Source organism: Pelmatolapia mariae, linkage group LG16_19, assembly GCF_036321145.2.
Source record: "Pelmatolapia mariae isolate MD_Pm_ZW linkage group LG16_19, Pm_UMD_F_2, whole genome shotgun sequence".
Classification (NCBI taxonomy): Eukaryota; Metazoa; Chordata; class Actinopteri; order Cichliformes; family Cichlidae; genus Pelmatolapia; species Pelmatolapia mariae.
Genome location: NC_086241.1, coordinates 5491250 through 5779607, shown reverse-complemented (window position 1 = coordinate 5779607; position 288358 = coordinate 5491250). Strand labels below are relative to the sequence as shown.

The 288358-nt window shown below is 39.1% G+C and overlaps 3 protein-coding genes across 10 annotated transcripts; 1 reads left to right on the top strand and 2 right to left on the bottom strand.

Annotated features, from left to right (window-relative positions):
* Positions 1–9961: 9961 nt before the first annotated feature.
* Positions 9962–79257, bottom strand: slc4a3 (solute carrier family 4 member 3). Of its 4 annotated transcripts, none has more exons than XM_063497801.1 (23): positions 79162–79257; positions 68687–69091; positions 57297–57471; positions 53810–54060; positions 53435–53625; positions 48832–49058; positions 37889–38034; positions 35969–36149; positions 35613–35748; positions 30007–30190; positions 29128–29230; positions 28769–28953; positions 28351–28570; positions 27294–27509; positions 27054–27202; positions 26760–26954; positions 26493–26675; positions 24785–24874; positions 24509–24675; positions 24140–24393; positions 21728–21897; positions 19797–19970; positions 9962–16887 (listed from the first exon to the last, which is right to left on the bottom strand). In XM_063497801.1, exons 2-23 carry the CDS (start codon positions 68738–68740, stop codon positions 16810–16812), a joined length of 3729 nt encoding a protein of 1242 aa, XP_063353871.1. In that variant the 5' UTR covers positions 68741–69091; positions 79162–79257; the 3' UTR covers positions 9962–16809. The 4 variants fall into 4 exon arrangements, with proteins under 4 accessions (XP_063353871.1, XP_063353872.1, XP_063353873.1 ...); XM_063497802.1 differs by having other exon boundaries at positions 68687–69088; positions 79162–79253; XM_063497803.1 differs by lacking the exons at positions 57297–57471; positions 68687–69091; positions 79162–79257 and having other exon boundaries at positions 9963–16887; positions 53435–53620; positions 53810–53982.
* A 28410-nt stretch (positions 79258–107667) lies between these two features.
* col5a2a (collagen, type V, alpha 2a) lies at positions 107668–150527 on the top strand. Its single transcript, XM_063497374.1, has 54 exons — positions 107668–107905; positions 129226–129447; positions 129994–130013; positions 130114–130146; positions 130243–130275; positions 130548–130601; positions 131476–131568; positions 131661–131732; positions 134539–134583; positions 134674–134727; positions 134882–134935; positions 135411–135464; positions 135546–135599; positions 135797–135850; positions 135944–135988; positions 136278–136331; positions 136445–136489; positions 136837–136890; positions 136994–137092; positions 137185–137229; positions 137315–137413; positions 137541–137594; positions 137693–137800; positions 138006–138059; positions 138195–138293; positions 138399–138452; positions 138556–138654; positions 138751–138804; positions 139197–139250; positions 139346–139399; positions 139518–139571; positions 139708–139752; positions 139834–139932; positions 140022–140129; positions 140259–140312; positions 140545–140598; positions 140773–140826; positions 140936–140989; positions 141094–141201; positions 141442–141495; positions 141593–141646; positions 143109–143270; positions 143437–143544; positions 143664–143771; positions 143868–143921; positions 144635–144742; positions 144953–145006; positions 145180–145287; positions 146220–146273; positions 146382–146489; positions 146684–146990; positions 148104–148285; positions 148382–148624; positions 148969–150527. Exons 1-54 carry the CDS (start codon positions 107821–107823, stop codon positions 149113–149115), a joined length of 4479 nt encoding a protein of 1492 aa, XP_063353444.1. The 5' UTR covers positions 107668–107820; the 3' UTR covers positions 149116–150527.
* A 2064-nt stretch (positions 150528–152591) lies between these two features.
* gulp1a (GULP PTB domain containing engulfment adaptor 1a) lies at positions 152592–239118 on the bottom strand. Of its 5 annotated transcripts, XM_063499751.1 has the most exons (13): positions 238944–239054; positions 203693–203778; positions 183562–183642; positions 167931–167992; positions 163606–163677; positions 158167–158265; positions 157910–158047; positions 157600–157716; positions 156794–156880; positions 155757–155987; positions 155402–155540; positions 155210–155304; positions 152592–153361 (listed from the first exon to the last, which is right to left on the bottom strand). In XM_063499751.1, exons 3-13 carry the CDS (start codon positions 183587–183589, stop codon positions 153290–153292), a joined length of 1140 nt encoding a protein of 379 aa, XP_063355821.1. In that variant the 5' UTR covers positions 183590–183642; positions 203693–203778; positions 238944–239054; the 3' UTR covers positions 152592–153289. The 5 variants fall into 5 exon arrangements, with proteins under 5 accessions (XP_063355821.1, XP_063355819.1, XP_063355822.1 ...); XM_063499749.1 differs by lacking the exon at positions 203693–203778 and having other exon boundaries at positions 238944–239118; XM_063499752.1 differs by lacking the exons at positions 203693–203778; positions 238944–239054 and adding an exon at positions 188310–188411.
* Between the last annotated feature and the right edge of the window lie 49240 nt (positions 239119–288358).

Genomic DNA, 288358 nt, shown 5'->3' with positions numbered 1-288358 from the left:
TGATCTGCTGGTAATTTCAAACACAACCATATTTAACATTTTCAGAGAGTGCTCTGAAAAAGAGAAAATACCAGTGAGAGGTCTTTCTCTGGGTGAAATGACTTGTTGATGCCTGAAAAGTAATTTCACCCAGAAATCAAAAGAGATAGGAAGGCAGCTGCATGAGACCACACCGGGCGGCACTTTGGTCAGCTAAGAACAGGAAACTGAGGTTACAATTCACACTGCCCAACTAAAATTGGACATCAGGAGATTGGAAAAAATGTTGCCTGGTCTGAGTAGTCTCAGTTTCTTCTGCAACATTTAGATGGCAGGGCAGAATTCATGTAAACAAGATAAAAACATGGATCGACTTTGCCTTTTATCAAGAGTTCAGAGTGATGTGTAATGAAGTGGAGGATATCTTCTCTTAGTACCAGCATCAGCTAAGTACCAGCATCAGTTAAATCCCAGACACTACCATCTTCTGATGGCTGCTTCCAGGATAATGCACCAAAGCTCAAACTGGTTGCTTGAACATCACAATGAGTTCACTGAACTCAAGTCATCTTCACTGTAACGAGTCCAACACAGAAACTTTGGGATGTCGTGGAACCTGTAGATTCACATCATGGATGTGCAGCTCTAAGATATTTGCTCAGATGTGCTTTAAAATGAATTAGAAAATATCAGTACTAAAATGTACTTGGACAGAGTGGCTGGCAATTTCAAACAAAGAATATTTGATATACCAGCTGTTTAGTGAAACCTAGTACTTTTGCCACCATGCAGCATGCACCATGGTTGAGAAGGAAATCGCAAGACCCTTGTAATGCAAGCGGGGTGTGGTTGTCCCTCTTCATATTGTAATTCAGGCCATAAAATTGGAAATGTTCTCATCAGGGTTTCAGAGTAATTCCCTGCATTGTTTGCCATGAAGGTTCTGTTACATTACCTCAGAGGGGCTTCAAAGTCAACGCTATTCCACACTTTGTGGCTTTAATCAAAAGCCAAACTATTTTATTACCAATCTTAGTATTAATATGAAGCTCAAATGTGTTTTACATACAAGCCGGTGATGACGTAGTGACATTAGACTTTCTGTAACCTAGACACCAAAAAATTTCAGTTTGATATTTCATATCTTATCTCTCGACTTACATGATCTATTTGACAGGCCAGTAGCATTTCTTTCAACCACTGGTCCGACAGTGAATGCTTTGTTCCAGGATAGATGGCCCTGACAGACATTACTTCATACACCCAGACCAGCTAAGTTGAAGCATGTTACACAAGGAGCGACACTGACGTCACGCTGGAGCTGCACTGCAGGCCTGGAAGCCCTAACTAGCATCCTTGGGTCAATCAAAGAAGAGGAAATATCTTTCTCATGTCATAGGCGAGAAATTTCCCGTACCCTGTCTCCAAGAGGTGCAACACACGCTGCACACATGACAGTGTGTTAAGCCACCATTACATCATGTGTGACTGCGTAATAGGCATTCATACACTTTTGCTCCAGTACTGACAATGAAATCCTACAATCCTCCTTTTTCAATTATTCTAGCAAAGTTAAACATGTTAACATCACTTTTAATTATCTTTTTATGTGCTGCAAATTTTCATCAGCTATAACATTAAAACCCTAATGTGTCGGGCCTTTTTGTGCTGCCAAAACATCTCTGAGTTCTTCAGGTCATGGACAGGACCCAAGATCTCTGGGGGTGTCGCATGGTGTCGAGCACTGGGATGCTGGCAGTTGATCCTTTGGATTTAGTGGACTCTGTTTCGGGGCATTGTTACATTCCCCAGGCAGTCCTGGGAGAAGAAGAGAGAGACTGGGGTAAGTTGCTCCATGGGGCAAGATTAGCCATGCCTGCTAGCGGCCTCCTTCCGAGAGAAAGATGGTCACTGGCGCCACCTATGCCTTACCCTTGATCAGATTTAGAGGATTCTCTCATGAGCAACCAGAGCAGAATTGCAAAAATCATCCTCCAGGAGCAGGTAAAGGATTTGCCATACAGCTGAATTCTCCATAGCATCTAGTAGCCTGATAACAACAGTCTACTCAGATAGTATCTACATCAATTCTGCCAAAAATTAGGTCAAATTATTCTCATTATTGACACAATATTTATATTTCACTTTAAATATGATTGTTATATATGCAATGAAATTTTCTGTTTAACTTTTGTACCACATTTATTGAATCCCACTAATCATGCATTGAACAATTTTTTGATTTATGGGGGTTTCTAGAGTCTAGAGCACCACGCAGTACAGAAGACAGTTCTGAGTGCAAAAGCAGCACAAAATTAGCTGCCACTGTCATTTTGATATTGTCGGTTATACGATACAATCAATATCTTTGCAAGCGGACTATAAAGCATTTTTCACCATTACTAGGCACTCAAAGCCCAAAGCAAGGTACTTCATGCTGTTAATACCGTTTTTATTGATCGCTCGCTAATGGAAGCAGTGAATGCATATTGAATTTCACAATCTTACTCAATTAACTTTTATTTGTATACAAACAACCAAAACGACAGTAGCCTCAAGACCCTTTGACACGCAGGCTGGAGGATCCAGGGATCAAAGCTAACAGCCATCCTTGTATTTGGGAGAAAAGTAGCTACGTTTAAGACAGTCTAAGGAGCTTGGAAAGAAAAGCGTCTGGACTTCTTTAAGTTGCTTGAAGATGTTTCACCTCTCATCCAAGAAGCTTCTTCAGTTCTAGGGTCAAATGGTGGAGAGTCCCAGATTTGATTTTAAGACAGACTCCAGTAAATGCTCTATATAAGGGAAGCCAAATTTTTGGTTGCAACTGTGAAGATGTATGTCTTGCCAGTACAGGGTTCTCATACTTCTTTTCCATTTAATCATCACGTGGTGTGCAGCCAGTTCTGTCTTGCTGCCTTTTGAGAACCAGCTTATATTTCGACAGGTTTGAGCGCTGAACACGTTACGTAGCATTATGCTGGAAAAGTTGGGGTAATTTTATGGGAAGAAAAAAAAAACAGAGACAGTGCAGGAATTAACTTCACCTGCTTCCAAGATGCCAAGGAGAGGAAAGTCTGAAGAGTTTAGAACACTTAGTGGTATATAAAGCAGCGTTACTGTTTTACTGAAGCGTTTAGCATCGTGGCCTTCATCAGGGTCTTCATAAAAACATAATGTAGGCAGCATTTTGAAATAGCAGAGGTAAACTATAAGTTTGGCTGGAGACGGCTTTAGATTGGGGATCTAAAGGCAGCTCTAACAGCTTCAACAGTGTGTGAATGTGTGTGTGAATGGGTGAATGACTGGATATGTAAAGCGCTTTGGGGTCCTTAGGTACTAGAAAAGCGCTATATAAATACAGGCCATTTACCATTTAAGCAGAGTTAAAACTAACAGATCCCAAGCATAAAGCTTGGGGTGTGTTGGAGTTGGAAATAACAAATTTCCTCTGATTGTGAGTCTCTTTCAGTTTGTGTGTGCTGACTTTGCACTGTAGCCCACCCCTTAATTCCCACCCCACCCCATCTTCCACTGCTGTGAAGCTGGATAAGAATATGATTTAACACAAAGCATAAACATTTACATTAAATATGTGTCTGTGGTGCCTGTGCGCTGGCTTCTTGACTCTTAGAGTTTTGCTAAAGTCTCTCTAGGGGGGCTCTGACTGGAACACGCCTTTGGGTAGCATGGGAACAGGCAGGCTTGGTCTGGGAACGGGAGCAGGCTGTTCATTTCTGTTGCACAATCCAATTAGCTCCGAGTTCCACCGATAAGAAACAGCACCAGATCACTACAGAAGCTTTGTGTGAGAAGTCTGGCTGGTAAACAATCAGCAGCATCTTCAACAGGTTCCGCTTTCACCAGGGATCTACGACAGCTGGATAACAACAGAGGTACGTGACTGTAGAACTTTTTATCTTTATAGGTTTTGGGTTTCGTAAAATGATTTACAAGTGTTGGCTGGATGGATCGCCGCATAGGTTGTAAAACCAACTACAATATAACAATCTGTGAATTTACATCACTGACAGTATATGTGGTTTTATAGAGGGACAAACATCACATGTGCACATAAGAGAGGAAAATACAAAGAGAAGAAAATGCTTTTCAACATTCCATGGCAACATCTGTTTTCACTTTTTCCTCCCACGAGATAAATTCATTAGTTTGTGGGAATGTCCAGGAAGCAGATGGACATCATGTCTTCATACACATCCTTTTTCTTTCCCTTTCTTTCAAAGCGTATGCTTGTGATTGAAGTGAAAGTTGAAACCTTAAATGTTAAATGTATGTCTACCTTTTAAATGCAGACTGACAAAATAGGAAAGGGTCTCTTTTCTTTCTCTTTATTATTGTGCATCATAACTAGAAAATAAAAGAAATGTCAAATGTGGAAACCATTATGTGCATTTCAAGGAATTAACACTCCAGTGAGGGGAGGAAGCAGAGAAAACAAAACTGAATATTCAGCTGGAGAAAGTGTCATTTCGTAAAGCTCAACAAGACAAATTAACAGAATAAAAACAGAATGGAGAATTTAGGTTTGTAGGGAGCTGAGGAGTAATCTGACTATCCATACTAGCAAAAACACACATGCACAGTAGGCACATTGTTACAAAATCCCCATTTGAAAACCATCTTGCATTATTAATGCAATATAGGGCTGCATGAAAAGTTACTTTAGCTTATCACTACTTTGTCAGCAGTCATTTCAAATGCATGAAGCAAATTGGTCCTAAAAAATAATCTTGTAAAAAACTTTGAAAAGGAAAACCCAGTCTGTTTGCACAGTTGCTGAACGGTGGGATTTATGGGACCGTGACCCCAAGGCCCTGACAGACAGAGGGGAGGAAAACAAAATGTGGGAGAGAGGAAATGGATCACTTATCAGAAGCAAACCACAACTAACAAGTGTAGATGACCCACCACCTAAAAAATGTCAAAACCACTGCAGTGTCAGGAACACTACCTGTCTTATGACTGCTGTCAACAGCCCTTAAGCCACTGTGTGATTTTCAGAAGTTGCAAGTGAGCTACAGAGGAACCGTGTAACCAAATACCCCTTCTGAGGACAACTTGGACTTCCTCAGGGGGCTCGATATGAGCCAGAGACAGCAAAACTGTTTGTTGGTCTGTGTAAAGGTGCCTGATAACGTGAAGGAGCCAAGGTGTAGTGGTCGGAGACTTTGCTGCAAAAAAAGTGAGAGGTGTCACGCTGGTGCAGATGGCTCTGTCAAGAAAGTTTGAAAACACCTGCACTCTGTGTATGCTGAGGATGTAAACCAGTGGTTGTTCGGTGTATTAATCATAACAATCTTTTAATAGATAATGCTGACTGCTTACCTGCTGGCAATCTTCAACATCTGCGCAGGTAAGTGTAGTCAATCACACAATCATTGCAGACCAAAAATGAGAACTTAAAAGGTATTTTTGGGTTAGAGGAATCTTTTTTTTTTAAGTTTTTATAGCTAAATGTATCAAGACAGACAAAACAGCAGTTATTCACAACAGGAAGATGGGAGCGTTTCCAGGGTTTTGTAAATGGGCCGGCAAAGGAGAACCTTGGGTGGCAGAGGGGGGCTGGGTTGGGGGTGGAGATGTCTCACAGGGACAAATAAAATCATCTGAGACAAATAAAAGCATCAATGAGTTATAATAATGTTAATACGCTCCACAAACATGCATTAGATGTAGCTGCTTGTAGCAATGTTGGAGTCACACTGAAGGGCAAAGGGAGCTAATGGAGCTAGTAATAGATTTCAGTTTTACTGCATGGTCTATCAACACATATTTGGCTACAGTTTGCAAAGTGAAGGAGTAAAGGGGGCACAATTAAATCAGCAGCTTTCACTGCATGCAATATTATTTATCATTATATTGCTATGGCAGTTGTACCTTTCGTTTTGTGTGATTTTCAACAAATTACACAACATATCAGAAAGGATTTTCAGCTTGAATATTTCATTCATTTCATCTGTATGCATATATTTGCATGATTCAGTGAAGACAGAATTATTTGTCATATAAAAAAGGGGTGTAAATGAAGTTTCCTTTATGGACACCACATGAACTATAAATATAATTTAAATAAATAAATATAAATATAGAGACCCTGAAAAGCTGAAGATGGAAGATTTTTACGTTTATGTTTTCAAATTGGGGAATTACAAGATATATCCAGGCCTGATACATCTTCTAATTCACAAGAAGCCTTCATTACATTTAACTGAAAGCCAATATGAATCCAATTTATTACAAAAAAAAAATGAACAGGCAAACAATGGTGTTTCTAGCATTAATATGCGCTATCCTGAATTGAGTCAGCAGTGCTGACTCTCGCCTATGCTGTGCAATGTCATTTTCTTCAGGAATCACTGCAGAAGCTGTCCTTCCACCATGCAACGAGGACCTGTTTGACATCAATGTTGACAACTGTCTGTCGGATTTCAACAAAAGCATGGAGACAAGTGACTATCAGAACATGTGCCCGTGGCCTATGGTTCAAAGGTAAATGTTAGGCTCTTCTTTTCTTCTTCTTTTGTTTATTTTTTAAATTTAGCTAATATAAAGTTGTTTTTTCTGTGTGTTTATATAAGAGAGACAAATGAGTTTTATTTCACTGGACAAGAGGTTCCCATGAGTTTCCAAGACTTGAATGAGTGGTGTGTGATTAACCAAACGTTAATGTATGAGTCTGTGCTGAGCTCAACATGAGTGAAAACACAGGAAGGCTGGATAAAGATCCAGCCTTCCTGTGTTTTCACTCATTGAACTCTACAATGAAATACAGACACTTCTTTTTACTGCCTTTTCAGTAAAGACGTATAATAACCTTTAGTCATGGGAAAATCAGATGCTTTCCCGTCTCCTCATTACATTTGATGCCGGTCGAAGTTTTAATTACTCATATTCTAATGAAAACATGTGAGACCATTGCTCTTGGGCTCATATTTCCAGACAGCAGTTGTTTCTGGAGACTTCAGTCTTTGCCGTGCTACCTGGAGTGGATGGCAGTGGACTTTAATTATGACTGTAATAATCCATATTTTACTGTCAGCATAATTTGGGAGATGAGGTACCGTAGAGTTTAAATGGTGTGTAAGGGTGGAGTGTCCATCGTCACAAGGAGCCTTGCTTGTTGATCAGGCTTCTGGCTGTCAGGTTCAATTGAGCCTCAGTGGATTTTTTCCACACTAAAATTTTGCAGCGACATCTGGTTGCGAGATTTATGTTTGTTTAGAGAGGCTACGGTTGCCACTCTGCCCCGAGGACGTGACAAATTAATACTTAAACTTGTAATGTAAGCTGCTGCCTAAACATCAGCGGGTGATTTCTCCATTTATAAAAATCTTGAAGACACTCAAGCTGTTGATGTTTTTGGCTTTGTGCGCCTATAAACAAGGCACCTATAAGTGCAATGCAACTGTGTGACATGGATCTATGATCATGCCAGGTGAACTGAGGCAAAAAGCATGGCTTCTATTCATCTGCTGTTTTTTGTTCATGCTACATCCTACTCAGCACAGTCATATGTTCCCATTTTTGAACCAGTGCACCTGTACATTTCACTGGCATCAGGATATTTTAATAGTGCATTTGCAAGAAATAAACAATGTTTATATTATTTGGTATATTATGGCTGATTTTTCCCCTAATGATAAATGAAAATGTGATGATGACCCATTTAAAATGCATTAAGGGTGGGTGCTGAAAGAGGGTTGGTCTGTCCAAACACCTCATGATGCCAAATAAATAATTCATGCTTACTTGATCTTTTAATTTATTAATAAGTCTTTACTTAGTTATCCCACGAAATGAAGGTCTGTTTGCAGACAGTTGGTTGTGTTGTGGTCAGTAGAACACACATAACAGCTCTGTTGCCTGGCAATACTGTTAGCTAAAGGGGAAACAGGAAGTTGAGATGTTAAGGCCTCGGTCACCCAGGTGGAGAAACTGATCGGTGACCCTCTGACAACCACAATGTGTATTCCTCTGCCAGTCGCTAGGTGAAAATGGTTGCAAAAATGCTACTGCACCAAAAACTTCCATGTGATTACTTTGGTCACTAGCAGATTGTTGCCATTGCCTGCAACTACATACTTACCAACTACTGAGCAGCAGTGAACCTTTTTATGAAAAGGTGGTGTGTTTTATGAAAGCTACAGGCGACTGCAGCAATCTGCAATTGTGGAAAATAACTTTTTCCCTAGTGACTTGTGGTTTCCAAGGATTCACCGAGCAGTCTTTGGGGCTGTGGGACTAAGGCCCAACTCTTAAAGCTACATGTATGAATAATGCCAAATGTGCTGACGTGGAATCTGATTCTCAGCCTACAGATTCATGCTGTACATATTTCACACACCCTAAAAATGTTACAAGTGAAATTCTTGACTGCCTGAGTAATTTTGAGTCACCTTGACTTTAGTCTCACTCTCTTTCTCTGCAGCAACTACAACAAATTGATGACATGTGTGGAAGACTGGGCTAAGAAAACTTGGTGTAGGGGTTATGGATTTTTGGTAGATGAGATTTACTTGGAGGTCCACCAGACGTACTTTTCGCTATGTGGATACGTTCGTGACCCCCCACTCTTCACTCTCATCATGTTAATAGCACCGTGTATTATTGTCACACTTTTTCTGCCTCTTCTGTGTGTTCACATCGCCCCCAGGGACACATAAATACCCAGCGAAGGAAAATTGGAATATTTTTCAGCCAGTGTTCTGACAGTGCTAACTGTGCTTGCTACCTCTGATGCAGAGATTCAGGAAATTCATCCTGGAAGAAGACACTTCAAGCTAATAAACAATCATTTTACATAAATCAGAAAATACATTTTCTATTCAATGAAGTAGTGAAAACGCCTGACTACTTAAGTTTGGTTGGATAAGTATCTTGGGCTGTTCACAAACTCTCAGTTGGACAACTGTGCAACTGAGAGTCTTTTGGACCTAAATATATTTATCTAAGTAGACAAATTGCAGGGGAGCTTATAAACGGGTGTCGTACATTGAGCAACAATGACTGCAAATCCCCCAAAGGTCACGTTTGGTGGAACAAAGCAAAAATCTCACCTCTGCACCAATTCCAGCGCTCCGGCTATTTTCCGATCTCTCTCTCTCTGGAACTCCTCCTCTGATCACTTGTATGTCCTCCCTTTTGTCAAAACAACAACACTTCCAGCCTTAAATTTAATATTTCGAGAAGAATGTCATAGAGAACAACATCTAGTGACTAGTGACTGACCTTATCTCCAGTCACCATCATAGTGTTGGTATGTGGCTTTCATAGTGTCAGCACACAAAGCACCCACTACAGGTTGGGTCCTTTTTGACAAATGCTCTCATGAGACACCTCAGATTTTTACAAAAGACACTCTTGACCTTATGTGCTGCCTCTGCACTTGGACAGTTTTTATTTTTTTCATTAAAAATTGTATTTCTAAAATGTTTTATCGTTTTATAAATCATCATTATGACCTGTATAGAGTGGGCCAGACTAATCACAAGTGCTGGAAGCCGTCCCGAGGTACACACACAGGCAGTCTTGAGGGGGACATTGGCTAAATCTACAAAGCTATGTTTTTTTATGTTTGAGTTCCAAAACCATAATGCACAGAAAACAACAACATTTTACAGGATTTTGTCATCCAACTGTCAAATTATAGGAGATATTTTACTATTTAAAAAATAACATTGTTTTAAACATTACCCTCCATAAACAAATATGAACACAACTGGCTGAAATCTATGAAAATGTAACCTTTTTATTGTTGTAGTGATTTTTCTCTTCAAAGGTCAAACACTGTATTTCTCTGTGACTCGTTTGGTAAATATACAGTATATATTTATCACATTATACAGTCTGTAAAATGAAAATACACTGAGCACTTACCTAATGAATGTCCTTCACTTCTATTATTCTGTCTTATGTGTGGTGGAAGTAATCTGGTTTATACTGTAATCGTTTTTATGTTGACAGAAATAAGAACAATTCCATTTGTATTTGAAACACATAATAAATATTTATTTCAGACAAAAAAATAATGCTTTACAGTTTTTTGAAAACCTCTTTATAGCCATAGCAAGACAGACCTGCTATTAAAGTATTCACATGACCTAAGTGTCAGTCTACAAATGCAAACATACTGCATTTAATTATTTTTTCATCCAAATACTACTTAAAAGCACTGTTGTGCAGAGCTCATGCAGAAAACTGTGTCAGTAAAACAATGTAAAGATCCATTAGGTGTTTTGGGGGATTTCAATACTTGAATAATTTTATGGTTCCTTGTAATCTGCAAAGGATGCTAGCGTTCTTAATCTGACTGAGGATCAGTTGCCCAGCAAAAAAACAGAAAGCAAGAGTTGAATGTTTTAAGCCAAAGGGGACTTTTCTCAAGAATCGGTGGGTAAACTAGAGACTGTTCAGATCCAGGAGTGCCAATTGGTGATATTATGTCTAATAAGACTCTAGCATCATTTATTCACAAGGTGTTTTTTGGTATTTGTTACCTGAGGCACCCGGTTAATTAAATAAGTGCCACTTCAAACTCCTTGTTCCTCAACATGCAGGTAAAGTTAACCAAGTAGCACCTAACCCTAATAAGCAAATCTAAGCGAAAGAGTGGAAAACAAATATGATTTGCTACTTGGCTGAGTTTTTAATTTCATGATTGAAAAAGAACATTAGCATCATATCTTTCAGTGCTCTCTCTCTCCAATTTGCTAATGCGGGTCTCTAAAACGGGACCATTAATTGTCAGCAGGTAATCTTGCCACCAAAAACACACCTTGTGCATAACAGGGAGTCCCAATTAACTGCTGAACCGCTGATCATGAGACACGGACTCGCTAGCTGTTGTGTGTTGTAGAGTTCTTTGGTCTGGATCTTATTAAAACCTTGCTTAATGCAGCTTACACCATGCTGGGAGAAACGTATAGTCGTTTTATCTTTCGTGGATCAGTCACACTAGAGTAAAAACAGTCCTTAAGATTAAAAAAAAAACTGGTGGTTGCACAGTGATTTCATGGAATTTTGTTGCTGTCAAAGACCAAGTGCAACTACTTGTGTCGACCAGCTGGTCACCCAGAGGTTGAGTGGGCGACGCCCTCAACCTCTGGGCAACCACTTTCAACTGGAAGGCAACTGCACAGATTGCCAAGTGGAGGCAACTTATTCATGGTGGGAATGGGACTCACTGTGATCGCTCTCAGACTGGGAAAGGTTTTCAAATAATCATTGTGTATTTTGTAGGCACAGAAAGAGTCGGTCTGTGCAGATGAGTGCAACTCGACTGCGACAACTCCTTGCAGTACGGGACTCGACTCAAGTGGTTGCCGGCTGCTTGTATCCTGATTATATTCCTCTATTAAAAACAAGGTTGCAGAGTGCTTGCGTCATTTTGCACAGGTAAAACCACGTCCTACTGACTCTTAGTGCTCTTTTATCACCGTGTGGACTCAGTAAATTTGCTTTGAAGAGTACAACTGACTGTGAGTGGTTGCAGACCTGCAACACACGGTCACAATAGTTTTGTTCATTTTGTTTTCCCTAGTGTGACTTCAGCATAAAGAAATGGCATAGTCTTAAAAATCATAGGTGTTTCTCACTGAACTGAACTCGTATGTTCTATGAATAATAAATACTATCCACAAAAAAGATCATTAAAAAAAGAAAATGCTGGAGATAGTATTTAATTTACAGCAGGAGATGAGGAAAATCTGATACCAAAGACAGAAAAAAAAATAATGGTATTCCTTCAGCATCCACCATATTTGTGTTGCTCTTAAGAAAATATCAGTACTACTGCATTCCTTGTAGTAGTTAATCTTGTTTCACATGTATCTGATTTATAGTTATATATGGTCAAACCGAGTACACTATTCCATATGCTAAAAACCCAAGCTTGTCAGACGTCTTTACTCAAGCTGATGACAGTGGATTAGCCTTGGTTCAAAAATAACAGAGCCAAGTCTTAGAATTGGGTGGGTGGCCTGGCCTGCTACCATTGAGGCATAAGGCGACAAAATGAGGTGACGTGAGAACGTTGACATGACAGAATTTTTTTTAAGGGTCAGAAAGACCAGAACGACTTTTCTTTACATCTCGTGTGTTCTGACATCCAACACCAGACAGGACCAAGAGGCAGCGCCACACCTTTTCTTATCTTAATAATACCCACAATTCCACTTTTTCTCTTGTGTAAATACTGAATGGATGTTTTGGTAAGAGTGTTTGCTGGTTCTTTTTAGGCTGTGGCCTCCACAGACACAGCAGCTCGTGTCACACACACTTGTATCGGGCATACACCTCAGGGCCTCTTTCAGCATCACAGGTCGAATCAGCACAGCATTGTTGACAGACAACAACTTTGGCTAAAAAATGAACTATCAAAGCTTTCACTGCATATTTAGTTATTAATGGCACCAACAAGGCATTTTACTTTAAAAAATAAAATCTTTACCCCCCTTTTGATTCTCATGTTCTCAGCCACTCATAGCTGGCTGTACAGCATCTACTCTTAGTCTCTCATAGTATTGCACTTAGTGCTCTGTGTACAACTAACATAGGTGTGCGCTTTTTAGGTATGGAAGTTAAATCTTGACAAAACTATTAGACATAGAACAAATGTAAGCTTTCAACAAACTATTAAACAATGTTAGTCTGCCTAAACAGATTTATAAATGCTTTTCATTTTCATTTTTTAAATAAAACTATACACTTACTGGTCACTTCATTAGGTACACCTTGCTATTAACAGGTTGGACCCAATTTTGCCTTCAGAGCTGGCCTAATCCTTCATTGCACAGATTCAATAAGGTGATGGAAACATTCCTCTGAGATTTTGGTTCAGACTGACATGATAGCATAGCTTTGCACAGTTACTGCAGATTTGTTGGCTGCACATCTACCATCTCCCATTGCATTGCATCCCAAAGATGCTCAATTGGAGTGATAGCTGAACTCTAGTTTAAGATCACTTGAGCTTTGTGACATGGTGTGTTAGCCTGCTGGAAGAAGCCAGCGGAAGATTGGAACATTGGGGTCATAAAGAAATGGATATAGGAAGCAACAATTCTTTGGTTGGCCGTGGTGTTTAAAAATGGTCATTACACATTGTTTTTGCCACAATACCATCCACATGCTGCTTGCTAAATGTCTTTTGGACTCACAGACTACAACTAGCAAGTACAGCTTTCAGGGTGACAACTACAGTGGAAAGTAGTCCAGGTTATTTCAAATGAACTGTCGTCCTTGTAAATGAGATGAATACAAACTGAAAAAATTGTCTGTAAGGCAGAAAATATGAGGGATGCTTGCTTACTCAGGGCAATCTAGAGTTTATCTTACATTTTATAAATAAATCTAGGTTACAAAAAATACATAAATGTCACAAAAAATGAAGAGTTAAAAAAAACCCAAAACATCAACAACAAAAATAGTTTTTTCTTTTTTTTTGCAAAATTATTTGGCAGTGCGCTTTCTAACATGGTGACCACTCATAGTTGTGTCATTAGTGAACTTCCATAAATCAAGTTCCTGCCCCTAAAAACACACTCAGTCAGAGGCAAACATTCAATAATGTCACGAATACGGATAGGGGTGCGTATAATGAAGAAAATACCTCACTGTCTCTGCCCTCAGTTTGCCATTCCAGTCTCTGTAAACTCCTGAAACATAAACACATGGTTGAAAAGGTCCATTAATAACGCAGCCCATTTTAAATGAAACTGCTACAGAGTGCTAATTCAAAGCACATTGTGTTACTCATTAACTCAGGGAACTGCAGAATTAAATACAGACTGCAGCAGGTGTACGCTTCACATCAAAGTGGAGCTTCAAGTGCAGGCCTACAGAGAACAATCTAGGGGGGAAAGAGGGATTAATTTACCGTTAAACTTCTATGTCACTTCACTGGAGTAAACACATAATTCTATGCACTTGACCTCTTTTTCCTACATTGTACAACATAAAAGCCGGGACTGTAAGCCATAGATTTTTACATAGCAAGCGCCGGATTGCCTTGACCGCTTTATTTACACAAAGTAACAAACTAAAGGCTGGGGAGCAATATTTACAGATCAAAGGTCAGTTTCCCCTGAGACTGAATCCTTGCATGGCTCATAATGTAGGGCATGGTTATGTGAAATAAGATATACATTTTTCTTCATGTGCATGAATAACAGTACATTGCTGACCATTTAAAGTATGTTTATAGTGGGGTTTTGGCCTTGTTTGCCAGCAATTTATAGAAACCTCTTCAGCTGCCAAGCAGTCCCTCTCTCTCCTAACTTACTATGCACTGTTTTCTTTTAAATGGTTCATAGACTAAATGTTAGCAGTACATACTTTTTGGTAGTAACAGTGCAAAGAAACAGACTTTCATGTTGAATTAACTTTTTTGCCAAGTATCCCCCAGAGTGAGGAATTTGGGTTTGGGTTCAATCATCTCTGCTGTTCTTTTCCACTTTCATTGAATGTGATCAAAGAGTGTGCCATCAAGATATTGTAAGAAAAAACAGCAGACAATTGGGTTTGTGTGACTTTCTGCAGATATCCACCCAGTTAGAATCCCCAGGACTCAGCTGACGCTTCCCGAGTGTGTCAGTGATAAAAGCAAGGGAACCACCGAATGCAAACATGGAAAAAGACCAGAACCCAATGTGCTCACTTTTTTTTGTTGCATTCAACAACTCCTGTCTGTTTTAAATCAATACAAATAAACTTTATAATCCTAATGTTTGGTGAACCAGACAGTGAATATCCTCAAAACATCTAAATGTGAAGCTTCTTCTTTCAATTCCTAAGCTTTTAATTGCTGACCATAAATGGACCATTGATCCAAATATAGTAAAATCACACCAATTTCTAACACTAATTAATAAATTAGTTTTAGCTTTTTTGTTGTTTTATGTACAGCAGCTGTTATGTGTTTCTGTGTGGCAGAAATAAGTAAGGCTTCTGAAAATGTGCATGTGTCAAAAACTACACTTCATTAGGTACACCTTAGGTAGTACCAGGTTGGACCCCCTTTGAGATCTGGTGGAGGGCATTTGAGGTTTTTGACCTGGCATGCATCCTGCAGGAAAGAGCCATCAAAAATGATGTACAGTGTGGTCTTCTGCTGTTGTAGCTCATCCGATTCAAGGTTCAATATGTTGTTCATTCAAAGATGTTCTTCTGCATACCTTGGCTGCAATGAGCAGTTAATTTAGCTACTGCTGCCTTCCTATCAGCTCAAAGCAGAATCTCCTCTGACCTCTGGCATCAACTATGCATTTTCACCCAGAAAGAGAACTGAATGGTCTTTTTCAGACCATTCTGTATAAACCCTCGAGATGGTTTTGTGGGAAAATCCTAGCAAATCAACAGTTTCTGAAATACTCGGACCAGACTGCCTATCACCGACTACCATGTCACATTTAAAGTCACTTAAAAACACCTTTCTTCCCAAATCTGATGCTTGGCCAAATTTCAAGAAGTCATCTTGACTATGTCTATATGCATACATACATTGCTGCAGTTGCTGCAGTACGACTGACTGATTAGATTTGCGATAACAAAGAGATGAACAGGTGTACCTAATGAAGCAGCAGGTGTTAGCTGCAATATAGGATAACTCCAAAAATAGATGGTAAATTACAATCCCAAGCTCACAGTCTTTCTGTGCAATGCAACCTTCATGCATCCTGCAAATGTTTAAATGCTCTCCAACATTTTCAGTACTATCGTGTCTGTGTTAGCCAAGTGCGTTATTCATGACATCTCTTAAAAAATATACCAAATTTAGCAAAAAACTGACAGATACTTTAAATAAAGAACGTGTCACTCTACACAATGTTCTTTACATTTTACCCTAACTCTAAGAGTAGCTTAAGCTATCTGAAATCTAAATACCACTAAGAACATGGTATAGCATTAAGTCCAAAAGGTCACAAAATAAATAGATACAACAAAGTAGAAAAATAGGTTTAGACCATGTTAGCTATTTACTTATACATCCAAGGTCATAATAATGGGATCAGTGGAGGGCATTAATCACCTTAAAAAAGTACAGAGGCAGCCCATGAAGAGGCACAGTCTCTAGGGGATTTTGGCTTCATGGGAGACTACATTTAGAGATGAGGACTTGTGCCAGGGAGCTGGGTTGGCAGAGAGAAACATGACCTTTTTTCCTACAAGTCTGTACAGAAAGGAAAAGGACTGACTTAACTCCTTGTTTGCACACCATTGCAACCTATAGACAAAGGCAGTAATACAAAGGAAAAAGGCAGTTTAACAACAGAGGCAGTAAAACCCATTGAAGGCTTTACATTTAGAGAAAGTTCATCTGAAAAAATTATTAAGTTTGATTGAAATCCTCTCCTCATTAAAGAAAATTTTTCCTTTCTCACAGATCAGTGCCAAAATAAGCCTGAATTAATCAAGCCTGCTGCAGTCCTAAAGGTCCCCATTATCATTGCACTTATGCCCAGAACCTGCATACTAATTAAAGGGAGACATCAGGTCAAAAGAGTTCATGTTAGTTACGTATGTTGCTAGATTTGTATAGTCCACTTCAGGTATGCATTCAGAGCTATTTCTGTCAGGGTTAAGACATCGACACCACCACAAAGATCTAACATTAGATGTGCTTTAAAAAAAGAAAAACTGGATTAAATAAAGGTAAAAAGTGCTTATCCAGCTATAGATTCTGTATATTTTACAAACACCATTGCAGAAGCTCCTCTTGCTATCCAGAGACAATGAGGTTTCCAAGATTTGCTTCCTCCGATTAGTCAGACCTGCAGGGTGTAGGTGATCCTTTTAGCTGGTTCCAGCTTAAATTTATACAAGCATGTGGATCTCATTGTACTCATCTCGTCCGTCTTCATCAAAGTTGGGCGAATCTTCATCACAATCCAGCTGCAAAGGGTTGAAATACCTTATTATTTTTATTTAATGTTCATTCTGGACAAATTAAGAATAGTTTAGCGCTGCCAATTAAAACAATGCTGTGGAATAAACTAGCACACTGACATCATCATTGTTAATTCATAATTTAAATACAGCAATGCATGCATTTTGACTGAGCAGTACTCTGTTAATTATACACACCAATTAGTGCCTCTAAGATCAACGCCTGAAAAAAACATAGGTTGCTTTTCGCCAGCTAAGGCTTTAGCACAGAGCCCAAAAGACCAGCCGGCAACCATCTGCCAGTCGTGTTTTCCCTGACCACTTGGCGAGTGGTTGCTGAAGTTTGATGGCATTTGCTGCCGCTAGGTACTCTGCTAGCAATGGTGAAATTAGGAAAAGCGTGACACAAACTGTTTTCTGGAAACAGAAAAAATTAACCTTTAAAATAAAAGCTGCATCTTTTGATAATTGCTGGCTGCGGTGGCGAGGCACAACTTTTAATCTGAAGGTTTCTGGTTTGCGTATAACTTTTTCAAGGTTTACCACTGCTCAGCTATTATTGACTTTTTAGCGAGTTCAAATAGCAACTGGCAGAAACTTAACCTAACTTAAACATAAAGACAGAAACAGATGGAAAAAGCTAGCCTGACTGTTTAAAAGTCACCAAATCTTGAACAAGCAGACTACAGTGATGTCATCTAATTTTCTGTGTTAATCTGCATTAGCCAATTCAGCATCACAGGTTCAGGCTTTCAAATTATGTTTAACATATAGACAAAAGTAAGAAACTTCTTAAAACGTCTGCTTTAAAAAAAAAAAATTAAATTCTTTCTCTTTATATACAGTTTAGAACTGAGTTATAGCTCGTTATTGGAAAATGTGGTAACAAGAAGAACATTCGTGAAACAATTACAATCCCCAGTTCAAAAAAAAAATATTGCAATGCTGTAATTTTAACTACATAGAGAATGCAATGATTTGCAAATCTCATAAACCCATATTTTGTGAACTGTAGAACACAGAAAAAATACAAATGTTTAAATTGAGACAATGTACCATTTTCAAGGTCATACGGTCATTTTGAGTTTGATGGCAACAACATATCTTGAGAAAGTTGGGACAGGTACATGTTTACCACTTTGTAGCGTCTCATCTTCTTTTTACATCAGTCTGTAAATGAACTCAGGAGAGCAGATGCTGGACTTTTGGGAAAGGAATGTTGTCTCATTCTTGTCTGATAGAGGATTCTAGCTGCTTAACAGTCCTGGGCCTGCTTTGTTGTATTTTTCACCATGTCCCAAATGTTTCAGCAAGGTCTTGTAAAGGTATGAAGTATGCACTTTAGCATTGTCTTGCTGAAATATGCAAGGCCTTCTCAAAAAGACATTGTCTGGATGGGAGTGTAGTTGCTCTAAAAGTTGTATATACAATATGGTGACTTTCCAGATGTGCAAACTAAGGCACTCATACATCCCCCTAGAATCGGAAATGCAGGCTTTTGAACCGATAACAAGCCAGAGGTTCCCTCTCTACTTTAGTTCAGAGGATGCAGCGTCTATGTTGTCCAAAAAGAATTTCAAATCTTGATTTGTCTGACCACAGAACAGTTTCCCACTTTGCCTCAGTCCATTTTAAATGAGCCTTGGCCCAGAGAAGCGTGTTTCTGGATCATGTTTGCTTATGGCTTCACAATTTTACACTGAGGAATATTATTCTGAGAGTGTTCCACAATTCCCTTTTATCCAGTCATGTAACCGACCAGTTGCCAGTTAACCTAATTACTTGCAAAATGTTCCTCCAGCTGTTTCTTTTTAGTGCCACTTACTTTCCCAGTCTTTTGTTGCCTTTGTCCCAGCGTTTTTGAGATGTGTCAGATTCAAACTGAGCTAGTATTTTTCTTGAAGCAAGAAAATGTAGCGATACAGGAAATGTATGACATGTAAACCTTTGATATGTTTTTTATATTCCCATGTGAAGAAAATATGGATTTATTTATGAGATCTGCAGATCACTGCATTCTGTTTTTATTTACATTTTACAAACTGTTCCCACTTTTTTGGGATTTAGGTTATATTTTATGGAATTATTGTAGAAAATCATTGATGGTGTGTGTCAATCTTGACTAGCAAAGGTCCAAATCATGTACTTAGTAGGTTTTTTTTCCTTTCTTTTTTTTTTAAATTTGCATTTCCCATACATGGATCATTAGAAGTTATCCAGGAATGACTTTCCCACAGGTTCACATTATTTCATCCACTAATGTGAACATGAGACAAACCAGAGCTACAAGGCCATTTTTCCCCTTTGACTTTCTTTGGTTTACCAATTGTCTATAGTGCAGAAAAGCAAAGCAAAGAATGTGAAACAGGAACATTTATTATGGAGTTCATACAAGGGTGAAGGTTCGAGGGAGTGGAGGATTTGACGTCAAGGAGGTTCAGCTTTGGCAATTTTCAACTTTTGCCAGTCCTTTAGGTGGTTTGGGGCAATTCTGCAGCGCAGAGGGTTCATGAGAACACATCACAAACGGTGGTCATGTTAAAAATAAGCTTATTTTCTTGCTCTTAAAAAGTTGACATTTAGGAAATGGAAGGTTTTAATTTGACAGTGATGACATGTATGGGTTTAGGTGGATCTGTCCAAGAAAACATGAAACCCAAAAGCAAAAAGCAATATCTGCGTATGTCTTGAAATTATTTGGATGAGAAAGCTGTCCATGATCACAGGGGCAAAAATAATCATCAGAACTGTCAGGGGTCAAGTTTGTTTCAAGCCCTGACACGTCAGTATTAGACCGATATAAAGACATGCCAACGTCCGCTGAATTTTAAATTTGCCGTATACAGTAAGTATCTCGAGGCTATGTGGGATCGGATGATTGTGGCAAACATTCTCGGAAAGCTACCTAAACCTACCGCCTGGAGCTCACGCTCCTCGAAGATCCTAGAGAGGATGAGGCGTCGCAGCGGCACCGTCATGATGAGGACGAAGGGGAACGCCAGGGAGGCCGAAGTAGACTTCACTACCCACAGAGCCACGATGCATGCCAGCTGGGTGATGGTAAACATGTTCATGCGCCATGTCTTCACCTGAAGAAACACACCGGTATTGGTCAGAGGGTTAGAAACCAGGAAATTACAGCACAGACAGATATATATCCAGAGATGCACAAATCACATTTTTGGCTCCATCTAGTGGAAAATTCTGCATCTAATCTTATGATTTAAACATGCATGAGGGTTAGATTTTCTGTCTCTCTTATTTTAAGAAATTCACTCGGGAAAATTTTAAATTACAAAGCCATTAAGACTGGATTTTAAAACATGGGAATGGTTGTAATTTATTTACAGTCTCATAGGCTTTATTGCAAGTTATCACGATAAGCAGCTGCAAAGTTGCTCTGGCTGTGAATGGGAGACCTGTTAGCAGGGAGTGTTCCCTACATAACAAGATCTAAGTTTTTCTATGTGAGCAATTAGGTTGGAAATCGTGCTGTTAAAAAAAGAGGGAGAGAGAGAGAGAGAGAGCAAGCATCTGTACACTTGAGGACGTGCTGTTTAAGTTTATGAAATACAATCCTACTATGTAGTCCCATGGAGAGTGTGTGTTTTCACGCACTGCTGCTGTGTGTACATAAAGATCACACTACGTCCCAGTTATAACTGTTTTTTTAACATCTAGGTAATCTGCTGCACATGTAAACACAGCAACTTTAGAAAAAGAGGTTAAGTTTTTGAGTTGAAGGTGTTAAGTTGGTTTGGAGTGACGAGGATGGAAAAGATTAGCTGACCTGACAATATTGGAGCTTCGCTCCATGTAATTTTCCAGATATATCACATGTTGATGTACGAGTTATTTTTTATTACACAAACCTCTAAATGTATTCTGTGACCATGGCAGAGAGATAACCCGTCTCTATAAAGATGCAGGTTACTGTCACATTGCCTGTGCTGTTTGACCGCTTAACAAAGGTAATGAAACTCATAAAGACAGCCTGGCTGTGTGAGCCTTAATTTATTTCAGATTTCAGCAAAAATATATTGGGCAAAGGATGTTGAAGACAGAGCTTCATCCAGAGGTTCATGGATGTAGTGAAGGAGGACATGCAGAGGGTTGGTGTGAGAGAGGATGATGTGTCTTCTTATAGAAGACTCTCTCGAATATTGCAGGATCTTTACCTTTTAATATAAAGCATTTTGAGGCAATGCTATAGTCAGCTGATGCAATATAAATACTGAATGATTTACAGGAGGCAAAATTTACAAGGTTTTAGAATACAGCGCAACACGACATGAAGTAACGCTAAAGACTAAAATTAAGACATTTTTCTAGAGTCTAGTTTTTATTTTTATCTTTTCTGATTTTTTTTTTTGCTTTAATATTTTAATTAGATGTTTTAAATTACAGATGTAAATGGTTTGACACCAGTAATACAAAGAGTAGATAAAACTATGCTATAGTCTGACAGCTGCAGGTGAAATAAGAGGAATGGATGAATTAGTAACCAGATGGCCAGAAAATGAACTGTGCTTTTCCCTCAGCTGTTGAGGTTACTCTCAGATTGGGGTCCAAACTCCAGGAAAAAACCTCTTTCAAAACCAGGACTTTAAACCAGAAATCTGGTGTGCATGGTTTTCATTGGGATTTGTCATTATCCACTGTGACGTTGTATTATGTCTCTGACTCTCAGCATCTAAGCCTCTCTGTTTTTCTTTTGATTTAACTCAAACGCTGAGGACGGACGTCACTTTGGTCCCGCAGTTGCTGCTCTGCTGGCTTTGGTTTCTCAATGTTACCACTCATAACAGAGCAGAGGGCATGTAAACATTGCTATTGCGTGTGCTACCTTGGTGACGTAGATGTGGTCCGGGTGGTGCTTGGCAGGCGTGACCATAAGCGTTATGCGTTCGTACAGCTGGATGCCCGTCAGAGAGGTGACCCCCATGTACAGGAAGATCCCGAAGAGCACAGCCAGAGGGATGAGGCGGAGAATATCTGTCATCACTATGGACATACCTGATGGGCAAACAGGGATTTAAAGGGGGACTTTTAACATGATTTTACTGCATGCGTGCACAATAACTGGCAACTGTGGAGAAAATTATTCATTCAACAAGGGAACGGGAACGGCCCTTAAAAACAAACACGCTGTCGTGCCTTTTATTAGAAACACACTCCCTCTTCAGATGCCTTGGTTAAGATACTCTCAGGGCTAATCCAAACAGTCTTCTTCCTAATCCAAACAGCATTTCACTCAAACAAAAGCTCAACAATCATGATGACTCACCACGCCTGCATACCCAAACTGGATCAAACTAGACTTAAGATTGCTTCGGGAACCCTACCTTAATTGAAAAAAGACTTTCAGTCGGCAAAACGCAATGAGTCAGTGGATAAAAAACAATTCTGCAATGTCGGGCAGTGCATTTTCACTTTCACAAAATTTTCTTCTTGTTGAACGACTGTCTCGGCTCATTTTGAAGACAAACAGAATGAAAAATCATTTTAAGCTGTTGTTGGGCTGAGTCATCCTTCATGAATGTCTAGACATGCAGGAGCTACAGAGCTGCCACTCTTCCAGCTCATGTTTATTTACCTAGAAATAGCCACTGGTTCAGATTCTTGTTTTATTCCATCTTGAATATTGATCTGATGTAAATTCTGATCCTTACACTTTCCTTACATAGAATGATAAGAAGTATAATTCTGCCAGCCGATTACATTGTCTCCCCTTTTTAATTAATTTTAACTAGATTAAATATGTTAATTTCACGTTAATGTTGGCAAACTCTTAAAAAACAACAGGCTTTATATTTTTTTCTGTAATTGGACAAAATAATTGCGTTTATTTTGACTTTGGAATTAATTTTGCTATACTTACTATGGCAGCAGCCACACAGTGTATATACAATCATGTGAAAATGGACATTTTCACAGACTCTGTGCAAACCCCTGAAAGACCAAGTGCACCCCATTCAGTATCTTGTAGAGCCATCTTAACATTAAGTAACTTGAAGTAATCTTTTTCTGTCTGATTTTAGAAGACCTTTAGGGTTGATGTAGCTCATTAGGTATAGCAGGTCAACTATTTGAGGATTAATTTATGCACAGTTCTCCTTCCTTAATCTTTTCCTTTTCCTTTTGTTGATTTACTGCTATAATTTGGATCATTGTTCTGTTGCAAGACCCAATTTCAGCCAGCCTTTAGTTTCACTTTTGCCACATGTGGCACTGTGCATTATTACCAAACATTATGACTCCACTTTAGTCTCATATGTCCAAAGGACATTGTTCCAGAAGTCCTGTGGTTTGTTCAGATGCAAACTTTGCAAAGCTAAGCACACTATGTTCTTTCTTTTTACAGAGAAGAGGCTTTCTCCTAGCAACCCTTTCCAAACAAGCCATACTTGTGACTTCTGATTGTGTTGTCATGCACTTTAATATTTATCATGCTAATTGAGACCTGTAGAGTCTGAGCTTTTGGGTTTTCTAACAGTGTCTCTGTGCACTGAAAAATCTGAGATCTGACTGAATATGCTGGTCCGTCCACTCCTGGGGAAAATGTGGCATTGTAGTAACACATCCGAATGCTCCAGACCAGAAAACTGACGGACTACTGCTTTTATAGAAGTGTCCAAACTTGCTAAAGATCAGTTAGTCAAGTGCATTTGATTAGCAGCATCTGGCTACTACTTATCCTCTTAACTCCTCCGAAAGAAGTACTGGTTTAATTCGTTTTTCACAGGACTGCACAGATTCCTTAAAAAACGTTCTTTTCATTTGACTCGGCCACTGGCTTCACTTTCAGACGTTGAGGCTCCATTCTTGTGTTAAAGCACCTTAAAACTGCATTCCTTTTAATGGCCTGCAGTGGGGAGAAAATACCCCAACTCCTCAGCAATTCGGACCTTTTCCTAAGGAGTTTAATTCGTAATTGATTATTTGAAATCTTACATAACAGAGCATGATACACATTTTTTAAAAAAAGAGAAATCGCAGTCAAAGTGCTGTAGACGTTCTAAACAACCATCTGTTTAGAAAATCTGCAAATTGCAGTTTTTTTTAAAAAATACAAAGCAAAGAAATACAAATTTTAATAGATTTCTTAGAAATGTATTCTTTAAAAATATATACAATGCATGCATATCTAAAACAACAGGCTTGATGTCAGGCCTGGCTAACTACAGTTGCTAAGCTATGATCCAAAAAGGAAGGGGGTCATTTGGTACTCCACTCCCATCCTTGCCTCTCCTCTTACCAACAAGCACAGCCACAAGAAGTCCGGTGAGCCTCTGCTCTTTCACCTCCTGGATCATGGGCTTTTCTCCAGGAGCTGTGGCCTTGCTCATCACTGTGAGCGCGTTAACATGAGTGACAGAGCGCACAGTGGCTGCCGTGAGCCATGGCAAGCCAAAAAGGGGGCAGAGGGCACCCAGGATGACAATGAGCAGGAGATCCAGATGGAAGCCGGAGCCTTTAACCAGCCGACGCTCCTTCTTACTGACTATCAACCTAAGATGTTGGGGGAACAAGACGAAAACAATAAAATGTTTATTTTAGTAAACACATTTCATGCACATGTACAGAATTCTTTGCAACTGTATATAATCATGGCGTGCGAACGTACGAAGTAATTTGAGTTTCCATAAAAATAAGAATGAACACAAGCAGGGCAGGAACAACAGACGCTCCCATCATCCAAGTGGGGAAGGGCTTCTTGTCACCAAAGGGGCTGATAAACCAACCTCTCTTATCAGGAGACGTGACAGAAAAACCTGATGGCACATTGAGTTTCTAAAAGAGAGAAAAAAATCTGTTTTGAATACTGAAAAAAAATGTTTAAGAGCTTTTGAAAATGTCTGCACTTGCTGTGCAGGATTTCTGTGATTAGCAGTGACGCTACCTGTGTGTAAGTGTCAGTAATGGCGTAATCCACCAGTACTGAAACTAAGATTGAGATCGGGATGCCAAAGTCACCGATAATCCTTCTGGCCTGGGGATATCAAGAAACCAAACATTAAATTAAAAGTGAAAATACATCCCAGATCTCATAAAGAGAAACATCACTTGAGCGTAAGTCAAAGATTATGAAGAAAGAAGTCACGTAGAAGGGAACAACTTACTGTTGAGTGGAAAAATGCTGATTTGAATTGCTTTTCATATGAATGAGTATAAATTATATGACTGATCTGCTCTTTTTTCATCAAAACAAACCACTTTAGCTATCAAGACTAGCCAGCAGTAGTTTGTCTGTAAAACAGAAGCTTAAAAACGTATTTGCATCACTGAATAATTGCACATAACCGTGTCAGTGCAGAGACAAAGATATTTACGATCTGAAATCACACAGCTGAATAAAAATCCACAGCCTAGCCACCCCATCTCATCTTAAGCTACAGTTTACCTTCAAATATAAACTGTGAAGAGTTGATACATGCTCTGTCATCCAGGTACGGAAATGCCAAAAAGTTGATTGTGTTCATCTGGAACAAGTGAGTTATTCAGTCTTAGCTCACTGCAGGTTTTCCCAAAGTTATAAATGGTACAGTTGCATAACAGTCATTATGCATTCAACTGCGAATGAAGATTACATTTGTATGAGTGACAAAACATTTCTGTCCAGATGGACAGAATCAACCTTCTGACATAAACGCTGAACTTTTCCACCACTAGGAGTGCTAAAGAGCAATGTTTCATATATGGGCCTTGTTCTTTCACAGCATGTCACACATCCCAGCTGAGGTTTGGACACCTTTCCACAATATTTAGTGGTAACAGCATGCAGAAAAGCCACAGAGGATGAAGTTTAAACAATACCGTTTTTAACATATACAGTAAAATATGTATTTATTTAGAAAGTAAATGAAATTTAAATTTCAAGAAGATGTTTCACCTCTCATTCAAGAGGTGTCTTCACTTCTAAAACCAAATGGAAGAGAGTTCCAGAGAGGTATTTAAACCTTAGTGAGGCTTGCTGACCTCACCTGAGTCAAGGTGTGAAAAAAGGTGTGGGTCCTTACCATCACCAGAGGTTTCGGCTGAAACCATTGTGACACCTTCCCTCACCCTATCATGAGCATTGTACTTTAGACCCAGCTGCAGCTTCAGACAAATACTGGTTTAACTCAAGGACAAAAGCTCCCAAACACAAGATAACAACACAGTGCATGCTGTGCAGAGCAGCATTGTACTGTACACCCTCACCTAAAGGGTAAAGGTCACTCTTTCGACAATGTCAATGTTCATTTTGGACCGAGAAGAAAGTGGGCTTGACAGAAGAGTAAAAGAAGCCATCTATGTGCCCTGTGTACAACCGTAATTAAACAGATGCGGTGGGTTATGACACCAACTGTCAGCCACCTACAATGCAGTCTTGAGATCTCTTCCCAAGCGCCTCAACCCCCACTCACAACCCGTGTCAGCTGACCTTAATAAATCATATGATAGGGTGAGGGCAAGGTATCGCAGTGGTTTCACCCCTGTCTCCATGAAACATAAAGAAGTCCATTCACTTTAGACTAGATGTAATAAAAATGCCCAATAGAGTTCATTTATATTCTTATGAGAAGTATGATATGATTTGTTTGAAAGGGTTGAAGGAAGTTTATTACCTTGCCACCTAAAAACCGGCTGTTTCGAAACTTCCTGAGAAAGAATGCAACAAAGAAAGTACCCATCATGAGCACCAGAGATAGAAGAGCAGTGTTAGGCTGGTTGAATATGGGACCATCCAAATTTTGAGACCCACTGGCGTCAGTGGGATACACTGCCATCAGTGGATGTTCCTTAAAAACCTGGAAGAAAAAAAAAGAGTAAATCTATACAGTGTGACTGATTCTATTAGCGTTTGCAGGACTGATTACTGTTTAAATTCTTACCTTGATGAGCTTAGAGAAAGTTTCATAGATGAAGATGAGGGAGATGAGGAAAGCAAAAATCTCCTGTGTAAAAGGTGAGATGTAGCGGACAAGGAAGCTACCCTCTGCTGCCACAATCACCAGGACGATGAAGATGAGCCAGAAGCCGATCCACACTCGACCAGTCAGGTACTCAAAGTTGTAGACCTGACAAAACTGAGTGAGAGGACAGATTAATCACCTGACAAGAGAAAATGTACATGGGATGATATGAAGAGGGAGGCTTTGTGTTGTCATTGTCTTGTTAAAAGTCACCTTATAGAAGGCCTCTTCAAACACCAGTAAGGGTCCAGAGAAGCCAGTGATGAGAAGGGGTTGTCCAGCAAGCAGTGAGAATATAACTCCGATAGTTGCAGTGGAAACAATGAGTTCAGTCACTCCCATCATGCCCTCTGTTTTCTCTCCTGTATGCAGAAGTAGCCACACAGAGATAGACAAATTAGATGCAGTACATCAAAGAATATGGACTATATCTTTTAAGTAAGTTTTGATTACCCAGGAGGCCTCCAAAGGTAATAGTGGGTGACAGTGCGGCAAAATAGATGAAGATGACAGCAGCAATGCACTGCATGTCCAGGGCGTCTTTTAAGTCGCTCACATATTGCGGGTAACGTCTGCGGATGTCGTGGATCAAACCTCCAAACGGCATTCCTGAGCGCTTTAATGGATCCACTTCCTGTTCTCCCTCCTCCTCCTCCTCAGGACTCACCTCTGTGGGCATTCATACAGGCATCACAGCATGAACAAACTAATATCCACGGACCATCCATGAGTAAAAACAATAAACCACTGCAGTTCTTCAACTGGCCACTTGATGTTACCTCCAAAAGGGAGCCATTTCTTTTTGACCCTCATTTTAAAATGTCCAACTTTATAGTAGGAAGAAACGTCTCCTTTATAACAGCTGTACAGGGGGTAAATTATGTGCTTTATCTTCCATGCTTAAATTTTATTGCTGCTTTTTTTTTTTTTTTTTGCAAATATTAGTGCATTACTGCTGTGACTGACCAGTGGGTGCTAAAATACGTAGCGATTGATGCTAGCTGTTTATGAGGCGTCACCTCTGCTAGTTACTGATGTGGACCTTTTGACCATATTTATGCTGCCGGTTGCTTTTGGAGAAGGCCATCCAAGAAGTCTAGCTTTTGTAAGCAAAATTCTAGTATTTTATCTGGTTGTTAATTAGCTTGTATTGGTTTCTGTCTATATAGTCTATGCACATTCCTTGCTAACAAAGCTTTTTAGCATTTAGCTGATAACTTAACGATTCATTTGCTCTTCCATATCTAATAATTTCTTCCTCCAAAAAGCAAGGTAGTGAATGAATTTTATATTTTTTTCTATTTACAATAGATTCTATGAAAACACCAGAACTTACAGAAGAGAACAGACATGAGAATAGCTTAGACACATTTCTTCTGTTGATAGCCTTTGTTGATTTGAGCCCTAATACACAAGTCTCAAGTGTCCAGGTGTCTAGTTGTTCACTGAAGTTTCCCAGCCTTTTCTGAACCAGTGCTGACTGGAACAATTCAAGTACATTATTTTTTACCTTTGATTTCTGACTCTACTCCAATTAAGGAGCTGTGCTTCTTTAGCTCTCTTTCCTTTCTCTTCCGCAGCATCTGTTTCTGGAAGTCAGCCACTGTCTTCAGGAGGTCTTTTCCCTCCACGTCTGACGGTGGAATCACGATGCTGTAGTCCAGGAATTCATTGATGCCATTCAGGAGGTCTTGTCTGTCATCAGCAAAGTAGGCAACCTCATGGAAGTTCTAATCCAGAACAGAAGTGGATGGCCGCGACAGAATAAGCAAGACAATTAGAAATCTGTGTGACTTGTCCAATTTTAACCCCCACTTTCTATCACTGGAAAGATATTATAGGATTCAAAACTATTTTGGTTTAGCAGATTATCATTATTAGTAAAAAATGACACACCTTAGAGCCTTAGAATGAGATTTGGAGGCTACCTTGTCTGACATGAGAGTGGAGAAAGAACGTCCAATTTCATGATAGTCCATGTTGGACTGACTGGGACCGAGAAGGACAAAAATAAATCGAACAGGGACGGGAACCTCAAGCACCGACTCCAGAAGGGCTGCCTCGCTCAGCCTGACAAAGGCCATAGCCGGCTGCTCCAGAAATTCAACACAACCTTACAGAAAAGGACAAAATAAAGAAATAAAAAACCTGCTTACTGATTTGATGTACATCACAAGAAAAATATTGAGAGTGGCAGTTTGTGAGGCACAGCTGAATCAAGAAATTAACATTATTCTCCCAGTGGTTTATAAAAACAGAGAAGAAAAACTCTGTCCCCAAAGCTTACCAACTAAAACAATGACCGCCTCAGCGTCTTTGGGAATCTTGGCGAGAAGTTTCATAGATCTGGCTGTGGCTGGATGAGTCTCCGGCAGAGGGTGGAGAGATTTCTTGGAGGAAGAACAGTACAAAGATTACCCACATTACTGGCTAGCCAGGGTGATGTGATATAACAAAGAACTGCGCTAATAATGTGACATTATTCTTACATTTGTGGGAATGCAGGTATCAACAGTCACATCTCATTTCAAACCATTTTTTATGCCTGAAAAACATTTTTTAATAGGCTGGTTTAAATTTGCCAACATTTTAAGCTAAGGGGGAACAAGTTTTCACAGCTAATATTTCAAGATGCTTTAACCAGAAGCACTTGAACGCTGACTAAGAACTTAACTCAACACATGTGGCGCAGGGAGGCCTGCGTTCTCTGACTTCAAGAACTACCTACATGACCTCTGACCTTGTTAAGAAGCGTCTCAAAGGCCAAAGTGAGAGCCACGGGCCTCACATCAGGAATTTTGTGTAACCACGTTCAAAATCTGTGCTCACTGTGTGCTTCTTAGAACTTAATGCAAACCATAAACTAAAACAAGACAGCTCAGCGTCCCTTTAATCTCCGTCCACTTAGATAGCTGAGTCCAATTACCCTGGTGGGATCTTGTCAGAGCTACTTAATCACTCACTTTGGCTTTGGTAGAGCCAATTTAACGCGCTGTCTGCCTGCACTGTTTCAACGACGTCACATTGTTTCATCGCCGAGACCCCATATTTCTCAGATCTCTGTCAGGAGCCTCTTAAAAATCAAATGAGCTGTGTAAATGACGTTAACTGCAGAGTCACTGACAAACGTGTAACACATTAAAAAGAGAGAGAAGAGAAAACTTACAAACAGGCTAACAAAAACGTCTTGTTTGGGATCATACACGGGTCCTTTGTGTTCGTGGTGCTCATCGTGCTCTTCGGACACCAATGGCTGGTTGGTGTCGTGGACGTGGTTGTGGTTGAAGCTGCCATGAAGACTGCCGGATGAGTGGTGGCGATGAAAACGATTTTTGTGATCGCTTAGATGGCTGCAAAAAAGAAATATATATATACAAAGTATAAAAAGTGAATTTCCAGCTATGCCTGCAATATGAGTGCAGTGACACTTTCACTAAACTGCAAAAAATGTTAATGTGATTAAAGTTAACATCACAATATTAAACAGCAATGAGCATCTTAACATGGAGGCTTTTGCAAATTAGCAGAATGCACGAAAGCACAGCCAAGGCTGTGAAGGAGATTAGGGTCACATCAAGAGAGCAGATTCTAATGATGATATAAGCAACCAACACCTGTCCACTCATTTCATTTTAATCCCAAAAGTCAATCTCATGTGAGAGCCAAAAAAGGGCTAAGAGATCATCAAAGTTATCAAATTGTTATATACATTCTCATTTCGAAATGCTAGTTGCAGTTGTTATCTCATCCATAGATATGGCCAGCAACTGCCATCCTATACTGTCTGCAAGGAAAGGTCTGCACAGTGATAGAAAACTGGAGGCTGGACATTGAGATGGGGATTTCAGGTCCTATCTCCAACACTTGAACCCATGCAGACTCATACTTGTGGTGGTACAAAATAGACTACCGGTGTAACATTTCAATGCCTAAATCTAACCAGACAGTGAATGAAAACAAAAGTCAGCGAGTAAAAGTGAAAGGCCAAGAAAGTTACCTTCAAAAGGAGGTGGTCGAACTCGAGATGAAGGTTATGGGATTATGCTACCAACAACTCCCCCAACTGTGCTTACTTTTGTTGCTGCTTTAGAACGGAAACACGTTTCTGTCAACAAGGCGGCACCTCCAAAATTAAATGAAGTGTTAACTGTCTCCAGCTACGAGCCTGCTCGTAGCTGGAGACAGCCAAGAACTTGTGATACCAAATGATAAGGGTCATTCAGGGGAATAAGAACAACGGAAATAGTCTGAACCAAATTTGGTGCAAGTGAGGTCTTGTAAATGTCAACATTTTTCACCGGCTGAAGTCCATGACATTAATAAATACCTACGTGAACTTTCACAAGACCTGAAATTCCAGCGGGTGCTTCTGCAAGCACTTTTTCAAAGGTAAGAATCAGAAATATAATCTTAACTCAAAGCCTCCAGAAGGTGCAGCTGCTTTTACTATTATTTAATAACTACTGTTTTCCAGGCCAAAAATATCCATGCTCAATTGCCTAATGCTAAGGACAGCTTAATCATTTTTAAGTGGGCTGCAGAATTACCTGGATTTTAGAAATGCTCAAAACAGCTGTGCTTCTTATTCACCTAATCCATCTTTTGTTCATTTAATGTGTTGACCATCTTTACCTCATGCGGCTGCAGTGGAGCTCATAAATTTTAGAAAAGTCATCAGCAAAATCCTTCCAAATTTAAACCGCTTTGCAGGTCGAGCTAATCAGAAAGCGGTTTCAGGAAAATTTGAGTTGACACATTAACGTGATATTTGCATTACGGTATCAATAAAAGAGCCAGAGACTGACCTTTGTAGCCCTCATTTTCTCTGCTTTCTTTGCTTGTGATGTTAAGCACATTTCACCCCACTTAAAGACGAGTTTTTAAGCATGCCAAACTGGCCAAGTTTCATTACATCACTGTTCAGTCCACTGGTGACATCACCTCACTCATTAGGTCCACATGGTCCAATAAGACTGCGCTCAAATTGGAAGAGACAGTGCCCCAAGACAAAAGAACGAAGTGTGACACTGAAGTCAATTGCACACAAAACGTTTCCAAAGGATCCTTAAAGTGGTCTGAGTAAGCGATGAGCTAAATCCTAGCAGCACCTCAGTGTGATTTTATTCCACGTCATAAATCTGATCTTTTAGCCTAGCGATGACTCTAATGACGGAGTGTTCTTTTCCCTGTGGAACCAGCCAGTGACATGCTGGGAATTTATGTGAAAAGGCAGTGAAATATGGAATGAACGCATGAAGGCCCGCTGCTAAGAACATCCACTGGCCTGCTTCTTCTGAGTGCATCTGCTGTGGCACTTTGTGAGCATGTGTGCAAAATATGTAAAAAAAAAAAAACCCAAAAAAACTGTAAATGTTGCCACGGTTAAATTTATGATATTTTATTTTTCGCTATAATCCATGGGTCTAACTAAGGTCACCACACCATTATCCAGGAGAGATTCTTCTTCTTCAAATCCAGGCTGTACCATTCTGCCTTAAAAAAAAAAAGGGGGGGAACCGGCAGGACTGAGGTTCTATGCAGTCAGGAGAAAAAAGGGACATTCTGAGCTCCTTGTAAAGTATAACAATAACAGGCGTGAGGGAAAATTCAACACCAGTTGACAAAACTGTCTCACTCCAAGTTCAAAAGTTGTTCTGGAACGAGGCAGTGCTTGTCTTCCTTATCTTATTTTCTATACTACTTCCACCTAAGTACAAAAGCATCATTTTAGGAAAGCAAAAGTCACAGGAGCTCTTGAGTTAAATGTCATAAGCTGCAGAACAGTATTTAGATTTGTTTCTATTAATATTAATTGGAGGCTTTGTGAGTAAGATGGCAACATTGTATGTACTTCTGACAGGCAGGGCTCGTCTTTCCTCTGGTAATGTAGCCAACATTTACTCGACTTGTTTCCAGTCTCTAGTTATTAGGGGTGCAACGATACTCGTATCGATATTGAACCGTTCGATACAGTGCTTTCGGTTCGGTACGCATGTGTATCGAACAATACAAAATTTTTAATTTATTTTATCAACTTTTCTTCTGACGATGCTGTCTGTGTTGAGAGCTCAGTGGATCTGCGTTCGACTACTCCGCCTAGGCTGCACTGTTGAGCGCAGATCCACTGAGCGCAGCGCAAGCTAGCAAGACAGAAGCTTAGCTCGTTGCAACATGGCAAATTGAACCTCCCCCACCCTCATTCAGATCTGGCCTTTGGAACTGTTTTGGTCTTCATGTGAAGTATGACCCTGAAGGTAAGCGCATCATGGACAAAAGTAAAACAGTATGTCGGATGTGCCACGCAATGCTCAATTACATGGGTAGGAACTAGTGCTTAGCGCAATTTGCTCGTTAACGTGTTGACGCTGTCCAGCCCCACGCACGGGGCGATCCGCGGTAGCTCGTTAACGGAGATTTGCCGTGTTGTGGCATTAATGTCATTTCAGATTAACGCTGACAGCACTAGTGGGAACACAACGAATATGACTGCATACTCCGACATCATCCTAGTGCGAAGACAAGTGGAAGCAGACAAAAACAACAAGCACGCATGCTACAGACTTTACCCGTGTCATTTAGACAGCCGTTAGCACATTATTCTCCTTATGGGGACCTGATATGTTTAATATGCTGCTGAGAATATACCCCAGAAGAAGCGTATAGTATAGCTTTTACTTTGGAAAGAGCCATTTCTCTGTAATAAACTCTCTTTTCCAAAGATGAGGGATTTCTCCATGAGATATTTATGTTTTTATTACTTTGTCGTTTCAGCAACATTAAATTTAAAAACTGTACTTTTGAGTTAAAATATATATTTATAATTTTAATAAATGACAAATTAAAAAAGCATGAACATTATATTGTATCGAAAAAATATCGAACCGTGACACCAAAGTATCGAACCGAACCGAACCGTGAATTTTGTGTATCGTTGCACCCCTACTAGTTATGTAACTGTAAAATGTAATTCGCTGTGTTATAGAGCACTATTCGATAGGCCACATGTATCATCTCAGTTTAGCTGTCGTGTCAATGCCAGGGCAAATCAATGAGTGGCAATATCAGGGAGCATTGGAGTCACAGTTACATCCTTTTATTTGTTTGACTTGGGTACAGGATGTAAGTAACTATATCCTCACGTGTTTTGTGAATAGCTAGTTAAATATTACTTTTTGGAATTCGGATTATGACAACTAAAAGCACGTTCTAGTGTCCTATGATTACCACCATCTTCCCATATCTACTCATATACACTTCCGCTGGTTTAACAGCATCACACCCAATAATTTCCAACAACACCATCGATCCAGCAGTGGCTGGCTTAGACTTACTAATGCAGAAAAAAACAAAGCGCTGAAAACTCCTCGGCTCAAATAACAGCTGAGCCAGCTAGAAAGAAACAGGAAACATTTAAAATGAAAACACATAGTTTTTTAGGAAAAAAAGTAAGCCTGGATTTATAAAGTGAATTTTGGGGACACATACATTTTACACTCTCCTTTTCACTCTCAGTGCGTAGGAATCAGCAACAGTCTTAAACAAAGGCAAAGATCAAACATCCAGGAAGGACCACACAATGAAGACTCAAACGCTAAGTCTAACAGCACAGGCTTTAACACTCAGTACAGATACAGCCCAGTCTTGACATTTGCAGTTCAGTCAACCCGGGGGAAGTACAGCAGTTGATGAGCCAAGTCTTGTTAAATGTCACTTTTTGGAAATTCCCAGCTCAGTTCCCCTGAGTTGATTTTTTTTCTCTCCTCTGTGGGATAATGATTAATGAGCAGGAAGGCTTGGATCTAATTCTTCATACGACCAAACCTACAATCCAGGGTCAGAATGTAAACAAAGCTGCATCCACAGTACCCTAAATTGACAGGTTGGTTAATACATGGGTAAAGAACCAACTAAATCTCACTGATTTTAGGGCATATCTCATGAAACAGGAGTCAAGGGATAAACAGGAAGCTTTTTTTCTCAAAGATCCAAAGATAAACATGTTAAGGAAGCACATTCTCATTAAGCTACTGTAAATCCAAACGCATAAAGAACACTTAAACAACCTTTTCTTAACATAAGTGTGTTACATGTTAATATGATCTTTACTCAGGGTCAGGCACAAAGTCAAAAAGAGCTTTAACCAGACTCCTTTCGAATATCTCAAGAAAGCTAAATGGTTTGTTCAGAACTTTCTTCTTTTTTGTTTCTGTGTCCCCTGACACAATGAGAACTTTTGGAAAAACTTACACACCAAGTCACATCTTTTTTTCTGCTCTCTATCTGTGCACACACTGGCACACACGCCTACAAACATAAAGCAGCAGCAGCGCACAGGATGACACCCTGTGTTACAAAAATCGAAGGTGGTGTTAGCATTTTAATTAGTCTTTATAATTAAACTGCTGCAAACCAATCGGGGAAAACAATAACTTTTATTTCTCTCATTCACTGCTCTGCTTCCACCGCTGCCGCTCCCTCCCTCACTTCATTCACTTTCTAGCTCGCTTCGCTGCCACTGCTCACTTTCTCTGTCTCTCTTCATGCTCTCTGTATCTCTGATGGACAGTGTCTCAGGATTTCATCAGTGGCAAAGAAAAAAAGCATCGCAGATGAATTTCTGCCTTTTATTTTTCATCTCTTTTCCATGAACTTGAAACATCTTCTCCTTGAACTGTGGTTCTTCAATGTTTACCACCGCAGGAAACAATGTTATGAAATGGTGATGCATTCAATCAGGCACAGCCTAATGCTAGTGTCGGCCTGGTTACTGACCTGTGTTTGAGAAGCAGGGCCCGAAGAACGTTGGGCCTATCCTCGGCTCTGATCTGATCGGAAATGATCATCGTCTCCACGACCAGGTGGGCGATGCCGGGCAGAGAGGTCTGTTCGAGGTCCAATAGGATGGCACCTAGAGAAGAAAGGCCAACCCAAACAAGTTGCTGCTGCAACTTTATTCAGTCTTAAGAAGAAAAAACAGTTTTAAGCAACTAGCTTGAAACAAAGCAGAAAACAATTTGCGGTTTTCTGCATATCACAGTTATGTTTGTGAATTTCATTTCAGCTGCACATACGATAAACCGCATGACTGATAACCTGATGCTTGCTGGACACACGCAGGAGCTTTTTACCATGTGTGATGGTGCGGCGAAGCTCCAGCAAGCTGCGGAAGGACAGTGAGGCCACATGAGGTTTTCCCCAGCGGTCCGTCTCATCGTCCACATCCTCCTCGAACTTGATCCAGCGAGCACGCTCCTTCCATCGCATTTCATGGTCCTTCTCCACAATCAGCTCATTCAGCTCCACAAACAACTGGAGATAAAACAGGGCAGAAACATAAGCGCTAAAGCACACGCTTGACCCGTTACACGTACCTGTCTAAGATTACTTTTGGAATATGTTTGACAACTGTGTTATGAGGGTGTAACTCAGTGGGGAAAAACATGTCTATCACGTTGTTTATAATCCATGATCAAGTTCCTTGGAACGCATTTAAAGCTGTGAAAATCCCCCCAACTTCTTTTCCAAGTTCCTATCTTCAATACAGTTTGTTTACCAAAACATACACGGAGAAAGAATAAAATAATGATTGAAGACAGACAGTGCACACAGCACACTCAACCAGCTAAGAGAAAGGCTGTGTGCATCATGTACTCGCTGTCTTTGGACAGAACTAAGAAGAATAAAGTGGTCTGGAGGGACAATCTGTTACATTTTTTAAAAGAATGACTTTTTTCCTCAGAGCAACAGAATTTTTGTTTTTGACTGTCAAACTCAGAAGAAACAAATATGCACTTTGTGCTTAAGCTACAGTAAGACTACACTTGGGACCTGTAATTAAAGCTCTACTGCTCAATACTTATACTAATACTAACTAGGATTGTGTGTGAGAAAGGGGAAAAGCATACACAAAATTATCCCCCAACTCTGCAATTCCCCTGAGCATTGCTGATCTATTTTCGCCTTTTCAAGCTTTTAGTTTTGGTTTGTCTGCCTACAGCTTATATCTGCATGTTGGTTATTTCTCAATCCCCTCATCAACCTTTTTTCAAACACAGACTGTAAATGGATAAAGCCATCGTGACACAACTTATTGCTTAGCAAAGGTCATTCTAGAAGCACCAGCTTTTTCAAAAAGGAGCCAGTCTGACCGAGAAACTGAAACACAAGAGACATTTAAATGATAGCAACTTGTTAACTGAATATACCTGGATTTAATTTCTTTTTTGACTGTAATGAAGACCATTATTCACAAAAAGCACATCATGTTATAATCAGCAAGACTTGAAACCATGAACTCGTGAGAAAGGTGTTTACTTAGGTCACAGGTCACGAGATGAGGGCTGTTCTCCCATAGACTTCTATGGAAATTAGTTTCACTATGTAGCTAGAGGAGATGCCCCCTGCTGGCCATTAAAAACAATGCGGGTTAAAGGCACTTCCATATTAAATGATCATTTCAGCCACAGAAGCTACATCCATCACTTTTGGAGAGCAGCAGGGAGATGTTAGTGGCAAAAAAGGTAAAGCCATTGTACAGTGTCTCCTTTTGTAACTTGCTAGCAGCCTTTGGATCACTTATTAGTTAAGGGACAAGACATTTCCTTAAGGACATGTATTCCCTGCAGCACCTTTATTACACAGTAAAAACGTCAGTAACAATCTCAGTTGTTGGCACTGTTTATCTCTGCCACTGTGCCAACACAAAATTATTTAACACTGTTTTAAAGGGTAGAATTCGTAACAAAGCAAGCTATTCAAAGAAAGCTCACTCATGAAACAAAGAAGTTTCTTTATGATGCTATTATAATAAAATCAAAGACTCACAGTCATAGAAACAACTATCACGAGGCTGTGAGCCCCAGCACATGTGCAAAAGTACTCACATCTGACTGTGTCACTGCAACAGTATATGTCTCCAGGACCACATTTTGTCATGCTGACGCACAAAAAACAAAAACTATAACACGGTGAAAAGAACACCAGCTATGCTACTGCATGTGATTAAAAAAATAAGCAAAACAAAACATGGCTGTCACCGCGCTGCAAACCTCGTGAGTTTTCTTTTCCGCAGCCCTCTTCTTCTTCTTCAGGCTGGACAGCGGCGTAGAACTGTTGCTGGTTCGGCTCATGTGACATCGGGACGACTTCTTCACCAGGTGCCGACGCACCCCGGGGTTATCCTCAAATCTGTGACCTGGTGTTGTCGAATCAGAATGTAAGAGGTCAGAATTGCTAAGTCATGATGTCTGGATTATTAGTAAACAACCCGAATATGTACATTTAGTAAGAGGTAGGCTGAAATGCTTTTTTTTAAAGACTGTTAACACATCAAGTGTCCTTTTATTAAAAAATGTGCTCCATACTGGAACGTCCAATAACATAAGGCACAGACTACACAGTATTGTGTGGAACAGGAAATTGTTACAGAAGAGGAGGTTTTACGCACAAACATTTGTCAGTTCATAAAAACTATATTCAAATTCAATTTCCTCAACCTGCCAATCACATGTTATTGAATTTTGGATAATGAGGCAGCCTTGGCAACGACTCTCCATTCAACAGAGGGGGAAGATTGGGTGGTCCCTAAATTTGAATAAAGGGAATGGAAATCTAAAGCTAACATAGCTTTCCCACATATGTGGAAATATGTTTAGAGAGAAATGATTTCAAGTTCTGATTATCATAATGTATTTACAATTCATTACAAAACTAAAGAAACACGGGTTGGTGGATCGGGTTTGTGTATGCCACAGTAATGGTGGACTGTACTGCTGCCGATCAGCCAGAGCGGCCAGTGCATGAAAATAATTTCTTCCTGAGTAAACACTGTCTTTTTTAATTTTTCTCCCTGAGCAGCTGGAGGCCGAGTGTTTGTGTGTGCACAAACTGCTGTTAGTGTTCCATCCTGCTGCGTCATGCCTTCCTTGGGGAAACAGAGAGAATGGAAATGAAAATGAAGTTAAGCTATATTTTATTTTGTAAAGTCTTCCAGGCGAAAACCTCTGAAGGTTGGCCTTGTTTGAACTGCCTCAGCTGATCTGGATGAGCTGTTTTTTTTTTTCTCACCACAGGGCAGGGCAAAGAAAGGGCATTCCAGTGTAGGTGAAAAGGACATTCTATCCATCTTCTTGAACTTGTTGAACCCATGTCAGACTTTCTCCTTCAAACTCGCAGAGAAACCGTGACTCAGATGCCCAATGATACCTGAACCATAGTAGGTTATCCATAGTGGCTTGAGACCCACCTTAATCCTTAACCCTTCCTTAATCTGCTAAATAAAAAATACCATTACATATCAATTCAAGAAACCAGTTTGAAATGATTTAACCTTTGTGACATGAGACTTTATCCTTCAGGAAGCGGCCACCTATAGTTGTGTACACTGTGGTCATAAAGGGATGGTGTCTAAATGTTGATCAGTTGGTCCCAGGGAGTCTAAAGTGTGCCAAGAAAATATATCCTACACCACACCATTATTTACAACAAATTCTGACCGTACCATCTGAATGTCACAGTTGAAATCAGGGCTCATCAGACCAGACAATGCTTTCCAATCTTCCTTGGTCCACTATTGGTGTGCACATGTGAATTGTAGCCTCAGTATCCTGTTCTTAGATGCCATGAGTGGTACCTGGTAAGGTCTTCTGCTTCTTTAGCCCTTCTGCCTCAAGGTTTGAACTATTGTGTTCAAAGATGCTCTTCTGCACTGGTTGTAAAGAGTGGTTATATTTAGTTTCTGAGTCTAACCTTTCTCCTCTGACTCATCTGACATCAACAAGGCATTTTTATCCATAGAACTGCTGTTCATTGGATTCTGTGTCAACCCTACATCTAGATTTATGGAAAATTTTTCAGTAATCAGCAGTTTCTGAAATACTCAAACCACTGCCTGGCACTTGCAACTAAGCCTCATTCGGTACTTCACGCATCAACAGCAGTTGCCTCAAGGAGCTTTATATTGTAAGGTAAAGACCCTACAATAATAAAGAGAAAACAGAGAAAACCCCCCAAATCAGAGGACCCTCTATGAGCAAGCGACATAGAGGGTCGCTTGCTCATTTCTTCCCTTTAACAGGAAGAAACCTCCTTTTGACCTCCTGGGGAGGCTAAAAAAAAAAAAAAGGTGAGTAAGAAGAAACACTAATCATGGGAAGCCCCCAGCAGCCTAGACTTATTACTGCATGACTAAAGGGGACTCAGGGTCACGTGTCACAGCTCTAACTACATCACTTTCCTTTAAATGAAAATTTAAAGTCTAATCTTAAAAGCAGTCTTTCTCTGAAATGTCAAAAGTCGTTAACAGACGTTTGTGGTTTTGATTTGACGTATGCATGTATTGTATCTGTTTAACGCATGAAGGGGCGTTGTATAACCCTGATGATATAAAACAATCGCTTGTGTATTGTTCGGAGAGATCTACCGCTGATGTTTTGCAGTGGCTCACAACCAGACTGAGGCCACTGTCATATGTGTAACAATCTAACTAAAACTGTGTTTTGAGAAACCAAACTAGAAGCTTGTACAACAGAAAACGGGCCTGAAATCTGAAGGTTCTGGCTCCCACTCTAGTTTTAAATACCCCAGAAACCACAAGTGAACCAGCAGTCTGAGAGCAAAGTGCTCTAATGGGGTGGTATGAAGTCTTTAAGATAAAAGGGGGAATGATTATTTTACAAGTTTAAATTCAATTCTAGATTGAACAGGGAGCCAATGAAGAGAAGCCAGGATAAACAAAACATATTTTGTCTTTCTTGGTCCCGTTCAGCAGTCTTCCTGCAGAATTTTGGATCAAATGAAGGCTTTTCAGGGAGTTTTTAGGACATTCTGATAATAGTGAAAAACAGTAGTCCAGCCTACAATTAATGAATGCACGTACTAGTTTTTTCAGCATCACTCTGGGAAAGGATGTTTCTAATTTTAGAGATATTCCACAAATGGAAGAAAGCAGTCCTACATACTTATTTGATATACGCCCTGAAGGACATATCCTGGTCAAAAATGACTCCAAGATTCCTCACAGGCCAAGGTAATGCCATCCAGAGTATGCATCAAGTTAGACACTGTATCTCTAAGATTTTAAGGGCCAAGTACAATAACCTCAGTTTTATTTGAATTTAGAAGCAGGAAATTAGAGGTCATCTAGGTTTTTATGCCTTTATGAATAGATAAAAGTGGGTATCATATGCATAATCAGTGAAAATGTGTGCTATGCCTTCTAATGATACTAACTTCTAATGACACGTTCTAAAACACATTCATTCTTTAAAGAGAAGCAGAAAGAATTTTTTTTAAATAAAATGCCAACATGCAACATTTCAAATTACATATTTTAAATTTGGCTTCATGTCAATCCAGCCTATAGTGGCACCACTCCAGTTATACAAACCCACAGGCAGTAGTTAAGAAGATGTTGTGAAATACGGTCTTTAACACCATGAATTTGTGTATAAAATAATACAAATAAATAACATAAATAAAACTATTGTACGCTAGCCGTTCAACAATGAAGCAACAATGTACTGAGTTGCAGTGCTCAAAATGCTAAGACTCATGGTAGCAGCGCTAAAACACCAATCCACTGATTTAACCTGTTATACAACACACAGGGTCATGGGGGGGCTGAAGTCTATCCCAGGTAACATAAGGCAAAAGGCCTGAAGCTAACAGCTGAGAGTGATGTAAATGACAGTCATTCAGGAATTGGTTTGGGATGAGGAATGAATTCCATTTTATGGGGGTAAGGAATTAGTCTGAAAAAGTGAGACATCATCAGCCCATTGAACAGCTATTTTCAGTTGTAATCACAAACAGGTAATGGCAACAGGTGTCTTAATTTACCTACTAGCAGTCTAGAAGATTCATTATCATCCCCTATAAAAAGCAGAGGGCTACGCAGATTATGTGAACGGAAGAAAGTAAAAATCAAAAGAAACCAGCCACTTAAGATAAAGTTAATCTAAAAGACAGCTCGTGAACTCCACCCTCATGTGTGAAAGGAATCCTGATATCTATACGAGTGATATCAAAAAATAACTGCCATTTAGTGAGCCAGTACAAGAAGTTACATGAAGTTACTTGTCATTTTCAAAGTCCAAGGATAAAAAGTTTCTATCTATTATGACACCAACACTGCTTTGTCTCACTGTTTACTTTTCGCTTTCTCTCACTGTACATTTTCATTGTCACTTAATGTCACATAAAAATACTGGCCTTGGGTTAAAAAAAACATCATGGTTTGTGTTGAAATACACCTTATTGCCGTCAACATGTTTAAAGGTAAAGGAATCACTTTGGTTGGAATCATAATTTGACACATCTGCTAAAACAGGTAATAAAGAACTAAATGTATTTTTAAACCCCAAAAATAAACCCCAGTGCTTTCATCTGCCTCGGGAAAGGTAAAAAGAAGTCCACAAATGCACATTATAACCTAATTAAGGTTTTAACTTTAACTTATATCCTATACTCAGGCTCATCCCAAAATTTCTCATCCATGTGGTGGAGCATCATGACAGCACTAATACGCCATGTTTCAAAGCCAACAGAGGGATTAAAAAAGCATAACCACTCATGGTTTGTCAATGAAATGTCTTTCCGCTCTAGCTGTGGATGAGCCCAAAGCCAAATAGGAGCCACTGGATCAATAGAAAAGTAGGAAACAGCAGTAGTCGAGCACTGTGTCAATTCGGTCAATACCATGGACAACACTGTTCAGTGTGTGGCCATGAATGAGCCTCTACTGCCAATAATGAAGCTAGCAGCAGGCTAAACGATCAATGGAAACAAGTGAGCTCCCTTCCATTGATTAATCATGTAAAAATAGAATAAAATGCTTGCCCATGTGAATTCCCCGATGTGTTTACATCAGAGTTTCGGAAGCATGACGTAACTGTCAGTGCTGTCAAATATCAATCATGTAAACAGATGAAATCCTACTCAGGAGTGGTGAACCTCCACAGAAAATACACCCAACTTACGGATAGGCTCGAGGGGTGACCCCAGCTGGCTGTGGATTGACTCAAGCAAGTCATAATCATCAAAATCCAAAACAAACTCTTCAAAATCCTCAAATCCATCCACGATTGAAAATGAGCTGCGGTGTTCAAATTGGTGTTGCTTTGGGGTTCCAAAGCCTTTCTGGGTGCTGCAACGTCGTTCTGGTCCATGGTGCTTCTTGGTTCCTTGGTTCTCCTGTCCCTCAATGTCTGTCATCTCCACGGTCGGTACCTCCTCCTATCCACCTCTCTCCAAGGGGACACGCTGCTCATCCAACTCTTGAATGCCGTTGCTCTCCCTGGTCTACTGACCTGAAGAGTCTGGATGTAACTGCCTCTTTGTGTTGGTTGTGCAATAGCACCCAAGTCCAAGCTAACCGACTCTTGAGCGAAAAAAAACAGTTGGTGGTCACAGTAGGAACTTTTGAAAAATAAGTTGCGTGCATCAAAGTGGAACAAAAAAAGAATCTGTGTGATTGTCAATCAAAATATTCAATATTCCTTTCACTCCAAAAATATAAGTTAGTCACATGTGCAGATCCTCAGTGTCACAAAAATACACTTTTTTGCCTTAAGTCCAAATGCAAAGCTGGAGCAGCACCCTTCGGCAGTAACCTTCTGCTAGATCCACCATCAGAGAGCTAAATAAAAGATTTTGACATCCACTTTAGCTGCAAATCCAAACTCACTTATTGATAAGGGATGGTCTACTTTAACAGACCATCAGCTGTCAGCTGAATGGAGGCACCACCCTTTTCTAACAATGTCCACACGCTATTGATCATTGGGGTTGCTGGCAAAGCATGAAAGAGCGGATCAGAGATCGAGATTGATGCCTTTTGTTTCCATAGCACCGCAATCACTTTCAGACCACGTGATGTGTAGAAGGGCCAAAGGTCTCCACCTAAACTGAATTAAACTGAAAAAGCACACATACACAGCACAAAGAGAGATGCAGAAATACATACTGAGAAACAAACAATACACCAGCTGAAATTAAACCTATCTGATGAGAAGAACAGAATACCCACTTCTGCACTCCGCATTGAGGATATACTGTTTAACGGCGTTAATTGTTAGAGGAAGCTGCACCTTTCCTGTCCCTGCATCTCTATGGAAACCAATGCATCCCCCCGAGATGCCCTGGTCTCATTGGCCAAACCAGGTGCACCAATGTGAGCTGAACAGGACATTCACCATGCTTGAACATTGGGTTTGTGACTCACTCTGCATTTGTACAAATGCCTGCATGAGTGTGTTGTGTGTATGCACGGGTTTTTTGCTAGATTGGATCTGTCTGATCAAAACTGCGAATTCTCTTTAACAACAAACGATGCTTTGCACAATAATCTGAGTCTAGTGGGTGAACTTCGCACTGTAAGATTTCCATCATGCATACCTTATTTTTCCATTAGAGAATCTCATAAATTGTTCCATTTTTTTGCTGTCTCACAAGACCGACAGCAGCACTTCGAGCTTTGTATGATGTGCTGCTGCAAAAAACACTGATCTGACGAATGCCAGCAACCACAGGCTTGTCATTTGCAATGCAGCTCCACCAAAAATATTTGCAAAAATTATACTCTTCCTCTCATCTTGGAGTTTAAGTCCCAGCATTATTTAATTAATCACCATATTTAACAGTCAGCCCATAAACGTCCCAACCTGAATATTAACATCAAAGAGTGTCACATTGCTTTTAAACATCTGAAGCACAGATTCTGATATTTTAAGCTTTAAATAATGATATTTAAACAGGCAGACTAACATTACTGAGGTCATATTCCCATTCCGGTTAAGAAGTGTCTTTTTGAATCCTGTTGAATATGCTGTTGAAAAACTATCAAGAATACCTCAAGTTGATTTTATTACCTTACAGCTGTCAACACAACTAGTGTTTGGCCAGATTTTCTGTTGGTCTATGCTAACACAAAACTTTTGTACTATTAAATTAATAAATTAATTAGTTATTAAATTAATCACAGGTACTAAGAATTACAGTATGCATCTTACTGCTGTTAGTCCACCATTTAACACCAAAAAACAACAAAAAAAAACCCTCCAACTCTAAGCTCTAACTCCACTGAGCCTAGAATGCTGGTGATAGCTGCTGCTAGGAGTGTTAATTTATTTGGAATGCCAGGGGGGAGTTGTTAGCAGAATGAGCGTGTAATTGGTGTGGGTGGCTCGCTCAAAGCTGTGAGCATGGTGCCAAAGCTCTGGCTCTCTCGTAGCTCTTCACCGAGTCCTCACCCTGAATTTTAAGAGTGAAGCCCCTCATAATTTTGGCCCTTAATACTTTTATTTTCAAGTAACACTACATCTGCCATCAGTGTAACAATCAGCACAGTAGTCTAATATAGGCCATATGGTCTATTTGCAGAGTTTGGTCCATAATACAAAGAGAAAAAACCTCGGTGTGCCTTTACTTACCAATCTGCACACACACAGCTCAGCAACATCAAACATTAACTTTTGTGTATTTTGTGTATCTGTTAAGTGACATATTGAAATGTCAAAATACAACTGAAACATGATAGAATAATTGTTGTTCCTCACAGGTTCCTGTGAGTCTGATTCTTTCCTTTGACTTTAATAAATACCTGCAATTTCTCACAGCATGCAGGGAAAAATGAAAGCCATGCCCTCATTAATGCATGTGGCACATCAGCATTAACTTAGTTATTAGGATGTTAGTATGCAATTTGATCTGACAGTAAATAATGTTTTGTGTTCTTCTTCTTCTATATATCCCTACATCTGTTAACCAGATTTCAGGGTTATAAAGGCAGACTTGTTTATAATAAAACAATTCTTCTCTTCATAAATCCCACACTCTACTTGAGCTATCAGATTTTCCTGTCAAAACCTCCAGGAAACCGCATGGTCCTTTTTTTCAGTCCTTTTTTTATATTAGATTACATACTCTTATCAGAGTACCTGTTTATTTGTGCTGCTCATGTCATTGTTGAAATAAACCGACTGTGTCTGTATTCAAAAAACTGTGTTTTATGAATGACCTGCTGAGGTCAAAGGAGTTTGCAAGGAAAGCGTCTGGACTTCTTTAAGTTGCTTGAAGACGTTTCACCTCTCATCCGAGAAGCTTCTTCAGTTCTAAGGTCAAATGGCCGAGAGTCCCAGATTTAAACCAAGTGGGAGTATCCCCCCAAAGAGGGACAAAGGACCCCCTGGTGATCCTCTAATCACATGAGCCAAGGTGTGAAAGTGGGTGTGGGACCTAATCAGCCAGGGTTTCGGGTGTGCTCATTGTGCTGAGGTGTTCACTCTCATCTACACGTGGTTTTATAAGTGTGACTTCTTGCAAACTTGTCCCACTTGATAAAAATCATATCACGGATTAAGACCTGTCAGTGTACTTGAAGGGCAAATTACCAAAGCGTAACGGGGAGCACACACTAATGATATACATGGCCATTCCATGTTCTAAGCATCACTCACTACAAATCCAATGCCCTGTTTTTCTGTTTCTAGATGGGCCCTAAGCAGTCAATGATTGCTCTGCTCTGGGAAAGCAGGAAAAGCCAGGGGCAGGGTCGGCGTTGAAGGGGAATCGACTGCAGGCTTCTGTTAATTAAAGCCCCCTGATGCTCGGAGAGAGAGTATTTCTGTGGCCATACAAGCTTTTGCTTCAAAAAAAATCCTCTTTTAGCATTTATTTTTTTTATTATCACTTACAATTTCTTTCTGTTAATTCTGAGCATTTAAGTATGGACCTTCCCTTCCTAAAGTGATGCTTTGTGCAACATGTGGTAAAAAAAAAGTCTCCCACAATTAAGACTAATCGTAACAAAATGAAGTATGGAGTGCAAAAATAAGTGTAGCTCATGTCTACTTCCATAACTGTGCTACAAATTACAATATGAAGCCAACTGCTGTTAAGGATGCAATATATGTAAAGCATGGTGACATATAACTGAATAAAAACAAAGACTTTATTACAGGAACAGCCTACATGTGCAAAAATTATGAGTCGATAATGTAATTCCTCCTTCCTCCATCCTTTGTTTTGGAAGGCTTATTTTTAACAGTGCATACGTGGGGCTGTGTGGGCTGGTTTCATGAGACAGGATGTGTGGGATGTTCATGATGGAGCCAAAACAGCAAAACCTGTCAATGTTGGGCCTCAGTGAAGAAATGGAGTCAATAAATATTGCAGGCTATCTAGGTTAAAAGAAGCACTGCTGAAACAAAATACACTTTTTAGTAGACTTTTTCCTATTTTTTTTTTTGCATCAAAAGCATTAGTTAGAGCCAATTATACTACAAATCTGGAACTAAAGTATTTTAAATCTGTGCAATGCTATGCTTTTAAATGTAAGAATTTGAAATTTAAAGATATTTAAATAAAAGGAACTGTTGAATGTGATTTTAATACATTAATATTCTTGTTATTTCGATCAATATTCAAATATTCAAAATTCAATTATTTAAAATATATATATATATATATATATATATATATATATATATATATATATATATGTAAGCATAGTGGACAGCTGTGCTGAAGTACTTTTCAGAGCCAGCAGAGGGCAGCAAACCCAAAACACACATTATTATTATTATGTCATCAAAAATGTCCTGTTATTTCTGGATATATTTAGTCACTTAATGAGAAGGAAACAGGGTTCTATTCAATCATTTAATCTGTAGTCAAAGCAGCAGGCTTTATTATGTCTTCAACAACACTCAAGATAACATCGAGGGAAACGTATCCAGCTCTCTGTTAGGATTAATACATACTGACATTGACTTTCCTTTACTGTGAGGTGCACACAGCCAAGAGTCTGAAGTCATATCCACGTACGATCAGATCAGAGCACTGATGCGAGTAAAGATCTTCATTTTTAACTCACTGCATTTACATCAATAATACACTAACACACATAGTCCCTGGCTGATATATAACAATACAGGCAGCTCACAAAGACTCCCCTCCCTCCTCCACCACCACACACATCACTGTTGTGGCGTGGGTGATAAGAAAAAATGAGTCATCTCAGAAGGTGCTTTCAGAGATGGAGACAACGATCTACCGTTGTCCTGCTCCAAAGCTTTTCCTCAACACCAGTGAGGAATTCAAAAGGCTATTTTTTTGTATTGTCCCCAATAATCACATAAAAACCCCTATTTGACTTGCATTTAATAATAAAAACAATACCATAGCTACCTGAAAACAGACAGTTATTCCAGCATTTCAAACACACACAGGTTTCAACAGGTCTTTGCATCAATTTGCTCTAAATCTCCTCTTACCTCCTCACTCGTTTTCTCATTGCTATGGCCATTGCCAACCCCGCCCTCCTGCTCCTGCTCCAGCAGCCTGCAGGCTGACTTACCTCAGCCAGCAGCACTCTTCCCTTACCCCTCTACGCTGTTACCAATTTCCTCTCCACCGGGTTTTATCTTCCTGCCCTAAGCCTCCCTCCAGTCCTTCTCTCTATTACTGCATTGTATGTCTCCACTCTATTAAAAGGAGTTTCTACACCTTCGTCAACATGATGTGGGAGAAATGGTAATAAAATAGAGTGACACAGAGCATCGCCGTCTGTGATGCTGTCCAGTGAAAAGTACTAAACACACCAATCGATTTATTCACAGCATTATTAGATCAAGTTGAATTCTATATTTTTTTCTAAATATGTACATGTAAATGTGTGAGTAATGGCTGTTTAAACGCTTCCCCGCGGTTATAAATCAAGCACTTTGAGGCAACTGTTGCTGTGATTTGGCTCTATATAAATAAAACTGAATTGAATTGAATTATTTTCATGTTGCTTTCAATAAAATATCTCCCTCTGCTGGTATTGCATCTCACTGCATCTTACTGCAACTTCTGCATTCATGTGCTTTTCACACTTTGGAGAGGCAAAGCATGAAATGGACACAGTGGAACACGTGTCTATTACATGTTTTTCTGTGATACTGGGTTGAACAAAAACTGCCTTAAAAATGCAGTGTAGTATTTTTCTTACTTTTCATGTCATCCAGATCAGCGCTGACCAACATTTGGGCTTCAGCCTCATCAGTGGGCACCTGCTGATAGACGGCAGTCTCCAGGGCAGTCATGCTGCCGATGCAGATCCGCTCCCGCAGGTCGTAGTTGCTTCGCTGGGTGCCCGGCAGACGGTGGTGGACAGGCTTCTTGCGGAACCAGCCATGAGGTGTGATTGAACTTGAGGGATCTGATCCTGAGGGAACACTGACAAAGAGCACAATAAGTTAGGCTCATGAAATTTTTATTTTATAATTAATTCTTTGACATTATGAAAGAGCTTTATTTTATTGTTTTCAAAACCAAAATATGAACCACAATGTAGTCCACAAATCAACCATAAAGAATCACATTATAGTATAACATAATGTGTATAGTTTAACATAAAGTATTAACATACTTTATGTTAAAATCATTTGATAAATACTCTCTTGGCTCATGCACTGTGGTTACTTTACCAACAGAGGGCTTCACAACACAACAACAGGCCTGGATCTCCTCTCCAAGCCTCTGAGTCATCCTCAGCTGAGCTCACTCAAACACAGCAATGAAACGTTGCATGGCTCAGGCATGATGCTTGTTTCTGTGCTTTTATCCAGCGAGCCATTAGCAGAGACAAGGACTTGAATCGCCATGGCGCCCCTGACCTCCCAACAGCAAACTCCATGCATAATTCAAAGCATCACCAAATAATTCATATTCTGATGGTTATATTGTATGTGTTAGCAAGCCAGATATGAATGATTCAGCTGGAACCATTAATGGATCATAACTGCCCTAAGAACTGCACGTATGGGTTATAAATGTTATTGGCTTCCAATGACAAGTATCACATATCTAAAAATACAGCTTACTTAGCCTATGCTCTCATATGCACGAGCCTGTTTTATATGTTTTGCTGCACGAAAAAGTATTCACACAGTTAAAGGTTTCAAATTCAGAAAACAACAGAAAGCACTGAATATAAACCAAAATGTATTTAATAAATTTGAACCTGATAAAATGCTAAATTATGACTGTTGTTAGGAAAATGTAACCAGCAACATGCTCCTGTGATAGGCTTTATCACTGCCAAATTCTGCCTTGTGAAACAGACAGCAGTCAGGGATAAACTGATAACAAAAGGCGGTTAAAGCTGCATAATTAAGTGGATGAAAGCTTAACAAAAGACTTGGTGTAGTGTGAAAGAATTTGCTCACAATGATAATCCTACAGCTAATCTCATCCCTGTATTTCCCCACAGTGTTTTAGCATCTTTTAGCACTGTATTTCAGTTTTATGGCCCACAGCTTTAATAGCCTCCCACTGCTTTAATCAGCTGTGTTTTCGGCTTCAGTGGGCAGCTGTTTCCAGCAATATAATCTTTAATGAACACACTGTTACCTGTCCAACATATCAACCACACACAGACAACTTTAGCAGCTAGCTTAACTTTAGCAGCTAGCTGCTAATGGTCAGATACCTGAAAAAAGACACATTCATGGGTTGGTGGAGACCAAAATAGAGATGCACAGCTAAAGGTAGAGCAGTTTATGAGGTGATTGTAACTGTTTGTGTATAAAAGTATGCCTGTCCTCCTTTCAATGCATCCATGAACCTCCTCTGAGGTCTCCCACTTTTCTCCTCCCTGGCAGCTCCACATTCAACATCCTTTGTCCAGCACATATCCACTACTCCTCCTCTGCATATGTCTAAACCACCTCAGCCTCTCCTCTCAGCTTTACTTTACAAAGCTCAACCTCTCTCTGATGTACTCATTTCAAATCCTGTATATTCTGGCCTCTCCCAAAATCTTTGCATTTTTAGTTTTGCTTCGACTGACTTTCATTCCTCTTCTTTCCACGGCATACCAAAACACCTCTACGCTCCTTTCCACCTGCTGTCTACTCTCACAAAAATGTCATCTGCAAACATCATAGTCCACGGACACTCCTGTTTGACCTCATCTGTCAACTTGTCCATCACCACTGTAAACAAGAAGACGATCAGAGCAGATACTTGATGTAATCCCACGGCCAGTGTTGGTCAAGTTACTTGAAAAAGTAATCAGTAACTAATTACTGATTACTTCCTGAAAAAAGTAATCCCGTTATTTTACTGATTACTTATTTTCAAAAGTAAGTAGTTACTTAGTTACTTAGTTACTTTTTAAAACATGATTTATCCCGTAAATAGGTAATAAAGCAATAGATCTTTAAGCCCAATTCTACTTTTTCTGCATAATCCATCATATAAAATGTAATCAAATGAAAAAGTCTCTTTTTAAAATTTGTTTTATTAGTTTTAATCTTTTAACTTTATGCATCAAGCAAACATTAAATTATATGCAACATTCTCTGACTGGAAGAAATTTGTTTAACATTTAAGCCTATTTTCTGCATATTCCAGCATATAAAATAAAATTGTTTTTTGTGTTTACACTCACTCTTTCAAATAGATGCACGTAAAACACAGCAGAAAATAAATAAAATCAAAGACTAGCAGTCCTGTTGCTCTATTTTCACCTGTATAACAGGAGTGGGGCAGGCGGAGGTTTGCCCTGGTGCAGGTGTGCCGCAGTGGTCAGTGGAAGGATACGGCAGTTTCTCTATGAATTTCACATTCCAGCGGCAGCGTATTTGGTGCTTGCTCGGACGTTTAGGGGGTTTTTCGCTGTAAAAAGAAGTTTTCTTCCCACGCAGTGAGCAGCGGATGCTAATGTTTTTGTCACTTTTTACAGAATCAAGCTCAAAGTAAGGTCAGTACTTCCACGCTTTAAACGCTGCACGGTCATACTCTCTCCCGCACTTGTTATATTATCCATTTTTGATCTGCACACAGCTGTTGCCACGAACATCGCACTTGCTTACGTCATTGTCATGAGACACTCTCGCAAAAAAAAAAATCACAGTTTTAGTAACGCAGTAACGCAGCATGCTTACGGGAAAGCAACAGTAATCTAATTACCTTTTTTGCAATAGTAATCCCTTACTTTACTCGTTACTCGAACAAGTAATCGGATTACAGTAACGCGTTACTTACTTGTAACGCGTTACTGCCCATCTCTGCCCACGGCCACCTTGAACCCATCTGTCCCTCCAACTGAACACCTCTCCACTGTTCTCATACATCTCCTGCATTAGCCTCACATACTTCTCCACTACTCCTGACTTTCTCATGTAGTAACAAAGATCCTCTCTTTGTACAATGATATGCATTACAACCACTTTAGTGTCAAGCAGGGCTAATGTGGGGAACATAATTATTAGCTCTGATCCTATGCATGCCGGTCAGAGCTCATCGCGGTGAGGGACGACACGAACAGTGGAAACTTTAAGGGCTGACTGATAACAAAAATCAGTAGTACTGGGTGTGTGTTACTCCATATTTGTTCTTCAGCACAATTAACCTCAGTTAGCATTCTGCTAGCAGTTTACCTATGCTGCATTTCTGATACAGCTAAATTCTCAGTAAATCTGTTGTCAAGTAATATTGTTCTGTTCCTGCTGTGAGACAATAGAACACCCATGAAACACTTAAATATGTGCACTGTATTAACCACAGCGGAGCTTAATTAAGCTGTTCTGCACCTCTAAAATCCAGATTTTTGTAATTGTGATGCTGTCTGACAAACTCTGCATTCACAAATGTTAAAAACAACAGCTGTGCCAAGAACTCGGCTATATTTACTGGGGCGATTGTGGCTCAAGAGTTGGCAGTTCGTCTTGTAATCGGAAGGTTGCCGGTTCGAGCCCCAGCTCTGACAGTCTCGGTCGTTGTTTCCTTGGGCAAGACACTTCACCCGTTGCCTACTGGTGGTGGTCAGAGGGCCCGGTGGTGTCAGTGTCCGGCAGCCTCGCCTCTGTTCGTGCGCCCCAGGGCAGCTGTGGCTACAATGTAGCTTGCCATCACCAGTGTGTGAATGGGTGGATGACTGAATGTAGTGTAAAGCGGTCCATAGGGACTAAGTAAAGCGCTATACAAATACAGGCCATTTACCATTTACAAGCCAAACTATCATTCGGAGAGAAAGTCAGAAGCCACTGAGTGACTTATTCAGGTCTGCATTGGCAGACAGTATACTGAAACACATGTGCTGCTCTTACTGGCTGCTTCTCTCTATCACTCATAGACTTCTTCCTCAAAGGGGCAGGTGCAGCAGCCATACTAGTTTGATTTAAAGTTACCAACACTGAAACTGATTATCAAACAGTCAGAGTGCAAGTGTGCAGCATTTACGACTGGAATTTAAAATACACATTCTGGATGTAATATGAATACACTTATTACTATTACGTCTACCACTTTAAGACGTAATATTAATATGTGTATTAAAGTGGTAGAATATGGGACCTAGAAAAGGTTTAAATTTGAGCTAATTTAGCTAAAAGACTGACAAGAGGTCAGTACTGGTCAGTGAGTAGGCTGTAGCATATCGGCTTTTTTCACAATGTCCTGTAGCAACAGACACGCTAATTATGCGAAACTTATGAAACAAATTATATGAATATTTGTCATCTTTGTGTTGGGCAGTGTTGCAGATTTTTTACATTTTACAAATGTTTACTAGGACATTGGAGAGGACTCAGGTTGTGAAACCACACCTGTTGCATGCTGCTTCTCCTCCATCCATGTCATCGTTCTGTCCAGTAACAGTTATTCCCCCATTATGAGCCGCCCCCTTTGTCAGAGTCAGCGCGGTTGTTTTCCTCGACAAAGGTTGTTCTTCGTTTTCCGTGTGGACGATAGTGTGGTGAAGGGGTTCCCCCAAGTCCTCTTGGCTCCCCAAACTAAACTGAGAGAAAGAGGAGGATCAGTGAGGGGGAGGCATATATAAATCTGGCTATACGTAGTAAAACCATAATCAAAACCACAGATAATTCTCTTTTGTTTAAGTATTAATGTCACAATCATCTTATCAGCAGCTCAGGTACATGAGTGGATTTTGCAAAAGTTACACTGTATAAGTCACATTTTACCTGTGGCTGGACCTCAGGGAGCTCTGTGGGAGTGACAGCCACCCCTTGCCCTTCGGTCTCCGACTCTGCCTCTTCCTCATCTACCTCGTGTATGGTAGGCGTAACGTCAGAAGGCGGCAGTGAGGTCTTTTTTTTCCTGCGCTTCTTTTTGCGCCTCTTCTCCATGCTGTGTACCCTCTTCCGTAAACGCTGGGGCACAGGCAGGTGAGTGGACAAGGGGTGGTGCATATGGTGAAATGTGTGTCTGTGATCTGTGTCAAAAAGAGGCCATGATATCAGATGGTTTATTCACATCAGCTGGCTGAGCAGCTCATTCCATATCACGTGAAATGCTTTTTCTTTGGTGATGTATACAGACTTCCCAGCTGCACATCCATGACATCAATCGCTCACTCCAACAGCTCAAAGGGGCTTTATTGGATTGCAGTCCGATGAATGTGGAGGCCATTTGGGTACAGCGAACTCACCGTCATGATCAAGAAACCAGACAGAAATAATCTGAGCTTTGTGATACATTATTTTTCACAAAGCAGCCATCAGAAGATGGGTACACTGTGGTCATAACTGGATGGGAATAATCAACAACAATAGTCTGGAAGGTTGTGGTGTTCAAACAATTGCCAGTTGATAATAAGGTTTTCAAGGTATTCCTAGAGAACATCCCCCACAGCATTACACCACCACAAGCAGCCTGAACTTCTAGGATGGATCCATGATCAAATTCACTCACACTACAATCCAAGTGTTGTAGCAGGAATCAAGATTCATCAGGCAACATTTTTTCCAGTCATCTGTTGCCCAGTTTTAGCAAACCAATGTGAATCGCAGCCTCAGTTTCCTTTTCTTGGCCAACAGGAGCGGCACCCAGTGCGGTCTTCTGCTGCTTTAGCCCATCTTCTACAAGGTGCAATATGTTGTGCATTTACAGATGACATTCTGCATACTGTGGTTATCTGAGTTAATTTTGCCTTCCTATAAGCAGCAGTCTGACCATTCTCCTCTGACAATTTCCAGTGTAAATTAATTCTGCACAGGTTAAAGTCATGGGTACTCCACAGAATGACAGCGGTACCATGAGGGGATGTTTTTATTCTTAGCTACCTCACACATTTCAGCCTGTCTGAAAAACTCCTATACTTATTATCGACTTCTCCCCAAACAATTTCTAACTGGGATTCAGCTCAGCAGAATGCACAACAGTTTAAAGAGTATTGGGATGGGACTTCTTATAGTTTGTATTTGGCTAAAAGGGTATATACATTATATGAATATTTTTTACCTTTTCTAGCCATTTACAGTGATAGATATCACAGAAAGTCATAAAAATAAAATGCAGACGTTATTCTTTTTCTGAAAAACTATCGTCGCCAAACGTGTTGAAAAACTTTCACTAAAATCACTAATTAGCATTATATTTGCATTTTTCCTCGTTTCGTTGTTTCTCTCCTACTCTCTGTGCCCACACAGGCTGCAGCCTATATTGTCATACCACCAACAGACATATTGTTCTGTTTCTTTTCAGGCAATGAAAAGTTGCAGACTGAAACTGCACTTTTAATCAACAATTGCTTCCAAGTAATTTCCAAGCGGCAGCAGTGTGCTAATGTGAGCTGTGAGCTTCTGTTGTTGGAAACTTTAAGGAGAACCTCAGAACGAGCTGGGTGAGGGTTGCACACAGTTAAAGAGGGAGAGTGATGACAGAGTTCTGTGGCCAGTCTTAGAGAAGAGATGGAAACGCTGGCAAGCTATAAGGAATAATGGGTTATGTAAAGCTTTGAAAATATATGGATGTACTTAAAAAAGCTGATATACCAGCCAGCCTTAGGACTACTTATTGTTTGCTTGGGCCAAGACTTTGAATTCCTTTGAATATCAAACATGCAGTGTAAAAACAGTGCAACTTTCAGTTCAGAAACTCTTCCTTTAATTCCTAAGACACTAGAAAGACATAACTAAAACACTCTTTAACAAACACCAAAGGAAAGCAGCTCCATCTTTACCAATATTATCTCCTGTCAGGTGGTAGCCGTCAGCTAATCTCTTGAAAGCTAATCCAGCCTTTAACTCAACATACCCAATATATGGTGCCCTGCTTTGATCTAATCTCTTACCACAACGGACAGGGTCAGGATCAGCTGGGATACATGTGTATTTACAGTACAGGATATTTCAGCACTGATGATTGTTATGATGCCAATGCTGCCCAGCTAGCAACAGTAAAAGATTTTTTTTAAAGCACTGTAGAAAAATCGACATTATGTGCATTGTCACATAATGTGGCATTGTCTTATTTCTTGCATAGTTGTATATATGTATATTTTTTCATTTTTATTTCTATTGTTTGCACCTTTGATCCAGGAGGATGATATTTCATCCCACTGTATACTTGAGTGCACATTGTAGGGTTGACGATAAACATCGACTTGTCTTGACATTGTTTCATTTCAGTGTATCTTAAATTGTAGTCTTCAGTGTACAGAGTGTATAGGTACCAGCAGCAATGGCTGCAGTGACTCCAGCCATGCTCCCAAAAGTATAGGACAAATGTGTCTATCATATAGACACATGCTGTACGTCCAGAGGGGGACACATTAAATAGGCACTTTTAAATTTTATTTGTAAAATTTCATATTCAGTCATGTATTTTAAGATTTACAATAAGCTTCTATGTCCATTACTTTAAAAAATACAGCCTTTTGAAATTCTTACGGATACATCCTGTAATTTGTTTGGACAGAGTTGCAACTTTTCCTCTGTAAAACATTTTGTGATTGTTTCCTTGTCTTGAAAAGCTCTATATAAATACTTTGTTCACAAAATCTAGTAAATAGTTCAAATAAGTGCGCAGTGCTCAATTCTAAGATAACTGTACATGGTAGAAATTCATACACAGTGTACAGAGTGCACTGCAGATAAAGCTGATGGATACCACATGACAGGAGTACTGCAACATGGCTGCTGGTGCCAGACGGTCTAGTCTCAGTATTTCAGTAACTGCTGATCTGCTGGGATTTTCCCACACAACCATCTCTGGGGTTTACAGCATCAGCTCTCTGGGTGAAAGGGCCTTGTTGATTCTTGCTGATAGGAAGACAACAGTAACTCAACAAAAACCACTTGTCATAACCAAAGGATGCAGAAGAGCATCTCTGAATGAACAACACATTGCAGATGGGCTACAGCAGCAGTAGACAACACCAGGTGTCAGTCCTGTGAGCTGAGAACAGTGAACTGAAGCTACAATTTGCAAAGGTCACCGAAAATGAACAACAGAAGATTTAAAAAATGTGGCCTGATGAGTAGCCCTAAACCAAAATAAAATAAATATAGAAATGCTAATGAAAATGAGTTTTGGCCAGTAATATAAAAACAAATCCAAAATATCAAATTCGACATTTGACTGCATTCTTGTCCCAGTGGCTTCTTTTGTTTGTGCAAGTGAAGCTATACTATCATGTGTACACGTGTGCACGGCAGCTTTGCTTACACTCAAAGTCTTTCTCAGTGTAGTGTCGCCCCATCCTGTCTCCACTGGTAGAAGCAGAGTCACTGATGATGTCTGCAAAGCGCTCCACGGACAGAGCTTTCTCCCAGTTCTCTTCCTCCTCTTCTTCCTCCTGGTCCTCCACGCTTCCATCCTCATCTTCCTCTTCCACCCTTACCTGGACAAGAGTACAAATACTTTCAGTAAAGACAAAAAAGGATGATTGACTGCATGGCAATAACCGTAACTCATATATCCAAAGGCCACTCTTGCCCCCTGACATTGAACCTCGGCTTTAACAAGAAGTTTTTCCAGTTTGTTATAAAATCTATAGGTGATACATGAAATGTGTTACCCTGATTACTATATTGTATATGCTAGCAAAGTGGGAAATCTAACTGGACAGTTCTTTAGCACGACACACTCATCAGAAACAGCAGCCACATCAGGGGAACATTCATGCTAAATGAAAGTGTAATGCTAATCTGGGATGAATGCAAAACAAATAATTATTTTTGCTACTATTTTATATGGAAAGTAGCTCTGCTGTTTCTATTTCCAGACATGATTTGCACTCAAGCCAAAGATTTCTTTTTGCTGTTAAAAAACAAAACAAAACAAAACAAAACAAAACATGTGATTGTATTTTAAAATAATTCTACATCATCAGAATAGGAACACAGCGACTTTATATTCACTGTTACATGCACAGAGGACATCAAATCAATACAACAAAGTGCTAAGCAGCAAAGAACTAATGCACTAGAGAGCCCCTGGAGACAGTGAAGACTGATGGGAGTGTCCTGCCTCAGCTATTTGGTGCTTGTGATAGGTCAGAATCACTGGCACATGCTGCTTCCTCTGCCTCAGATTGGTGCTGGCACAGTGCGTACTTTGGCTACCGTTCAGTGGTCTCAGATTGCTCTGTGCCAGGGCTCCATTACTTCCTAATTACCAGCAGGATGAAGGGACAGGATGCATTTAATGATCCAAGCTACCTATCTACACAAGGCTGAGGCAGATGTAGCTAGGCAGAATAAAAGAAAGGGTTGTTTTTTTTTTAAAGTGAGTGAGCAGTGAATGCCTTGTTTTTACTGCATGTCCAGCTCAATTTTGTTCATGGTTTAATGTGCTCTGTGTTCCAATGAGTCAATTTCCCCATTCACTTCCTCATTTCCTTCACCTGCTCTGGTGAGGGCTATTCGTCAGAGTAAGACCCTGAATTTAATAGTCCCGACATATTGCAACAGGGAACAATATTCTAGGGAGAGTTTACTACAGACAAGAGGCCTAACTCTTTCATGTTAGCTTTGAAGTCAGATGAGGTGGAAGGACACAGGAGGTGGGCCACCCCAGCCCAGGTGGTGACGGTGTGATACGTACAGGAATAGAATCACACACAATGGCGTACAGTGATTTGAAATATTGTATACTTTAAGTACTTTATGCCCAAATGGAAATCAGATCTATTACACTAAAAAATGAAAAAATCAGGAATGTATATTCGCCCTGTTTGCTAAAGGGTGCCATCACTGTGGGTTACAATCTACTGTCTGTAGATGTAATATTTCATGAAAATTCAAAATCTCTGTGGCTGGTTTGGCCACTTTGAACCAATTAAAATGTAAAGAAGCTTAAATTAAAAAAGTCCAATCAACACAGCTGAGATCCTCTCTAACCTTTACTTTATAAACCGCCCGACATCTACTACAATATTAATATTTCATAATTTGTGGTATGGTGAGCCAGAGATGCATTTAAATATTTATCAGCGGCTGACTACTGTTCAGGAGGGCGTATGTGGGGCTGTGTTTGCTTTGTGTGAGAGGATTAAGTGTACTCATGTTAGTGAAAGCCATTGGGGTTCTGTACGCGCATTTCAGTTATGAAGTTACAAGGTGAATCAGGATTACTGTGAGGTCAGTTATAAATGATAAACTACTGTAAAGCAATTTGGATTATGTTACATGTGTCTGTGAAGGTTCTCAGTCATCCAGGTCATCGTAGTCTAAGGAGCTTCGAAAGAAAAGCGTCTGGACTTCTTTAAGTTGCTTGAAGACGTTTCACCTCTCATCTTCAGTTCTATGAGCAATTAGTGGAGAGTCCCAGATTTTAAGCCCTTTGGGAGTGTCCCCAAGAGGGTCGTGGACCCCCTATTGATCCTCTGCCTAATCACACGAGCCAAGGTGTAAAAACAGGTGTGGGCCACAATCAGCCAAGGTTTCGGGTGAACCCATTGTGAAGCCTAGCTCCAATGAGGTCATATGGCCCAGGATGTGAGTGGGTATTAAGGTGTCTGCGAAGGGATCTCAAAACCGGATTATAGATGGCACACAGTTGGTGTCGTAAGCCACCGCCTCTGTTCAAAGATGGTCGCTCACAGTGGACATAGAAGCTTCTTTCACTCCTCTAAAGGACAAAGGTCACTCTTTCCAGGATGCCAATGTTCACATTTTGGACAGAGAAGACAGATGGTTTGAAAGAGGAGTGAAGGAAGCTATCTTAAAGATCTTAAAAGAAAAATATCACATCTCATCCATCCATCCATCCATAATGGACATGCTTAAAGCAGCACGCCTATTAGATGTCCAGTAGAAACCTGATCTGATGCCAGAACTATCTTAACTGTCCACTTTTAACAGCTGTACTCAGAGCCCTTGTTGAATGACCAAACTCTTCACCCGAAGTACACAAGTACTTCTATCTTTGAGGTAATATACTGCAATAGTTCATTCAAGTAAATTATTTAAGTTTTTAAATGCAAACAGAGATCGCAGCATGCACTGTTTGACTGTCACAACTATACAAGGAAAAACAGCATGCATGATGGGAACTTTCTGTCTTTAATGCACGTTAAATTAGATCTTCCTTGTTTCTTCTCACAGTAATGAAAACTAAGTTAACCACGATGAAGCTTCATATTAAATTAGCGTCCTACCATTGTACATGTATTATCTAATGAAGTCATAGAGAGCAGCAGGTTCACAGGTTGTATTTGTAAAAAATTTTTTAAAATAAAATAAAAAAGGATGTCACATTAGTTGTATCAAAATATGTGTTTACGTGAAAGAAAATAAAGCGGAGTTGAATAAATTAGCAAATGTGAGATGAATGAGTACACATCAGCTACCGAAGCAACCATCAAAGAAACAAAGACTTTGAATAAACTTTGGTTTTGGCTTATAAAAGTTGTAGCCAGGCCTTGCTTATACAACATTTAGGATATTGGAAAACACCATTGGACACTAAATTTAAAATATAAAATGAACCTTTTACTAATTAAAACACAGGCGGATAAAAATATTTAGCTCTTTAAAATTCTTCTCTTTGTGTTTCCTCGCAGAGTGCTCCTCTTTCTGTTGCTTCCTCCTTTTATTTGGCGTGCCGTGTTTAAAGCGGTTTCCCTCTCGCTTAAAGCCGGGCCTCTTTGATTTAAGGAGCTGGCACGCTTCCCAGGAAAACAAATCACAACTAACATAAATATCAGCATCAGTGTTTTGCTTTTCTTTTCACTGCACAGCTGATGTTTATGAGCAATTATTTCAAACTGAACAGTTTGCATAAATATGATGTTTTGAAATAAAATGAGGGATGGTGAGCTCTACTCAAATATGGTTCAATTATTGCATGCACCCATAAGCCTTATGAGCCTAATTACTTCTGTTAACTTCTATAGAGTCCCTGTAGAAAACAGCAGCCCATTTAGTCCATTTATAACTGCAACATGCTATCAAATAGAAATATTCAACATATGTTGCGTTATCTTATACATATGCCCACGTTGTAGTATAGAATTGAAATTTTTGAACAATACGATGCCACACAGTATCAGTTTCAGGTTGAAGGTGTACTTGGAACCCTTTTGGTGAAACCTTCAATTAAAGTTTACTACAGAGAGGACAAACTGACAGCACTGCAACCAAGCCAGTGATCCTTTTACATAGTAAGCACTTAAAATAAGAACTTCAAATAACTGAAGACCAAGCTAATAAAGAGATACCACTGATTTGTCAATTTAACATTTAAATGCAACGCAACTGATTACCAAAGCTGGACACTTGTTTTCCTGGGGCTGTCAAAGAGTACAATGTAAATCTAAGGACAAAAAGAAAATGTCTGCAACAAGTCATCATGGTTTGGTTTTTTTATGTAGAAGTTTCAAAAATGTGGCAAATAAAAATGATAGAATTTAACCAGTGTTAGGTAAGTCACTTTAAAAAAGTAATTAATTACTAATTACTAATTACTTAGTCAATATTGTATTTAAAATACTTATCTAATTACTGTGTCAGAAAAGTAACTTAATTACAAAATAAGGAATTAAACTAAATACTTCTTAAAATCCCTATAAATCTTGAGTGGACAAACAATAGAAATTAAACTCTTTAAATAATAAATAATTTTTTTTTAAAGACGGAGACTCTACAGCAGCGGTCCCCAACCTTTTTTGCACCACGGACCGGTTTGTGCCCGACAATATTTTCACGGACCGGCCTTTAAGGTGTCGCGGATAAATACAACAAAATAAAACTAGTACCGGTACAGAAAAAAAGAAGATTTATTCATAACACACGTGAAAAGACCCAGGAAAACCGAGTTAACGAAAAAAACGATAACAAAATAACGCTAAAAACCGATCAAAACCCTGAAAACCATACATTTCACAGCCGAGTCTCAACTCTCACCGCCCGGTACCAAATGTATGGGCTCAAAATGTGGTCATAAATATTTTGTACTTGTAAATCAGTTTTGTACTTGTAAAAAGAATTTGTGTGTGTGTAAAAAAGATTTGTGTGTGTGTAAAAAAGATTTGTATGTGTGTAAAAAAGATTTGTATGTGTAAAAAAGATTTGTATGTGTAAAAAGGATTTGTGTGTGCGTAAAAAAAGATTTGTGTGTGCGTAAAAAAAGATTTGTGTGTGGACTTAGCCAAAAAAAAACCTGCAAGTTACAAGTACGAATTTTGACCCTATTTTTCTTCCTTTCATCTGATTGGTCAATGTCATGTCAATCACAAATGTAACAATCCAATGAGAGAACAGATGGACTGCAGGTCCTTGAAGGGAATAAATGCCCTTTAACATTCCAAACCAGTGTTTTCCTTCATCACCACGAAGGAAAACAGTCTGTGGTCGTCCGAGTTTGGTGATTTTTGTGTCACAGGTCTACGTGCTTAATACAGGGACTTCCACAGCCTTTTCAACAGCGCTGCGGACCGCGGGGACGGGCAGTGTTTTGGAAATGACAGTCTTCATTACAAAGCTTTCTTCGTTATGAATTAGCATACATGTGTTTATTGAACATTTGAAGAACTAGCAAAAAAACAGAAACTCTTGTAGAGGACATAAAGTCAGAGATAGAAACGACAAGGAGCAGGTGCATCTAGTACAGGTAGAGCTGCTGCAAAAACCCACAGAGCCCAGCAGCCAGCGCAACAAATTCTGGATCCTTTGCTTTTAGTTAGCAGTTAGCATTAGCAGCACATCCTGTGTCCGATGTGAAAGGACTTTTATGCTGCGCACTGTGACTCACAGCAATGGTCCCGGGTCAGCCCTGACTTTGTGTTAAACTAATCCTAAAGTAATAATGGTATTTCTAACCACTGACATACCACAATTTATCCTTTCAACAGCTGCTGAAAGTTAGGGGACCTAGCTGCTATCGGATATTTATATAGAGATCCTCCAGCTTCAAACTGTATTACCCTTCAAGGACCTGCAGTTCAAAAAAGTGCCCCTCCGACAGCCAAACCCATCTGTTCTCTCATTGGATTGTTACATTTGTGATTGACATGACATTGACCAATCAGATGAAAGGAAGAAAAATAGGGTCAAAATTCGTACTTGTAACTTGCAGGGTTTTTTTTGGCTAAGTCCACACACAAATCTTTTTTACGCACACACAAATTCTTTTTACACGTACAAATCTTTTTTACACACACAAACAAATCTTTTTTACACATACAAATCTTTTTTACACACACACACACAAATTCTTTTTACACATACAAATCTTTTTTACACACACACAAATCTTTTTTACACATACAAATCTTTTTTACACACACACACACAAATTCTTTTTACACATACAAATCCTGATTTACAAGTACAAAACTGATTTACAAGTACAAAATATTTATGACCACATTTTGAGCCCATACAAATTACTCACGGGTTGGGGACCGCTGCTCTACAGTACGCAGCGGTAGCATCTCTTCCACAATATAGCCTGCAATCATTTTTTAAGCTCACCTTCAGACGCTTTCTGTGCTGCTGAAGTAAAATCAAGTTTTGCCTGCTTAGCAGGAGTTGCCGCGGTGTTATCCATGGATGATGAACAAGGATCACTCAGAAGTGTTCGTCTATGCTCTGGTGTCAGGCGCTTCAGTAGATTACTCGTGCTATTAACAGCAGCCGATAGTTTTTTCTCCCCAGGACATAGCTTACATATTACTGTAATATTCTTGTCTGCTTGTTTCAGAAAAGTGAAGAGACGGGAATATGTCCATTTCATAAAAAAACAACAAGCTTCAGCCGAGTCCGACATCTTCCGCTATGCAGCAAACTGGCGCGAAATGACGTGCAGCTGCACTACAGCGATGTTAAAGCGGCAGAGTTTACTTCTACGTTTAGAAGATAAATTATTGAAATTAAATAATGATATTCAGCAAATTTAATTATTTTACAATGTAACGCAAGTACATTGTAAGTAACTGTAATTAAAATACCTAAAAATGAACAGTAATTAGTTACTCTACTTTTTCAGTGGAAAAGTAATTTAATTACAGTAACGCGTTACTTAGTTACACGTTACTTAGTAACGCGTTACACCCAACACTGAATTTAACTAGGTTTTTCCATGCTGCACCACATATGAAACATCACTGTTAGCGTTGAGAAAAAAACTTAGATACATAAGCAAAAGGTGCAATGTAAATATAAGAAATACAATAAATTACAGGAGTGCAGCATCCCACATTACCACCATATGATGATCAATGCTGTTAGCAGCAATGTGCATTGCCCCATCAACATGCACTCCAGAGGTGATCGGGTCTTTGCAACCGTAGCACCTAGACTCTGGAATAACCTCCCTGCTCATATTCGTTGGCCATTATCTGGCATGTTGTGTTGTCACCTTTATTGTTTCTTGCCCTGTTCCTTCTTAACTGTTTTGTTCTCATTGTCTCATGCTCTGTCTGACTGTGAAGCACTTTGGTCAACTCAGTTGTTATTAATATGTGCTATAGAAATACATTTTGATTGATTTGATTGATGTGCCTTAAATTGCAAGAAACAAAAATGCCTGACTACTAGTAGTTGTGGTCCACTGACAACCACTTTACTTTATAAACCAGGACCTATGCTGTGTTGTTTCAGCCAGTTCACACCTCCAGTGAACATGTCAAAGTGTCCCCCAGTAACCCTAAACCACACCTGCCTCCATTAGAGAGTGAATGTGTATGTGGTGGTTAGAAGTGTTTAAAGGTATAGAATAAAATACTGTATACATGTATGTGTAAATGGGTGAATGTGGCTTACAGTAAAAAGCGCCTTGAGTGCTCACTAAGCATAGAAAAGCTTGGTATAAATAACAGTCCATTTACCATTCACGTTAGAGAGCAACACCAGTGGTCTCTGTGGCAACGGAGACCATTGGGCTTTGCTTTCATATGATTCATACACACATGCCCTCACACTAAACCACAAAAACAAAGTCTCGACTAGCAGAATCAATCAGACTATAGGAGACTAAAACCTGTGCAGAGAAGCCGCTCCGTCTCACTGCAGAGGCTCCGTCTGTGTATTTGAACACAGAGCTGACAAGTGATTGAAGGTAGAAAAGAGTCTACTCTTTGCAGCCAATCGTTTAGCCTGTTATTTCCATCAAACTACAATATGTTACATGCACTTTGGAGGACACAGTTCCCGCTGTGCATAATGACACATCACCTACTTAGATGATAGAACTGTTTTTCCCTGACAACACCGGCTCTTCTGTTTCGCTTGAAGCAAAGCTACAAAGCATTGTGCAAAGCAGGACATGGAGCATTTTCCACAGACCCGAGGGTGACTCATCACTGCTTGGAGAAATTGGAAGTAACAATTTAGTCTTCAAGCCATTTCAGTGCTCTTTTCACTCCAGATAATCATCTTGCTATTGTGTAAGGAAATGCTATCGCTCAAAATATGAGCAAGGATGTACATCGAGCCACACCAGAGTCTAAACAGCAGGATTTTATGACAAAAGTCAACTCATTAATTGAATCTCTGCAATTTGCTCAACTTCAATGAACTCTGATATGCAAATATGGTCTGCTCATTATCCATTTATGACCTTGGATTGAACAGTTTTAAGAATTTAAACAGAGAAGGCAACTGAGCTTATTATCAGTTTTGCATAATCCAACTAATTTCCTCTGTCAAACTATAAACTGCTCCACCAAAAGTAATTGTAGACCACTATAAGAGCAGATGGTGCAAATATGTCTCCTGAGTACAATGGGTCTTGTGCTGGCATGTTTCTGGCTGGCTAGTACGAACAATAGCAGTTAGTTTATCAATGGACTGTCAGCTAGTCCTGTAACATTGGTGCATGCGGCCGAGCTTATGTTAATTTAAAATGTTATTGTTTGTTGCCATATGGCGAAAATATAAACAATGCCTTTGGAAATATTGGAAACAAGCCCTTTGTTTTCGGTACACATGGTGCTTCAAAGGGCAGCGTTAGCCTGAGGATGACAGAACAGTAACGTCCAAATGCTTCCGACTGAATTAACAGATCCAAGTAGAAAATATTCAAAACAACAACAAATATTATGTTTTATTGCCTACTGTACACCATTATGGATATGGAAATATCTGCAGGCATTGCTCTCTGGTCAAAACAAGTGTTCTGGCAGCTAACTGGTGTGAAAGTGTGAACTGGAGATGTTGCAGCTAAGAACTGACTTAACACCAACTCAAACAAATAATTTCATGGCTATCTGTCAAACAATCATGTGAAGGCTTGTTTTCTCACTTAGCTTTCTGATCTCAAGCCGCACTCGCTAACAACACTGAAGTTTCTGGAGACCTCCTCCTGTAGCTTTAAAGGAACACGACTCCATTGTACAAGCTGCTATAATAACGTCTGCTACACAACACTTTTCTTATTCTGCATGTCAAACTCTATTTCATTTAGACCAGTTTGCTTCACTGGAATGTACTTCCTTTATTCTCCAATGTAAACTAACATTCCAGGTTTAAAACAGCAAATTATACCAATCAGGCATCACATTATGACCATTGATATCTGAAGTGAATGACACTGATTATCTCTGCATCATGGCAGCTGTTACTGGGTTGGACATTTTAGGCCAAGGTAATGCCATCCAGAGTAATAGAGTAAGTAGCTGGTTAGACACCATGTTTCTTTAAGGATTGACCTCAATTCTATCTGAATTTAGAAGCCGAAAATTAGAGATCACGCAGGCCTTTATGTATTTAAGACATTCATGTGGATAGATGAAGCTGGTTATCAGATGCATTGCAATGAAAATGTACAATGTGTCTCGTAATTAGAGCAGGGCGATATGACCAGAAATATTTATCATGATATACATTTGAAAATTTGCAATAATGATATAACTGATGATATAATTGACACTAGACAAAATACTTCACAACTCCACAACTTTATTAGTGCAAAAAAAAAACCATCAATGTATTTTCACTTAAACAAGCAGCTGTTTTTTATCTGCATTAAAGTTATACAAAAAATTAACAGTGCAAATGCAAATTCCTTGCTGACAGTTTAACCAAAAGGCATTTCCAGTGGAAATTGGCCGACATATCCTCAGCATAACCATGTATAATATCCACAAAACTTAAAATGAGGTTATACACACAATACGGTAATATTATGTTGAAGCACAGTACGTATTACTCCGCGAGGCTCCTGCCTACGATAGCCGTAATGCTCCCACAATCCATCAAGCAGTGCCGGTACAATGTTTGGCAACGATAAGAAAATGAAATATCGCGATAGAATATGGGTAAAACGCGCATGCACAGTGCCTTTGTTTTCATACGCACATGGCGGAAAAAGCATGGCGGCAACGGAGAATGAGAAGGGCGAAAGCGGATCGTTGAATGAAACGGATGAACCAGAATTGGTTTGTAAAAATGCTGCAACTTCAGTGGTGTGGAACTGGTTTAGCCTTCGTCCGTCAGATACACAACAAAGCACATTTTTGGTAGAGCATGCTAGCGGGCCGTCGTTATTACCGTGTTTTTTGGAAAATACGGCACACTTAAAATCAATCCTTTGAGTTTTCTGAAAATCGACAGTGCCCCTTATAATCCCGTGTGCCTTATGTATGAATTCTGGTTGTGTTTACTGACCCCGAAACGATTTTATGTGCTACACGGTGCTTGAGAATCTGTCAAATGTTTTAGTACGACTTTGCTAAGCTACAAACCCGCACAGCTTGATGGATTGTCGGAGCATTACGGCTATTGTAGTCAGGAGCCTCGCGGAGTAATACGTACTGTGCTTCAACATAATATTACCGTATTGTGTGTGTATAACCTCATTTTAAGTTTTGTGGATATTATACATGGTTATGCTGAGGATATGTCGGCCAATTTCCACTGGAAATGCCTTTTGGTTAAACTGCCAGCAAGGAATTTGCATTTGCACTGTTAATTTTTTGTATAACTTTAATGCAGATAAAAAACAGCTGCTTGTTTAAGTGAAAATACATTGATGGTTTTTTTTTTTTTTTTGCACTAATAAAGTTGTGGAGTTGTAAAGTATTTTGTCTAGTGTCAATTATATCGTCAGTTATATCGTTATCGCAAATTTTCAAATGTATATCGTGATAAATATTTCTGGTGATATCGCCCTGCTCTACGTCAGAATATGAATGTTAGATAGAAAGCACTAAAGCGTATGAATGGGTTAATGCGGTTGTATAAAGTGCTTCGGAGCTCCAGGACAATAGAAAAGTGCTATATAGGAATCAGTCCATTTAATAGACACATTGATGGTTTGTAGAATGTATGTATTGAAGTTAACACCAAAACTCAAGCACTTCTGATTTAAGGCTTTCTTTTTCAGTGGAGCCAAAGTATCCAAGGTCATACACAGTGAGGATGTAAGACTGTTAACAAGATAACCGACCTCTGTGGGAGTAGAGTTCAGGTACCTGCTCTGCACTGTGTTGGCACATGGCATTGAAAAAGATCAAAGTAAATGAACTGCATCCTTGAAGTTTCAGAAAGACATCTACTGTAATGACATTCATTAACCCCTCCTGTGCAATCCATTATTATATTATTATGCTAACTATCGGTATGTTTATTTTTATAAGAACAGGTTCAGTTTAAGAAAACAATAATTCTTACCTGCTGTAGGTTTATTAACACATCTATGTCAGGGGCATGACCTCCTGTAGCCATGGGGCCCGGCAAGCAGCCAGAGGGTAGAGCAGACCTCTAAAACGTGCAGGGTCCCGCACGGAAGTGGACTAGTGTGGCTGGAATGAGGGGAGACTGGCTATGGAATTGCTGTGAGGAAGATGATGCGGTGGACGTGACTGGACCAACAAGAGTGGTCCAAGAAGTGGGTGACAAAGGTCAAAGTGTTTAGGTGTTGGGGTCAGGTAGGGTTTATATCTTTGGGAGAGGGGAATAAGCAGGAGAGAGAAAGAGGGAAAGAAGGGCTGCACGGCAGGAACCTGGAGGAGGACGGGATCAGCCCTTCTCTTTCACTGCTGGGGATCCAGGAAGCCTTTGGGGTGGCATAACCTGCTGGAGAATGAACAGGGTAGGAGGTTAGCAGTCAGATATGATGGATAGTTTCTCCAGTGACCAAGCACATGTAAGGTTATGCAAATATAATACATAATCACCATATGCTGATGGATAGACACCCAAAGAAACACAGTTATATATAACCACAAAACGTGAATCAGAGAATCTAATTTTAATTTTTTTCCTTTTTTAAAAATTTTGAGGGTTTTTTTCCGCTAGGTAGCTTAGCATAATTACAGGAAGTGGTCCAAATTAAACAATGTTCTGTAAAAAAAAATAACAAAATCCACCTGTAAGCAAGTCTAAAGTTTGCTATTACTGATTATAAAGTGCTTTGAGTGCTCAGAGTAGAAAAGCTTTATATAAGAATGAGTACCACAAAAAGATGTTGGAGGTGTTTGCTTATAGATTGTACTACCTTGTACAAAGACAGGGTAGCTGCTTTGACCTTTTACTGAGCTGGTTGACTTGTACATTATTATTTATGTAAAAGTATATTCAGGTGGTAGCAATGTAATTGACATTATAAAACATGGACGTAGTTTTTGCTCTAGAAAAATGAAGCTACATGAATTTTACTTGAATGTCACTAGATGGCGATAGCTGTGGTTAGAAAAAATACTTAAGGCTATGCTGTTCTGGTGAGTTTATGAGCTCACTAAATTATTTTGGATCGTATTGAATAACAAAAACTCTTTTTTTTGTAAATCATGATCACTAGCCAATGAGCAAGCGGTTATGAGACAAAAAATTGTTAAACTGAAAAAAAGTCTGAAGGTTTGGTCACTGACTCCTTGGCTTTTTATGTCATAATTGAAAATGTGGCCAATAAAAGTATATATCTGAGTGACGGTAATAACATTTAATACGTAAAATGGCATTACGGTAGAATTATTTGTCTTTGGTGTAGTGTGACCTAGATAAGTTAGTACAGCTATTTATTACAGTAAGTCAGGTAAAGTAATTATATATTTGAAACAGCTATTTCAGCTTCTCACCTAGCTGACATTGGCAGGGAAACAGGGAAATCTAGAGCCCTGTACCAGAAAATACCAGACTGATGGAAAAACCAGCTCACTGTGAGTCTCAGTGGGACTGTTACCATTATGTTAAAATTAAATTTCCAGATAGAAATTAGCATCTTACCAGCTAAGTGACTGTTAAGATATATTCACAGGTCATTACTGCTGGTGCTCCATGAATTAAATGATTACTAGTCTTTAGATCAGTTTCATAATTTGAAAACCCCAGTAGCACACATACACAAAGAGCAGACAGCTGAATCATCCTGAAAATGTCAAAAATAAATGCTAGTGATTGAACTGGTCTTAACATGATGGAAAACAGGTGCTTCTCTTCCATGTAAACATGCCGGTTGTTGGTCTGTAATTATATTATTCTGGGCAGTGCAGGAGGGGACGGGGCAGCAGAATGAGCTGCCATTTAAAATCCACCAACTCCTCCAAAGACTGAGTCTGTGCTGTCTATAATTTTGGTGTGCCTACATTGCTTTGCCAGGCCAGACAGAGAAGGAAATACCAGAATACGCTAATCCGAAAATCCTTCTGTCATGCGCAGGCTTTGCTTTGATTAACTCATATTTTTGAATTATTGAGCTAATAATATCCCTTGGTTTTTATAAGGCTTAGCTGCAGTATAAACAAGAAGGACGCAAAAAAGAAAACATTAGACTAAATTAAGCAAATAATAAGTGAGAATGTACTGCCAACATAAAATAGTCATGGGAATTAATGAAACCCAGTTAAATCAACCCCGAGTGACCAGTTGTGTTTGGTGTTGCCGTTTTCCCACGGTCACAATATGAGGCTCCACATCTGTCTCAGTTTTATTCAGCTGACTCACTTGCTCCCTTTGAGACATTTACATTTGACTCACAGCTCACATTATACACAAGGCACTGCACAAATAGAAGTACTGTAGGCTGCTGAGATCTAGAGCAGTATGAGGTTATATCTTTAACAGTGAGGTACTATGCACATGCACTCCATAGTACTGCGTTAACAGTTCAGTACACAGCAGATGCATATACCTCCCCTGCATAACCACAGACTAATCCATTGTGAGTAACTCTCAGTGTTTTAAAGCACAGCTTTATGGATATGCAATGAAAATATACATCAAGCAACGTGAATATGGAGTGGTAACGGGGTGCACATGGAGTAGGTAGTCACACCACAAAGCTGACCCATATCTTGCCCTGCCTACCACCACCCAGACCAGTGCCCAGTGATATCAAATGTCTCACCCCCTTGACACAACCATGTAATCAGAGAGCTCTGAATGGTTCTGCCTTTGAATGTGTGAAAGGATTGATATATTAGTCATTGTGTTACAGACACTGGCGGCAGAAGCAGCTGAGGAACGCCAACATTAAAAAAAAAGGAAAACAAAAGGCCTGGTAAACATCCAGTCTGCAATACAAAGAATCAGGGTGACTGGTCAGGGTGTGATCCTACAGAGAAAAGTAAGATGAGATGACGGTAAAATATACTGATGGATTTCTGTTAAACACCAGCAACTGAGCAAGAAAGAAAAAACATATTTATATGACGATGCAATGATTGCATAACGAATGTGAGAAAGAAATCCTTGTCATATCACAAGTACATGGCAGGTTGGTAGATATGCCAAAAAATGTGTTTACAGACAGGCATTTCATTTGCTCAGATTACTATGTAAAGTGGATGCTTAACCTTGCAATTGACTTTATAAATACCGTCATTCTGGGCTCCCGTTGCTTGACAGCCACCTTGTTTAAACTGTTACCTGTTTCAAGAGATCAGCATAAAATATCAACTGCCAAAAGTAATTCAATCACAAGGTCTAGACGTTAGAAACAAGCTGTAAAAAAGTACCAGAAGAATTCTCTAGACTAGGAGTTTTAAGGATTAGTCATGGAGTTAATGGAATTAAATAACCATACCAATTCTGAATGTACACTAATACTGATGTCAATAGTTGGTCCTATTGGTGGTTAATACTATACATTGCAATACATATACTATTGTATTTTACAAGACATCTGATGACGTTATCAGAAGTTCTGAGTAAACATGGTATCTACTAACATTTGATAGACCAATTAAAACATGATTTATTAATAAAGAAATGTAATAACATATTAAATAATAAAGATAATAACTGCAACCCCACTTAATTTAAATTTGCCTGTATTTTTTTATTACCTCTATATAGTAGAAAGTCAAGCCCAGCCCTACTCTCATATGATGCATAGTATTTAAGCTGTTTTCCAATTTACAGTCCCTGCACCTGCGCAAGCTGCTTTACAACCCAGCTCCATTACATCTCCTTCTGCCCATGCTGTTTCTGTTTGTCTTTTTTAATTGATGCCTGCTCTGTACTGAATGTGGAATCTCACCACTTCTCTCCCCACCTTCAGCTTTCCGTGCATCCATCAAAGTGCTGGGATGTCCCCAAAAACAACTAAATTAATGCTCTGATTTATTTCCTTTTAGGTTGTGATTTTGACATTAGTATTTCTTTAAGCAAAAATAAATGAATTAAATTAAATAAGTAATAAATATGTAAAACTTTTTTTTATAAAGAGAAAGCTAAACAGTGTATGTTGACTCACTCCCTGGATTAAATTGTATGTTGTTGAATTTATGACTTTTAGTCAGCGTTAAAAAATAGTCCAAAAATAAAATAAAAGTTGTGAGCAGCCAAAATGAGTTTGGCTTTTTAAATGAGTTTAAAAGGCCAAACTCACTCATATTTCAGCCTTCGATATATGAGTGAGGAGCATGGACATCTGGAAGCATCTTGGTTTAGAACTGCTGCTCGACCATGTTGAAAGAAGCCAGCTGAGGTAGTTCTGGCATCTGGTCACGATACCTCCTGAGCACCTCCCTTTGGAGGGTTTCCCGGCACGCTCAACAGGAGGAGATCCCAGGGTATTCCCAGAACCCACTGGAGAGAATGTTTATTTCTTCTAGCCTGAAAATGCCCCATGATCCCCCAAGAGGAACTGGATGTATCGCCCTGCTCAGGGCATCTGGGACACTTTACTTAGCCTGCTGCCACTGTGACCTAGCTTGTGATATAATGGTTGGATGTCAGAAACTTAAGGTCACCCACAGCTCTATGTACTTGTTGAACGTTATCTGATCATACTTGTTTTAGAAAAACTTTGTGTTCAAAAACTGGTTTCAGTTATTTTTTTTCCCCTATTAGAACAAAAGGACATTTTAAAAAATCTTATGCCGACACATAAATAGCATAAAAGTGATGTTTGTAATTTAAAAGAAAAATCACAGGCTCCAGGAGTACTAGCCTATGTGCAAGAAGTGGCTGTTACGCAGCCATCTGTTCATAACCATTTCATAAACACATTAGTCGTTGTATTAAACGGCAAATACATATATTTAATTTATTGACTGCATTAATGTGATTAATAATTCTTGCCTTGTGAGCATCTGCGGTGCACTTTTGACCAAGGAGGGTTAGGGTCACTCTTTCTACCATGTTTGCTGGGTATAACCGCATTTTGAGAATTTAAAGTAATATACCACTAGTTCCAAACTTTGCAAAGAAAAACCACCGTATATGTCTCAGTTAACCCAAGTGATAGAGTATTTTCAGGGGAATTCAGTTTGATTTATATAAGAAGAAGAGGCTAATTTGTTTTTGTGTCTGACTGCAAACTTTTTGTTTATCATGCATAAATTAGCAGAGTGTAATGTGCACAGAGGCAGAAAGCCACAGATGCTTGTAGAGTTACTGTTCAACAGCTTGGTGTTTGTGACACATCATTTAATCAAGGTAATCGCAGCGGATCAATACATCTAATGGAGCTATCTTTTGGTGCAGCCATTTGGAAATTAGGTGCTGTAGCCCCCAGATGGCTGCAGGGACTCAACTAACAGCACTTTAAAAAGACTTTTAATCTAATGTGGCATAACAGCACCACATGGCACATATTCAAGTTAAATAACGTTGAACAAAAATAGAGGTATTTAGTATTTTAAATACTCTTAAAACCGATACTGATATTTGATGATTTAAAAAAATCTGATATTCCAGTATATCGGCCAATATATTTTTTTGTTTCCGACACATATAGCATCAACAGATTTTCTTAATATTTTTTAAGCTATTTATTTACTCATTTACACTTTGCCCAACTCATCTTGGATCAGCCTGTTGTTGTATTTCTGTGTTGTCAACAGGGAAGTTGAAAAATGCCCTCTGGTGGCCAAACTATGTAACACCAACACTCACAACATGGCCTAAGGGTGTTTCTGCCGTGTCCTCTTTACTTTTTCATACGTTCATTTATCAAACATTATAAGTGCCAATACTTGTAGATACGCAAATAGCTTTATTGTATTACTTGCTTTTGCCTTGTAGCCTTTTATGTAATATGGTATGTGAGACAGTATATTTTAGAGCCTTAACCACAGAGAAAAACACAACAATTTCAGAAGTATTAATTTAGTCAGTTAATTGTGGTGTGACATTGTTAAACTGGTAAGCATCGCCCACGTTAGTGTTCTGTACTGGCAGCTACTGCAGCTCTTTATAGGATGTCAAGAAACTGTCATTAAAAACTGAATTTTTCTATGTAAGAGACAAGATTCAAGACTTGTTAGAAGCTTGTATAACTAAATTGTAGATGAAGTCATTTTATGCTACTCAGAAAAGATGCTAATGACATAAGTAAAAAAGGGTGAAATAAATAACAGAAAAGTCCATTTAGTTTCTAAATCAAGTTTAGTAACCATGAAGCCCATGACTGTATGCAGGACAGATTCACCCAAAAGGTGCCATGGGAAAATTTAATTTAAGGTAAACCTTGATATGTTTACCTGGTGTCCCTGAGATTTTGCTGCTCCATCATACTAAGCAATTGTAATAAAAGACAAAGAAACCAAAGAAAGAGAGTGGTCGAGTTTGACAAAGAATTCGTCTTGGCATCAGTGTAGAGACATCTTGCAGACTTTCACAGTGCACACTGACAAACATGGACAGGACCTCACATACAGTGCAGAGGGAGAGTGTAAGATCGTGACTTGCTGTTAACCACATTTAACCTGTTAAATCACATGTATCAGCCTGAATACTGCTAAAAACTTCATGTAAATATAATCTGTGCAGGCCACTGCTGCACACAAACTCATCTACTAGTCTCAAAGACTGCAGTAACAACCACTTCTCCAACTCCAGGCCAGATCGGGGCACTTCAGACACAGCAGTGAGCTATTTCTTCATGTATAGATCTAAATTTAGAGATAAGTGGGCAGCAAACTCAGAGACATGATGGCTCATAATTCTACAAAGCCTCAAACTTGAACACAATGATGCTACAGACTTAGAGTGCAATATTTTAAGCTTGACGACCAAAAAGTATAAACCTCTTTTCATAACGATAGTCATCAGTTTTGTGCATTCATATTGTGAGACTGGAACAACAATGATAAATTATTTATTCAATCTGATTTAATTCAGACACTGAATTTATCATTAATCCATTTCTAATTTCTATCTCAGACGCCATAAACAATTTATATCACAAAATCAATGTTAATAAAACCAAATGGAGAAAAGATTAATGTGTTTATGTAAAGCTCTTTTTTTGAATTCAAACAACTGAGAATAAATTAAATTTCATTGGTGCTGTTAACAGCAGTTATACAAAACATTTTAAATAATTCAACAACAGAAACAAGGTCACAGTGACTCTATCTACAAAGTTTTTATTGCAACCATAAGTAGGCAAAATGAAAAGAGCTACTAGGTTATTCTGTCAACCTAAAACTAGGTTTGATAAATCATTTTCATTTTCATCTGAAGAAATGACCTGAAATCACTTTGTGAACTAAAATGACTGAATACACAGAGAAAGTGTATTTAGTTTTATTCTTTGTCAGTACAATTGGACAACACAAATCTTTTGAGATGTCTAAATTACTCAGAATAAGGGGTATTAAAAATATTTTGTCTTTGTACTATAACAACATTGTTGATTTTCCTAAAACTAGTCTCGGACAAACACCATCCATATTATAGTCATTTTAAAAAATAAAACTACCACTGACTTTTTTCAGGGGAAAAAACTAAAATAAGATAAAAATAAAGTTTCAAAACAATATAAAAATGAAGGAGTAATTCGTAAATACAAAATTATAATAACTGAAGCAGATTTCTGTCCCGTCTTCACCCTCACCCCCAACCAGTCACCAGATAGACACCTGAGCCTGGTTTTCCTGGAGGTTTCTTCCTGTTGAAAGAGAGTTTTTCCTTCTCACTGTCGCCAAAGCACTTGGTCATAGGGGGTCATATGTTGAGGTTTCCTTTGTTTTCCTTGTATTATTCTTTTGTATACAATATAAAGCACTGTGAGGCAACTGTTGTTGTGATTTTGTGATACATAAATAAAACTGAATTGAATTGAAAAGATTTGGCACAGTAATGGTGATCTTCTTTTCAAGAAGATCGACACCTACTGTTCAACTTTTAGCAATAATATAAGTATGATGGGCGAGTCAACCATTTTCAACCAGAGTGAAGTGTCTCAACAAACTACTCAAAGAATTCTTACAGTAAAGACTTCTGATTGTCAGTACTGTGAATCTAAATATCCACCTGTTGCTATCATCAGATCAAAATGACTTTGGTTTACTACCAAGCTAGTTGCCTATTTGATGCTTGTTTCTACTTAGCTCTTGTTATAATAACTTGTTTTGGCAGTGACACCTGGTAAGTTGTTCCAGTAATACAAGTACTTTTCACAGTAATATATTATGTAAGGTATTACAAGTCAGATTTTCAGTTTTTCCAATTAAGTCCATAATATTTTTGCATGTTTTTCACTTAATTTTACTGACGTACCTGTTTATCAATTACTAATCAAACTACACCAGCTTTAACCAAACCAAACCAACAAACTAGCTCATTAGTGCGAACAGTCTAATAAAATTTCTTCCTCACCAACACAGAGGAACAAACTTCTTGACAGGTCAGTTTCTGGACTGGTCAGTTTCAGTTTTCTCAAATATTTCTTTTTCAATCCTTAACATTAGCAGTTTGACTGCTACAACATTTGGCTTTTAGCCCCAAACGTGACCATATTGGGAAGAGAGGATAAGGGTTAAGTCAACAGCTATGGCTACAAGCTGAAAGCGTCCACTGAATGAGTGCAAAACACAGATACATAAACCAGCTAATTAGTATAAAGTAACAGACTAATGAAATACTGTGCTAAATATGTGCTATACCACACAGCAGCCCATATTACATGTCAGATAATGTCATTAACTTCTCCAACAGCACAAACATAGTCAAGAGGTCCAATTCAGTGACTTGAATTAGTCAATGTGTGGCTTACCAGACACCAGCTAGCTACAGCTACTAATACTGGCATACCTGCCAGTTAAAGCAGTCGTAACCTTAACTTAAAGCCTCGAACAAATCCAAACTGGTGCACTTTACTGTGCTGCTCATTTCAGCTGAACTGTCACAAGGGAACTGACCGACCTTTACATCAATTGTTCAAAAGACCAAATAAGCCGACCTCAAGTGGTCACTAGAGGAATTTTACGGCACTTTTTCAATGGCTTCACATTTCAGCCCTGGAGGTTGCAGCTTGACCTTGCCATCAGCTGTTAACTGCCCCATACTGACCTCTGAAGTATTGTCACATCTGGTTCAAATGACAGAGATGACCAAAACTATAGTCTGCAAACCAGTAGGTAAAGAAATGGTAGCTATGTTCGTTTTTATATAACCTACCAGAGGTGTCAAACTCAATGTCACTACCGGTTACACTGCCAATATTTTCAGGCATATAAAGAATCAGGCATGCATTAATAAATTCCAAATTTGTCTTTTCAATAATTTTTTCAATATTCAATATTTTTTTCACAAATTCCTTTCCGAGATTTCAATAAAACTGAAAAATAACACCAAAGTAACTGCAGTTTTCCGCATCTTAAAATGTTTGGCAAACAGGAATAAATATTTGCAAAGTGCCTGATGTGGTGCACGAGCATATTAACAATACTAATACTATCAAAATCACTGCCTTGCACTTGGATGGAGGCAGAAATAAGAGCAAGATAACTTAAACACGAGGCAGTTCTTCACTCTACTACAGGCAGAGAGGAAATGATTCTCACAGGGTAACCTGAGCCTCTACACATTATGGCAAATCGTTCATGCTTTATTATAAAATGTGAGTGTTTATGTAATGTAAACTGAATTATGCTGTCATAAAATGCAAACAGGGAGTGAGATGAAACCTCCGAAAGGCTCCTTGTTTATTTATGATAGCTGAACAGCCCTTCTGGAGGACATATTGTCAGCTGAAATCCCACTCAGCTCCTTGTGGCTCAGACATAAGTGGCTCGATGATCAATACTCGCACTCAATTCTGAAATTCCTTATTTATAAAAACAGAAGCACAAAGGTGCCAGGTTACCTCCACTCCGCTGGTTTCCACGGGAACAAATAGGCAGCTTCTTTAAACCTTCTGTTCCTGGAAATCCTCCAAAAGCAGCCCGAGTTTACTCTCCTCAGCAGACGACGGTTGCTGAGTCATTACTATGTGACCTTACCGCCACCTCCAGCTACTGTTTGAACTTGAACGTCGGACTATTTCACACAATCCAGAGCCACCGATCTTCTGCGAGCGACAACTAGAGCTACTTTCTGCGATAAAACAACAATATCGACTATTAGCGTACTACAATGAGCACAACGCCACCGCCTCCGACTCGGAGGAGCGCTGCTCCACCTGCACAATGAGTAATGAAGACGTGTCTGCCTCTCCAGCAGCCCCTGCACCCACAGACAGCGCTGCACCTGCGGGGGCTCACTCTGCAGCCTTCCTTTGCAAGCTGGCATGTCTCAGTTCGAGCAAAAGCATTAAATCCGCAGCATTAAGCAGCCATTTACTCTGCCAAAGCACATGCATGTCTTTGTTGCACGGCAAGTATCCACGCAGCATCACGCTGATGCCACTGTGCGTAGTTGCCCACTCAAAACTCAACGCTGTAACGCTTGCATGGATCATTTCGCGGACTTACCTGCGTTTTCACAGAGCAGTCTGCACAGAGGAGAAGGAGCTAGAAGCGGGAGATGAGGCGACTATAGAACGCAGCAGCGGGGCTGGTTCACTCTGTAACCTTTACTGGAGACACGCGAGGCAGCCTGCTGGATCTGCCAAAGGATGCTCAGGCTGACCACGTGACTGGGGAGGACAACCTGCTTATCTCAAGTTACCGATGGACACAAAATTTAGAGCTTAATCTCAGAAGAGTCAGAGCAGCAGACAAAAGCAACAAAAAAACACACAAAAAACGTCTTCAGTAAACAATTCTTACAAGACAGATGACCAGCTGTTTAACATATATAAGTGGAAGTACGTGTGGATTAATCATGCTGGCATAACTACACCAGGAATAGCATTATCAGAAAAACTGGAGGAGTAGTTCATAGTTTTACACTATGCCAAGTCACCCCCGAACCTTATGTGTGGCACCCGTGACCTGAACAGTTTGTGTTTTTCAGGTCTGTACTCATGAACTGCCGGTTTTGCATCATCATCATCATCATCATCATCATCATCATCATTATTATTATTATTATTATTATTATTATTATTATTATTGTTGTTGTTGTTGTTGTTGTTGTTATTTCCAAAAATAAAAATAAAATCAATACAGAAAAGAAGGAAAAAAAGCAAAAGAATCACAACTTATGAAACCAAACCATATCAAGAAAAATAAGTGGGAATTTCAGATAGACTGGACACTGTATATATATTTATATATTATGTATAATTCAGTTTCTCTATGCATGTATAAACATAACACGTGTGTCATCCTTTTACATTTATAAAACTAGAATTTTTTTCAAGTGATTTTACTAAGGTGTTTATAATTTCACGCACATCCTTCATCATCATCGTTTTGTGCATCAGTTTTTTACAAATTGTACTTGTGGGTTTTTTCTAATTATTTTTCTAATGAAATTGTTTTTTTTTTTCTTCTTTTTCTTTCTTTTTCTTCTTTTTTTCTTTTTTTTTGTTATTTTTCATTATGGTGTTATTTACAAAAAAAATCCTGATCTTGACTCTACTCTGCAGGGCTTAACTGTGGTCTTAAGAATTCCAAAAAGTTGATTCTGTTCATCTGGATGTAACGTTTTCAGTTCAACGTTTCGTCACTCATCCAAGTGACTTCTTCAGTCTCAGCTGACTGCAGGTTTCCCCAACCTTATAAACAGTACATTTGCACAGTAACTGAAACCAGCCCACCAGATGAACAATGGGCTGTGAGGTCAGTTCCTTGATCATTAATATACAAATTGTCAAGACCATTGATCAAAGGCCATGAGTACCATTCACAGAGAGTTGGGGAACGATTGCAATCACAGCATTGTGAGATGTGGTCTTAAGAACTTCTAGTCTTGATTGTGGACTCTGGATCTGCTAGCACTAAACTAAAACCACCATTAATGCCTCTACAAGTATGGCATGGCCTACTTAATGAACATAACCTTAAATTCTGTAGCTGCTTTTACATATAACCTTAGACATAAGAATAGCCAAGTACATACACACCTAACAGAAAAAGTCCCAGCCTTTTGATCTATGACAGATGATTTGTGTTAAATTATTAACAATGACTAATGTAGAATATGAGATATTAACAGAACAAAATAGAAATAGTAGAATAAAAGACCACAGTCAGATTAAGTGTCAAAGAGCACATCACTTCATCATTAACAAGATTACAGCTTTGTCGCTAAGTATTGAATTGACTGAAGTCCACTTACTGTAATAAGTGCTAGGACCCCCATAGGCCCCAAGAGTCTGTGCTACTTCCAATAAGCATTATTGTTGCTACATACTGCCCTCTGGCTTGTTTAGGGACCCAGGTTTTTAAAGTCTGCTGCTGAGACTCGGCATATTGGTATGGTATGAGCTCTTTCTAATCTGCAATGGCTGGTAATACCCCACATTTATGTGCACGCCACAGACATAAACAAAACAAAATCCTAATGCTTTCATACTAATGCTCAGTTTCTTCTAATTTTGGACAACTTGACAAAGAAGTAAATAATTAAAGGTTCTTTGGCTGCTTGGATTCCACCATTTAAGCCATTATCCAAGTCATTATTATAGCTCAGAATCTCTCTCTGTGCTGCTTGTGTTTCCAACGTGTATGGTTTGGTGCATGATTGTATTGAATATTTCTCTTATTTTAAATCATACCAATATATTTTAACAGCTATTTCTAGGTTTAAAAACTCTGAATCTATAGCAGAATATGTTCATTCCAAAGACCAAAACCTGTTCTTGAATCTGCCTCATACACTTGTTCAAAAGTCAGATTTTCTGCAAGCTATGCACCAAATGGGTTCTGCCAGTTATGACAGTCCACACTGCCAATGCTCACAAGCTCTGAGCTCTGTCCAGTGTAGGATAAATCCAGTAATAAAAATGTTTGCTATAGTGTGTGGTCTACATTAGAGTACTTTGAATTTTCTTCTTCACTGTGCTTCTAGTTTTATTTTTTCAATATTTTCAGAGAAACACACATGCATGCTGTTTTATTAGAACCTTTATCTTCTTTCATATTTTCTTTCATCAAATATATTAACTGTCACAATAATGGATGCTCATAACAACAAAATTTCAAATAATGAGTGTATGCACAAGTAACCCCAGTGAACCAAAAGCTCAGGCTTCAGTGCTCGTAAAAAGAGAGCAGCTAAAACTATTTATTTTTATTACACCAAAGTTCAGTACAAGATTAAAAATAAAGATTATTTTGAACTGTGAGTCCAACGACAAAAAATGGATCTGGAAATTAACATAAAAAGCCCCTTTAAAAATATTTGCTATAAATTCTGTGAATATTAACAGCATATGTTTCCCTCTACTGGTCTACAGGGTGCATAGCACTTATGATGACCTGACCTAAAAAAAAAATGCCCAAACACACATTCAAAAATATAAAATAAATAAATAGATAAATCAAAGTGTATCTATAAGGACTTATAAGGCAAAAAGGTATATTTTACTCCAGTCTAGAAATGAATAGCAACAAAAACTGACACAGAAACACAGCTAACATTATACCTGTAACATCACGTTTTAGAGTAATCAGTCTAAGATGGTATACTGTATATATTTTTGCATGCTTGTGTGATTTGTTAGATATGAAAAAATAGCAGCTGGCTAGAAAAGCTGCGTATAGTCAGTTGTCCACATGTCGAAATGCATGGATCAGCAGCTGGTATAAACACAGATGCAGTCTGACTGAAGGAGAGAGGAAGCAGTGTTTATAGCAAGGCCTCATCGTCTCTAGATGGCATCCACTACTTGTCAGTTGCAGTTATACAGTGAAGCAATAAAACAGCTGGAGACTTAAATTCAACAGTACAGCTACATGAAAGCATTTTATGTGTAATGTGCAGTGGTGCAGTTCAGCATGAGGACACTGGAGTATCTCTAGTAGCAATCAAGATTTTCTCAGTTGCAGTAAAATAAAAGCTGAAGATGCTTTTTCAGCTTCTTGGGTGGAAGAACAAAAGTAATGACACATTACAGTGACAACGAGTGTCATACAAAATAATCACTACAGGTAAAATAAAAAAAAAAAAAAAATGAACGCGTGAGCTTTGTGAGGCTGCTATATGGGATCAGTCCACTAGAGGGTGGCCTAACTTTAATTATACAAACAGTTGAGCTTGTGCATGATGTGCTTTAACCCCAATGCAGTTACTAAAAGTTGCTTAAAGCTTATGAGCAATAAAAATAAAAATAAATAAAGAAGGAAACAATTATTGTTAACATGAATTTGTGGCAATTGGTTATCAAGGTACTGGTTACCCTGTCGAGATGGGAAGTTGGATTATATGAAAGGCTCTTTTATGAGTGGCAGGACACTCTGGTAATGTTTGAAGTTCAAAGATGTTTAAGTCTGTAAGACAGACGCTTCACAGCTGCCGACTCATCGAGTGGAACCGTTTCCACTGTTTGTTAAACGGAGAAGGAAAAAGAAGAAAAAAAAAGTGTCTTTTTCCATTGCAACATGGATGTGCCGGGCTTCCCGCTGTGAGTTCCTTTAGTTTGATGAGGAAAATGATTTTACACATTAAGAAAAGAGAACATCTAAGAATTGTTAGATGTTATACATTAAAGCAGAGTTAAAAGTTCAGATTATCTCCTGCTTCTGGATCAGTAGAGACAGATCCTTCACGCAGCACATGTGGTGACCGTACAGGGGATGTAATCACTCTTTTTGAGGCCATTTTCCTAATGGTACCTCAAACTGACTTTCTCAGGCGCTCTTGAAGGATGTTTCATTGGCTCGTCAGTAACCGAGGCTTGGATCTCTTGGCTGTTTGTCAAGTGATTGCAAGCCTTCCAAAGGGAAATGACACTTTAAGGTCACCAGTCATTTATCTGACTCTGTTCAAATACCGTCCTTTTTTTGACGCACAGTAACAGCTCGTGCTGTACCCCACCACTGCAAACCAAAGCCTGCTCTGCCTTATCTGTTCCCCCTCTATTTATTTAAAGCTACCTTCATTTCATTTAATGTTAACTGAGCATCAAATGTGTATGTTAATGCTAACTACCTCTATGGCAACAAACAACACTAATTCAACAACGAGCTGGTGTAACACAGTTGTTGCTACCCAGATATTTACCTCAGGGACTGGTGGAAGCCTTAACAGGGCTGAAATATGTTGGACACATTTGTCAAGTGGCCAGCAACATGACTCTAAATCAGGGGAGGGCAATTGAATAGCTAGAAAGAGAGAGCATATTTCTCCAATATTGGCTTCTCTTCATTGGCTCCCTCCCCTTTGAATTCAAATCCAGAATTGAATTCAAAATCCTGCTACTCACATACAAGGTCTTGAATAATCAGTGCCCATCTTATCTATAAGAAATATGTTTACATTTTGGTGTGAGTATGCTAATTGTTGGATAAAATTAAGCTAATGTTTTCTTGTGCATTCTTAAGCTTAAGTAACTAGTAACACTCTCTCTTCTAATGTAATGAAGCATGAATGTCCTCATGTGTGCTGAAGTGTCCACAATCTCTTAAAAAGTCACTTTGTTACTGACTCTCATGCTTCCCTGCTTTATTTGGAGTTTAATGGAGGCTATTAATCCCATTTGCATACAGATTTCCTGCCTGATAACCAAGTCACAGCTCGCTTCTCTGCTTTTCTCAGAGCCAGCTGCCAAATTGCATCTTTATACTCTACGCAGCTAACCTGTCAGAAAAGCCAAAGGCTGAAATGTTTGAGCTTTAGGGACACCATGCTTCACTCTACCTTAGCTCCCTCACTCTAGAGATTCAGGGTCACCTCATGTAATTGTCCTGCATATGCATCAGATATTCATGAGACACGCTGAATGTTCCCTTAAAGAGCAAAGCATTCTCCAATTTACATAAGCTGTAAATTATCGTTAGTGAAGTCAGGACATGTCTATGCTGTAAGTGACATCCAGGAAAGCCAAAGCAGACATTTTGAAAGGAAGCTGGCAGGACTGGAAGTACAAATATGATAAAAAGCATGGCCCTCGGGAGCCTGGTTCACCAGAGATGAACTTCTTAAAGGAACAGCCCAACATTACAGATGAATTGCGATATATGCGAGTCAAAATTATTATTTATATACCATGGGTTATACAATGATCTTAAGTTGGAAAAAAAAAAATCATTAAATCATACCAGCCCACTTGAAAAACTAATGTAAGCAAAGTGGAAACTCTGTAACACATCCCACAACAGACAGAGGACGACCCCCCTTGAGATTTAAGAGAATGCTGTGGTGATTCACACGGTGCAGGGAGTAGAACAGCAGAAGAGCTTTAATAGAACTTACCACTAGGCAAACAACATCTGTGGTGTTTCTCTCCCACAAAGACACCAACACCAACAACAAAACAACTGACTGGTCTGTTAAATTATCTTCCTTCATTAGTGAAGCCAGTCTAAGGACTTATGTAACTCCCACATTTCCAAGAAACCACAAAACAATATCAAAATCAGATTTTACACCATATTAGAATTTATGAGTAACTTGAACTTGTCCAACAACCAGTGTAAGGTTTACGCCACACCTATATTATTAAAATAACTCAGTATGTTTCTGTAATGGTTGATCTACCAGTATGCACAATCTCTTTATTCAAAATATTTTTCATGCTGAAATATTGAAACACAGTCCCGATCAAAAGTTTAAGACCACTTGAAAAATGGCAAAAAATCACATTTTGCATGGTTGGATCTTAACAAGGTTCCAAGCAGAGCTTCAACATGCAACAAGAAGAAGTGAGAATGAAATAAAAAAAAAATTGAGCATGAAATTTATTGAAAACAACACTTAAACTGAAACAGGCTGATCAAAAGTTTAGGACCACACCTCCAAAAAAACCCCATAAACCACCCCAAAACAGAAATCAAAGTTCCACACATGAACTAAGTAATGAGTAGCTCCACTGTTATTGTTGATCACTTCAAAAATTCGTTGTGGCATGCTTGACGCAAGCGTTTCCATGAGGTGAGTGGGAACATTTCTCCAAGTGGTGAAGATGGCCGCATGAAGGACATCTACTGTCTGGAACTGTTCTCCATTTTTGTAAACTTCCCTTGCCATCCATCCCCAAAATACGATTTTTTGCCATTTTTCAAGTGGTCTTAAACTTTTCATTGGGACTGTATTGTTGTTGTCCATGGATTTTTTTTGTTTTTTATTTATTTTATTTTATTTTATTACAAAAAAAGCATAAAAAATGAAAAGCACATGATCATTTTTTGATTCTAACCAAAGCTAACATTCAGCAGATCCCATCGGATTGGAGCTGCCTTTTCTCAGCTTTGGAGCTGTGACAAACTGGAATACACCCCAAATTTATATGCTCTTTTAAATTGCACATTGTATTGTTAAAATATCTAGTAAGGCCAGTCTAGGCTTAAGATGTATCCTGTTTTGACCTCAGTGTATTTTATAAGTGAAGCAAAATTATATGGAGGGACTGATGTTAAATGCCGAACTTGAACTTTTTCCCTTTATGTGAGCCATAGATCAGAAGTGTCAGCTGGATTTTTACATGTTTTATTGGATTCTCAGCATAAAGGACCAGCTCCTGTATAAACACAAACTCACACGTCTATGTAGATGAAAGCACAGCCTGCTGTCTCAGAGGAACTGCACAAACATTGTCAAACTACTGCCCAAATAATGCTGAGCATAGTGTGGCACAGTCTTATCTTCTCAGGCTAAACAAGGTGTTGAATTTGTCTGTGAAGGTTCTCAGTCATCCAGGTCATCGTAGTCTAAGGAGCTTGGAAAGAAAAGCGTCTGGACTTCTTTAAGTTGCTTGAAGACGTTTCACCTCTCATCCGAGAAGCTTTTTCAGTTGTAGGGTCAAATGGTGGGTCCCAGAATCTGGGACTCTGTTGTTGAATTACTTTCTGACTGGCAGCTTCAAAACTATGGAAAGTGTAAAGTCTCAGAGGAATCATAAGAAAGTGCTAGTGGTGTCCTTAACACGTGCAGCACATGCTGTAGAAGTACCCAGGTTTTAAAATCACCTATGGAGGGCAATGTGACTCAGCAGTTCATCTCCGCTTTATGGGGGGCAAAGTGATTCAGCCTTCACCAGATGGGGAAAGTTCCAGGAAACAAGGGCGATTGGCTGAGCCTTCCCAGTCTAATGTGGCAAACAGAGATGAGCACTGAGGTTACTGTTCAGTGTTCTTCTTGAAATTATCACTTCCTTCAACTTCTTGTGGAAACTCAAATTACCTTCCTTGCAAAATTGACAGCTTCACTGCCTTCACTGAACTTAGAGACTCTAAAGAACCCAGTTTGAAGGTGTACAGCCATTACAGCCATTTGTAAGGTTAAAAGTGGACTCACTGAGTTACACTGTTTTACATATTTCCTTTTTTTCCCTAATCCTGCTCTGCTAAAAGTTGTTTAGAAAATTCAAAGTCACTTGGAAAAGTTACCAGAGACCAAAGTGGGAACCATATCAAGTGATTGTGCTGTGAGTGTACTCCCATTGGCTGCTCTGTGCTGTAACTCACAGAGCTTCTTGAATGGGGCATGGGCAGCACCAAAGGCACGTAAATGATCTGTGTGGTCTGTTGAGGTGAAATTTAAAACACACAGCCTTACATAAATAATGAGGGACCTTTCAGTCTTATCTGCAGTCACACTTTGTAGGCACAACAACAGAAAGACTCCTGAGGGCATTTTTAAACAGTAGCAGCACCATCATGTATACATGTTATATGCTAAAAAGCTTTCTGAGTACACAGATTAAACCGATATGGTGCCAAGCGTGGCGAGTAACAAGTGCGTGAAAACACAAACAAAATAAAATACACCGCATCAACTTAGGGTTAAATTTCTGTTTTTGCTGGCAGACTATGTGTAGACTGTAGTATAACACAGCCCAGCTCCTGTTTTGAAAGGAGAAACCACAGAAAAAACACATGTTTAGGTGTTTGAAGATGGAAGTCTTGTTCACTCTGACTCTGAAAGAATAAAATGAAACACGGAAATGGGACACATCACGGGAAAACAATCCCAGCATACCCAAAAAAGGCAGATGCTCTCATATTACTGTCTAATTGGATTAAGAGAGGAGTGGACACGTGAAAGGGAAGCTTTAAGATATGATGAAATGCTCATATTGAACTCTGAAGAGGCAAATAAAGATTTTTCCAGTGTAAGAGCCAGCAGTAAACCACTAACAATCTGTTAATTCCTGAGTTGTGATTTTAATATGTATGCTACATCATGTGAGACACAGTGACCCAATCTCGGTATTTACTATTATATCAGCTACAAAACAGAGAGTATTTGACTTTACTTTATTTATCCAGCTTATCCAAATTTGAAAGTTATAGACTGTAATTTTTTTATTTTGAGAGGTTTTGTGGGGAGTTTCTGTATAAATTGACTGTAAGGATCTATGTGAATATATTTTCCACTATGTAAATATAGTGGAAAAATGTGGAAAATGACATACAGACTGTATATGCATATGCATACGCATATTTTCCCAAATTTCAGCTTGGAAACTTTGGGGAATAATAAAGTTCTGTGGGTCTGAACAATTGCTGGCTGCACATGACTTGCTTGCTCCCAGCACAGTGTGGATTAAACAGGACGGGGCAAATTTACATTTTTACATGTATTTTGAGTTTTAGTGAATAGCTTGTACCACATGTATGTGGTATAAATGTATATGTAAATCTGCAGATAGACTTGAGTGTGGACCTGAGGAGATACTGTAAGCTCTTTTATTTATTCTAAGTTATTTGATTATTATTATTATCAATATTTAATGGTTAACAGGACCTTTCAGAGTGATCATGGTTGTTAGATGAATGAGTGATTTATGGAGTTATATAGTGAGTTAATTAATAATAAATAATCATAATAAACTTTATTTATGTAGCACCTTTAAAACACATGTTACAAAGTACTCCCCAAGACAAGACGGGAAACAAACAGCAAAACATTTAAGAATAGACAAAAGTGAAACGACATTAAGTGAGGGAACACAGAAAACACAAAGAGATTAAAAATAATGAATAAGGAAAATAAAAGATGGGAACAAGGTCATTTAAAAGCAAATGGAAAATAATTAAAAAAATGATTATTAGTGAAAGATGATAAAACAAGACAACATAGAAGTCACATAAAAATAACTGTGGAGGCACAGAAAATTTCCACTTCCCACTTTAAGAGGGAATTAAATGATGATAGTCAATCTGATCTCCTCAGGGAGATTGTTCCAAGGAATCGGAGCCCTGACATAAAAGGCTCGATCACGCTTGGTTCTCGGCCAGCAAAGCCTTGGCTGAGGATCTTGGATTACGACCAGGCAATTACAGTGTCAGAAAATCTGAGCTATATTTTGGTGTGATTTCAGAGTGGGCTTTAAAAGTCAACAATGAAATCATAAAGTCAATTCTAAAGTTAATAGGTAACCAATGGGATGAAGCTAAAATAAGAGTGACATGTTCTCTATTTTGGACCAGCTGTAGCTTTTGCAACCTTTGTTGGTTGAACCAAATGCATAATGAGTTGAAATAATCTAACTTGGAGGAGATTAAAAAAAATCATGACTATTTTTAGATTAACTTAGAAACACTGTAGAACAAGATTGGACAACTGGAGTCACATGCACGTTCAGGTTAGATTGTCAAAAATGATGCTGAGGTTCTTACAGCTCTGGCGAAACTTTACAAACACTGAGCTCAGGTGTGTTGTGTTACATGCATCAAGGCCATTCTATCTTATCCATATTTAGCTGCAGGAAGTTCTGTGCTAAATAGCAAAACAGTCATTCACTGCATTTAATTTAGAATTAGTGGTGTTGAAAGAGATGAATAAAGAAAACTGGGGAGGTCCAGGGACAGACCTTTGAGGTACCCCACAGTGACTTGCCAATGACAACACTGAAAAAGCTCCTATAAGTAAGAATAACACATCTTAAAACATGAACCAGAGATGCCAAGCAAGTGTTGGAAACAGTTCAAGAAAATACAGTGATCCATGGTATCAAATGCAGCGCTCATGTCTAATAAAACTAAAACAGAGGATTTAGCACCAGAGGCTCATTCATCACTCTGAGGAGTGCTGTCTTTGTGCTATGATTTGCTCTAAGGCCCGGCTGGAATGTTTCAAAGAGTTCATTTCTGTTCAAGAAAGCAATCAATTGTTCAGTGACAATCTTTTCTAAAATCTTGGCGAGAAAGAGAAGTTTGGAAATATGTTTAAACTTATTCAGGAAATTAGGTTCCACAGGGAAAGAATCAGTGAAAACTGAAGAATTAATTATAGATCAAATATGAAAGATTCGGAAACTTCCCTTAGGAATCTGACAGCAGGATATCTGGGATGCATGACGACAGTTTAATTTTATTAATTACCTCAGTCTCTATAGAAAGGACTCAAAGTGAATAGAGGTTCTGGGAGATTCTATTGTAGCATGTGAAAAAATGGATATTAGACTATGTTAGTTTAAGTGTGTTGATTTACTGGATATTTTGTTAAACAGAACCATCTGGCAAGTCATGTTTGAAAAGTATGGAAAGGGCAAACACCTAAAAAGTATGTGTTACCACAAGTAATGTTCACTCACACCAGAGTAAAAATGTCCTTGCAAATAGGAAAAGTTGGTGGATTCCAGGTGATTGACTGATTTTTTTTATGTCACTAACTGCAAGCAGTTGTAGTGACTAACAGGTTACTCAGAGGTTGAGCATGCAACACCATCAGTTTGTAGGTGACCACTTTCCATCACCAGGTGACTGCAACCATTCTCCTAACATAGTCTGTCTGGGGCTGATTGGCAAAGGGTTGCAAATAACTGCCATCTAACAAAAAGAGCATGTTAATATTTTTTAATCTGTCTGACTTAAATGTCCAACATGTGCAACTTGTCTGCAATGCATCTCTTAGCAGTAGGGAACAACTGAACTGGTTGCCAACTGTTTGTACTCTGGTTAAAATCTCTATATTAAAGCAAGATTGTTAAATGAATTCCTGTATAGACAGCAACAGTTTTCAATTTTCACCTATTTGTCATAGTTAATCTCTATATTGTCTCAAACAGACTGCATTTAATTGTCTGCTTGACCCCATTCAATCATAAACGGATAGACTGATTCCACTCTGTTGCTGTTTTAGTTACTCGCAGTCAGTGGTCGCAGACCTGTTCTCCATCATTTAAGGTGACGAGAACGCAAGTTCATTGCACACAGCTGCAAGAATTTTGATCATGCAACCAGTGTTTCTCTAGTATGATGTTGCATAACCAATCAACAGGGCAGAGCCATTTGGTAAATCAGTCAATTCTGGAAGCAGTAGGAAGACAAGCAAAAACATCTTTTCCATTGTGGCCATGCGTGCATAGACTTAAGCCTGGCAAGATGGACTCTTCTATGATACGCATGTACCATGAGAATCCAGCTAGCTAACAAATCAGATTACCACATACTGCACGATGTGTTACATTCAAGTTAATGTTACGCAACTATCTGTAAATCTATTCTTGCAAAATTAAAAGGGGATTTGCAGGCATGGTGGCGAAATCTCAGCAATCAGAAGAACATGCTTCGCTTCAGTTCATTCAAGGAGAACTTTCAAATGCGATCATTCTTATGCTCAATACAAAATGACACTGAAAGTGTTTTTTGTAAAAAAGATTCATGCATTCAAACGTTTCTCAGTAACGTAATATAAATACATTTAATCTTCTAAAGCTCACTAATCGGCATATGAAATAAAACAAACCAGGCTTCTCTCCCTCTCTCTTTAGACGTTTCACAAGTCAGTACAAGATGAGGAAGCTGTACTCCATGAATTATTGGCAAGAAAACTAACACATCACCAGTGCCTTGCAGTTAAAAAAGAAGAAAAGATGACAACAGCAGTGTGAAACACTCCCTACGAACTGCAGTCTGACATGGCTGAATAAATACGTTTTTTTGAAGAGCTGTCATTACTCACCTATCAGCTATTTGTAACATTACCTGCCTCAGGTAAGGTTTCCTTCACTTAGCTCTGCAGAGGAGGCAATTCATTCTGCTCTGAGGCTTCTGTATACATTATTGGGAGTCTGCACAGGCATGCAGCAGGCGTGTTGCAAAGAATACTTGTAGGCAAACAGATACTGTTGTCACTGGAGTCAAGGGAGGTTGAGGTGATAACCTCTGTGCTATCTTTTATAGCTTTTATAGCTTATAGCTTTTATAGCTATCTCTGTTTTGCATCCATGGTTTACTAGCAGAGCATACCTTGGAAGTAGGTTCAAGTCTCTGTTTTACTTGCTACTGTTCACAGTGCTGTTTCTGTGCTGCTGGAAATTTCTGTTGCACAAAAGTAGTGTTGTAACTTCTGATTTCACATAGACTTCCTAAAGCATGGGCTCCTTTTTTTCTGAGGGTATTATACATCTTTTTCCTCTTGACTCATGGATCTCAGAGTGATAAATTGCTCTGGTACATTCCAGTTTGGGCTGGAGGAGACCCCCACTCACCAGACACACAAGGGTGGTTTACCCATCTGTGGAAGCAACTGGAATATGAGGGCCATGATTTTTTCCCTCCCCCTCGGCTGTGGAAAGAAAAGGCTCACATCCTAATAAAAGTGTGACATCACCACAGGCATTCATTTGCTTTATACCCAGTGATTATCTCTCTGGTGTGGACTGTGATTTTCATGTAAGAAAATAGATCGTTTGTTTCCTTTGACTGCAGCTTGGAATATTACCATCACATAGGCTAATAGACTGTATGTCAAAACCTAACAATACATTTTCAAAGAAACTCCCATATTCATATTCCCAGGGATTATGGAGTTCATTTGACCTCATCACTGGTGCATGGTAAGGGGAGATGGCTTTATTACTCGAGCTCCACGAGGCCTGGACATTTTCTGCCTCTGTATGCAGAATCATTCCCCAGCCTGTGGTCACATTGGTTTGGATGAATTCTACTTTTGCTATTATACCAAATACTCCTAATTGGCCCAGTGTTCTCTACATAGTATGGTTTAAAAAAGAAGTTTCAGATTGAAGAACAAATGAAGATTCAGACAGCTAAGAGTAAATTAAATGTTTGATTATGTACAGCCAATCGTCTTTGTTTAACGTCATAGTTTAATGACTTAAACTCAATGATCCTACAGTGAGCAGTGAACTGTAGGAGGCACATTTTTCTATAGCTTGCCTGCTAGAGCTTACAGTTATGCATTACTAATTGTGTGGCCTCTTTGAGTGAAAGGTAGGTGCTGTTTAGTCCTGTTTAGCATTTGGTTGAACTAAAAGACATTCCAAGGATTTGTTTCCTCAGTAAATACATTTAGTGTTTAGCCAACATATACCTTGTAATATTATCTGATATATTACTATGATTTGAGATAGAGAGGCTGCACCTTTCTGTCCAAACAGTCTAGATAGATTATATGATCATTCCCCATCTCTAATTTTTCCATATCTGTCCAATTTCAAAAATACGAAAAGCCAAAACACGAAACACAAAACTTTAAAAAATGATTTCATTTAATGGTCTACGTATTCTGAGTAATGATTTATGTGTGTTGAAGATGAAGATTTCTATCCATCCGTCCATCCATCCACTGATCTATCAGTATATCAGCACCTTTTTCCAGTTATTTCTGGGGATCCCGAGACATTTCTGTCCACATATCCACATTAATTATGTAGTCTGTCTGGTGAGCTCCGGATCTAACCAAGGTATTCTTTAGAGTTGGGCAAGCCAAGGAGGCATGCAAAGTAAAAAACAATTAAAATCCTATCTCAGATTGTTCCTCACCCCTTTTCTAAGGTTGAGACCAGCCATATTTTGGAGAAAATTCATGCATTAAGTTACTCAATGACGAGAGGCAATATGCTGCTATAACTTGTAAATATGAGTGCAACAAACAGACCAGAGATTTCTGACAAAACTTCCCCATTTTTAAGGTGCACGGAGAAGAGAATAATGTTGGAAGACGTTAAAGCTCCAGCAACACCTAATTCCTTGACCGACACATTTTGGCTCATGGGCTTCATCAGAGTCTCTGAAAAGTAACGGGGTTCTGCCACAGCTATGTAGAGATGAGGTAAGCAATGTAACCAGAGGTGAGCATAATACATCAATAGTCATGTAAGGCGTGTGTTGGAGTCACTCTGGATTTAAAAGGTGACCTACAACATACTGAACTTTCTAACACGAGAACACATTAAAAACCTTAATGAGCAGATATCTGCCTTGTGTGATTCTACAAATGCCTCTTAAATTGAGAATGGGGATATGAAGAAGTTCTTTGTTGCAAAGTGAAGTCACAGACTTTCCCTGATGGACTTGCATGTTCACATGTTGTTGTTCAAACTGGCTAATCCCCCCATGCCTCTGGGATATAATGTCGGATTAGGCTGAAAAAGTATGAAATCAAGTATTTTTTCATCTTTTCAAGTCAAGTCTGGACCCCCATCTAACATCACAAGATTCAAACAGTCTGCCAGTTTCTAAATAGACTGACATCCATGCTGCAAATCCTGAGGCCATGCAAAGTGCTTCAAGCCTGCATAGCACTCCATAACACTCACAAACATACACGTCCAGTCCTGTTCCCCAAGAAAGACTTTTATTTAAGAAAAGGTAATGATTTTCTTCTGATTTAATTTTTCTTTTTCTTAGATGGATTTGAAATATTTAGAATGTGAATATGAGCATGATGCCATAAAACATAATAATTAACTCGGAATCACAATTGTCCATTTCAAATTTCATGAAAAAACGGACAGTAGTTCAAAGATAACTTGTCATGGTAGAGAGGCTAAAGGTTCTTCCAAAGCCATGAGCTTTGTTATGAATAATTAATGATGATCAAGTGGTTTATGCCCGGAGCAAGTGCTGGACCGGCTAATTAAAGGTTATGTGTCATCCATCACAGTGATGTGTGTTTGATTACTTTTAGTTAGTGTGCAACCTTATTATTGCACAGTCACCTAGAGATCAGAGTCTTGCTAGAGGCTTTGTAGAGAACTGCTTTCAGCTAGATGTGGATATTAACAAGCTAAAATACTTAGAGTGACAATATTAATGCAGCTATCTAATAGCCTTATATTTTAAATTTTCACAGGTTAGTATGGTAGTTTGGGAACATGTTCTATTAACAAGTAAATATAACATATATCTAAGACTGATAGAAGTGGTATTAATTATAAATGTATTTGGTGATACACCAAAACATAACAAAATATTTTGCTCTGTTACGACTTCTGTCGTAATGTGTGTCCTATGCAAATCTAAGTGTGCAGGTGCCCTTCTGTCATTGGTGGATCCAGGGGATGGTTGATGGATGTGGATTGGCTAACAACCCGGAGACGATGTAAATGATGATACCGCCATGGACACCCAGGGGATTCATCCTTGGCTCGTCTCGTCCAGCAGACTTCATGTTGCCTGCCCAGTGCTGTTTGCTTTACACAGGAGCATGTACTGGACTGCCTTTTTGTTCTCATGTTTATGTTAGGGAGGCAAGTTGTTGTTATTTGGTTTAATTCTTTTTGTAGGCAAGTTTGGCACATCCTTGAGATAGGCTCCTTTTGTTTGTTGTTTTGGAGTTAGGTCCACCCACAGTTATAGTACTGCTCCTTTCTTTTGTGTCAAATCACCATAGGAATCCACCCATTGTAAATAAATCACCTTCAAACTTTACTAGCTGTGTGATGTGCTGCTTGGGATCAGACGAGGATGGATCACCCTGATGATATCGTCTGGCCACCCCTAGACGGACCATAACAGCTCTAATTATGGCACCATATGTGAGTAATGTTATTAGAATATCTGAATCATCCAAAGTGTCAAGTGGCAGAGTAACTTAATTAGACATTTAATGCAAACATTATAGATATACATAGAATTTAAAAGTCTTAAATACATCAAACATGGGTTAAATTTGTCATCGGGTGTACTTTTATGCAAACCAAAATTCTTCCTCAGCCCAGACTGTTAAGCAAACCTCATGTGAAAAAGAAATATAGAAAATGAAAACATACTAATTAAAGTACAAACACAATGCACTCTCCTGTTAAAGAGGCTCTAGATTTACTTCACAACAATCTCAACACCCCTTCTTCTCATTTAATGTATCTCAGACAAAAAGGTTTAAACTGAAGTAGCAATATCACTGTGAAGGAGAACAGAACTGTTTAATCAAGTATCTACACCATAGTAACAGGACAGGAGCACAAAGTTAGTTTAATTATGCTGTCAGAGTCGGTGCAAAGAGGTTGAGGTGGATGCATGGGTAAACATAACATCACAGAAACATCTTTTTCATTTCTTATTTCAAACAAACATAAGGTCAAAGTCAAACAGCGCACTGTTTCCAGCAGTCTGTACACAGTTACAAATTCTGTTGTTAAAAGGAAGTCATTCCTGGGCTCAGCCAAGATAGTGGCAACATGACATGATGTCTTTCCAACTCATTAAAATTAACACAAATAAACAGGTGGAATAATTATTATGACTAAGGCCTCAGTCAAGCAGGTCTAGATACTGGTTGGTAAACACCCAGCAACCACAGGAAAACAGGAAAACTGTGTAATCCCCAATTGGTTGATGAGTGGTTGCTGACAAGTGCTAGGTGACATTTTTTGTAAAAAGAGTGCTGAGCTCCTTGTAATCAATTTGATTGCTATCAGATTGCCACAGTTGCCCATAGTTTGCAAACACTTGCTAACTAGATCCTGAGCGGTAGTGAAACTTGAAAAATTGTGACACAAACCATAAACTGAGAATGTTTGAAGTAAAATGTATGCCATACTATGGCAACCAACATATTTACTTCAAAGGCCAATGGTCTCTGTTTCCATTTTGCACTGTACTTTTCACAATTTTGCTGATACTTGGCAAGTAGTTGTTGAGTCTTAGCAGACAAGTCGGTGTCTTCTATGCAAACAACAGTTGACCATGGTAATTGCAAGGTTTTTCAATGGAGCATCCCCTTTGAAACTAATTATACTTAGCAATTGCAGCAACTATTTGCCAATGGGCTAGGGAATACACATTTTTCTCTAGTGCCTGCCAGAAGGTCCTAAACTGGTCTCTAGACCCATATGACTGAGATTTAATGACTGACAATGCACGTTCAGTATTTGGTCAAATGCTAGGTCATTGCAGAGTTCTCCAGAGTATGACAAAAAAGGGAGAGAAGAAAGAGATTCTTAGCAAACCTGTCTTGACGAACGTTTTTTCACATATTAATAAAGTAATTCTGATTATGATCAGTGTTTTTTTAAGCATTTATTGAACTTCCTTAATTTTCCCATTTCTTCAGAGTCTCTGTAGAATTTTTGATGACTCAGGTTTGAATCACCTAGAGTTATTTTTGAAGCTGTGCCCCATGCAAACATGGATAACCTTTAGTCAATGTGACCAATTCAGTCAGTCAGCTTACAGCAGCCCTCAAAGTCCTCTCTAAAGCAGTCATAATTTCCCAGTCTCTAGGAAGATTGCCTGACTAATCGTGATGTGTTTTTGTTTGGGCTGTGTTTGCTCATAAAGTCAAAGAATAAGGACTTTTGAGCTGTTCTAAATAATACTTTTGAGAAATAAATGTTAACTATGGCAGGTTTAAGTTATATTATCTATCTGCATTGAACTTTTTGCTTCTGTGTTTTAAGTTATGCTTCTTCCCACCATCTTCCCCTTCGTGTGCCTCTCAACTCCTCTGTCTGAAAAGTAAACAAAAGTCTGAGTCCGGCACTCAAAGGCAGGACTTCCATCCCCCTCAAAGATAGCTGGCCAATGACTCATGCTCAGTGGCCTCAGTCCTCCTCACATTTTCCACAAGGTGCAAATCATTTCTCCACAACCATGTAAAACCAAATGTACATGTGGTCAGGCATTAGGCCACACTGAAAAGCTTCATACCATTTATTGATCTGGTTGTTCCAGTTCTCTGGAATAAGAGCTGAAGCTGCTAACCACTAGTGCAAACTTCCTTAACATTTGAAACTACAGCTTCAGTAAAAAAGAAAAGTATTTCAGCCCAATCACATACACAGAAAGGCAGTTTTACTTTTTATTTCTCACTGTAGCCTCATAAATATGTGGTAATATACAGCCAGATGCTGAAACACACTTGGGATTGGGATTTCTTTTTACATAATGCTCTTCAATGAAGTAAATTTAGTTTTTTCTATAAATTAGATGTTCTGCTTACACTCTCCATTATAGTCCTCCCACATTACTGAGGAAATCCCTTCCCCAGATTGCCTGTCGTCTGCCAGAAGGAGCTCATCTCTCACAGATGACTCTTGTGTTATGGCTTTGTTTCATCATTTGTAACCTGACATTCCCATTGGTTGTTTCATTTGAGAGGTATGTTCAGACTTGTCCTGTTAGCTGTTCTGACATCTATCATCATTACTATCACTACTATTGTCAGGAAAAATGAGAAAGAGGCAGTGAAAATGCTGATTAATTTAACAATTGGCTTATTTGATCACTGAGAAAGGGAGCAGTTGCCTAAAAATACATTTGTGACTTGTCTGTCAACTGAGAATGAGCTATTGTTTTGGCTTCTTTTAGTAGCCAAATGTAAAAATGTAAAAATTGTGCTTCTGTTCTGTGTCCTGTTCTGTTTGTATATGTGTGTTTTTGCTGCTGATACAACCAAATTTCCCCTTGTGGGACAATTAAAGGATTATTCTATTCTATTCTATTCTATTCTATTCTATTCTAGTAGCTATAGAAAATAAATTGGGTTCCACTTAAGTTGTGTTGCGCACGTTCCTGCATGCACATTGATCTCACAACCACAAATGCTTGACCTGAGAAAAAATACTGCAGAAACTTTGGGGGAAAAAGATTAAAAGTTGAGCTTGGATCACTTTGACTAATGCAACACAAAAAGTACAGTTAGTTACAAAGAAACACCAATGAAAATCTTTTTGCACAGTATAAAACAATATTGTCTTTTGACTTTGGTTTAGTGTTGATTTTCTGGTCAATCTCCTACAGTCACCTGTATTCATGAACTCTGGCTAGTAAGTGGTGGAAATAAAGCTTAGAGCTTGGTTATTTTTGAGGGACTGAGAGTAGAGATGTTATTCCTCCACATTAAAAAGAGACTGAAGTGATTGACACTTCAGGAGTGGGATGCCTCCTGGATGCCTTATAGATGAGGTGTTCAGGGAATGTCCTACCAGATGGAGGTCCCAGGAGAGACCCAGGACATGCTGGAGAGATTGCATCCTTCAGCTGGCTTGGGAATACCTTGTTGTTGATGTTTCCTTAAGTTACACTGTGAACTTAAGATAAGTGATGACTTTATGTAGAGCAATGACATAAACATAACATCTTTATAACTCTTTATGGAGCCTACATAAAAGTTAAGTAACTGCATCATAATAGTGCAGAGAAACTATGATGATAATTTCACTGCTCACTAGGCTAAAAGTTTCACGTATAGAATCACCAGTTAATCCAAGAGATACTTGAGCGGCATATCTCTATATGCCGCTCAAGTAAAAAATGCTGAACTAAAATCTTTGGAAGAATTATTCAACAACAAAAAAATACAAAAGTTGAACTTCCATCAGAAAAATTGCATACTGGGTAAACTTCTTGATCTTTTGGATTAACTGGTGATTCTATACGTGAAACTTTTAGCCTAGTGAGCAGTGAAATTATAGTGAATTTAGATAATGCTTCAAATTACCTACCCACGTAAGGCAAATTAGGTGAGAGGACAACTGAAAATGGACAATAAATGCCAGGAATAATTAATGGAAATAGTTTTAGCCTGATTTTGCTGCTCAGCATTACAAAAAAATTACCAATTTGCAGACAAACACATGGCTACAGTTCCACCAGGAAGGATTTAATGTTGTGAATGTTTGTGTAGATCATTTTGTACCTTGAGCATGTATTTCTTCTGTTAAGGAAATCAAATTTGCTTGTTTCAGGTTCTTGCTTGTTATTGTCTCTGTTTTACTGGCCTCCAATGTCTTCTCCATTTGGTAGGAGGACTTGAGATGAGATGACTTTAGCAGATGAGCCAAAACCATGAAAACTGCACGTTAGGAAATGGGGGAAATTCATCACAGCCTTGGCAGTCAGAGTGTGGAGGGAGGATTGCTGGGGAACAAGAAAGAGATAGCACAGGGGGGGATTTTTCCGCTGTAGGAAGTCAGCTCACAGCTTACATCGCCTGGGAGAATTCTGTCAAAACTTTCTGCCTGTAGGATCACTTTCATTTTCAGTACTACTTGTTTCAGATTTTGTGCAAAACTCGCACCAACTAGCTCAAATTTGACAATATAAAGTGTATATATATGTATGTATGTATATATGTATATATGTATGGCCACAGTGAAATACAGCTTTCAAAAAGATAATTCATGCTTTTGCGTCATCCTCTCTAAACTACCCAAGCTCTGTTTACACTGGCATCAGATGCAAATCACCCCAGTTTACAAATGGCCTCAAAAAACAGCATCTAGGCTCTTTTCCATTTACAACAGTTTCCATTTGAATTAAGAAGTGATTTCAAACGATTTAACTAATCACGTACAATATGTTGTTGGTATTGGCTCAGTTTCAAGTTACACTTGAAACTGAACTCCTCATCCTCATTCTCAGGAATGAACCCTTTGGTCTGCCAAAAATGTTCTCCTTGAACTTTCCAAATATTTAAAGACTAATTATGCATTTGTGGCCAGAGCTACCAAACTTTTTTACAGTCTGCATGAACACTCAGTTTCACCAGGGATGACATGGAACAGTTTCACAACTCGATGCAAGCTTGAGTCTGACTGTAGGACTGTTGCTCAATAAAACCAGTGATTTAAAGTTTTGAGGACCTTTTCAACTATACATTCACACTGGTGCCTTCAGTGAGTCAAGTGAAAAGAGACATGTAAAGAACAGGAACAAATGCTGATGATTCAGTATCTTGCAGAATCACCTTAATCAATAACTGGAAATAATTGTAACTGTATAATTTTATCACCATCTCACATCATTGTGGAGGAACTTGGGCCCAGTTTTCTTTACAACATAGCTTCTCTTCACCATAACATTCATTTATTCACCACTCTCTTAAGATCTCACCAGCGTTTTAATCAGGTTGAGGTCTGGACTTTGACTGGTCCATTGTTTGATTCATTTGCTGTTCTGTTTTGGATTATTGTCCTGTTGTATTATCTGATTGGACAGAGGGCCCCACATTTAACCCTAGAATACTTTGGTAAATGGAAGAGTTCATGGTCAAGTTGGTGTCTTCAAGGTGCCCAGGTCCATGGCCGCAAAACAAGCCCAAATCACCACGTCTCCACCACTGTGTTTAACAGTTGGTATGAGGTGTTTGTTTTTCACTAAACATGGTGCTGTGCATTACTGCCAAACATCTCCACTCTGGTCTTGTCTGTCTAAAGAGCATTGTTCCAGAAAAAGTTCAGATGAAGTTTGATTCTGCAAACCTAAGCAATGCTGCCATGATCTCTTTAGGGAGAAACGAATTTCGATGTTAACCCTGTTTTTCTAATAGTACTGTTATGAATTTTAAAACATAGCATGCTACCTGAGGCCTATAGAACATGACACGTAGCTTTTAGTTTGTTTGGGATTTTTTAGTTTCTCTGATCATTACACAGTCTTACCTTGAGATGAATTTACTTGGATGTCCACACCTGGGCATGTTGTGGTACTGCGGCCATATAAAAACAGAGGTGTAACGTTTTTTTTTATTTTAAAAAAATGGAATGCAAACTCCAGCACATTAAATACATAGCAGAGTTGAGCTGTCTAAAACTTGCCCGTTCTGGAAGCTGCATTTCCACCACATGACCTCTCTCCATAGTCCAGGACTATGGGGACCAGGCCTGCAATAAATTAATCTGTTGATTGGAGCCACTGAAAAACTTTTCAGCTGTCAGGTCTAATACTGTATTTATTGATTCTTGTCAATGTACACAGAATAAATGCTTTCTTCTTCTTTGATTCAGTTTTTTCAAGATGGACTCTGAAGAAAAAAAAACTAATATATCAATAAACAAGTGTTACATAAGTGTGGGTCACCTGAAGGTTTCTTTTTATCTCAGTGAGCTCCTTTGACAACATCATATACATCATTGAGGTCTGCATCTTACAGTGGGCTCCATGTGCTTTCCATATGCTCCAAAATGCTTCCTGTTCTCCAATAAATGAGTCGACATCAGAACTAAATCTTTTCATTTCTGATGTCTGAGGACAGAATTCTTATTCTGTGCTGTGGTTTAAAATGTAATGTTTGCAATGCAGTGCAGAAACAATTCTAGTTCATGGTTATGGATGGCTGCTTCTCCTGAGGAATGGTGAGCTTGCTGATGGTGTGTGAGCTCTGGCTGCATAGTCTGTTTATTGCAATATTTTGGCAGTCGTAGCCTTGGAGACTTAGACACTGCTAATTATTTCCATTCTCCGGTTCAGTCCAGAGCTAAGCTATCAAAGAAGCCCCCCTACCACAAAGTCTGTCAGTGCCATCAGATGTCTTAAAAAGGAGCACAGAATGTACAGATGTTTTATAGTTTGTCTTCCTTCAGAAAAAAATAAAAGTTGAAAATAGCTTTTTGCTTAAATGCTCAAAACGAACATTTCAAACACACCTTCAGAAGTGCTAGGCATGCTGTTTCAGAGCCAGGCCTCATTCTGCTTCAACTTTTAAAAGTGTTTTTAGGTAATGCAAGTGGCAAAGTGCCTGTATTCCAAATCACTGTAGCAGGCACTTTGAGTAACTGCTGCAGTCATCAACTTTAGCCAGAGACACTGAAACATCATAGAGGATGAGAATGTGTGAACTGCTGTGACGCAGTTTAGGCAAAGTTATAGGAGAAAAGTTTTGGGTTTGGCAGTCATCTGATACCATTTCACTCTGGACACAGGCTTCATTGCTTTAAAAAGAAGCCGGAAAGGAGGAGTTTAGTATTGTGGGTGGAGATGGAGGAGTAAATAGATGGATGATGCCAGATGTATCAGATCAGAGATTTTCATAACTACTTCCCGATACAGCAGACTTGCAAATGTCAAGTCAGTGATCTATATATAATTTTTTTCCTGGGCCATTAAATGCATAGCAGAGTTGATCTGTCTAAAACCTGCCCATTCTGCAAGCTGCATTTCCACCACAGGACCTCTATCCATAGTCCAGGAACCTTTAGAAGAACTCCAGGGACCGGGCCTGCAATAAATTAAGAGCAGTACAGTGCAGTGCAGTCTCACAGCAGTTTGTGAAATAGTCATAAAAAGCAATCTAGTTTTCTTCCTAAGTACTTGAGTTTGTGTGCATGCATGCAGATTAGAATATATGGAAGTGGGAAGATGAAATATTTGGTTTAGGAATACAAAATATGCAGGGAATCTAGTGTTGAGGAATAAATGGAAGTTCGTGTCCAGCAACATTAATAGATTAAAGATTGTGAGTATTTCAAAAAATGCTGTGAGACCGGGTTGACCAGAGATATCATTTTATTTCAAGTCAAACAGAATTTTCAGTAAAGTCTGAAAATTCAGGAACTTTGGGGATGAGGCTTGCAGTACAGAATTTTTTTCAGAGGTCAAGAACTCTATTCTTGTTTGCGCTTTGCCACCAACCCCAGCTTGAATCATGCACCAGGAGCATGCTTGAATATCTTCCAAGCTTGGGCTCCAGTCACAGGGGCCTTAGAGACTGGTCAGATACCAACTGGCAATCACCATCGTGAGACTGTGAAAAGTGTGATGCAATTGGAAAACGAAGACCATTCACCTTCTTTAAAATCAATACGTGTTTATTAAGAAAAAATACAAGCAAAATGCTGTACGCATGGACTATCCCACCTTATTGTTTAGAAATAAAGCCGTTAATCGGTTGTGATAACACGGGGCTAATTTACATGTTGTGAGTAAATTGTGAGTCTTTCAGTGTATGATGATGATGTAAATACATTATGAACATTTGTTTTGGTAAAATAAGTATTGCAGTCTTGCTTAATTCATTAATAACAGAGTAAGTGCAGCCACAGTCTAATGTGTTCACTTCCATTGAGTTTGGACAAAGTCCAAAGAGTTTTCAGTTACAGTGCAGTGAAGACAGGTCACATATATTTATGATGTTTCTTTTTTTTTTTTTTAGACAGGAAGCAGAGTTGGATAATCATCTTTCAAACCCCTGAAATTTGAAAATATAATCCCTTCCCCCTTTAATGTATGCTTAGTGATGACAGCGTAATTTTAGCAAATGATATTTGTTCATGACTCTGTGCCTTTTATGTAAAAAGAAACCAAGAGCTGCAGATTGATCTGCTGACTGCAAAATAGATTAGGAAATCACCCAAGATGCAGCAGACATTGTGCATGCAAAACCATGTTATGAAAGGGGACCTATGCTGCTTTCCCCTGTTTTCTGTCTTATATATAATTGGTGGCTATTTAGTTTAAACATGGGTAAAGTTTTAGATAATGAGGATGAGGTCAGCAAACGTACAAAAGGTCACGGTTAAAACTGATTTAGGGGCTAGATTCTCACACTTTCATTGTACTTTTGGCTTTCAATAAAAGCACATATCCCTGTCGTAATGAGGGGCGGGCAATCAGAACAGTTAGCTTCAATGGAGTGGGAGGAATGCTACAACAGCTTGTTTCAGATGCTGGTTGAACTGAAGGGTTGCACCGACGCCTGTAAAATCGAAAAATATAAATAAATAAAAAAACAATAAATAAATATTATTTTGAACAAGCTTCTCTTGAGGAGTCCAAGAATAAAAGAATGGGTTGAAAATTAGCTTAATTATCCCCCCTTTATCATCTTTATCATCTTTTTTCCATCTTTTTTAAGACTGACGCAGGATTTATTACTTGAGAGCACTTTTACCCTCTGCTATTTGTAGCTATAGATGTATATTATTGAATTTTGAAGACATTTTTTGTTGTTGGTTGTTTTAAAGATGACATACGCTGGCCTGGTGTGGCTTAATGTCTTGAAATGAAATCTGAAATCTTCCTGGAAGCAACTTTGCAATCAAATAATTAGATTACTTCATGTTAATACATGAAGAAAGCCTTGCCATTAAGTTGTCTAGTTTCAGATCGTTTCACAGATTATCCAGCGATTGTTGATTTTAGCTCTTTTTAAAATCTCATTTACATTTTTATGGTTAATATGATGCTTTAAATTTCCTTATTGGAATCCACTGCATTTAATATTTACATTGCAATAGTCTTGATAGCCACTTGGGGTTGGCTAGCTAGCTAGCTTTATTCATAAATGGCCTGTCTTACAGCACATAAACGTGAGTCTGTTACCAAAAAAATATACATCTTTTCTCTCTAGCTAATTTCCCCCATTTAAACAGATGAGGAGGCCATTTTATTGCTCAAACATTCCAATTGTTTTGAAGCTTATAGTTTACTTACAAGGGACGTGACTGCTTTGTTGGACAGGTAGGTGTCGGTACACGTGTCTGAAGCAGGCGGCTCAGCTTGCTGAGATCCCTGAGGTAGACATCTTCACCTTTTTTGTGGTTTTTGTGCCCTTTGGGGCATTTTTAATTAAATATCTAACACCCAATAAAGCCTGCTGTGCAATTATTTGTACTTGCAGGCTGCTAGCTGGTTAACTAATAACCGCTAACACGCCACCATCTTTTCTGTTCCCAAAAATCATCCCACAAGATAGTGATGGCTAAAATGCCAAACCTGAGGCTTTAAAACTGTAACCCATGTTTAATCCAGAAACAAATGGGGGACAGTAACTTTAGCTTCATATATTGTTCTACAACGAATGATTTAGTCTCTTTAAAAACAAACAAACAAACAAACAAACAAAATCCCCACATGAACCTTGTTCATTTACTAATTATAACAACAGCAAATCATTTAATTTAAATAAATGTGAAGCTTGCCTTAAATAAAGGCAGTCCAATCAGCACATGCAAGCAGGGAGGCAGTTCTTCTGCATGCAGATTAATACTGTTTGCTTTCTAACCAGTCAGTTGCCAAGCTAGCCTGTATACAAACCAGGATTCACACTAATTGATTCCCAGATCACTTGCTCTCCCTTTGGCAACATTCTTTGCGATGACAAAGTCTTTGGAAACAGGCAGCAACTTGCAGTGTTTGCAGTCAGTGTTCTAGTGTTTCCTTTATCCTTCAGTTTACAGAGAAAATATGGCTGATGCTTCTTGTGAGTCTTGTTGCTCTGTGGGACTCTGGGGGAATTGGCAGACATGGTTTCTGGGCAGGGCCAACAAGAAAACAGCTGTCTTTCTCATTACCTCTACTCCAGTGTCACGAACCCCCGCTCTCTCTATATATACACACATGGAATTACCTGGCACTTCTAGCACCTGGTGAACATGGCACACAGCTGTTTCCTGCCACATTGTTGAGGTTTAGATGTCTGTGTGTCAAAACTGGGCTTAGAAAACGATCTTAGATACTATAGGTTTACATTCAGTCATGTATGAGATAATCTACAATTAAGAGCAAAAAAATAAGGTGGGAACTACAGCTCTATCACATTAGCTTTCCTGTTGCTATTTAGTGTTGTCATTCATGATGTTATTCATTACACTGATATACAGATCATATTTGAAAGTGAAAATCATTCTGTTGGAAACCCTCTGTTATTCCTTTGTCTCGCTTCCATGTGGATGAATTATTGGCTCATTTAAAGCCTATTTCACTGATTTATGGCAAATGTGAGCAAATAGCAACTCCCAGGGCTGTAAAGTGAAGCCAGTAACAAATGTCAAAAACTGCATTTCCTCAAATGGCCACTTGGGGCTGTCTCAGAAGTCGAGTCAATCCTGATAGACTCCCATTAAAATTCCAAAGTTTTACAGCACACATAAACAGGTTTAAGACTGGGGGAAAAAGCTATAACTAGCACAAGTAACTGTAAAACTATTCTAAAATCAGTATCCAATTACAGCCACATCTTGCTAATCAAGCTAGATAACCAGAGTTAGCATTAGCTAGTAACAGCCCTAATCGAGCTTTTTGTTTGAATATGGTCCCATGTGGTTTAAAAATTCAAATGACAAAAAACAAGATGGTGACAGTTAAAATCTCAGAGCTGAGGCTCATAAATGCTATGAGGATATGATTGTGGCTATGTCCATCTTTCTAATACAGTCTATTAAATAGATTAGTAGATTATTAGAAGCATATTGATGTTGTTTCTGTGGCAAGAAAATTATTAGATTGTATTAAAATTCGGAATTTTGCTAAGGTGCTGCAGAATAGAGTGAAAAAATAAGGCATTTAAAAGAAATGTTGCATTTTTTTGGTTTAAAATATTGCTCTCTAATCAGATGTCAAGCTGTTGTTTGCATAGGCGATTTCCAAGTTCCTATCGTAAGTCAAGAGGTGTCGACTCCAGATTTCTCTCTAAAATTACACTCCAGATTCCCAGCGATGACCACCTACAGTCATGACCACCCACAGCAGCTATTTCACTTTGGTTTTTATCTTTCTTTGTGTGCTTGTTGCTCAGTATAATTAAAGATGTCAGTAATTGCCTAAGAAATCCATCTAATGTAGTCTTCAAATAAAGTTTCTTGACTTCAGTTTCCCTTTTGAAAAACAATTGTAATAAACTCTATTCTTACTTTTAATTGCCCAGTAAAAAGTGTCCTGTTTGGTGCCCCAGAGACAGCAATAAAAAGGCGCTTTTATGGTCTTTCTTAGTGACCAGTTCTGAAGAAAAGTAGGAGAGAAAAGAAACAAAAAAATCACCTTCAAACAAGCAAAGTCATTTTTCTTATCTCCTCCTTGGCATCTTTTTCTATGAGTCAGAGTAAAGACAGCTCATTTTTTAAGACAGATAGAAAGAAACACTGGAAACTATGAGAGCTTGTGAACATGGGTGTAGTTCTCTCACAGCCACAAAGCCTGTGAGAGGATGGTTATGGGAGAGGGCTGACAAAAGGGGGAGGAAAATTAGGCTCGCCAGCATTCTTCTCATTTAAAGCTGTAACTACACAAAAAAAAGCACTCTCGCAGTCAGGGTTGGGTCTGCTGCTTACAAGGAGAGGTACTCTTGTATTCATGGTGGTGCAGTGATAACCTGAGCAATTTTTTTTTCTTTTTCTCATCCCTTTTCCCCTCGCTTTGCACACAAGGACAGCTCATGTCTTTCTTATAGACATGGAGAGCTTTGTGCATTTAAGGATTTTCCTTTTTCTGTTGGTCTCCGTTGCTCAGGTTTTGATTGTTTCATCTCAGACCAGCGGTAAGTGACCCACATCAGCTGCTTATGTTAACACCTATTGTTGTTGGTGATAATGTGTGAAGGTACTGGCTTCAGATACTGGCTTGGACTTTTTGTGCAGGCATGAAAAAACTTTGAAGTACAAGTTAGGCTTGGTTGTATAGACTTATGTTGATTATTATTAATATTGCAGAAATGTAATTAAGTGGCATTTTGATTTAGGAGAAGCTATTTTAGATAGACGGGGGTTTTGCTGGATTGTTGAATATTCCTTGCACATGACAACTTAATTTGCCCCACTGACTTGTTCTGGTGTGGATGAGAAATGTTTCCAGCCCACTGAAGAGTCTGTTTCAGGCTTAAAGATGATTAATACGAAAAGAGAATCTTGTGGATTATTTGCTAAAGGCAAAAAAAGAAGCTCTGCATGTCAGAAAACAGTCCAGTGGAAATCTGTCAGTGATTGCGAGTGATGTCACCCTGAGGCAGTGAAAATGTGCAGAGCAGGGAAATGAGGACCTTTGTGGTATTACATTACTCCTGCACGACTCTACCACTTTGGAAGATTCATTAAGCGTCACCACAACCCCCACCCCTGCCCCCTTACATTGTACATCTGTGAAAAGAATTTCAGCTCGCGCCTTTGAGGGAACACATGCTACATGTTAATTCAGGGCAGATGTGAGGAGCAGAGATGCTGCTGGAGTCACTGAGACTGTGGGGCTGCTGATGTCTCCAGCTGGCAAAGCTGCGACCTGGAACACCTGAGAGTTCTTGTTTTACTTGAACCGCGCTTCCAGCCATTTTTTTTCCTCACTGGAGTGTTTGATGTCTTGTGTCGTCACAGGGACTGATTTATTCTCCTTGTGATGTCATGGGGCACACTGAGCACTGGACTGCTGTTAGAGTGTGTAATTAAAAAGAAAAGCTATTTTTCCTTTATATAATTAACCAAAATGAGTTGTTTTTTCTCTTTGGGTTCAGTTTCATGTAAAGCTGTGGTGTGATAGTTGGACACTGGATAGAGTGCCACCCTGTGGTGAAAGCAGCATGTGTATACTTCATCTGCACCAAAGAAATTTAACACAAACTCTAATGCTGACATTTGATGATCAGTGCATTTAAACTGAATTAAATATACAAAGAGATCCAGCTGTGCACAGCTGCACGTTTATGCCGTTTGTTCTCTATACCTCCTAGAAGCTATGTTTAAGCATCTCACTACCCTAGCTGGTTAAATCTCACTTTCCATATTTGTTCATATTCAGCATTACTCGATCTTGCATGCTTTTTTTTTTCCATGGAACATAGGTGGGGGGAGATGGTTGCATTTCAACCAAATAAAAACTTTGGAAAGTCCATGGTTTTTGTTGACTAAGGGAAAATGTGGTTCAAGGCCCTGTGGAACAATATACTTGTGTCTTAATGAGGGGGGCTTTAAAGAGACAGTGACCAACTCTGCTTGTATGGGTTTTGCATGAGAGTCATTACATTTCATGTTTTTAACAACTGTCTGCAGCAAGACCTAAAACTATTTCAGTTTGCCTCTACTGTCTGGAATGACTCATGTAAGAACTCCTGAAGAACATGAGATTTTTAGCGTTGCAGTAAGATCACTCATTGGGCTAAAATATATCCTTGTGCCAGATTAAATGCATGATTAAAAGGTCAGTCTTTAATTAGGTGTTTTTTTTCCACCAACTGACTGTATATAAAATTTTAATGTAGCCACTGTGAACCCATTGGTTCTTGTCTTGAAGTGTTGAGCTGAGCAATTTGGCCATCGCCATCTTGGGGTTTTGAAACCGGATGTAGCAAATGAGCATTGGGAACTAAGAAACACTTATACAGTAGCAGCTTGGAAAACAAATGGTCAGCCGTAAAGCATTTACATTTGCTAAATCATTAGCTTTATTGTCATTTTGAGCCCAAATAAGAAAGCAATTTAGTAAATAAACAGCATGTTGTATTCAAAGAAACTTGGAACTAACAACAGAGACTGTAAACTCATTAGGAAAGTGGTTACTGAGGTCATAAATCAGGGGAATTTGCCTGTAGATTTCTTCATAATCTGACATTTTGCAATCAGAGGAGCCCCCTGCCGGCCATTAGAAAGAATTCTAAAGAATCTTCAAAAAGCAAATCATCCAATCCAAAAGTTTACAAAGTCAAATTAGAATATTTCCATACTCAATTTAGTTACAGGGAACTACTTTTACAGGGAAACTGCAACTTAAAAAAGTAGCTTGGCAGATGGTCGATGAAACTGTTGTCATACTCTCAGAAACCTTTTGTTAGCCAACATTTTGATTTTTTTGAGAATTAAAAAAAAGATAGGACACTGAGGTTACTGAAAATCAAACACAATGCTTTGAAGACAAAAAAACATGTTCAAAGCAAATGTTGAACGTTTTAGTTGATACAGCTCTAGATTAGAGACATGTGCCTGCACATGTGTGGAAAGTTTTCTGCATAAGAACATGGTTTGGAAAATGAGATCAAGGAGCAGACTTTTAGCTCACACTTGGAAATGGTGACGCCAGCACAGATCACCAGGATAAAAGAAAATATATAGTGCAGGCCTCAAAGAAAAACTACAACCTGTGCTGGAAGAAACAGACGTGTTCAGTAATATTTGGAGGAAAGTTTAAGGATGTGAACATGGAAAAAAATAGCAATAAAATACTGATTCCAATAACAAGAAACAGCAGTCTGTGCCCAGAGTTTTAGCCAAGGACAGAAATCATGCATTTGTCTGTGTGTGTCTGTGTTCATGTGTGTGTGAGACCACTCCTTCCAGACACTGACAGAGCTGTAAAACGTCTTCAAAGATGGCACTTTGCACCTTACATCAAAGAAACTGAACACCCAGTCCTCATGACACCGCTGGCTTACTTTGAGTGTATTCGCAGTTACATTTGTCTCATCATCACCAGCTTTTTCATTTCCATCACAGCCAAAATCTTAAAGCGTCTCCAAGCATATTTTTTCCTCTGTTTGAGAGAAACCATTAGCACAAAGCAAAAATCTGGTACTCCAGATCAGCAGACCAGCATGAGGTCACCCTGCCTCCTAAATTGGTTCCAGTTGTTGTTGCCACATCAGTGACATCGCAACAAATGGGCTGTTTTCTACTAAAGCTGAAACGTCCAAACATGTGAATTCAACCAGGTCCACAGACGGCTTTGATTAGAAACACATGCTGCATTTTTGAGCTATGACTTGATTACACGCCTTCTTCTACCAGAGTTAAAGGCAAGACAAGGGGAGGGGGGGGTCAGCCTTACCAGGTTGTACATTGTCTTATATTGTTTCAGTTACACGTTTGAGGAGGTGTTATGTCGACTGATGTGAAATGTCAGACTGTAAACCCGGGATGTGTTGGTGGTAGAGACAGTGGAGCTGATTAGGAGTTTTCATGCAGGGATGCACCATGGGAACTACTTATAAACCAGAGTATTGCAGTCAGAAAATGGAGGATTGGGGAAAGGATGACTTCCAGATGTTAAAAAAGTCTCTTTGGCACTACTTGGAATATATAAAAAAGTCTTATTTGGAAGGGAAGGAAGTTAAACGGCCAATATAAAACAGTGTGTCAGTGTGGCTTTAGGTAAACTGTGAGCCACTAAGTTTTACATCTGTCAACGCTAAAGACACCCTAAACAGTCTGAGGGGGACAGCCCATCTCCCCTGTCTTTACAGGTTCAAGTTAAAGTAGCTATTTGTTCCAAGGCCGTGCAATTATGGCTCCTCCTAACAGGTTTCCTGCCGCTTGATTGTCACTTGCACGCCCATCTGTCCTGTGATCCTCTCAGTTTGTCTATGTAGGAGGAGGATGAGAGGACAGACGGTAAACACAGAACAGGCTCGTTTCCCCAAATGCTACAATTGTCCTAATTTAATTATAATTGACACTGAGCCCTACGGTAGTCACAGAGGAAGAGCTTGGCCACTAATTCACAAGTTGTGTGTCACAGTTGAATAAATAAAGCTAATTTTAATTCATGTTTATACTGTGTTAAATATAGTTGCAAAGCACTACAAAGTGTAAAGCTTTAAAATTAAAGGTGCACTGTGACTTTATCAATGTTAGGATTGCGTATATAGAGCATGAAAATCCAAGCACATTTCATGTGATCCACTATCTACTCCTTTTCATTACTTTCTGTTATATACACTTACATAGCCTGAGTTTCAAATAATGAGGTCAGCATTATTTACAAGTTTGATCCAAAAGCCCAAGCTCTTGGATGCTTTAACATCAGCAGTTATTTCTACTGTCTGAATGTTGTCATACATAGTCCTGTTTGAGCCTTCTGACTGGAAGGGTCAGCTAGTCAGAAGAGCTGGGTCATTGAGAGGGTGACCTTATAGAGACAGGAGTTTAAATGGCTGCTTTCATGAGGTGGCTGAACTGAGTTGGTTCCAAATGATTGAGCTGAGTGTTATTTTAAACTATGAATCATGCTAAGTTACTTTTGTGAAGTCAAAGAATAAAAATATGGAGCTGGAAGTATAATAAGTTCACCTTTTTCATTATAATTATTTTATTTGTTAGGTGGCACACAAAGATGTTAGATTTATAGTGTGCACATAGTATGTGATCATTTATAATACACATAAAATGCTAAATAATTTTCATTCAACTGGTCTACTTATCCTGAGTAATGTTTGTTTGTGGTAAACATGAACCATCCATCCAATTTCTTGCTGCTTATCTGGGTTTGAGGGCAGCAGTCTATGCAGAGAGGCCTACAACTCCCTCTCACTGATGTGTTCCCAAGCTAGCCAAGAGATGTGATCTCTCCAGCATGTATTGGGTCTGCCCCAGGGCCTCCTCTTGGTAGGACATGCTAGAAATACCTGTCCTAGGAGTCATCTGAGAGACATCCTAGTCCAGGGGTGTCCAACTCCAGGCCTCAAGGGCCGGTGTCCTGCAGGTTTTAAACACACCTGAATCAAATGATTAGTTCATTACCAGGCCTCTGGAGAACTTCAAGACATGTTGAGGAGGTAATTTAGCCATTTAAATCAGCTGTGTTGGATTAAGGACACATCTAAAACCTGCAGGACACCGGCCCTTGAGGTCTTGAGTTGGACACCCTGTCCTAATCAGACACCCAAGCCACCTCGCTTGGCTCCTTTTGATCTTAAAGAGAGCAGCTCTTTCTTGCTGCTTGTACCTGTGATCTCATTCTTCCGGACACTATCCAAATCTCATAACTACAGGTGATGTTAAGAGATCGACCGGTAAATGCAGAGCTTTGCTTTCACACTCAGCTCTCTCTTCACTGCAGCAGATTGGCGCAGCATCATAAGGAAACGGAAACTTTTCAATTTTAGATTTCTATTTTAACAATTTTTAAAAAAAAAAAAAACTAAAAAAAAAAAACCCAAGAAGTTTCTTTTACAAATCTGGAGATGTGAAGTTTGTAAGAACACATGATAATAGTAGTCTAAAGATTGATTTTCATTTGGAAAATGGAAAATCGAGGCTCCATCCTTTCAGTATGTGTCAAAAAATGTTTCATGTTGTGTCCAATCATTCTCAGTCTCTCTGTCTCGTGAGTTCCCCGGCTCCACGTCACTTCAGTACTAAACTGCAGGAGCAGGCCTTTTAATTGGTCATGAAAGTAAAGATTATAAGCTTTCAGGCAAACATTATCTTTCTCGACAATTAAAAAGTAATATAGTCCATCACAAAATGCCAGGAAAACAAACATGGCCTTCATGATAATGCTTTTGAGCAGTCAGCCATTGCTGGTGCGTAGCCTGTTCAGCGAGTGTTGATACAGCTGGTTGTAGTTTTTCCTGCAGATCAGGGGGACTTTTACCCTCTGGAGCTTATCCTCTGCAGGTTGGCAGGGCTCAGTGTAATGTAGCACTCCCTCTGTACATGTTCTCTGTCTCTCCTCTGGTGACTGTTTAAAAGCTGCTGTAGTAGCTTTCAGGAGATGTTACATCCCATCTGGAAACCTTTCTTTGTCTGTGGTGAAGTGCTCCGGTCCAGGTAATGATTCTGTAAAATCACACCACAGTTGCCGTGGAGGGAATCAGTTGATTGTCATAACGGGAAATGCAAAAAGATCTTAACACATGCAATTTCAACTTCTCCTACAGTTTTAAATGAAACATTTTAAAGTCAAAATTACCTTAAGCCTTAAAATGTGATTTTAAGGCTGACGGAAAGCTTTTAGAACTGAAGAAGCTGTTTGGATGAGAGCTGAAGTGACTTCAAGGACTTACAAAAGACATCTGGTTGCAGTAAACTCAACCACTTAAGTCTACCATGACCTGGATGACTATGAACTTACAGAAACAAATTCTAAAGTCCTACCATGACTTGTTTGAATGCCACAAAATGGTGACAGTCGGCCATAATTGCAGGTTTGCGGCCCGACCCAAATTCTAAGCTGAGGCCTGACTGTGTATATATTACGACTGAAGAGGGTGACTGAATGGTGCTACATGGGTTACAGGGGTTAGCAGTGTGGCCTAAGACATGCTGTTAACAACTTGTTGGACAGCTGACTTCACAGTGAAATGCCTTATATATGAGCAGTGCTTTGAGGTACTTTTCCGTCCAGGTGGTCATAAAACTGCAGCAGCTGCAAATACTGAAGATTACTGCGTTTCACTGAAAACAATCATATTAAATTGTACGTTACACAAATAATTAAAAAAAAATTGTTATGGAAGCTTTTTTTCTGAATGCCTTGATTCAGTTTGATCACATAATTTGGAGTTAGTTTTATGGCAAATAAATGAAATTGCAAATTCAGAATTGATTTCAGCAGTTGCAGTAGAGAACGAAGCCATAAACCTATCAGAAAAGGTACCAAGGTCATTAGGATCATTTTCTCATTGGCAGCTAATCTCACTTCTTTTTGCAGCCAGAGGAGCTGACCTCCTGTTGGCCATTAGAAAAAATGCAGGCATTTCCACACTGGATTCACTTTTTCAGATCTGGCAGTCATGTGACATGTGACAAAAGGTTTTCACACGTTGCACTAGCCAAGTAAAATTCTGATACACAGAAAACAATTTCTTCAAATTACTGCTGCTCATGGTGGTCCTACAAGCTGCTGAATCATTGGGTACACTTAATTTTCCACAGGATTGCAGGGACTCCTGTGGAAAACTTCTTTTTCACATATTTTTGTACACAACATTTGTACTTAAGTTAGTTTCAAAGACAAAAGTACTGCTATAAGAACTCGTCAGCAGTATCATATTATTAAGTTTTCTTGGGGTTGACCAGCAAGAGTGCTAATAAGCATGTAAGGATTTGAGAATTAGACTGTTAGCAGCTGGAAAATTTCCACCGTCTCAGACTTTTGCGAATCGATTACAATCTTTCTGGTGTTTTGTCCGGCCGAGTGGATTTTAACTCTTTAATGTGAGGGCCAAACTGAGCTCCTCTTCTATTGGATTTTGATGTGAATGTTAAGAAGAGTTCCAGCACACAAAGGGTTTGTATTTTCTAATCATCCCATCAGAGGGTATGGTTTTTATTGAAGTGTCGTCTATGATTAAAGTCATAGTTTGTTCAGCAGATGCATGAATTATCTGGGAGCAGCAACAGAAACGAAGAAGACTTGCTAAGTGTTGACTGCAGAAAAAAGTAAGACTGACTGGACTAATAAAATTCTGCCTATTTAAGACTTTCTTTGTTTCGCGACATTTCTTCTTTAGGCTATTATGTGAAGAGCTCACAGCAGGTCCAGTGGGGTAGTGAGTTTTTTGGTAAAAAAGAAGGGAGCATTCTTTTAACACAATGTGAAGTCTGTGCCGTCCACTGGCCATAATGCCCAGCCAGTGTTCCCAAACAGACACGTCTCACATCGAGCCAGACCAGTGAGATGTGGAAATGTCTGCTTGTTGTTGGTGACTCATCGCCACCATTTAACCTCAATGGTTTTAGCAAATGGGTGAAATGCTTTTGCAGAGAAGTTGCCAAAAGAGACAAAGTTAATGAGAATGAATTAAAGTGGTGAAGCCAATGTTAAATATTGGAAAAAAAAATCTTTGCTGTATTCTTAGTGTCAGCCAGGAGCCTTTACGCATCAACCGTCTTTACTGCTTCACCATTCAGCTGTTTACAGCACACTGAGGAAAGTTAGTATATTTCACCCAGAAGAACAACAAACTCACATGCTGGCGTGGTAATTTACTCTGTGCTAGCTTTGAAATTATATCCATATGAATAACATTAAAACTGCCATTTTGCATTTTTGTAACGCTTCAAATTAAAAAGAAAAGCAACGCAAACACAAAGGCTGGTGTGGGATAACCGGGTAATTCACGTGTTAGATATTTTCCACTCAGGTTTCACTTGATCAGCCATATGAGATTCAAACAAATAAAGGTTTACACAGCTTGAAGTCTGCTGTGCATCATGCCACTCTCTATTTACTTAGGCTACATAAGAGCACTAAGTGGAGGATTTGAGCCTTTTTTTGAGTTTTATTCAGTTGCATGCTCTTTCTTGTTTCTAAGCTTTTTTCCTGGTGTGGCACAGTGTTTAAAGAGAAGGGAGGGGTAAGCTTTAAATACAGAATCTTTTCATCGTAATTTTATATCTACAGTATTAGGAGAGGGGCATTGAGGGGGGAAGAAAAGTCCTGGCACAGCTGCGGATCAGAGAGGAAGGAACAGAGAGTAGAGGAGGAGGAAGAGGCAGGGACAGGGGATAAGAAAGGGAGTCTGAAAAGAGAGGGAGAGAAAAGAAAGAGAGGTGAGAATGTGAAAGGCAGAAGAAGTGAGAATGAGGGGAACCCCGGAGGATTGTTTGGGACATGTGATCAACAGCAGATACCTCCATGTGTATGTTGCAACAGACTCCAGTTTAAGAGTTAGGATAAATGAATTTCCTCTAGAAAAGTGGTTGTTGTTGTTAATTGTGATTAACGATCTGAAGACAAGACAGACCTGAGATTACTGCAAATATGTTCTTTTTCATAATGGAACTGAAAAATTGGTCAGCTGGTGATTTGTTCCACATCTGTAAAGCAAAACACTTCATTGTAATTTTATCTGGTGGGAGACCGCCTTCGAGATTTCTGCGACTCACAGCTGTCTATGACATATTGGATAAAGTATGCATCTGTTACTGATAGAGGGGAGGGCTTTAAGCAAACAAACTGCAGCAGAACTGCCAAGAAGTGATTCGCTGCTAGTGAAAAACGTTTTTCATTGGTTGATGCAGTTTTTGGTGTTTTGCCATAATGTCACAAGGACCTGGGTGGGAATATTCCCTTCATACTTCTCTCATTAGAGAAAATGGGTCACTGTGAAGTGTATCTCAGAGCATTTGCTTCCGAGTAGATTGAACAATAATCTTTTTGTCAGTCAAGATCTTCAAAAACAGGAGAACATTATTTCATGTGCTTCGTCCTTTAAAAATTAGTAGAGTAATGCTGCTCATATACAGTTTTTCTTATCTAAGCCTCTTTTGGCAAGACACGTGTATGCCAGAACTGAACCCAAGGCCGTATTAGCATGTATTAGAGGTTCTGATTGGTTGAGAGCTTTGGATTCACTCTTAGTAACTGCACAGTTTAATATACAGGGTGGGCCATTTATATGGATACACCGTAATAACATGGGAATGGTTGGTGATATTAAAGTCCTGTTTGTGGCACATTAGTATATGTGAGGGGGCAAACTCCTCAAGATGGGTGGTGACCATGGTGGCCATTTAGAAGTCGGCCATCTTGGATACAACTTTTGTTTTTTCAATAGGAAGAGGGCCATGTGACACATCGAACTTATTGGTAATGTCACAAGAAAAACAATGGTGTGCTAGGTTTCAACGTAACTTTATTCTTTCATGAGTTTTATCTTTGGGGTCATCTGAAGGCAATTGTCTATGGTGTGAAGATACGAGATGTGCAGCACCTGAAACTACGGATACTGATTGCCTGTGCTGGCATTTCTCCTGCGGTGTTGCTATCAGTGTGTGAAGAGTGGGAGAAGAGGGTTGCATTGACAATCCAACACAATGGACAGCACATTGAACACATTTTATAAGTGGTCAGAAACTTGTAAATAACTCATGAAAGAATAAAGTTACGTTGAAACCAAGCACACCATTGTTTTTCTTGTGACATTACCAATAAGTTTGATGTGTCACATGGCCCTCTTCCTATTGAAAAAACAAAAGTTGTATCCAAGATGGCCGACTTCTAAATGGCCACCACCCATCTTGAGGAGTTTGCCCCCTCACATATACTAATGTGCCACAAACAGGACTTTAATATCACCAACCATTCCCATGTTATTACGGTGTATCCATATAAATGGCCCACCCTGTAGTTTAATCAAACATGTTTTATATGTATGTAAAATCAGCTTTACCTTGGGTTACTTGTTTAACCTTCAACTACAAAACTATACCCTCTTCATTGAGCAGATTTGATAATGCAAATTATGCATTGTGCAACTATGCACATTTAATTCAGTCAAAAAGCAAATAATAAAAATGGGCCTTGAACGAGACTTTAACATTAGCCACAGTTAAACTGGTGTTTTGTACCCATGGGATGGCCGCTGGGCAAAAGGAGCCAGCACCACAATGTGACCAAAACATCACAGAAAATGAACAGATGTGGCAAAATCACAAGTAAAGGTGAATGAGTACAAAAAAGGAGCATGTGCATATTACAGAAATATATATCTGCAGCAGAGACACTTTCAGGGATGCCACAAGGGTCAAGCTCAGCCACAGTCCTGCCTCTTTAACTGATCTCAGTGATAGCTGATGGATAAACAGATTTACGGACATTCAACATGTTAAAAATATGAAAGAAAACCAAAATGTGTTTTCCAGACCAGTATTAAAATAATAAGTAGAATAAAACAGAATAACACTTAATAATAACTTAAAAATCATATAGTAACAAAAACACATACATGAACTGATAAAGTGCAGATGAAAACTCATGGCACTGAGTTCACTCAGCCTTGTTGTATGGGCGTTGAGGCTACGCAGGCTTCTGCCTGAGGGAGAGAGGGTAAACAGTTCATGGTCTGGGTGGAAGGGGCCTCTCATGATGTCCAGTAGCCTGATTATGTATCTGTCAATATAAATGCCCTCTGAAGATTTTCACCATTCTTTACAGCACCTTCTTGTCAGCTTCAGAGACAACCCATGTTGTCAAGAAGCTCTGCAGATTTTCATGCTGTGTTGGTCTTAGTATCATGTCTGTTGTCACAGATTTCTGCTCAGATCTGTCTATAGTTTCTCTTTTCCAAAACTGAAAGTTGCCAGGGCTGTGAAAGCGTTAATGCCTTGCACACCAATTGCTGTCTAGCTAGAAGGTTCACATGAATGGAGAAGACAGAACTTCGGACATTCAAAAACATATTTTAAGATGTTTAAAGGGAAAAAATAAGATCAGTCAATATACAGAAATGAATGGCTCTATTTAAAAGGGAACTTCTGCCATCAAAGTGTATAAAAGGCTTCATAGAAATTCAGTGCGGATTTCAGTTATCCTTCTAAGAATGCTTTGATTTACCTGTTGTTGAATAATTATAGTTATTCATTTATTTGCATAACCAAACCCAGACAGTCTGGCTCCAGCAATTTCATAGATACAACCTTCTGGAGAGAGAACCATGTGGCCAGTCCTGCCTTGACCTTATCACCCCTTTTTGTCTGTGCCTCCAAAAATGCAAACTGCAGTAACTTCAAGGGCTTCATTTGGCAATAAAGAGAAAGTGATAAATTCTGTGTGTCGCCCCTGGGCTTTTAACCTGAGTGATGTCACCACATGAAGGGGGCCTTGTGTTGACCCCCGTCTCCCTGTGCTCGCTTATCTGTCCGATCCTAACAGCAGTCCAGAAAATTACAGTTTCTCTCTCCAGCAACGAATGTGGTTTGTACCTGCAAGGAGCCGATCACTGGAAGCTACCCAAGCTGCCATGCCTCTGTGATTTCAATAACAGATGACTCGAGGAAGTACTTGGAGTACAGCTGAAATAGTTCACATGAATGAAGTCATGGTTTCCATTTCGGAGATAATGCTGAAATAATGTTGGATCAATTTTATCTCAAAATGTTTTGGGGAGGTTTTTGGCCTAAATGTGGGCTCAGACAGTGTTTTCCTTACAGATGCAGATACAGATCTCTGCTTCCAAAAAAACCCCACAAAAACATCTTCCATAACAATGACTGTGTGTCTGATTCTTAGGGCTGGAAACCATTAGTGGAAGTGCATTTCTGTTAATACAATAACGTCACATTACTTTAAAACAAGGTTCCTCCAGCAATGTTTTGAATAGATGATGACTGCACTGAAAGCCTTTACAAAATGCTGCAGCTTTTAAATTTGCTAACATAATAGCTTCCATGTATTTATCTAAAAGTCCTCAAACTTTCATTTTAAAGTGAAAAGGGATTGTCAGGAAAGTCACTAAATGGCCTGGAATTTGTGTTGAAAATAAAACTAAACAGGACAAAAAAACAGGAGCGTGGCAGAAAGTTCATAAAAATACTGTGTCCTTTGATAGGGATGAGGGTAAAGAAAGGGAGATTGGAGAGCTTGAGGGGGGATATGAGAAAACACAGGCTAATGCGAAGGGAAAAGTGGGATTTAAAATGGAGCCTCCGGCAGCTGCGGGGTTTGAGGAGAGGATGCAGCGTCCTTAAACTGCTGTAGCGCAGAGGTCAAACAAAATGTGGACGCAATAAATCTCTCTTGCCTTCGGGCTTGCTGCTTCTCACAAATGCAGAATCCCTTGTAAAAAGAGAGAGGAAAAAAAGAAAAGCCTCAAAGCTCTTCCCCACCTGAAGAATGATAGTGGCTGAACATGTGCATTCCATCTTTTAGCATTTACAAGTCAACATGTGAATTATTGGAAGTGTTTCAAGATGAGATGCCCTTGAAATGTTGCACATATACCAGCAGCTTTGTGTACACTAGATGCAACTTTGTGCAAAACACTGTTGCTGTTTTCTGACTTTTATGCATGTGACCAGCTTAACTATGTGCTGCCCACATTTATCCGTGTTCTTGCATTTTGAAAACGATGCAAAGACGAGGGAGAGAGAGGAGACAGGCATGTTATGCGAGCACCGCAGTCTGCACATGAAAATGCAAACAGATGGGTGAAAATGATGTGAGCTGAGGACAGCGTATTTAAAATTTCACAGCGCGGATTTAAAAATGAACTGTTGTTTAACCCCTACAGTGTTGTCTAACCATGCAGGTCATTCTAGATGAAGTTTTTTATTGGTATCATCTTAATAACAGAGAAATAAACATCAAGAAATCTATAAAAAAGTCAACAGCATCATGTTTTTCTCTGGACTTCTTACCTCTATAATAGACTGTAGGTAAAAGATGGTGACATCAGACCAGGTCACATGGTTTGTGACCTACTGCTTTAAAGCAGTTTTGGTTGTGGTTGTTTTTTGTGTTGTTTTTTTTTGTGTTTGTTTTTTTTCTCGGGGGGTTAGAGGTGTCAGCTAATTTTACTCAATTTACTTAGCAAGGTGCATCGGCAGACTGGGTAGGTGTATAAACACAGACGTCCTAATTAGTGCTAACAAATAATTAAAAAACAAAAACATTCAGACAGACTTCTCGGATGGTCATATTATCCATAGTATTTATGGCTAATATGACAGCATAAACATGAATGAGAGTCTTGAACAAGCCGAGGTGATGCAGGTCAGACAGTGACTGTGTCTGCATACACCTCTCAATCAAAGCAGCCACACATTTTATCATGCAAAATTTTAAGCCTTAATATGATTTACATGAGGTAATTAAAGTTAATTTCTTCTTTAAAGTTGTACATTTAAAGAAGAGAGTCTGCATATCAACTCATTTTTGGAGCCAGCCTGGAGTGGTCATTTTGGGAACAGCAGCAGAGGCTGCCATTTGGAGTCACTCTGGATGTCTGAAGTTCAAGTTGTTGACACTAGCCCATTTCAAATGCAGCAGTAGTTGAATATTTGACCATGAAAACTGATCTTCACAATGTGTCATGCAAGAAAAGATAGAGTTTCCTCTTTGCCCTACACAGACCTGCTGGTTTCATCTGGCAGTACTTTTGGTCTATTTAGTAGATGACAATATCACAAAATCAAAACCTCAGTAATTCTCACAGATAACAGATGGCTAAGTGACTCTAGCAGAAATCAGACCGTAATGGTTAAACAGTCCAGTCATTTGCTTTTCAGTTAAATGTATATAGAAAGAAAAGTGCCTCTATTACAGTCATAATATAATCCACATTGAAAGAGCACTGGGGTATGCTACCAATTTATCAGTGTTGGCAAGTACAGCATTCATCCATCAAGGAGGAGGACGAGGCTAAATCATCCAGAAAAAGGCTCACCCTGCACTCTCTGCTTCATTAAATCCTTTTAATCAGAGGTTTATTAGACAAGTTGCTTGTAAATAAATTTCTCTGGCAGCTGAACCAAACCTTGTAGTGGAACTAAACAAAGAATGGAAGAAGAGCATTAAGAAAACAAGCCAGATACAAATGCTGCACCATTTCATTTGAGTTACATCTACAGTATCTTATAGTTGTCCAAATTCCAGAGTGCACTTTGCTAACATTTGGTTTGCACAAACACAAAGGCCTCAAACACTAGCTTTCTTTGTATTCATGTGTTTTAATCAGACATTGTGAACAAACTCTGCTGGAAAGAAATTTCCTCTCAGTCCTTTTGAGTATACAATCCAGAGTTTATTCCAGCACATCTGGCTGTATGTTCAGTTGATGTAAAACACCAGGGTGCTCTGACCCCTTGTATAAGTTAACTGCCTGCTCTGGTAAACTGGAATGTTTGACATCATCCTTTTTCTTTTGCAGCATACCTGCTCTTATGAGGACAAACCACAACTATTTATTTATATTAACACATTTGAAAAATCTGGTGAAAAAACAACTGTGTTTGTGGCAGTCAGATAATAGTTCCATATACCCTTGATTGTAATTTCGGTGAGGACCACTTTAGTCAAAAGTCGATTCTTATTCCATATGACAATGTGTGCTTTGGGCTTCTGCATATGCTGGAAGCCTAAGGCATACATTCCTGACTTCCATGTACAAACATGGAGCAACAGTAAGACTCGCCAGGACAGAAAAGGAAAAAAAAACTATCACTGACAAAGAAAAGGGTTACCATGCAGTCCTGTGAAGTACTTGCACTTAAATGATCGTGATCAGCGACGATGAGTGTGAGCACCTCTATAAAAGCAGAAGTTTTGGCATTTTGCTGATCTGGAGGATTCGCGCGTGTGTTAATAGAATTCCACAATCTGCCCAAGGATGAAAAGGAGTAGCTGGGATAGTGGTGGGTTGCAAAATGGCTTGCAGAGGCAACTGCAACAGAGGGCAGACTAAAGCAACTTAAATGCTGGGTCCTATGTGAAATTTGAGAAATGAGTTTTATCATCTAAGACATCAGTTCATGTGGGCGGCAGTGTGATCAGCTTTTAACAGCTAATGTACCATGGCAGACCTAAACTAACATTAGGTACAGTTCGTTTTTATGCAGTGTATTATAATTAGCATCAAGAATAAATGCCTCAATGTTTTATATATTTGATCATAAGTCCATTATTGTCCATAATAACTATTCTGTAATATTTTAAGTACATCCGCAGGTGTTTGTGTATTTTCTTTAGCTTGATCAGTGTGCAGCTGGAAGCATCCCGAGAGGACATGAAAACCACACGTTTGACAGGGTGCAAGGATTAAGTGGAAGATTTGATTTAAATCAAACAGCTACACCTGGCAAGGTCAAGAGTCACTTCAAGACTTTGTTGTGCATTTTCACATCCTAATAGCAAGAACGGCCTGTCGGAATGCATCCAGTAAATCTGTCCCCATTCTTATTTTTTGCTTTATCTTTAAATTATAGTCGTTATTTCACAGCAGAAGTCAATGCAGGCAGTTTCAGAGTCATCAGTCAGTGAGATTTAAGACTTGGAACATTAAGAATGATCACACTGTTTGATGGATTAAACATTGATGCTTGTCTTCCTGAGTGTGTTAGAATAAATTTGTCTAAATGATAGGTTATGTACTGCACAATGTTGCCATTTGCAATCAGACATCTGCAACATATTTTGATGCAGAAAAGCTAAAATAAACAAAAGAACCTATGTGGTCACAGCGTAAACTGAACATAATCATACTTAAAGCCACAGTATAAAACAAAGACAGACCAGAACACTAATGCTCATGAAGAAATGTAATCTGTTTGGAGTCAGTGTGAGGACACTGCATTGCACTGTTTTTCAAAAGAAGTTAAGAATTCTTCTGATACTGAGCCAGAAAAAAATTGCCCTTCAATTGACCTTTGACACTGACCTCAGCAAGAGCCTCAGACTGTGCTGCTGAATCCAAGTCTAAAAACCTCACTGTTTAGCAACTTTCATTTTATCATTCTCAACAACTTGAAGTCCTGTAATTATAAAGAATTCTCACTCTTGAGCACGATTTCTGTTGTACAGCATAATTATCTCATTATGATAATGTGCCACAAAGACACAAAGGCACACAACCAGTTTGATAGAAGCGACCCCTGCAGCAAGCTTAAACTGACAAAATGCCACAATGTAAACTCAGTAAATTGCAGATTCAAATTTCCAGCTCTGCCATGGATATGTAACATAAGATGGAGATGAATCCAGTCCAAGGCAACAGAAGCACAAGAGATGAAGACAAGGAGGGGGTGATGTGTACTTCAGCAGGACCACAATCGTCCACTGACTGAACACAGGAAGGGAACAGCTCATAGCTGCGGTTGCCTCTTTAAAAGGAAGAGCCAGTGGAGACGGGGGCCTGTTGATGGAAAAGCCTAGACATGCAATCATTTTAACTTTCCTGGCCCGAGCTTCCTACCCCTCCCTCGAGATTCAGAGCTTTGTTTGTGAAAGCCGAGGTGAAGAGCATGTTCAAACTAGAGTGTTTCTTCAGCTTTCAAGCCCTGTCAGCATCATACGGTAAATCGTGCACACTGCTGAATATTAAACAGACAGGATGCCTTTTTCTGATGTGTTAAAATGCTAGAGGAAATAAAAGGAGGTAGATTGAGGTATAATCACAGGGTGTCGAATCACGTTGCAGCAAAGCACTGTTGACACGAGAGCCAAAACAGTGGGTGTCCTTGTTTTTTTTGTTTTTTTTTTACCTATTATGACTCCATCTCTGGGCTGGGATGGCAAATACCTCAGTCAGTGTTTGTGGAACAGCAACTTTAATGGACAACTTTATCAGTGGACAAGTCGCAGGTTGAGTTAAAGGCCATATACAGCGGGAAGATTTATGTTTGGCTTCGACACTCTGGGTTTTTAGAGCAAGAAAGCACAGTTGCAGCAGAGCCATCCCTCAGCAGCTGTAACTCATCTGCATCTGGATGAGAAATCACAGTTACAGTCCTCATGGTATAAACCATGTCAGCTGCGGCAAGTTACTCTGACTGAAAAGAAGGGCTTGTTCAGAACAAAATGTATGATTTTATAAACTTAACATCAACTGGAAACTATCTTTTAGAAATTAGATGATGCTGTGACTGTCAGTTTAGGCCCTGTACTCATCTTTGTTTTTCTAAAAGAGATCAAGGATCCACTTTTAAATGACTCATCATTTCCATAAGTTCATTTTCTAACCCCTCCATTTCTGGCTGCCATAGCTTCTCCCCAAACGCAGTGTGTTATGAGTACTTCCATATTAGCCAAGGAAAATCCATAAACTATCCCCTTTTTTTCATTCCTCACATCTGCCAAGTACATCACAAAGTAGCTTTCCCAGGTTTTCTCCTGGTGGTTGGTGCGCGTCATGACTTATGAGAAAGGATGTCGGGTTATCTGGCCGATGTCTGGTGAATGATACTAAATGATAGCAGCAGTAGACACGTGAGTCATGTTGAAAAGATCCAGACTCCATGTTTTAAACCAGGAGAGGAAACCGTCTGCCCTGTTAGCTGACTAGTGGAAAGTACAGATCTAGAAGTAGAAAGGGAGCATGCCTTTTCACCGATGTCACAATCAAACCGTGGCGTCTGTGGAAAAGTGCAGAACCTGCAACGAATTAGCTGAAAGGAGGGGAAAAAGTGACCCCCCCCCCCTCCCCCTCCCCCCAACTTCCCCCCTCTTCCTCGGGGCTTGCGGTGGGGTAGTAAAGACCACTCTAAAAACCACACTTCTCTTCCAGTAAATTTCAAATTCTCCCAACACGCAGTGTTTGAAAACTCTCAAACCTCCGCAGGAAAAATTGCTCCCCAGCTCTGTGGCCAACAGCTCTGCCAGACATCCCTGGTTTTATGTCTCTGTATTGAAATGCACTGAAGGTACACACAAATTACCTCCAATACCTTTCAGATAACATTTACCTGAATGGAAATTCAACAGAAGCTTGTTTGAGACTTCAAGTCAAACTGAGTCAGTTAGAAAGAGTTTCTAGTTTGATCTTGTGAAACTGAATACAAGAATATTTTATTTGAAAAACAAACATAAAGTTTTAATTCCAGATATTGAGATCCATTGTTCAAATAATTCCAAGCAGATGAAGAAAAATGTTCCATGTGAAGTATTGCTTCTCATTTTGGAAGACCACCACCACAGTGTGGGATATAACTGGCTGTTGAGAGGCAGGAAATTTCATTTCTGCACTATGTGTGTTGTTAGTGTCGTCAAATACTTTGTGGTCGATTGAACAGCGACATCTGAGAAAACATACCTTCAGGGTGTGTTTGCTAGTTGGAGTGTTGATCCCCTGTGTGCACAGTTGGTTAGGAGAAACAATCTATGGGTGATGGCTGTTGTACCTCGAGGTCATTTGTACTAGCCTATCATGTCTGGCTGAGTGTGCCACTTTTTTTAAATGTAACTGATGTAACTATGGAAAAAATACCAGATTAAGTTCAAAGTGCCCGAATTATGTTTTGGGTTTTTTTGCCATCTTTAAAGTGTTATATAGTTTTTAGTGCAAGGGAGACTGCAAACTACTGAGCTGCCAGAAAAATGTTGTTTCCACACAGCATTCAAAGCCTTTCTTCCATTACTAAATCTGGGATTTAAATAATCCCGGGATAGTGAAACAATGAATGTGTAGATGCCATTTTTCTTTTGCTAATGCTTTAAAAATATCTCAGTCATCAGCAAAGCAAACCAACTGTTAGCACATTACTTGGCTAATGTTGCTAACATTACCATTAGATTTTATTGTGTGGCCACGGGGGAGGTTTTTGTAATAATCAGAATTGTGGAAAATTGAAGGCTGATTTGAAAACAAAGTAATTTAATAATTCTCTAAAGGATACAGATGAAAGTAGATTACAGTGCTACTAATTTTAGAAACAGTAGCACCACTCACTGATTATATTGTACACTGTGTAATTTAATAATTTTTTAAGAAGTCTTTGATGCTAGTTGAAACATGCATGGTTAAACTGCAGTTTTGTCATAGCCCTAACTATGCCCATAAACTCAAAGACTAGAGTTACGATACATAACCAGTGTTGCCTTGACAGAGACAAGGAGAGGATTACATTATACCAAAATACAGGATCAGTAAAGTAAAGTAAGGATGCTATTGCAAAAAACCCCTGGCATTTATTTATATTTTTATTTTTTAAAATTCTGTTCTTTTGAACCACAAGAACACATAACATAGATCTGCACCTGCTTTCATATTGTATATTTGTAGTTCCAGCAGTCATTTGTGATAAAATATATAACTAAAGTAATATCAGCTGGTAGGAAAGAAAACAGCAGCAGTAGTACAGTATAAAGGGGGTCATTCCGCACCATTGTCTGAGATATTACCCAAATCACTGCTTCCCATCCTTGTGAGATTAGATGTAATGAGCTTAAGAGTGTCTGATTACACGGTGCATTTGTACAGAATCCAAGTCCAGTTTCAAAGGTCTCAATGTTGATGGTGGATTGTTGAAGAGTTAAGCAATACTCATATTCTCAAGCTATCATTAACTTGCGTTGATCTTGTAAACCTTCATTTTGTCACAGAAGGTTAGGCTGCTGGACTGCACTGATAGCCATGACTGATCTATTATTAATGGAATTCCCGAAAATATGTTTTTGTTATTAATTACTTGATTTGTCATTTTATTGAATTCTTTGACCATTTTTTATTAACCAAGTTGAAAATCTATAGTGATTTTTTACTGCCTTCAGATATTCATCTCTAGCTGACTTCTGAAAAGTGTTACTTCACATTGAATCAAATGTTGGTATATATGGAACAATCTTTTTGTATTTGATCCTCAAATGTCATCATAGGTGTCAAATTTTCATACTGATCTGACTATAACAAATATAGAGATCATAAAACTGTTTCATGTCAATACCATGAGATGTTCATTAAAGAGCATCTCAATGTGTACTTCACATAATAAGCCAAGTTTTACTTTTGTTTATTGGCATATTTAAGTCTCCCTGTACATCTGTCCTGACAAATACATGTGTGCAAAGTATATTGAGAACTACAGAAAAGCTGAAAGAATGCGTGAAGTGCAACTGATTTGCATTTGGGTCACCTCTTTGCAACTTCCTGCATCCTGCAGCTGGGTAACCTGACTTACCTGCTGTCTAAAGCTCAGAGCTGCCACCTGCTGTTTATATCAGGAACAGGTAAAGGTTTCAGAGTGTCTGCAGACCTGAAAGACTTGGGCTCATGTTTACAGAACATGCCAGATGTCTGTTGACGCCAGACAAACCACATCTGCATTTCTTTCTCTCTTTTCTGACTAGAACTCTTTTTTTATACTATTTATTAATATTTGGGGGGATTTTTAAGAATAACAGTTTGTATTTAGCTGGCAGCATGCTGCATTATTAACGAATAAACAGCTGTTTGTTAACTCATAACGCAAACTCTGAACTAAATTGAATAATTAGCTTTATGGGAGAAACTCATAGGCGGCTGCAGGTTTTTCTCTTTTGAACAAGAGTCAAGTTTCTGAGACGCTGCTTCTGGAGGAAATGATCTCATGTCTAACTGCTGGAGACTTTACCCCGACAGCAAATCACGTTTTCCAGACCCTTTTTTCCCTCTCACAGTGTGTGCAGAATATGGTGGAAACCTTGTTTGCACATTTAGAAGTACTTTGTGTACACACTGAGCCATCCTGACCTTATGAGCAATGAATACCGGGATAGGCCACAGCGTACGGTTAGGTGTTTCAAAACCAAGATTTTTTTCCCACTGCAATCTTCATTATTAAAATGCTTGGTTAAAAAAAAGATATCTTCAATTCAGGAATTTCTCTACAACGTCCTATTATAAAACAAGAGCTGTTCTTCAGTGGTTTTGCTTTGTATTCAACTGACACAAATTCCACCTTCCAGGAGATGACATGGAGTGCACGGCAGACGGCCAGGTGTACACAAACAGGGACATCTGGAAGCCAGAGCCATGCCGGATCTGTGTTTGTGACAACGGGCAGGTCCTGTGCGATGAAATCCAGTGTGACGATCTGAGTAACTGTGAGAAGATGTACATCCCAGATGGCGAGTGCTGCCCCGTGTGTCGGACTGACTCATCAAGCAGCGGTGGGACGGGTAGTTTTGGTGAGCCTGAACCTTTTGTCTGCGTTTGTGGAATTGAAAAAGAATGGGGTTTTTTTATTTAATCTGGTTGGTAGAAGACACGGTGATTCAAAGAAAGGCCTTCTCAGGTCTTTATCACGCTTTAACACAAATTTAATCCCAAAGAGAGGGCAAGAAATTAAACAGCATCGATTAAATAAACCAAGGAAATCTTCCCTACCATGTAGTTCAAAGCTTTCAGAAATAAAAGCTATAGCAGCAAATTGTTTGGGTTTTTTAGTTTTGACAGGCTGCCAAATAAATAATCTACTGAGATGATGTATGAATTACTGCTGCCAGCAGCCTGCTGCACATCAGTAACCTCACACTAAGAATGACTGACAACCGATTAATTGCGTTACTCGACTATATGCTTTTGACTGACCTGCATGTTTATCCCATAATGATTAATGAATTTCTTTGGAGCTGTTTCAGTATATGCTGCCTACTGAGTTGTTACACTGATGATTTGTCTGCATATTCCTTACATGTTTCTTCCTTACAATCTTTCTATGCTTCCTCCTATAGATGGGGGTAGAATTTACAAGGTAGGCCAGTTTTGTGAGCCTATACTTTATCTTCGCTCTGACTTCCACTGTCATGTCGTGTGAGTCTGAAAGTTGTTGTCACTTCTTATTGTTTGCGCAGGGTCAGAAGGGAGAACCTGGAGATGTTCCAGTTGTAAGTGTTTCCTACATTTAATCCTGCTTAACTGACAATTTTAAGTCCAAAAAACATAGCAGGATGAAACTGATGTGTTTGATGGTTTCCCTGCAGGTGACTGGTATCAGAGGCCGCCCTGGACCTATGGTGAGCATCTTTTTTCTTTCTTTACCGGCAGGATTTACCAAAAAGAACATTTCTAATGTTCATCCACCACAGTTGACACTAGATGGCATGAGAGGACAACCGCATCCTGCATAACTTCACCTTAAAAGGAGGTCTAAAAAGCAGGATAGGCCTCCAGTCAGCTGGGTCACGGTGGCATTTCAAGCCGTGCCAAGCATGCTCGTTGTTTTGATGTTACTGCAGAAGTGTCAGGGTCACATTTTTTTATTTATTCTTCTTGTCTATTCTGACAGGGACCTCCCGGCTCACCAGGAGAAAGAGGACCACACGGACACAAAGGAAGGCCTGTAGGTCACATCAACAAGCATTCACAGACAACTTAAGAACAGAATATAAAAAGCATGAAGATAGGAAGATAGAAAATCTGACCTTTTCCTGTTACCAGCCAGAGCATCACATCCTTCCTCTCGTTATTTTCTGTCAGGACCTTTAGAGAACACTTGGGTTTGTACAAAATAACAAACCACAGCAGTATTTGTTACCTTAATCAAGACAACACCATCACTTTATTGTGTCTTTCTCCATTACACTACGGCAACACTAACAATATTTATCATCTTGCATCATATGCAAGCTATAAATAAGGACGTCATGTCTGTATTATCGGATTGAAACACCCCCTTCGCTATAATTCACATGACATTTGAGCTTTTTGATTACTGGGGTCATGAGAATGGATCCTCACTAACTCACTCAGCCCATTCGGTTCAAGGACAAGTGACTAACGGTCAAAAAGTGATGTAATGTGGAAATTTGATCTATGATGTGCTTAGCAAGCAAAGACGTGGCAGCATGATGAATGAATGTGCTCTGCTTGGTGGAGTTTCAGCAGAGTTGAGGGCAGCATTTTGCTGGTGATTTATTAATACATAACCAATGGTTTTCCTGTTGCACACGCTTTACAGCTCGCGGTTCATAAACAAATGAAAATTAAGTTTAGGTACATCTGTTTTATTATTTTCTTATTGAAGTCAGTGACATGTTCTAGAACACCTTCTGGCTTTACTGACTAATTGATTGGTCTTCATTTCCATCTTTACAATAAAATCCAAATAAGAGCTGAAACCCACTGCTGAAAGGAATAAATCAATGTCAGAGTGTGAGCAGTTTTAAAAATACTTTTTAAACAGTAAATTAAACTCTCTCTCGTTTACTCTCCAGGGAATACGGGGCCCTCAGGGCTTTGACGGAGAGCCTGGCATACCAGGTCAGCCTGGTGAACCAGGACCTCCAGGACATCCATCACACCCAGGGGTGAGCCAATAAACAGAAACACTAGAGTTTAAACTGCAGGCATCTGTGTGAAGCCTTACATGGTAAGCTAACCTGCAGTGTTTTACCTGCAGGGCCTGGGAGCCCAGATGGCTGGAGTGACTGACTCAAAAACAGGACCCATGGCCATGTTGAGTGGCTCCAGGGTAAGAGCATGACAGCACTAATATGGACCGACCTTAACTGGATGTTTAATTAAATCCTTCAGCTGAAAACCACCAAACTGACACACCTATTTATCTAAAAAAATTTGCTTTGTTCCTGAGTGGATAACTTTTTTTCCCCACTTGAAGCTTTGGCAGAAAACTTTGGCACCAGTCTAGAACAGGTGTTCTCATTTCTTGTAGTTTCCCTAATACGTCTAGTACTTAATTAAATAAAGCCCCAAGCTCCAATAAAGCTCCTATGTTTTGCTAATTATGGATAAAATATAATTAAATAATGGTGTTATATTTTCATTAACTCTATTACTTTGCAGTTCCAAATCTTCTGGGAGTGCCTTCGTCTTTTCTGTCTCACTCTGTATCTTCCTCTTGTCCAGTCTTTGGCAGTTTCTAAAAGAAAAATGAATAGAGCCACTTTTGAAATTTCTTTTCACTTTGGGTTTGCAGCCTGTCCAAACAATGTGACCTGCAGGAATTAAGATATGAAAAGATGTGGTTAAAATGCATGTGTGTGCAGTAAACTTTGTCATTGAATTATGAAATAGTGCCTCTTCAAAGTCATAAAAAGGTTTAATTAAATAAACCTTCTTATGGCAAAAATTTGATCATTAGTCACTTTATTCAGCGTTTCCAGACATGCATATGGTGCATATTTTATTAAGCACTTTAACTGTTCACCGTTGCATTTACGCCAATACTGAAAGGTCAGAGTTCACATATCGTCTTTGCATCATTTAAAGTTCGTCCCATGTCAGTTTGTTGTTTTGCTGTAATGTTCCACTTTGATCCCAATAATAGGAGAAGACAACAAGCTAATGCTACTGTTACTTACTTGTGGATTAGGGCTAATTTATGGTGATGCATTGGGGTCAGTTTCCTTCTGCAGCAACGACATCAAGAGAAGCAATAGGGATGCCATTCACTTCCATAACGTCCACTATGGATTCTGTCTTATTTGCAGAAAGAATAAAGTCATGAGACCAACCATAACAGCAAGATACTGAACCCCAAGTTGCTCTGCGTTCGTTGCAGTATGAATGTGTGTGAATGTCAGATAGTAAGCACATAGAAAAAAAGCGCTTGTATCAATGCCTGAATGAGGCATGTTGTATAAAGTGCTTTGAGTGCTAGAGTAGAGTAGAGTAGAAAAACATTCCATAAGAAGCAATCCATTTATTAACAGCTCAAACACAAACAGAAGCGCACTTTGATCTTCACATATGCTTACCTCCAGACAGGCTTCAACAAATACAACACTAAGTAGACCTGTCTGCAAAACTTTGCACTGCACCAGTGCAATGCGATGGTGGAGCTTTGATTTACTTCACATTTCGGGTGCAGTTGACTAGTCAGCAGCTGATTAAACATGTTAAACGTTGATGATGATGATGAAATATGGTGAGCACAGAACTGGAGCTTGTCCTCTCTGAGTCTTCATGTCAGCAGCATGTGCTCACCCCCCCCATTTTCCCACAGTGCATCCTGGTGTTCTCTCTTCCTCACCAGCAGCACCTCCTGTTTCCTCCTCCTCTGCAGGCGCCTCCGCTGCTTCTGTGTGTCCTGATCCTGAATGTTTAAAATCCAGTAATGCACCCTGCCAGGGGGTGTTTCCAGAACTCTCTCGCCCCACTCTCTGCAGGTGTTCACCACCCCCTCCCAGGAGCAGCCCACGAGCTTTGCTGTCTCAGAAACACTCACGCCCATTTGTCTGGCCATAACAATCTTGCCCTTATCAACCTCGCTCACGCGAGTCCCTTTTCCCCGCTTCCACTGCTCTGCTTACTAACCCCACACCTCCAGCTCTGTTGTTCGCTTCCTCAGTGAAGGGCTCAGGGAAGAAATCCCAGCCTCCTGGAACATCCCATGCCTGTGTGTGAGCAAACAGGAAGTCAGTTGGCGGGAATCTCATTTGAGCATGCTCTCTGTGGACTGTCTGCGCCTTCACTCTGTGAAAAAGATAAAAAAAAAAGTCCAAATATGTGGAGCAAATTGAACTGGGCTTTCTTCTAAATATTGTTCTTAGCTAAGCTTTTTAATAACTGCAGATATTTTTAGAAAAAGTATGAATCGATGGCCGAAGGAGTAAAACCTCCTGACTAGAAAGCCTCCCAGTAATTTCAAATGGTTTTGAGATGAGCCCCTGTTCTTTTTTGTGATACAAGTTATAATTTATTATCTAATTATAATCTTTTATCTAATTTTATTACCTAATTCATATGTAAGTTAATAAATAAAGTAAATTAAGTACTTCCCAAAACATTATGCTAATTAAACATAAAGATTACAACTTTATGAGGTTTCACACATTTTAGTGTTTCCTGAACAGTTAATGAAACAAATCAATTTCATTATTTTATATCTTTGTTATTTTTTATTGCATTTCTCAACACTTAATATGTCTGTTAGATATTTGTCTTGTTTAACTTGTTGCAAATACCTAAATAAATAATGACAATAAAAATGAGTGTGTGCTTGTGTCTCCTAATTTGCATTTGGTCATTTAGATGAGTTAGCAGGATATATATGTAAAAGATATTTAGATCTGCAGTAAGTAAATTATATAGAAGACTTTACAGCAGCATGATCTCGTTATAGAAACAGCTACTGTTTCTGTGCACACCCACAGAGTGTCTACTATCACATAGGTGTCATAAGTATCTCTGTGAATGGAAGTAATTAACTTGATTTTTAACTGCTGCAACAAAAAAGACGAACATAAATAGATATATTAACTTAATAGTTTTTGAATAAAACACATTTAACTGATCTGATGTCGTCTTTGTTTCAGGGAGAGACTGGAGCAAGAGGAGCTCCTGGGCCGAATGGATCACCTGTAAGTTTGCAACATTTTTATTAATACTGGAGTGACATTTTATTATTTAGTTGCTCTTCCTGTTTTGAATGTTTTATCCTTCATTTTAAGGGTCAAGCTGGACCACAAGGACCTCCTGGAGATGTTGGTGATCCTGGACATATGGTACTCTAACTTCAAGCATGCATTTTCTCTGTTCCTATATTTTCATTTACTTAATGTTATTTGATTTTTTGTTTTTGGTAAGCTGCTCATTAGAAAAAATTTTGCTGTCAGAAAGATGGGCTGTCGCTGAGTGTTTGCAATCTGTGTTTGTCAGGGTCCACCGGGGCAGAGAGGACCTGAGGGCCCTCTGGGGAAGCCAGGCGAAGATGTAAGTTAGCTTTGAGATGTTTGTCTGCCTCGACTTGTGAAACTTTAGAGAATTAAAAAAAAAAAACTATTGTACTTTATTATGGAAAATCCTAATTTTGATAATTTCAGTAGAAGGGGGCGAGGTGAGTGGCCGCCATTTATACAAAAGGTGGCTTAAAAGAAAGAGGATAGGAAATAAACTGGCGATGACAGAGAATGAACTGAGAATCTGCAGGAAGACTGATAAGGATAATTTGGAATTGAATCATGCAAAGTGCACAAATTAAAATGTGGAGTTGGAAATGAGTAATATGGTTCCCCTGTAAAGGTATACATGCTTTGATAAATTACAAAATAAAAAAATCTGTCACCTTAGATGTTTATAGGTCTTATACGGTACACCTGAAGCACGTTAGAAGCACCAACAGAAACACAGAACCCAACATAGAAAGACGTTTTACAGTCTAATGTGAAAATGTCATTTCCCCACACAGGGAGAATCAGGCAAAGCAGGAAATACTGGAGAAGTTGGATTCCCTGGATCAGCAGTAAGCTTTAAATTAATAAAAATTAAATCTTGTGCTTTTTAAAATTATTATTATTAGAAAAATGTTCTACTGTGGTTTTAGGGGCCTAGAGGATTTCCTGGAACACCTGGGCCTCCAGGCCTGAAGGGTCACAGAGTGAGTAATCCTTGTTAGAAGCACTTTAAAACAAGTACCAGTGGTATGATGATGAAGTGAATTGACTTCACTTTGCTTTAAACTCTTCTGTCATTCACTTTCTCCATGTTTCCTAAAGAGTAAAGTCAGAGTGCTTAGCCCAGCTCTGCATACACAATATAAAACAGTGTGTGAGTCTTTTTCTATCTTATTAACAGGGCCATAGTGGACCTCTTGGACCAAAAGGTGAAACTGGAGCTGTTGGATCCAAGGTACAATTGATGTAAAATCGACAGTCTGTCAGTTTGTGCCACTGGTGGATTAGATGGTTCCCATTAAACACTTTGTTTTGTGTCTTTTTGCAGGGTGCCACAGGGCCCAGCGGTCCAATGGGAGCACCTGGACCTATGGTAAGCTATTTTTTAAAGTTTCTGTTGCTTGTTTTTACAGTCTCCACAGAGCCAGTAAATGCTCAGAAACCAAGTGACAGTAACAAATTGCCTGGAGCAGCCCCATGCAGATGATGCAGTTTATTATTCTTTTAAGCAGGCGTGGACTTCAGTGTCGGCTGCTTTTGGATTCTGCTCTCATTTTGAATCAACTAAACATGTATTCACTTTCCTGTAACTAAAGCTTTTCACCTTAAACCTTTGCATAAATAAAAAGTAGGTGTAATTTATCACTCTCTGTGGATAACAGGGTCCTGCAGGGATGCCGGGCGAGAGAGGACGCCCTGGACCAGGTGGTATAGCGGTAAGGACGATGACACCATCTGTGTGTGTATATATATATATATATATACACACACATACACATAGACTGGCCTACTCTATGACTTTTGAACCAAACTGATGTTTACCTTGCAGGGTAAGCGTGGTCCTCCTGGTAATATCGGGAAATCTGGTCCGATGGTAAGTCGCAATATGCTGTGTTTTACTTTTGTGAGTTTACTGTACACCAAAAAGACTAGCATGACTTTTTGGAAATCCAAATTAGATGCTTAGGTTAAACTGAGGAAAATATATTTGGGTTGCAATCATCAGTCTTATTTTAAACATATGTTTATGTGTTACTCCAAATAAACATATGTGAACTAGCCACATGAGCAATAACGGACACACAGATAGAAAAGTAGTGATACTTGCATGGTTGCTGTGCCCTGTTGTATGTCAGCAACCATTATGTTTGCATATTTTTAGATGTGAATTGGGTGATGAAGTTACAGTAACATCCTACTGTCAATACTCTTTCTTAACAGGGCCCCTTGGGTCTCAGTGGATCACCTGGATATCCAGGGGCCCCAGGTATGAAGGTAAGTAACAAAGAACATAGCTATTTGCTCTTTTATGCTTTCAAAGCCAAACATATCACTTTTATTGTTTATATTAATTGTTCTTGGCTTTTGTTTTCCACAGGGACAGCCTGGCCCCACAGGTGTCCGAGGTCCAGAGGGGGCACAAGGACAGAGAGGAGAGACCGGTCATCAGGGGAGACCTGGCCCCATTGGCATCAGGGTTAATTTCTTACTTTGTCCATAGTTACACGCCACACTTTCACTTTTGCGCATTGATTTAATTTTCTAATTAGAGAGTTTCTATGTTCACAGGGGCCCGTGGGAACAGATGGAGGCCCAGGTTCCAAAGGACCAGTTGTAAGTTAACACTTATTTACTCCAGGCATGTTATTATTAAGACTAAGTGAAGTCACAGAAAGAAACACGTTTTAATTTCTTACAGGGTAATGTTGGTCCACAAGGTCCAGGCGGCCATCTTGGACCCCGTGGCCCACCAGGACCTCAGGGAAGCACTGGTCAACCTGGTATCAAAGGACAACTGGTAAAAGGCCTCAGAGTTTGAACTGAATTCTTGCTTTTAACTGCCAGAGATTTTGTAAATGCTTAATGAACAGTAAGCTATCGCTTTATGTGCAGGAGACTCACATTTTTGCATTTCTGTGTCAAAGGGAGATGTTGGTGTTGCGGGATTTAAAGGAGAAGCTGGACCTAAAGGGGAACCGGTAAGATTCAGATCAAATAGTCAAACTGATGCAGATTGCATTATAAATCCAGACTTGCCTCTTATCCAGTCTTCTTGTTCCATGTGTTGATTTCCTAGGGTCCGCCTGGTTCCCAGGGAGTGATCGGACCTCAAGGTGAAGAAGGAAAGCGAGGACCACGTGGAGATTCCGGCTCTGTTGGGCCTCCTGGTCCTGTCGGTGAAAGAGTAAGCCTGGATTCTGCTTCCTACTCTAACACTCACCTTTCATGTAGTTCCTCTTCCAGGGCAGGAGTCAGCTCAGTAATTTGTTCACAAAACTTTGCAGTTCGGGAAGTCAGAATTAAAGGCACATTAAATTATAGCTTCTGGGACTCTTCACTTTACTGATGTGGTTTAATATGCACATATTAAAGCATCACTTCTCTTTCAGGGATCTCCTGGAAACAGAGGATTCCCTGGTGCAGATGGGCTGCCGGGACCGAAGGTACTGTTAGTTACCATAAATCATGCTATATGTACATAATGATTACATTTGTGCTCTGAACATTTTATTTACTGGTTAACCTTTTGTTTACCGCTTGTTTACTTGCTTTAATCAGCAATTTTGTTTTGTCAAAAGGGTGCTCAAGGAGATCGTGGAATATCAGGCCCACTAGGACCGAAAGGTTCTCTAGGAGACCCAGGGCGCACAGGAGAACCTGGTCTACCAGGTGCAAGGGTAACACAAGAACTTGGCATTTTCCCTTTTGAGCTACAGTATTTCCGAAAGTTTCTCTTTATTGCTCTAGCTTCCTATCCTTATGTTTTAAAACTTTTTCCACAGGGTCTTACTGGGACCCCCGGAGTTCAAGGTGCAGAGGGAAAACCAGGACCACTGGTAATTCTGAGTATTTGTATATTTTAATGTGTTTGAATCGCACGTACTGGAGTTTTCTTTAAAATTATGATAAATAACCAGTGTTGGTTTGTGTCATTTCAAGGGTGCCCCAGGTGAAGATGGTCGCCCCGGTCCTACAGGGCCCATTGGAAACAGAGGGCCTGCAGGAACCATGGGAGTCCCAGGCCCCAAGGGCTTCAGTGTAAGGCTGCAGCGTCTCTGAAGCTGTGCCCTAATAGTCAAGTCAGTCTAGTAACGTCATGTTCTGTCTCTAATTCAATATATTTTACTCTTAAAGGGTGACCCAGGAAAAACGGGGGAACAGGGATCTGCAGGAGTGCCAGGTCAAAGAGTGAGTACTATTTTGAGTGCACAAGTGCTGAAGTACGGCGACAAAAAGTGCTCTATGATTAGTTTTAGACTTATTACAGTCAAAAAGTTGTACTTGGGGCCTTGTGCACTTACCTTTTTGATTATATGGCAGAAAGGGAAGGACCCTCAAATAACTTTCAGTGAGTAGCAGGATGATATGTCAGCATTAATGATAAACAGTTAAATTTTTTTTGTTTTCAGGAATTGATAAAAAATATATATATATATTTGGATTTATTAGATCTTTCATGAGCACAGAAGTCATTATTAATGCAATCAACCTAAACCAAACGCAGGCTGTTAGGAGATGAAGGAGTGGATCCCCATCAGGTGTGTAATCGGCAGGATTTCTAAGTGTGACTTTGTCCACAGGGTCCTCCAGGAAAAGATGGAGAGGTTGGGCCTGCAGGACCCCCTGGTCCACCTGTAAGTGTCTGATTACTATTTTTTAAAAACTTTTTGCTAAGACCTTTTTTTTTTTTATTGCTGTTGATTACACAGAAGTGTTTGTCCTCTAACAGGGTGTTGCAGGAGACAGAGGAGAGCAGGGACCTCCAGGTGAAAATGGCTTCCCGGTGTGTAATGTTTTTGAGTCACTGTAAAAGGACAGAAAGTTTTAAAACAGTTCATGGAGTTGGATTACTTCTGGTTCTAAATAATTTCTGAAAAATATCTTTTTTTGTGTGTTCTTAGGGTTTGCCTGGAAATCAAGGGCCTCCTGGAGAGTCTGGGAAACCAGGTGACCAAGTGAGTCCAACAAAAACTATGAAAGTAGCCTTGAGTTATATCCAATACTAAATTATTATTGCAAAAGGTCTTGGATGAATTTAAATTTCATGTCTTTTTTGGACTGAGCATTAAAAATGTAGCTTTTTTCTTTCAGGGTATTCCTGGAGAACTTGGTCCTGTGGGTCAGATTGGACCGAGGGTAGGTGAACTGCATTGATTCCAATCAGTCCAAGCTGGAGTTTGGCTATCTGAGACTCAACTGGTCATACTTGTTTTCTAGGGAGAGCGTGGAATTCCTGGGGAGAGAGGAGAACTGGGTCCAACAGGTCTGCAGGGACCTAAAGGAATTCCTGGTGCACCTGGTCCAGATGGGCCAAAGGTATTGTTATACACCATAATCAATGTATAACTCACAAGTCTGGAGTAGTTTGGGCCAACTCGTATTAACCTCGATGCTTGTCACTGAAGGGTAACCCTGGTCCCACCGGTGCTTTAGGTGACGTGGGTCCTCCAGGTCTTCAGGGAATGCCAGGAGAGAGGGGCATCTCTGGTCCTCCTGGTCCCAAAGGTGAAAGAGTAAGTATGTGATCATCTTTGCAAAAATTGTAGTAATCTTTTGCAATGCTTTTAGCCTTAGTGTTTTTTCATGACTACATTCCTCTTTAAAGTGATTGCAAAACCTTTTCATTTATTGTGTTTGTTCAGGGAGCAATTGGTGAGAAAGGATCTGAAGGTACAGCTGGGAATGATGGCGCAAGAGTAAGTAAAGCATCTTTGACTTGCTGCAAACACATTTAGTCTCAGCTCACCTGTGAACAAAGGAGTGTGACAGGAGTGTAAGCCAAAACTAATGCTGTATCCATACAAGCTTAAGACTTGTCAATGCTTGTTGAAAGAAATCTGTTTGCTGACGTGACTGCACAAGTTTCTGTTAATGATGAGTGATGGTGATGAGCAAAGATCCCCAACCACATTTCTTTCCTGTCAACAGGGAGCACCAGGTCCCATTGGACCATCAGGACCTGCAGGACCCAGTGGTGAGAAGGTAGAGTCCTTATAAAACACACATAAAGCACAAAAGCAGTTTGACAGCAGGCGTAGGCCCACTGTTCTGGGAAGGAAACTCTTTGCCTCATGCTGCTTTTACACCAATAAAAATACTGGATTCTCAATAAATTGTTATCCAAATTATTGCAATAAACCTGTGGCTTCTTTACAGGGAGAACCTGGACCCAAAGGACAGTCTGGACCACCAGGATCCAGGGGAACACCTGTGGGTACACCTCACCAGTGTTTACATCTTACACATTAAGTATTGCTTTATTGTGCTGAAACAAGGCAGGTCATTACAAAGTAATACAAACATTTATCTTGTGGTGCAGGGGTCGAGAGGTGACCCTGGTCCTATTGGTGCTGTTGGATTTTCTGGCCCCCCTGTAAGTACACTGAAACACTTTGCTAAATATATGTATGCCTTTGACAATGCCACAGGAGATAAAGGAGGAAAAGCATCTCTGCTAAAATCATTTACACCTCACAGGGTCCTGATGGCCAACCTGGAGTAAAAGGAGAGCCTGGAGAGCAAGGCCAGAAAGGAGATGCAGGGTCTCCTGGGCCACAGGGCTTGGCTGGTGCCCATGGACCTCCTGTGAGTTGCAAAATAATGTAGTTGTTCTGACACATTTTTATTTCCAAAACCACTTATTTATTGCTATACATTAATCCATTAAAACGTTAATCCAGTTTGGCTGCGAGTTCTAAAGAAGTGAGCTTTCACTTCCTGCTTGCTCCTCATTAGAACATAATCTCTCAGTTGCACACATTTCCTGCATGCGTGCACTGAGAGATTATGTTCTAATGAAATGTTGATATAATTTTTTTTTTTTAGGGGCCAGTTGGTGTTGCTGGCCTGAAAGGAGGAAGAGGAACACAGGGAGCACCGGTAAGATCCATTGATCCTACAGTTATAAGTACATTTCAAAACACTATGTTATTTTCTGTTGCTGTTCAAACCACTTCTTTTTTCTTTTTTTTTGCAGGGCCCCACTGGTTTCCCTGGATCTGCAGGAAGGGTTGGACCCCCTGGCCCACCTGTAAGTACTGCCCCAAGTTAGGGTTTGAATACAAGGTCATGAAAGAAAAAGCAAAATGCATGGGTTACAAATGTTAAACCACCAAAGATGATGCACAATCACCCGTTTATGTAAATAAATTACTTTACTGAAATAGTTTGCAAATCAAAATAAATGCTGACACAATAAAAAACATCTAAAATTCTACCTTTGTACATTATATCTCAGTTAAGTTTCCAAAAAGGGAAAAACGGCTATCTGTCTCCTTCCCTGTCATTTCAAAAAGGGCACCATCATTCCCTCATTAAGCATTCTTGTGTGTATAACAAGTTGAATTCATTTCAGTTTGATTTATATAATGCCAAATCTCAACAACAGTTACCTCAAGGCACTTTATATTGTAAGGTAAAAACCTTACAATAGATAATAGATAACTCCTTTATAGTCTCATATTAGTCATGCCTCTACTCTGTGTTGTATGTACTGTATTGATCCTCTGAAATTTGTACGTTAAGGCATCGTTATTCTTTTCTGTGATCAATTCTTTAATATTATTTGTATAGAAAGAAAAAACAGGCCAGAAAAGATTACAAAACTGGTGGCAGGATATGATCCATACACACATTTCCATCCCCCTCTTGCCGTGTCCTTCATCTGTCAACCCACTTCCCCACTCCTCGCATTTCTTTTTTATCTGTACCAACATACAGAGCAACATTTGTTTTCCTCAGATGGCCCTGCTGACAAAGATGAAGTAAATGAAGGCATGACACACAGAATGGCTAAATGCTGTGAATTTTAGTCACTATGACATAATGTTTTACAATAAGTCTGGATCCTTGTTTCAAAAGTCTCTTTAAACTATCGGCACCAATATGGTGACCCTGACAAAAAAAAAGTTTCATTTAAACGTGGTATCAACTTTTTACTTGCTTCACTGAATACATAATGCAGCCTTTGTGCATGTTTAATGGAGCTGGGGATGTCCAGCTTGAGATTGTCCTGTTGGTTTCATCACCTGGGTCAAACGTGGCCCATGTGTGCCTCAACAGAATCAGCTAAGGCTGTGTGAAATGATAGACAAATAACTTTACCAGCTTTGATTTCCTACTGTCTAGGTATCACATCACCATTGTAGTTAAGACTGAAGAGCACTCAAATAACAGAGGAAAGAGTTAAATATTATAACTACTAATTTCTGTCATCATCTATGATAATTATAGAGATTACAAAAATGTACAAGATATGCGCCTCTAGGATTTTGTTTTGTTTTCTAAAGTGAAAAAGTATTCATCTGAAATTTCTTTTCTATGTGTTGGAATTTTTTTTCCTTTTTAACTTTAAAGGTTTTCAGTGACCACTTGGATCAGGGATAAACTTTTATTTTGCTTTTACGTATTGTAGCACAAAACGTCCCATGAAAAGTTGCATTTGATGCTTTCAACCACATGAAAATATTTGTGACTGTAACCGGTCTTATCAGGGTCCTTTAGGAGAAGCGGGACCCCTGGGACCTCCAGGAAAAGAGGGTCCTCCTGGACTTCGTGGAGATCATGGACCCCCTGGACGACAAGGAGAACGTGGACCTCCAGGATCACCAGGTAGCCCAGGAGACAAAGGGGACTCTGGAGAGGATGGCCCTACGGTAAAGTCAATTTTTTTTATTTGCTTGTCACAATTTTAATAAAAAACTTGATTTAATTGATTGTTTTTTTTAATCGTCCCAGCTCATACATTTTTTTTAGAAATTCCTTGTTGCTTGTTCTTCTGTTTGCCTTTAAGAGTATTTAATTTAATGTTGTCTGCTTTAGGGTCCTAATGGTCCTCCAGGCCCAGCTGGAACTACAGGGCAGAGAGGCATTGTAGGTCTTCCTGGTCAGAGAGGAGAGCGTGGGCCACCAGGTCTCCCAGGACCAGCGGTTGGTATCAAATCCGATATCTGCTGTGTACCAGCTTTGTTATTTACTAGCTTAAAAGTCTAAATTTGATATTTGTGTTCTTTTTGTTGTATTGTGAATTTTCTGTTTTCTTTTTTTAGGGTCCCCCAGGAAAGCAGGGCTCAACAGGAGCGCCTGGAGATAAAGGCCCTCCAGGTCCAGTCGGTGTTCCTGGTGCTAATGGACCTCGTGGTGATCCTGGTCCTGATGTAAGTGCATGTTTTAAAGTGTTTGTGGTTCCCAACTAACGCTAGCAAAGCTGTCTAAATGTTCTGTTTTTGTTTATTTCTTTGTCTGGTCCTCAGGGTCCTGCAGGATCAGATGGCCCACCAGGAAAGGATGGTGTTATTGGACAAAGGGTAAGACGCAGAAAGGATCAAAATATGACATTGCAAAAAGTGCTCATCTTATATTAATCTAAGGTTGCTGGAGGGATATAACTCTTATCTTAAAAGATCTTGTACCTTAGTATCGAATGCACAGGTATTCCAAACTATCCTCTCCAGCGTAGGCAAAGGTCTTGAAGGATCTGTGTGTTGTTTCCTGGAGACAAAGAACCCGAGGAGGTACCAGCAATCAAAGAATGGACTGTTGAAATGGCAAAAATATTAGTGTTTGAAAAGACTGATCTGAAGTTTGATACACTGGTCTAAACCTGATGTTACAAATAGAAAAAGATGTTATTTTAGGAAGGATTGAATAGAAAAACATTAGTTACAATATTAGTTTACCATTAGAAAATGAGGAAAATTTTCTGACTTGGGCGACAAGATCTGTGAGGTGCTCGATTCCTCTTTTCTGTTCATTGGGAATGGACACAAACTTGTATTTTTTGCTCTTGGTTCCTCTTGACTTACTGCTTATTTTGGTGTTATTTATTGTGTCTGCAAATGAAGAAATGTATTTTTAACCAGGGTTGTTTGTGAATGTTTTGATGAGCAATGCCAGAAGAGATTTGTTGATTTGATTTTTTTTTATTTATAGATAAGAAATAAAACCTATTGATTAGAAAAGGGGAAAAAATAAAGATTTTGCAGGTAGCTAACACTTACTTACATTATTAAATTTCCAGGGAGACCGAGGAGATCCTGGTCCAGAAGGCTTGGTTGGTCCTCAGGGACTTCCTGGACCTCCTGGTCCTGTTGGTGCCCCAGGTGATGCTGGAAAGAGAGGAGAGCCTGTAAGTGTTTTTTTTTTTTTTTTTCTGTTCATGTGCAGGGTGTATTAACAGATGTACCAAGGGCACATGAGGACATTCTGGAGGCAGATTTGATTGAAACCCTTAATAGTAATTGAATAATGTGTTTCAGTACCAGAAGGCTGGATGGACTCAGTGTTGGCAGAGGTCTGTGTTCCCTGAGGGCTTTCTAATGATTTTGCTCGTTTTCAGGGCTCAAGAGGACCTCCTGGACCACCTGGCTCAGCTGGAAAGAGAGGATTAGTGGTGAGTCTTCAGCTTGTGGTTATGTGAAATGATCTGTGTTATGAAAGTAAATTACCTTTTCAGATAGCTTTCAATGAACATTCATTTGGATCTCAGTGCAGAACAGCAGTAAAAGCAATCTTCATCATTTCATGACCGTAATTATGAAATGCCCTAAATCTTTTATAACTCAGGGACCCCAAGGGCCAAGAGGAGATAAGGGTGACCTGGGTGATCATGGAGAGAGAGGCCAGAAGGGACACAGAGGCTTCACTGGTTTGCAGGGTCTCCCCGGACCTCCAGTAAGTAAAAATGATAATGTTGACTCGGATGACTTCTGCTTCATCTCAGAGGCTTTCCGACCTACTTCATACAGTACAGTGGAGTATTCTTCCGTTATTCCACCTTTGCCAACCGCGCTCTGAAATGCAAATCAGACAGTGATCAAAAGGATCTTTAATTTTTTATTTGAACATAATTCTCTTTCATTTTAATGCAGAGCTTGTCAATGAGTGCAGCTTCATTTCCGTTTTTTGCTAACAATGTTGTCTGTCAGTTTTTACTTTGTTGGTACGATCACAGCCTCCCTTTAATATTCAGTACTGTATTAGGCTGGTTTTCAACATAACAGCCCCTTCAATATATTGCTTTTAGAAAAAAAAATGTTGTTCCATAGAATCAAGGTTGTTTACATTTTGCCCCCGTTTTCTTTAAGTACAGTGGACGGATACAAAGAAAACTCTTTTCAGTCTTGAAAAAATAAGCACTTTTGAACTTAAGTTCAAATGATCCTTTATGAATTTGTGAACTCACCATTAAAAATGTGATCAGCTGATCAGCTGCAGCAGAGATTTGTGGATAAAATACAAGGCCACCGCCTAAGCTTAATTTACAGTTTAGGTCTTACTGACAGGCCATCGACGCAGTTTAACCAAACTTTGTTTATCGTTGTAGGAAAAGGATCTATGTAGACATGATGGGATAAACAGTAAAACATTATCCCATCAACCCACCCCTCAGTTACTGACAGCTATAAGCTAAATTAGAAAACGTAGTGTATTTACTTTACTCTTGGCAGTCCCCTCAAGTGGACACTTTGTTTCACAAAAATTCAGCTGAACAAAACAAATGGTACCATTAGCTGAGTTTTCCCACTTGAGTATCATCAACAGATTGTGTTCATCGAGTTCAAGTGCATTAAACAGACTAATAAAGATTGATTTATTGCTTTTAGGGCACAACTGGTGAGCAGGGAGCTCCAGGAATTGTTGGACCCAGTGGACCGAGGGTAATTGCCACCGATTCATTCGTGTTGAGGAAGAGAATAATCTTCATATCAGCTATAACTTTGGAATTAATTTCTTATATTTGAGGCTAACGGTTCCTTATGATTTAGGGACCTCCTGGACCTATCGGGCCTCCTGGAAAAGAAGGATACATAGGACTGCCTGGACCAATGGGACCTCCAGGAACTCGTGGCATCACAGGAGAAGTTGGACCAGAGGTATTGTCTCATTACACAGCAAAAAGTGTGTGCAGAGCTCATAAAAAGGAGCCAGATGAGAATGTTTGTTAAAATGCAGAACATCTTTTCAACAGATGTTTGGTACATAGGGAATAGGGGATGGGCAAAATTTCAATGTGTAAATAAACCCCCCAAAGAGTACAGTCTTCACACTACTATTCCAAAACCCCCAGGGCCCTCCGGGAGAACCCGGACCCCCAGGTCCTCCAGGCCCTGCGGGACGTCCCATGGCAGCTGTGGATGACCTATTCGGCGGCCCCCAGGATTACGACTCTGGGCCACCTCCTCCTGAGTTCAGCGAAGACGAGGCTCTGCCCAACAGCAATGCCTCCACCATAGTGCCCGTCGACCCCGGTGTTCAAGCCACCCTGAAAGCCCTCAAGAGCCAGATCGACAACATGAAGAGCCCAGACGGCAGCAAGAAACATCCTGCCAGGACCTGCGACGACCTCAAGAGGTGCTACCCCATGAAGAAGAGCGGTGAGTGAGGGGAGAGATTTAAACAGATTTGACTTTATTAGAATGTAGATGTTTTTCTATGGTGGCCTTGAGAGGTCAAATACACTGCAACTTAAGAAAACCCCAGCAAATAGGAAAATGCTGCAAAAACACAACAGGAATTAAAAAACCTACAAAATCTAAAAACAAGAAATTTTAAAAATCATGAAACAAAACGTTAGCGTTTTTCAGGAAATGGTAACGTGATAGAGCAGAAGCGGAAATGACAAGCTAAAAAATAAATGGCTAATAGCAAACATGTAGCCACAGCATTTTATGAATGGTGATTAGATCATGTTTTACCTCCACACTTTTTCCAGCTCACAACACTGATGAACCCTCCGCTTCGTTTATGTCTCAGTGTGAGCCTTCACATGTTTTGGTTTCCATCATGTTATTGTGTCCCCAGAAACACTTGTTTGTGCTTTGTGAGATTTTGTTTTTTTCCCTCACTTTATAGTGTTTTGTGTGCATTTGCAGCGTTTTTCTATTTGCTGATGTAAATATTGACACACAAACTAAAGTTGCTTGCATGTAATGTCAAGGCTCCCGAGTACAGTTTTATACACAATTGCCTAACAAGAGAAAGATCCACAGTTTGATCCCAGGAGGGGACACAAATCCATCTGGGGGTGCATCAGGAAGGGTATTAGGTGTAAAACGTCTGCCACATCAAACATGCTGTGATGACCCCTTGTGAATAAGGAAGCAGGACATCCTATGTGTGAATGTGATAACTCAAGAACAGGTGACTTAGGATTGATACTGTAGTTGCATCTACTAAAAACCTTGGACAGATTGAATCTCCATGACCGTTACCTCAAGTTTAACTCGGGAAGGAAGTCACCTAGAATTTATACCACAGGTCTGTCTCCAAGGAGGCTAATTGCATACAGTCATCCTAAAAACTTGAGGAAATGGTATACCTTTTACAGCTTGGGGAGCTTGTATGTACCTTTTAAGTGCTCAAGGAAACAGATACGTGCCTTTAATACCAATCGTTAGCCCTAGGGGTTCGTTCATGTAGACACTGACTTAGTATATCCCTACTTCTGAAAGTGCAATTTATTTGAATGCTTCCATTTTGTGATGTAGGTGAGTACTGGGTGGATCCAAACCAAGGCAGTGCAGAGGATGCCATTCAAGTGCACTGCAACATGGACACTGGAGAGACCTGCATCTCTGCCAACCCATCCAGCATACCTCGTAAAGTGTGGTGGACCTCCTCCAGGAACAAGCCTGTGTGGTTTGGAGCCGACATGAACAGCGGAACACATGTGAGCAGCTACACACTAGTTGTGTGTGTCTGTGTGTGTGAGAGCATTTTTAAATCAATCCAGAACTTAACATGTTGTACAAATTTGTGCTTCTAGTTTGCTTATGGCAACAAAGATCAGCCATCAAACACCGTCGCAGTGCAGATGACCTTCATCCGCCTGCTGTCCAAAGAGGTTTCCCAGACCATCACGTACCACTGCAAGAACTCTGTGGGCTACATGGATGACAAGACGGGCAACTTAAAGAAAGCCGTGATCCTCAAAGGCTCCAACGACCTAGAGCTCAAAGCAGAGGGAAACAACCGGTTCAGATACACAGTGGTGGAGGACTCCTGCACAGTAAGTCTAGTGTTTCAACTGTTGTAGTTCAACACATGCCTGACGATGAAGATGGAGTAGTGAGTTAATACTGGACAGGTCTTCATCAGTCAAATCATAATGATGCTTGGTGTCTGCTGGGTGTGAAAGTAGGCAGCAGTTTCTAACAGATTCTATCAGGGTTAATACAAATTGAGTTTTTCAGCTTAATTTATAGCAGGAGGTGAGTGTATGTGCATGAACACAAACACAAAATGAACAGTATGCTTAGGGTACAAACTGAGGAATTAGATGTATTTCAGGATTTGGAAGCCTTTCTCTTCACAGAGTTCACCGATGAACCTGTGTTTTTATCTCTTTAACAGCAAGCAAATGGCAACTGGGGCAAGACCGTGTTTGAGTACAGGACACAGAAAACAGCAAGACTTCCCATTGTGGATATTGCCCCCGTGGACATTGGCGGCCGGGATCAAGAGTTCGGCGTCGACATCGGGCCCGTGTGCTTCTTGTAAAGGCGTCAGCAGGGAAGCGTCGAGGAGAATCCCGAGACTGTTGAACTGACAGCTGATGCTATCAGCCACGTTGTACATACGAGTACCGAGGACTGTCGTGGCCCCGTGGCGAGATATTTATTGTGCCTTTCGACCCAGTTCAAGACAGCAAAGATTTGTTTTGGAATTTACATGAAAAATTGGTTTAAAAAAAAAAAAAAAATCTGAATCATTCCTCTGTCGTCTTGTGTATGTTTGACTTCAAGCTTTGTGCATTTTCGAGGTCCAAAGATCTTACCCTTTAATTTCGCCAAAGAACATAGAAGCTTTAAACCGTTATTATGACTGCTGTTCATAAGCCCAGAACGTTTCCACTAAAACTACGACGTATGTCCCACCACTACTAATTTTTTTAGAGACTTCTCTATTTTCTTTTTGTTTTTTACTTCATTGTCTGAATATAAAACATCTTTGTGGTGCTATTGAGGAAACAAATACAGCCGCTTATGCGTTTGCTGGCGCAGGTATTTTCTCATGAGAGTTCTGATGAACCGATGTCTGTATCTAGTTACTCGAAACTCTGTACCAACCATGTAGAACATTAAAGACGCATGAAGACTGTCAGTCACTCAGTGTTAGCTACCTCGTCACCGGAACTGAGAATACCATGACACTACATGTAAATCTTTTGTTTCACACAGGTGCTGTTTTGTAAGTAGTGTGACCTTTGTGATCTTCTCCCAGCTGCGCGGTACAGGGCAGGGTTTGGGGATGCCAATAAAGATCTCTCTGTCAACAATGGGGAGATGAATGAGGTGTCATGTGAGTGATGTGTGGTGATTTGTATTTCTTTTTTTCCCCCCTTTAATTATACAATTATGGTACAGTTAAAAGGTAGCACAGAATATTCGATTTTTATGCATGTCAGCTCCCCCTTTGCAGTATCCTGGACATATATGCTCTTGAAATCCTTTTTTTAATACTCAGTTTTATAGAATAAGACGGCTGAGTGTGCCTGTTTGCTTTGTATTTTTAATTTTTATTTTTTGCTATGCAACAAATTAAACTAAATGCTTGTTAATCCCCCTAAGCTCTTGTCATATTGATTCAGGTATAGTTAGGCTCTTTGCGTTGGCCAGTTCTGCACCTAAATTCATATTTAGTTTAATTTACTTTTTACACAAAGTTTTCAATGTGAACAGTTTGTTTTACATTTTTCCTTTTTTTGACTGTGCTTTTAAGTAATTCTCTTGTGACCATTTGGTTCGAATTTGAGTATATTTATTATAGATTTGTTAGAATTATGCAAGGCATGGCTGCCTGCAAACACCCCCAAGGCAGAGAGGAGGAGAAGGAGGAAGAGGATGAAGAGGGGGGGGTTCCACACTGGAAGCAGATGCGTTTCTTCCTTTGAAAATAAATATTGAAAATACTTCTCTCTGCCTGTTTTTGTTTGAGTAGACTTCATTTTGGATCTTTATAAATTTTCTACGATAGCAGCCCCAAGAGACGTGAAATTTTGTTTTAAGAGAAAAGAAAAATAGAAAATCAGATGTGATTTTTTTTACAGCACAACTGTAGCAACTGAAGAATTAGGACAACAACTGAGTGAATCACTCTCTCCCTGCCTGTGGTGATGTGCTTAACCACCCCAGTGGTTAAGGTGAGATTAGAGATATTACTAGTGGGAGCAAAGGACTGCGATTAGTGGAACGTGACAGGTTGGCAAATAAAGTAAAAAGGTTACTTGGGCACAAATGGATAACTTTGTATACAGAAAGCATTTTATGGTGAAAACATATGATGAACATAGGAGGTGTTTAGGGTAAAGTGTTAGAAAGTAACACAACACATTTATTGTTAAATTCAAGTGACTAAGTTTCTTTATTTTGGTATATTTCTTTGGTTAAAACTCAGTCACACTAGAGTAAAAGTAGGAGAGATACTGGATTGTTTGGTGTTTGCATTGAGTCTTTTTGTATTTATGATGAATTTCAAGTAGTTGGAGTGATCAGCTACTTGCCCAGAGGTTCATTGTGCAATGTCAAGCTTTTGGGTGACCACTTATGATTGCAAGGCAATTGCACAGGTGTCCTGGTGGGAGGCAACCACCGGTGGTGGTGGTGGTGGTGGTGGTGGTGGGGGGGGGGGGGGGGGGGGGGGGGGGGGTCAAGATCTCTGTCTAAATAAATAAAATCATCTGGGTAAATTCCCAGATGATTCCCAGGGTAACCCCCCTGGAAATTACGCCCCTGGAGGCAACCTGTATCCAAACAGTCACAGTCTGACTCAGACCGACTGCAATCAGATGCAGAGACAGCCAGTCTGCACTAGTGAGCACATCTCGTCTCCTACGTGTCTCTTTGCAACTGGGGACTCGATTCAACTTTTTTTTCTATATAAAAGCAAGGTTGCCAAATGCCTCTGTCATTTTTGCAATTAACACGCTGTTCTGCAGCAACTACACCACTATTTGTGGAGGAACTTCTGTTTAAAATCTACCCATTCAGATTTCTGGCTGGACTCTTAATAGAAGTAATTAATGTGAATTTCTGTGTATGCAGATGGCAATTTGCAGATTTGCAGTTTTCACAATTTATCATAATTAATTGCCGTACTATCCCAAGCAGTTTGCATGAAATTGCCATATTCAATAGCAAATTGACAGCAGACAGAAGGCATCAGCTAGGCATCACCAGTCTTATCTCTGACAACTAACTGCAGGTGGTCACAGACCTGATACCAGTCTTTGAAGCAACCATATCAAAGGCATTGAAAGTGTAAGTTCATTGCACACGGTCAAAATAATTTTTGTAATGCCACAGTCTGTGACCGCTGTGACTTCAGCAAGAGAGAAAAAAAGGGATCAAATCCTTGCTGTTAGTGTGCATTTGCACTTTAACTAGCAAAATAACACATTCTGTATTAGTGAGTGAAAAAGACGAGAATAACATGTAATCAATGTGATTAAGTTACATCAGCTTTTAAGACCACTACTGCAAATGTGAAGAGACACCTGCAAGCTAAGCACAGTTCCACAACAACCCCCAACTTCTGCATCAGTTAAAGCTTTCAGCCTGAGCAGCATTAATGAGCTTGGTTCTGTGGAGGAGGAGATGCTATCAATATTAACTTACTATCCTGAGAAAACGTCAATATATTTAGTTGCATTAGTACAGGAGTATTACACACTCTGCAGAAAGCTAACCACGCTAACTGCAGCTACCATGTACAATACCGCTGTTACATAGACCTAAATCTTAAGAGGAGGTCCAGTTTTTTTTCATGTTTCCCTTTTGTAAGCTGATGGCAATAGCACACAAAATGTCGTGATGGCACTCGGAAAAATTCAAGGGCGTCATTGTGCTTTAGCCGAGCCTACAGCATTATAATCATTCTGCCACTAGAAGAAAATGTTTCATAAACAAATGCCACATACAAATAAAGTCAGATATAAATTATATAACACAGAAGAATGAGTGAGGGGCAGTTTTCATAGTAGGATTTTCTTTAATATCTGTAACAGCAAAGTCAATTCAACCAAAAGTGAAATAACAGGAATAGAACTGGCTGGACAGAGATGAAAGAGCAGAAAATGAAAGGTAAACACCGAAATGGCAACTCAATCTGGTCAAAATCTGAACAGAACAAAGGACAAAGAGCGGAAAGGTCACTGAAGTAAAAAAAACAAAACAAAAGAAAATATCAGGCTGGATTAATCGACTACATAACGTATGAATTAATGTGGAGTAAAATATGTGATGTTAAAAGCTCAAAGGTTTTGTCACAATATAGATTCCATTTATTTTTCTTGCCAGCTTGTGTTTGGCATACAAACAGGAATGTGTTGACAATACAGAATTCAAACGGTGCATACACACATATGAAAATTCTGCCACAGAGTGTACCATTGAACATATCGACTATTTACATCTGTCTCCTCCTGTGCAAGCAAAGGTACTCAAAACTAACACCTCCATACGCATTTTTTGTCTTTTTTTTATTACAAAAATAGCTCTTTACTATAATGGATCTGAGTTTACCTTGAAATATCGAAAACCAATCTAAATGCAAATGCATATAAACCTCAAGATGAAAACTGTGACATCTTGACTCAACCGTGGAGTGGATTTTGGCACTTCTTCTTCATACAAACGGGTTGAAAGTGCACCTCGAAGGGTTCATCTTCTCAGCATCAGCAGCGACTGTCTAGCGGGTCCAGAGAGAAGACGGTGCCCTCTAAGGTTAGTCCCATTTTGAACCCCTCCTGGAAGACATGAAGCCACATGACAGGCAGGACGCCATTTGTGTGAGACCACACAGGGCCGCTTTTATAGACACTCAGGCCTGCTGGAAAAACCTCAGAGGCAAAGACGAGCTAAACGACACTGACACCACATCATGCTGGGTCATGCATTTTAGACAAGATCAGAAACGGCAAGGCATGAATCCTAATGGAAAAACTCAATTATAGCAGATCAAAGTAAGTCGAGCTTATTTTGCAAATGAGGCCGTCATGCACCCCCAACATTGTTTATGTGCAAAACAAATATTTTCAAGCTTAAGCAGTGCGTATTTGTTCTTGTTAATCAAAAAGACACAGAGTAAGTCATGAAGAAAGCCAAGCTAATGAAGCTGCCACAGATGCACTGGCAGCGTCGGTGGAGTCTGCAAATGTGAGCGCGTGCAGCTGCATTCAGAGCGTGCAAGACGAAAACACAACAGCACAAGCAGAGGGCAAAGGACTACGAACCATCTCTGCCGCTACGAGTGAGAGAGGGAAAGAGATACGTTCAGCTGTTAGTCATTAGGAAGAGAAAGAACAGGGAAAGAAAGAACATCAGAGCAACGCTGCCTCCTCCTGGCGACACGCTGCCAAAGCTCAACAGGTGTTTTCCAAACTGAACCTTGGATGTCGCAGTTTTGAAGTCACAACTTTTTAAAGCAAATGTTGTCATTTTCAGGCGGTTTTTATAGATTCATGTGAACATGGTGTAACTACACTGATAACTGTGTGACAGCGCGAAAACAGAAGCTACAGCAGCTTTTCAAACCCTTTTTTTCCATGTTCTGCTATTGCAAACAGAAAAAAAGCACCGCTACAAATCCACTTAATTAATCTCATCTGTTAACGAGGCTGCGAGGTGCGTTTCTAATAATTACCAATTACAGGACAGGAAGCCCTGCGAATAAATACCACCGACTAAAGGAAACTATTTCAGGATCACTTTTGTAGTTTGTTAGGAAATGATGGATCCACTTAATTCCACTTCTGCACTCACTGACCTTTAACAAGAACGTGCATTTGTCTGCTAACACAAATCCGTTACAGTGGGTGTAAGATAAATTTACACACTTAACAAAAAAAAGTCTGACTTGTTATCTTATACATGACATCTTATATTCAAATCCCGATTTATCGCTTTGGATTAAATGACTGAACACAAGCTCCTTTAGTTCTCTCAGTTTTTGGCAATCCGCACAAAGGTTTGAGACGCAGTCTGAAAGCAAAAGTTTATTTCTAATAAGCATCCATTGTTTTTTTTATTACAGATCTGACTACAATATTCATTTATGGCTCCATCCCAACCACAACAACAATTGCTTGAACTCGCTCCGCTGTAATATCATGACATTTTCATGCAGGCAGGAAAACACATCAGAGTGATACACTAAACACTTTTTATTAACACACTCCTCTATGAACACATTAGTGGTTCTGTGTCCTATGATTAAAATGAATAAAGGAGCTACTCTTACCCATCGATGAGTCACTAAACCTTTCCTCATTAGATAATTCCACACAAATTGTTTCTATTGCTGTGCGACTGCATTTTTCTACTCAAACAATATTTGTTTTAATAAAGTGTGTACTGTATGGTGGAACTGATGTGGAGGCGATTACAGCGGTGTGCACTGCTGTTAGACAACTGGAGTTTGTTACTAGGTTCAGCTGAGGCGTCGCTTGTGATGCGCAAAGCCTTTATTTACGAAGGCAAGGGGAAAATCTTTAATCTTCAAAGTAATGGTTGTGATAATAAAAAGAACAAAACAGTTTCACAGTTTAAGCAGCCTGCCTGCAATTCTTCTGAAAGAGACACAGCGATGAGCTCACCTGCATCTCATCCAGCTTTGACTGGATGTCTGGAGGGAAGTCAGCTGCCCCGCAGGTGAACGGATCAAACGGCTCTGCACCAAACAAATCTTTACCTACACGCACAGAGCAGATCAACACTGTAAAGATCAAGGAGGTGCATTGAGGGGGGAGGGGTTAAAACACCAAAATGTAAATAAGTTATTCACTTACTTATATCTGGTGGCAATGTGGTGGGTGGAGGGGGTGGACAGCCGTTGCTGGCTGGTGTGGGCACCAGGGGTGTCACGGGGGAGAAGGGAACCATGTCAAAAATGTCTGTCGACTGCGGCTTCATTGAGATACTCCCCGCCTGCATACAAAGTAATGGTTGAGCCATGGGCAGAGACCTGTAAGTTCACCCATGCACAAACTACACAGCTATTTTTCTCTTTCTTTTTTTTTGCATCAAAGCAAGGGAAGAAGAAGAAAAAGGAGAAGCACAAGCACCACACAGACAAAGGCAGGAGATAACAAGGCTCCAGGGACAGAGAGACAGCACAGAAAAAGAGAAGCGGAGGGTGTTTACGCGAGGCCGCGGGATGCTGCAGCCCTCATTGGGTTTAGGAGGAAGGAGAGCGGGTTTGGCAGGCGGAGGAGTTAGTAGCCCGGTGGACAAGTTGGACTCCGGTGAGCTCATAGGAGTGAGAGTGACAGAGGAGATTTCCAGACAGGAGAGCGACTTGATGCTGTGGCACCAGAAGAGAGAGGACGGCCTCTGCAGCATGTACGCTTCATTAGCCGCGTTTATGTGCAGCGGCTGAGAAAAAGATCGCAGACAGGAAATGACCAGAAAGAGAGAGACAGAGACAATATTATTCAGTGTTGTAGAATAGGGGAGCTGTGGGTAATTGCATTCTCAGGAGGCTGTCACAAGTGCTGGCATTTGCCCCAATTAGATGCCGAATGTATCGCATTCCTCATCAGACCAATCAGGTGTGTAATTGCTTTGCTTCAGATACAGCTTAGACCCCTGCTGCCTGCCTCCAGATAGGCCTGGTCATTCCAAACCGGAGGCAGAGGCCGTGCATTTAATCGCACAAACACAATCAGCAAAGCCAGCTGTCCTTAAAAGTACTTTTAAAACTCAACAGTTTAAATTCAGGAATCTTTTAGAATTAAACGACGGTTTAGGTTGTGCACTTCTGGCTCATTCAGAATGCTTGAATCACAGATTATGTTATTAAAGAGTGCTATTACATTAGTCAGCTGTTTCGTACATAATGAAAGTCTTTGAATTAAACGTCTCAAAAGCAGCAAAATGCAGTTTTGTACAACTCAACAGTTCAGCTGCTGTAGCGGCGTTGCTTTGTCTGGTATAACAGATACTTCAGGTAGCTTTAGATGGATATTGCAGCTGATATCATTGAGTCTTTTCACTGACTTTAGGACCTTTTTACGCGTATTACAGCCTATATTTTAGTGTAATGCAGTCACTCTATTGTTCCCCGTGGCTACAGTAACTGCTGTTGAAAAGGAGAGAAATGAAAGTCTAAGGTCTCATTTTCTTCTGTAAAATCTACTTTTCTAAACTGAAGGTTGGCATGCTACGCAGTTTGTTCTTACTGGAGGTACGTGTGCTATCATCAGCTGTTCTTCAAGCTCTTGCAGTTGTTTCTTTAGCTCAGAGTTTTCCGTTTCCAGTTCTTGAATCTGCAAAAGATACAAACTGAATCAGGACACAGGGAAGCAGCAAAATGCAGAAAAATATTTACCAGCAGGGGGCAGCAGAAGTGATTTTGGGACTAAATCAAAATAAACCGTAGATCCTTGCCAAGCTCTGCTCAATAGCTTTTTCTGGACCTTTGTTTCTATCACACGGTCTTTTTATCAGCAGATGTTTATTCATGCTGAACAATTTGAACTCAATAATCACTAAACTTTTAACGTGGCTCTGTGTCTGCATGTCTGTGTACATTTTCATAAACTGCTGAGTTGGCTGTACTGTTTAACACACTTGAATACACGTCTGCTTAACCACCGTCCTCCAACTGAGGTTAAAGTACACGTGAGGCTGGTGTTTAGCTAAAACATCACGTCCCCAATTTGATCAAATTTATATGAATATCTGAACAAATCCAATTTTAAACACTTCCCATGGGACGGCTCCGCGTTTTCAGCTGGGCGTACAATAATTTGATTACAGACTGGCTCTGTTACAACAGAAGTCTGTGTCATTAATATTCATTAACAGTTTTTTTTTCCTTTTATCAGCACAGCTTAATTGTCCACACTGGATGATTTAAGACAATCAATAGAAACAAGCTCCGCATTAATTAATAAAAACATCAATGTATCTGCACGGTGGTACACGCTGTCAAGAGTGTGTGTGTGTGAGTGAACGAGCTCTGCGAGCTGGATGTGAGACGCACTCGTTTCTGCAGGCTTCCAATCTGTTTCCTGGTTTCCACGTCTTTGCCTCCAGACTCCAAGAACTTCTTGTAGGCCAAGTCAAAGGCTTGGCCGATAGTTAAAGTTATCTCTTCTGCCTGAAGCACAAAGGAAACAAAGACTGGCTCAAACACTATATAAATGTGAGTACAGCTGTAGTTTTCACTTGAGCTGATCGTGAAAGGTTAACTGTAAGATGTCAAAATACCTTATTTTTCAGCAATCTGACTCATGTATTTCACATTTGTATCTAAGAAAACAAGCAAGCTTGTTGAAGCGGCAGAGACTTACACATTTTTCACTGTCAAAGACGTAGCAGAGGTGTTTGTTGGACTCTGAGTCTTTGCAGATAAAAGTAAATATCCTTTTATCGGTTTTGTCATCTGCGCAGAAGGATATTCTGTGTAACTGACAGTTATGCTGCACATCCTGGGGGGAAAATAAAGCATTTATTATTTACTCTGCATATGAGAGATGACTTCACGGTGTTTATTTTCTGTATAATCACAGCTGTCATATATAGTTGCCTATATCCTTTCTGGACTCACTTTTGTCTTGGGATCTAGTATCTTCACGCCATAAATGGAGATCTGAAGTTCCACTTTCGGGATCTTCTGTCCCTCTGACTTTTTGATGTGCCTCTGAAACTGCAAGAGGAAAAATTAGTATGATAAAAGTGCAATTAGCATATAAGAAAGTATGCCACATGACACACAAATACAGCTACAGTAAAAGCATGGCAAGAAATTTTTACCATATCCTGGATTTCTGCATTTAAAGCTGCTAGTTCATTAGCAACCAGCTCAAAAATAGACCACATTTCACTTTAGCTGCTAAATATTAAAGCAAGAGCTATTGACATTAGTGACATGGTGGCATGACAGATGCAGTTGTAAGGAAAGGATATGCCATGTTTGCTAAGAGTCTGAATCAAAGAGTAAAACCAAACCAATGAGTTCAGAGATGTAACATTTAGTAGAGCTGAGATGTTATACTTTAAGTACAATTCCCTTTACACTACATATTGTCATTTGAGGCACTGTTCATGTAAAAATTATGATTATTGCTGCTTTAAAAAGAAAAAACAGCAGTAAAACGGAATGCTGTTCTCATCAGTGTAGACACAAACCTCTGCGCAGCATATTATCTTTAAATGCTAATTAGAATTGATCGAGGGAAATGCAATCATTAAAGTTTCATGTTTTACAGAAGAAATTAAAAGTGTGAACCATGTAGTGGGTCCATCTTTGTTCTCTGCCAAAAAACTGTTTAAGTCTTTCTTCATTTTGTTGCCAAGTGTTATAAATACAAAGTGAACTTGGCAGCGAGTTGAGGCCAACAACCAATGAAATTAAACAGGAGCGTATGCTGTCAGTTGAGAAGACATGCAAAGAAGCTGATAATATGACAACTCCTTTTTTAATCTCAAGATAGAGTACAGAGCATAAGATTCTGACACTTGTTTGTTGGGAGAATCTGACCAATCCAAAATCTACAAACTGCAACAGCATTAAAACCATTGACAGGTGAATGACACTGATGGCCTTGTTACAATGGCACCTGTCAAGGTGTGGGATATATTAGACAGAAAGTTAACTGTCATGTCTTGAAGCTGACATGTTGGATACAGAAAATGGCTGTAACAGAAACACAGCGACTTTACCAGAAGCCAGTTGTGAGGGCTATGTGTGGGTTATGGTGCCTTAGGCTCACTGATGCATGCAGAGAATAAAGGCTGACCCGTGTGGTCTAACATCAACTCCAAATTTCTAAAACCTTAATATGGATGTGATAGAGAGGCACTGAGGCACAATGTGCATCCCAGCTTACAGAGTACATCAACTGTATATAAAAGATGGATATTGACATCAGCTGCTGGTTAGTCCAAATGTGAAGCTATGAGCTGAATGGAAACATTGAAACCAGATGTGAGGAGGAAGGTGAGGATCTGACTAAGAAACAAAAAGACACAGCACGCTCAAGCTTTTCAATGATAACAAAGCAACAGCGTACTTTATCTCACTTCTTTGATTCTAATGGGGAACATATTTTATAAAATGAACAACACTCTGTAATTAGGACTTAAAGCCATCTTATCAGGAAGATTTTGCTGAGGTCACAGAAGCTGAAAGCTGGTTTCCCTTATGTGGACCTGTGAAAAACTAAATACAACCCCATGATACAGTAGCTCACAGAACTACCTTTAGCAACGATAGCTTGATGTAATCATTCTCTGTATGTATTTATCAGTCTCTCAGATCATTGTGGAGGAATATTGGTCTACACCTCTGCCAAAACGCCTTGAATAGATTGTATTTGATTAGCATCACCTGGCTGCTACCTGTCCTCTGAATTCCTATGGAAGTAAAAATGTCGGAATGCTCACCAGTGAACAAATAAGGCTTATGTGTCTACCGCTTTCCAATCATCTTCTTGCCTGCCTTCTTTGAGCCTCCACTTTGCATGGTTTAAATCTGTCCTCTCTGTCATTCTTCCTTTTAGACTCCTTTGTGCATCCTACTTCCTCCCCATCTCCACCTCAGACACCTGAGCCAAAGCTCTATTCAAGCCAGCTATTCTAGACTCTGGTCTAGACTTTAGTCTAGACGCTGTCCTAAATCCTTTTACTGCTGGGATTCAGTTCTGCCACGATGGGTTATCGGAGACTAATCGCCAAATATATTAATTTCTCCATCTCAATAAATCATGTTCGATTTTTTCAAGTGATCTCTCTTTATTGAAATGCACAGTTAAGGCACTTCTGCATGACTTTCACTTTTTAGACCCAAAATTACACCCAACCTTTTTATACGGCTGCATATGAAGCTGTGTAGCTTCAGACCAGCTGAGTGTGTCAAAGCTGACTTCTGTGCAGCACTCAAAGCACATACACAAGCTTTAGAGTGAGAGCACGGACCAATAACATAATGAACTAGTCAGGGAAGGATGTTTCACCTTCTACATTTTGTGCATTTGTGATTTATTTACAAGAGGGAAAGAGGGCAACTTGGTGTAATGCTGAGAACTCTTGGGTCCAGGCATTCATATGCATGGTATTTTGCCATGTACCACCCACCTAAACACGAGTCACACTGATCCCTGATGGATGTGGTATTCCCTGACAGAAGTGGCCTCTTTTAGCAGAATAATGCACCTGCCACAGTGCTAAAATTTTTCAGGCATGGATTGAGGGAACTGAACAAAGAGTTCAAGGTGTTTACTTGGCCTCAATTCCCCAGATCTCTATCCAATTCAGCATCTGTCCTTCGCTGGGTCAGAGCTCTTTGGGGGCACAAGGCAGACCTAAACAATCTCAGGCAGCCGGTTTAAGTGTTGGCATGGATCAGTTAGCAGACGAAATCATAAAGACAGGAGCTAAAAGAAGATGCGACCCCACAAATTGGATCACATCATCATCACAAAATCAGTCTGAGATTACACCAAGAGATGGAAGCAACTGAGACCTAAAGCACTTTAAAAAAGTCAGGATTCTTTTCAAAAGCATCCTCACTTTACTTTCACTGCCTTAAGGGTTACACAGTCGTGAAATTAGAGATACATGTTCGCTAAGTATCTGCTCCTGCCATAAAAATGGATAAAAGAAAGTAATCAGAAGCCTTACCATTTGCCTTCATTAAGAGTTCTTTTATATAGCCTCTAACACTAAAGCAGTAAATTGATGTTTATATAATTTAATAAATTTACATTTCAAAGCCTGCAGACACAAACATGACCAGACACGAAGAGAGTGAGAGGACAATAAATGTGTGTTTCATGGAGATGCTTCTTGCTTGAGCAAAACCATAAAGGTCATTTATATATACTAAGTGATAGAAGAGTACATTATTTGACCTAAACCATGGAGATGTGCCTTTGAGGCTGTCTCTGAAGTTGCAACATTTTTTTTTCTCTGCACATGATCTCAGGAAGCACAGCTAAAGTCGTCCCGACTGCCAGCGTATCTGGGAGAGTAACCATGGAGCCTTGGTCAAAAGCAGATCAAATGTAATGTAACAATAGAGGTACGGGTTTAGAAAAACAAGTCTCCCCCTCCGAGTGGCCTCAGAGATTCAGCTCTTGGCAGGAGAAGACGGGGGGGGGGGGGGGGGGGGGGGGGAGGCCAGCATGCAGCGAGCGCAGCCGCATTACCAAGAAGCCGTGACAAAGAGAGCTGTCCAGGTTTCAGGCTGTTCCCATGCTTAAAGGTTTGATTAGATGTCTGTAAGGTTGAGGAGTATGTGTCTGGAGAGTAACCCAGGTTAAGTGCAATTTAGTGGGCAGGTTTAATGAAACTGTGTACTAAACACAAAGGAAGCCCTAAATTACAAATGAGGCTGTTTGTCAAAGTGACTCATCGAGCACTTTCTTAAACGGTTGTTTAGCAACTTATACTACCTCTACTACTTTGACCACTTCTACCTTAATTAAAGAAAACAAATATAGGCTGTGACAGGGTCAAATATAATAGAACTTAAATTTTTTACAAAAGTTAAACACTTCAGCTTTAAGTGAGTCCTCAATAAATAAGTTTGTTTTGTTTTCCAAAGCAAGGCTAATTTATGTGTCTTAGGAACAGATGTAACATGAATGCTTAATGAGAAAGCTCTTAAAAGAAAACCAACAAAAACGAATCTATTCCCTCAGTTCCTCCACGCTTCTCCATCTATTTTAGTGTCTTTCAGCTCATTGTTTTGGTTCTGATATGGAATCACCTGCGTAGCACCAGTGCCAATAAGATATAGTGGTACCAGATCTTCAACTTGTTTAACTCGTTCCCCAATAAAGACATTTGTACCCCTAATGATGAGTTTTCACATGTCAGGATTTATCAGTAAAGATGTGGTTTGATGACCATTAGCATAGTTTCCTGTTTTTTCCAAGGGTAGCTTCATCAACAGAGAGCACTCTCACTAATTTCTGGTCCACACCCGATCGTTTTGTTTGATACGCCGGCCTAAAATATGACAGCATCTGCTCAGTTCAGAAAATATCTTCAGGGGTTAGTCCTGGTAGGCTTTCAAGCAGTAGACAGTTAACACTGCACCTCTGACCACCTTACAAATTCATGTTAATTACTCTGTCTGGCCTCCAAAACTCCTGAGGGGAAAGTCTGCCTCTTAAAAGCTTCTCTGTGTTCAGAAGAATTCTAATGCCAGCCTCAGACTGCATGATCTGTTTCTCTGTGATGACAGTCACTCTGTCGGATTAGGTTTTCACACAGTCATGAAATCTTACTTTTTCTGACTAATACCTATGACATACTACAGGTTCCTTCCTCATCGGCCATGGAAGGAGAAAAAAAAAAAGTAAATCGACAGTGACGACTGAAGTGGTGAGCATTGAACTGGCATTCAGCCTTGCAAAGTACCGATATCATTCCTGTTACGCTTTGTCATGTTTACAGCTGCACACAGCTGGTAGAGCGTGTTGTGCTCATACTGGTCAACATCACAGACGTCACAAAACCATAATGCTTTCAGACCAAGTCCATTATGAAAAAACACCCAAGATAAAGGAATCAACTGCTGTCCATGATGGACATTTTCATTCCTAACGCCACGCCCTGCATTGTCTGTAATGGGCCGTTATTGGGCCAGTATCATAGAGCCTGGATCTGGTATAATTGTGCATGTCTTGCCCTTTAATGCAGGGCAGGGAGTCTTTTATTATTACAGCTATGGTGATTTAATGATTTATTTCAGGCTAGAACCTGAAACAGCAGCTTTTATTCCTGATGAGTATTTCCTGTAACTAAACTTTACATCTACGCTGAGAAAGGGGGGCTGAATGAACTAACGTACTTATCCAGCAGGTCTACACAGCTTAGGAGCTGAAAAACTCCAAGGGCACCTTGGTGCTGGCAGATGAGGGAGGGGAGCACTTGCCACTCACTCCCACCTCCCCTACTCTGAGCCCCTTGTCCAATCTGGTCACTCAAGAATGCTCTCCTGTCCTTTAGGCTACAGCTATCTGGAGACTAGTTTTACCTTGAGCTTTCTGACTGCATCCTTTACAACTTCTGTGCCTTTCGGAGCTTCAACCTCTGTGTTTCCAAGGAACTGAAAAGAGAACAAAAAGACACACACACAGTAAAACAAAAGGTGTAAACAAGTATTTAATTAAATAGCCCAATACAAAGAAGATGGTGAAGAATACTTCTAAAATTCAAAAAGCAGGTGAGGTGTCAGTGTGTGTATTATTCAAATTTAATAATGTGTCAAATCAATTTATGACCTCTCTGATTTGCTTCCTCCACTGTGCTCAATTCATCCTGTTATTTTCTTCTTCATGGTAGGTCTGTCACAGTGAGTCTGTGGTAGGTCAAAGTAGCCAGGGTTTAAAGCACCGACATGTTTTAATAAAAATACCAATATCTGGCACCAGTACATCATATTCTGTGCTCCTAACGGAAATGCTACAGTGTACTTTGGTATTCTGGCCTACGGACATTGGCCAAAAACTAGGTAAACAAATGAATCCATAAAGGATGAGTTGGCTCTTTTGTCAAACTGTAGGAAAGAGGCTTTCTCAGAGTTTAAAATCTGTGGAGCTTCACGTTTAAGTCACTAAAATCTCAAATTTGTCACTCTGACTTCAAATAAATGTAGATGATCTTTCACATCCTGAAGGCATTAGTATATATTCTTCTTCATCATCTTGCATTTCCTGTATTGCAAAAAGTTATAAAAGTGTCTTTTACACATGAGGATTGGATGAACACACACACACACACACACACACACACACACACACACACACACACACACACACACACACACGAGCAGCACTTCTGCTGTTCACCAACAGATGGAGCCGTTAACCTTTGAGCCTGAACATCGTGCGCCCCATCTGGCAGCAACAGTTGTAATTGTTGCAGTCACACACGTTGCTTTGCTGCTTCCTGAGCTTAATGTGTGGAGCCTGTTCCAATATCAGACTTCAAAAACACTGGTGTCAGAGCCTTCAAAGCTGGCACAAACAAAATAACAATGTCTCCCATTGGAAGCTGAAAGCAGCTCCGGCAGAGTTTGACTGTCTCTGTGACACATTAAAATCTTTGTGATGCAGTCCATGACTTGGCTGTGCTAATACCCATAAAACTTTGGAGTGTGCACTGCCAGCTGCCGTGGCTGTAATAACGAGAGGTGAAATACAGAATTTATTTGTATTTTTTTTAATCTTGCACATGTCTGACAGCGCTATAAAAGAACCCTTCTGTCAAAAATCGAATCAATTAATATAGCTTCTCCATCCAAAACGTGTCTGTGTAACTCTTTGGCGGCTGAGAGCCTCTGACGTCTTTCTAAATGCAGTAAGACAGGTGAACTAACACCAGACTGCAACTTATCAATAGAGCCAGAAGACAGATTGAGGCTTCAGAGCAAAGTGTCAGCATTCTGCATCGGTGTGACAAATGTACTCTCCACACTTACGCTCATCTCTGGGAGTGCTGCTGACAGATGCCCAGAATAGAGTGGAGTAACACTTGTTCCTGACCAGTGCATTCTGGGCTGCGACTGGGGAGGTCTCACAAGGCAAACAGAGCTCGGAGGCTCATCCATCAACTGGTGCACGCAGCTGAAAACGAACCGGCCCTACCTCTCGTTGCCCGCAGAAAGAATTCACATTTTCAACTGCAGACACACACGTGTCAGCCTTGTGGCAGGTCTCAAATGTTCACTCAGATGACACAACATAGAGCTCGGTTCCAACTCACCATCCATCCGGTGTTCACTCCTCCCAGCTGAAAGTTCTCAGATTTTTTTTTTCTTATACACCTTCAGAAAGGGCAGGATCTGTGTTGTGCATAATTTAAGTGACTTGTGAATGTGACATGATTACTGATGAAAGACATGGCAAATCCAGCAGCTCTGAAATTCACCTCTCAACATCCTCTTTCCTCTTTGAGCCCACAGGTCAATCACACTGAAGCTGCTCATAAAAAGCACCGTTAGAACTTGTATAACTGTCAGATCGGATCAAAGAATTGGCAGACCACCGAAACCACCGAAATCAAAGCTCACTTCAGTCTCAGCAGTTGTCACTGCGTAAGAAGTTAAAGGTAATACATTTTAAAAACAGTGGACTTAGTTCTTAACTGGGAAGTTGCTGCTGTGATTTGCTGATGACAGCATAACGATTTAGCATGAATATAAAACTGCAGATCTGTTGTGATTGGTGTGGATGTAAAGATACTGCTGCAAATATCAGTGAGGGAGACTTCCTGTGTTACCTGTTCTACAATTGTTCTTAAAATTGAACTCAAACATGATCAATTAAAGTAATCTGATATAGATATTTTATTCCTCTTAGGAAAGTAAATTACAAAAGAAGAAAACTCATCAGCGACTATCCACTTTGATAATAAATGAATCATTTCAGTCATTTTTCTAGCGCAGATGGAAATAACTTTCAAATCACTTTCCTGCTTCTTTTAATTTGCTTGTTTTTCTTTGCTTGTTTTACCAAAGGAACGATCACTTAATTGTGATTTCAGTGAACAAAAAACATGAAGTCCATCTTCTGTGTATTCCCAGTTCAGTCTTTACCCGAAGGATCTTAAACCATAAAACAGATGAGCACGCTTGAATCAGCCATCAGTCACCAGTTTTAGTTCCAGTTAGCTTATTATCACCTGCACGCAATACTAAAGTTATTATTCAGCCTACATTTACACCAGGGGCATCACGGTGGGTGATGTATCGTTGCCAGAGATAAATTTTAGGGGAGTGGCTACTTTGATTGGCAGGTGTTCTGAAAAGGAGCTGTAGTTTGTAGCTGTCTGCTAAGTCGCATTTAACAATATAAGATATTAGATCATGTTTGTGATGCTGCTAGGTTTCAAAACATTATTTATAGTTATTTTTGTCTACTGTGTGGTGTAATTCCTCCAAGAAATTCAGATTTTATTGAGTCAAATTCTAGTATTTTCTTGTTATATCACAGTTAGGATTTGATCTCAGGTTCAGTTCATGAAAGTTTTGAAGTGCAGTCAAATTGAAATGATTGAAGTTATCAAAGATTTTACGTCTTTGTAAACGTTTGAAAATAAAGAAAAAAGGTTCATTTTCTTGAGGCTAAAAGAGAGCTCTCTCTCTCTGCTCTAACTATCTGGCACATTGTTCAGTGAACTGCTAACTGAGCTTATTTTTACAGTCCTGAGTGCTTGAAACCTGGGAGATCATGCCAAGCACATTCTCAGCACTTCCCCCCAATTCCTTCACTGATGAGCCCTTTACTCAGATCTCAGCAAATTTAACCAGACGGGGATCTCATCAGTAAAAGCCGACAATACAGCGAGTATAGGAACTGACAATGTGCTTTGATTTTAGAGATGTGCCTTCTGCCGGCTTCCTTTGCTTCTTTGCTGCATGCAGGAAGGGAGCTTCAGCAGTTTGCAGGGATATTTTGGAGGCAGTCTTGGAGTTCCACCTCCGTTCCAGCATCGCATTTGTGAAGCACAAGAATGTAGGCTGACAGATTTTGTGCCTCATAGGAGGAAAACTCTGTCGAAATGAAGCAGAAAACCAGCCTGACAGGGGAGTCCTCCCCAAGGGACACAGTCCCTCCTTCCAGGGGTGTTCGCTGGATATTTGAAAAACACCTTTTTTTCCGAGTGTTCTATAACAGATACTGATTCCAGGCAAGCCTGAGAGCCATTTTATTACAAGTTAGTCCTGCATCAGATCCAGAGTTCTTACCTATTTTGACATATGCATGTGCCACTTTACTTAAGTCCCCCTCTGTTCACACACTCATTAAAAATAAACAAATCAAGAAGGCTAAAAGACACAAAGTCTCCTTCAAATCAAACTTTGATGAGGAAGATTTCCTTCCCCGCATCACAGCACCAAGAGACAACAGCTGCTATGAGAGACGAATACAACGGTATCAATTTTTTGAGGTGTGCTGGGCAGGGAATTAATTTAAACACCATTAAAAATCCAAATTATTGTTACATTGAGGAGAGGGGCTGAGGTTTATCAGCCGTCTCTGTCAGGAATTTTTATGCAGCCTCAACCTAAAACAATGCATCTATGGGCAGTGAAGCTCATTTGCTGGACAATACCAGAGAGTGCAATGAAAGGCCTGGTGTTTATCAGGGGAACTGCATTGTGGGACACACAGACAGAGAGGTTTAACAGGCATGACTGGAGGGAATAAACACAGACAAAGGTGGGAGCCACAAAAGAACAGACTTTTTTTTCAACTTGCAATAAAAGTGTCACAGTTTTTCGCTGTTTCATTATTTTGCAGTCGCCTTGCTCTGACAGAGCTCATTAAAATGTAGCAGGCGAAGAGAGATACCTACCTTGGCATTGTAGGCTATGTAATGCTTGGCCAAAGCTTCTGGGGTGTGCATCCATGATTTATCTGAAATGATACAGACAGCTGACTCAGTATGACAGACTTAATCACCCAAGTTAATACAGTACAGGTACAATTAGCCACATGCATTCAGTGGTTAAATCTGAGGCAGTGAGTAGAAGAAATTAGCTGAACCTTTTAAAGAGGAAAAATGGAGAAAATTGGCTCATTCTGTGAGACGCAGTGCTTCTTTCCCATATATTCACACCTGGAAGCTTCACATCACAAGTACAGTTCACCGCCACAGATGTGAGGGTCTAGCAGCATCACTGGAGCACCCTTTTAGGGGCATACCAATGAAAGCTAGGCAAGGGAAAATGCTGATTTTAATTTCACACCTCAAGTTATCCAACATGAAAGGTAATTGGACCTGTGACTTACTGGTCTAAATCCCGCTTCTCAAACTGTGTGTGCTTAGATTGAACGCAGCAAATTTCAGAGGCCGTGCACTGTATTCAATAAAAATGCAAACGCATGGAAGGAAACAGAGCCCGATGTGCTCTAGGTGGAGCAAATTAGAGGGGAGATGCATCTTTGCAAGTGGACAATGTTTCCATATCACATAAGTATGCGTGCCCTGTTACTCCACTTCAAAATATCAAAAAACAAGATTAAAATAGAGAAGGTAAGGAGTGGAGGACCTAACAGAGCAGACACAGTGAGAGTGCATTTTACCAGTTAGCTACAGTTAACCTATCCAAGCAGACTATATAGAAAACCTGTCAGATTCTTTGTGTTGCTGTCACCTGAGTCGTCGCTAGGAAAAAGTATGTATTCCAAATGTGGACAGCCATTAAGATGTTTTTGGAGGTTACTTGTCTCCAGAAGCAAGCACACTAAAAGTAAAGTAGCAATTAAACTTTGAAAAGTGCTACGAAAACTAGAAAAGAAGAACTTCAAAGTAAAAGCTGATTTTTTTTAAAGTGTTGGTTATAGCAGTAAGGCAGAGCTTTTACTTTGAAGGCAAGCAGTGTCTGTTACACATTTATTTAAATACAGCTCATTAGGTAAAATAGCAACAGTTTGCAGACAAGTGGGTGTCTTTCATACAAACAACAGGCAACCACAGAAATCTGCTTGTGTCCACAGCGATCACAAGGAGGTTTTTGGTGCAGCACCCTCTTTGCAAACATTTTACTTACGATACATGTCTGAGTTTACTTGCTACTCATGTTAAGTAAACTGAGCAAACTGGGTAGCTTGGCTGCCCTCTGTTCAAACACTTATTTGTGTTTTTAGTGTATTAAGCTTGGTGGTTTTCCCGGGTTTGGGTACATGTCAGAGTGTGGTAGTGGATTACATCTCTGGTCTCATCATTTGCGAATGTTGTTAGCTAGGTGAACTCAGCAACTTTGTGTGGTGTTTAGCCACATTAGTTACAATCAGTACAAGGGCGTCTCTCTTCAGTTGTAGGTGGTTACCTGTTTGTTTGATTGCTTCAATTCCTGATAAGATAAGATAAGATAACCTTTATTAGTCCCACACGTGGGAAATTTGTTTTGTTTTGATAGCTCATTTTGTACATCAGAGACCAAATTAGAGTTAGAAAGACAATAAAATTGGGTATAATTTGGGGTCTACATGCCACTGCATGCAGTGTGTTTGGTTTCTCAGTAAGATCCTCACTGTGATACCCAGTTTAAACACAGCAACCTGGTGACAGTCAAAATATTCAAGCTGAGGCCTGACAAGCTGTATGCGCTGGCTGATTGCACATTTTATCAAAAATCTATGGGTTTACATAGTCTGGAAATAAACTGTGAAATTCACACAAAATAAATAAATCTGCATTACATACTTTCTTAAAGCATCTAATTTCATAATCCTGCATTTACCATAACATTATTTTAACAGTTTTTTTTAGTCATCTGGCAGCTTTTGAAACATCAGTAAATCCTTAAATAAATAATATTTGTTTACATACTGACCAATAGGGTGGTCTGCTAATTTGTTCAGTATTGTCTTCGTTCTCTATTTGCAGAGCTAATCAAATGTGAAACTACACACAAATGGAACCATTTATTTTCAAATGGTTCCATCAGATAAAGGATTGCATAAAGTAATACCTTTTGCTAGCATTGGTTAAACTAAATTAGAACCTTAAAACACCATCTCTCTCAGCCGAAACACTACTCCAATGCCACTGCCAATCAAAAGATAATCTGTGTTTAATCACTTGAGTTTTAGCATCGGTGTATTTTTTTTTGTTGGGCAAATCATCCCACAGTGCCTACAGTTAGTGATTTACAATTTGCCCTGGAGACAGTCTTTGAAGATTTACACCAACACAAAGTGACCGGTGGTTCAGAGATCATTACAGGTCACTGATAACACAATCCAAAGGGCCCATTATGCCATTTTCAGCATTTCTTAATCACCCACTGATTAAGGATTCTTTTCGCTTTTCATTTCCACATTCATAAACGGCTTATCGCCTCGTTAATGAATCTTGGGACAAAAGATGCATGACTGTGACCTTGGGGCCACTTGGCTCCTGTAGGTTGATTGTGTTAATCAAGACTTTGCAAGGTGCAAACGATGTGATGTCAACTTTACCGTGTCCTCTGCACAGGTATGCTAATTACTTTGTTTACATTCATGTGCTGGCTAAGTGGCTTGATGAATTTAAAGTCTGTTCCAATTAGTGTTAATTTGGTACACCGCATTTGTTTAATTGTGACTGCTTAGGGTTGCTAACCTACAATATTATTCTCAAAGAAACTTTGGCAAAAGAGCATGTAATATGTAATGACGAAATGTTTTGGAAGATTTTTTGAGATTATACATTTTAATTACAATAATTTATTTAGCAATTGTTTAAATTCACAGATTTAATGTGATACATATTTACCTGCCAAAAACAAATACAAACTATTGTGAATGCGTAATATTTGACTCATATGCTGTTAAAACTCAAACTAAATGGATGCAATTCATTTAAAATAATCTGGGTTAACACGGCTGACTATTTTTACGGCTATAAGGCAAACTGTGTTGACTTGTTTGAGTAATTTTTGATGGGGAAATATGAATCACATTAAGTTTATTAAATTGTTTATTTTAAAATAAGCGCCTGTACTGTGTTTTCTATCCAAATGAATAGAAAACACAGTACTGTGCAGAAGTCTTGAGCTACCCATCATTATCGGAGCCAAGGAGGTTATCTTTTTGTAGGGTTTGCATGTCATTCAGTCATTCTGTCTGGAAACACGATAGTTCAAAAAGTTTTTAATAATTCTGAAATATCTGCTAGGTGTGCAGAGTGGGGTTATATTAACATCTATTAAAATTAGGCTTCCATCCACTGAGTTCTTCAAGGTCACCTTAATGATATATTGGTCAAAAGTTGACAAAAAAAACCTTAGCACTAGAGCGTAACTATAAGTGTGGTGCTTATTGTCAACATATAGAAAGTGTTGTATAAGGATTTATAATATCCTGTCATATCTGACCTCTGACCTCTCTTTCAGTGTCAACAGACTCATCTACAGGTCAAAGTGATATTAGTGCCATATAGCAGGATTTAAAACTATGTTTCTTACTGCCAGTGCCTGTATTGAAATCACATCTGCATGTAGTAAGTGATATATGGGGATTTGAAATATTACATTACCTTGGACCTTTGACCTCTTCATCAAGGTCAAATGAGGTCAAATTGTCATAAATGGCTTTTATCTTCAAAACAGTGATTAAAATTCATCTGTCTTTGTTTGTATTAAGGAAATGATACTGGTGTATGGGCATCCAAATATCATGTTAGATTTGACCTCTGACCTCACTTTCACATCTGCTTTTCTTTCAAGCTGACCCCAAAATGTTTTCTTTCTTCAGTTGTCAAGAGAAAGAGAATGAGCTTGTTAGTTAGAAATATACTGTAGTATATTATTATATATCAAGCTCAAGTTATTAATGTCCTGGTATTTACAAAAAACTAATTTTATAAAAAAAAATGAAAAGAAAAATTAAAAACAATGAATGCTACAAATGTAATATAATCCACATAAATAAAAAAAGAAATACTAAAATAATTTAAACTAATAGCTCCAATTTACGCCAAATAAATTACTTTGGACAAATAAGAAAAGGCTGCATTTTGCAGTTATTTTTGCTGCACAACTAATATGCTTGAAAAAATACAATATACAGAAAAGAAGTAAATACTGGACAAAGAATAAGATTTGCACACTCTGAGTGCTTCTTGTGTCCTCCTGTTTTGCTTCAGAGGAGCCAAACTTTCCTGTCAATTTTTCGGGGTTTCACACTTGCAAATTCTGTTCTTACCTTATATGCTGTACTGCTGCACATATATCCCATTTCCATGCAAAAGTTAAAGAAGTGATGGGTGGCTTGAAACTTTTCACAGTCCTGTACATGTAACTGACATACAGGATCTTAAGAATTTAGACTAAAAAATTTGAAAAAGTTGATTTTATGCCTCTGCAATTCATTTTGATGACAAACATGCCCACAGCCTTACAGCTAAACAACACTAACACATCAGTGTGGTGGTTTGTTTGCGGTCTCCGGCACTGCACTGTGAACTTTTCTCTACTTAAACTGTATTCCTTCCAGGTTTACTTAACAGCTGTGCAATGAGATTAAACCTGCTTACACCTTGCAATGGCCTCCTCTAAAGCACAATCAATTTCCTAGTGGGAAGCTTGAATGAAAACTGACATAGGAATGAGGCACCTCCTCCCTACTTTTATAACAAACTCTAAATTCCAAGAAGGAGTCAAGAGAAAGGATGGAAGAGATGCTGTGCCGGCTGACACAGCCACATGGCGGGTAGGCTGACATTATTTCAAGGTGTCAGCACACACTGCTCTGATGAAAGGAGAGGGGGGAGGGGGATGCTTTTTGTCTCTCTTTGCTGTTTAAAATGGCAGCTATGCATGACAAAAACTGGCCACAGTGATGTCTACAGTTGAAATAACTGTTGGGGCGTGAGGAACAGTCGGGGAACCTGAAGGTCAACTTTGTGTGGATGAACTGTCAAGTGTTGGGTGGAGATGAGGGAAAATTTAAGGGCTGACAGCCGGAAAAGTGTCGCTGCTCCTTTGTCTCACAGTGTAATGTACTTTGGAGCGACAGGTTCTGTTGCATAAAGGTCACAAGTCCTTCATGCATGTTACACTGCAGCTCCAACCATTATTAACAAGAGCTGTCTTCATGTATCTTTCGCATCATAGAATGATCTCCTTCAAAAACAATCCCTATTTTATACTTATTCCTGAGAATATGAGCCTGGGGATTTATTTTATAAATACATATGGACAGTTAGGGCCATGTCCGTAATAGGTTCTTGAAATTCTGCTGCTGTACACCACCCCAGTGGCTTTTACATGAAACTATTAAAATCTGAATGAAGTGCAGACCTTCAACTTTAATTCAACAGGTTTAATAAAGGTACTGCATTAACTGTTTAGGGATAATTGACATTATTATACCTACTGTCCCATTTTCAGAGGCTCAAAGTTAACTGGCCAATTGATTGTGAAGCAACTTTGTGGCCAGGTGATGCATGTTTCCTGGTTATTCCATGACAAGTTGAGGGGGGAAAAAAGTCTAAAGTTGATTTCAAAATGTTGAAATTGGTGGCTGTTGATTGGAAATCTCAATAGGAGGTACAAAGAGGTGTCAGTCCATTCATGCATAGGCTGAAAAAAACTAAATTAACATATCAGAGAGACAGCAAAAAAAAACTTAGGAATGACCAAACAGTTTCCTTCATTCTTAAAAACAAGGAATGAACCGGCTTGAAAGACCACAGAAAATATGTAAAGTGCATGGTGACAGAATTATTTCCAAAGCTAAAAGAAAACTTCAAGAACAGTCTAGAGGACGTACCCATATGATAGTTTGTATTCAAGAGATGTCTTTATGGAAGGAAATATAAAGGTTTACAACAAGGTGCAAACACCACTGGTTACACTCAAGAACAGGAAGGCCAGATTAGACTCAACTTTAGCAGAAAACTTCTACAGGAGTCTCGACTTCAAACACTGATTTGAAACATACCACATTATTTGTCAAACATGGCAGAGGCAATATTACAGGATGGGTATGTATGACTGCCAGTGAAACCTGGTGAGAATCTGGTGTTCAGTGGCGACAGGATGAATTCAGCTACACTCTCTGCTCACATTCACACAAATGCTGCATAACTGATTAGATGGTACTTCACAATAAGAATGGATAATGACCCAAAGCAAAGTACAATCCAAGACAAGAAATGGCATATTCTTCAATGACGAAGTCCAGATCATACTATTCAGTTACAACAAAACTGAAGTGAAACCCTTTGAAGTAAAGCTTGAAATAACAAAAGTGTAGACTGCATCACATCTTGATGGTTTGATTTAAAATCCAATGTGGCATTGTATACCACAAGTAAGCATGCTGGTTGAAAAGGAGAAAAAAGAAAGAAGCTTTAAGTTCTAAGTATAATGAATTACTGTAAACAACTTCACCCAAAAGTGATCCATTGTTGTTCCAGAATACTGCTTTATTTTCGAAAACTGCCTCTTGTTGAAAATCTATCGGCAAGCTGGTGAACTTGCAGCAGAAATACCGCCCATGAATGCCTGCTCTAATTACAGAGAGTAGACAGATATAAATGGTTTAATCGTTGGACTAGAGTAAAAATAAAAGAAATAAACAACATTTGCTTCTGGCTAAAAGTAAAATTTCACACTGAAACAATACAAAGAAGCAGCTTTGGAGAAGTGATGGTCCTCCACTGCAGGTTTCACTAATAACGATGAAGAAAAGAACAAAGTTCACCAAGGTTTGAACTAACTCGGGAAATGCTGCCTTCAAGGCTTTCATTAATTAACAAAAGAAAAACAACTGAACACGAGATTGCCTGATAAACATTTTAATGTGGTGCACTGGAAGGAAACGAGACCAACACCCTTGTTGTCCAGCAGTTTCATCTAATACACCATTATCAAAAAATCTCTTATCCACAAGCTAACAGTTGTATTTTACGATTTCCCACATAGTTTCTTCATCTCAAGCTCTACTTTTAAAGTTCTTCATGTCAACAGTGTGAAGAGAAAAATACTGCATTTACTTTATCAACTTTAAACTGCAGTGAGTGAAATCTGTCTGTCAAGGTTCTCAGTCATCCAGGTCAACGTACTCTAAGGAGCTTGGAAAGAAAAGCGTCTGGACTTCAAAACGACACCACGACACCAACTGTCTGCCATCTATAATCCAGTTTTGAGATCCCTTCCCAGACGCCTTAACGCCCACTCACATCCTGGGCCATCTGACCTCAGGAAATCACATGATAGGGTGGGGCCAGGTTTCACAATGACCTCACCCGAAACCCTGGCTGATTGTGACCCACACCCATTTTCACACCTTGGCTCATGTGATTAGATAGAGGATCATCAGGGGGTCCTTTGTCCCTCTTTGGGGGGAAACTCCCACTGGGTTTAAATCTGGGACTCTCGGCCATTTGACCTTAGAACTGAAGAAGCTTCTCGGATGAGAGGTGAAACGTCTTCAAGCAGCTTAAAGAAGTCCAGATGCTTTTCTTTCCAAGCTCCTTAGATTGAGTGAAATCCACGGATATGTTGCAAATACAAATGCACCAGATACAATACAAGTACCTGTGGATTAAAATGACCAAATAATGCGTTCATTATTCCTTCAATTGCTCTTAAATTTTCGGTTTTGCATTTACTTGTTATGTTCTCTTTGCATTTGGGCATTATTTATTTCATGCAATCTTGTTTGCTTCTGTATTTTGTTTTTATTTTTCTTTATTAAGTAATACAGAAATAAATGCATTAATATACATAGATTAAAAATGAATTTTAAAATGTACTTAGTAAAAAAAGGCAAATTTGAAAAGCACAGAAATTGTATTTTGCAATTTGCTGTTTAGTTCCTAGATCTATTTTGAAGATCTTTAATGTTGTATTTATGTATCAAGTGATTTAAATAGTGTGTCATTAAATTAAATCCAGGCTTTGTCTCTTGTTTTTCTGTGTAGAACTTCGCAAATATTGGCATTACTGCATGGAACATAAAAATAAATTCCTGCTATTAATAATATAATACAATGACTGTACTAAGCCGGGACAGACTCCGACCTCAGCTAGACCTTGAATTGGATAAGGGGTTTAAAAAAACGGGTTGATGGGTGGATGGATGGATGTCTGTTACTACTAAAGCTAATTAGAAAAATAATGAAATGCTTAAGTCAAAAATTGCATGAAGTATTGTGGTCACAGAGAAACTGCCTAATATTCCTTGTCCTTGCCTTGTCGAGCTTGAGTTCCACGCTGTAAGTGCACTTTTTTTTTTTTTTTTTTAATACGGCCACAAGACGAGTGCAGGCAATAGACTAATTCACTGCAGTGCTCAATCAATGACACACAATGAATGTGCTGGCTATGCACAGTTCTCCATCAAGCAGAAGACAACTTCAAATGGGCTCCAAGCAGAGCAGACCTAGACCACAATTCTACTGCAGACTTGTGGGAGAGTGTTACGCTGAGATAAAGACTTGGAGAGTTTAAACTGTACTTCTTTTTGAGAAGTACAGTTTAGAATGTGGTGAGCTACATAAATGAAGTAAAACTGTTGCAATCACATAGACATGGGGACAGTAATTCTTCTGAGAAGAAATCTCTTGAGGTTTCACCTTCATCATATACAGAACATTTGGGGAAATGGATAAAAATGTCACAACTGCCCTGCAATTTAATTCAAGTCAGTACCAACAACACTGCAATACAGTGCCTCTGAAATTAAAGCTCTCTGCAAGTACAAACTGAACATTACAAGGTTCACTGTGGTTTCATTATTGCAGAGCTACTGTACTGAAGTTAATTATGTTCTACAAATGCTTATGATTTTGTGTCAAGCTCCTGTAAATTATTGTAATACGACTCCTCCATTCTGCCAAAAAACTATGGGAACTGAATTTAAAATGAAGAGAAAACTGCAAATATTGACTGTAGGAAGAAAGTCCAGGCTCATTCAGAGCTAATGCAGATTTTATAAGGCCGAAAAAGGAAATGCTTAAGGAGCATGCAAATGGCCATGCGGCTTTACAAAATAACACTGTCAGAGCAGATGTTAAGGCAAGGACAATACAGCCTCTCCTCTCATACTGCAGTGTTCTCTCAGGACAAGGCAATCAGACATGCATGAATTGAACTGTTACTACTTATTTGTGCTCCGATCATATCGCAAACCAATAATGATGGCTTGTGTAATAGTTAGAGGGATCATTTCAGGAATGAACATCACTTGGACTGGTATTTATTTAGTCCAGCCATTCAGCTGTGATGGCCACGGCAAAATTAAAAAGCCCATCCATCCATATCTAATTTTCTATGTGGGTGCTTTCAGTTAAATATAATCATAATGGTGGATAGAGAACATCTGACCATTTTTATAGCAACAATAAGAACAAATAGAACACATGCACAATCCTCTTTTCATTAACTTTAGTTTATTATATGTTAGAGGATTCAGCAACTATCTGTAGCCATGTAGATATTGCAATAAAAGTCGTATTGCAGTTGGACTGATTAAGAACCCTCATTAACCAGCTGAGCTTCTGCAGAAATTTTGTTGAAGGTACTTTTGTGTAAAGCATTTCAAAGACCTCATTTTAAAACGTTCAAAACCTTCTAAAATGAACTAAACCTTTCAATAGAGACCATAGTGTTGTGATGCCTGTGTGTTGTGTTGCAGAGATATCAAGTGAAGTTGAAAGTGGTCCAGGCTGTCACAGGACAGTGCAGCGAATCAGTGCACTGTCCAACGCTCCAAGTCCAACAATGTTTTTTAAGCTTGTGTTACCTCACCATTTACACAGAATTTCTTTTTCTTTTTTTAATACAGAAATATTAGATTAGTTAGGAGTCATCTTTCAAAGTAGCATTGTAAAATTATTTCAAACATAACGATTGTAATGCTCATTAGGATGGATCTAATGAGCTTATCTACGCTACAACTTTTTAGCAAAACACTCTTTCTGGTAAAAAAAAATGCTTCTTTGGCACAAAGTGTCCCTTAATTTTGGTGCCATGAAGCATCGGATTACAGAAAAACTTAGCATGCATTACTGCTTTAAGTACTCTGTCACATTTAAACGCAGTGGCTGAGTGTCATTTTGTATTGTGCAGGGTTCATGTCTAGGGGATATTTTAACCCAGAAAACCCAATGATATTTTCTTAAATGATGTAACTGCACCACCAATCGTTCTAGCTCCCAAAAGGAGTATGTCTCTTTTTAAAAAAGTGCCACTTATCTCTTGGCCAGTCCATCAGGACACCTTTTGCCAGCAGGATTGGACAAAGCAACAATATTTGATGACAGGGTGAGAACATGCTCAGCATTCAAACCACAGAATAAACACACTGCCTTACAATTTTTTAAAGAAACCTATTGCTTTTATTTGATTAAAAATAATAACAATTAGGGCTGGGCCATATCATACCGTTCATGGTAATACCGGTACAATGTTTGGCAACGATAAGAAAATGAAATATCGCGATAGAATATGGGTAAAACACGCATGCGCAGTGCCTTTGTTTTCATATGCACATGGCAGAAAAGGCATGGCGGCGACAGAGAATTAGAAGGGCGAAAGCAGATCGTTGAATGACAGATGAACCAGAATTGGTTTGTAAAAATGCTGCAACTTCAGTGATGTGGAACTGGTTTAGCTTTCGTCCGTCAGATACACACCAAAGCACAATTTTTGGTAGAGCATGCAAGCGGGCCGTCATTATTACCGTGTTTTTCGGAAAATAAGTCGCTCTTAAAATCCTTGGATTTTCTGAAAAATTGACAGTGCCCCTTATAATCCGGTGCGCCTTATGTATGAATTCTGGTTGTGTTTACTGACCTCGAACTGATTTTAGGTGGTACACGGCACTCAAAAATCTGTCAAAAAATGTTTTAGTACGACTTTGCTAAGCTACAAAGGCGCACTGCTTGATGGATTGTGGGAGCATTACGGTTATCGTAGGCAGGAGCCTCGCCGAGTGATACGTACTGTGCTTCAACATAATATTACCGTATTGTGTGTGTATAACCTCTTTTTAAGTTTTGTGGATATTATACATGGTTATGCTGAGGATATGTCGGCCAATTTCCACTGGAAATGCCTTTTGTTTAAACTGTCAGCAAGGAATTTGCATTTGCACTGTTAATTTTTATATAGCTTTAATGCACATGAAAAAAAACAGCTGCTTGTTTAAGTGAAAATACATTGATGTTTTTTTTTTTTTTGCACTAATAAAGTTGCGGAGTTGTAAAGTATTTTGTCTCATGTCAATTATATCGTCAGTTATATCGTTATCGCAAATTTTCAAATATATATCGTGATAAATATTTTTGGCCATATTGCCCTGCCCTAACAACAATTTATGAGAGTTTAATACTGGCAAATCAGAATTGTTGCTGCACTACGTGAGGTAACGTGCAGCTTGGTAAGTAAGAGTGGAGTACTTTGTTTGGTACTTTAACCACCCAGTGTTACAGTTAAATACTTCTTAATACTTGTTTTATTATTTACTTCTTTTTTGCTCAACAGGATCCAAAACAACTAAATGGCACCATAAAACACATCCATCAAAATGACCATAAGGTGAAATCAACGTGTCTGTGCAACAAAATCTGAATTTCAGTCAGGACCATCGAAATCACAAGGTGATCATATATTTATATAAATTACTGGGAATGGAAATACCAGAGCAGTATGGCTCTGTTGAGGAATCAAATAACTCTTCTTTCTCTAACAGGCAACTGGAATGTTGGAAAGCCACATCAGCAAGTCTCAGCCAATAACAGAGCAGCGTCAGTGACAGACAGCAATGACATGGATTACCCATGAAAGTTTTTGAACACAGCATGAAAAGTGGAGATGAGGTGGAGGTGGGCTGCAAAGCAGCGTGCCAAGAAACGGCAACACTGAACGAGCTAATGCAGCTTAGAACACCCAGCCCAGAGATCTGTAACACTAAGATCAGCTGATCTGCTGGGACAGAGGCAGAGTTTGACTTCCTGGCCTGCCCAAAATAACCCGATGCCCGACAGCAAACGCTGCCAACAGATAGGATTGCATTAGAAGTAATCAGCATTGAAGAGTTAAACAGTCATCATTTTCAACGTCATGCCATCACTTAAAAAACTCAGTAGGATACAATGATGGTACCTAACAAGCTAAAAGAGCAATATTTTTAAGTGCTTCTCATAGAGTTCAACTCTTCAGTGCAAGTCACGTCCAGGACCATGGAGCAATCAGCACAGGAGATAAAAATGATCAAGATCCCTGCAGGTAATACCTGCTAGACGTGTTTGCGCCCACAAAACGCAGGCCTACACAGAGACAACAAAGATAAATCAGTGTGATGGACCAGTTTTTGGTGCCAACTGCCAGCCCAAAGAGCCAGAGGCAGACAGGACAGGTGCAGAAACAGAAGAAAGCTGTTGGATAATGTGTTGACTATTGATGTCAACTACTACAAATTAAAAAGTGACAGAAAAAACAGCTAACACGATGTAAACCTTTCTTGTGTATAAATTCAAATGGCGACACAAAAATCTAAAGATGATAATTGAACGGAGTGATGTCATCACCAACAAGAGGCAATTATCCTCCTTCAGTCACATTAAGACCTCAGCAAAGACTGAATAATTCACTCCAACGTGAAATCACTGGCAAATAAACTTTTGTTCAGCTCATGCAGGAGGCTGCCGGGCTGCAGATGAAATATTGCACATCCGCTGATATTTAGGATTGATGGAAATGTGCTAAGCACAGCTGTGCTCAGATTATTAGGAGACTGAGGAAGTCATGTTCCCAAAGGAGTTACAACCCTCACATCTTCCTCTTATTCTCATTACAGAATTTTTATTTCGATCACTTAAAAGGTACCGGTTAATTGAAACATTCATTCCACACCTTCATTCACATTTTTGTCTAAGGATATTTTAAGGATAAAGCCGGAGGTGACATTAAAGCTGTTTATCAACATTCGGTCTGGCTTGCAAAAGGAAGGCTGCAGCATCAAGGTCCATGGAGCATGAATGCAAGCGGTGAAATATACCGTGCACACACATGACTGGCTATAGATACTTTTTTCAATATTTTGGTCCATGCTCTCGAATAAGAGCATCTTATCTTTTTGGGAGGGGAAAGCTTTTATCATATACTGTGAATTCTTGAACCTCTTGGCACCATCTGCTAAAGTCTGACAGTAACAAGTGTTGCAGAAATTAAATCTGCAGAGAAGCCTAAGGGTCAGGCATCTGTTGCTATTCTGATGTAACAGTGCATGGTAGAGGTCAGAAAGCTGCTGTGCTTCTGTTTAGTGAAAAAGCTTTAGCACGCTGTTATGGCAGACACGAAAAAGGATGAACCATTTAGAGCTGTAAGCAGTTAAAAAGAAGTGGTCAGTTTGACCGTCTGCCTGTGAGCATGTTTGCCTTCTCTGTGACTGATTTTCCTTTCAGCAGCCACCCTCACCTGTCTGCTTTCAGTCCTTCACACCGTGCCCTCGGATGACTTTAATTCATCTTTTTCATCATTCCTACACTGTATAGGCACACGTGCATGTTTATGCTGAAAACCACAAGAATTAAATAAAAATGTAGCAGCATTTCCGCTCCATGCAATTATAAATGGAAATTTTATGTGAGCCGAGGCCCTTGCAGAAACCTTCGCAAACAGTCAACGTAGTGAGGGGGGAAGAAAAAAGAAAAAGTGAATTAAAACCAAATATCATTAAAGCCCGGCACACCACCTGGGCCCCGGACACTTTTCCTCAACACTGTCCAAGGCTTCTCCAGGTCTGATGATTCACACCAGAGGGAGCGGGACAGATGGTGGTAAACACATCAAGCTGTTTGGCAAACGGCAGTCCCAAATATCTCCTCCTCTGCATTTGGGAAGGGTCACTTCGAGACTCAGGAGTGTTGCACAACCCCCATAACTGTCTAATGCTGCAGAGACAGGATCTATACACGCTGTCGTGACTGCCTAATTCTGCTGTTTTGTTGTCCTCCGTGGCTTTGTGCTAATGAATAATTTGATGTTTTTGTTGATCTATCGCAGCCAACATTTGTTGAACAGCGTTTTGAAGCTGCACAGTTTATCATTTTCATCTTAAACATGAAATCATTTCATCAGAGAAAATAATAAACATTAACATCAGTCAGTTTGGTTTTTTTATTTGTTTTTCGCGGGGAGCTTTTCAAGCGTGAAGACTTTATAGTGCTGCCAAACTGATGAACTGCAGCAGGAAAAATTTACCATGGCAGCCCTGCAGTTGAGCCTCACCAAAAAAGATTTCTGCACATGATTCATTGAATGATTCCAAAAGCTTCCAAAGCTTGATAAACAAAACCATAACAGTGAGGGCTTCGTCCAGATAAAGCTGCTTGGTCTTTCTTATCTCCTGCCATGGCATCTGAAGAATTTCTTTTCATTGTTTCCGAGACAAAGAGCCAGAATTTGTTTTAAAAATATATTTTAAAGAAAGAACATACCGGTGGTTGAGCATGTTTAAACCAAGCTTTCCCTTCAGTGATACTGTAGCTTTCCTGAAATAAAGAAATACCCAAGTGACATCACCGCGTTATAGATGTGCATTCCTAACTCTTAGTAACTGGGACTTGGATCTCTTGTTGTTTAAGTATGCAGGGCTGATATCCAAGATATAAGAAGGTGGGATGCACTGTATATTCTGCAATATAGCATCCTCTTCAGGGTAGCATAAACATTTTTGGAATTTTCTAAAACTTCAACAACAGCTGCTGTCTGTCTGTCTTTTCCAGCTTCCTCAATGGTCCAATGATGGAGCTTCAGAGATCCCTCTTGTTGCCTTTTTTCCAGCCTCACAGATTGCTTCACTACCCCACTCACACTCTGCTTCAAACCAGTGTGAGAACCTACTGACAGATCTGCTAACTAAGAAGCATCAGCTAATTTTAGGTGGCTACTGGATGTAGCTGGGATAATAGGAAGTCCTGATCGGGATATCGTTTATCCACTCTCCTGTTCCACATTTTGGTCACTGTTTGTGGCATCCTCAGGCAGTAGCAGATGCTTTCAATGTCCTCCAATCTGAGCTTAACATAATACTTTTCATGTCCCACTCAGTGCAACTAACTCTCAAAGTTTCTATAACATTCACAAAGGATTTGTATTTCCTGTTGGGTTCTCTAGTGTCACCGCCATGTAACAACAGAATGGAGACGCCTCACTTCAGCATTTGAATGCACCACCAGGAAGGATTCCCAGATCTCTCTGAAACAAAAACCAGTGTGGGCGTGTGTTTCATTATGATGCATTATTTATGCTGAGGGTGTTTAAAGTCTCTGTGAGTTGATTATGGTTGTGTACTGAAATGAACTGAATCCAAAGATGCCCTGGAAGGTAGGAAAGACTGTGTAACACCACTGGCACAGTGCTTTGAGGTATACCCTGCCCACTGACACAGGTGATGGTACACATTGAGGATGTTTAACAAAAAACAATGTCAGGCATAGCTCAGGTTTATGAGCTACACAAGCGGCGGATATGTGTGCTCACCTTTTTTCCTGTTGAAGGCGCGGTTCATAGTGGAAACTGTGCGTCTCTGTGGTCCCTCCTGAATATCTGCCAATATTCCACCTGGAAAAGCAGCAGGGAGACGCGAGTTAAAAATGGTTTCCACCACAAACATTCAGCAAAAGAGAGAAAGTCTAAAAAACAAACGGTCTAAAGTTTTCTTTGAAAAAAGAAAAGGAGAGAATAATCCCACCCTCTTAGAGTGAGACAAGCATTTGCTGTCAGAAAGCGTTAAAATTAAACTCAGTGTCTCTGCGTTACATTTGTTTACCACGGAGCCACGTCATTCTCATCTCATCTGTGTTCCCTTTAACCTTGTGCTGCTGATAAAACAGAACTCACTGTTCTTGCTGTTTAACGGTACAAGGTGTGTCTAAGAATGGTGATTTGTACCAAAGGGAAGCAACAAAGCTGCACGGTAAAACGTTGCATTGTTTACCATGATCCTCTTACAGGCGCTGGCATTAATGTTCAAATCTTTCCAGCAGAACTAGGGCAAATTTTTCAGCTAAGCAAATGCACACAAACACACATGTGTGTTTGTTTAGCTGTTACTAATCATCTCCAGGTTTTTATTACATTACAGAAAGACAAAGAAACAAAAGGCTTTGAGTAATACTGATAATGGATAAAGTAAGAGATGAATGTGAAATGTGGATAAAAGTCAGATTTCGTCCTTCTTTCTTTAAACCTACTGTAGCTGCAGTAATGCATGCTGGATGCGTCCGAACAGCCAAACTGTACAGCACATTGACTGCTGTGCTACCTCACAGAAACAAAAGTAGTGATTTCTTTTGGAAATGCAAAGCATCCACCTCCACAATGTCTCCAAATGTGACACTGCTTTGGATGCTTCCGAGCTTTTGCATCAGTTCCCCATGAGAGCCCAGCTTTGGAGAGGACTGCAAGGACAAACTGTCCAGAACCAGGTAGCTGTCGGCGACCCGCACAATCATAATTCTTTACACATTTGCTGCTGGGAACTGTGCAAGGACTGCCACACAACAGCTCTTTCAATCTTTGCCTCTGCAAACACATTAACTGGGCTATAAAGGAAATGAACACAACCTTACATTTACAATGCAAATACTGAGCTATTAAAAGTTTGGAGTTGATGAAACAACAAATCTTGTACAAGCTGCTAAATTTCAACATGATCCAAACTGACACAATTTTTAAAAAAGGGTTTGGTGTTTGCTCTCTACAAGGAACATCCTAGAATAGCCAATGAAATTAATCAATTTTCTTGTTAGCTGTGACACATAAAAATGTTTATTAAGCGTATTAAATCTCAGTTATGTTATCCATCAACTGATGGATATACAGAAAACACCCCGCTGTCCAAACAGCCCATTCTTGTAAAACGTCATGTGACTTGAAAGATTCGAGGGAATTTCCTCAGAGCTCAACGAATAAATGATTAACTTCTTAAACATAAATATTTTTAGAACGCAATAAGAATCAGATGGGTTTTTAAAAAAAAAAATTATGTTATGATACATGAACTGCTACAAATGAAAGAGCGTGCTTTCATTTTCACAGCTGTGAATGTGAGCTGCAGCTGTAAGGCAGTGTTTACCGTTTTCTTCTGAAAAATGGCTTATGAATTGTTTTTGTATGATTAATTTATTGCAAAACTTGGCAACTTAGTAGCTCAAAAAGCATCATCCAAAAGAACCCAGACAGTCAGAGGAGACTGAAACACAAACGCTGCTTATTAGACCCAATTCAAAACACAGAGGATGTGAGCGGAGCTAAACCCAGAGACAGACAATAGCAGCACCGCGATTTGGCACAAAGCAGCCAGGCTCTAATATGGAGACACATATCGATTCACGGGACTGACACCCGGAGCTATAAAACATATACTTTGGCCTCAGAACAGTTGGGACTTTGTCACTATGTTTATGTGATCATTTGTAGAAAATTCCACTTCAGTGACTTCATTCAGCAGTTTGGTTAGCTTGGTAAAATGTAACCAAATACCTCCCTTCATCAGCTCCCACTGCAACAAACTCTGACAATGTTTATGTTCATCGGCAATTGTGAACAAATGACGACATTTATAAAATGGGTTATAATATGAATACAATTATCAGCCAATACTCCATAGGGCTGAGAAATCAGATTAAAAGTTAAGCGTTACAAAATGAATCGATCACCGCGACATGGGAGGGTAACGGATCATTAGCTCTGACTGAGGCTGTGTCTGAGTCTCATATCTTTATTACTGAGGGGAGAGATTCTGACGAACAAACACAACATCGTTTTGAAAAGAAGACTCATCAATGACAGAACTCAACGTATTTCTGAACTCGCATTTAACAGACTGAAAAATGAAACACTCTAAACTGCACATAATGAGGAACATAATGATGTGAGGCACATCACTGAGGGAAAAACAAACACAATGTAGTGGGCTCTAGCTGTAAGGGGAGATTTTTTTCCTCTGACAGAGGCCCTGGAAAAGGTTGTAGAAATTTTAAATGGAACAAGCTTCAGGGTGGAGACTCTGACATTCCTCAGTCAGCTAGAAGAGAAAATCGACTGCTGAAAGAGACCAACGTGTTCTTGTTTAAGTCACACATGATGCCGTTGCAAGCATCACATAGGCAGGTGAACCGCAAGGACACTATTATTATGTGCATTTAGCCAAAGGCGACAGGGAAAGCAAACTCTGCAGATCTCTGCATCAAACTACTTTGCAGTATTTGGTTTGCCAAATTAGGACCTTGGCAGTCGCTGTTTTGCTACCTGGGACTGTATATTTAGAGTGCATTCTTACCTTTCTCTTCGAAGCAACAGATATGTATTTGCTGCATAATAAAACTGTCTTAAAAGACTCATCTTCCTTTTAATGGTGTCTGGTATTTTGATAGCGACAGTATGGGTTGTTTTTTTTGTTTTTTTTCCATTCGAAATTGGGGAGAGAGCAGCAGAAAGTATGAGGGGGTGTGAGCCATCGAGAGCATAAAAAGCCTTTTTAACCTAAAGCAGGACTCTGGAGGTGTAGTACACCTGAAAAATAAAGATAAAATAGACTTGAAAATTTAAAAAAAAAAATGCTCCCACTGGGAGCTGTGTTCTACCCTTTTCTTTTCCTTAAAAGCACAATAAGGGATACTGAAGCCCAAGAAAATTTTTAAGAACAAATGATTGGAAAGACTGGATACATGGATCCAAAAGTGAACCATTAAAAAGACAAAAAAAAAAAAGGACGGAACTGGCCTGAATCCAAAATCGTGCAGAGTGGCTTACACGACCTCCCTAAAAGTCACAGCTAAGAGCTTTAACGTCTTAAAACAAAGATTGCCTCATTCTGGCATCCACAGTGGAAAAAGGCCTGGCAACCTTTTTGTTTGTTTGTGACATACTTGGACGTAGTGCAATGGTTCGCCTGACACTTGACTGTGATATCACTCATTTTGATTGACAGCTGAAGTGTCGCGCCTGTTTTAATAGCTTCCTGTCTGGTGATTCAACAGCACCCTCTTGGGAGAACGGCAGACCCCGGATCACTCACACACTCACACACACACCTACACAGACTTAACACTGAGCTGCAAATGTCGTCAGTCTTCTTAAATGTTTACCAGCTGCAGAGGAAGCACTGCGCTCTTCTGAATTCCTCAACAACAGTCCACTCTATACTCACTTCAATGGTCAATTAAGAAAGAATTAATAGTATTAACACTAATAAGAAAAGCAAATGAGCACATATGTCAATAATTAAATGGCAATAAAAGCCCAGAATGCCTTTACATTGTACTGTAACACACACGCATGCGCGCGCACACACACACACACACACACACACACACACACACACACACACACACACACACACACACACACACACACACACACACACACACACACACACACACACACACACACACACACACACACACACACAGGCTAAGAGACTTAATTACACAGTACATTCTATGTAGGCTGAATTTTGTTTGTGAATTACGAGCAAGGCTAGTGGAAAACGTGAAGCAGCATTTACTTACTTAGATTCTCGTCCTTCCAAAAACCATGTCCAGATTCTGACAACTCACCTTCAGTGACTCATACATTTGGAATTTAGCTTGGGAAAGAAACTTACTGGAGCTGAGAGCAACCTACTCTGACCCTGTGTGGTCTTCCTCTTTCAAGCCCAGTCAACGCACTGAAAAACGCAAAAGTTTAACAAACCCCAAAATGTTTCAAAATGCTTCAAATGAAAGCAAGAAAGCAAAGTTAATGTCCCATTTAAAAATCCCCCTCAGCCGCTCACTAATCCAAACCATATGCACTCAAAAGGCAGCGCGCTTTTAACGTGGGATAAGAGCAGAGCGTGCACTGTGGTCCCAACACGATGCCCCAGCAAAGGAAAATCAACAAAGATCCTTTGTTTTCCTCACTTTGCTCTCGCCTCGGCTCTGAAGTCTTGCTGCCTAAGTGCAAGCCATCGCAAATACAATCTGTTTATGAATTTGGTGCCAGGATTCCTCCATTGAATCAACCGTGGTGTTTTTGGTGTCTAATCTGGAAGGCAGTCCTGCTCTCTCACAGCCCAGCACTTTCATCTGAGGTGTATCAAATGCAAAATCCTGACATATTTTATAAAAGAAAGGCACCTCTCCCCTTCTACTCTTTAAAAGGAGAGGAGAGAGGGGGAAAAGACCTGCTGTATGGAGAAAAACATGCAAACAACAACAGAGCCGAGATAAAAAGCTACTTACTTGCCTCCAAACTGGGGTGGAATAGTGAAGAGGAAGTTTCAGAGGATCTTAATAGTTTTCAGCTGTGGGCCAGATGGTGGTGTGCTAAGGACTACAGTAAGCAGAGATGATGGGGCTTGCAAGCTCAACAAGAAGCGTTTGCCTAGACACAAGATACTTGACATTCAAACCCAACTTCCTCCGCCCACAGTTTGTCCAAAAGGAGTTTCACATGTGCAAAACAAGAGACCCCTTTGGACAGGGACTATTTTGCTGTGATGCACAGGGGCATGCCACAGATGAGCCACAAAAGCCATCTCGCCGGAGGTTGCAGGCTGACCCTTTTGCTGCAGTGTGTGATTCATCATCACACTATGCACCCTGGCAACAGCCTTAGGTCAACATCTTGGCATCAATCAACTCAGCAGTACGGCCAAAACATTATGAAGTAGAAGTCACAATACTTCTCTAACTTGGAGCACAAAAAGCCTCCCTGTGAGATGATGTCAACTTAATAATACCTTTTCCTTTTCCTCTGCACTCTGAAAACATTTACGGCTCAAAGTGTGAGTACCGGCAGCTCCAAGTGTTACACTGCTTTAAAATCTGACATTCAATTTTTATCACATAGAGATGAACTGCCCTGGAGTGCCCTCAAAGTGGGCAGGGGCGATGCAAAAACAAAATTGGAGCTGACAAACAGCTGAATCGGCAGCCTACTTTGTCTGCTTATTGAGATTTTTCTATGTCAACATCTAAAGCGTTATGCAAATGTCGTCTCCCAGCGGGCTATTCAGGAAACTGTCGATCTGAATCTCTCCTTCAAAAAGTTTTGAGCATCTCACTGAAGTCCAAATACTTGAGGACAAGCAACTGACCACTTTTATTAAAAGTGTATCAGAGGAGGCTGATCCAAACAGGCAGATGAGGTTGCTCCTGCTCTGTTTTTTAGACACAAGGAGGAGATCAAAATATAAATCATAATCAAATCTCGCAGAAGTCGGTGCGGCGCTGCGACTCACGCTGTCCTCCTCATTTCAGTTTAATGCACTTCATGTTTTTCATGAGGTGGGGGTACAGTTCTGAAGCCAAGACCTATCACAACAACATTTCTGCTCTCTCATGTCACAACACTCCAGCACCATTCACAGAGACACTGCCCACACAGATGAGCTCTCACTGTTACTAACAGAGGTGTCAGAACACGTAGAGGTTAAGTACAGGAACTCGGTGTACGATTTAAGGCACAGATAGATGCATGTAGCTTTTCAGTCTTAAATCTACAGTGTTCGTAATGGCCACCAGGGGGCGACACCTGTGGCAGCAAAAAGACTTCCAGTCCTATAAAAGTCTGTAGGAAAATTAAACTTGGCCCTGACTTTAACAAAAACTTTTCTCAGTTTTTGGGCTCAGTCAGCATTTTCACTCATGTTAAATGAAACACCAGGTCAACATTCTGTAAATCATGGTGATTCTAAGTACTCGGTACTAGATAACCAAGCCAAAATATGATAATCCAGAATATGCTCATTGGCCAATAATTTGTGACCGACACAGTCAGATCCACCTGATCGTCACATCCACTATCAAAACCTTCACCTCTAGGCTTCATAACAGGACTTAACAGCCAAGTTAGGAGGAGGAAAATGTGTCAGAAACATCAGAATGACTATGATTATCTGACAGCAATGGCAGAGAAGACGAGAAGGCACCGTTAAGGGTTTGTCAGCAAACCAGTGTGCCGCTAAACATAGTTTAAATTAGCATGCTTTACACCAGAGGTCGAGAAGTAGCAATTAAGAAATAGCTTCAAAAGCTAACTACATATAATGATATGCTAATTTTGTGCATATCATATGCTATGTCACTTCCTCATGTTACTATGCTGGTGGGCCAACAGAGCTATTGTTTAGAGTGACCTGGAAATATATCCCAGTGATGCCATTTTTGCATTTCTGATATAAACAGGTTAGAGTTTACCATTTATTATGGAAGGGTTTGATGCCAGGATCTCTGATCTAAGTGTCCTTTGGTGTCAGTCTCATGATTTTGGTGTGAAACCCGAAACAAACAGCTAGAGAAAGTAATCTGTCTGTCAGTAAGTAATAGTAAGTAACTGTTACTCAAAGGTTTTTCCCTCCTTTTTCTAATCCTCGTGGTTGCTCGGTGTGAACCAAACTGTTGATATGGTGAACTACTTGTAATTATGGTCAAGCACTAACAAGAAAGTATAAGTACTGAGTTTTAGTTCCCAGCAATTAATAGATGCATTAAAACTCAGATACATTCAAATGTGCATTGAAATGCAATGAGAATACATAACATTTTGGAAGCTTCTATGTATGTGAACTGTAGCAACTGCAACAGGAAATATAGCTGTGGAGATCAAGCATTGTATTTGGCAAATAATGCCTTTTTTTAAAGAGAAGACTCTTTTAGTTTCCAGCCAATTTACAAAGGTCACTCGGAGAAGAAAAGAGCACATTTCTTGTTCATTCTCTCTCTCTTTTCTTTTTTTTAAATCCAGTATCCGGTTAGAGATTCAGCTTGGTCAGGGCCTTGGGTGGCGGTGTGTTTATGCTGGCCGGCACAACTTTGGTTTCTGCATGAGAGAGCATTTAAAGCAGGGAGGGTCTCCGGATTTGGGCTGTTCTGTTCACACTTTATTTTTCTAGGGGTTTTTCTTTGCACTGCCCAGTATCGCTTCACATTTGTGTCTTGTATGAACAGCTGTGGTTAGGTAAGGGAAGTGGCTAGCCGAGACACTTTCTGGGGAAGTGGGGACATTTATGTTGAAGAGCCAAAGATATTAATAAATGCCCATGGAGGGGAATTGGGAAAAACTGAACTAATAATTAATGATATCTATAACACTTTAAAAACATATCTGTCAGTGTACACAGAAAGAACATATCTGTGTACAACATTATGAGCCTGTCAATGATTAAAAAAAAAAACACATTTCACAGGATTAAACATCAATTTTTTACCATTTTATGAGTAACTGAGATATTTGAGACAACAGCAAAGTCGCACAACAGACACAGCAACTCGAATGCATCTAGGTCAACAGTTAACAACAATGAGTCATCTCTTCTGACTGTTTCATAACGTGGTTGTAACGTCGCACTTTTGGGAAACATTTCTAATTGAGCAGGAAACCAAATAATTTGGATGGCGTAGTGATCGTGTCCAGTTTATTTATTTGTAGATATCCAATAACTTAAAGCACTAATCTCACAGGAGAAGACATACGCTGTACCAGATTTAGCAAGCAGCTAATTTCCATATGAAATCCCCAGAACACAATAAAAACAGCTAAATACAAGGCTTTAAAGTATCTTCTTCTGGATTCTAGTATTTACAGTTCTTATGGTTTACAGATTTTCTACAAGTTTAGACTCCAATTATTTCGATCCTCGCCTGGGATGCATGTGTAAGTGTGTTTGTGGGAGTGGGGAGTGGGTGGAGAAGCAGGAATGTGCATCTCAATGAGAAGCATCTCGGTGGATTTTCATTGAGATTTGCAGCCTCCATATGATTTGTGCTTCATCCAGGCAGTGATGCAAAGTGCCAATGTGTGACACCAGAGATGTATTTTCAGTTGGCATGACTCGCACCGCTCACTGCAATGTGATGACAATGGCCAAAAGAGAAAGCAATCATTTCAATTTACCACCACTGTAAAACCAGCTCAAGTAAATATACGATTCCCAAAACTAAAAACCAAATACCAAAGGATGACTATTAAGGTCCAGCTCTAGTTGTTAAAATGCTAATCAACAGCAGGTGTAATATCAGTTTGTTTTCATTCCAAGGGTGTCAAATATTGCCATTTTGTCACAGCTGCTGCCATCTCAAAGTCACACGCAAGTAAGTGAGGGAAAACCAAATGAAGCAAAGTGCAAAAGGAGACACAAACTGTAATCTCCAAGCTGACAAACCTTTGACTTACTCCAACACCCCTCCATCTGCCTAATGTGGATTATGGATTTAAAGAGGTCCATTATCTGTCAGTAACCAGTGTTGCTATGACAGGCATGTTTAACCAAGAGAACTCAAACGTCACCCTGCAGGTGATGCCAGGAAAAATGTCAGGCCATCATTAACGCCATTAGTATGACTCCATGGGGGAGCTTAAATGCCTGGTCAGTAGTTGTGGTGGACTGACTAAATGACAGTCACTGATGCTGCCAGCATGACTAAACTGGGGCTACAGAAATGCTGTGAACATCAGTGTGCAGTGCTCATCCTTACATGGATCTTTAATCAGTCTATTTCAATTTTGCTAGTATTACAAGGAAAAAAGCAAAGATATGTACAAATATAAGGTTTATATCTGCTGTGTAGAAGGGCGATGTTTGTGAGTAGCAGAAAAATTCAAGAACAGTATTCTATACCCTTCATTATGCACAAATTTTCTTCCATATTCCAATGGGAAATCATAATGGAAACATATTGTATGTGCAATCGAAAGTTAGAACGATTGCCCTCTGGCTCTGTGAAAGTATTCAACTATTAATGGGCAACAATCAATCACCAGTGTCAGCCACCTCCTACCTGAAACACCAAAGCCTAAACTATGTGGAACAGCAACCAATCCTCACTATATGAATGAGCTGAGACCAGAGGGCTGTTTTTTATTTTCTAATTTTTTTTTTTTTGAAAAAAAGAGAAGTTGGAGTGTTTGCCACTGGCTGGCTGGGCTTTTTAAGTGTGCATCTTATCCATCACATCCCAAACACATACATGTTAGGTAAGTTGGTGATTCTAAATTGGCAGTAGGCGTGAATGTGAGTGGTTATCTGTCCAGCATGTACCCTGCATGTCAGCTTATGACAGCTCAGACAGGCTCCAATTTGACTTTGACCATGAATTGGATAAGCAGAAGAAAATGGATGGCTGGATTCAGCAATCTTACACAATAGAGGCTCAAAGTGTCCCTGCACATTGGTAAAAACTGTTTATATCACTTAATTATTTTTTGCAATAAAGACATCTCTCCTCGACCCACTGTAAACTATCTCCAGTAGTAGTAGTAGCAAAGAATAACCCTAAATGTGCATTAATATTTATTTCAAAAACAGATTACATCATGTAATCAATCTTCCTCCAAACTGTACCACAGGGAAACTCAATAGGTCATGAACTGGTCCTTTGCTGATTCTACACAAAGCAGCTAATTAAAAGACATGGCGTCCAATATCATGAGGTACAAGGTGAAAGTGGAAGGGTGTCCACTGCTAATGTTCTTCTTGTTGCTGCAGGCTACAAACTTGCTCTAGAGTGCTCAAAAGGTCACGGTGTGTCTGCTGCTCTGCTGTACTATTGATTTGAATAAATTAACTGTTTCATTCAAGTGTTTTGTTAATTAATCTTTACCCTCCCCGCTGCATTCATCTGGAAGAAAAGGTCTATTGTGCGGTCATATAAGCCAGGGCGAGACCCAAAAACAGCAATTTTGGGAATTCTAAAGGTCACAACAAGCACTTTATTAGGAACGCCCATGCATTTTAAAAAACTTGGCAGAGCTAGTGCATTAGATTGCATTTGAATGCACAGATATATAGATATATAAAGTGTAAAGCTCTTTATGTTAGATAAAATTTAGATGTCAAATTATAAATTGATATAAAACATGTTGTGCTCCAGGTATAGATATAACACCGCCACCATTTTAGTGCCTCTGGCCTTATGTAAAACAACAGAAACAGAACAGACTGTGTTTTTCTTACAGTAAAATTTAGCAGAGCCTTCAGAAATCTTTCATCTGTGTTTGGGTTTCTCTTTGACTTGTGTTAGATACTTTTCCAACAAGGCTGAATACAAATATCTGTATTTGTGTGACATTATTCTTGTAATTTTAATCCCCCGCATATGTCTAGGTCATCTCAATTCAAAGAGGCTTTTCTGTAAAATCTTCCCACATGTCATCTGTGTCAATACAACAAACAACTGACAGCCCGAGAAAAATAAAACCCTGTATTAGAATATATTCTCTACACATGTCTTCCAAATGTGTATCATACAGGCTCAGCTCAAGCTGTAGTACATTCAGTGTTAATATACAGAATTCATCTCAATTATCTATAATTTAAAAAAAAAAAAAAGGAAAAAAAAACAGTTACAGCTCTGAGATGAAGGGTTTAAATTCATGTTTTAAACGTGGGGCGAATCCCCCCTTAAATGCTTCCAACAAAAAGAGACTTAGACACTTTAGAGGTGATTCTACTTGAAGGTCTTAGGTTTTCTTTTCTTATCTTCGATTGTGTTTTGTCATTCTCCTCTAAGTGCAACATTGCTCTGTTTTTGTTTTGATGGCTTTTCTTTTGTCTCCATGTCATGCTTTGTTCTTTCCCAGTCCTCTGTCACATCTGCACTGGCAAACAGCTTCCTTCATAAGTTTAAAGCATGGATATATATAAGGCAGTTACACTGAAATTCATCATTGGATTGTTGTTTAACTTTAATAAAATTGGAATCAGCTACCTGAGATTCCTGAGCATTAATATTGTTAACATTAACTTCACTGAAACTGTTGTTTGCACAAGTCCTCGCAGCATCTGTTGGTCTGTCCTAAGAGGTTTCTTCATCTTTAGCTAATGATCTAGAATTGAATGGCTCTAGATTCAAAGATTGCCCACGTGCAAGTGAAGCCTTCTGAAACATTAAAGGAGTTTGTAGTCTTGCAGAGATAAGGCAAGAACGTGTATCACAGGTTATCACGGCTGCTCCTCGTTAGCACTTCTGCTCAGCTGTAAATGCTGGGCTGATTGCTGTAGTTGTGCACATGCTTTTACTGCATTATAAGTCCTTGATTTAAAGGAACTTATGGAAGTATGTGCAGACCTGCACTGAAATTCAAGCCCTGGCTCAGGTCAAAATTCTTCAGTCCACCATTCTGCATAAGATACAAAGAATCAAGCTCTTAAAGGCAAATAAGTGTTAATTCTTTACAGGCCAAAAGCTCTGAGAGAAATTTTCATGATAATTTTAAGAGGAATAACACACTGTATATTGGATACAGAACAGAATTGCTTTCACTGGCTAACAGACATGTCATTGTTAAGTTAAGCATGGCATTAAAAAGAGCAGAATGGGTGGAGACAGGCTGAAGTAACTTAAACAGGACACTTTGCATGAAATTTGCCAATAGCTGTCATGAACGGCTAGGCCTTCTTCCTCTGATGTGTGCTGGTAAAAATCATCCGCTAATGGATGATGTACTGGGATTGTGGGGCAGAGTTTGAATTCATGGTCTTCTGAACTAAAGCTATGCCTAAACCAACTTCCCCATGATTGCATATAAGCATGGTCATAAACCTCATGACAACGTCCTCCTTTAAATCAAGATAAGATGAAGAAGAGGAGCGTTAAGCTTGGCTCGGAGATGATGATGGAAAAGAAGAAAGTCGGGTGGGTGGGAGCAGTGCACATATGCCATAAATTCAACCATGCAGAAGAATTATTCCATTATTTTTCCATATGCAGGTACATAATTACTAAATTCTATAGAGACGTGTGCCATAGTCTACAAACATTAGTGGAGAAAATGGAAGAGTTTGGACTGACTGGATGTTTGTGTATACTGAAAGTCAGCATAGAGAATAAGTGTGGAATAAGAATAAGAGTGTCTGCAAAAATATGAATCAGTTCATACATCAGGCTTTCTTTAGAGAGGATGAATTTAATATAACTGAAAAACAAATGTTTTACCACATTTAAGTAAAACCTGTTGTTCTTCAGTTTAGGGTAATTAAAAGCAATAATTGAAACATAATTCTCAAAAACCACCTCCGATTTTTTTACAAATCGGAAAGGTTTTTCTGAGGTTTTGCATTCAACAGGTGACTAGTTAATAGGCTGAAATATCACTTTTCTGCTTTCAATATTTGAAACTACAGGGTTCAGGTTATGGTAATTCACTCTATGGAAGATCTTCCACTGGAGCAGTCTCGTGACGATACCCCACACTCAATGTCAGCGGTGCTGACATTTTTGCATTTTGCACTGATTAGTTGCACTAATCATTTTGTATTGATTAGGGTCAGATTATATATCGAGTGAGCCGCAAAACTCACACACAGGAAGAACACACCTAGTTGTTGATGCCCAAAGCCGCCAGGTCATGATTTTTCAGGCGGCTAATTACAACCGATGGCTGGTCACAGGGGATACGATAAAACCCTGGAGTGTGTCAATGGTGCGCACCTTGCCCGGTGTGTCAACTGGTCAACCAGCCAGCCATTCCAAAAGAGTCTTTGCACCCACTACCGTTAATGGAGGTCCCTTTTGAGGACCTCATTGGGCCATTTCACCAAAGTTCATGTAGATATCACTTTGTATTAGTTGTGTTGGATTATTCAATGCAATATCCCGAAGCAGTACCGCTACACACCATTAATGCAAAGAGTGTGGCCCATGCACTGTTTTAGGTCATTTCCCGAGTCAGCATCCCAAAAGGGATACTGACTGGCCAGGGCATGTCATTCATGTCTCGTGTGGGGTGTTAGACCTAATAAAAGAAAATTTTGAGGAAGGTCCAAGCCCAGCTAAAAATTAAACTCAATACTTTCTGAACCTGAGAGCCAAGCTACACACATTGGGGAGATTTTCATGAGAAAATCTGCCCCAGGCCCAGGAATGTCAGCAACGCCTGTACAACAGAGGGGCTATTTCACAGCGAGATGAAGTGCTTGTATTACTCCCTTCCTCTAGCTCAAAATTACTTGCCAAGTGGCAAGTGCCCTTCATGGTCACCCAGCAAATGGAGGACGTCATATGAAGTGGTACAGTCAGACAGTGGAGGAGCCACACAGATATTTCACCTCAACCTCAAAGTGTGGAGAGAGTTTGAAACTGCTTCTCTGGTGAGCCTGGTAAAGGTAAGAGATGAGGTGGTGCTGGAGGTGCCAAATTCCACCATTCCCACCTCTCTCCATTGTAATAACCATCTCACACAGACCAAGCTCATAGAGCACCCAGGCATGACGCTCCATTCCAACCCTATAGATTACCTGAACATAAAACACAAATTATTCAGAAGGAATTGGCTGAAATGTTAAAGATGGGAATAACAGAAGAGAAGAAAGACGGGTCTACACGGTTCTGTGTCGACTACTGCAAAGTGAATGAGGTGTCACAGTTTGATGCTTAGCCCAAGCCCCAGCTCCATGAGCTCCTGGACCGGTTAGGTCAGCTTGTTCAGAGTCCCCATGAACCGGGTCCTGCTTCCACGCGCTGCATATGCTGCTGCTGACATCATCATCTATAGTGACACCTGGGTGGAGTGTGCAGTGGGTGGCTGCGGTCATGGAGTTCCTCAGGCAGGCTCACAGCCAAACCGAAGAAGTGTGCGGTAGGATGGAGGAAGATGCACCCGCAGGTGAAAAACCAAAAACCAAAAAAGGCCATCGCATCCTGCTTACATCCCAAGGCCAAAGAGAGGTAAGGTTCTTGGGGCTGGCGGGTTACTACTGCCGGTTTGTGCCTGGCTTTGCAAAGCTCACCAGCCCCTTAACCGATTTCACCTTAAAAGGTGCCCCAGATCTGCTGGACAAAGCAGTGCCAGGCAGTGTTTGTGCAAGTGTATAGGGCCCTCTGTGTGGAACCCCTGCTCCACACACAAACAAACCAAACACAACTAGCAGATGTCGTACTGTGTGTCCATGATGCCGGGTTTGAGGACTGGGGACGTTACAGTGACACATTGATTTAATAAGACTATGAAGTGTGTTTTTGCCTTTTATGTCGGACATGTTTTTCTCTAATAGATGTCTTTGTAAAATAAAAACACACAAATAAACAAAACATAGAAGGGATTGTTATCAAGCCTTCCAAATGGCAGATCTTTTACGGTGAACATCCATGAAAAATGTATGTAAAAATTGAGGCGGAAACATGAACGCAGTGTGACTCTGGCTTTATGGTTAATGGTAAGCTGCTTACAGAGTACTAACTGAGCATCAGATAATGAATCCTGGATGAGTACTTAGTAAAATATGCCACAGATAACCAAACATTATTGTCACCAATTCAGCAGCCAGCCACTGTGAAATATCGTCTGGCATTTAATAATGACTATAAAAAGTACAGTACTGTAAAAAGGTCTTGAGCCACTCCTCATTGTTTTATAAATTGGTAGGAAAATGGGAAATATGTGCAGCAATTTATTGAAACATAAGGCAAAAATAGAGTTACAGGCACAATTCTAATTGAAAGTCACAATTCACTATGTTGACTTTTAATTTTTCTACTGAATTTCTTCAAGTAACCTTCAGGAATGGTTTTCCAGGCTCCTTGAAGGGACATTCAAAGCTCTTCTTTGGATAATTTTGCTTTTTTGTTCCATTCTCTGTTAAAAGGACCCACACTGCTTCAATAATGTCGAGGTCTTGGCTCTAGAGAGGCCAGTTCAAAACTGATAATGTTCCACTGTGTGTTTTTCTATCCAACTATGCTTTTACTGCATTGGCAGTGCATTTGGAATCAAGTGAAGCTGGTGACAGTCAGCTGTTTTCCAGATGGTTCTGCAGATCAAAATCTCATGTAATTTTCTAATTCCATCAGTTGTTACAAGATCTCCAATACCACTGGCTGAAATGCAGCCACCACCATGTTTTATAGGTGGTTGTACAAAGTCATTGTTGTACCTGTCTGTTGGCTCTTTGGGACCAAAATATAAAGAAATGAGGGGCAGCTGAAGACTTTTGCCCAGTACTGCATTTTTGCAAATCATGTTGCATGTTACCTTTGACCTCTTGCCTATAAAATGTCATCACGTCATAATTTTTGTACATTTGTGTTGAAATTTTGTCATAATTAGCAAATGAATTCTGGAATTATGTTTAAATTTATACTAATAAATAAATTGGGCCATAACTGTCTTGGGGGATATAAAACATCTACCAAGATAGTACCGATTTCAAAATGAATGGAAGTGAACCTTTGTGTGAAAAGTAATTATATTCCCTCCAGATGCTCCTGGGGTATTATATTCACAAGAATGAGATAGATATGAGGTTACAGTGACCATCAAAATCAGTACACAGGGGAAGCTATGGTCCACAGCAAGCACTGTGATTCAATCAACCAATCCACAGACAATGAACTCTACATCTGCGTAGGTTAAAAAAAGAAACCCAAAAACTATTTATGCAGACTCTGTATACTTGCTAAAAGTAGAACCTAGAAATTAAATCACAGACCTTCACCTTTCAGAGAATAAGGCTACTAAAATGTATAGCTCTGAGTTGAATCCTGAATAGTCATACAACCTAAAATGAACTCAAAATCCTTACACTGTAATAAAAACAGAGTCATGTAATCTGAAAGAATACAGACAACCCGCCACCAAAATGTAGTTAAGAGAAGTCTACAAAATATTACTTGATGGGAAACAAAGGGGAGTAAACGCTCAAGAAAACTTCACAAACTAGAATCCTATCACAGCATTAATGCAATAAAGCTTTTTTAGTGCTGTAGTTTTCACTTCCCACGAATTCCCAGCCTAAAATCCTAACTGCAATGCCAAACCTTAATCTAAATTGGCAACTCAGAAGGTCGAAGTGATTTCCTGACATTTTCAATAATGTGCCCACAAAGCTAGTACTGTTTATGTCATAATGTTATGGGAAAGAGTTTCAAATGGTCTGACATGCATAAGAACTTTGCATCATTGTGTTTGTGGAAGAAAATAAAATGCAAAGGACATTTTTTTGGCAAACTACAGCTGGTCAAAGAGCTTATGAACAGCTTCCCAAATGCCTGTCACCACATTCATGTTCACAATGTGGACTGCGGGGAAACCAAAACCTGTGCTTAATCTCTACACAGTATCTGGCAACCCAGGCTAGAATAGTTCTACAGTAACACACCACTCCTCCAAAAACCACAGACTGAATTTTAACTTTAGACCCATTAGTGGGTGCATTTTCTAACTTTTTTAGACCGCCCAGAACAATCTACAATTGGTTCACTTCCTTGAATGCATGCAAGAGAGTTTCATTTCGTAAAATAGCGCATATGTGATTTAGGTGTGAGGGGAGCAGATTCTCTAGTTTAAGCTCCGATGGAGGAGCCTTGGTTCTGACTGGAAAGTAAATGTGAATTCCTGGGGAAAGGAAACAGCTGAGCAAGCACTGTATATCTGAAGGGGCATGGCAGCTTCTCCAGAGTGTTTGGATAAAGACTGTACAGATCTATCTAGAGCTGTCGTCTAAAGCGATGATGAATTAATGCTTATACTGCATCCCAGCCAGCGACAAGTATGTCCACTGTTTTTTTTCAGCACTGGCATTTTCTCCCCTTTAATCGCTCCAGGTTTCACAATATTCAGACCCTCCAACGCTCTTCAACTAAAGCGAAAATTAAAGTTTAAAAGCACAATCATTTTGGAAAAAAATACAGAAACCAACAGAATGGACAGAAACCCATACTGAGCAATGCAGTACACAATAGCAAGTAGTCATTATATTCTCAATTGCCTCTGGATTGCAGGCATTTTTCACAGGAATTCAAACGCTCCTTTATTAGCGGTGACACACTCGTAAATCTTAAAGAAGGATTTGAGTGGTTCATTTATGATCTGACTCTATCTCAATAATTTACCTCTAATCTACACCCCTGTTTCTGCATGATAAGACATTCTCCTGCTTCAACATAAAATCAAGCCAAAGTCATTTATACAAGGCCATATTTTACTGTTAGTAACTGCTCTAAATGTACTGACACTCAAAATGTCCTACAAGGCCAAGCACTCAATATGAACCAAAAGGTCAACAGAAGCTTAAATTGCTCTTATAAGATGAATGATTCACTTTTAAAATAAAAAGTCTCCAACTTTAATTTATAAGTAAGGTGCTGCCACAGAGGGATGCTACTTTGAAGTCTAGCTTTAAAAAAAATAAATGCCAAAACCCATCAAAACTTTAGCTTTACAAAAAGTCTTCTTCCTCTTTATCGTCATGTCCTGACTGTCTGCATATCAGACCCCATCTGCCCAGAGTGTCTCCAAAATAATACCTTGCAGAGGTTTACACATTCACCTAACAACCAAAAGATTCCTGGGTCGGTCCCGGGAGGATACCCAAATCCCTTGGGGGCTGGGTCAGGAAGTGATCCCTTCATAATAAGGAAGCAGCCTATAAAGTAGCTTTAGGCATGCAGTATTTGTTTAGACTTTTTAGCTCAAAGAATAAGAAAGCTTGGTTGTAGATCTTAGATTTTTACTGAAGAATACTGATAATAGAAATGAATATTAAAAGAAAAAAAGAGAAAGAAAAAAAAGAGATCTAACGCTATCTTGCATTTTATCTGGAGGCCACCAGATAGCTATAGCTGTGGTTGTAAAAAGATCTCAAGTCCTACAGAAGCGTACGGGAGAGCAGCTTTCTGACCTCACCTCTGTAAACACTTTCTTGATGAGTTTATGGTCTCAGTCACTCATTTTTGCCACAGCGAACAGAAAAGGCTCTACTTTGTAAATGGTAAATAGACTGGTTCTCAAGTAGTGCTTCTCAACTCTACTTGAGCGCTTTATACAATATGTCTCATTCACCTGTTCATACAATCACTTTTTTCTGTGCTTTTTCTACCCAAGTGCTTTCTGTCTATTCATTCATACTTCAATAAAGGTATCAGAGGGTAAAATCCCAAGGATACTTAGGCATGCAGGATGGAGCAGCTGGGGATCAAACCACCAACCTTTCGATTACCTGATGACTTGGTCTACAGATAACAAAGCTTGGTACTATCTTTCAAAAAGGAGGACTGTCATTGGTACACTCATTGGCTAATGATTTGTCAATCCCAAACCATTAGCCAGTGAGCACGCCAGTCACAGTCAGACCCTGTGCAAAATGGGAGAAGTTACTGTCTCAGTGGTTCTGGCCCTACTGTTACTTTTATTCACTCATGCCTATACCGAACATTTATTATCCCCCAAAGAGTTACAACTCACCCTAATCCCCTAAAGACAACCCAATCAGAGGCGCTGAGAGGAGAGCTTATTTTTGTGGAATTGCCTTAGAGTATTCTCACAAAAAAACAAAAAATCATCTAGTGCATCACAATAAATAAATTGCAGCCAAGCTTCAGCAACCTCAGCTAATCTGAGTCACTGAACTCGACCTCTTGGTTGTGTTTGTAGTGGCAGCAACATTTTTACAGTTCAGTAACAGTTCAGACCTGCTTGCAGGGTGCTGATCAGAACTAACAACCACTCCAAGGAATCCAGTTTTGCTGAGTGAACTGTAAGTGGTATATTTAGGTGTCACTAGTATTAATTGCCATCTATCAGTGTAAAGTGGACCCATGCTAGCATAAGCTGATAATTTAGCACTCTACCCTCTTGTTCAATTATGGTCAAGTACGGTTGCCAAAAGACAAAATGAAAGCAGGTATAATGCCATAGTCGAGTCTTCAAAAAAAAACAGGTGACTTCCCAGTGGATATATCCAACTTTTATACGCAGTCTATGATTTGAACACACAAGAGGATCTAATATAAACAGTTCATTATCCAGGGGTAATAAAAGTTGACTAATTAATAAATTGGTACTTGTGTGTTGGACAACATCTAACAAGCTACAGCTTATATTAGTAATGACAGCTCACGGCGGCTGCTCGTCACGGTAAACCAACATAGTTTGTGGCAGGCAGGTTCTCCAGCTGAGCAGCAGTCACAAACATTGCCTGAGCATGAGAGATGAAGAGATTTGTCACTGTAAATGCAGCTGATAGGAATGCAAACAAAGTCTAAGCTGACTAAACCTGGAGTTAAACAAAAACTGAAGCAGAACAGTTCATGAACAAGTATTATCAATAGGCAATTAAGTCATTTCCAAATCTGCACAGCAATAAAAAATGCAGCTTATTTTACTTCGACATCAGTTCATATATTTTGTGACTTACAGGTGTGCATATAAGAGGGTTTCAAAAACTCTTGGGAACCACCGACCTAGAATATATAGACAGCAACATAACAGTGTATATCATTCTGTAATATTTTCCAGCATTGCATGAATTTGAAAGATGTGCTTCTAAAGGAAAAAAAGAATCAAAATGTCACCAGTGAGCATAAATACATTTTTTAAGAAAGATAAACAACATGGCATCGGACTGTCGCCTCACTCCTGTCTGCGTTTATCACAAAGCAGCGGAACCCTGATGAGAATATACACAGCTGAATTATGTGTCAGAGCTGTAGGTGTGATTGCTACCATATGCCATCTACCGTCTCCCATAGTCACAGTGACAGTCACAGTGATATTCACTGTTCAGAACAATAAGCACGTGCATTAGCAGGATCTCAAAGGAAGAGGATTGAAGCATGCTGTATAACCATGACGACACATAATTATAACTTCACAGACAGCTCAGAAGATAGCTGATAATGATTCTTACTGTTACTGTAGACTGTTGATGTTCAGGTGTTTTTGTTGTGAGTCACTCATCTAAAGGCTGATGGCTGCTCATTAGTGCTGCATCATCTGTAAGTAGAAAGAAATGAGAAAAAAAACCCACTTAAGACTCAAGCTTTCAGAGATGAAAGATTATTCCTGCAGGTCTACTCTCTGATTACATCAAGCAGAAATCCATATCTTTGCTTAAATCCCTACCTGTTATTTAATAACGTAATATGTTTTGGGAAAAACTATTTACAGACTGAAGAGTACTTTTTTGTTGCATCTAAGACTTTTTCCCCGTATCCAGGTGATCCTCAATTCTTCAAGTTACCTAGCTGACAACTTAGCACGCAACCCTTTCAATTAAACATGAAAAAGAAAAGCAAAACACACACACACACGGCTGACATGAGTGGCTGTCTACATCAATACAAGGCCATGGAGGAAGAAGGGCAAGTTTAAACTTGGGCTGTACACATCCAATGCAAATCCTTCCAATACCCTTGATAAATAAGAAAAATGCATGTACTGTGATTGTCCAAAAGACCATTGTGAGCAGTCAGGGAAAAAGTAATATATGAAAAAAATATATATATAAATAATACAATCAGTGCATACATAGTCTGTCCAAGGATAGTTATTATAGGTGCTGACTTAGCTTCCAGTGCAATCAAGCACCCTGAATTTTGTCTCATTTCCAATGCTATAAAGTATTTTTATTCATTCAGACTACTAGATTTATAGCACCGACCCAGCTGTAGAGATTTGTTGGTCTTTGGTGTTTATCAATGGTTTAAAGAAGGCAAACACATTGATCACTCACTCTCAAAAATAAAAAGTAAGAAAAAAAAATCAATGCTGCACTGATCTGGCAATCAGAAAACGAAAGCTGTATGATGGCTGAACCCATTTACTACACTCTGATGCAAGTTTTGTCTTTACAAGTAGCACAATCTCCAACTTCATACCTTCTACAACAATCCCAATCTGAGTTAGAGAAAACAAAGTATCGAGTTTTGAGCCAACTTTACAGCCAGTAAGAAAAAAAGAAAAAATACACTCATAACAAACTAACCCCTTTAAAGATGAATAATACGCGTCTGCACGCTGCAGTGATTACATTAAGCAGACATCTATATATTTCTTCCTTGTCCATCTAAATGTTGTGTATTAAAACAATCTAAGAAAAGCAATTTACAGACTAAAGCATTTAAGACTGCTTTTCTCACTGTGTTGAAATCATCCAAGTCATACAGAGGTTCTTCGCGGTAATTTATTGGTAGGTGGAAGGCAATAAGCAACCCCTGGGGTGTAACAAATACTAATAAAAATGAAAACAAACACTGCGATCAGTCAATAAGGATATAACTGAAAAAGTGGGTGAAATATATTTTTAAAAATACATAAACTGCATATCCATACATAGTTATTACATTAGTTCGTGCCTGATGAATGAGGTGCAGACTTAGCTCATGGTGTAATCAAGCACCATGAGCCTGGTCTCATGTCCAATACCTTAAACTATTTTTTATTCATTCAGACTATTGGATTTACAGCACCGTCTCAGCTATAGAGATTTGTGGGCCTTCAGTGTTTATTAATGGCTTAAAGAAAGCAAACAAACACACTGATCAATCATTCTCAAAAATGCAATGTTGAAAAAACCAGGGAAAATCAATGATACGCTTGTGTGGCACTCAGAAACCAAAAGCCATATGACAGCTGAGCCCATTTACTAGAACGCCACATCTGCTTTGCCTTTATACGATCTGCAATCCCAAGTTTCTTCTAAAGTGAATCTTGTTTTTACATTTTATCACAGAAGTGGAGATTCTATCAAACCATCACTGTACTGTGACATTTTTCAGCACGATATCAGAGTTCAAATTAGCACTTCAGAAAGGACACACTCGAGATTAAAGTGTGCTGTCTGCACATTTGATAAATGAGGGCCAAAGTTTTCTATTATGTGTTAGCCTGTAGTAATGCATAGTTATCATAAAAGTGCCTGAGGAATTTGTGGGGAAATGACATTCAGAGATAGATTTAAAGGGCACAGACTGTGGAAGGTGTTGCATTAATTTGAGCTAGGTGACTTCCCCCTGTGAGATTTTGTTGATATATACACTGCTGGATATGGAAATACAGGTTTTGCAATTTTAAAGTCAGCATGTGAGGCATTTCTGGCAACACAGATGATACAATAGTCAGCGTACTGTATGAGGTCAGACCTCGAGCAACACTAATAATATGTTAGAGCAACCTTCTTGCTAGACTTGTGACCTTAATTTGTAAATATGTGAGAAGATAAAGAAGCCATATCATAGACAAGATTAAAAAAAATACTTTTCAAATAGTTAATGTAGTTTGGAACACTGAACAATACGATTTCTCATTTCGGCACATTTAGTGAGAGGAAATTTTACACTATTCAGCTATTGAGACCATATAGTCAAAAAGAGCAGCTAAGCTTTTAGTACTATCATGTTTGGGCGGTACATATATCTTTGCATCGTATGTATGCTATGTATATATAAATAGAAAATAAAAAAGGGCTTCAAGTCCAACCTTGTGGTACACCACAGGTAATGTGAGCTACAGGTGATGAACTGTTACCCATGTTGACAGAACTTGGACTTTTGAAGTAAGCTAACAAAAGCAAAGTGGCTAAAGATAAAGCTATCCAGATCACAGAGGCAGCCAAAAAGCCTCGGTATGAGCAATGGATCAAAGAAGTTACGAGGGAAACTATAGAGATGAATGAAAAAGAGAAAAGGGTTATTTGTCCTGTTATCTGTTGAAGTTATAAACATAATGGAAAGTGATGTAACTGCTTTTTTTTGGCAAGGTAAAATATGCCAGTCAAAGGTGGGTGCACAGCAGCTCACTGTCAGTTAATTAACTGTACCTCTTATCAGCAGCAGAGCACTTCAATTTTGATTATTTAAGCAAGAGATCCTGTAGCTTACTCTGGTTTCTAAAGTTTAATCATTACATTTATTATGAAAATAATATTTTGCATTGAAAAAAAAAAGTAGATTTTTTGTTTGTATATGCTATCAGTTTTATATACAAAGAAAATCTAAATGTGCAAAAAGTGGTACTGGCAGGTTAAACTTACAAAACAATGGAATGGGTCAAGAAAATTCCAATTGGTGCATCTCTACTGTAAAGCAAAAGAATAAAGCCAAAAGAAATACATTAAATACATTAAAATACATTAAATATATTAAAAAGAAATACATTAAATACATTAAATATATTAAAAAGAAATACATTATATATGATTTTATTCATATGTACCTTCAGTGAAACGCAATGTCTTTTTTTTTAGCTTTTGACTTTGTAACTAAATCTCAACATTGATTCGATTTCTTGATTAGTGCTTTTCTGTCTGTTGTGGGTGGTTTCACTGTTACAGGTAATACCATATTTGGGGCATAAATTGGTATCACCCAACTATAATATATACAGGCCAAAGGTATATTTATTTATATTTTAAGTAATAGATTTTATGCATTTTATGCATTTCATTATCTGAAACTATATGACCACCTAGAAGGACACCAACAACTATACTTGTAGTTGATAAGCATACTTTACAGTCATTTTATCTGATAAGTTGTCTATAATGTTTCATAATGACTGGGATTGATGTCACATGAAAAATCTCACACTAAAAGTGCAGAGTTTGAGTGTTTGACTTATTCCTCTCATCTATGCACACTGGTGGCACGTGAAGTTCTGCCAGAAACCTCTATGTATTTCTTAGTGCTGCAAGTCCACCGTTCTATCACAATGTATCAGCAGAAGTCCATTTTTGGCATATAGAGAAACAAAAACAAAAACCTCACAATGAAAACCTGCACTAGTTTAGATAAGGAAAAGTTTCAGAGACGAAAAAGAGATGTATGTCTTCTCTTAGATTCAAAACTCAAAACGCAACCCCTCTCTCCTCTCTTAAAATCGAATCCTTCCCTTCTCCATGTTGCCATTTCCATCTCAGCAAAAACAAAGGTGACATGATCAAATTTATCCCCTCTCCAGCTGAGAAATAATGCAAAATGGATTTTCTTCAGCAATACTTTCTCACCTTTCTGGCTTCCCACAGTGTGTATTATACTGAATAACAGTGGTGAATGGAATAACAAACAGCCTGTCATTTCCATATCCCCTCAAGCACTAAGTTTATGTTTCAGAAATGTGGCTTTACAAAGCAGAGAGTGGAATCTTATTAAGGAAACAGGTGTTTAGGTTGTAACGGTTACCATCAAATTTACTTTAAATGTAGGTTGTAAACAGTCCAGTTATTTAAATTAAAAGTGATATCTACCGAGGAGGCAATTCAGTACCCTGCATAAAAAATGTTTAAAAAAAAAAAAAAAGCCTACAATGACAGGCTTCAGTCTGAGCATGTTGGTAAAGCACGTGCAGGAATATGACAGAGGATCACGGCACCATTCTGACGAAATTAATTTAACCTGCTCCTCCTCATTAGGAGAAAGCCAATCACCCAAAAATCATAATTAAGATATGATGACAGCGAGAGGCTTGAAGTCACAAGGACAGGGGTGGGTGACTTGTTATGAAAGAGCGAGGCCTGCTGGATTAATCCTCTTAGGCAAGTTTTGACAGCTAGGCAGAAAGTGGACTCAAAAACAAACTCTATGAAACACGCCTTGATCTGGAATTCCAAGTCAAGTTTATTCATATGGTCCAATATTAAACATGACTCAAAGGGACTTAGAGGCTCAGGACACGAACCCAGCTCAACTTTTGTAAGAGAAGAAAAAACTTCCAAAAGAATACAAAGAGAAAGTATTCATACGAGTATAATCACACAAGAGGATTACAATTAGTGTAATAGTAAATCTGACACAGTATATTCCATCTAATCAAGTCAGAGTAATATGCCCCATGGAGGAATGAAACAAGTCACATTAAATCTTGCAATAACTTCTTCAAAATATGCCAGAAGTTGTTGACCACCAGACAGAAAAACAAGTGGATAAAGTAATTGCGGAGGATGGTGTTTCTAAATGGTTGAGGTCATGGCGGGGTAGCATCTACCATCCTGACCCATATAATAATCCTCTTTCAAAAATAAACTGTTCTAAACGTATCGAACCCTTTTTCTCCCTCTGGGCTCCATAACGAAAGTTTCCTGATAGCAAAACACCATCATGTGAGCATCAGCACAGATCCAGTACCAAACATGCTGGAAGTGATAGATAAGAGACAGAGGACATCCAGATAGCACCAGACTGGCTCTAGCCCATCTCACTTCCTGAGGGGCAGGACTCCGTGTGCACTGGGCAGATGTCAAGGTTTTAGTACAGAATGTGCAAGCTGGCATTAACATCTTGAAACCTGCAGCGTTCTGACCCAAACACAGAAACTTCAGACAGCTTTCGACAGCTTTCTTGGAAGCGTTTGAGAAAAAAAGCTAGTGCAGGGACTCTGTGACTTGTAGGCTTTCTATATGGCTCATTCTTCATGCTACATTAGGGCTCCCACAGCATTAAATGACAACGGGAAAAGATTATGTATGTGCGCTTTAAATAACACCACTATGAATTTATACAGAATAGCATATGAAGCTTTATGGGATTCTGTAAAAGAGATCTCAGCTTAATAACGGTTTTAATTTTTATATCTTTGATGATTAGATCACTGATAATCCCAGTAATGGAACTGTCATTCATGTTTATACTATTTATATTAAAGTGGGTCACAATTTATTTTGGCTGGGACAGAATTTTTGTCACCAGTTTTTGCTAGGATGGTACTCGATACAGCTGTACACTGGAGCCAAGGGGAAGAAGAAAAACTAGTAATTAGAAATGAAATATCCCTTATTTGTTGGTATTACAAAGGTGAGGTGAAAACAAACGCTCTAGGTAAAGCATAATAGACAATAAAATTGGCTTCAAAAAATTTGGCCATCAGCCATTATCAATGTTTTGATCAGACACATTGCTAGCAGCCTCAATCTGTTACCAATGAACAGATGCAGTAGACGGTTATCATAAATTCCAATTGATGATAAGCAGAACAGATTATGCAGACATGTAAGGAGGATTATGTGAACAAGTCCAGTTGTAATTGTTATTGTAAAATGATTTACATATGAAAGGTCTAGTTTCAGCTCTCCAAACCCTAAACAAGTAGTTTATTTTAACTAAGTCCAAGCAATGCTAAACTAAACACCATAAAAAACAATAAAAGTAAAGACTAGGGAAAACCACAAGTTAAAAAACTAAGCAAGGGAAATTAGAAAGATGGGTCTTGGACTCACATGCTAAGTTGAAGGTTGAACTGACTATACTTCCTAATGTAGACTAATGCCATTTCAAAGCGTAAACACTCCCACTGAAAACAGCTGATGGTACTGTCATGGTACTGCCATTTAATGAGCTGGTAAAAATCTGTAAGAAGAAGCAGCCTTTCTCAGCAGTATTTCTTTTTAGCAAATCCCAGCTTGTTTGGAAGTTAAGGGCAAAATACAGTCATGATACTGTTTCTCTGGAGTAGATGGCTTTAAGCGTGGGTAGATTGAGACTGGACATTTCAACCTTAAAAGAGCCCTGTTTGACTTTGCCATGTTGCATTTCCTTCCATAGTTTATGCAACAATAAAGCAAGCACAAGCATGTCTGAGAGCGAGAGCCATGTGCCAGCATGCGATGATGATATAGTATCTAAAAGGGTTGTTTAAAAAGGGAGCTACTTTAACAACCTCCAACAAAGCACAAGAAAGCTGTTCCTGCTAAAGGTGAAAGCTGTTCCTGCTAAAGGTGAAAACAACAAACTTGTTTCCCCACTTGAGGCAAAAACACACCATTCAGTCCTCCTTCGTACAGGCTACGAGGGAGGAGGTACTAGCAGCTGGCAACCCAAAAGATGCACATCACTGGGCATGACTGGAGCACTCACGAGCTCCATTCCATATGACTGGAAGAGTTACTGTTAAACTGTTTAATAGTAATAGTATCATTGTACTGTTGCTTAAAATTCCCACAGTAAACACTACCTAGGCACTTTTTGTGCATACACTGACTTATGTTGTGTCACTGGATATAATGCAATGTCACTACTGTTGCACGATATTGCTGCTGCTGCTGGCTCCTTGTTTCAATATAAATCACACTTTAAATTAGTTACTGTCACCAGTGACAGAAGCGTATTGGAAAAGAAGGACAGAAAATGCCCTTAATTTACTCATAAACGCCGCTGCCTGCGAGCTCCGAGCATCAATAAAACATTCAGCTTTTTTCTTTTTTCTACATCATGAAATTTCATTATTGCAAATTTTCTTGAGATCATTTTGAAGCTATTTTGCCCATCGCGAAATAGAAAATAGTTGCATGTTATTCTTCTTCTGAACAGCCATTATTATTAATAAGTAGAAAAAAGGACCTTAAAGGTAATTATTTTGAACTACTCTGAAATAACCACTCATGTCCAAACATGTATGTGGTTTAAGAGATACACATTAAAGTTACAACAGGGCCAAGCCACACTTTCATGTAGTACCACTTTCTACCACAAGATACTGTAGCAAGTCAACTAAAATCACATCTTGGGTGGTATGGGGAAAGGCAAACCCTCTTGAAGAAATGGGGGTGGGGCTTGAAAGAAATAAGTGTGAAATAAATAAAAAACAAAAAAATTAAAAATAAAATACCTCACACAGTCACTGGTGAAATGCTGCCCCCAGATGGTGAAAGTTTTAGTTAATGCCACAGTGTTTAAAGACCACTAGCAAATGCACAATTAAATCCCATTCCCAAGATTTGGGATAAATATGAGCAAGTTCACTGCAGTGCAGTGGAAGCGGATGATCTGCTGTAAGAACACCTGTAAGAAGATGATGAGCAAGGAAAGTGCATGGGAAATACAAGAATTAGAACCATTTTTCATGACAACAGAGATCATGTGCAATGATTAGCAGCTCAACAAGTCCAATTGTGACCCAGAAGAAGACAGTGTTACATGGATTCATGTGCACATGAAGATTAAACATAGATGCACCCAGGCATTCATGGGAGTATACGCACATAATGGCTGATGTAAATCCTGCCTTGCAATCACTCCTTAGAAACACAGCTCATGCTTTATGATGATTAGCATCTATTTCACGTCATGGTGTTTACAGCAGTTTGTGTTGATTTTGTATTTGTTTGACTTGAATCGTCCAGTAAATTATTGGCAGAAAGATGGCAAAAATGTTCAGTGTGTAAATACCACTGGGAGGGGAAAATTGAGTTTAGCATATAATGAATAAAACAAAGTCTGAATAAGTCTTTTGAAAGTGGAGAAGTACTTAAGAGATGGGAACTGTTTTCTATCATTATATTATACTGAATCCCAGAAGATCTGCCAGCAACACACACACATTTTGCTGCAGAAAAAGCTGCATCCCTTTCGGTGTGTTTTAGAATAAGAAGAACCTACAGCAGCTTTAATGCACAACCTGACCTAGTTAAGGCACTAACTGATATTCCTTGTCAGCCTCAGTCAAGCTAGGCTGAACTGTATTTCCACACGTGCAAAGAAACCTTAATCAGCCTTCCCCTCAGTGTGCACAAAGCGAGACTGTTGGCTGACATGGAGAGCAACAAGGGGATTTGTATTATTGATAAAACATTACCAGAACACCTCCCTGATTTGGAATAAATATAGAAGCACATCTCTGCTTCTGCTGAGCCAGCCTACCCAAGTACAATAAACTGTTTTACCTCGGAGTGTGGAAGTGAATTCTACTGTTTTCCTCATGTGGTTTCAGCCTTTTGACAGACAACAAATACCCCTGGCTGAGCATTAAACTCAAAGCTGAACAGATCTGTTCTACCATTGTCACTGTGTTGATACTCACAGAAGCACCTGTGCAAGTCAAACCAAAAGACAATGCTTTCTGCGAAAATCATTCTGGTGTGAGAAACAGTCTGCACTTAAATGTGCTTTTTGTTTGATAAAGGCAGGTAAGTGAATAACAAGAATGGTAAAGCACGTGTCAGTGGGGGTAGCCTGACACCTGGGTAATTGAGTATCTTTATCTTCAATGTGAAGAAAATACCTGTAATTACCTGTAATTATAACTTAAATGTACATTTCAACAACCTTTTTAATAACAGTCACACAAAACTTTTATAATTTTCCCTTCATAACATCTTCATTAAAAAGTTGTGTTTATTTATTTATACAGTGCAAAACCACAACATAATAATGTATGTAACCTTATCTTTCCACTGACAAGCAAGCAAGCAAAATAATATTTAAATGGCTCATTTCATTTAAGTTGGAAGTACAATGCGATTCAGAAAGTATAAACTACCACAGAGATTCAGAACCACTAAACTTTATTAACAAACTTTGCTCGTACCCAGTTCAGTCCTGTTTTTCTCTTAAAACTGAACACATTCAACAAGGTGCTGGAAACATTTCTCAGAGATTTTGGTCCACCACCAGTCTGAACTGTTGATACAAGGCAGGATAAATCATTGTTTCCATGTTGTTTATGCCAAATTCTGACCATAACACCCAGATGTCATAGCAGAAATCAAGACTCATTAGGCAAAGTTTTTCCAGTCTGTTGTCCAATTATTGTGCTCCCGTGTGAGCTCTGCTTTGCTGTTCTTAGCTGACGGGAATGGCACTCAGTTTGGTTTTCTTCTGTTGTAGTTCATTTGCTTGTAGGTTCAATGTGTTGTGCAATGAGAGATGCTCCTCTGCAAACCTTACATGTTATGAGTGGTTGTTTGAGTTACTGTTGCCTTCCTATCAGGATGAAGCAGTCTGGTATTCTCTTCTGACTTCTGACATCAACAAGGCATTTTCACCCAGAGAACTGCCACTCACTGGATATTTTCTTTTTTTTTTTTGACCAGCCTAGAGATGATTTTGTGGGAAAAATCCCAGCAGATCAGCAGTTTCTGAGATACTCAGACAAGCCTGTCTGGCACCAACAACTATGACTCAAATAACCTTTCTTCCTCATTCTGATGCTTAGTTTGAACTTCAGCAGATTGTCTTGACCATGTCTACATGACTAAATGCACTGAGTTGTTGCTATGTGACTGTGTTAATATCTAATCGGGCTGATGGCTCTATGACCAAGATGTACACAAGATATAGCAAGTGACTATTAAAAATATTCACTTTGTCAACAAAAAGAAATGCACCAGTAGCATAGTAACAATTATAAGATCCATAAGTTAAAATCTAATTAAAAAAAAAAAAAGTAGAAATAAAATAAAATAGTAACTGGTAAATTGTAGTATACCAAAAGATGATGACCTCAGGGATCAATGACAAGTGGATGCCACTTGTTTCCCAGCCTTGCATTAAATTGATATTATCCTTATGATTATATTCATAATAAATTGAATCTACTTCACTGTAATTTCATACCATGTTGTGTACAGTTTAACTGACACTTGGAACACAGACATTTGTTTAGACTGACACTATTTAAAATGAACTTGTAAGAAAGTAGTGGCTGTGAGAAAATATAAAGACTGTGTTTCTGCCTGCTGGACTGATTTCAAATGAGAGCTTAGTGAAATTGTGTGTCTGCAGAATTGCCTGTTTATGTCCTGTCCTCAACATTTTTTGCTAAACCGCTGGGTGTTTGTGTTTGTCAGTGAAATACTCTGTATACTGCAGAACAGAAAAGACACAGGTGAGACAGTTATACAAAAAACCCAGAATGAGTTAATCAACACCAGACTCAATCACAGCTGTCATAAGGTGGGAGGTGGGACATCTGTCCACTTATTTTTTACTAATTATAATAGGCTTAATCCCTCCTATGTGAACAAGGCTGTCTTGTTGGACTGGTAAGTTCTTTTTCTGCATGTTGGAAGTAGGAAATAGATATGAGATGGACAGCACCTTCTAACTACACACCAGTGGAAACGCCTTCCATAACTGCAGCCATTTTCAAATCCAAATTAAACTTTGTGTTTCCTTTGGGGCACTTAAGGAAACTTAAACCCACCGATGCACTGTACCCTCAGAAAAATAGATTTCTGGTCTTTATATTTACGGTGGGGGAAATAATTATTTGATCTCCTGCTGAATTAATACATTTACTCACAGAATCTAGTTTTTATGGTAGTTTCATTTTAATGTAGAGAGACAGAATATTAACCATTAAAATCCCTTAAAACACACTATATAAAAGTTATTTCATTTCTTTGGAACTCAGCAAACTTACAAATTCAGCAGGGGATCGAACAACTGTTTCCCCAACTCTATTTTATATAGTACTTTTACTTTTATTGGTTTCTTTTTTCTTTTAATCTTTGCTCATTGTTTACTTTTCAGTGCCTTTCAGTGGTCTAACGGTTTGCTTGGACTATGTACAGTAGTGACATCAAGTACTAAATCACTTTAAACGCACCTTCTCTTAATTATTAATCTCACCGTTTGCTTATGGCTGCTTTGTAGTTATAATTGTTCCACTAAACTATATACATTTTATATGCCGATTATAAAGGCTGAGCTTGAATAAACAGAATGTCTCGATTTATTGCCTCCTTAAATGACAGGTGTACAACATCTAAACACTCAGCCAACTGCTTTAGAGCCTCCATGTCACAGTGCTCATCCTTAGTGACAGCTCATACTCTAATAAGTGCAAACCAGTCAAGAGTAAGATTTTTGCTTCCCTTAATTCATCCAAGGGCTGGAAACACACAGACTAAGCTTGAGGCTCAACCAAACAAGGCTGTATACAGCAAACGCTGAACAACAGTTCATCTGTGATTGAAAGACTGTCGTCAGAGTTCCAAGTGAGTCATAGTCTTTATCCCCTGTTTATCAGAAAGTCAAAGAGCGGTACAGTGTCCTTATTGATAGCTGTTAGAAAAATGATCTCTCTCTCCGTATCATATCTTCCCAGAAAAAGAGGCCTTGCATTAAGGCAAGCACGGAACAGTCCAGTTAATCCACAGAAATCATAACCCTGACACTGGCATGTTGCTTCATTCATAAAAACAGACACCGAGTTGCTCTCCCACTCGCCGCAAAGCTACTTCTACAGTAACAGGAGTATTGTTGAAATCACGCTGAGACAATTCTGGTTGTTATGGCTTCGAGGACATGCATTCATGCCTAGCCTGTCAGATCACTCTAATTAATTCAGTTTGCCATGGCCAGAGTGAAAGGGAAAAATCTTCCATCTGAGGACACAAAAATTGGAGTCAAATCACTGCACTGACTTCCCAGGAATTATAGAATTGATTACAAAATTTGACTTATTGTCTAAAAAGGCCTGGCTCCACACTGGTACTGTCAGGCTTTTCAGAAATGAGTCAAACCTCTTTAATCTTGTGCTGCAGGACTGTTGTTGGGGTTTGAGAGAAGCTGGTGAAGCTGCTTTTAGTTTTATATATTTCTGTTTGCTGGAACGCTCCACTGATTAGGTATACTTGTATATTAAGGTCATTATGTGCCATTCATCATGCTAAAAGCAAGACTGAATATCTGAATATTACATTTCTCTTTTTTTAAATCCAAGACATCTGAATTTGTTAGTAGTAGCTGTTTGTTTGTTTTTTAATTGAGTTTTTTTAAAATAAGCACAAGAAAAGCCAAATTCAGGCTGTTTTCTTTGCTTTTCTGTGAATCTGCATTCCCTAAAGAAGCCAACAGAGCATATTAGCAAAGCAAAAGTTTTGCTTTCCTGCTTTCGGTCACATACAAACTGCTGCCTGTAAGTTAACACATCATTTTGTACTAAATGGACTGAAAAATGGTTCATTCAAGGCTGCTGTTAGACTGCCTTTTTAAGTCAAAATCTTTTTCCTCCACATGTCTCCCGGGGCCCAGTTGTCAATCGAGCACCACAGGGGTTCCTCTCTCTCCATCCTTGTTTCCTGACTGTGTCACTAGCACCCCAAAAATCCTCTCATCTCGACAATCCTTTGCAGCTCTCCTCTGCAAACTCTCAGTGAGAAGTTATATATTTGTTTCTCTAAAGGATTTCCAAATTATTGCTTTTAATAAATAAAAAAACAACTTAAAATAAAGTTACAGGGAAACAGAGCTGTGCTTCATTAAAACATAGTCTTCACAGTTACAGTATTGTGCTGTGAAAATGTGAAAGCCAAAGCATGGAAACTCATCTGTTGATACTCATTTAAAGAGTCAGACAGGTCTTCTAATGGCTCAATTCAGAGCTATAAACTTGTCAGAGAAGTGAAGATATTCTTCAGTGAGTCGAATCTGCACAGAGTCACAGAGAGGCTAAGCTGCATTTTTAGCACGCTCACATTACTGGTTCAGCGTGAGGTTAAACTCAGCAGTGGCTTTTACTCTGAATCTATTCTGGGAAAAGCGACCTTTTTCAGTCTGCTGACCTTTGTAAACATCACAGCTGCTGTGATGTGTTGACAGCTGGCTTCGGTTTTGATTTTGACTTTGACGAGAACGCGTTAGACGATAGGTTGGATCCACTGTGACAGCAAATCATCTGTTTTCATTAACTTTATTGTCCACTGCACAAAACATTGTCAAGTGTGACACTCTAAAGACAGGGCAGTAGCAGTATTCTTTAAACTGAGCCCCTCTAATATAGTAAAACATGGAGACAAGTTGAGTGCTTGAGGACTTAGAAGTGGGACAGATGAAGACTTTAAGCTTAGATAATAACGCTCTTGTATTTAAGCACGTACTGCGAGGACAAGGATTTTAATAGTGACACAGCATGAAAGAAGAGTTAGAGTAGACAAGCAGGACACTTTAGAGACTTTATTCTTAAAGTCACCTTTGCACAAGAATGTCCTTGCAGTTGCTCACATGCTGAATGATAAACAGAAAATGGGGAGTTATAGCTCTAATATCACCTTTTAATGTGATAATTTCAATTAAAAAAATAATCAATATGAAATAGGTCTTTTCTAAATATGTGTAAAAGGAAAATACATCGCGTAGTGAATTATTTACAAATATTATATCTTGCACTGGCACATTACCATCATCTCTCCATCTGGTGGACATTTAAGGCTAATGAGAAGTCATTAGCAGACATGTTTCTAATAGGATGCTTTGCCTGAAATGTGCAATTTTCTCGACTTAATTTTTCCTTGGATTTGCACTTGTCATATTACGTGACTGGGAGGTATGGTGGAAAAAATGACACACTTCTCCTTGTGAAACTGCGTTTATTTTTAGACTTTCCGTTTCATTCTGCACTTTATCACATCTTCCTCATCCACAGCTTCTCCAGCAAGGGTTATAATGATCATGAAACAAGAGAGCGAAGCAGCCAAACAAACGTCCACGGTTTTGCTTCACACATCCAGTTTTCTTCTTCCTGAAACTACCCCACCCTCACTCCCCGCCTTGCTTGACCCAGTGCCACCGCTGCCACTGCTGCTGAGCTCTCATTACTCTAATAGAGGCGCTGATAGAACATAGAGAGATTGTAAAAGTTAAGTGCAGAAACTCAGTGCATGAATCAAACCCGGGGAATTATTTGACAGCCACAACAGGGAAACAGGAGATTGCGTCAGCTCTATAGCTAAATGCAGTCACTCTACTGATATGTTAGCGCTCTGAGGTAAATTAGCTAACATAGCATATGTGTGCACCAGTTTGAATTAAAAAATAAATAAATAAATAAATTTTGTTAAATGAAAAAAAAATTGTCTTCATAATAACTGAATAATAGTGTTTGAGTAATGGCTTTAATTATAGGGATTAGGTACTGGTCCGTGACCCTGGGGTTGGGGACCGCCACAGGTACAGGTACCGGTTATTTTGAAAGAAATGTTTAGGCATTACCATAGCGACCAGAGAGCATTAAGGGGCAGAGAGGAGGATGTTACTCTCAATGTTGTCGGTGCATTTCAGGAGGACACTGCTAATAAAGCTACACAATTACACAGTGAATTCATGTTTATTATTATATTTACAAAACACCACAGTTTTTGTCTTGGTTGTATTTTATTGTGTTGTATTTATCCATGACACCTTAAAGGCCTGGTCTGTGAAAATGTTGTCTGACATTAAACCGGTCCGTGGTGCAAATAAGGTTGGGGACTGCTGCTCTAAAAGGCACCAAAAATGCAAACATAACTATTTTAATTGGAGTTTGAATGGTCTCTCTATTCCAAATTGCCACACTATAGTTCTAAAATTTGATTGGTATAGTGGCTATAGTGTTCATAGGTCTAGTCTTTGTACAAGCCTTCTCATCCAATGAGAAATGGATGGATGGATGGATGGATGGAATTTGTATATTTCTGCCCATCCCTGTATGCTACAGTCATGAACCAAACTTCACTAGAGTAGATTTCACTCAGACAAAGTAAGACAGATCTACTACTGACTTCAAAGTTCAATGCATGTATGGGCCACTGGCCAAAACAATCTGCCAAGGGGCTATCCTTCTTTGTCAGTGTACAGAGCAGCTTTGACAGGAAATGGCCTTGAGGGTAACTAAGCAAGCGAAACACATCTTCTGACTTCTTCTAGTTCATCTTGATTTAGTGCTTCAAATCAGGGTTCAGGATTCCTCAGTTCTTACACTGACCTTAAACTCCCTATAGCACTGAATAACACATCCTCAAAAGCACCTCATCCAAAATGAAGTGAAAATGGTTTGTTCACATCTTAACAAGTTATTATGCTTCACCAAACTGTTATCTCGCCTATCTATACGGCAGCTCATGCATGAAGCATATCTGTGGCTGGGCCAACTAACACTGGACCCATTACATTAATTCTTTATGAAGTACAGCATTTGTCACACTCCAGATAACCTTTCTACAGTCTGTCAAGAACAGATGTCTGACAGAGTAGTGTGATGAGGAAAAAATGCATATATATATATATATATATATATATATATATATATATATATATATATATATATATATATATATATATATATATATATATATATATATATAAACACATACTATGTGCACTTCTACAAAATGAAACCTCCCCACTGGGATTTTCAGGTGAACAGCCATTTAAATGTGCTTATCAATCACTGTCATCGCAGCACACTCCACAACAAAAAGCAACAACTTGTTTCTGTTTTGGTATAAAGTTGCACCGCACAATGTCAGAAGTCATTTGAAATGCATTTCCCTTACTTCTCCCATAAAGAAGGTCTGCATTTCCAGACAAGAGACACTTACGAGTCAGCATGTCACTGAACTTTTCCTGATAGCGTAGAGCAGTTTACATACTAGGTTCTATGGTGCACTGCTTTATCTCAAAAACATTCCTGCAACAATCCAGATTCTTTACTCGTCATTTGAGGCTTAAAATAAAATCTGCCTTGAGGATTTGTTGAGATGGTGCCCACTAATTATTTGCAAAGCTTTAAAAACAGTATCAGGATGATAAAAACTCGGCTGGTCAACGCAGTTATGATCAGAGGTCCAGACTGCCCAGCCCACTGGCTAATGAAGATAGAATACAAGGTAGCAGTGTCACAGTCCAGGGACAGCATCTTCCAAGAGAGAGAAAAAACTCAAAAGAACGACCTCCGCTTGTCAAGATATATGGGCTGTAATAGCGATATACAAAAAAAACCACCAGAAAGACCCCAGCCTGATGGTGCAATTGAACCCAGGACCATTCTCTGTAAACATTTTTTAGTTTTATAATTCAAGAAATGCATCACATTATACTTTCTGGAGCAACAAAGCAATCGCTCATTGGTAGAAGGTCAATGTTTTCCTTAAAATACTCCAATGTGAGTGATTTTCATCAATATTTAAGTGATTGAAATGTTTCCTTACAAATTAATTTAACAGCTCATTACTGAAAATAGAAAAATTGAAAAAGCCAGCACTCCAGAGAAGCACTCTGAGGAAAAATAAAAGAAGAACTTGTGTGTTTTGTGTCAGAATTTTGTGTTTTTCCCTAAATATATTAAAGTACAGCATCATCACTGAATTTAAATATTTCAGTTTGTGTTCATGCATTGCAGAAAGGTTTTATGAATTCAGATTGGGAAGAAATCAATTCTTACATTTGTACAACATGAATTTTAATCAGTCCAACCAGATATATTTCAAGCCATTATTCCAAGCAACAAAGCCATCTGTGCAAACAAACACAACATGAGCCCTGCCAAGATCAAAGTGGTTATTCTGAGGTAGTTTTATCAGGAGACCTCTCCTACTGTAGCCAGCATGTCATATTTTTCTAAGTATATTAATGGTTTGAAGCCACAACGAGATCAATATTGGATATTTTTGACTGTCTGTGACTCTGTGAAACATCTGATATTCTGCACTTTGTGAATAGCTGAGCACATCAGAGCCAAGCAGACGTTCACTCTGCGTTTTACATCACAAAGCAATTCTTTTATGTTATAATTTACATACATTAGAAATGAACATATACTACTTCTTGGTTCTGCATATTTTAATGTGTTTGTTTCTTTTCTGTCAAGTGCAATGACAACTGTATCTGTGTGGAGTCGGCTATAACGAGTGCAGATACATTACTAGCAGAGACAATGGTAGAAATGCGGGGAGACAGAATAGCTCATTTATACATAGGCTGTAAGGAGGAAGGCTGGGCTGCGCCTGTTGACTAGGCAGTGACTTGGATGGGTACACGGGCAAAGTGATTAGCATCCATCATTGCCTGTTTCTCTTGACAGCAAGAGCACTGTGACAGATGAGGGGACACAATGAGGGGTGAGACAGCAAAGCGTGGCAGCAGATAGAAACCTGGGAGGCAAGAGGGTGACCCTGGTCAGCTGACAGGAATGACAAACTTAGGACAACATATTAAAGGTCAAGATAAGGATAAAGGACATTTGCTGTGTGTCAGTTTGGGTCTGAGCAGCCATTGTCTGTTGGTGGGAAGGCAAGAGAAGATGCAGTAGTACAAATCTGTATGGGCTATGCTGCAGAGTCATTTTAAGAAACTGCCACTGAAGACAAACATCAGGCTACAGGGCATTCCCACATCTTATTATAGGCTACAATGGATCTCAAACTGTCACAATGTTCTCTAAAAATATGCCAATGCAAATGCCAAGTATCTGCACTTAGAGCAGGGCTGCAGAGCAAGGATATTCCCTTATATTTTATTTTCCCCATGTAGAGGCACTCTTTGGTCACACCAGTGTGACTAAAGACCACAGCTAAGTGTTTAAAACATCTGACTTCTAATGTTTCCCTGTGACAAGGGAAACTTCAAAGCAGCAGCTTGGCTTTTTAAATTGATTAAAAGGACAGACTATTTCTGGTAAATGGCAGTCCATTATAAAACAGAGCTGTAAGAGCTCCATTTGCTACTATGCATTTTTTTTTTTCATTTCTAGAAAGCACAAACCAAAGGAGTCTGAAAGCACGGCTGAATCAAAAGTAGTTCACATTAAAATCCTTCTAGATGCAAGCGTTGCCACTCTTCAGCAATTTTGAAATGCTCCCAGATATTATTTATTTATGTATTTATTTATCAAACAATTAAATCAATGTTTAAAACACTCATTAGCACTCACAATAACCTCTAGTCAACTATCACTTCAAATCTAACAGGCTTTTCTGTCTCCCTGCCGCCATATTGGTTCCTTCTGATCACAACAAGCTTTTTAGGGTATTTGGTGTTTCTATACTGGCTGTGGTGTGACTCTCTCTCTTTCTCTGTCCTGTGGCCTTGTGATGGACTGGCAGCCTGTCCGGTGTGTACCCCTCTTCTTGCCCTATGGCAGCTGGAAGAGGCCCCTAGCCACCTCGTGACCCTAAAGTGGATAAGTGTTTAAAAAAAGCTGGCTGAATGGAAAACCCCATGTGAACAGTATAAGGAACACAGAAATTCAGTCTTATAAGCTGTAAAAACAAATGAAACTGATGAAAACAAAAGTGTATAAAGGCAATAAAATGTGAGGCATCATCATCATCATCAGTACAAGTTGAGTTATAGTGAAATACAGAGCATTCAGAAAGCTGTAATGTTTAGTGTAATGGTTTTTTTTCAAGTAGCTTGCTAACACAAACACTATATGTATAAAAGTGTTGCACCACACCTCTTAATCTTTGATATCAGCTGGTTTCAGTCCCATTGCCAGAGGTGTATAAAACCAAGGACCTTTTACACACCTCTGTGAAAGAATGGGTCAATCTGAGCTTTACACTGATCATAGAATATCTAAAAAATATTGATCTAATGATCTTATCTTATATCTAGTTGATCATTTTGCAATATGGAAAGTTACAGAGTGGGTTCACCAAGCCCTGATGTGTGTAATGCATAAAAGTCACATTGCAAAGTTCCTCTGTCATTAACACAAACTGTACCGGAAGCTTCATGTCATGGCTTTCCATGTGTGGGTGTATAGCATGGGTATAGTGTAGCTGACATTAGCTTTCTAATATTTCTAACTGCTAACTAAGCAAATAAAGTTCAAAATCATGTAACATCTAATATTTTTAGAAAGATGGGAAAAGATGCATCACAGCTGCAGAATGGTGGGTTTCCACCAAACTTTTTTTAAAAGGTACATGATTCACATATTTTATATTTAACATTACATCTTAATGTGCTGGACCACTGGCTTAAACATTCCTTCGCTCTCTGTGTCTTATTCCAGATGATATAAGATATTCATCCTCCAGGAGATTCAGCTCACATCTTATATTCTTCCTTCCATGTATCATGTTGTCATGTTGACCTCGTTTTCATCTCCTGTATGTGTGCATAGTGTGAGTGTCGTCTCCTGTGGTTTGTTTCCAGGTCTTCATGATGGTGCAATGCTGGCTACACCTGGAAGTTGGTGCATAACCTCCCCATCATATTTCTTCATGAGGTGGATGTGTATTTTTTTGTCTATATTAAATCTATGATTGCTTTCCGTATCAACAAGATACCTATTCTTTTTACTTAATCTCCTGGGAGTTTTTCCCTCATTCAAATAGCATTCTTATGCTGCACAGATTTTAAAGCACCTTGAAATGTGTAACGTGTTATAGTAACTAGAAATGAACTGACCTTTGTTCATCATCTATGATTTAAAAACATGAGATTTCCAGGTTCCTTACGACTTGCCACTGGTGTTATTCTTACATTAAAGATCCGACCATGTTTCCCTCATTGACAACCACTTTCTAAGCAGTCTTTTTTTAAAGTCTGGTTCAATCCCAAGGCAGTGAAAGAAATATGAAATAACCTTATAATCACATGACAAAGTCTCTCTCATATGTGACTCAGTCAGCCCCACACTTGACTGCACCAGTGTCCGTTTTAAAGGTACTTTAGCCAACATACAGTTATGCTGGTGAGTGTGTAAGGGCAGCAAACAGAAAATAAAGGTGAAGTCAGGCATTTCTGACCCAGTTTTAAAACTTTATAACCTGCCACACTGCTCCTGTGAGTTACTCTATAAACATTAAGCTAAAAAAAAGTGCTTTAGCAAGACAAAATGTAACCTAACTCCAACTGCCAACTGCCAATGCATGTTGGTTTATCTGTACAAAGGTTAAACACACTTTAGATGTTTAGATTCATGATTGTCAAGCAATGTACGTGGGACAGGTGAATGAAATTAAATTCAGATTAAGCATTATGTGACAACAAGTGCGCTCACCCGTCACATCATTACAGACACCTGTGCAACCTTAAGCAATCCAATGAAAGAGCATCGATATATAAATTTTGCTTTTACTGAGGGTCTATGCTTCTGAGCATTCACAAAGTTTGGAGAATTTGGTCTCTAAATGGTAATTTCAGCTGCTATTCAGTGAGCCCATTTTACACACAAAAGAGGCCAACCTGGAAGAATGATCTGACAGGATAGTGTTTAAGAAAAAGACTCACAGTGAGTCTCCTTTTACAAAGAGAAACTGTCAGATATAGCAGTTAGCATTTAGCAGCTTATATGAAGACAAAAGTACAGAATCAAACAAAGGAAAAGTAATTATATTGAGTCCTAATGCAAAAACAGCTTTAACTGCAATTCAGCTAAAAATGTTCTTCCTTCCTCGAGAATGATCTTAGCTGCTGTGGAAGAGGACTACTGAGACTCTACCCAGCTAAGCTTGCCTCAACAGACTCTGAGGAGTCGCCCTCCAGGTCTGTATCTGGGCTCCTGCACAAAGAGCTAACCCGGACTGCTGTTAGAGCTGCAATTACATACTAGATTTCCTCACTGCCTACTAGATTTCCTTACAGTACTGCCAAAAAGATTTTTAAGCAAACACCATCCAAGCTGGTGGGCTAGATAAAGAAAAAAAAAAAGACAATGATGGGAAAAGAAACAACAAGATGAATGGAATTTTTATAGCAGTACTGACAGCAGCTTTTATTAGAGGCTTACATTAACTAATACATCAACAAAGCATGGTACAAATTATTCATTCACCTGCAGTTGTAGTATTTGGAATTTTGTTTCTCTGAAAATACCATCATGAGCAACACTGAAAACAACTTATGGTTTTTTAAAGGCCTGACATTTCTTTCATTGTACATTTTATCTAACTAGATGATCTTACTTCCAAGAGATTCTTATATTTGCAACTTTACTCATGTGTAATATGGTTGTATAAATTATACCAATTACCAAAACTATTTTTTTATATATTCAGAAATGCAGTAATTTTTTATCCCCTCTTTTAGGAGTGCAAAATATTTCAAAAGAAAAATATTAATACATTTCTGTCTATCAGTCTAGCTCTCCATCTATCTTTCAAAGTGGACAGTTTAGTGGACTGGTTTAATCTAAACTAGCTGCAGTGCAGCACAACAAAAAAGTTGCTAATGTACTTCAAGGGATCCAGAATTCCTGCTACTCTTCCTTCCATTAGTGGAGAGAAAGTCTAAATTGTACTGGAGAGCAAATAACTACTGTCTGCTTGAAAAGCAAAGCATATTTTACTGGTAACTCCACAGCACCCTACAAAAAAAAAAAAAAAAAAAGTACAGAAATTTGTTCCTTTTTCTGTGAAAGCTCAGGGGCTTCAAAGAATGTGGCACCATGGTGAATGTATGAGCCTCTGGTGGTCGGTGCCATTTTTCATGCAGTAGTTTGCTCGGCAAAGACCTGAGGATGGATGACACCACGAGGTAAGATAATCTTAGAAAGGCCATCCTTGGGGATCAAGCTGGAAAACCTCTCCTATCGTTTGCATGGTTCCTTAACAGCCAAACCTTTATACTACTCATGAACTGAGAAACCATTAGTTGCAATACTATCAAATATGTTCACGGCATTCACTACATATCAGCAGGTCTCACTTATTTCTGCATACTTTTTGGATTCTGCGGCAAAAGGGCATTATGTAATCTTTTGGCAAGGTTACCTTCCCCTTATTGAGAGGTCATGTTGTCTGACTTAAAGTTCAACACACAACAAGTCATAAAATATGATTAGTTAACAATTCAATGTTTCTGTGTCCAAATTCGGAAAAAAGATTTGGATGAAAAAAAGAAAACCTTGTCAAGGGTCTCTCGCCTAGTGTTAACCTCGTCTAGGCTGAAATGGCAAATGGAAAATGGACGGATGAATGTAGTAGAACAAATACTAAGATACTAGATTTCATCAAAATACACAGGAAGGCATACTCCAAGGATTGTTCTTCTTCCTCACTTTCTATGCATCAAAGTGAAGAAAAAAAGAAAGAAAAAGTACTAAACAAGTTCATTCCAACATGAAAGGCAAATGCTGTTCTGTGTTCAAACGACACCATTACATCAATCTGATAATGAAAAGTAATAATTATCTGGTTTAATTTTGTGGTTTCATTACAGTTTTTGCAAACAAACCACGACACTGCAAAGTAGCTTAACTGAGATGGCGGCTAATGCATCGAAGTCATAAAGAGGTGTTATGTTGTAGTCAAGTTTGAGCACAGACAACAGCCATAGAAAAACACTGAAATCCTCGATGTGTTTGCACAGGGAGCCTGCAATTTAATGAGCCCAAATAAATCTAATTAGTTTTAATGTGAATGATCTTTATGGAAGAAGCTTCCAGGCTGATAGTGTAGAAGAAAATAAATAATGGACTTGAGAAGCAATTTACTCCAGACTGCAGCCTTGGCAAAACATCTACAACGCATAAATAGGCATTCGGGTCTGTGAGGATGAGATATGCGCTCTACTCAGGCAATGAACAGAGAAATCAGCCTCCTAACTAAAACGTGAAACAATACCAATAAAACACACATAACTCTTGCCAATTCATTATCAAAAGGAGGATAATGCAGTCGTGTTGTCTCGAGTGCATAAAAAATGCCAGCTGGAAAGAGCGCTTTGCCCTGTGAAATTAACGGTACTCATCAGGAAATAAAAGAGCCATAAAAAGGCGTCTGTTTTCGCCCACAACGGGATGACTTTCTGAATTAACTGTGGATGCCTTGGACACCAGCATGCAAGTGATTTCTTTGGAGGTGTTGGATCAGGAGGACATCCATTATAAAGCATCAGCCAAATTGGAACACCAATGGCGACGGCGTTAAGTTCGTCTCCCTGTCTGATTTGCTCGAAACCATTACCTCTAAATGCTGCTTGTCAACTCCACAAATGCTGAATAGTATCTATGAGGGTATGATGTAATGTAGACTTTTTATTCCCGACACTGTGCTTTTCACTAAATGTGACTAAAGATGAGAACCAGGGCAAAACATGGAGGGTTCTGATTTGTCAAAAATTTAATAAAAGCTATCGAAGCTATGTGCTCAAGGCCTCAAGGATAAAATAGCAATGTAACCGTATAATTTTTGCATGAAATAAATTTAAAGTCAGCTGTAAATCTTCATCTAACTTACTGTCTTTGGTCAAAAGACAGGAGTTTTTACAGTTGACAATAAACTTGATCTTGCTGAACTGAATAACTAGTAACTGACCACTGTTACCAGCCATCCCAAAGAATCAGCTCTGTTCAATGTCTAGTTTGAGAAGAAACAAAACTGGTTTTCTAATCGTGTCACAAACAGCAACAGATTTCAGTGGCTTTCAAACAGCTCAGCAAAGCAAGACAGAAAACTGAAATTACCGTTTGCTAGATGAAGGTGAGAATAGAAACACGGCGGTGAAAGACAGCTTCAAAGCACAGCGACGCTTTTGTTAGACTTCTGAAAGATGAATGTAGTCAGCAGCCCAGATGCCTGATTACCACATGTTAAAGAGAATGCAATGCTTAATAAAGGGCAAAACTGTGCGTGCTTGGCCAAGCTCCCATGGAGGGCCACAATTTGTGGAACGAGCAGAAAAACTCATGACAATAGAATAGAACAATGAATCAAATGGCTTAAAAAAGTAAAGTCACATTATTTATGAATATAGTTGACCATTGTAAATCAACTGTAAATTGTAAATCATTCCTTTAGAAGTGTTCTGCTGTTTTATTTTAATTAGTTTTTGACAGAAGGACAGCAAGAGTGACGTTTACACGATGGTAGTGAGACCTGATATGATGTAGGGTTTGGAAACAAAGGCACTGAGAAAAAAAAAGAAAAAAAAAGGGGGAGGACGTGTAGATTGTTGGTGTAACAGAGGAGGATGCTAGGGGTAGGATATGATGAAGCAAGGCCCTAATGTATATAGCATATCATCATAAGGGCCTATTTTCCTCTCACCCCTTGTAACCCCCTCAATTTCTCTTCCCCGGGATGAAGATAACTCAGCACCCACCCACTTTGCACTGCTAACACGGTTTTGCTTATCACTGCAAGTGCAAGTCGCTGAGGTTCTCAGGCATTCTGAGCTCAGTTGTTGCCACATCACAGCCACTCCCTTCCTGTTTGTCCGCCCTTTAAGGAGTTGGGTAATAACAATAAATGCTCAATTCATGTGAATTAAAAAGTGAATTAATGTTAAAAGTGACTGAAAACCTATTCACTGTGAAGAAGGTTGTTTTTTTAATAAATAGGAAAAATGAGAAATATAAATGTACACAACAAACAATGACATGTCAGTGAAGCAGTAGATTATATGGTTCATGATCAATCACAATAAGCAAGTCACTGTAATGTGTGAAGTACAGGAAGACTAAGATGGGTTTGACTGTCTGTACTGCACAAATTAATTAGAATGAAAATCCACTGAAAAGTAAATTGTTTGAATACAGTATTGTTAATTACATCAGGAGCAAGAATCTTGTGGAAGTAGTGCATGAATGTAGACATGCCAGATACACACAAGAAAAAAAGAAAAAGAAAAAGTAAATTAGTCCATTAAATGTCCTTAGAACTTAGACCCATAAGGCGATCGTAGTTTCTAAGTTTGATAAAATTCTGACTAATAATAATGAAGGAAAAGTAATTCTTGTGAATTGTGGATCGACAGATGAATGGACAGGATCCTCATCATGGCTCATCAGTCTTTTTGGCCGTTTGAGCAAAAAATGGTAGTTTCATGCTACCTAGCAGTGGACTACTCTACTGTAATTTAACAGGGAAGTTATTATTTTATTATTTGTGCCAGTGCTATTATTAAGTATTTTCCAGTTCCCTTTCAACATAGTCTTTGCCATTTATATCAGGCAATGGTATACTTTCCATATATATGTTTATGTCCAAGCTTTCGTCTTATGATAGAGCAACTGTCACTCCTCCACTATATGCTGATTACTAACTCATGGTTATCTTTCAGACACTCTGTTCCATTATGGTAGGTTTCAATGATTTACTTGCCAGATGCTTTTTAAGTGTGATTTAATGTTTAAACAAACTGAAAGATGGAAGTGAGGCTTTCGTGTCTGAGTGGATAACTTATTCTGACGGCAGTATGGTTAAATCATGAGTCAACTAAGCTGCCAAAGTGGCTTGATCACGCATAGTGCCATAAGAATACAAATATAGTATATGGGGAAGATTTTACACCACCCTATGGATGTGAACTTGACCACAGACATGCAAACACATTGAAGTTTGACTTCCACACAGAACCAAAGCTCATTTCCTGTGAATAAGCTAGCTGTCACGGTGAGGGCGAAAGTGCGAGAAAGTGTCCAAAAAGTCAAAATTCTGAGAAACGATGGAAAAGATTTTAGCATTCAGTCTGTATGTCTGCTGTGTCTATTTATAGTTACCGTCACTATCCAATTTTGATAGGAATAAGCGCTAATTGTGAGAAGCAATGTTTCTCATCCCATTAGCTTATCTCTTACAAAGGAAGAAGCTCATTTATCAGGAAATTACATGGCACAGAGACTTTTATTAATCAAAATGTATAACCTTATCCAAGTCTTGATAAGCAGTCCTCACTGACATTCAGCTGTGTCCAACCTTGCAATGACATGAAAACATTTACAAGCAATGGGTTAACAGCAAAAAAACAAACAAACAAAAAAAGAAAGTAATGACACAGAAAGTATATGAAAAACTAAATGTGTGAATTGTTATGACTAATTTCAGGTTTGCAGACCGGTTTGGCTTTGCCAATGTCATGCACTAGATTCAGGAGAGGCAGAAAATGCACACAGAATGCAAAGCCACACACAGCGCCAAAGATGAAGACCACATTAAATCAAATCAGTGGTTGTAATTCGCCTCAAATCAGAGGAAGGCTAAAGTCACAGTTTGAAAGCAATAATGTAATAAGGCTGACGGGAGTTTTCTTCTCATCAGCTCGCCTGCTCATTTTTCTTTCATCATTAGCTTCCCATGTCTCAGTTGTGATTTACTTGCGAGATCAATCTGACCTATCCCAGAGACAGGCAAAGACATTTCCTCTAAATGTCAATGGGCAACAGATGGGTATGAATACAAAAGCTCTTCTACTTTTTCATTCACCTTTCTCATCTCCCTTAGCAATCTTTTAATATTGCAGTGTTTAAAAGGCTACAGCCTTTTAAACACTGCACTCTCTTTTTCATAATATTTTCAAGTGACATGTTTAGGATATAAAAGTGCCCTTTTTAAATATTTAATTTAAATGCATATTAAGAGTTGGAACAATCAATCACTGAAATGACTGATTGCTTAAGTATATTTGGTTGTTGCTATTTTCATTTAGAAAGTATACAGATTTTTGTCTCTCGAGTGCAAGGATTTGCTGATTTTTCCCTTTTTTAAATATTGTTCATAAATATACGCTTTTGCTTACCCTGCCACATCACTAGATGAAGCAATAGAAAAAAAAACCTCACTCGGCTCTAGAAACTTGTGTTACACAAACAATTAACTGATAAAATAATGAGCAGACGCTTATTCATGGAAATGCTTAATGATGAATGATTTTATCGGTAGGAATTATTTTACTTTTTTCTTACCAACTGTTTAATTATTTGTCATTTATTCAGTTCAGAAAACAATATTTAAGTCAGGGTCTGATGAGAATTACATTCTACATCAGCTTTAAAGATATTGTTTAAAAAAAGGACAGAAAAGGAAAAATTAATTTATCAAATCGTCTTGTGGCCTTCACCTTCGCGAGTAGATTGACTTTCCTCTGTTGTCATGGAGATTCTTTTTTTTTTTTTTTACAGTTGAGAAAATCACAACAATCTCCGGTCTCAATCTACATAAACTCTTCAGGAAATTTACAGTACGTGGTCTGGAACATATTTTCTCTATATTTATACTCTTCTGAGGTGGTTCTAAAGAACTGAGACCACAGCGTCCAGTAAGAAGGACAAGTTCAGGCGACAAAACGATATCACATCCACCACCTATGCCACTGGTTAATATCAGTTGACTTACTTAATGGTGAACAACATTATGCTGAAATTTATAATATTAGTAGAAATCCAATCATATGTAAGAGTGGTATACAAATGATTATGAAAGCTCGAGCTAATATAGCAGTACTGCTGCAGAGTAGCTGACATGAATGATTGAATTTGTATGTACAAGGCCTGGGCTTGCTATGGCATTAGATGTTCTATCTGATTACTCCTATGAGTTTGCCCATTCATTTCGCTGCACTGGCAGAAAAACCCAAACAAAAATATATGGAAAGTGATTTCTTGTGTCGGGGAGCATAGATCATAAAAGCTCAACTACATAATTGGGAATTACAGTAAAATCCCAAGGATCTGGCTCCAAACCAAGCTTGCACAGAGGACATGTTTGAACAGCTTATGAATTTAATTACTTATGGCACATATTTTTGTAGACCCAATATCATACTTAAAAAGATTAGTGCTAAATGCTTACAGTACTAACCATTAATGGGTTACCTCTCAAAATTAAATGCCAACCATGAACAAGTATGTCATTTCTATATAAAAGAGGCAAGCACAGTGTGAGCTCTTGTTTCTCCCTATAGTATTGCTCTGCTGCCTGCCTTAGTGTCAGCACACTCTCCAGATTGCCACCCAGCATATTTCAATTTTGACCATATGTGCAGCTGACCTTTCAAAGCACTACCTGTGAGAGTGAAGCTCTATAGAGCATGAGGAGAGAGAGAGAGAAAGAGAGAAACCGTTCTACTCATGCTGTGTGTTTTATAAGCGCCATCAGATTATAACACCTTCACAACCTTGGGAAAAGTACTGCACTGGAAAACTGGAAAACTGCACAATCGAAGGTATGAAATGCTGAAAAGACATCCTTGGGAACGATTTTACCCCAAGACCGTTTTTAACGTGGTATCCAAGGAGAACAACTAATAAGATGGTTCATTTATCATGCTGAAAGTTTTCATTAGGGCCGTCACCTTGTTCCATTCACTTATTTGGCAGAATTATTTACCCTTGGCTCATTTGGGGTTTTTTAAGGGAGAATATACAACCGCAGTGTGTCGAGACGACACGTTCGGAGTTTTCTACTTTTGTTATTATCTCCCATTTTATTTTTGCAGATTTGTTTTATTGGACATATTTCTGTGACAGTGACCTCTACATCACCACGCGCTGGTATGAATCCAAGCAAACCTAATTAGTTTTAAAACCACAGTGTACCAAGTAAAAAGTAATAAATAAATCAATGCTTGTACTTAAAAAAAAAATAGAAAGCATTATAAAACTTAATTTGTAGCGGTCACAGAACTATTAAGGGGCTGTATTTCGTGCACTATAAGACATGACTTGTTTTGATTGGCTGATTTTGTTCTAGCAAACATGACTGTATTAACTAAATCTTAGAATTTAACTTAATTTGACACACAAAATCTTTTTTCCCCAGAAACAGTAATTTAAAAGCCCAGTGTATGAGTTTCAATTCGCACATAAGAGGCTCTACTGTTCTAACCTTCACTGCTCCTTTTCTAACTTGTTTTTCTTCTTCTTCTTCTTTTTTTTTTTTAAGCTATAACTGTTAAACTAATGTATCCTATTAACATAATGATCTCCGAAAGCTTGAAAGAAATGCCTCAAAGAAGTAAACACAAAACCAGGCTAATCGGTTATCTGATCTGACTTTAATCTGTCCATTAGTAATGGCAGGCGAGATATTTAATCCCATACTGATCCTGAAATGTTACAAAGGTCAACATGTAAACTGTTGAATTATTGCTTTGGCTTATTTTTTTTAAAAAAACATATGCTCATTTTTAATTTTATCATCAGAAATGCAATTTCAACATTTATTTAAAGGACTAAAGATGAAGTTTCATAACTTTTTTGACTACTTTATATTATTGAGAATGCTTACTATGTTGCGCTTTGCCTACACATTATGCTTTTCTGCTTTTTTCTTCTACAAAGAGCTGTCGCAGGCCTGCTACAGATGAGACAACAGCACTCACTAGAGTGCTTAAAAGCACTGACAGCACCTGCATAAACCAGACAAGGTCTGCACAGGAATTTGCACATGAATTATGATGTTATTATGGGCAATGCTAACACACCCACAGAGTTGCAGCACAGCACGCTGCAGATCTTACACTGCTGTACCTTTCTGATTGGCTGTATAGATCCTCTGAAATAATTTATGCTGCAGAAAGTGGAACAAACATGTTGTTTTCCACATCAAAGCACTGAAGTATCCATTTTTAAAGTGTTTGGGACGCATTCTTTGTTTCTTCTCTTTTTAGGTCTTAATATGCTCCCAAAATGACAAATCATTTGAACGACACAAAAGATTCCATTAGCTCCGGGGCAGCCTCTATTAAGTGGAACAACACCAGTATCACCCAAGAAAAAGTGAGACAAAAGAAACTTGACACATGTATGGAAAACAGGCAGCACCATTCAAGGTTCATTCAGCTCAGCTCGCTTCCTTTGCAAGAGCTTGTGATTAATTGAGATGTATATGAACTGCTTAGAAGATTCGTTCAATCACAGAGGTGCTGAGACAACAGGCTTTGACACTTCTGAGCATCGACACCTTTGCCAAGCAAGACCGAAATATCAGTTTTCTTGACTTTGGCGAGTCATCGGTGAGGGTTTTGGACCAAGGCACGACGAGGCTGAGAAAACTGAGTCAGTGATAGGAAGAACCTTAATCTTCCTGCCCAATTTTTATTCCGGAGGTAACAGCTGCAATAGTCATAGTGGATGAAAAGTTGTTTGATGTTTCCAACTGCACATGAGGCTGCAGTCACTTCGGCTTTCCAGCAATCTGACAGCAAACTGCTTGAGGTGGAATGATGAACTTGTTGTAATAGAGTTTCTGGCGACAGTGAGGCATTGAGAGCACAGGCTGATAGTAATGATGTTATCAGTCACTGTGCGAGCGTGAACTGATAGATAGACGTGTCTGCTGAACGTTCTGAAGGCAGGCAGACAGTGGCGAGCATGAGCGCTGTCAACATTACAGGAGCATATGCAGATTTTACTCAACTACCTAATGTTCCGACATGCAGCCTCCAAGGTCGCCAATCAGTGTGTTAATATCGTGCTGCATTTTGCAGTGATGTGTCATCTTAAAGTGTCTTAAACAGAGAAACCAGAGGACAACACACATACAGTAAGGAGGCTGAGGTCAGTGTGACAAATGGTTGATGGCTGCTGCTTGGCTACTTCAAGCAAAAACCTGTGCACCACTTCTAATTTTCACAAAAAAAAAACTTTTTAAAAAAAAAATATATTAATATATTACATATAGCATTAAATCATGGGGCCATCATCTATCATTATTATTTTTTTATCATGAACTGTCAAAAATTCAAAGTAAACCTTGTATATTCGGGACAGGAAGGAACATTTGTGTTTTTTGCTATATTTTACCTGAAAATAAATCAACAATAACAACATAAGTGTTAATTTTCTGTGAATGGACAAGTTGATCAAAGAACTATCCATTTCTGCTCTTTTTAGGCTTCAGGAACACAGACAAGCAGAGACACCAGCTCACACTGTACAGCCTGCGTATCCAAGGCTGCTGTTTAAGCTGTCATCCACTACCTACACTGATAATAAGTCTTCTCAGGATATCTCTGATGCAGCTCAGCGGGTGACCAATTGGGCTCAGCAAATACACAAAACAATTTCCAAGCGGAAATTCTGCTACAGATAACCTGAGCCCTATTTGGTTAAATGCTTGCCAGCATTAAATGCAAAGATGCATTTAAACCTCTGAATGTTTTGCATGTAATTTCCATTCAAAACACCCCCACCCACTTCCCATCTGCATTTAATTTGGTCAAGTCTGAACTCACTGATGTCACACAAGACCACTGGAACTGAGAGAGCGAAATGAATACCGAGGATAAACAGTTTTAATTAATTTAGAAGCAATATAAATTACTGTGCATAGAGCAGAACTTCAATATTATATATTCATAACATATCAGCTTTAGATACATTTGGATTTTATTCAGAACTAAAAGCTAATCAGGTTGATTTTCTATTTCCATAAAAAACCCTGCGTGAAATGCAAATACAAACAGAAAGCAATGATTTGTGCTTCTCATAAACCCATATCGTATTCACAGCAGTACACAGAAAATATATCAAATGTTTAAACTGAGATATTTTACTAGTTCATAAAAAGTATTAGCTCATTCTGAATTTGATGGCAGCAGTACGTCTCAAAAAAGTTGGGACAACAAAAAGCTGGAAAGGTAAGTGGTCTAAAAAGGAAACAGCTGAAGGAACATTTTCAACTAATTTGGTTAATTGGCAGCGGGAGTGTAAGATGGGCAAATGGGTTTCAAATGAGCATCTTAGAGAGGCAGAGCCTCTCTGAAGTAAAGATAGCCAGAGTCCATCTATCTGCAAAAACCTGTGTCTACAAATTGTAAAACAATTTAAGAATAATGTTCCTGCATATAAAACTGTGAAGATATCTCATCATCTACAGTACATAATATCATTAAAAGTTCCAGAGAATCTGGAGAAATCTCTGTGCGCTAGAGATGAAGCAGAACATCTTGGATGCCTTTGATCTTCAGGCCTGCAGGTGGCACTGCATGAAAAACAGACATGATTCTGTCATGGAAATCCTTGTCATATGCTCAGGAACATTTCTAGTAATCATTCTGTGAAAACAGCTCACAAATGCAGGCGCTCTGTGTGCAACGAAGAAGCCATATGTGAAGATGATCCAGAAATGCAGCCAGCTTCTTTGGACCAAAGTTCAATTAAAATGGACTGAGGCAAAGTGGAAAACTGTTCTGCGGTCAGACTAATGGAAATTTTAAATCTTCTTGGAAAATGTGGACACTGCATTCTCTAGACTAAAGAAGACAGAGACCATCCAGCTCAATTAGAGAACATTAGAGCCTCTGGATTTGGCAGCCTGCACAGCGCGATCAAGACCTTCAATGGTGAGAGGAATGTACAGGTTTTAGAGCATCATATAGTCCCATCCAGAGGACATCTTTTTCAGAGAAGGCCTTGCAAACTTTGGTAAGACAATGATAAACTGCATATTACATCTATTACAGTAACATGACTTCCTAACCAGAGTCTGGCTGCTGAACCAACTGAAACATTTGATGAATCATGAAATAAAAAATACAGCAAAGCAGACTTCCTGCATCAGACTGGTGTTAAAAGAAGAGATAAACATGACCCCGTTCCAACTCGTGAGACTTATTGCAATCAAACTCATAGCAAAACATAAAATAAAATTAGCTAAAATAAGCCGATTTCAATGGAAACTAAGGAAAAGATTTCCTGTTCCAATGCATAACTTGGACCAAACTCCCCACAATGTCAAGCTCATGACGGTAGAGCTTCTGGACACGTGAGTCACATGCAAGCCTTTTTTCTATCTGATTCCACAGCAGTCTTCAGTCTCGGATAATAATACAGTTGAAGGTAAATATGCAGTCAGGTATAATTGATCAGGAATCAATAAAGAATACGACTTACAATATATGAAGATAATAGAGGTACTATCAGTAGTATCTTATCTATCTTTACAGCAATCTCAGAAAGTCAGTTTCACTCCCAAGTGCATCATCCAGCACACATGCTCACACCACAAGAAAAACAATGAGAGAAATTATCACTTCCTAGACTATTTAATCAAAGCATGTTATTATTCCTTAGTTGCTGACAATATACAGAGTACCAATGGGATCCAAAACAAATGGCACTTGTCTGTCTTTGACTATAACAACACACGACATGCCTAACTAGGACATGTACTGACTATGCCAAAAGCCTGTAAACGAGAGTGAGGACTGAGGGGAAAAACAGCTCTGGGTTCAAAGGTTTAGCAATCACTGAATCACTGCAGGGACCAGAAATGGACTCAAAAATATACCCCTTCTGATGTTTGTGTAGTCTCCTCATATGCTATTTAAAAATATCTCATGTTGTTTTGTTTGGGTTTGTCATATATTCATTCAAATGTGTTTTTTAAGGCATGTTGTTGAAGACTTTTATTGCATCTTAAATCTGTACCTCCCCCAATATCAGCAGCAGTTTCAAAGTCACTATTGGGCTCTAAAATCAATCAAGCATACAGTTTAAAGCCCCTGTATTTTATGAAACTACCCCCCCCCCCCCCACACACACACACACACACACAAAAGACAATACCACACTGCTGAAAAATATCAACAACAGTCTTTATGATTGTGCTGAGAGCAAAAGTTCCCCCAACAGAGTAAATCACAGGGTGCCAACAACAACCAATGCCAAGACTACTGAAGGCCAGTAAGACGCTGTCATTTATTAATTAACATGACCTTTATTTTACTCAGACTCCATGCCCACATTGTTCTTGACTTAGACACTGCAGCCCTGAATGGCTGTTTGTACAACCCTCAAAGCTACTTCATAGAGATTTTTACTGCATACAATATGACATGCTTGACAGAAGCTATTTAGTAACTACCACCAGTCACAGAAGGAAAAAAATAATAATAACCCAGAGCTCATTCAGCTGCTGTTATACCATGAGTCTGTCAAGAGGCGAGACTCGAGATTGAACACTGAAAATTTGTGAAATCATGCTGATCTCAACAAGTCTTCTCAAAATCTCTATTTCGCCACAATGGGAACCAGCGACTCTTCAGCCATAAAATGAACACTGTGTGGCAGAAACCAGAAGTACTAGAATACGCAGAGACAGCACTATAAGTCCTCATAGTAATGGGCACAAATTAGGGTCCACTACTTAAGTCAGTGATGTCTGGCAGCACACAATGGCAAGCTATTTACAAAGTTATTAACATCGCCAATCCCCTGCTGTCATCTTCTGCTGAAATGGTTATCTAGGCAGGGTATGATGAAAGCTAAAAGCCATTTCATATGCCTTCGCAGACTATGGAGGTAGATCAATGTGCCTCTTCTCACTGAGAAAATAATAAGGCGATGCATTACACACAATCACACACGACCTCATACAAAGGCACGCACACAGCGAATGCGAGGAAGTCTGAAATGGCAGAAAATGTGATGTTTGAAGTAGACATTTATTGGTGTATCCCAGCTGCAAGTGTATCCCCCAGTGTGTGCCTCCAACGTTAAATACAATGATCCAAAATAACGTCACTGCAAATGCAAATGAGAGCGACTTTTTTTCTCCCCCTCTTCCTTTTATTTGAAAAGCGTCAATGAGATGCGGGGAAACGAGCGGCTGAGAAGCAAATATCCACTACCACTAACTTTAAAGTGGCGGAAAAAAAAATCATGAATAAAGATTTTTGAGTGAAAATGTTTGAGGCAAACTCGACTGAGCTCAGTCCACCTTGCACGGACTTGCGCAACAAAGTTTCCCGTTAGGAGTTAAGGGAGAAATGAATTCGGGAACAACGATGCTTGTCTCCTCCCAAAACTCTGATTTAAAGCAAACAAACAAACATATTATAAACAGCTCAACGCAACTGTGTCAACTTCGTCTTGGTGGCAAACAGCATATCGCACAGGCGCAAGAGTGCAAACGATACACAAAACATTCCCAGCACAGGCGAGAAACTCGATGGTGAACTCCAAACAAGCAGGCTCGGTGCTCAGGAAACGGAACGCAGAGCGGTCGTACTTACACTGGAACCACAAAGTAGTGCGAGCAGTCCCGCAGAAAACAAGTCCACGATCCTCGGCGCTGCGCGGTCCGAGCTCCACATCCAGCAGGCTCATTCCCTCCTCTCCTCTCCTCTCCTCTCCTCCTCCTCCTCAGCTCGCCTCTACAGCTGCTGGATAAGTTTGCTGACGTCAACAAGCACTCAGTCTCAGCCGCCAAAGCTCTTTGGTGGAATAATACATGGAAAAGGAGGGGAAAGACGCGACCGGAAAGACCCGGGGAGGCAGCCATGTACGTTAGAGGTTGCTCATGCAAGACAAGGGCCGAAAAATAAACAAACAAACAAGCCAGAAATTTTCACCACCTGTTATTATAAAAAAATATATATATATAATGTAATGAAGTAGAGTTTAATAAATCCTCAAAGCGTTAGTACTACTAAATAAATACATCACTTTACCACTACTAATGTGCTCCAATTAAGTGGCTTTACTTTTGGTGAGCAATTTGACTTTACTCACCAAAGTAAAGCCAAAATAAATAATTTAACCTATCAGCACTTACTTATCTCTAGTTGCTAGTTTTGACCATATAGAATAAAAGTTAGATGTGTATGTGCAGCCTCTGGGTCTGAAATGTGCAACCAATAGGAAAGCGTCTTAACCCTGCATTCTTTTTGATAGACACCAGGGGGCGATAGCTATGGTTACTAAAAGTGTGGGAAAATGGCACTCATACTAGACCTCAGAAACACTTTCCTGGTGAGTTTATGGGATCTGTTTGTCATTTCTGAAAATGTTGTTTTTATCCCTTAGTTTCATAAAAGGATAGACTCATGGGTCATTGGCTCAGGTGACAGCTCGGGTTTAGAAGTTTGGAGACTAAGGTTGAGATGGTTTGGCATGTCTATCTTGGAGAGAGGTTAATATGGAGCTGTCACGCAGGAAGAAAAAGGAAGACCTCAGAGGGGGTTCCAGGATCTAGTGAAGGAGGACAGGTTGGTGTGACAGAGGATGATGCTAGAAAAAGGGTGAGAAGATTCACTGTGATGTCACTGGCTGAAATCAAATGTTTCTGACTTGCTATTAGACCAAAATTTCTGCCTCCTAGTATACAGCAAATTATCACGTTTAGCTTTGCTGTTTGCACTCATGGCTGGCTGCTCATAACTTCATGTTGTCAAGAAATTGGCTAGCTAGTTTGACCAAAAATCAAATGAGCAAGTCAGTTTTTTAAGGAGCTTGCTATTACAAGAACACATTTAGCTAACTTCTTTTTATTGTTTTTATGCTAATCTTTGCTGTATCGCTATTTTAAAGCTAAACCATTGCTAGCTAACTAATGAAAACTTTAGACCGCATTTTTTTTTCTGTGGCAAATCTGGAATCTTTATGCCAAGAATAAGAATAAAGGTAAATTATCAGCACAAGATTATAGTAAATATATTACATAATAATTTACTTCTCAATTAAAAGTAAATTACCTGTTCATTAGCAAACTACAGACTGAAAATATGTTTAGTAAAATATATACTAATATTCTTAAGGTTCATGATCAGTGATCACCATGTGATAATATATACTTAATTTATCCCAAAAGTTGTACAACCGCTAAAATAATTAGATAATCATTATCATTAAAATGATAATGTTCAACAGATACAGTGGAGAAGCCTGCTGCTCTTTTTTTTTCATCTTTTAAGTATGATGTGAAAATGTGATCATCATTATGAGCAGGGTGCATTTTTATATTTTGACTCATTTGACATATATGTTTTGCACTAAATTAAATTACTTCTATTCAAAAAATGTAAATGCCCCCAAAATGTTTTTTGTTTATAAAGCTAATTTCAGTGTAGTTAATAAGCAACCAAAATTTAAAAATTCTGAAAATGTTATGTTTTAAACATTATCATAGTACAGTGGTAGACTGAAACATCTGTATCAGGAGATCTGTGGGGCTGGCACTGCTTTATGATACCCAGCTATGAGTGTGTCATGTTGTAGTGCTATGAGAAACATTAACAGGAATTTAGAATGTCTCTATTGTATAATTGATTTTTTTCCTTCAGCAGAGGGATTTAAAAAGACAGCTATACAGAGCTTACAAATCCAAGGTCCGGCCTTGATGATAAATTTTAAAGGGGCAAAGTCTTTGCTGTGTCTCAGTGTCATTATTTCTAGTTGCTACTACACAGTGCTATTTTCAATTATACTTCAAATGTGCTTTCCAGGTAAACTACGTTGTATTATAATTCGAGGAGACGATAAAGTTGGAGAAAGGTTACAATGAACAGAGTTTTCCTTTTTTATGTCAAGGGTAAACAAGCCCAAAATGTGAGGGATCCATAAATGGGCTCGCTAGATTTGAAACAGACCTTTTCATGATGGTAGAAAAGTAGTTGCAACAATACAAAGCCCATTACACAAATCAAGAAAGACACTTCAACAAAATGGCAGGAGCACACAAGGGGGACTGAGACACACTCAGACAAAGGACAAAGAAAAACTGGAGCTACATATACCGACACACACAGGTAACCAAGGGAAGTCGACACATCAGAGTAATAACAGCTAAAACTAATAAGACAAAAGACAAAGTCAAACTGGACAAAGTCAAACCAACAGCGAAGTATGAAAACAATTTAACTCTACTGACAACAAGTGGGATGAGAACTAGCCCCGTCTCTGGCTGTGACCTGTAAGTGAGAAGTTATAAGTTGTTTCTGTTCAACAAACTCATTTGTCATCAAGTGTCAAGAAATAAATACTGCAAGAAAGAAGAAATGAGTCATTTCCTGGATGTTGTGCTGATTAAGTCATTATTTTGTGGTCTTCCTGATCCAAATTAAAGCCCCACCTTTTTACCAGAGGTGCGGCCCAACTTAGAAGAACTTAGTGCATCTTGATCCAGATCTGTATCTAGAAATGTTGCACTTTACAAGTGCAGACTTTGATGTTTTGCATGGTGTTTTCACAAATACATATCAAACTGAAATAAGAGAAACCTGTCTCAATGAAATACTGCTGATCCATAGACTGAGTTCATGCAGATGTACAGGGATTTTTCACATTGGCAGAGGTATGAAGTCTTGGGCTGCCCTTGATTTATGTAATCCATTCATCCATCCATCTATCAGTCATCCTGGCTATTTTCAACCAGGATTAGCTGACAGTGAGTAACAGGAGGGATCTTAGACAGGTCGCCAGTTCATTAATCTATACGGTGGCTACACAGAAAGAACATTTTGGGTTTGAAACTGCTTCAGGGTTGAGTCTTGCTGTGAGATGTTACTGTGTTCTTCATGCACCTGTTTAGGTTCTTTGTGGGTACTCCAGCTCCCATTTACTGCCCAAAGGCATGTGCGTAAGAGTAACTGGTGATTCTACATTAGACAAAGGTGTAGGTGTTAATGTCAGCGGTTGTAGAAAAATAAATGAAATTTTAGAGGTGTGAAGAAAGTTTTAGTATAATTCATTTGTCAGAAGATACTGTTGCAGAATCTTTATATGATAAATGGAGCTGAGATGAGAAAAAGCCAAGCAAAGTTTGCAGAAATGTTGCCAGATGTAGTTTTACCTGCATACATACATATTGTAAATAAATAATAGGTTCATTAATTAAGCTCAAACAAACAGATCGTTTAATTGCTTGATATATATTCTAAATAAGAAGTCAGTAATAACTGACAGCTGCTGACTTTCATAAAAAAAAAGCTTCCTTTAAATATCAGTGAGAGTACTTATAAATCCATTTCTGAAGGACTAAAAAAAATCTTTTCAGAACAAAATCCAAACAGGTCACTGAATATCCATGCTGACAGGGAGATGAGCTTTGCACAGTCAAATGTGTGCTCTTGTTTAATGCATTTACAATGACATTAAGTTTATTTCACGGCAGCCCAAGTCTGGCTTAGATATTTCACAGAGGATTAAAGAGTCTGCTCTCAAGAGAACTGGCAGACAGTCAGCTTCAAACGACTTTGCCTCATCTACAGTTTGCTAAAAATGTATCAATATCACTGGAGAATCACCACAGCTACTATCAGAGTATTTATAGTCTGTCCCTCTCTGAGCAACTTTACACACTGTTTTGATGACATTGCAGATGTAGTTTGTGCCTCCAGATTTCTTTGGGCAAACACTGCTTCCCTCAGTGATGGATTAAGGTGTCCAAGATGATAAATAATATGAATATCTGATTTTTACGCTGGAGAACCTTCTTTTGTTTTCTCATCTCATATAATTTCCCATGTTAAATATTGCCTCTCTTCAGCTGCGATCTGACTTTAATCCACAGTAATAACACAAATATTTCCCTTAGCAATAACCCTCAGTGCAAATAATGTTTAAATGTCTTTGCCTAAATTTCAAGCAGTGGCAACATTTTTCCAGTGAGATGAACAGAAAGATTTAAAGTAAGAGACAATCCTGGTGAAATTCCACTTTTTTCTTGTCGTCTGCCTCAGTGATAATGAAAGAAAACACGGGTCAATAAAAACATTAAAACAAGAAAAACAAGTTTCTGGATGAGGCTGGAAACTCCCAGACGTACTTAAACACATTTAGGTAGTTATTTTGGAGCATCATCAAAATTAAAAGATTTTTTTTACTTCGACCTTAAGCAAGAGTTTAAAAAAGTTTTCTCCCCTGGAAGTTTTACTTTTATCACCATCTTTAAAGTTGTGGCATTCCCCCATAAATTTTCATTCAGGCTTCTTTGAGTGTCCATGATCACCATAATTCTCCCATAATGTGTCTGCCTAAACCAATTTAAAAACAGATCTGGTGAAGAAGTATTTTATGGAGCTAAAGCCTGATTTAGATCCCTCATAGAGCTCCATTCTCACCGAAAAACGATTAAAAACACATCAGTGGGTTCCACTGTGGCACTATTTGTCATGTTCCTTCATTATGATGAAAATGGGCGCTGTGGTTTGTTTTGAGTCAGTCCTACATATGTCCCGATGCTTTAAATGCTCAACAGACTATCTAATGTGTGCTAATCCATCACTGGAAATAAGCCCCAGCTGATTCACTATTTACTTCTGTTTGAATAATGTTTGCTGGAAAACTACTGTGCTTAGCTGCTCTGGGAAATAAAAAAAAAAACTATTTGTAATCTTTTTTTATCTTCTTTTTTTGATTAGTGGAGGTAGAAGCTTTTTTAATATTGCAAATCATAAATTTGTCTCTCTGATCATTAAAAATATATATATAAAAAAAACTGTTAAAATATTTCCACAAACAAAGTTTTTATCACAAGTTCATTGAACTTTTTCAATATTTAATTAGGAACACCATATTTCCCATATTTCTAAACAAGTGCTTTGAGAATCTATAAACATAGCCATTAAAAAAGCACTTATGATGCTACACTCACTACAATAAGCAGGGCCTGCATTGCTAATGGATATTGTTGGAAAGAAAAAACAAAATATCTTCTATCCTAGCAATTCACATTCAGCATGAGCATTCTGCAAATTTTATTGTGTAATGTTATGAATAAAAAATGGCATTTAAGCAGCATTTTTGTTTGTTTGCTTGTTAAGTTACTTACACAAACTTATAAATCATTCAAGCTTAAAGTCAACCAAATCAAGGCATAAACTAGTTTTGTGTCTACACATAACAAACACTTTTGCACATGACCAATTTTAAAATGTGTCTTTGGCACTTTGTTACAGCATCCCATCTCAAAAATACACCATTTGTTCCCATTTCTTTAGTTGAACCTACAATAAAATACCAACGATGACATAGTTTGACAGGTATGAAAAAGTATTTTTGCACCAACAAGGTGATTCACAGCTTTTAGCTGGAAACTTGGCATATCTCGGCACGGCGTGCAGTGTGTCCTTAAACAATTGGGGACCAGTGAAGGACAAAAGAAGTGGCAGGCCTAAAAACTATGAAAGAAAAAACAACAATTTGGACGTCATGTCCTTAAGAAATAGAAAAAACTCTAGCCTGACAAAGGACTAAAGAGATGCATCTGGCCCTTGATTTGATCTATCCTCTGTTCAACAAAGCCTCATCAGAAACGGTCTCAGTGGAAGCATGGCAGACAAGAAGCCATTCTCAAGTAAGGGAAACAGGGAGAAGAGGCTGAGGTATGTAAGTATACAAGAACTGTACTGAAAATCGGAGGTAACAGGACTTACAGAATGATCCAAAATAGACTTTTAGTTCAGACTGCCATCACTATGTAGTTAAGCCAAGGGTTTTGGAGATAATGTTCAAAACTGACTGAATTATGAATGCGTTAAAGTAACACCAGATTTTATATACCATGCAATACCATCTGAAAAACACCTGATTAGCAATGACTTCATTTTTGTGGACTGGAGCAGTGTGGGATCATCTTGACAGAGAACTGGAGAAAAGCAGCCAACATCCAAAAAAGAGCTTTGATTGTTCTTCAAGAAGCTTGGATAACCTTTGTCAAAGACTATTTAAAGAAATGATTTTCAAAAAGCATGTTTAAGAGAGTTCAGGCTTGTTGAAACTTGACTTTCAAGCTTGTTAGAATTGCACAAACCCTGGTTTTGCCATGTAATGCTTTTCCATTTTTGTTTGCTTGTGTTTTAATAAATCCCTCCATCTACACCCCATTTTCTTTGCAAATGATTAAGAAACATGAGGTGGATCAAGACTTTTGCAAAAGATCCCTTCACATTCCTGTGTGATGATCTGCTATCAAAGTTTTATTTAATATTTAGTTTTAGTTACCGTATAAATAAAGCATGCTCATTTATATACTAATAATTTCTGTAGGGCTGCGTTGGATAACAAGCCTTAGTGCTTCCTGGTGCCTTTGATCAAGTGACTGAATTTTATACAGATTCAAAGTTCTGTCCTCATTTCCATACGGAGAGCAATGGAGAAAAAGATTGGATTTTTCTTCTGAGATATAACAAACTTGTTGTTTTTTAACTCATCTGTGTTTTTGGTCACATTTGGCTAAAACATCATGCTTGAGCTTTTCCTTTAAACTACACTCTTAATCGAGAAGAAAATAAAAAACCTTGAGCTGGGCAAATACCCCCCAAATTTATACAAGGCCACATTAACTATGTAAACTTTATACCCAGGTTATTTGTCTGTGTTAAAGGCTCCAGCACTCATGGCCAATGTAATTTACTGCTGAAAATGTACTGATATAGAAAAACCTGTGTTGCTGATTTGGAGGGCAAAGGTATAAACAGCATCATCCACTTTCTCACAATTTACTGCTCTTTTCGTCAGCTCGCCTCCCTGTTTCAAAGCGCACAGAACAGAAAAATATGCCTTTTCAAAAGAGCTCCCTGCATTAGAAATGCTGTCTCCTTTGTATAATGCCTAAGCCTGCTGATTTGAACTCCAAGCTCAACCCTTCCCATTGATTGTTTCTGACATGTTTTAGCGTATTGTCAGAAGCGGAGCTATTTTCAGGCAACTATTAGAAATGTAAACCACCTCTACCCTGTGGATTCATATATAGAAACCTTTCCATTTTTTTTTTTTTTTTGTCTTTTGCAGTGATTTATGCAACAGCAGCTTGTTTTCGGTTGCCTTCATTTGATATTGCTATTTCCAGTAACGTCCTCACTCCATCAAAAAGGGAGTCTTACCAAACAAAAAAAATATTCTTCGTCAACAAGCCAGAGCTATCCATTACCACCTGGTAAGATGAGGCTTTGCATTAACAGCAGAGCTAAAGACAGATCTTCATATCCATCATCGTTACAGCTCATCAGCACAGCCGTCAGAGAAGATCACCATTGAAATGATTAATGAAAAAAGGCCCATAAGCAGAGAAGTGCCACGTGTTTCTTTCAATGCTCTTTAAGCAGAGATAATAAGAAAAGGATAGTCTGGTTTGGGAATTAAACTGTGAAAATGAGACCCTTAATTGGCAATATCCTCAACATCAGCTACTGTGAGTTTTCCTTTTATGGCTTCTATCTGGGATGTTGGTTCTATTTCTGACTTGCAGTGTTGCACTACTTCAGAGACAATTTCAAAGTATTTTTTGAGTCCTCCACAGTTTTTCTCTTAGTTCTGCAAGTAATAGTAATGGTGCACAGGTGAATCTGTGCCATTTAAAGATGTTAAAATACAGATCAACCAACTTCAAAATCAGTTGCTCTGTGATCTGCTGCAGCAATAATGGGATTCGATATCCATTCAGCAGCAAGGCAAGTTTTTTTTTTTTCCCCAGAGGCAGAGCGTTTGCCCTGTACATCCGATCTCAGAAGAAGATGAGAATATTGATGTCACATAAAGCACCCATTAGGGAACTGTGCTTTGGCAGTCTTTACCCGCTTTGTGTGATGTTATTGGCTAAAAATTTCACCATGATTGCATGCTTTGTTATGCCTTGCTCACATCAGCTGCTCCCTCCCCTCTTTCCCCCGTTAGGTATTTAAGATCCAGACAGAGGAGCGATAGAAAAAATGAGCTGTGTTCTGATGAGCCATTTTCAAATAAATATACTCTAAGTGTAAATGGAAATAGATTATTAGCTGTTTTTCACCAGTTATTTTTCATCTCATTTTGCTGTCCGGAGCAGGCTGCAGGTTGGGCTAAACAAGGAAGGATCAATAATCCTGATAGTATTATTTTCTTTGTAGAAAATGAGACAAAGCTACAGCTACATACCAAGCCTCGTGGCAAACTCCTAATAGCTTCACAAGGTGGAGAAATGGCCACTCGTGAATCACTGAAAAATGGAGGGTTAGGGGCACAGCGACAGCAGCAGAAATACAATGCCAAGCAGATGTGATGGAAGGATAAACAACACCATAAACCTCTATCCAGCCCACAGACATCTAAAATTTGTGTCACAATCAGTCTTACTCCATAAGCTTGCATCTTAGTGATGCAACTCTGTCACATGGTGGAGTCATCGCCATTATCAGCTGCTTTCAGTTCTGTTTTTCTTTTAACGTTTAACTGAATTTTTTAAGTAGAGCATTAAGAGCAAGAATAAGATGAGGAAGTGACCACAAATTTAATGCTACTGTGTTTTCTAAATCTCCTACAAAATGTGACATTGCTATAATCAAAGTTTTATAGTTTATGTTTAGGCTGAAGAATGACTTGATTATAAGTTGATGCTTTGGAATAAAACAAGTTGAGCATTATGTTCATGCCGATGTACCACTAAAGATGACCTTTGTAGCTCTCACTATCCTCCCTTCTTTGAAACTAACTTACTTTTCCTTACTTTAGTCGGCTTTGTAAAGCGGATTATGAAATCTTTTTCAATTGGAGCATACTCCTTTTATCCCCATGTTTCCAACAAAAGATCATCTGCTTGCTACTTTTCTTTTATTATTGATGGACAGCATTCATTGATTTGTAGATTTTTGTTTTCTCAAAACAGGCTGAACACCATCCTCAGCCATCCTAAGCCTTAGGTATATTTTACATTCTCTCAAGTTCTAAAGTTCAAGTGTAAAGTTTTTTTTTAACAGTTGCTCCAAGTCACCAAATTTCATTGACAGTTGATGAATTGCTTTGGAAAATGTGAACATTTCAAAGGAGGACGGCATGAATTATGAACCTTCAATTAGCTTTAGGCGTCTTACTGACAAAAACATAACTTATGCTATTGAGTTTAATAACAAAAAAGTTCCTTCCTATTTGCTATTTACAAAAGATTTTTTTTTTTAAAGTAAATAATGGAACATTTTCTGTGAATTCACAGATAATTTCTGTCACAGGACAAAGTCTTTCATTTCTTTACAGCGTGAGCCCAGTGAGCCTTGCTGACAGCTTTCTTTCATTTACTACAGCAGCAGCATTTTTCTGCTGAAAAACTGAGAAATACTGTTGAAACTGCACTTTTCTTTTTCTTAAAATATCTCAGACATTAACTGTGAAGTTTACTTTTTTTACACTGAAACCAACAATTTGGAGATCTTGTTTTTTGGGGGGGGGGTTTTCAGCCAATAACTTTATCGGTCCGTTCCACTTAAAAGATGAAGTTAAGCTGTGTGTGGCCTGTTGTATAAAATGATTTTAGGATTTCCTTACCTGGATGATTGAGCATGCATCAAGTTGGACCTTTTGAAATACACTATATGTCATTTCGGGGCATTCACTGAAAACATTTATGAAGAATCTTGTGCTGTAGTTTTCAAGTGGCCATGAATCGTAATAAAGGATGAAGTAACTATTTGGTTTCCACCAGTTATTTTCCATCTCAGATCATCTTCACTAAGGTGTGATAAGAGGAAGCTCTGAAGTAAAACAGGCTGTTTTCTACGGAGCCACTCTGATGACATGGTCCAAAAAATAAATAATTGTGGCCACAAAATACTACTTTGTGGGCACGAAACACTTGACCGATAACCGTGATCCTTCCCAGGCCCTTGCAGTTGGTTGACAATAACATCTATCCCGGCGTCCAGGTCGTCTGTAAAGCAACTGGGCTCTCAATATCCTGTTTAAATGTCTCTCCGTAATAATGGTTCCTTGCATTGCCAGGCTTTTCAAAATGCATTTGTAGCTCATGCCCAGCCTCAATCATACTGTCTCTGTCCATGGTGTATAGGTTTAGCCTACTCTTATGCTTATGTCTCCAGAAATTGTATCAATATGATGTGCGCACGTTATCTATTTCATTGCCACAAATGCGTAATTCGTTGTCACGTTATACCCAATTCGTGCCCATAAATTTGCATTTCGTGCGCATGTTATACCTATTTCGTGCCCTCGAAATAGTATTTCGTGGCCACAAATAAGTATTTCGTGGGCACGTTATACTAGTATTTTGTGGCCACAATTTATTTATTTTTTGGACCATGTCATCAGAGGGGCTCCGTAGTTTTCCATTGCGTTACATTTACAATAAATAAACTGCATTACAATAAAGCTTTGAGGTCTGTCTTTGTAACTCAGTGTCATTTCAGTTTGAGGAGGAACTGTTGTGAGTACGGCGAATTGCGTAATATGCATTATACTGTGCACAACACATACAGTAAATGCTCTAAAGTGTTCCTACAATAAATTTAAAAGTTTTTGAATATCAAATTTTCCACAGCAAATCCAAGCTGAGGCAATTTTATGCTCTCCTAGGATCCTTTTGGAAGGTGCTGGTAATAAACTGTTTTCAATTATTTAGGTAAATGATTTTTTTCTTGGGTTTCTACTTTGACACATGACCACAGATGCTATTATCCAATTCACCTGAGCTGTCAGAGTGGTACAGAATCATATATTTCTTAGTTCAGATCTGGGCAAAGGTCCCCCACATCATTCAGTATACAAGAAGCTGAAAAACAGCCAGTTCACCCTACTGATGTGTCTCACATAAATTGTAATTACGTTCCCCTCTTTATGTTTTAAGAAACAATAGAAATTTACAGCCATCTCAAAAACTCTGAAAAAAGTGAAAAAAAAGAAAACTAGAGAAATGCCATTTGGAGCCGAGCTAAAAAGCTTTGACGATGAAAGGCTTGTAGCCTCAAGCTACTCAGACCCAAAGGGCAGATACAAGTAAATCAAATTCCTATTACTGGGTTGAAGAGTCCATGTGCTGCAGATGTTATTACCCTCATTATTGTACTCCTTGGTGGAACACAAAAGAGAAAATGCTGGAGCCTTGTGGGCCTTATTTTTAGTCTGACGTGTAGACCTGGAACAATATAGATGAGCTGGGTAAACCTGCTTGAATGGAGCAGGAAAAAACGGCTGTTCTGCAACCAAAATAGACAAAAGCGAATGACTCAGAAACCTTCAATTTCAAATCATAAGCAGATGTCCCACCTCCACTGTTCTAATTATACCTCACCTTTTTAGTGCATGTTTTAATGGATATCAAAGAGGCATACAGGTGCTACCTTCTCATTCTTTTCCTCTTTGTATGCGTGCCATTTTTCTGCCAGTCTAAACGATGGACATGTCCCCGATCATACTTTATAGTGTTCTTCACTAAACACAGGCTTAGTTACTCCTTAGATGACAGATTACATGAACACAAATGAGTCCTCATCCTTGCACATTCCATAAAAGCTATCAGTTGAATTATAAGCCATCTCTAGAGGGTATTTAGAATACCCGTCCCTTTAATTTTAATTGACTGCCTTTAAAGAAATTGCCAATTTGTTTGCTTGTTATCAGAGGCCTGCAGGCCTGAGAATTCCCTCTGCAATGAAAAAACATCCTCCATCAGTCAAGCTGATAATCCTGGGAATAAAAGCATGCATTAGTAAATAAGTATACGTAAATCTACGATCATCCCAGACATGCTTGACATTTAGAGCAGAGATTACATCGCTGTATGGAAAACATAAAATCCCCCATGTGTGCTACAATGCCAAATGGAAACAAAAGCAGACGCCGATTAATCATGATGATATAAAATATTAACGTCTAGCTTTTAGGACCTTACACTGCATATTGTATTAGATATAAAACATTTTGTGACCTCTATATTATTACATAAAGCTTTACATAAACACTGAGCATACATATAAAATGGATAATTTACCATTTAATGTTCACAAAGCTTTCACTGAAAACGTTGCATATCTAAACATTCCTGGAGCTGGTTTCTCCCCTTTTGTATCGCATTATGATAATAGGATGTTTTTCCAATTGCATGCTGTCGATTTCAGCCGTTTGGCTACTGTGCCTGCTGAATCAGGTGTTCTGGCGAGCGGTGCACCTCTGCTAAAAGCAGGCAAGTTGCCTTGAGCAGAGGTGGATTAGAGCAGCGGATTATAGGAGCTCACTGTCAGTTTGCTTCAGTGCATGCACCAGGTTGAGTTCTTGATCCCAAAAGGAACAGCTAGGAGTCCCTGCAGTTCTGTGTTCCCACGTGACGCCATTCAGCCAGACCAGAACTAAAGCATAGAGCTGTGACCAGATCCTTTTTGGAGAGGAGAAAACTTTTTATGAGCCATTCTCCAGGGGACACAATATCAGCTAATTGCTGCAGTCTGTAAAAAGAAAGAAAACAGAGGTGAGGAAATTTGTTGTTAATTGACAAACTTGGGGCACGCTAATTGAAGTGCTAATTGAATATCCTTCTCAGTGCCTGTGGTAATATTGATGTAGATACTACAAATTAAGGCCTACCAGCCACAAATTGTATGTGCATGTTAAATGCTATCCTTTTGGCTTGTGGACTCACTCATCAGCTTGAGCTTTTTTGGCCATCTTGGGTTTTCTTCTAAGCTGATTGTGACAAGCAAGGACCTGCCTGAGAAACTGAGGATGCTGCATTCATCCTGAAGTGACTCAATCCTGCTCATCATTTTAAAAATGAACGTCGTGATATAGTAAACAAAACTTGCTTTACTGCCAAGATTGCGGCATTAAATCAAGCGACTATCTTCTTCTTTTATAGTCTGTGATGGATTTGTAAAAAGAGGAGTCACCCCTGCTGACCATAAGCAAGAATGCAGAGTTAAGACACTTGGCTTCAGTTTTCACATCTCAAGGCTATGTTCATTTGCTTAAATCAGGGGTGGGGGAACTCCAGGCCTCGAGGGCCAGTGTCCTGCAGGTTTTAGATGTGTCCTTGATCCAACACAGCTGATTTAAATGGCTAAATTACCTCCTCAACATGTCTTGAAGTTCTCCAGAGACCTGGTAATGAACTAATCATTTGATTCAGGTGTCTTGACCCAGGGTGATATCTAAAACCTGCAGGACACCGGCCCTTAAGGCCTGGAGTTCCCCACTGCTGGCTTAAATAGTCTCTATCCTACTAACACAGGGGTGTCGAACTCCAGGCCTCGAGGGCCGGTGTCCTGCAGGTTTTAGATCTGACCCTGGTTCAACACACCTGAATCAAATGATGAGTTCATTACCAGGTCTCTGGAGAACTTCAAGACATGTTGAGGTCATTTAGCCGTTTAAATCAGCTGTGTTGGATCAAGGACACATCTAAACCCTGCAGGACACCGGCCCTCGAGGCCTGGAGTTCGACACCCCTGTACTAACAAAATGAATGCTCAGTTTTTAACACTGTTATGCCATCTGCTGCATTTGAAACTACCATATTAAAAGATGTCTTCCACTAATCTGTCTGCTTCATTTAACAGCGCAAACTCACTTTTAAAGAAAGATTACTGGCAGGCAAGGAACCTGAAGCAATACCAGGGACATCAGAAGATCTGACTCAGATCCTTAGTTGGTGGGGCTATGCACTGTAAAATCTAATTAGTTCCCAGAACTCAAAAAAATTATGGAAACTCGTGTCCTCAAAAAAACTGAGTAAAGCTTAGCTAAAAATGACTAAGTTAGGACAACGTATTTATTTTGAGTACTCTGTACAAGCTCATTTGTTCCCAGAACTCAAAAACATTGGATCAAGTTTACGTAAGATGACCAAGTTAGGGCAACTTACTCATTTTGAGAACACTGTACAGCCTTGTTAGTTCCCAGAACTCAAAAAAATTATGGAAACTCGTTGCCTCAAAAAAACTAAGTTAAGCTTACTTAGGATGACTGTTAGGACAACTTATACATTGCAAGTCTTCAGTATTAAGAATAACTTGATATTTCTGACTTTCTGACAATACTAATTGTTTACCTACTGACAAACATTTCAAGTTCAACTAAATGAAAAAACAATTTGTGGTACCATGAATATGATTAAAAATAATTAACAACAATTTTTGTAATGATGTTAAAATCAGCCCAACTTTTATTTTCAAACACAACAAAGTATAACAGCCAACATACTGGACACTGTTCTGCTGAACAACAAACAATTATGTTGCCATCACTGTTATAATCTTACAATGAAACAAAGTCTCAGATGTAATTATTCTGAAAATAAGTTTAGGCCTACCACAAGTTTGTTTTGTACTTACATTACTTATATTATCAAAATAAAATATTTGTTGTTCTGTCACAAGTGCAGTCTCTAATTTAAACAACACATTTGTTTTTCATTCCAACACAGGAGCTGGAATGTTGTATTATTTTAAGGATGCTTGTTTCCAGTCCAGGCATTACTGCCTGAATGACTGTCATGGATCGAGGTGATCCAAATGTAAGTGCAGAAGAAAGTCTTTAACTTCCCTTCAGTACAGTGGCAGTGGATGTGGGTTGGAGATGCAATGAGCTTGAACCTGCAGGCGACCATCTTCACTGACCACACCATCTGTGACGGAGGACTCATCTCTCCTGTTGTCCTGCAAGCAAACAATCATATTTTTTGGAACATGAACTTAATTGCTTTCTTAAAACATTTTTTTCTGCATTCGGTATAGAACAGACTCCAATTTAGACAATCTCAGGCTCCCTCCCCACCGGAGAGGTGACATTCAATGTCCCAAATTGTCAGTCTGGATAGCCGTGACCACCACGCAACACACAATAATGTCATGAAAGCATCATTTTAAAAAGGGCTATGCAAACATGGGCAATAACTTTCATTCTAATGATGTGCAAAATGATTTGGGCACAAAACAAATTTTGCTGTTAGAAAACTTGCAGACTTCACTATATACAGTGTAGACCCTCTAAACTAAGTTTGGGGGATGTGATCGTTCAAGAAATGCAGACCAAACTGTTGTTGTTTGTTTACTTACACAGCATGTCTTGTAGAATTAACTGGAGTCACAGCAACAGCATAGTGCAGTCATATCTCAAGTCTAATAACAGAAGACAGGAAAAGATCAGTAAAGAAACAACTTCCCCAAACCAAAGCACAAACAAAACAATAAGTAAAACAGGCTGATCTAAAGTATGATTAAAGTTCAGCCTGATTAATATAAATGTCACTGACAGTTGCTAATATATTGGAAAACCAAAAACACTTACCACTGAGTTGATGTCTTTCTGTCCAACAGCAGGAGTGCTGGTCCCGAGCCTCAAAGACAGTAAGAAGCAAGCAGAGGGAGAAAAAAACAGAACATTTTTCAGAAACTGATTTGATCCTTAATGGCTATGCAATCATTGTAACATAGAGTTTGCTTATGTTGTTAAATAAAGGCTAGATTTGACATTAATAGATGCCACAGATGTTCAAAAGCTGCCACAAAGCATGAAAAAATGGACGTCTCCGAAAACGTCGGAGCATTTTTGCAAATATGTGATGTCTTGATAAATCGAGCAGATATTTGAAATTTACACAGCTACATTCTCGCCTGAAAATATCTTAAAAGTTTATTTTGTGACCCAGAAAAAGTAATAAGTTTTTTAGCCGCGCTCCTCCGCCATTGCCGCGCTTACAAGTACGCACAGGCTCCGACAACACTGGCCGACAAATGCGATCCTCCTTTTCCCCAGACTACCCTTTCTGGGTCACAAAATAACCTTTTAAGATATTTTCAGGGGAGAATGTAGCTGTATAATGCTCAAATATCTACTTAATTTATCAAAATATCACATATTTGCAAAAGTGCTTCCACGTTTTCGGAGAGCTCTGTTATCCACCCCCCACACCTACCCCACCCTTAACGGCTGCACCTCCCAAAGAATTTTGTCTGGGCTCTTATCTCACTTATTTATTTCAAACAATCAACAGAAAATTTCACCGACATAGTTTTATGTAAGGTTTTTAAGGCTGTGGTGTTAATTTTTAAGTAACATGAGCCCAGCGGCAGCAGCAACGCTAGGCTAACACTAACTAGCTAGCAAGATTTTAAACCTGGTGCTAAACTAAGAGAAGCCACAAAATCAGTTTGAATAAGAGTAAACATTTACTCACCAACTCAGTGTATCAGGTAAAGATCCACAGCAATGACAACAATAATATCTTGAACTGACGCTTCTCCAGGTTTGCTCAACATGTTCCATAACAAATGCACCATGAACATGCGGACTGATCCGCGAGGGAGGAGGACGGTAGTCACGTGGCATTTTCAAAACACATCTTTCATCCTTCCGCCCAGAGAAGCAAAACTTCCAGCTTACTTAGTTTTTCTAAGTTAGGACAACTCAACTTAATCGAGTTTATCAGCGTTTTTGCATAAAAAGTACTGGTAACTTATTTAAATTGAGTTCTAATAACAAATTGATAAAAATTGAGTTCAGCCTATTTAATATTTTTAATTAAACACAATATTACATTTTACAGTGTGAAGGTGCTATGAAGATATAATACCTGAGACTGACCAATAAAATGAAAGATTAAGATTAGCTATTTTCTTCAGGGTCATGGTAAGGCTGGGACCCGGGGCACACCTTGAACAGGTCTCCAGTCTGTTGCAAACCAGGAAGGCAGAAAACCTAGACAGAACCTGAGCAGGCACAGGGACAACATGACATCCTGAAAACTAGCTCAACAGAGCAACAAAGCTAACCACCTCCAGACATTAACTATATGCTGCAGAGTAATCAGAATGGAAAGAACAGGAAAAAACAAAACTTTAGAACATGTTGAGTGTACAAGGTGATTTTCTCTAGTACCACTCCTGCAGTCACATCAGATGAATAGACCTAATTTAGATACTTTTGTTATTTGAAGCAGTTTGTTACTAAATGTAACCAGATAGGCTGACCAACAAAGAGTGTCTTATTCAAGTAAAACTTTTTTAGGCTTAATTTGGTCAAATTTAGCAACACAATAAACAAATGTAAAACAAGAAGCACCCCGAGAGCGCAAACCTCCGCTAAGGCAGCTCGTGTGTCAGCATTTACTTTTAAGGGGATTGTATTTTGTTTATATTCATTTTGTTTTCTTTGTTCTTTCTAAACAAGAAATTTGTAGTGCAGATGTTTACTTTGATTACACAAACATAATGATTAGTTATTAACTGAGCATGAAAAACTTAAACTTATTATGTAGTATTGTACTACAATATATTTTTACCTACCCAGGCAGCTCATTCTCTTTCTCTTGGCAATTAAAAATAAGAAACACATTTTTGGGTCAACTTGAAAGAATGGCAGATGTGAAATGTAAAAGTAAGGTCAGAGGTCAAATGTTGCATGATATTTAGAAGCAAACTAGGATATGATATTTAGAATCCCCATATATCATTCCCTAAATGTTGTTAATACAAACAATAGTTTTGTATAGCGCTAAGATCACTGACCTTCAGGTCAATCTATTGATCTTGAAGGAGAGGTCAGAGGTCAAATCTGACATATTTTAAATCTTTATAATAAAAATATTTATTATTATTATTATTAATAATAATAATAATAGTAAAACTAAAGCTAAAACTATTGAAAATTCCAAAAGATGCAATGTTAACCTACTAACACGAGAGTGATATTCACTGAAAGAAAATGAATAATAAAGGAAAGAAATTCTTAATGTTTAAGATTTCTTAAGGAATGTCTTGTATGTAAAGTTTTAGTTAAAAAGTTAAAAATTGGAGCACAAACTTCATCTGAAATACAGAAGTGTAAAATCTTAAAAAATATATGTATGCCGGGGTTTGTGTAGACAGGAATATATTCATCTGCACCGTTCTTGATTTGCTTGTCAACCGTGGCTGATTGCCCACTCATGACAACCTGTCCCTTGTGATATTCAGCAGTGAACTGTTTGATTTCCTTTGATTCTCAGTATGACAGTGAAAGTCAGGTTGCGTGCCAGTGTTTTTTTAATAACAGCGGCAGTTGGAGGCATTAAAGTCAAATCTTCCTCAGACCCTTTGGATGCTTTGAGTTAACTTAAAACAAAACAAGGTCAAGGCTGCAGTCGGGAGATCCTTAATTAATCTGAAAATGTATTGTGCAAATCTTGCAGAATTCAGCTTCTCTTTTCATTAACATAGCTCTCCAAGGACTTGCTATATATTTAAATGCCCTGAAGGAACTGTGGATATATTTCCAGTTTTACCCATGCTTGAGTTAACGGAAAAGATGTATAGGATAAAGACATTATAATAATTTAGCGCTACCACTCCAGCATAACCCTACACTTTGCTATACTGTGCTACTTCCAGTACTATACTTCCAAAGCCATAATAATTATCTACGTTTGGATCACCATAAAGGGCATAATGGTTCATTGGCTTATAGCAGCCTATGAGCTACCCGGGTACAGTTCAGTATTTCAGTATCAACTTAATGCTCTCTTCCAAAGTACATAGCTATTTTACTACTAGAGTGACTCAGACCATTTGGGTAAACTGAATTATCTTGATCGTAGTGTATAAAAGTGGTTTCTGCATGGCTCGATTCCACTAACAAGGTCACATGAGGGACTAAGGACTGACTTTGAAGGTGATTTATACACATACAAGGTGCAGTCATGTCCCCATTGCTCAAAAACAATCATTTCAGTAGCTGCGGCAGCTTGCTATTGTCCATGTGTCGAATACGTGTGTGCTTTGAAACAGTTACTGAATCCATGTAGGTGCATTATTCAGAATTGTTGTTGCTGTTTCATTATCCAGCTCTGTGAACCAACAGCATGTAGAGAAAGAGAAGATCAAAGGCCACAGTTAGATTACGTTTCATCTGGATAATGGGGAGTAGCTGCCACAGAACCTTTTTCATGTCCATTTGTATATGTGGGTGTTTGTTTACACGGATTTCTACATGGTATATTTTTGCCCTGGATACACTTAAATAAAATATAAGTGCAGGAACTAAACAGACGTAGGTAGCGTTGGTATCAATGATTTAAAAGGGAGCATTTAGCATAGTCTAAACGGTGCATTGAGGTGAGTGTATGTATGCCTGGGAATTTTATGGCAAGCATACGCTGTTATAGTGATGCAGAAGTAAAACTAACCATCACTGTATCCATAGCTTTACTTTTTAGGTACACAAGTTATATATCTTTAGAAATCGTAACAAAAATTCTTTCAAAGGTAACACCAGCAAATTAACACAAATGCTCTGACTGACAGCGAGGGTAATACTGAGAGTAAAAATATGGGAAGCAAACCAGGTGATCCGGCAAATAGAGAAAAGAAATCAAATGTTCTGTGGATAGTATTGTGAAACTATCTATCTATCTGTTAAGGCTTGAGGTGGACAGCATCATCTGTCTGGAGAAGTTGGATAATGCTATCAATTTGCCAAGCAAGCTAAAAGGCACCAAACATCCTTTGTGAAAGAAACTTGGCCGGCTTCAAAAGAGTGCTGGACCTGAACCAGAGGGAGCACGACCATTAGTTGGACAGTGTCAGAGTCTGGTAAGGTGAGGGAGGAGACGAAGTAGATGACAAAGGATTTATATTGTAGATATGTGATAACCAGTGGGCCTTGAATGTTTGTCTTGGCTTAAAGTTTGAAAGTCACTTGTCTGATTTATAACACAAAATAAAAGGTTACATGTGTATGTCCATGCCTGTTACTGTGTGGGGCTTTTTATTAGCATGATTAAACATTGGTATACATTTATACGAAATATACAAACTAATAATCCTTGTTACAATACAGGGATGTGTGTAGTGAAAACACAGATTCATTATGACCTTATTCTACCATTCATTTAGTTAATCAAACGGAAGCAAAAACAATTCTACTGGAAGGGTTCCTTTGAATAGCAAAAGAATTATGGGCATCGCCACAGCAAAGTGAGCACAGTTTATGAACCCTTGTACCACCGCAGCCTTTTTTCTGCTGTACTATTGTGAATAATTGTTATGGCTTTCATGGCAAAGTTACATCATCCACCTCTGATCTAGTGTGTAGTCTGTGTTTAAAGTTTATTTTTAAGGTAACATAAAATCTGTGTGTGTTGATGGGAATACCTGTAATATATTCCTTGCTTTAAACTGCATATTTTGTTCTGTTCTCAGTCAAGATGACACCACACTGCTTCAATAATATTGAGGTCTGTGCTGTGGGGAGGTCAGTCCATGACTTATAGTGTTTCGTTATGTGTTTTTCTTTCCAGGCATGCTTTTACTGCACTGGCACTGTGTTAGGGATTATTGCTACGCTGAAAAATCAAGCTGTTGCCAATCAAACACTTTCTAGATGGGACTGCAAATGCTGTTTTCATAATTCCAAAATACCCAACACCACTGGTTTAAATGTAGCTCAAAACCATGACAGTACCTCTCTCCTGACTTCCTCTGTACATAAAAATGTCAAATTTGGATAAATCACTCCACAAAATCTGTCTTATTTTATTTGTCGTGACAGCCACCCTTCCACAAGACCTTTTATGATGAAGCTTTGGCAAACAGGTGTGTCAATCGAAGGGTCGAATGCTTTTATTTTCTTAAAATTACGGTAGTCCCTGTTATTTAGTAACTATTTGGCCTGTGTTCCAAGCTATCCAAGGTGATCTGAAAATGTGATTTCAGCAGACTGCACCAGTTGGCTAGTCAGTGGTGTAACTTGATGAGTCATGAGAGCATATCTTTCATGAAAATCAACACTGCTGTTTTTGAAGCCTGGCAACAGATATTGTCTTTGTTTACACTGTCTTTAATAAAAAAAAATTCTGATTATCCCTTAATAATAAATGACAAGTATGCATTTAAACCTTAAAGCAATTTATTAGAGGGGTGGATAAGCTATGTAATTCTATGTGTGTGTGTGTGCGTACTTGTGTGTTCACTGAGCCTAGTTTGTGTTTTAGCTAGTTATACGTGTATAACCATAAGGCAATATGAATATGATGCTCTTTGCGAGCCTAAAATCAGACTCTCTCACTGAGGGATGACCGAACGCGTTTACCACACAAGAAGGCGCCCACAACCACAGAACATGGATTTGGAAATCCCATTAAAAATGGGTCAGCTGATAAGAGCGATGAGTATACAGCGCTCCAAGTGACTCCCAATTTCACACCTCAGCATTTTTCTCCATTTAGCACAAGGGCTAGGGATGCAGCTAGAAAGTGAAGACAAGTGCATATGCACAAAATAATAAAAACCTGTTTGGTTTGAAAAACAAAATGCATGTCCTCAAAGTGCACAGATGACTGCAAAACTATCTGGGCAGTATAAAATATTAAAAAGATTCAACCTCCTGCCTCCTGGCTTTTTGTTTCAGGTCTGTGAACTCTGCATTGGGAAAGGATTGCAGATGGTTTGTTCCTACATCATCATTTTTCCCAGCATAATGTCCCAACTGCTCTGTCATAACTAAGAAACTCACCAATAGCCATAAATTGCTCCTTGCTGTGCTGCAGGTCATGCAGCCTCCTGTTTTTGCCTCTGTACTCTGGACAGACAGTGTGCTAAATGATCCATATTTTAAATGATGGTGATTTCTTTCAAAAAGAGTAGATTCCTCACTCGTCGGTGGGACTTACTCTCTCTACTTGAGGCACAAAGTGTTTCTCAGGGTGTTGCTCTCAAGTGGTGGAAGACTGAAGACGAGTATTGACATCCTGTCTATTGAGTGTCATGACTTCCCAAGACTTACTGTTTGTGGTTATAGCAATTTACATCTTACTGTGCCTTATTTTCATTTTTATGCAGTTTCTCATAGAAAACAACTGTTTTCTTTAGCATGCATGTTTCTTCTGTTTGTAGAGAACAATCTCACCTCACAGCACATGCTTTACTGATACCGCACCTGGTAGTTAGCACAGACAGTATAGAAGATGAACATCGTCACTCTGACTTCACCCAGTGGGTTTCACAATCTTGATTTTCAGTGTTGGTGAGCCAGAAGTCACTCTTGACAGGCCAGATTTATAAATACATATAGATGATTCACAAAAATTTTGCAGTTTGTTTTTTTAAACAGAGGCACAGTCAGTTCAGTTCACTTAGTTTGGTCCAATTAGCAGTAGAGTGTGTTGCAAACATTAGCAATTGAGTTTGTGTACTTGCTTTAAATATGTTTTACTCCATACTTTGCGCCAATTCTTTCACTTCTTTCACGTCTTTCTAAAATATGCTTAACACTACTCTTTTTTTATGCGTCTAAACTCAGTTTGTGCTCTTGCAAATCATCAGCAAATCTGGGCTTATGAATTAAAAAGTTAGAGTACTTTTGGATTTCTTTTTATAAGCTAATGCAAGCTAGCTTGGTTAGCAAGCTACTTTCAAAAACTGAAACTACATTCAGACACACAAATCACACAGATACCAAAACAGTGAAGTTGTAGATTTTAACAAGAGGGTCTTTGGGGATTGATTTCTATTTGGAGACAACCTCAAGTTGCACCTAGAGGAACAGCATTTTTTTCTGTGTTGGCTTCATTTTTCAGATCTGGAAGTTTCCCTTTGGCACTTATGCTACATTCCATTTGAACAGAGAAATCAGTACTCCTGCGTTTCAAATCTGATTTTTAAACTGGAATGCCCCCTCAAGTCAAATTTCCAGCTCAGAAAGTCAGAGAAGCCCCACAAGCCCTAACTTCATAATCCAAGATGGCAGCATTGCATATAAACAACAGTAAAACTGTCAAACTTGCCATCGGTGCTACCGCTGTTATGGATTAGATATGGAAGGAATTCAATGTCTAAAAATAGTTGGATTCTGATGATACTATATTTCTTCCATAATTAGAGACCCATACACTGAGCACTGATGGGGCACTATGCAGTGCAAAAAATATACATTAAATTAACAGAAAAAGCTGCTTAAACTCTTATTTTTCATAACTTGTCCACTATTCAAAAACTATGCTCATATCTATTTTTATGTGAATACAATGAAATGCTGTAAATGCTGGAGCAGCAATAGGAGACATCCTTACCTAAAGCAACACCAGCTGGTATGTGATGTGGATTAATATCACCCATCTACCTTGAATCATTAATATCAATGAGTTGATGTGTCTCAAGAGAGCCCAGAGGATACTAAAGGATATACCTACCTCAGCCTGTTCACCCTGTTGCCATTATTGCAAATAATACAAAAGTAACCACTGCTGTACCACCAGACGTCAGAGCAGTTTGTGTCCTCGGGCTGCTAGACTTCATGAATAATAGGTTTATTTTTAATTATTTATTCAGTTTGTTTATCAATTTAAATTTGTGTTTGTTTTTTGTGAGTTGCATAAAAGGCCTACATCTGCAATTTTGTTATACAACCCTGTGTTGCATAATGAGAATTAAAATGAATCATGAATCTCGAACGACGCTGTTGTCTCCCAACAGCAGTTAAACAGCGAGGCAAACAGACTTCATGCTTTAATGGCACAATGACAAAATTCAGCTGAGCAGTTTCTTATTTTGCATATCTCTCCTGAAAAACAGAGGAAATTAAACAAGGCAAGAGAACAAGGAAGTTGAAGATCTCTTCCTCTTGTCAGTTATAACTCTTTTTGCCTCTCAACTCTTTTTGCCTCTCAACTGCAGAGGAAATGATGAATTGTTCTCTAAGTAAAATTAATTTGTGCCGAACCACAACAGGAGGGGGTAGCCGTGGGGAGGGGAAAGCACGCTGTATTGATAAGGACGCCGTGGTGAGAGTGGTTACTAAAGGGTGAATTATGGCTCATCCTTGAGAAGTAAAATTGCTTTGCAGCACATTATTTGGAGACCCTCACTAGGATGCACAGCTGGCAGTGCCACAGTGCTCACTGCTGCAGGCCAGTAGGAAGTCATTACTTTGCTTAGCCATTGATTTTCCTCCCGCTTAAAAAGATGCGCCACAGAAAATATGAACAGCTTTCAAGATAGATTGCCAGAATTTGGAGGAAACTTGAAGGACATTTTATCATAATATTTTGTGCCTAGAAATAAAGTCGTTACTTTCCTGTTTTCAAACACTGCTGGTGCTTTCAGTCTACTTTAAGCCGAGAGAACGTGCTGGTTCTCCTTGCTAACAGTTTTAATAAATACCGTGACATTTCTTTAAATAACTGAGTTCTCAAATCATATGCAACTTGGAATATATCCAGCAACCAAAAGTCTGAGATTCCTAAAAAATATTCCGCTTTAATCAATCAAAACCAAGACTTTGCAGAATTCAGAGGAGCTGTATCAGGACTCCAGTAGGAGCTATTATTTAACTAGGTGGGAGGCAATGCGGTCCACATTTGCACGCATTAACACTATCTTGAGCATGATTTTACAGCAGGGCGCTGGCAGATTGGCTCATTAAGAGTAATCACACCATATAAGACTTCATCAAAAAGATATTTGCACTCACACCATTAAGATTCCCGAAGGGTGGAAGAGTGCACGGAAACACAAAGCAGATTTCCATCGAAGCCTGTTTACAGTCGAATCTTCTCACCTGCAGAAGTGCAAATAGAAAGTGAAATATGCGTAATAAAATCACTTCATATTTCCCACCTGCCACCCAGTCTATGAAGTGTGATGAAGCAGCCAAAATGTTCATTTGATGCATATTAATTCAGGTCAACGAGCGTGGCGTATGTACGCTGCTGTGTGGTTGTGTGTGTGGTAATTAATTACTCGGGGAGATTCATGAAGCGAAGGAGCGTCCACTCTGGAAAAATAGGTTGTTTTCTTTGCCAAATGATGTTGAAATATAAATGCTTTGAAAAATGAGCAAAGAGTAACTGCTTTGTTGGCTACACAACACACCGGTCAGCTGCAGCTCCATTATAGTGACAACGTCCTGACAGCTCATCAAGCCCTTGGAAAGCCACCTCAAGCTGTTCATTGTGTGCACAAATGGCCTGCGGCTGTATCGCGCTGGCCAGCAGAAACTCATCTTTGGGGAAATGAAATGACAATACAGTGGATGAAGAATGCATCAACAGATATTTTTTGACTTATTTATACTTTGAGGCTTTTTCGACCTATGGTTGTTTTTGTTCCAAATGCCAGCCAAAAAAATAAAAAGCTACCAATCACAACTGTCATTCATGATTTCAGATTCTCTGTGAATCTTTCCTGTTTGGCCCTTTGCTTACCACCTCAAATACCCCAAGTCTGGATGCATTTAAGGGTTGTTTTTTTTTTTTTTTTTATCAGAAGGCAAAGGCTGAGGTTAGTAGGAAGCCCCAAGGGGAATGGTTGATACCTGCCCAGTGTCGTAAGCTGCTAAGTGGAGCCTCTGTGGCAGCTGCAGAGGTATATCACCATGGCTATCTAATTTCCCAGCGTCACTTAAGGGACCAACAAGGGCAATTTTCTGCTCTATCAACACTTCTTTCATTTTTCGATGTGGTGAGACGGCATCCTTTAGACTTGGTGTCACACAGCATGTCAGCTCAGAGAAAGAGCCCAGAGAGGAAGACATAAAAGTGCAAATCAGAAAAAACAACAAAGCCGCTCATGTCCAAAAGACTATTCAAGAATGTGGAGCAAGGTTTTAATGAGTCTTGGCAATCAACCAGCAGCTCATGTCCCCAGTGGAACGACCCACTAAGAAAACAAAAGAGTCATGATTTGTCTGTTTCCGTCTCTCCAAAGCCAACTGAAGGCCTGATTTTGAGGCCACTGTGGTTGGGGGGTGAATGAAGCATTCAGTGTTTCAGCATGAGACAACAATCAGCCTCACTTCAAGACTCAGGAAAAAAAAGCACAGTTCTTATTATTAGTGTGAAAGGCTGTAAAAGGTACACAGTACATGGATTCTCATCTTTTGCTTTGCAAGGCATGATTAATGCGATTCATATTCCATAATCCTTTTTTATCACATTGCTTGATTGAATCTAAGCTTCAGTGCCATCAAAGAAGACATCCAAATTTATCTTACAGAGAATATTTAATAAACCATAATGTTAAGGATGATGTAGATAATGTATCTAACCACGAATGTAGTGCATGCTACAAAACATGAAATCTCTTTTTTCCTACCTGCCATACATATTTGCATAACAAAGCCATAATTGTGTTTTTTTTAATGAATATGCTATTTACATTTACATATTTATATTTGAAGCTCGTGCAGATTAATGCATTTAATAGATGAAATATGGGGCTGAGCACCACAGATGGGCTCAGAGATTTTCATTTATATTGGAGCACGTTGTTGCACAGTAACACAGTGTGTAAAATGCAGTTGCTACAGCATAAAACTAACTTTTATCAATCTCCTTCTTAGCAGGGTCAGTGAAACTGAATTCTCTGCCCCCCTTTCAACCTCTATAAAATAGCATCATTATGAGATATTTTGCTCGTTGACCCTAACAACTGTGGGAGCAGTTGCTGAGCTAAGAAAAGAAGCAGAACACTTGCTGACCCACTCTTTTCCTCTGAAAACATAATTACAGTCCTCAGGGTAGCTGATAACCAAATTATTTTGGGAAGTGAGATGAATAGAAAATTGCTATATCATTGCTTATGCTAAGGAGAACCAATTTTGTGCCATTACACAGCATTTCCTGTCGTTTACATGGCTAAAGGCCAGAGGCAGCCTTTGGTTCCACAAGGCACTGGCCTCATGGTTCTTGGGATATTCCAGCTGGAGACAAAGTAAACATGAGTGTTTGTTAGCTATCTAACATTAATTCAGTAGTTTGATAGTCACTGTAATTAGTGTTGGGTATTAGTGACAAGACCACATTATTTTTCTTAGGTTAAAAAAATATAATCTAAAGTGAACTGAAGCTTATTTCCAGCGTCACTTTAAATGAGCTCCAAAACCTGGGCGGGTCTGCAGAATGAATGACATGTGTGATTGGTCCACTGTAGGAGAAATGCTCTCCAATACAGTGGGGTAATATTGAACAATATAAATACATTTAACAGTGATATGCATCACTGAGTTGTTGCTCGCATCAGCCACAGTGCAAATTTACATGACAAAATATTAGACTGGCCTGCCTCCTTGCACATCTCCATCCCCCCTGTTTTTATTCAAATAAAATAGCTTTGCTCTTCATGACCACTTCCTGCAACTATTTCACATTAAAAGCGTTAATAAGAAATGCTAGAGGCTGTTAAATCTGAAATGAACACACCACAGTGCAGTGCATTAGAGTGGGAGTAGAGCAAAAGTAGTAAAATGTTGCAGCTTATGCTAATTGATTTGATTGAATCTTTATTTTGAACATGTTGAAAAAGTACAACAAAATAGAATTAAAAGAGACAAATGAACAAAGCAAAACAAAAGGAAAACGAGCAACCACAACTCCAAATAACTTTCATGTTCAAAAAGGAGCAGGAAGAAGCATAAGCTTATTTAATCCCACCCCTTTTCCACTATCTAGTATCAATAGACTACAGAAATACCTCCTTGCAATTACATTATGTCATGTGTATTTTTTCTTTTTTTCTTTTTTTCTTTTTTTTTTAATTTTTTTTATATATACATATATGTTTCTATCTATCCATACATACGTATATACACATACGCACATATACACATTTTCACTAACACCTGAAGGATACACAACCTACAGATATATATATATACCCATACCAATATACCCGTGCACCCGCACATACATGAAAATATTAGACAAGAACACCCTGTCAAATCTCTACCTCTTCCCTGTACCCTGTAAAAACCATATCCTTAAACCGCTTTTTAAACTGCGCCATGCTCGGACATTGCTTCATATCTTTACTTAGTCTGTTCCACAGCTTCACTCCACACACAGAGATGCAAAAACTTTTTGATGTTGTACGGATACGAGGATGTTTTAAATTTAATTCCCCCCTCAAATTGTATCCCCGTTTCCTTTTAGAAAACATTTTTAGAATATTGTCAGGAAGCAGGTTGTTTATTGCTTTATATATAATTTGTGCAGTGAGAAAATGAACCAGATCTGTGAATTTTAGAATTTTTGATTTTAAGAATAGTGGATTTGTATGATCTCTGTAACCAGTTTTATGGATTATCCTTATGGCCCTTTTTTGTAATATAAAGATTGATGATAGCGAACATTTGTAAGTATTGCCCCAAACCTCTGCACAGTAATTCAAATACGGTGCAATCAGGGAACAATAGAGAATGTGGAGTGATTTGTGGTCCAGAATGTGTTTTACTTTACTCAAGATTGAGATACTTCTTGAAATTTTGTTATGTATATGATTTATATGAGACTTCCAGTTTAATTTATCATCTACAATCACACCAAGAAACTTATGTTCAAGTACTCTTTCAATTTCCACACCATCTATATGAATCTGCACTTGTGCATTTCTAAGGGAATTCCCAAATAAGATTATTTTAGTTTTACTTAGATTTAGCGATAGTTTGTTCCTGTTAAGCCATTTTTTAATTTTGCACATTTCTGAAATAATTGTATCCTGCAGCTCCTTTAGATTCCCCCCAGAACAAAAAATATTTGTGTCATCTGCAAATAATACTCATTTTAATATATCAGATACCTTACAAATATCATTTATATAAATAATAAATAATTTTGGACCCAGTACAGAGCCTTGTGGAACACCACAAGCAATGTCCAAGCATGATGAGGAATGGACACCCAGCTTCACAAATTGTTTCCTGTCACTTAAATAATTTTTCACCCAGTGCAGTACAACCCCCCTGATCCCGTACCGTTCCAGTTTATTAACTAATATGTCATGATTGATTGTGTCGAATGCTTTCTTGAGATCCAGAAATACTCCAGCTGCATACTGTTTCTGATCTATAGCATTCGTAATCTCCTCAATTGATTCGATTAATGCCAGAGATGTTGATCTTTTTGATCTGAATCCATATTGACTGTCAGAGAGTAATTTATGTTTATCTAAGAATTTGTCTAATCGTTTATTAAACAGGTTTTCTAGTATTTTGGAGAATTGTGGTAGTAAAGAAACAGGCCTGTAATTTGTGAAGTGGTGTCTATCCCCAGTTTTATACAGCGGCACAACTTTAGCTATTTTCATTTTGTTTGGAACTTTTCCCGTCTGAAATGATAAGTTGCAAATATATGTTAGAGGTCCTACAATTCCTTCAATGACCTTCTTGACGATTTTCATGTCAATATCATTACAATCAGTAGATGTTTTATATTTACACATGTGTACAATGTCAATTATTTCTTTTTCCTCCACTGATGTGAGGAACATTGAGTTAGGGTTCCTATCAATCAGGCTTTCACTACAGTCCACTGATGGCAGTGACTCAGGAATTTGTTCTGCCAGTTTTGGTCCAATATTTACAAAATAATGATTAAAGCTGTTGACCACATCAGCAGTGTTTTCCATAATATTGCCATTGTCGATAAAGTATTGAGGATAACTTTGTTGTCCAGAATTATTTTTAATGATACCATTTAAAACATCCCATATTCCCTTCATATTATGTTTATTATTGTTCAATATTTTACTATAATACTCCTTTCTACATACACGTATAATATTGGTCAACTTATTTTTGTATTTTTTGTATTTATTTTCAGCATCTTTTGTTCTTTGTTTTAGGAAATTCCTATAGAGTGTATTTTTCTTTTTACATGCATTCTGTAAACCCTTAGTGATCCATGGTCTATCTGAATATTTGTGCTTTCTGTTGTATTTTATTGTTGGACAGTTTTTATCGTACAACTCCATGAATATTCTTAAAAATATGCCATATGCAATATCAATATCAGTTTCTTTGTACACATTGTCCCAGTCCTGATTTAATAGATCGTTCTTAAGTGCATTCATAGTTTCTTCTGTCCTTACACGTCTGTATCTCAGTTGTTCTTCATGCTGATTTTTCTTATAATTAGTGTCATAAACTGCAAAAACTGGCAGGTGATCACTGATGTCATTAATTAATATTCCGCTCACAATGTTGTTTTCCATATTGTTAGTGAAAATATTGTCAAGTAAGGTGGCACAATGTGGTGTAATTCTGCTAGGCCTGGTTATTTTAGGATGTAAACTCAAACTGTACATAGTGTTTAGGAATTCGTCGGTCATTTTATGCTTTTTCGGATTCAACAGGTCAATATTAAAATCACCACAGATAAACATAACTTTTTGATTTGTTTTAGAGAATATTTCCACTATGAAATCATTAAATACTTGAATACTAGAGCCAGGTGTTCTATATATACAGCTAATTATTACATTTTTCTCTTTTTCCTTATAAATTTCAATTGTTATACATTCTAATAAATTATCAATTACAGTTGTCATACTTTCTACCACCTTGTAATTTAGGTTTTTATCCACATACACAGCTACTCCCCCTCCACTCTTGTTCTTTCTATTTACAAAATTCACATCATATCCCTCCAGTCCAAAGTCCAGTCCTTTCTCAGCATTGATCCATGTTTCAGAAATGGCAATGATTCCAAATGGATTTGTCAACTCATTTAGATATTCCTTTATATTGTTGAAGTTGGCATACAGACTTCTGCTATTAAAATGGATTATTGATAATTTATTTTCCGTGCTGATGGTGTGTTTAAACTGTTCATCAGTGAAGTAGCAGCAGTTATTGCTGATGTTGTAGAAGAAATTATTTTCCGGGTCTATATCCTTTTGTAAGTCTAGAGCATTATGGTCTGTGTATCGAAATGTTCTCAGTTCCATATTATCATAAAGAGAATTCCAATGAGTTATATTGATATTGTTGCCGGATGCAGATGAAGTTCTTTTGGACTGTGCCATGTGTTGTGTTGTGTGTCACGTCACGTGTGCATTCATACCTCCAGAGTAAGTTGAACCTCAGTATTTGTCCAGCTCCTCCATATTTCTGATGACCAACACTTTGGCTTGTTCCGGTGTTCCATTGAGTTTAATGAATACTTTGCAGTTGGTGGTCCATGTATTTTGAATTTTTCCCTGTTTCTTCAAGTAACGTGCTTTCCTGGCAATGTCCGCATTTCTTTTTATCAGATGTTCATTCATGAAGACATCGGATCCTTTCAGTTTCCTTCCTTGTTTTAACAGTGCTGTTTTGTGTTTTCTGTTTGCAAATCTCACAATGATGGCTGGTTTGTCACTGTCATTTTTTCGGGGTAGAGGGTGGCAAGCCTCAATGTTGTTATAATCCACTTCCACACCTTTGGACCGTAGAAAGGTAACCACTTGATGCTCCGTGGAGTTGACATCTTCCTAATTAACCAGAAAGAATAAGAATAGGCCAGAAGAGGTGACTAAAGGTTAATCTTTGTAAGATCAAATTCAGTGTTGAAGTAAATGAAGAAGAAAAAAAGAGTTTGGCTCAGCTTTTACAGGTTTGGCTGTTCTAAAAAAATAAAAGCATCATCCATTGCAGTCTTAACTCTGGCAGTGCAACCAAAATAAAGAAATAAAAATGTACTGTGTAGCTTCAGCCACCAGCAAATCTTAAGGGATAATGTTTTCTTACATCTAACTCAGTGCATGAGTTCAGAATGTGAGTCAAGCAAGCAAGTTTTTCTTAATGGTTCTTGTGCATTAAAAAAAACTGCATTTCAATAAGATGATGCTATACATTTAATTTTCTCACATCATGAAGAGCTATTCTTATACTGAGAAAAATCTCACCCAGCCCAGTGATTAATACTTTAAGCTTTAGACTCTACTCCTATGCACCTGATAAGCCCTCATATAAATAAGTATGTCTATACAAAACAAAACCTCCTTGACAAATGCACACAGTGTTAAAGCATCTCATTAGATTTCCATGCCAAGTCTCTTCCTGCATCTCTGTCTTGCCTTGGGCAGCAGGTATCTCGGTGTGCTGTACTAAACACAAAGATGTCTGCTGTGACATCTTCTATTGTTCTTCCCTGTGACAAGAGTGAATTGAGCAGGCATTGAAATTGTTCTAGGGAAACAATTGGGTGCACTCATGGTACTAAACAGATTCTTCTGAGGGAATGAAGTCTGCTTTGTTCTTACCCAAAAGCCTGAGACTGCAAACACAGCAAAGTGATGTCTGCTTGATAAATAAATGACAAATGCTACAGATGGCTTAAATAGATTCAAGGTAAGTTTCATCTTTTATTGATTACTGAACTATGTTGAACTGCATTCCTGTGTGTTTTAAAAGCTGTTCAGACTTAAGTTTGCATCTAAAAACTTGCAGTTCAAAGGCACTGCCAAGAACCTGGCCTGAGTGTGTGGGCTGGGCGGACATATAGGGATTTAATAATTGAACTAAGAGACTCTGCTGGCTGCAAGCAGTTGGTGATGGTCTGTGTAGTGAGTCCACTCTCCTCCAGTACCCACACACACAAACAGCACAGCTGTGTTACCATGTCTTCCGTCCGAGGAGATTACAATAACATACATTCATTCCCTGGAAATACAAAAATAACTGTACTCGCGACTAAGCCATCATACTAAAATTGATCGATTTACATTATGGAGATTTGCATTTTGCTCTCCACAGTGTGACTCAGTAAAGAGATTTAAGTGCACACAAAATGAACAAACACACACACATACACACAAACACCAAAACTGAGCAATGTCCGTGGACTATCGCAGGTTTGTGTGCTGGTTCAGAGTGAGAGTCGTTGGGGGAAAGGCTGCATTTCTAGCTTTACAAGATAAAAAGAATTGGAAGAGACAAAATGCCTTAATTTGAAATGTTTTGTTTGAAATGTGCATAAATAAACACACAAATCTAATTTGGATTTTTGCATTTTTAACTTTGGCACCTCCCAGTGGCAGTGTCAAAAAACCCACACTGGACACTGAAACACTGCTGCCACTTTTAGTTAAAACAAGTTAATATTCTACACATAATAGTTTTCAGTAAATATTAATCAAGCCAAGAAACAACTTTATGAAATTGAAACAAGGCTTTGTGCAACAAGCAGCAACAGACTATACGTGACAAAACACAGCCATTAAATAATTATATTATGTCACCAAGTTGTATGTTAGTGTAGAGTTTCATAATTGACATCTTGTGATATTTTATGACACCATTGTGAAAACGGGTTAGGAAAAGATGTTTGATGGTGTTTTTTCACACCAGTTGTAGCTTCTGTTATGACCATCTCAATGAAATGCAGCAGTGCACAGACTCCAGAATGGCCTGTGCAGTGTTCAGTCACAGCCTCATTTGTTACGTTTTTTTCTGCGTATAGTCAGTGAAAGATGAAAGAAGCCTGTCACTAAGATATTTATTGATGAGTCTTTGTCCAGCCAAACATGTAGGAGGAGCCCTGAAGACTGAACAGCTGGAGCTGCATGCACTGTGATACACATGAAACCAACTGAACAGCATACATTCATGGGTGGGCAACTCCAGGCCTCGAGGGCCAGTGTCCTGCAGGTTTTAGATGTGTCCTTGATCCAAAACAGCTGATTCAAATGGCTAAATTACCTCCTTAACATGTCTTGTAGTTCTCCAGAGGCCTGGTAATGAACTAATCATTTGATTCAGGTGTGTTGACCCAGGGTGATATCTAAAACCTGCAGGAAACCGGCCCTTGAGGCCTGGAGTTGCCCACCCCTGGCATACATTTTAAAACAGCAATTTAACCTGTGCAATAGGTTAAATATATTAAATATTTCTTTAAAGTCCAAAATCTCCACATGTTGCATTTCTATGTTAAGTTTGGGAGAACATAGTGGACGAAAAAGAATCTTATAAATACGGAAAAAATACTCCTTAAATCGAGAACTGAAGGTTACCGGGGGGTCACATTCCTCTGCTTTTTTACAGGCTGCCTGCATCCTCCCACTTAGCTGTTTGCCCTGCTTTCAGTCTTCAGTCTTTGTGTCAGCCTAGGTAAATATCCTCCCAGGTCCAGCTCTATATCTAACACGTAAATATGGGAGTGGAATCAATGTTCTCATCTACGACTCGGAGACAAAGTAAATAAGCGCATCCCCCCAAATGCTTCTAAAGTACACATGAGGACACCTTTGAAACAGCTTGTCAGCAATAGAAGGCCACAAGTGTTTTCTTTGTAATCAAAACCTGACTGCTTTTGACCGGTTGTTGCTTCATCTGTGTCAGTGTCTTTGCAGAGTCGGGTAAACACCGTCTGTGTTTGAACTAATTATTCACACTGCTCCTCTGCTGAGTGTTGGGGTGATTGGTTACAATCACACGTCGAATCCCTCATTCCAAAACACTGCTTTGAGGGAGGCTCAGCATGCCCGATGGTTCTCAACACCGCCCTCCTTATCACTGGAATCCATCAGCTGTAAATCACATCAGCACTGCTGATTGGACCACTGTGTTGTAGAGTGATGCAAATTTGACCTTTTTATGTGTACTGCAATAGAGCAAATAGGCCTTTCATGTCCTTTATCTTGACCTTAATCTGTTATTGCATTTGTCATTTTTGAAGGTCAAACTGTGAGTGAGGGAGGGAGTGATTGAGCGAGCCAGGGAGATACTTGTTTCACCAATTAAGCCTCAAATCAAGCATCACACCTAATGAATCAAAAGGAATGAGACTCCATCGTGGAATTGAATGAATAAAATGATCAAACAGGAACGCTGAATTTCTTCAGGGAGAGCATCAGGAATGATTCACAGAGTAAGGGAGGCGTGCAGCACGACTGTGTTTCATTTCCATTTTCATTTGCAGTTTGTGCACCTTTTGGAATCACAACAATTTCTGTGGTCATTGTGCATAAAATGCGGTCTGATGTTCGTCTGATCTAAACTGATCTAAACTGATCTAAACTAAACTTCACAGCCCACCTGGGAAAAGTAAATAAAGTCTTTACTTTAGGAACTGTCATTTAGCAGCAACAGTCCCCATATCTGCTTATAAGACTCTTGCAGCTGTGAAGGGGAATTTTGCACCAAATCTGCCCTTCCCACCATTAATTTCCTGATATTATTTTGAATGCATTTAAGGGTTTGGTGTGGCTTGGCAGTGCTGTTTTCCTTCCAAACTTAGCATTGTGCATTGTTGCTAGAAGGTTAGGCTTTTGTCTCAACTGTTCACAGAACATTGTTCCAGATTTATTATGGAACCTCCAGCCGGTCGGATAGAATGATAAAAGACCATGTAGATGGTGCTTTCACCGACCACTGTGTCCTCCCCTTTGTCTTATAATAGATGCCTGGATACAAATGTGATCCAGTTGTATGCATTTCTGCAGGTGTTTGTTCTTTTACCTCAGTCTGAATCAGAATATTTTATTAATCCAAGGGGAGAAATTATTTTGTTACAGACATACAAATAAAATGCAAATGCGTAGGAATGAAAATATAAACTCTTTCTTTAAAAAAGTGAAAGTAAATAAACTGCAATGTTAAACATTCCAAAGTCCAAGCAGTGGAAGGATCACCGAGGATCTCCTCAGTCCTGGTAGTTCCTCTGTAAATGAAGGGTAGCCAGACTCTTTAGCCTCACTGGGTAAGTCTATGCCATAGTACTGGAGAGGACACTCCGTCTGTTAGTAGAATCCTGTCCTAGTCATGGAACATTGGACCAGCTCTTCATCCTATCGAGGATATCTCCAGGTGTTTGAGAGCTTGCAGAACTTGTCTGCATGTGTTTTGTGGACCTCCTGTGGGAGCTGCGTTGGTAGTATAGGGTATCTGGCCCATTGTAATGGGCTATTCAGATGATGCTGTAAGGGGACCTCAACAAATTTCTGCTTCTAAATTGGTCTCCAGTAACAGTGTGAGGAATGTTGGAGTTGTTTTTGACCAGCACGTGTCCTTCAGTATGCATATTAAACAAATATGTAGGACTGCTTTCTTGCATTTGCCCAATATCTCTAAAATTATACATCTTGTCTTAGAGTGATGCTGAGAAACCGGTTCATGCATTTATTAACTGTAGGCCGGACTATTATAATTCTGTTCTATTATAAACCTGTCCAAAATGGTGCAGCGATAGTACTGACAGGGACTAGAAAGAGAGAGCACATTTTCCCATACTGGCTCCCTGTTAAATCCAGAATCTAATTTAAAATCCTTCTCCTCACATACAAGAATATCAGGCAGACTCCATTTTATTTTAAAGACCTTATGGTACCATACCACCCCAATAGAGCACATCACTCTCAGACGTCTAGCTTATTTGTAGTTCCAAGGGTTTTTTTTTTTTAAAGTAGATTGAGAGCCAGAGAATTCAGCTTTTAGGCCCCACTTTGATGGAACAGCTCAGACTTTGGATTTGGGAGACAGACACCCTCTCTCCTGATGCTGATAAAGCATAAAGTTAGGGCTAGATCAGGTGATTTTGAATCCTTTCATAGTTAAGTTGCAATAGTTCGAGGCTGCTGGGGACTTCCCATGATGCACTGAGTGTTTCTCCTTCAGTTTATGACTTGTGTCATGAACTGCCTGTGTGCAGGCAGGTGAGGACCCAAACGCAAAACTCACGGAAACAGAACTGAACTCAAAAATCACTACTTTATTACAGGCTTAAAGACGGTACAGAATATAACACCAGACTGGGAATGATAAACTGAGACACGAGGAAACACAGGGAAAATTACACAGTTCTAGGGATGAGACATTGACAATGCAACACTAACCACGGAGAACACAGGGCTTAAATACAAAAGGCAGTAACAAGGAAATGAGACACACAAGGGGAGCACGGCTGGGAGCAATCAAACCTGACGAGACTGAGGGAAGCAAAACAGAATACATTAACCTGAGACACTGACCTTCAAAGTAAAACAGGAAATGCACAGACAGAACTTACAGACGCAGACTCAGGGGAAACACAGCGACATGGGACCAAGGAAGGCAGAGACAAAGAACAGAAGGAGCACAAAATATAACCAAAACTGAACCCCAAAGAACATGAAAACAAGAATTAACCTTAAACACAACATAATAATAATCAAAACCAAAACCACTGAGTCACAGACTCAGGACCATGGCATTGTGTTTATAAACCACTCTGCATTTAACTATTCAGTATTACTGATCTCTGGTTCTCTTCCACAGTGCGTCTTTTTGTCCTTTCTACCTCATCTCACCCCAATGGTAGCAGCAGATGGCTGCCCCACCCTGAGCCTGGTTCTGCCAGAGGCTTTGTCCTGTTAAAAGGGAGTATTTTCTTCCCACTGTTGCCAAGTGCTTGCTCAAGGGATCGTTTGATTGTTGGGGTTTTCTCTTTATTATTGTAGTGTCTTTACCCTACCTTTACCACAATATAAAGCACGTTTGGGCAACTGTTGTTGTGATTTGGTGCTATATAAATAAAGCTGAATTGAACCGAGTTGAATTCAGTTGAATGGCCCTAATGCTAACAGTATGTTGGACTCATTTCCTGTGGACATTGTCCTCCGTCAGGACTGCCCTTTGTCACTGATTCTGTTCACAGTTTTTACAGACAGAACGTCGTGTTCATGCTGACTTAAATTCCTGTGATTTTGTTTCATTCGCGTTTTCAGGTTTTGAGTATTTTTTGGGTTGCTTTTAATTTTCTGCTCTTATTTTGGAAACCCATCTTTTTTCTGTTTGCAGGACACAGTTTGGTTTTCTGTCATTTCTCTCTCTCTCCGTGTGTGTGTGTGTGTGTGTAGGTGTACGTGTGTGTGTGTGTGTGTGTGTGTGTGTGTGTGTGTGTGTGTGTGTAGGTGTGCTTGTGTGTGTGTGTGTGTGAGACATGTGACATGTGTTCAGTATTCGGAATATACATATTTCTTTTCTTTTTGGATCAAAAATTAGCTGCTGTGTGGTTCTAATTGTATTTATTAATTTAATTTGGTAAAATAAAATAAAATCTTTTTTCACAATTTTTATTTATTTATTTTTTAATATCATAGAACCTTGTATTTTTCTTATTTTAAAAAAAATAAATCTATTTTTATTTTATGTATTTCATATGTATGCATTTTTACTGACATCTAAATGACATTATTGTTTTTCTTGAAATATATATTTTTGAATTTACACATTATACTTATTTCATGAAACAGTTTGGTTTGTTGAGACCAGTTGGCTGCATTTTGTTTACTTCAGATATTTAGAGTTTTTCTTCCTGTTTCTCTTATTAACTTCTGGATTTGATTTGAAACAGTTTTATTTTATTTTACAAAATTAAATAATTAAATAAAATTATACAAATAAATAAATAAAATAAAAAATAAAATCAGCCACACAACAGCTGATGTTTGATTAGAAAAACAGTGTATTGTTTATTCCTAACTAGTCACCGCTCACATATCAGTTAAATATGAAAACCACTACATTGTGCAGCTACAGCTCAAAAAAAATGAAGATGACAGGATCAGCGAAGCCACCAAAGTGCATTTTTTGCTGCATTTACATAACTTGAAATAACAAAAAAGGGGAAAAATAAACAAAAATTGGGAAAAAAAAAACCAAGAACTCCATACCATAATGAAACCAAATCAAATTAAGTACACATGAAACATTTTTATGAAAATGTCTGCGACGACAAGAAAGTGGAGGGAAGCTGAGAGAAGGCAGAAAAATAAATTTTATTTTGAAATCCCTAAAGAGATTTCAAAATAAATACTGCTACAACAATAAAATGAAGCATGTGTAAGTTCAATAAGGAAGATCTGTAGTCACACATCTGTCTTCCTTCCTGGTGTCTGGTGGCTAATCTAAGCTTTACATCACTTCCACTTTCCCACAATGTTAAGCTCATTGTGACATCACTGGTCTGGTCCAATCATCTTTCTGCTCGCCTTCTTCAGGCCAATCAGCCTCCACTCTGCGTACTTTAAATTATACTGCTCATCCCTTGCAGGCAACTTATTGCAACCCACCTCCTTCCCATCTCCGTCTCAAGTTACTCAGGCTCCATCCAAGCCTCCATGTTCATCTCCACCACCAGCATCTAGACTCTGAGGGGGTACTGCCTTAATTCCTATCACCGCTTGGAATCCTGTGATGGACCATTGGCGAATAATTGCCAAAAAAAGCTTAATTGAATTCTCTATATCAATAAATCTTGTTCAGTTCCTTCTAATGATCTCTCCTTATTGAAATCAATCAGATAGACAATCCTACATCTCCCAACCAATTAAGAATAATCAGTCTAACTCTGCTTTTTTGTTCTCATCCATAGATTAAATTATTTAATCTGTCCAAACCCATCAAATGAATTTCTTTCAATAAATAAATGTCCTGAAGTTGCTTCTTTCTTCCACAGCAAGGTTTATAATATTAGATGTAATATCAAATTAGCTAGCACTGCTGTTACGGGTTCGAAATTGAGGACGAGAGTAAAACAATGATGGTCCAGAAGAGGTCGGTCAAACAATTGATTTTAATGAATGCACGCAGCGTGGAGAGGTGTAAACTGCAAAACATCAGTTGTACATCTCTACCCAAAATACACTCTAGATTGCTTTTATAACATCAGGGTATTGTAACGCCCCCTCTTGCGTTTACAGTCACATAATTTGCATGTACAGAGCATTCATGTATTTTAAGAATTAACTGCAGACACAGAAGTTCCCCTTTGCTGGCATCCATCCAAATATGGTGATGATCTCAGGCCTTTGAGGTCTCCATGGACTTGTCCTCCTTGTGTCACCTGTAACTATAAGCTTTTAAGATGATAGATTTACCTCAACGATTTAAAGTGGTTATAACTGCACCTGTCATAAACATGTTAATATTTGATTATGATAACCCCTGTAATACAAATTATAACATCATGCCGACAGCTTCAATAAATACTTTGATGAAATGATAATTAATGTAATGATAAGGATGCTGGTTATATACAGTTCAGCAGTAAACTAATTTCTTTAATTCTACACTGCCTCATATTCTGATCAAATCACTGCCAAAAGCTAAATTTCCACATTCGCACTTGTAAAACATCTGGCAGAAGTTATTCATCAGTTCAAATCTTTCTCCAGGGCGATCGTGGCTCAAGAGTTGGCACTTCGTCTTGTAATCGGAAGGTTGCCGGTTTGAGCCCCGGCTCTGACAGTCTTGGTTGTTGTGTCCTTGGGCAAGACACTTCACCGGTTGCCTACTGGTGGTGGTCAAAGGGCCTGGTGGTGCCAGTGTCTGGCAACTTCCCCACTGTCAGTACACCCCAGGGCAGCTGTGACTACAATGTAGCTTGCCATCACCAGTGTGTGAATGGGTGGATGACTGAATGTAGTGTAAAGCGCTTTGGGGTCCATAGGGACTAAGTAAAGCACTATACAAATACAGGCCATTTACCTCTTTACTCGACCCCATCCCCACCAAACCACTCAAATCTGTATCTCAGTGTTTTAGAAATAAATACTAGCAGCAGCTCTCTACAGTCTGGTATTTTCCCTGTTTCTCTTAATAAAAAAATTAGCTTAGATTCATTGTTAATTAATAATTATATACCTATTTCAAATCTTTTCTAATCTCAGCAGCACATTTGAAAAAAAAAAAAGGTTTCCAAACAACTGAATGAATACCTGAATGATCTCACAGTCTTTATGATAAGGACCAATCAGGGCTGGGTAGCAATCAAGGCATAGAAACAGCTGTTATTAAAGTCATCAATGACCTGAAGATCAACAGCGACTCACAGAGAGTTTCAGCTTTAGTCTTCTTGATCTCACTGCTGCCTTCACAGTATTGATTGTGACATTCTAATTCAAAGATTTCATGACTTACTTGATTTAACCGGCCAGATTTTTGATTGGCTTTTGTTGTATCTAAAAAGCAGACATTTTTATGTTTTAGTTAGCAGTTTTATATCTGCATAAATAAAAATTCAGTCAGGTGTTCCTCAACGGTCAGTCCTCGGTCCACTACTCTTTAACCTCCACATGCTCCTGCTTGGTGGTAGCATAAAGAATCCTCTCATATCCTACCATTCTACCCAGATGACGCACAGTTGAGCTTATCACTTTCCTCTAATGATCTAACTTCTGCTTACAAACTAATGAGCTGCACTGATAAAATCAACTGCTGGATGGAACTTTCAGAACAGAACAGAGAAAAGACAGAAATATTAGTTATTGGTCTCATATTTATGATCGCATTTGGCCCACTACATCGTTTTATGTGGTCTGCAAGAGCTTAAGAGGTGTAATATTGTAATAAAGTATACTTAAAGTATGCACAAACTACATATTCCATAATACAAGTGTTGGTGTTGTGCAAAAAAATAAGTTATGTTGGCTGTTCGCCCATAGGCTGTAATAATATTTCTCCTTCTTTTTTTTTAAATAACAAAAGTCTCAAACTAACAGTGACTTGAGTCCTTGAACCTTGGACCTTGAATTCATCCAGGTACCTTGTATAATGTTTGTTTTGTAATTTTCCACTGCTCAAAATAATCCCCATTTGCTAGTTAACTACTATTTGAGTTGCATTTGCTAAACGCTACAGTCTCCAGTTGTGAGGAAATCACTTGCAAATTATTATAAAGAAATGATATATTTATGTACATAAATATATGGGACATGCACAGGGTTGGTGTTACAGAAAAGGATGCTAGGAATCAGGTGATAGGGTGAGATGGAGGCAGATGATTCACTTCAATTCAATTTTATTTATATAGCACAAAATCACAGCAGCAGTCGCCTCAAGGTGCTTCATATTTATATATATAACTTGATCCACTGTGTCAACTCCTAAAGGGAGTAGCTGATAGATAAAGAAGAAGATATATTTATGACTTGTTATTAGATGTAAAGATTTAGAAGTTAAACTTGAAATTCTACTTTTGGTGTATGTATATTTGTTGACTTTAAAAACGTAGATCAATACAAATCTTGTTACTTTTAAGCCATAAAACAGCATAACAGGCTGTTAGGAGATCAGTGGCTCAGTAGGTATAAATCTTACACTAAAATATTCAGGTTTTAAGAATAGACTGCATCTAAACTAATTTAAGTTTGTATGACTTTGACAGGTCAAAAAGACTTGTGCATAATTTGAGTCTTTCAGTCAGTATCAAAAAGGAAAAATAAGTCCAGGGTCTAGCGCCGCATAAAAAGTGTGGACTGCATTTGGAGAGTCACTCGAGGCATCGACCCTGTCAGACTGCTACTGCTGAGTTACAGCTATAGCTCCCCCGTTGCTCTTAAAAATACAAACAAGCCAAAAATTTGCTTTCAAACATAATACTTTACAACAGAAGAAACTCCAGTGTCTGAGGGACAAGTGAAGAATTTGCTCTAGGAGATGAAAAACTTATTTTAAATGAAACACATTTAATTCCGTCTTATGTGCGATACCTTTCTGAGCTCAGCCATTCAACCAGCAACTATGAAGACCCCACATTTTTATCTGCAGGCAGTTACTGTCAACACTTTGACAAATTACTTCGGGATCTAGAGTGAATGTTTCCCAAGGTCAAAGCACTTGACAGCATACAGTCACATTGTCAAGGAGCCAGAGAGAAGCAATTTAGACTTAAGCAGACAGCCATCAGTCTGCTGCTATGCTCGAAATTACCTTTGTACTTGGAGGAGAATGAAGCACGACAGAAATGGAGACAAAGGTTTGAGTAGATGAGGGTGGAGACTGAGTGCGAGTAGGTGTGGGGCAGTGGCTTCAGTCTCATGAGAGATTGTTAGCGTCAGCGCACCGGACCTGGGGTTTAACACTCAACAGACCTTGTAAAGCTCACTATGGCATGGTAACATGTGGAGTGTATAGAGTGTATAATTGGATAACGCTTCAATATAGGGAACAAGCCGTTCGGGCTGAGTGGTGAGGTCAGGATTAAAATGGGTGTTCTGTGGTGTCTGGCTGACATGCAGTAATGTTTTTAAAATTACTTCTGACAAGTCCTCAGCATTTTCCATGAATCATCATCCAGCAGCAGCATGCAGCACCCTGGGAATATTCACCTTAGTTTCATCCCCCTCAAAGTGAACTTTTGGGATAATTTATTCTGAAATGAACACACACATTAGAAATCATATGATCATACAAAACATAGACTGAGGATGTGTACTTCTGTGTTGTGTTTTGCAAATTTAATATAATTTTTTTTCCCGCTGTGAAGTTCCTGAGTAATGTACACAGTTGCCCCCATTTCTTGTTAATGACTTATTGAAGCTGCATGATTTTGCAATAGTTTGATGCAAGGAGTCGACTCAGACCAACCATAAAGGTTTACAAGATTTATTTAGGGAATAGACTGAATTGACAACTGGCAGGAGAGCAACTGGGCTGGAAATAATCTCAACTGTTGAGCTCAGGGAGGGTCTGCAGAAAGGTAGTTAATAGCCAGCGAGGAATTGAGATTTACAAGGGTCAGCAATACATGACTCTTAGACCTTATTAGTTTCTGTGTTTGAGGTGTAGGAGGGATAGCAGGGGAGGCTGGAACCCAGGGAAGGCGAAGAAGGTTCGCTGGTGAGCGGAAAGGTGAAAGGCAGGTAAGTCCTTGTTTCCCCAAAGGCTTACAGACTCAGAGTAGAAAAGGAAAATGGCCAGCTTTGATCTTCAGACTCCTTAAAGGGACACAGGTAAATGCTCCAGGAAGTGAACAGTGAACCTCAGGCAGGGAACTGATAAGCACACACAAGGAAGAACAGTTTACTGAGTGTAATACATGAGGCGAGGACAAAAACTGGAATTTTGTTTACCACCAATTTGCCACCATGATGGACTGCCACAACCACTCCTTTGATGCCAATGATGAGACAGTGTGCTGCAGGTGAGTGAGTGCAAGCCTGGGAAAGGTGGAGACAAGTAAAAAGCCAACCTCTCCACCTGGGAGAAGTGAGGAAAAAAAAAGAGAGAGAAAACAGAGAAGCACCCCAAGCATGTGCAGACCCTAACGATGTCATCACAGTGTAATTGTAATCTGACAATAGTGCAAAAAATATTCAAAATTGTGGATGACATCAAACAATTGTGGATCGCAGTCCATAACAGTTAGCATTCTTTCTTTGGTCTTCATAGTTTTAAAGGAACTCAGTGGGCTCTGCTGAAGAATGAATCCTTCCCAACAGAGATGCAATCAGAGGGTGACTTGTTGGTCAGCCTAAATAAAAACCTCACTCTTCACTCTCTCCCCACTAGCTCCACGTTACCCCACTCATGCAGTCATCTGCTGTGAAGTGTCTGTCCTATTCTAAGTGTTTGGTCTTGTTTCCTCTCTGTCTGCAGATATCAGAGGACGAGCAGTGATCACTAAATCTCTTCTCAAGTCTTCTTTTCACATGAGTTTTGTTGACTGGAGTCCTACGGTGAGTGCAAATTCTGTATCTTTTGCTTGTTTATCTCTCAATGAATACTTATGAATGTATCAGTCTTCTGACAGCATGGTTTACTTTGGTCTATCTGATCGTGCCTTTGACACAACTCATTCAGTCCCCTAAAGGTGTGCCTTACTGTGCTGAATAATCATGTCCTGATGTTCAGAAAGCCTCTTTGACTAAAAATTTGAGTTCTAACACTTACACTTCGTTCTTATGCCACAGTTTCCCTTTATCAAAACACCACTGGCTTCAGAAAAGGTCTGCTTTGAACTCCTTTGTAACAGGTAGATAAAGGTTGCAAGATGACTTGCTCAGCCTGGTGAGAAGAAAAAAAAACCTTAACAAATCAAATCTTTTGTAAAAGTGCAAATTTTCAAAAGTATAATTATTGTAAAAGGTCAATATTTTTTGCCTTTTAAAATATTCTTGCATAATTAAACTTTGATTAGTTAAATATTGATATATTAAAATATCTTTTTAATGCAATCATACAGTATACATATGTTTTTTTAGAACCAGAATTCACCTGAGTAATGAAGTAAAGTTTATTTTTAGAGCACTTTTTGAAACAAGGAGCAGTCGCAAAGTGCTTCACACATGTAAATCGATAAATCCGCCCATGCCAGAGGTTAAGTGTTCCCACTGAGTCAAGGTGCAAATAAGGAAGGCACATTGAAACGGAGTGGGTCAGGGACTTGTGATGTGATGTGAGCACCAATGGCATAGACTGATTAAGAAAAAACAATTATCCAAAGGTTTTGCACATTAGCCTTTACAGTGGATGAAAGCACAACTGCTGTCTGATTCGCCATCCAATCTTTGCCTTAGAAAGATTGGGAATGCTGATTTCAGTGGGAGAAAGAGGGGCGTAGCACTTTCACTTGGATGTCTTTCTCCCACTGAATATGTTTAAAGTGAACAGAATCAGCTTTCTGGAATTTCCTTACATGTGTTACTGAGTGTGAATGAAGACACGTTTTATTACATTAAGAAATTTTATAAAAATGTAATATAACAGAGGAGTTAACCCAGATCCTTGTGAAACACTGCATCGTAGAGCAGCATCTAACCAAAAATTGCCCACTGAAAACAAAAAGGTCATTCTGTCAGCAAGGTAAATGAATCCAAGGCAGGGTCAGAAATCCATACCATATAGTATAACCTATGAATCAAGGTCTAAAGGTCCATATGGGATGAACTGTGACTGTTATTATGCACTTTTCTAAAGGTAATTTGAGATTTTAAGGCTAGCTGTTTTAGTGGAATGTGACTTTCTGAAAGCAGACTGAAAGCTATTGAGAACACTGTGTCTCCAAATGTTATCAGCCAATGCTAGCGCACCTGGTTAACAAGCTGCAGTCATACACCATGTGGTTGCAAAGCAGAGAAACATGTTTTGGCTAATGAGTGCTTAGTAATGGACTAATAAAATACTAGAATTAGATTCACCAAATCAGACTGCAAACAGGTTCAGACAATGATTTGAGGTAGTGGATGAGGCCTAGTAGACGCCAATTAGTTCCAGCCACCTGGTTTGGGACGCTTGTTGGTTAAAAGGGACATGCCCATAAGTCACTTATCCAGGTGGATTACTTAAATGTTCACCCCACTCAGAGTTGTTATAAAGCTTTTTAATGCTGTAAAGTTTAATATGAGGGTCTATGTGGATTGACTCCCTTTTAGAATTAGCCTCAAACGGCTCATAGAGAAACTGCAGTTGTTGCCAATTCTGTGTTGGCTTCGTTTCCAGAAGTTCACCCTTGCAGCCACTTAACCACAGTGCGTTTGATTGAATAGTTGGCATGGTGTAAAAGTATAAAATCAAATTCATGAGATGGCATATTTACACAAAATATCCTGTCAGAGGAAAGTAGGATTTAAAAAAAAGGGGGGATAATGATTACTAAAAGGGTTTTGTAGACTATCGTTCACAAAACGTCTAAATGTTAAGCAAACTTTTTTTGATGCCTTTCAGTATAACTGTCCGGATGCAGGAGCGTTTTTATTATTTCAGCACAATATTGATGTTTAAAGGGAGGGATAGAGAGAAGAAAAATCAAAGAGCTGAGGCTTGGCACTGTCAGCTGCAATATTGTTGATGTCACTGTTGGAGCGCTGAAGGGAATCTGGCTTTGTAGGCGCCCAGGTGCTCGTCAACGTACATGGGATTTTGGTGAGACTCTAGACATTAATTCAGACAAAGCAACTTTTGACTGCACGCTGTTGGTGGTCCTTTAATCCCAGAAAACAGAGGCGAGCGAGCTGCAGGAAGGCATATTCCAGGTCAAGACTGACGTGGTCAAAAATACAGACTCTAGGTCTCCATTTGACTTCATATAATCCTCTGGTATTTTCTGACCAAAATAAAAATGCTGCCACTCCCAAAGAAAAATAAGTGCCAACCAGTAACTTATCTGCTGCATCCACCTGATAACACAGGGACAAGCCTTATGAAATCTAAGCATAACAGGAGAAGTGCTCCTCTCTATTCTGTTCCCAAGGGTGAGCCGTTTAATTTGAAGTCAAGCTAAAAGTCGCTTCTTTTGTTTTGTGTCAGATTTTAGCTTCAGGCTGAGTTATGTAAAAAGCAAGAGAAACACTAAAAAACGGGCTTCTTGCCCTTTCTAAATTTGCTATTTTAACAAAAAAAAAAAAAAATCATACTGAGAGAAAGAGGTGTTGCACGATAGCCTGGGGGGGTTGGCACTGACCCGCAGTTAAGAGTTAAGGTGTGGAGGTTTGTAGCACGTTATTCCCCATCTGCTCTGTCCAATACCACAGGCAGAAACACTGCAAATGTAATTGTGATTCTTATGCTTAGTTTTGCATGACTCATAATTAAAACAAGATTTACCAAAATATATTTGTGAATAACTTGTGGCGAACCGCATTGTCCAATCAAATGCAATATATTATATGCAGTTGTATTACATACCACACTCCAAATTCCTGTTTTGTTCATTGCTTTACATGTGTGTACATTTTGATTGAAGTGTTGAATCCACCCAAACATCCATTCATCCTACATTGAAGCCTTTCAGGCCAGCCGAGAAATGTAATCTCTCCAGTGAACATGACCAAAAACACCAAACCGATGAGGCGCCAGGGTGGCATCCTGGTCAGATGCCTGAACTACCTCTAATGGCCAAAGTCCTCAGCTGAATATTTGCTAGTAAAATATGTTAAAGTCATGACGTCTTTTGATTGTTCTCATAAGATGAAAAAAAAAATAGTCTAAAGAAAAACAAAACACAAATGTTGATGATTACTAAGGCAGTAAAAGTGTGCTTTAAAGATTCCTGAAAAGGCATTTAGGTGGGGGTGGTGATGACCTGTGATGTATAACCCTCGAGGGCTCATTCCTGGCCTTGGAAACACAGGACTTCAAAGTGATTCTGAAAAACAGCTGCAGAACATGTCAGTGATGTATAACATCCACACACATAATTAACTGTAATAACTTTGTAGTCAGCTCTGTCTGGCATGTTAAGCATGTAGATGCCTTTAAAGTACTTGTGTCTAGTTACTTCTCAAAGGTGTCCGAGAACAGGTTATGTCTTTTTGAATTACTTTTTTGCCCAGTTTGGAGGAATAACGGACAAAAATCCACATATGTAGGAAAATGAAGAAGTGAATGGTATAATTACATATGTTTCAGTATTGAAGAGCATGACCTCAGCTCATGGTTTAAGGTCAAATACATCCCTTCAGAACATATAACACCACAGGAAACACTAGGCTGGGTACATGGTGTATTGAAATGTGACCAAATACTGTGTGAGTGAGAACGCTTTATCACAGAAGTTAATTATGGCCATGTTTTATGCAGTGTGTTATAGACCTTCCGGCATTTTAGAATGCACAATACAAATGCAATGGCCCACCAATATTAAACAGAGCCATAATTAATGTTGATAATACCTGTGTTTACCCTGCAACAGGAGTGTTATCTGCCTACAAGTGAAACACTTTCTGTCAGGCTGCATGACACCAAACCCGACGAGGCTCTGCTGGAAAGAAAGTGTGAAGCCTACCTGTGGTAATGGCTGCCAATCAACCTCTGCAATCACTTTAGCCAATCCAGTAGCACTGCCTGCTAGCTATCAGGCTCACACACACACATATATATATAAAGCAGCACTACTGACAATGCTGTAAAAAGCAACATAAACAACAATAATGTAGAAAAATATAATGGTTTCATTTTTCCATTATACCATTATAGAGTCATAAAAACTACAATATTAAAAATGTCTATTTTGCCAAAACATAAAAAAAAAGTGTTGAGTGGGCAATGTCCCGATTGGATTCATACATATGGAACAGAATTTCCATGCATACAAATTGTGTTCTTCCCTCAGGGAACAGAGTGAGTTCAGGGTAGTGCCGTAGATATAGGAAATCAATACAAGTAAGACATTGCCTCATGCCGATGCCTTGGAAAGGTCTCAATTTACATAATATAAAGCACTGTATGGTTCTTGATATAAATCTTATCTTGTGGTTTTCTGCCTGATACTTGACATCTTTTGTATCTATCAAATAATGGGGATTAAAGATAACAGATGGGCTTTAAAAATTAAAAGATAGCAGCATTTTGGTCAATTTTCTTTAAAATAGAAAATGAAGAAAACAACTCTTTATGAAATTAGATCAAAGATTGTTGTAGATGACTATGACCAGTTAGTTCCTTAGCTGTCTCACTTAATACTGTCCAAGGACTGACTGTATAAATAACAGTGTCTCATTTTGGATATTACATATCAGTGTAGCATGCT

Excerpts from the sequence above, each read along its gene's own strand:
- slc4a3 (XM_063497801.1), bottom strand. The coding sequence starts at position 68,740 with ATGGCTACAGGAGGTCATGCCCCTGACATAGATGTGTTAATAAACCTA. Across the intron at positions 26,676-26,759 it reads CTTTCTCTAAGCTCATCAAG|GTTTTTAAGGAACATCCACT; the intron begins GTAAGAATTTAA and ends TTTTTCTTCCAG. Across the intron at positions 24,394-24,508 it reads ATGGAAACTCAAATTACTTC|GTTGATAGTCAGTAAGAAGG; the intron begins GTACGTTCGCAC and ends CCAACATCTTAG.
- gulp1a (XM_063499749.1), bottom strand. The coding sequence starts at position 239,037 with ATGAGCCTGCTGGATGTGGAGCTCGGACCGCGCAGCGCCGAGGATCGT. Across the intron at positions 158,266-163,605 it reads ATGCAGTCAGAAAGCTCAAG|TTTCAGAGGCACATCAAAAA; the intron begins GTAAAACTAGTC and ends TTCCTCTTGCAG. Across the intron at positions 155,541-155,756 it reads GCAGCATCCCGCGGCCTCGC|GCGGGGAGTATCTCAATGAA; the intron begins GTAAACACCCTC and ends CTTTGTATGCAG.
- col5a2a (XM_063497374.1), top strand. The coding sequence starts at position 107,821 with ATGGAGAGCTTTGTGCATTTAAGGATTTTCCTTTTTCTGTTGGTCTCC. Across the intron at positions 140,990-141,093 it reads TTGGATTTTCTGGCCCCCCT|GGTCCTGATGGCCAACCTGG; the intron begins GTAAGTACACTG and ends TACACCTCACAG. Across the intron at positions 143,772-143,867 it reads GTGGTGATCCTGGTCCTGAT|GGTCCTGCAGGATCAGATGG; the intron begins GTAAGTGCATGT and ends TCTGGTCCTCAG.